This window comes from Leptopilina heterotoma, unplaced genomic scaffold (genome assembly GCF_015476425.1).
Source record: "Leptopilina heterotoma isolate Lh14 unplaced genomic scaffold, ASM1547642v1 Lhet_263, whole genome shotgun sequence".
NCBI lineage: Eukaryota > Metazoa > Arthropoda > Insecta > Hymenoptera > Figitidae > Leptopilina > Leptopilina heterotoma.
Window position 1 is genome coordinate 19,816 of NW_025110973.1, and position 243,793 is coordinate 263,608.

General features: G+C 24.9%; 28 protein-coding genes across 37 annotated transcripts in view; 16 read left to right on the plus strand and 12 right to left on the minus strand.

Annotated features, from left to right (window-relative positions):
- Positions 1-5,844, plus strand: part of LOC122503498 — a 12,369-nt gene extending 6,525 nt beyond the window's left edge. The window contains exons 2-4 of the mRNA XM_043614065.1: positions 1-129; positions 4,931-5,160; positions 5,502-5,844. The exon at positions 1-129 is cut by the window's left edge and continues 132 nt beyond it. Coding sequence (XP_043470000.1) covers positions 1-129; positions 4,931-5,160; positions 5,502-5,837 — 695 coding nt within the window. The 3' untranslated portion in view covers positions 5,838-5,844. The remainder of the gene's footprint in view (positions 130-4,930; positions 5,161-5,501) is intronic.
- Positions 5,845-9,421: 3,577 nt separating this feature from the next.
- LOC122503505 (myb-like protein F) lies at positions 9,422-11,502 on the plus strand. The gene is made up of 2 exons (XM_043614073.1): positions 9,422-10,394; positions 11,332-11,502. Exon 1 carries the CDS (start codon positions 9,489-9,491, stop codon positions 10,209-10,211), a length of 723 nt encoding a protein of 240 aa, XP_043470008.1. The 5' UTR covers positions 9,422-9,488; the 3' UTR covers positions 10,212-10,394; positions 11,332-11,502.
- Positions 11,503-11,849: 347 nt separating this feature from the next.
- LOC122503523 (heparan-alpha-glucosaminide N-acetyltransferase-like) lies at positions 11,850-17,460 on the minus strand. Its single transcript, XM_043614095.1, has 11 exons — positions 17,120-17,460; positions 16,084-16,217; positions 15,842-15,957; positions 13,805-13,970; positions 13,506-13,710; positions 13,257-13,418; positions 13,067-13,188; positions 12,812-12,981; positions 12,574-12,748; positions 12,383-12,495; positions 11,850-12,213 (listed from the first exon to the last, which is right to left on the minus strand). The coding sequence occupies exons 1-11, from the start codon at positions 17,228-17,230 to the stop codon at positions 12,032-12,034; spliced, it is 1,656 nt and encodes a 551-aa protein (XP_043470030.1). The 5' UTR covers positions 17,231-17,460; the 3' UTR covers positions 11,850-12,031.
- Positions 17,461-18,252: 792 nt separating this feature from the next.
- Positions 18,253-21,568, plus strand: LOC122503525 (apyrase-like). Its single transcript, XM_043614097.1, has 11 exons — positions 18,253-18,507; positions 18,897-19,125; positions 19,190-19,306; positions 19,377-19,457; positions 19,576-19,777; positions 19,909-20,014; positions 20,096-20,190; positions 20,283-20,443; positions 20,636-20,821; positions 20,965-21,101; positions 21,184-21,568. Exons 1-11 carry the CDS (start codon positions 18,362-18,364, stop codon positions 21,425-21,427), a joined length of 1,704 nt encoding a protein of 567 aa, XP_043470032.1. The 5' UTR covers positions 18,253-18,361; the 3' UTR covers positions 21,428-21,568.
- Positions 21,569-22,384: 816 nt separating this feature from the next.
- Positions 22,385-32,333, plus strand: LOC122503497. Its single transcript, XM_043614064.1, has 17 exons — positions 22,385-22,465; positions 22,569-22,749; positions 22,864-23,032; positions 23,294-23,429; positions 23,573-23,677; positions 23,773-24,068; positions 26,603-27,075; positions 27,159-27,521; positions 27,644-27,768; positions 27,879-28,129; positions 28,203-28,364; positions 29,857-29,945; positions 30,573-30,727; positions 30,863-30,951; positions 31,017-31,149; positions 31,379-31,642; positions 32,164-32,333. Exons 2-17 carry the CDS (start codon positions 22,704-22,706, stop codon positions 32,308-32,310), a joined length of 3,003 nt encoding a protein of 1,000 aa, XP_043469999.1. The 5' UTR covers positions 22,385-22,465; positions 22,569-22,703; the 3' UTR covers positions 32,311-32,333.
- LOC122503526 (venom carboxylesterase-6-like) lies at positions 24,401-28,771 on the plus strand. Of its 2 annotated transcripts, XM_043614098.1 has the most exons (7): positions 24,401-24,474; positions 24,573-24,768; positions 26,603-27,075; positions 27,159-27,521; positions 27,602-27,768; positions 27,879-28,129; positions 28,203-28,771. In XM_043614098.1, the coding sequence occupies exons 2-7, from the start codon at positions 24,587-24,589 to the stop codon at positions 28,375-28,377; spliced, it is 1,611 nt and encodes a 536-aa protein (XP_043470033.1). In that variant the 5' UTR covers positions 24,401-24,474; positions 24,573-24,586; the 3' UTR covers positions 28,378-28,771. The 2 variants fall into 2 exon arrangements, with proteins under 2 accessions (XP_043470033.1, XP_043470034.1); XM_043614099.1 differs by having other exon boundaries at positions 24,429-24,768; positions 27,879-28,082; positions 28,203-28,358.
- Positions 32,334-42,590: 10,257 nt separating the features above from the next.
- Positions 42,591-67,188, minus strand: LOC122503524 (breast carcinoma-amplified sequence 3 homolog). The gene is made up of 10 exons (XM_043614096.1): positions 66,810-67,188; positions 64,611-64,761; positions 63,958-64,529; positions 63,413-63,887; positions 59,023-59,363; positions 58,727-58,938; positions 54,775-55,060; positions 51,951-52,090; positions 51,341-51,490; positions 42,591-45,427 (listed from the first exon to the last, which is right to left on the minus strand). Exons 2-10 carry the CDS (start codon positions 64,731-64,733, stop codon positions 43,188-43,190), a joined length of 4,539 nt encoding a protein of 1,512 aa, XP_043470031.1. The 5' UTR covers positions 64,734-64,761; positions 66,810-67,188; the 3' UTR covers positions 42,591-43,187.
- A 2,083-nt stretch (positions 67,189-69,271) lies between these two features.
- Positions 69,272-74,456, minus strand: LOC122503503 (myotubularin-related protein 8). The gene is made up of 9 exons (XM_043614071.1): positions 74,182-74,456; positions 72,374-72,487; positions 72,069-72,231; positions 71,800-71,948; positions 71,602-71,727; positions 71,182-71,316; positions 70,965-71,097; positions 69,690-70,696; positions 69,272-69,569 (listed from the first exon to the last, which is right to left on the minus strand). Exons 1-9 carry the CDS (start codon positions 74,215-74,217, stop codon positions 69,423-69,425), a joined length of 2,010 nt encoding a protein of 669 aa, XP_043470006.1. The 5' UTR covers positions 74,218-74,456; the 3' UTR covers positions 69,272-69,422.
- A 208-nt stretch (positions 74,457-74,664) lies between these two features.
- LOC122503504 (CCR4-NOT transcription complex subunit 7) lies at positions 74,665-84,581 on the plus strand. The gene is made up of 7 exons (XM_043614072.1): positions 74,665-74,854; positions 75,311-75,408; positions 77,718-77,891; positions 80,014-80,173; positions 80,383-80,659; positions 83,606-83,746; positions 84,046-84,581. Exons 2-7 carry the CDS (start codon positions 75,393-75,395, stop codon positions 84,172-84,174), a joined length of 897 nt encoding a protein of 298 aa, XP_043470007.1. The 5' UTR covers positions 74,665-74,854; positions 75,311-75,392; the 3' UTR covers positions 84,175-84,581.
- A 10,793-nt stretch (positions 84,582-95,374) lies between these two features.
- Positions 95,375-107,458, plus strand: LOC122503479 (protein mesh). 2 transcript variants are annotated; one of them, XM_043614041.1, is made up of 17 exons: positions 95,376-95,652; positions 96,254-96,500; positions 98,141-98,382; positions 98,504-98,691; positions 98,778-99,093; positions 99,162-99,330; positions 99,404-99,661; positions 99,748-99,941; positions 100,055-100,200; positions 100,273-100,554; positions 100,682-101,151; positions 101,310-101,584; positions 101,752-102,026; positions 102,176-102,327; positions 102,431-102,613; positions 104,758-104,908; positions 107,080-107,458. In XM_043614041.1, exons 1-17 carry the CDS (start codon positions 95,485-95,487, stop codon positions 107,168-107,170), a joined length of 3,807 nt encoding a protein of 1,268 aa, XP_043469976.1. In that variant the 5' UTR covers positions 95,376-95,484; the 3' UTR covers positions 107,171-107,458. The 2 variants fall into 2 exon arrangements, with proteins under 2 accessions (XP_043469975.1, XP_043469976.1); XM_043614040.1 differs by lacking the exons at positions 104,758-104,908; positions 107,080-107,458 and adding an exon at positions 103,928-104,632 and having other exon boundaries at positions 95,375-95,652.
- A 289-nt stretch (positions 107,459-107,747) lies between these two features.
- LOC122503481 (beta-1,4-glucuronyltransferase 1-like) lies at positions 107,748-111,018 on the plus strand. Its single transcript, XM_043614045.1, has 4 exons — positions 107,748-108,213; positions 108,441-109,408; positions 109,503-109,683; positions 110,408-111,018. Exons 1-4 carry the CDS (start codon positions 108,205-108,207, stop codon positions 110,612-110,614), a joined length of 1,365 nt encoding a protein of 454 aa, XP_043469980.1. The 5' UTR covers positions 107,748-108,204; the 3' UTR covers positions 110,615-111,018.
- Positions 111,019-111,156: 138 nt separating this feature from the next.
- Positions 111,157-112,894, minus strand: LOC122503483 (trypsin 5G1-like). Its single transcript, XM_043614048.1, has 7 exons — positions 112,794-112,894; positions 112,463-112,551; positions 112,230-112,339; positions 111,977-112,115; positions 111,752-111,865; positions 111,403-111,586; positions 111,157-111,295 (listed from the first exon to the last, which is right to left on the minus strand). Exons 1-7 carry the CDS (start codon positions 112,843-112,845, stop codon positions 111,192-111,194), a joined length of 792 nt encoding a protein of 263 aa, XP_043469983.1. The 5' UTR covers positions 112,846-112,894; the 3' UTR covers positions 111,157-111,191.
- Positions 112,895-112,906: 12 nt separating this feature from the next.
- On the plus strand, positions 112,907-117,048 carry LOC122503480 (iduronate 2-sulfatase). 2 transcript variants are annotated; one of them, XM_043614042.1, is made up of 10 exons: positions 112,907-114,105; positions 114,259-114,436; positions 114,561-114,688; positions 114,938-115,109; positions 115,200-115,349; positions 115,496-115,633; positions 115,702-115,866; positions 116,013-116,200; positions 116,314-116,500; positions 116,620-117,048. In XM_043614042.1, the coding sequence occupies exons 1-10, from the start codon at positions 113,920-113,922 to the stop codon at positions 116,760-116,762; spliced, it is 1,635 nt and encodes a 544-aa protein (XP_043469977.1). In that variant the 5' UTR covers positions 112,907-113,919; the 3' UTR covers positions 116,763-117,048. The 2 variants fall into 2 exon arrangements, with proteins under 2 accessions (XP_043469977.1, XP_043469979.1); XM_043614044.1 differs by having other exon boundaries at positions 115,714-115,866.
- LOC122503482 lies at positions 116,843-127,445 on the minus strand. Of its 2 annotated transcripts, XM_043614046.1 has the most exons (12): positions 127,313-127,331; positions 123,219-123,299; positions 122,060-122,226; positions 118,783-118,815; positions 118,666-118,692; positions 118,554-118,583; positions 118,420-118,475; positions 117,978-118,188; positions 117,723-117,836; positions 117,495-117,541; positions 117,221-117,407; positions 116,843-117,092 (listed from the first exon to the last, which is right to left on the minus strand). In XM_043614046.1, the coding sequence occupies exons 3-12, from the start codon at positions 122,163-122,165 to the stop codon at positions 116,995-116,997; spliced, it is 909 nt and encodes a 302-aa protein (XP_043469981.1). In that variant the 5' UTR covers positions 122,166-122,226; positions 123,219-123,299; positions 127,313-127,331; the 3' UTR covers positions 116,843-116,994. The 2 variants fall into 2 exon arrangements, with proteins under 2 accessions (XP_043469981.1, XP_043469982.1); XM_043614047.1 differs by lacking the exon at positions 123,219-123,299 and having other exon boundaries at positions 127,313-127,445.
- A 930-nt stretch (positions 127,446-128,375) lies between these two features.
- Positions 128,376-130,006, minus strand: LOC122503510. The gene is made up of 6 exons (XM_043614080.1): positions 130,001-130,006; positions 129,818-129,935; positions 129,282-129,543; positions 128,975-129,070; positions 128,668-128,758; positions 128,376-128,516 (listed from the first exon to the last, which is right to left on the minus strand). Exons 2-6 carry the CDS (start codon positions 129,912-129,914, stop codon positions 128,376-128,378), a joined length of 687 nt encoding a protein of 228 aa, XP_043470015.1. The 5' UTR covers positions 129,915-129,935; positions 130,001-130,006.
- Positions 130,007-131,381: 1,375 nt separating this feature from the next.
- LOC122503463 (odorant receptor 13a-like) lies at positions 131,382-144,832 on the minus strand. 3 transcript variants are annotated; one of them, XM_043614021.1, is made up of 10 exons: positions 144,510-144,832; positions 143,650-143,772; positions 133,980-134,097; positions 133,608-133,872; positions 133,232-133,351; positions 133,052-133,142; positions 132,827-132,963; positions 132,609-132,741; positions 131,659-131,750; positions 131,382-131,586 (listed from the first exon to the last, which is right to left on the minus strand). In XM_043614021.1, the coding sequence occupies exons 2-9, from the start codon at positions 143,725-143,727 to the stop codon at positions 131,700-131,702; spliced, it is 993 nt and encodes a 330-aa protein (XP_043469956.1). In that variant the 5' UTR covers positions 143,728-143,772; positions 144,510-144,832; the 3' UTR covers positions 131,382-131,586; positions 131,659-131,699. The 3 variants fall into 3 exon arrangements, with proteins under 3 accessions (XP_043469956.1, XP_043469955.1, XP_043469957.1); XM_043614020.1 differs by lacking the exon at positions 144,510-144,832 and adding an exon at positions 144,092-144,271; XM_043614022.1 differs by lacking the exon at positions 144,510-144,832 and having other exon boundaries at positions 133,984-134,097; positions 143,650-143,694.
- Positions 144,833-152,437: 7,605 nt separating this feature from the next.
- Positions 152,438-157,044, minus strand: LOC122503465 (odorant receptor 13a-like). Its single transcript, XM_043614023.1, has 7 exons — positions 156,631-157,044; positions 154,322-154,586; positions 153,945-154,064; positions 153,766-153,856; positions 153,541-153,677; positions 153,134-153,266; positions 152,438-153,080 (listed from the first exon to the last, which is right to left on the minus strand). Exons 1-7 carry the CDS (start codon positions 156,725-156,727, stop codon positions 153,030-153,032), a joined length of 894 nt encoding a protein of 297 aa, XP_043469958.1. The 5' UTR covers positions 156,728-157,044; the 3' UTR covers positions 152,438-153,029.
- Positions 157,045-158,582: 1,538 nt separating this feature from the next.
- LOC122503466 (iron-sulfur cluster assembly enzyme ISCU, mitochondrial) lies at positions 158,583-161,164 on the minus strand. The gene is made up of 4 exons (XM_043614024.1): positions 160,924-161,164; positions 159,275-159,499; positions 159,119-159,197; positions 158,583-158,865 (listed from the first exon to the last, which is right to left on the minus strand). Exons 1-4 carry the CDS (start codon positions 161,011-161,013, stop codon positions 158,777-158,779), a joined length of 483 nt encoding a protein of 160 aa, XP_043469959.1. The 5' UTR covers positions 161,014-161,164; the 3' UTR covers positions 158,583-158,776.
- A 167-nt stretch (positions 161,165-161,331) lies between these two features.
- LOC122503462 (mediator of RNA polymerase II transcription subunit 15) lies at positions 161,332-170,704 on the plus strand. The gene is made up of 12 exons (XM_043614019.1): positions 161,332-161,547; positions 162,010-162,129; positions 162,217-162,304; positions 162,677-162,728; positions 162,877-163,068; positions 166,131-166,402; positions 168,613-168,786; positions 168,864-168,982; positions 169,079-169,158; positions 169,280-169,438; positions 169,607-169,895; positions 170,008-170,704. Exons 2-12 carry the CDS (start codon positions 162,068-162,070, stop codon positions 170,438-170,440), a joined length of 1,920 nt encoding a protein of 639 aa, XP_043469954.1. The 5' UTR covers positions 161,332-161,547; positions 162,010-162,067; the 3' UTR covers positions 170,441-170,704.
- A 5,564-nt stretch (positions 170,705-176,268) lies between these two features.
- LOC122503470 (venom acid phosphatase Acph-1-like) lies at positions 176,269-181,057 on the plus strand. Its single transcript, XM_043614032.1, has 6 exons — positions 176,269-176,498; positions 176,642-176,746; positions 179,660-179,904; positions 180,019-180,305; positions 180,479-180,681; positions 180,800-181,057. Exons 1-6 carry the CDS (start codon positions 176,403-176,405, stop codon positions 180,932-180,934), a joined length of 1,071 nt encoding a protein of 356 aa, XP_043469967.1. The 5' UTR covers positions 176,269-176,402; the 3' UTR covers positions 180,935-181,057.
- A 128-nt stretch (positions 181,058-181,185) lies between these two features.
- On the plus strand, positions 181,186-185,104 carry LOC122503471 (venom acid phosphatase Acph-1-like). Its single transcript, XM_043614033.1, has 6 exons — positions 181,186-182,068; positions 182,215-182,319; positions 183,620-183,861; positions 183,960-184,246; positions 184,417-184,619; positions 184,749-185,104. Exons 1-6 carry the CDS (start codon positions 181,988-181,990, stop codon positions 184,881-184,883), a joined length of 1,053 nt encoding a protein of 350 aa, XP_043469968.1. The 5' UTR covers positions 181,186-181,987; the 3' UTR covers positions 184,884-185,104.
- Positions 185,105-185,193: 89 nt separating this feature from the next.
- Positions 185,194-187,122, minus strand: LOC122503467. 2 transcript variants are annotated; one of them, XM_043614025.1, is made up of 2 exons: positions 186,971-187,122; positions 185,194-186,905 (listed from the first exon to the last, which is right to left on the minus strand). In XM_043614025.1, the coding sequence occupies exon 2, from the start codon at positions 186,830-186,832 to the stop codon at positions 185,339-185,341; it is 1,494 nt and encodes a 497-aa protein (XP_043469960.1). In that variant the 5' UTR covers positions 186,833-186,905; positions 186,971-187,122; the 3' UTR covers positions 185,194-185,338. The 2 variants fall into 2 exon arrangements, with proteins under 2 accessions (XP_043469960.1, XP_043469962.1); XM_043614027.1 differs by having other exon boundaries at positions 185,194-186,917; positions 186,971-187,095.
- Positions 187,123-187,278: 156 nt separating this feature from the next.
- On the plus strand, positions 187,279-205,299 carry LOC122503469 (venom acid phosphatase Acph-1-like). Of its 3 annotated transcripts, none has more exons than XM_043614031.1 (8): positions 187,279-187,414; positions 199,795-199,853; positions 200,296-200,490; positions 200,772-200,870; positions 201,021-201,289; positions 204,235-204,512; positions 204,630-204,835; positions 205,077-205,299. In XM_043614031.1, exons 3-8 carry the CDS (start codon positions 200,392-200,394, stop codon positions 205,209-205,211), a joined length of 1,086 nt encoding a protein of 361 aa, XP_043469966.1. In that variant the 5' UTR covers positions 187,279-187,414; positions 199,795-199,853; positions 200,296-200,391; the 3' UTR covers positions 205,212-205,299. The 3 variants fall into 3 exon arrangements, with proteins under 3 accessions (XP_043469966.1, XP_043469964.1, XP_043469965.1); XM_043614029.1 differs by lacking the exon at positions 187,279-187,414 and adding an exon at positions 197,679-197,775; XM_043614030.1 differs by lacking the exon at positions 187,279-187,414 and adding an exon at positions 197,810-197,950.
- LOC122503468 (venom acid phosphatase Acph-1-like) lies at positions 192,112-198,345 on the minus strand. Its single transcript, XM_043614028.1, has 6 exons — positions 197,973-198,345; positions 197,454-197,552; positions 197,111-197,379; positions 192,649-192,932; positions 192,375-192,583; positions 192,112-192,308 (listed from the first exon to the last, which is right to left on the minus strand). The coding sequence occupies exons 1-6, from the start codon at positions 198,078-198,080 to the stop codon at positions 192,171-192,173; spliced, it is 1,107 nt and encodes a 368-aa protein (XP_043469963.1). The 5' UTR covers positions 198,081-198,345; the 3' UTR covers positions 192,112-192,170.
- A 4,268-nt stretch (positions 205,300-209,567) lies between the features above and the next one.
- Positions 209,568-214,900, plus strand: LOC122503500 (venom acid phosphatase Acph-1-like). Its single transcript, XM_043614068.1, has 6 exons — positions 209,568-209,972; positions 210,084-210,182; positions 210,291-210,559; positions 210,677-210,960; positions 213,643-213,851; positions 213,959-214,900. The coding sequence occupies exons 1-6, from the start codon at positions 209,892-209,894 to the stop codon at positions 214,094-214,096; spliced, it is 1,080 nt and encodes a 359-aa protein (XP_043470003.1). The 5' UTR covers positions 209,568-209,891; the 3' UTR covers positions 214,097-214,900.
- A 355-nt stretch (positions 214,901-215,255) lies between these two features.
- Positions 215,256-220,790, plus strand: LOC122503499 (venom acid phosphatase Acph-1-like). Its single transcript, XM_043614066.1, has 6 exons — positions 215,256-215,575; positions 215,691-215,789; positions 219,651-219,922; positions 219,999-220,282; positions 220,352-220,560; positions 220,627-220,790. Exons 1-6 carry the CDS (start codon positions 215,471-215,473, stop codon positions 220,762-220,764), a joined length of 1,107 nt encoding a protein of 368 aa, XP_043470001.1. The 5' UTR covers positions 215,256-215,470; the 3' UTR covers positions 220,765-220,790.
- A 632-nt stretch (positions 220,791-221,422) lies between these two features.
- On the minus strand, positions 221,423-227,813 carry LOC122503501 (transmembrane 7 superfamily member 3-like). Its single transcript, XM_043614069.1, has 8 exons — positions 227,535-227,813; positions 225,925-226,266; positions 223,404-223,666; positions 223,081-223,252; positions 222,615-222,782; positions 222,306-222,455; positions 221,965-222,225; positions 221,423-221,840 (listed from the first exon to the last, which is right to left on the minus strand). Exons 1-8 carry the CDS (start codon positions 227,638-227,640, stop codon positions 221,626-221,628), a joined length of 1,677 nt encoding a protein of 558 aa, XP_043470004.1. The 5' UTR covers positions 227,641-227,813; the 3' UTR covers positions 221,423-221,625.
- A 1,086-nt stretch (positions 227,814-228,899) lies between these two features.
- Positions 228,900-232,187, plus strand: LOC122503502 (splicing factor YJU2). The gene is made up of 2 exons (XM_043614070.1): positions 228,900-229,374; positions 231,175-232,187. The coding sequence occupies exons 1-2, from the start codon at positions 229,351-229,353 to the stop codon at positions 232,072-232,074; spliced, it is 924 nt and encodes a 307-aa protein (XP_043470005.1). The 5' UTR covers positions 228,900-229,350; the 3' UTR covers positions 232,075-232,187.
- The last annotated feature ends 11,606 nt before the right edge of the window (positions 232,188-243,793 follow it).

Consider the following 243,793-nt stretch of genomic DNA (forward strand, 5'->3'; position numbering starts at 1 on the left):
GCAATGAATTCTTTAAATTCACACCGTTCTCAAATCCTCCAGGATACTTTTACGATGGCAGCAATATTTTTGTTGACATTAAGCAGAGCGATGAGAAAAGAGTTACAATTGTCAATAAAAATCGCCGAGGTAATATTCATACTTATTTTTTTAACTTTGTTTTTTCACAATTATTATATTATTTTAACTCATAAATAATATAAAATTCTTTTCAGGAATTCAATTATTTTTGAAAATTTTAATAAAATTCTTTGCATAGCTATTCAATTATTATTTTCATAAATAATAAAATTCATCGCAGAATTTCAATTATTTTTAATACAATTTTACAGGAATCGCTTGAGAATTGTAATTATTCTTTAAAAATTTATATTTCAATTCCTCGAAAAAATCAATTATTTCAAAAAAATGTTTTTTTAAAACTCTTCGGAAAGAATTCAATTATTAAAGATAAAAATAACAAAATTATTTCCGAAAATTCAATTATTTCGAGAAATTTTAATAAAATTCTTTGCAAAATTCAATTATTTTCATAAATAACAATATTCATCCCACAAGAATTTAATTATTTTTAAAAGTAATAAATTTCTTCTTGGAAGTTCAATTATTTAAAAAAATTCTATAATATAATCGTTCGCAAGAATTCAATTATTTTCATGAATAATAAAATGCTTTTTAGGAATTCAATTATTTTCATGAATACCCGTGTGGAAAATGAAAATTGGTCCTAGCCAGGTCCTACCTATTTTGCCCTGTTAATAGCTTGGTCCTAGGTTGGCAGTGTAGGTTGGACCAACAATGGCTGGTGATGCGATTCTAGCCTGGTCCTAACTTGGGAGCCTAGTTAGGACCAGTTTATGGGTCCATTTTAGGACCTAGAAAGGACCATCTCAGACAGTATTTTCTATTTCATTATAATTTTAATTAGTTAATAATATTTGTTAAAGAAATAACCTAAATTATTAATAATAAGTATTAGTTTTAATTAATTATTATTTTTTTCAATGAAATGATGACCAAAAGCGAATTCATAAATAATGTTAGTATATGTAGAGATTAATATATATTCCTCTAATATATACATTAAAAATTATAAAAAAATTAGAAATTTGTTAATTAAATTATTTTACAGTATATATAATCATTAAATTGCATACTTATACGAATACAATGCAGAAAAATCGGAATAAACGCAAACCTAAGAAGTAAATAAAATCTAACGCACGCGGGAATCGAACCTACGACCTACGGACTACGAGACTAACGCCCTAACCACTATGCTAATGAAACTAGTTGAGATCAAAATTTTTATTGTCAGTGACTTGTGGACTTGCTTTTGATGATTCAATATAGTAGTTATTGACACTAATACACGATAATAAATAAAAAAAATAGTTTAACAACAACAATAATAATAAAATAATATCCAAATATAAAAATTCAAAAATTAATATTTTTATATTATATCAAGAAAAAAAATATCTATACATTTTCGTTAAAAACAGGTTTTTCATTGTTCTCAATCATTTTTAACATTAATTTCTTGGTCAAAAAAAAATATTCGTCTTTTGGACTTGGAAATTTTTCCTAATCAATTAAGCGGGTGATCCACTTTTTAAAAAAATGTCAAAAAAATTTATGTTAAAAACACGTTTTTCATTATTCTAAATTATTTTAAGCATTAATTTTTTGTTGCAAAAAAATTTTTAGACTTGGACTTAGAAATTTTTGCTAATGAAACTAGGAAGCCCAGGTAGGTCCTGGGTTGGACCTGGGTGGGTCAGCCCACATTCAAATTGCAATATCTCTTAGTGTTTAGCACCAACTTAAACGAAACTTAAAATCAGCGAACGAAATTAGAAATATATTTTACTAATGATAATTATATTGCAGTCTGTATCTGTTTAAATAAATAAATAAATTTTGCTGTTTTATTAACTTTTGTAACAAATTACTTAAAAATTTGCAGTTTTTTATCTAACTTCGCGATTATTACACTTGAGTAATGAAATATGAAGATAGTTTATAATTTTAACAATTCAGCATTTGTTTAAACAAAAAATTGTTGTTATTTATTAATTCCTAAGACAATAAAGCGTCTAGACACTTATAGTCTTTTAAAATTTTGCAATTAACTAATCTGAGTATTTATTTATTGCAAAATTAGAAAAAACTGCTAGTTTCTAGGTTGATTGTGTAAAAAGTTAGTAAATAACAATTATTTGTTTAAACAATTGCTGAATTAATAAATTAATAAATTAACTTTATTTTATAGTATTTGTATAATTTTCTGATTTATGTCAATCAATAAATTGTTTAAACAAATATGATTATCAATTAATTTTATAAATATTAATTGAGAATATTTATGAATTTTTACATGTTTTTCATGTATCAATTTTGACACTTTATTTTCCTAAAAATTTTTCTAAGTCATAACTGGATCTCCTAGTTAGTACCAAGTTAGGACCAGCCTAGGATATATAAAAAGGGGTTGCCAAGTTAGGTCCAAGCTAGGGCCAATAATCATTTTAGGCATAGCATGGTGATTTCTACACGGGTAATAAAATGCTTTTTAGGAATTCAATTATTTTCATGAATAATAAAATGCTTTTTAGGAATTCAATTATTTTAAAAAAATGCAATAAAATTCCACATATAGACATTTAATTCTTCTCAAAAAATTTAATAGAATTCTTTATAAAATTTAATTATTTTTTAAAACTTTTCGTAATTCAATTATTTTCAATATCTATACTATTTTCATAAAATTTCCAAACAGAATTCAATTATTTTCATAAATAATAAAATTCTCTTCAGTAATTCAATTATTTATGAAAATTTTAATAAAATTCTTTGCAATTATTCAATTATTTTCATAAATAATAAAATTCATCGCAGGATTTCAATTGCTTTCAATACAATTTTTACATCAATTTTGATCAAAAAAATGTAATTGTTCTTAAAAATTTAATTTCAATTCCTCGGAAAAATCAATTATTTAAAAAAATTTTTTTTTAATTCTTTGGAAGAATTTAATTATTTAAAAAAATATAAGAATTTTTCAAAGAAATTCAATTATTTTCAAATATTTTAATAAAATTGTTATAGAAAAAAATCAATTATTTCAAATACCATTTTAATTAAATTTTTTTGAAATAATTGAATTTTTTTTTAGATTTTAATAAAATTCTTCCTGAGAATTCAATTATTTACATAAATAATTCTTCGAAAAGAAGTCAATTATGACGATAAATAACAAAATTATTCCGCGAAAATTCAATTATTTTGAGGCAAAAATTCTTTGCAAAATTCAATTATTTTCATAAATAATAAAATTCATCGCAGGATTTCAATTATTTTTAATACTATTTTACATCAATTTTGTTTAAAAATTGTAATTATTCTTGAAAAATTAATTTCAATTCCTCGAAAAAATCAATTATTTAAAATTTTTTTTCTTTTTGCTTTCGATGAAATTCAATTATTTACAAAAAATATTATAATTTTTCAAAGAAATTCAATTATTTACAAAAATATTAGAATTTTTCAAAAAAATTCAATTCTTCTCAAAAATTTGAATAGGTTTCTTTGTAAAACTTAATTATTTTTAAAAACTTTTCGTAATTCAATGATTTTTAATATCTACTATTTTCATAAAATTTCCAAACAGAATTCAATTATATTTATGAAAATTTTAATAAAATTAAAATTTAAAAATATATTTTAATTAAAATAAAATTATTTTCAATATAATTTTACATCAATTTTGCTCAAAAAATGTAATTATTCTTAAAAATTTAATTTCAATTCCTCAAAAAAATCAATTATTTAAAAAAAAATTTTTTTTTTATTCTTTGAAAGAATTCAATTATTTACAAAAAATATAAGAATTTTTCAAGGAAATTCAATTATTTTCAAATATTTTAATAAAATTGTTGGAAAAAAATTAAATTATTTTAAATACCATTTTAATTAAATTTTTTTGGAATAATTCAATTATTTTTTTTAGATTTTAATAAAATTCTTCTTGAGAATTCAATTATTTACAAAAATATTAGAATTTTGCAAAGAAATTCAATTATTTTCAAATATTTTAATAAAATTGTTCGAAAGAAATCAATTTATTATTTCTACAAAAATATTATAATTTTTCAAAGAAATTCAATTATTTTCAAATATTTTAATAAAATTGTTCGAAAGAAATCAATTGTTTTAATTAAATTTTATTGAAATAAATTAAAATATTCTTTTAGATTTTAATTAAAATTCTTCCCAAGATTTCAATTATTTAGGTACATAAATAATTCTTTGAAAAAATTCAATTATATTGTTAAATAGCAAAATTATTCACAAAAATTCAAATCGAAAAATTTCAATTATTTTTATTATAATTTTACAGGAATTGCTCAAAAAATCTAATTATTCTTAAAAATGTAATTTCAATTTCTCGAAAGAAATGAATTATTTAAAATTTTTTTTATAAAATTGTTCGCAAGAATTAAATTATTTTTCTAAATATTGAAATACTTTTATGAATAATAAAATTTGTAGCAGATATTCAATTTATTATCAGGATAAGAAAGAAGTAATTATATTTTTGATGAAAATTAGGAAAATAAAAAATATGGAATGTAAATTTTGTCTTTTTTTTTGTGTCTGAAACGAGTTTTTTTGGTCGTGAAGTTTAATTTTTCTTAAACATAATTTAGTAATTACAAATAAATCATTTAATCTTGAAATATCCGTTACAACCACAGAATTAATATGAGAAAATTTAATTATTTTTTCAATTTATTCAAATTCAAAATAATTTAATTCTAATAATAAGGATCATGAAAAATTAAAAAAAAATGTTTTGTAGCACATCTAGGGTATGGTTTAAGGCCTTTAAATTTTTAAATATCATGTGAGTTAATATTTTTTTTAGGTGGAACAAATTTAGCGGGAACTTATGCTTGCGAAGTATCAACAGAAGCTCCACTATTTTTGACAACTTATGTTGAGGCAAATATGAGTGTTGCTGTACCACCTAAAAGCGCACCTGTTGTCGATGGCCTAAGACCTTACTATGAAGTAGGCGACATTATGAGAGCAGAATGCACTTCCGCTCCCAGTCATCCACCGGCAGTTCTGACCTTTCTTCTCAACGAAAAAGAAGTAACAATTAACTTTTAATTCAAATAAGAAGGTTCTTTTTTGCAAAAACTGTTATTGAAACAAACCATACTTACATTTTAATTACATTTAATTTTATTGTACTTATACAGTAAGGATTAAAACATACAGTTAGGATTTAAAAAAAATCTCTACTTTTAAATTTGCTTTAAATTCTTTTAATGTTTTCAAAAAAAAAATATTGTATTTTATTTATTTACTTAAGTAAATAAAATAATATTTATTATTTTGAAAATATTTAATTATTTTGAAAATATTTTTTTTTATCATAATTATTGGAATATGAATTTTTTTAAAAATAAGTTTTAATTCTTTTTTTCTAGGTGAGCCAAAGTTCAACGGAATATACTCAAAATGATGTTCATGTGGTTGGCAATTACGCAACAACAACTCATCAAGAATTTTCATTGCTCTTGGAACAAGAACATTTTCAAAATGGTCGTTTGACAGTAACTTGTGAGGCTTCTTTTGTAGAAATGCCACTGCTAAAAACTTTGAGAACTAAAAAAATAGTGACATTAATATCTAATAATAAAAATAACGCTCAAGCGAATGTACTTTTTGATACTGTTAAGTCGACTGCATCATCGATGCATTACAATATGTATGTGGTCTCTTTTTTAATATTTTTGATAAATAAAATTTTCGAAGTTATTTAAAACTAAATAATATTTTTATTGTAATTTGCTTTTACTTTCCCCCAAAAAAAAAAAAATTTTCTTATACTTTTAACTCATATAAAAATAAAAGGAAACAAATTTTTCATGTTCTATTCATCACAAGCAAAGAGTCTAGTAAAGTATGGGCAAAGAATAAAATCTTTTCAGAATTTTTGTACTTTCCTATTATATTTTCATAGTGCGGTCAGATTAGTTTTTTTGATTAAAGTTTTTTTTGGTTAAGTTTAAAAAACGAGTAAAGTACTTTTGAAGAGCTCAAAAATAATGAAGCAATTGCCTTAAAATAATAAAAAAATGTAGAATTTTAAGAATGTTTGATATTTTGAGCTAGTGGTAAAAGTAGTTTTTATGACCAATTGACCAAAGGGTGAAGTTTAAAAAACGAGTACAGTATTTTTGAAAGGCCCAAAAATATTCAAAAAAAAAAAAAAAAAAAAAATGTTGAATTTTAAGAATTTTTGATTTTTCTTTTTAGTGGTCAAAGTAGTTTTTCGACCAAAGGGTAAAGTTTAAAAAACGATTAAAGTATTTTTGATGAGCCTTAAAATAGTAAATCAATTTGCCTTAAAATAAAATTAAAATTTAAAATTTTTTTTTATTTGAACCAAAAAATTTTAAGAATTTACGATTTTTGGTGCGAGTGGTCAAAGTAGTTTTTTTCACTAAAGGGTCAAGTTTAAAAACTGGATAAAGTATTTTTGAGGAGCCCAAAAATATTCAAGCAATTTGCCTTCAAATAAAAGAAAAATTTAGAATTTTAAGAATTTTTTTATATTTAGTGGTCAAAGTAGTTTTTTTGACCAAAGGGTCAAGTTTAAAAACTGGGTAAATTATTTTTGAGGAGCCCAAAAATATTCAAGCAATTTGCCTTAAAATAAAAAAAAAAATGTTCGCAGTATTAAGAATTTTCGATTTTTGGTTTTAGTGGTCACAGTAGTTTTTTGACCAAAGGTTGAAGTTGAAAGAATGAGTAAAGTATTTTTGAAGAGCCCAAAAATATTCAAGCAATTTTCCTTATTTATAATAAAATCAAAATGTTGAATTTTAATAATTTTCGATTTTTGTTTTTTGTGGTCAAAGTAGTTTTTTTTACCAAAGGGTGAAGTTTAAAAAACAAGTAAACTATTTTTAAAGAGCCTAAAAATATTCAAGCAAATTGCCTTAAAGTTAAAATAAATAAAATATGTTCAATATTAAGAATTTTCGATTTTTGTTTTTTGTGGTCAAAGTAGTTTTTTTGACCAAAGGGTGAAGTAAAAAAACAAGTAAAGTATTATTGAAGAGCGCAAAAATATTAAATCAATTTGCCTTAAAATAAAAGAAAAATATTGAATTTTAAGAATTTTCGATTTTTGTTTTTTGTGGTCAAAGTAGTTTCTTTGATTAAAGGGTGAAGTTTAAAAAACAAGTAAAGTATTATTGAAGAGCGCAAAAATATTAAATCAATTTGCCTTAAAATAAAAGAAAATATTGAATTTTAAGAATTTTCGATTTTTGTTTTTTGTGGTCAAAGTAGTTTTTTTGACCAAAGGGTGAAGTAAAAAAACAAGTAAAGTATTATTGAAGAGCGCAATAATATTAAATCAATTTGCCTTAAAATAAAAGAATAATATTGAATTTTAAGAATTTTCGATTTTTATTTTTTGTGGTCAAAGTAGTTTTTTGACCAAAGGGTGAAGTTTAAAAAACAAGTAATGTATTTTTGAAGAGCCCAAAAATATTGAAGCCATTTTCCTTAAAATAAAATAAAAATATTGAATTTTAAGAATTTTCGATTTTTGTTTTTTGTGGTCAAAGTAGTTTTTTTGACCAAAGGGTGAAGTTTTAAGAACGAGTAAAGTATTTTTGAAGAGCGCAAAAATATTAAATCAATTTGCCTTAAAATAAAAGAAAAATATTGAATTTTAAGAATTTTCGATTTTTGTTTTTTGTGGTCAAAGTAGTTTTTTTGACCAAAGGGTGAAGTAAAAAAACAAGTAAAGTATTATTGAAGAGCGCAAAAATATTTAATCAATTTGCCTTAAAGTTAAAATAAATAAAATATGTTCAATATTAAGAATTTTCGATTTTTGTTTTTTGTGGTCAAAGTAGTTTCTTTGATTAAAGGGTGAAGTTTAAAAAACAAGTAAAGTATTATTGAAGAGCGCAAAAATATTAAATCAATTTGCCTTAAAATAAAAGAAAATATTGAATTTTAAGAATTTTCGATTTTTGTTTTTTGTGGTCAAAGTAGTTTTTTTGACCAAAGGGTGAAGTAGAAAAACAAGTAAAGTATTATTGAAGAGCGCAAAAATATTAAATCAATTTGCCTGAAAGTTAAAATAAATAAAATATGTTCAATATTAAGAATTTTCGATTTTTGTTTTTTGTGGTCAAAGTAGTTTTTTTGACCAAAGAGTGAAGTTTAAAAAACAAGTAAAGTATTATTGAAGAGCGCAAAAATATTAAATCAATTTGCCTTAAAATAAAAGAAAAATATTGAATTTTAAGAATTTTCGATTTTTGTGGTCAAAGTAGTTTTTTTGACCAAAGGGTGAAGTTTAAAAAACAAGTAATGTATTTTTGAAGAGCCCAAAAATATTGAAGCAATTTTTTTTCAAAAGTTCTTAAATTCGCTTAAACCTTATGTTAATCGTGGGTTATTTCTGGGCCATTTTTTCTCTCCGCCATTTTGAATTTTGAAAATCTGACTTTATATTTGTAATTAGCTTGAAAACCCCCAAACAATAAGTTTTAAGAGAATTAATTCAATTTTTAAAAAAAATATCCGGCATTTTGGATTTTTAGAATCTGATTTTCAAATTTGTAATCAATGGCCCCAAAAGCTCCTAAATAACAAGTTTCAAGCAAATTTGTGAAATTTTTTAAAATTAAATTTGTCTTCTTTTATAAATATTATATACCTATCGTTGATAATAATTATAATCGTACTATATAATTTTAGAATATTTTTACCTGTTATTAAGGTTGAAATTATTTTTTTACAATTTTCGTCCATAAAGAATAAAATAAAGAAAAATAATAATAGATTTAACAAAAATATACAAATTTCGATATATAAACGACCTTCATGGTCGAATAAACACTACATAGACAGATGATAATTATAACTATTACGATAAGAATAACTTTTTTTACCTCTCCAACAAGCCGTAAAAATTTCTATCAATAAAAAAAGGGAAAGTAAAAGAGTTCACACAAATTTTTATATTCTTCTCGAATATCATATCTGTAAATAATGAAAATATTTTCCTAGAACTAAAAAATAAATGTTATCCTTTATTTTTTCCTGTTATCATTCCAAAAGAAGATAGAATCGTATTTTTTTTCTTTTTTTTTTTTGCTAAAAATTGAAATTGACAATTACACAATTTTCAGGAATAGAAAAAAGTGACATTAAAAGATTTTAAGCAGGTTAAGGAGAAACTGTCGCGCAACAATCTGTGAGCAAATCAAGGTGATAGGTCGACTTCTTCATTAAATATTTTATTTCCCTTTATTCAACTTTTCATATAAATATAATTAGATTTGGAATTAAATTTGTCACACCAATTTCAGTAGTGAACACGATTACATCAATATAGTCTTTCTAAATCTTTCTTTCTAAATCGTTAATTTTCTGAAATCAAAATGAATTTAATTTTCAATATTGGATTATTGTGTACTTTACAATTAGTGAAGTCATATGGGATTTTGAATTATTTCGATGATTCAAAATTTGCAGCAACTGAACGTAAATGGGAGAAGGGCGACGGTGGTGAACGTGATTCTAATTATAATTCCGAAAATGGAGGAAAAGTGAATAATGGTTATGAAATTATTCATCACTATGATAGAGGTGATAAGGGAAATAATGAGAATAGTCAACATAATGAGAATTACAATAATGAAAATAATGCTCAAGCAAAATATCATCATGATGATGGTTATTATGTTGTGCATCATAAGGGTGAAGAGGGTGAGAAGGGTAGTAATTTTCATGAGGAGGGTAATTATGAGAAAGGACACAGTATAAAGGGTCATCATGTCGTTCATAAATTGGATGAATATAAAAAGCAAACGGATTTCTATGATGAGAATTACGATCATGGTCATCAAGAGGATGATGAGGTTGATTATAACGAGAAGCAACATGATAATGGAAGTCATTATGCGAATCATCATCTTGATGAAGAATATCAGGAACAACATAATAAAAATAAGGGTGATTTTGAAAATGGACAACATTATCGTGAGCATAAGGGACATGAGGATGTAGCTGGTCATGATGCTTATGATCAAAATCAAAAATTATATAATCAGAAGAATGGTGATAAAGTCGTTAAAAAATGGTACTTTGAAATAGTACACTAGTTTTATGTTTATAGAATTATATCCTAGGGGGTCTATACAGTCATCATTTTCAAAAAATTTATATTTTTTTTCAAATTTCTATGATTTTTACAACTTAACAACGTCTCAGAAACAACAACGACTTGCAACAACAATTTTCATTATGAAGGACTTATATTATGGCTCTGGAATCCAAAATTCTGAGTAAGTTTAAAAATTTTTTAAAAAGCTTTTCTCTTTTGGTGAAAAACGATTACAAATTCACTATAATTAACTATTTTATGAATCATTTATTTTTGTATTTAAGTATAATTGAATTTTCGTCGTTAAATTCTGATATAAGAATTTATTTAAAAAAGAATTTTAGTCAACACTTTTGAAAATAATTAGAAGTGCGTTAAAAAGTAGGATTTTTTATTGAAATAATTAGAAATAATTAAATTTCAAAAAGCTTTTAATTGTATAAAAAATTAATTATTTGTCAGCTTCTTTAAAAATTAAAAGTTTTGAATAAATATATTATTCGAAAATTCTAAAAAAAATAATTGAATTTTGAAAGACTTGCAGTTCAAATTTTCATAAAAAATTTTTCCATTGGTTTATATACATTGAAATTATTTTGAAATTTTAAGCAAATAGAGAACAATAAGTATTTAAATATTTATTTTACAAAAATGATTGAAATTTAAAAGATTTAATATTTGGAAATTCTGAAAAAATTAAATTTTTGAAAAATAGTAGGTAATTGAAATTTTTTGAAGATATTTTTTAAATTCACAAAAATAATTTTAAAAAATCGAAACAATTGGAAATTTTGTAAAATTTTATATTTTAAAGAATTTTATATTTTCATCTTTAAAAATTATCTATAAATATAATATTGTATTATTTTGAAAATATACATTATTTTATGAATTTACAAAAATTATTCTATTTAAATAATTCAATTCTCGAATGAATTATTTATGAATTCTGATATAGGAATTGATTTAAAACAAATTCAGTTAAATTTTTAGAAAATAATTGAATATTTATTATAAAGCAAAAGATAAAAATATTTAGATTTTTATTTTAAAAAATTATGAATTACATTATTTTTTTGAAAAGAATTCTTAAAGTTTGGAATAATTTTTTATTTCAGATGATCCTGCATCTCGTTTATAATCATGTTCACATCGTTCACGCACTATTAAACGTTCTCATATGGCCTCAAGGAATAAATGTTTACAACATAAAGACACAATTTTTTTTATAAAAAAAAATCACGTTAAGAACAACTGAAATAATATAAAAGTGACTTTGACTGATTTTATAGTCGTTGTATTTATTTTATTTTTTTTAAAGAAATTTAAAAAAAATTTGCCCTCATGACTGTATGTACCCCTTTAATTTGTATATTTTATCAATTATAATAAAATGTTTAAGAAAATATATTTTTTATTTAAATCATTATTATTTTTGTCTTTTCCTTTTTCTCAATATTCTATATACAAAACATACTTTAAAAATTTTTATATAAAAGGCCAAAGGTGCCATTGTGAATCGTCACGTCATCTGTCGGAATTGTTTCCGAACCGTGATCGAGAATTAGTAGGATAAGTCAGAGAAGCCATAGTTGCCATAGAAAACAGTGAAGAAAGAGAAAAAAAAGAGAACTGATGCATCTAGTTTTATTTATTTAAAAGAATGGTTGGTACATGTAAAACTATTTATATTAATGATATTTTTCCTATATTTATTTCCAAGTATGAAGAATAGACAAATGACACAATTACGCGTGTGTTCAGAAATCTTATTTTGTTTCAAACATCACTTTTATAATCGCAGATTAATATCGTGTTTTATAAGGTTATAAATATTTTTCGTTTGTGTAGCACATATGCAATGACAATCCACAAACACACGCACCATAATGTTTCGGCTAATAGCAATTCATGTGTTTTCATCTTTCCAATTTTCCAATGGAATGGGAAAATTTGATAACAAACCATATGTCCGATGTACATGACTAGAGCGTTCATGCCTAGATATAATAGAATAGTTTAATTTCAAATTGAATTATAAATGTTAGGTTAGGTTGTTAGGTTAGATTGTTCTTCTCTTCTTCTTCTTCTTCAAGGTTATAGATTGTTACTTTGTTAGGTTAGGTTGTTAGGTTAACTATAATAAATGTTAGGTTACTATATACATACCAGGAATGCGGAAGGGTCCTCCTTTCCAAATTTTAACAACGTCGACCAGAAGATAGCATATGCAGAGTAAAAATAGTGAGAAGGACGTCGTGACAAATACGAAAGAAAGTGACCTGGTAGAAAATAAAATACTTGAGGGTATAAAAATACTTAAAAGGCATGTCTTGATTTTTAAGACCTAAACACCTTACCACAAACTTTTATTTATTGGAATGATATTCTGCGAATGGAGAATGTATCCCAGGACACTAAGAAATAATGCCCATGTAATCCATCTTGGGATTCTTTGCTTCCAATCGTGGTAATAAAGTATAGTCGATCCGGATTGAATTCCTAGGAATACTTGAAAGATAGATGTCAGGCAACCTATAAAACAGAAATTATAATTATATTATATATAATTTTTAAAAAAAATCTGCAAATTCTTACCTAGTGTCCCTTCAGGATCAAAAGCCTCGGATCCGTATACAGAACGTATCGCTGGCCATTGGAAAATATGATTCACGCCCAGTAGTATTCTGTCAATATATCCCGCTGAACCACCAGTGCAATTCATGTACTTACCATCAGCATGCCGTCCACCAGGACCTAAATAACCCCTAAAAGTTAGTTTAGGACATTTTAGACATTCCTTTCATTAAAGACAATAAATCACTATTTCCCCTTACATACTAAAATACATACCTGGGACATTCGGGAATATCAAGTCTAAAAGTAATCAAGCAGTGAAGAACTACAATACCCAGGACAATAATCCATTGCAGCCATAATGATACAATATCAGCAAAGTTTTTAAAAATAATCCTCTGCAATAATTAGTATTTTGTAAAGTAAGAGCAAATATATGCTACAAGGAAACAAGTATCACACAAACCTCATCCTTTGTTCTTGAAGATAGAAGGGCGTATAAGCAACCGCTAACTAAATAGGCAACGCCGAATCTTTGGAGTACTCCAAAAATTCTAATGTCTTCTAGTTGTGATCCAGTGACAAGAGTATTTAAAGATATTCCAATCAGGAACAACCAGATGCTACGCTACAAAAAGGGTATTTTAAATTTAAAATTATTTTGAATTAAATTAAAGTGTAATTTAAATTTTTCCCAACAGAATTTATAGATTACCTTTACGATCGATAGACAAATTGTGAATCTCGAGACATTGCGAGAAAGTTGAGAGAATAGAGAGAGAGGTATACAGACACCCATAATCCAGAGGAAGCAGGGAAATACAAGATCGCCTATTCGTAGACCATTCCATGTTGCATGTTCCAAAAGAGGATAACCCGCAGCTCCATTGTTTACAAATATCATAAAAAGTATGCTGATCCTAAAGAAAATTAACGGCTCCAAAATGTTACAATTCGATCCTTAATTTTATTTATCGAAACTCAAATAGTATAAAACATTTCAACATTACTCACCCTCTAACTGTATCAATAGCTCTAACACGGCTTTTTCTTTTCACTTTTTCTTGTGTATTTGCTGCCTCCGACTTATGAATGAATCTTAGCAAAGTTTTTATTAAGTAGTTCAGTATCGATAAACCGAAAAGAAGGCTTATAACAATTCCAATTGCTATAGCAAGTGCTGGAGAATAAATTTTATTTTTCGTCAAATTTCATATAAAACTAAGAAAAAAAAAAAAAAAAAAAAAAAAGAGAAAAAACAAGATCCTTAGCACATTTTCTGCTTACCTGTTTTTGAAGTAGTCACTGATTGTAAATCTGAATTCAAATTTAAAAAATACAAAACTATTTCCGAAATTAAAATTTGGTTGAATCAGAAAGATCAGTATTGTGAAAATCTACAATTCTATTAAGAGGTAAAGCCACTCTAAAATTTTGGAAAATTCTATTTTTTGTCTTACAGGGTACATTAGGGTCTTAGAAATGATGTCCAATTGGTTTTATAGAAGTGAAAAAGAATTTCAAATAGCCTTTCCACTGCTGTTACATACAGAGGAGAGGGTCTGTGAGGTTCCTTAGATGTCAATGATTTAATTGACATCATTTCTATTTCATTAAAAAGAAATTCCTTTTCTATTTCTACAGGGACCGATACTGAAACGAAACTAAATAGAAAATTACTTTCGTTTTAGTTCTTGAATAATCCAAAAATAAAAGTATTTGAAACTATTTAGTTTCGTGTCGGCTCGAAACTAAATTAACGTCTATAATATTAGTTTATTGTCAATTTGAAACTAAATTAAATGATTGAATTAAAATTCGTGTCGACTCGAAACAAAAGATTGAAAAACATAATTATTTATAGTGTCAATCACAAAAAAATATTACTTGACTTACGTAACTCGAGCAACTTACGTAATTAGAGTAAATTTCGTATGTAGAGTAACTTACGTAAGTTACGTAAAGAGAGTAAATAACGTAACTTAAGTAACTTACGTAAAAAATAGAACTTACGTAAGTTGCGTAACTAGAATATCTTACGTAATGAAAGTAAATTACATATCTAGAGTAAATTACGTAACTCACCGAACTTACGTACGTTACGTAAACACAGTAAATAACGTCACTAAAGCTAGAATGTCTGACGTAATCAATGGATCTTACATAACTAGAGGAAGTTACCAAAACAAATCGAATTTACGTAACTTGAGTAACTTACGCAACTAATCGAACTTACGTAAGTTACCTAACTAATCGAAGTTGCGTAAGTAATCATCGAATTCACGTAAGTTACGTAACTAATCGAAGTTACATAAGTAATCGTCGACTTTAAGTAAATTACGTAACTAATCGACCTTAAGTGAGTTATGTAATTAATAGAACTTACGTAAGTTACGTAACTAGAAAAATTAATGTTAGTCAATCTAGTTTCGTAACTTACGTAAGTTTCATGAATTACGTAAGTTTGGTTAATTCTATAAGTTACTCTGCTTTTGTAACATACGTAAGTTCCATTAATTACGTAAACATAGTAAATAACGTAACTTACGTAAGTTCTATTTTTTAAGTAATTTACTTCAGTTACGTTATTTACTATGTTTACGTAACATACGTAAGTTCTATTATTACGTAAGTTACTCTAGTTACGTAATTTACTCTTATTACGTAACTTACATTAATTACTTAAGTTGCTCGAATTGCGTAAGTGAAGTTAAACAATTTTTCTGTGTTTGACACTAAATAATTGTTTTTCAATCTCAATTGTTAATTTAGTTTCGTGTCTACACAGAAAATAAACCAAACCAAACTTTCGAGACAGTCCCTGTTTTTCCATATTCCCACAATAAATTCTTAAAAAATGAATCTACTTTTCAACCTCTAGAGTGGTTTTACCCCTTTAAGATTCTTCCGCCATATTGGATCCGCCATTTTGAATTTTATAAATTTGGCTATACATTTGCCATCAGTGACCGCACAAAAACCGACTAATGTGTTTATAATACTATCCGCTGATTGTTATATATGTTTAAATTTAATTTGCCTCATACTCACATATATATGGATTTATGGGGTCTTTTATGGATTGAAAAACACAATTCGTGTCATTAATTATTAAATCATAATGTCCAAATTGCCCCACATTGGGTTCAAATTTACATAACAGATCTCTGAAAAAATATCGGTTAATATTTTTGAAATTTGAACTGCATAATACAAATGAAAGGCGTCGGTAATAATTGTTGACCACCTGAATTTTAATTCGAAATATTCTTTTGAGAAAAAAAGTCTCGCACCTTGAAATTGCTGCTGATTCAAACTCCTCAGATCCATTATTTTTTAAAATTCTCCATTTATAGCGTTCAGCTGTATTTATTTTAATGCTAGAGTTCGAATTCGCTGAAATTCTTTTCAAACGTGTATATGGACACTGAAATAAAACACAAAAATTAATTACAATAAAAAGTCCTTAAATATTCCAAGTGTTTTTAAAAACGCTGATATAACGAATTTAATATCGGGTTTTGAAAATTCAAAATGGCGGATCCAATATGGAGGACGAATTTTTTGAAAATTCGTAGGATTTACATAAAACTTGTTACTCGAAGGTTTTTTGGATCGCTGATTTCAAGTTTATATTTGTTTTTCAAAATTCAAAATGGCAGAAGAATTTTTAAAAGTTTATCGGATTGGCTAGAAATTCATAACTCGGAGGTTTTTGGGGTCGCAGATTACGAATCTAATTATGTTATTTTTTTTAAAAATTCAATATGGTGTATATTCATTATGGCTGATTAATTTTAAAAAATTATGTCAATATTGCCATTGGCAATTAAACCATTCTAATAACACATGTAATGTGGTTAGAAAAACTCAACTTAAAAAATTTATCTTAAATAAATTTTTTAAAATATTTTTTTCTAAAATACTTTTTCATTATTAAAATATTTTCCATGACATCTGCATTGATAAACATAAAACATTCGTAAACAAAACTGTCAATTGAATATTAGAAAGGTAGCATCACAAATAATGAGATCCATTATATAATGTATATTTTTAAATAGAAACACCGAATTGAATTTATACACTACTGTAATTTATTTTTCATTTATATTAATTAATAATTAATAATTAATAATTAATAATTAATAATTAATAATTAATTTTATATTTTCTTTCCTCCGTCGCAAAGTTATAGTTAAAATTAGAATGTAATAGGAAAAATTTACTCTTACAATATAGTTAAAATAAGTAATTTTAAATTAATTTTCGTATAAAGATATAAATAGAGTAAAATATGTTTATTATATAAATTTTTTAAATTCTTACCTCATTGCAATCGTATGATAAGGAATATAGCCATGTGTCAAATTTTAATAAACTTTTTAATGTTATACAAGCTTGATCAAAAAATAATTCAGTATTATCACAAGAATCCATCCTTATTCATTTACAATCAAATACGTACTTTATATGAAATACTTTTTCTTTGACACACTTGTCTCTCGCTATAACCTACTCAGTAGCGGGGGACCGGTTTTATAAATTTCCAATCGCCATAATTTTCACCAATTTATTGAGTGAACGCGTCAAAAGATTGTTAATTAATTGAAATGACAATTATAAATGTAGATGGTTTGTTTTATTAACACTTTTCTATTTCTATATTTGCATTCACATTTTTTGCAAAACATATGATATTTAATTTTACAAACTAATCTTTTATGGATAAAAAAAATGTCATTCTGAGGGTTATACATTTTTTTCAGTAGAAATTTTGTTATATTTTTTCAAATTTAGTTCAATTTTTAGTATTTGTCTTAAAAATTATCTCAACTAGGTATTTTTGTAGCTTTTTTTTCATACAAAAATAATTTTAAAATCTTAAATCTATAACTATTTGGGGTTTTTGCAATAATTTGAAAATAATTATAAATCTAAAATCAATTTTTACAAATTTAAAATGGCTGCTCCAATATGGCGTATAAATTTCTTATTTTTTTTAAAACTAATCGTTCCGAAAATTGTTTTTAAATCAATAAAATAAATAGGTAGGCGGTATCGTTATCTAAAAGTTAAAATTACATATTAATTTAAAATACTGACAAAAATATACAAATTTTTTAATGTGAATAAAATACTAAAAAAAAATACAAATTCGATTAAAAATACGCTTAAATGCTAGTACAAACGCACTAACAATAAACATATCACTTTGATAATCGAAGTATGTGAAATCAATTTTCCTAAGGTCTTTTATTTGATAATTTTTATTGTTCCCTATAAAAAAAATAAATAAAAACACTTTATCAAACAACGGTTTGAGAAAAAAAATAAATTACCCAACACTCACTAATACTTATTTTGAATCTAGAATTTATATCTATCTGACCTTATTTTAATTGTTTGAAAAAAGATTGCAGGAAAATGATAATAAGTGATTTTTTAATAATTGAGATATATCAATTGTTTATCTAAATAGTCACTGATAGAGGGTTAGCTTCAAATGGAACGCTTTTGCAGGTGTTGTTTTCCTTATTGTCAGTTATAGAAAATAGATATTTAAAAAATATGTTCAGTTCAAAATTATTATTATTTAAATTATCATTAGTGTTTTCAGTGTTTCAATTAGCAACAAGTTTTTCAATTGGTGGATCTTTAAGAAATTCGAATTTATTTGAACTTTCTGTAATACATTTCAATGATTTTCATGCCAGGTATTTATGAAATTTACTTTTTTGTTCCCCCAGGAATTATATTATAGTTTTTTGTCCTAGGCGATTTTTTTTCATGATTAAAGAATGTCGACAACAAACATTGATTTTTTATTAAATTAACTGAAATAAACACAAAACCTTTCAATTTTTTTTAAGAGCCCTGTAATAGTCTTTTTCACCAGCCAAATGACACAATTTCAGCAATATTTCGTTTGAAGATAAATTTGAACTTTTACACTGGGGCGTGAAAATATTAGACTGTCGCGTAGAGAACCACTTGTTAAAGATGAAAATTTTAGACTGACTTGTACTAAGTCATGCATTTTCGAAAATCCATTATTATTTGTTACAATTTGTTATTACATAATTACTAATTTTTTTTGAGTAAGGTTTCTTCAAACTGGACCCGCGTCCGATATCTGTAATGAAGAAATGCACGAGAGTACATGTATCGGAGGAGTTGCACGAGTCTACACGGCAAGTAAAAAGCTGCTAAATGAGAGACCAAATGGAATATTTTTAAACGCCGGTGACATGTATCAGGGTACCATTTGGTATAATCTCTTCAAATGGAACGTCACAGTTGAATTCATGAATATGCTTCCTCACGATGCTATGGTAACTAATTAATTATACTAACTATTAACATATTATAAATTTCCCAAAAAAAAATTATTTTCAGACAATTGGAAATCATGATTTTGATAACGGAATAGCTGGACTTGTGCCATTCCTAAAACATATAAACTCCCCTGTAGTGGTGGCGAATTTAGATATAACTGAGGAACCAACATTAAAAGTATGAACTGTCTAATGTCGTCTAATTTCCAAGAAAATTAATCTGTAGAATACTAATTCTTTTGTTCTAGGGTCTTTTTACCAATAGTACTATAATAGAAAAAAGTGGAAGAAAAATTGGAGTGATAGGTGCTCTACTATCAACTAGCTATGTTAGTAAAATATTTGATATAGTTCGAAATCTCTTATGCACTCTAGATCTAGTTAGGACCTAGTAATCTAATTCTATTAATCTAATTTTCTTACCAATATAATTTTGCAAATTCCAAGATGATTAGTAGGACAGAAAATGTAATATTTATCGATGAAGTGCTAGCAATAAATGCGGAGGCTAAAAATCTAAAAGCAAAAGGAGTAGAAATTATAATTGTTCTCAGCCATTGTGGTTTGGATATTGATCGAATAATTGCTGCCAATTGCTCTGATATTGATATTATTGTTGGAGGACATTCTCATACATTTTTATATACTGGTGAGTTAATGTTATATTAATTAATAAACTTTGACCAAATAACTTTAGGAAGAATTTACATGATCATCGTATTAACGAAACAGGAATTTAACAGAACCAAAGTAATTTCTTAATGTTTGGAAATCTTCTAGGTCCTGAACCTTATCTCGATATTCCAGAAGATGAATATCCAGTTCATGTGAAGCAAGAAGAAAGTGGGAGATCAGTATTAATCGTTCAAGCTTCAGCTTTTACAAGGTTGGATTGTGATATAATATTTCTAATTTCTACAATCTTTTCCAGAAGATACTCGAAATATATTTTTTGTTTCTTCCCTAGGTATATAGGTAACCTGACAGTGTGGTTTGACTCACGTGATGAGGTTGTAAATTGGGAAGGGAATCCAATTCTCTTAGATCATTCTATTCCCGAGGGTAATATTAAAATTGGATTTCTATTTGTTTGAAAAGAGTATTATATTCTTTTCTTTTTTTATTATTTAATTTTTGTTACCTGTATCATATAGATCCAGAAGTACTAAAAGCTTTAAAACCCTGGAAGAAGTTAGCGGATATCAAAGGAAAGCAAATTGTGGGTTCGACAAAGGTTTATTTGGATGGAAAGTATGTATGCCGTAGAGGAGAGTGCAATATGGGTAATTTGATTACTGACTCCATGGTAGATTACGTAAGTCCAACATTCAAGTATCATATCATAAATTACTATTTAGCTTTAATTGTAACAACCACTGTTTCTCCATTTTATCGGGAACTAGTCTTCTTGCATTCCGAACGTAGTCTATCTCGCATAAGGAATTGAGCTAATAGTTAATTTTCCCCGACGTCCCACCTCACAATATGAAGATATTTATGTTTTTAGAATATCGGAAAAGATGACAATAAATATTTCTGGACTCGTGCAGCAATTGGTGTAATTAACGTCGGAGGTATTCGAAGTAGTATCAGCAATGATCCCGAAACAATTAGATTTGAAGATATTGTTGGAGTTCAACCATTCGAAAATACGCTGGACACAGCCGAATTTTTAGGAAGAAGTATCCTGAAGGTTAAAAATCTAGTAAAGAATTTACAAGCTAGATAGCGTAGATACAAAAAATTGTGATACTTGTTTATTGAACTAAAATTATTGTATCTACATGTCTTGAATCTTCTAGAATTTTGAATTCTAGTAAAAAAAATGTATTTTAGTTTTTAGAAAAAGCCGTCCTTGCAAGTCGTTCTAAAAATGAATTTGTAGGCAAATTATTTTATCAGTGGTCTGGAATTCAAGTCACCTATAATTTATCAAGTGTACCATACCATAGAGTTGTAGACGTAAAAGTAAGGTAATGTGTAATTTTCTAAACTGCGGTTAATTTATAAAAGTAAAGTTCCTGACCCTGTATTGTATATATATTTCTGATATAGATGTCAAGCCTGCAAAATTCCAATCTACGAAAAACTGAATCTTGACAAATGGTATAGACTTACGACTTTAAATTTTTTACTCGATGAAAGTAAGTACGCACCACCGTATTTAAACGGATATCGGAATCGCATCAGAGGACCTCAATTTATTGACGTCTTGGCAGATTTTATTAGAAAGAAGAGTCCTATAACCTACGGGACTGAAGGAAGAATAACACTACTTGGAACTTGGAATGGAAAGTAAGATAAGATTAACGATCAAAGTAGAAAAAATGTATATAAATGTATTGTATTATAAACTTCAATTACTGATTAGAATTTAAACTGTATAAAGTCTTTGAAAAGGTCAAATAAAATATACCTAGAAATTATAGTGCCTATAAAATTGTGTCCATTTATTTAAATGTTCAGACAATTATATTCCGAATCATCCATTACAATGTCAGTGCCCTTCTTCGTGTCAGTCCAGCAATCGCCATCAAGTTAACTAGTTGTGTGCTGTCATCAAGTTTCTTCTTCGACTCCAGTCCAGAAAATCTCTTCAAGTACCAAGTGCCTTCTTCGAGTCTCGTCCTGGTAAAATTCATTCAAGGAGATGATACTGCGAGGCTTTCTATTTTTCTAAGGACTGCATTAACTTGACATCAACGTCAAATCAATAATTCGGTGTTTTATCTAATTTACATCGACATCTGGACTCCAGACCTTTCACTTAGGCTAATCCGAAAATAATTTGAGGAAAATCTACTGCATTCTCTGTTTTCGCTAGACAACGTCATTTCTTCGACCTCACACTGAAGGAGGTATTGCTTGTTGGGTCTAAGACTCTAAGAAGAATTTTAAATGATAAAATTTTAAAACAAGTTAATCCCCAGAGGTTTTTTAATACTTTTTATTTGAAAATTTCTATAAACAAAAATGACTTAACAATAAATGATGATGAGAATAATTAAATATATCGATACCGCATGTTCATTGTTTACCTTATTCGAAATCAATTTAGTTTACGATTGATTGCAAACAAGGAAACTAAGAAAGATTATTATTGTAATATGATTTCTATCTAGAGATTATTTAACAAAATCAATCACATTATCTCTTTTTTTTAAAAAGATAAGAAGAAATATAAGATAATGTAAAGATTATATTGAGAGCATTAAATCGATATAATGGCACGCGTAGATGAAGATTTTGCAAAAAAAAATAAAAAAAATTGTACCATTTTGATTGTAACAAAACTACATTCATTGAATGACGTCTTTTTGTCCATTTGATCTTCAATGTAATAAATATTGTCCATAACTATAGAAAGTATTTCTCGAGTAATAACTTTTTAAAATTTATTTTATAAAATACAAGTCTAATTAGTTTTCGTATCTTCACAGAGCAGATCAAACATTGTAATTAGCTCATTAGTAGAATTTCTCTATTCGATCAATCATTGATATAGAAGATAAGTATTTTTCTATTTAAATTATATAAATTCAAACGAAAATTGTACGCATTTAACAGTAATTAAAATGTTGTTGCAGATTATTATTACTCTTCTAGTTATTGAATCATACGGTAAAAGATTGATTTCAATTTTGCTTACAATTTAAATTTAAAAAAAATGTCAAATGTTTTTCAAAGAGGGTAAATTTTATTCTTAATGTACACTATATAATTATTTTATTTCAGGAAATGCGTATAGGATTCAACCGTTGTTTCCCGATCATCGAATTGTAGGTGGGCAAAGGGTTGATATTCACTCACATCCTCATCAATTGTCTTTGCAAACATTACGTCACATCTGCGGTGCTTCTATTATAAGTGAAAATTGGGCCATAACGGCAGGACATTGTGTTGGGTATGATTTGTTTACTTAAATAAATAACTAAGAGGCAGATGGACAGTTTTATAGTTTATATTGCCACGAAATCTAAAATTTTTAATTGTTAGAAATATTCTCGAACATTTAGATGCATCCCTAGTGGGTAAAACATTATTCGCGTCCGAGGAACGTTCCTAAAACTTTTCATGTTCAAAACTGAGAATAAATATATTTACCTTTTAAAATCTTTTATCAAATAAGGTCTGATTTGATTAAATTTATTAATTTTGTTTACAGCGGCAGTCCACTTCTCTATAAATTACGAGCTGGTAATAGTAACAATCGCAATGGAATTATTTACAACGTGTCAAACATCATTCGACATCCACTTTTCAATAGATTTCAAATTGATTACGACGTTGCTGTTATAGAGGTAAACATTTTTACAAATTAATCTTAAAATTTAAAGCAAAGCTTTAAAACCTCATTTTAAATCATTCTAGTTATTGACTAGAATTAGACAATTAATTTCTACTCTAAAAAATAATAATACCACCCTAACGACAAATTCTTCAGCTTGCAGGAAACTTTGAATTTGGCCCCACCGTGCAACCTATCAAACTAGCAGACAAACAACTTTTATCTGGACAAATTGTAAACATAACCGGTTGGGGAAATACCGTAAGTACCTTCCCATTTTAGCCAAAAATACTTTAGTCAAAATAAATACAAAACTATAGTCAATATAATAAACCTTATGTTTGCTTCTACTTCAGGAAATTGGACCTAACGACGGATATCTTCGCCAAGTTTCAGTGCCAATAGTAGAACACAAATTATGCGAAAAAGCATATAAAGATATTAATCCAATAACACCAAGAATGATTTGTGCTGGTTTATTAGCAGAGGGAGGAAAAGATTCATGTCAGGGTGATTCTGGTGGTCCACTTACAGCTGACGGATCTCTTTATGGACTCGTATCGTGGGGTCTAGGTTGTGCCCAACCACGATTTCCAGGTGTCTATACAAATGTTGCTGAACTACGTTCTTGGATTAAGAATATTACTGGAATTTAAGTACTCAAATGAATTTATTTTATAATAAAAAAAGAAATAAATATGTACAGACAAAGGGTTATTTATTGTATCCTATTTATAATGTGCGTCGTAAAAAAGTAATTATCAAACACTGGGGATTTACTTTTTATTAGGAAAATATTTACATTAGAAAAATAAAATTTTCCTTAATAGATTAAGTGGTGACTATAGGAAAAACATTGTTATCGATATAACTAAATGATTTTAATTATAGTTGACTATAGCTTTTCCTTTATCTACACATTAAAAAAAATATTTATATTATTTGTTGTTAATGAGGTAAAAAAAGAAATAAATACGAGGAGCTAATTGTTTTAACAGCTTTGTTTTCAACCATACAGGTGTTGAGTCAGAAAAAAGAAACTTGATAATATTTAAAAAGTAAGTAAAGGAATACGTCCTTTCTCTTTTAGTAAAGAGACGTGTACATATTGAATTAAATATTAATTAATATCATAATTTGTTTAAAAATACACTAGGAAAACAAATCGTTATGAAAAAACTTACAATGATTCCGGTTGTTATTTCAATGTTCATTTTCGTGTTAAATGCAGAATCTATAATAGAAATTTCTCAAGGGAAATTGGTAGGTACTACCATGTTATCTAGAAATGGAAGGATATTTTCAGCTTATCTTGGACTACCGTATGCGCAAACTCCAGTGGGAAATTTAAGGTAATTTTTCTTTAAGTCTAAACTTTTTGGCCATTCTTTTAGTACAATATACAATATTCTAATTTAGATATTGTAATTTTAATTCAAACTTTGCATTTCTGGTATATCGAATGATTACTTTGTTCACGATGATTTTACGACACAACACGGGACGCATGATTATTCCCCAAATGTCATTTTTCCGAAATGTCATTTTACCGAACTGCACTTTTGCGAATAGTCATTTTTGCGAAATCCATTTTTGCGAAAAACCATTTTTACGAATGGTAATTTTTGCGAAAAGTCATTTTTACGAATTTTCATTTTTGCGAATTGTCATTTTTGCGAATCGAAATTTTTACGAATTGTCCTTTTTGCGAATCGACATTTTTACGAATCGCCATTTTTACGAATCGTTATTTTTACGAATTGTCACTTTTGCGAATCGACATTTTTACGAATTGTCATTTTTGCGAAAAGTCATTTTTACGAATTGTCATTTTTGCGAATCGAAATTTTTACGAATTGTCTTTTTTGCGAATCGACATTTTTACGAATTGTCACTTTTGCGAATCGTTATTTTTACGAATTGTCACTTTTGCGAATCGACATTTTTACGAATTGTCATTTTTGCGAAAAGTCATTTTTACGAATTGTCGTTTTTGCGAAAAGCTATTTTTGCGAATTGTCAGTTTTGCGAATTGTCACTTTTGCGAATCGCCATTTTTATGAATTGTCACTTTTCCGAAAAGTCATTTTTGCGAATTGTCATTTTTGCGAAATAAATACAATAGTAAACTTGTAGGTATATATAGATTTACATTGTATTTTTCGCAAAAAATGACAATTCGCAAAAATGACTTTTCGGAAAAGTGACAATTCGTAAAAATGGCGATTCGCAAAAGTGACAATTCGCATAAATGACATTTCTCAAAAATTAAATTTCGCAAAAATGACAATTCGCAAAAACGACAATTCGTAAAAATTACTTTTTCGCAAAAATGGCTATTCGCAAAAATGACATTTCGTAAAAATGTCGATTCGCAAAAGTGACAATTCGTAAAAATGGCGATTCGTAAAAATGTCGAGTCGCAAAAGTGATAATTCGCAAAAATGACAATTCGCAAAAATGAAAATTCGTAAAAATGACTTTTCGCAAAAATGACATTTCACAAAAATGTCTTTGCATAAAAATGACAATTCGCAAAAATGACAAATCGTAAAAATGTCGATTCGCAAAAATGACTTTTCGGAAAATTGACAATTCGTAAAAATGTCCATTCGCAAAAATGAAAATTCGTAAAAATGACTTTTCGCAAAAATGACTATTCGTAAAAGTGCAGTTCGGTAAAATGACATTTCGGAAAAATGACATTTGGGGAATAATCATGCGTCCCACACAACACAGTAATAAATAGCTTGAAATTCAATTATTAAACAATTATTGCACATTGGTTCGTTCTGCAGCATGATCAGAGGTCCAACGTATATGCCAGATGATTGTCTCCGAATGACAATTGTGATGCTAATCTCTTACCAAGTAATATCAATTGTTAAACATTTTCGGTTGGCTGATAATTAAGTACCATTAATTAAATAAATTTTCGATTTACATATTGTGAATTACTATTACCCAAGACTTGTGACCTGCAGAGTTAGAAAGAATTAGAAAATTCCTCCCCTACATCAAGGGACCACTTGAAGTTTCAAAAAGTCTCCTTTTCAAAATCAGGAGATGAGTCGTGATAAGAAGTGTTTCATATTTTTAAAATACTATTTTCAATAGAATACTTGTATATATACTCTAACAATAATCACAAAGTTAAAAAAAATAATAAGCTTTTAATTCTTTCAGATTCAAAAGACCTTTACCAGCTGCTAACTGGCAAGGTGTTAAAAAAGCAACAACCCATCAAAACTTCTGTCCTCAGCTATTCCTAAATATAATCATAGGCAGTGAAGACTGTTTATATTTAAACGTTTATAGTCCATTGAGAACAAAAAATAATACACTACTACCAGTGATGGTTTGGATTCACGGTGGAGGTTTTTTTAGCGGAACTGGAAGCCTATTTGGTGCAAATAACTTCTTGGACAAGGACATAATTTTAGTAACATTCAATTATAGATTAGGAATTTTGGGTTTTTTTACGACAGGCGATTTGTCAGCACCAGGTAACTTTGGTCTAAAAGATCAAGTTCTAGCATTAAAATGGGTTAAAAGGAACATCAAAGCTTTCGGTGGAGATCCAAATAGAGTAACAATATTTGGAGAAAGTGCAGGTGGCGCAAGTGTCAGTCTTCATGCTCTCTCAGAAGCAAGCAATGGTAATTCTCACAAAATTATTTCTTTCTATCTATTTCGTGTCAACACTCAAATTAACATTTCCATGGATTTTATTTATCTTCAGGACTTTTCCAACAATACATTATTCAAAGTGGCAGCTCTCTAAGTCCTTGGTGCCTTCAAAGTAGTAGTAAATTTAGAGAACCTGTTATGAAAATTGCAAAAATGGTCCAATGTTCTTTCAATAATTCAAAAACATTCGTTAATTGCTTAAGAAGTAAAAGTGTGGAAACTTTATTACATACAAATGGGGCATTTGATTCAAAACTAGATTTTCATCCTGTAAAATGGTTACCAGTCGAAGAGCCTAAAAATAAAGACGCCTTTTTAATAGATTCTCCAAAAAACTTAATAGCTAACAATAAAATGAAAGATCTTCCATTCATTAGTGGTATAGTTGCTGATGAAGGATTATTATTTACTGATGGTAAAAATTAAATTACTCTTGTTTATTATTTTCCAATAGTGAAAGTATTTAATAACAAGGGTCAAAATTGAAATTTTCAGCTTCATATAAAGATGAGAATGTATATAATTTTGTTAAAGCAGACATAAGGAATATTCTCTCATACACTGCTGATCATTTTCTCGATTTAAAAAACACCAATAAATTCGTGGACGATGTGAAGAAATTTTATTTTAATAATTCTTTTACAATACCAGAAAAGTCAGAGGTATTTTAAATTAAACAGATACATTATCAGATTTATAACAGATACATACATCAAATACATTTAAATCCTTTATATTATTTTTAACTCAACTTTTCTAAAAATTCTTCTAGTTTCTAAAAAGTCTCACCGACACTTTTAGTGACGCTGCATTTCTATATCCAGAATTAAGATTGGTGCAAAAAACAACACCCAGAATGCGAAATTCTAATTATTTGTATTCCTTTGGTTTAGCAAATTCTTCACCAAATACTGGAGTTGGTCATGGTGGAGAATTACCATTTTTATTTCCATTATTAGTCAATGTTAATTTAAATGTAAGTCAAATTTTGGTGGATTTGTGGACTTCATTTGCTATTAATGGGTAAAATTTAATTTCATATTTTTAATAATTTTCAATAATTCATATATTTAATAATTATTGGGGAAAATTTTAGAAAGCCAACATCTTCTAAGTTAACTCCACCTGATCTGTGGAAACCATATGACGTACAGAAGAATACTCATCTTCAAATTGGAAATATTGATAACAACACAGATCCGAAAATTACACTTTCGAATTCATTCTATACAAAGAGGATGAATTTCTGGAAAACTATGTATCCTATTTGATATTTTTATTCTTTCTAAATAAGATAAGAATTTATTTATTTAATTGAATCTCCACAGACATTTAGGTAATAAATAATAGTTTCAAAAAAAAATTTCATTAATTTCTGTCGTCAAATCGCAATTTACCTTCTTTACTGTTTTGATTTCTCGTTTGAAGTAAGATTTCCTAAGAAGAATACGAAACTGATTCTAGATTTTAAAAATACAAAATGGCGGATCCAATATGGCGGACTTTTATTCAAAAAGGGTACCTAAGTGCTCTGTACATTTGTCTACTTGAATTACCTGAATGTTTACCAAAAAGTGAACCATTTAAGAAAATACATTGTTTATTACACGTCATATTTTTGGAGATAATCCCTTAACCCCTTGGCTGTCAACGAGATTTCCACTGTTTGGGCCAAAAGTGTGTTGAAAAAATTGTTAATTGATTTTTATGAAACTTGGTACCTTAAGGTTTCTGGGGTCGCTGATTACGAATCTGAGATCAGTTTTTCGAAATTCAAAATGGCGGATCCAAGATGGCGGAAAATTCTTTTAAATTCATCGAATTTGCTTGAAACTGGTTACTCGGGGGTTTTAAGGGTCGCTGATTACAAATTTAACATTAGTTTTCCAAAATTCAAAATGGCGGACGACAAAATAAAAAATTAATTATAATGGCTTGAAACTGAATACTCGGGGGTTTTTAGGGTCGCTGATTACAAATCTGACATTAGTTTTTCAAAATTCAAAATGGCGGATCCAATATGTCGGAAATTTTTTTTAATTGGTCAAATTCGATTGAAAATGGTTACTTGGGGTTTTCAGGATCGCTAATACCGAATCTGATATTAGTTTTCCAAAATTCAAAATGGCGGACAAGGAAATAAAAAATTGATCAGATTGACTTGAAACTGAATACTTGGGGATTTTCAGGGTCGCTGATTACGAATCTGAAATTAGTTTTTCAAAAAATTTTTTTTTGTTTCAAAAAATCTAAACTTGAAGTCAGCCTCCGTGAATTAGAATAATTGGAGAACCGTGACACCTTTTAAGCTGTGAATGACCGGCACAGTTCTCACTTAAACGGATGTTACTTTAATAAACTGGGTGATATACGACGATTTCAGTACTATAGTCTAGAGCCTACGAATTTTATCGAATTTTAATTTTCTTGGTGAAAACATCAAAAATAAAAAAAAGGTAAAAATTCAAAAAATCAGGGATCTCTCAATTTGTTAACTTTTCGTAAGAGAAAAATATAAAGAATTAAAATTCTAAAATCGGCCCCGAGGGATTCATGGCTTTATGGCAGAAATTAACATCCAGACTTTCACATTACTTGGACAAGAGTGTTGAAACAATTATTTATTCGCAGCTTAGCAATTCATCTCCTGTTTAACGATCGGAAGTTATGGAATTTTATGATAAGCAATAAAAAGAGCTCTGTAAAACTAAATATTTTATAGAGGGCAACCTTTATTTATGAATCGACAGTTGTTCAGACAATTTCGTTATGTACTTTCATTCTCTTTTAACAATAGTTCTACTAAAATGCACTTTTGCACAAAGTCCCTTATTTTTTGGTTAGTATTTTTTTTAAAATGAAAAATAATTAAATAAACTATAGTTTATAAAAGTTTTTAGTTTTTCCAAATAATAATTTTTCATAAACCTGTCTGTATATAAAACAATAAAATTGTTCGTAGAATAAGAAAACATGTCATACTATCATCTACTGTGTTTAAAAATAATTTAATAGTGAACAGTGTTAATAATTAAATAGTGGGTTCTCGATTTTTTTCGAAATTGTGTTTATTTTAATTTTTCGACATAAAAAAAGTAATCTTAAATATTTTTCGTCTAAAGGGGGATTCTACTTTTAAAGGCCCAAAAAAAGCGGTATTTTAATAATTGTCTTGAGAAGGAAAAAAATAACTAATTCGGATGAGTCCTCGCATGAAACGAGTAAATATTGTATAAATATTGAGTGTGTTGAAAACAAATTAGTGAGTGTAAGTTTTAATATTTTAATTAATTTAAATTTGGAACCATAATTTATTGTTCAGAACGATGCCTCAAGGTTCGTTTTCAATGTCGCAATATTCGCCAAAAAAAGTAAAGTAGCATCCCCCAGTTAAGAAATATCTGTAAATTCTTAAAATAATAACGTTAGTAAGAAAATTAATATTTCTGATTATTTCAATAAATAGGCGACGAAGATTTTTTTCTAAATGATGATGATGATGATGTTATTTTAAGTGACGATAGTAGAACAGAGGGTGATGAATATGATTACACGAGGGCAGTGGATGATGATAGAATTGTTGGAGGTCACATTACGTTCATACAAGAGCATCCACATCAAGTAAATTTTTCAATTTCTAATTTTTTAAACATTTACCTTTAACCTTTTTTCATAAAAAAAACTAACATACTTACTAACATACTTCCCCCTTCTGTTAAGGGTTTTTTTGATCTTCGAAAAACAAATATTTTTCAGGTATCTCTGAGATATAAAGGACGACATATATGTGGAGGATCAATAATTAGTGAAGAATGGATAGTAACCGCAGCCCACTGTGTCTCAAGGTATATTACTAAATTATTAAATTAAATACTGAAAAAAATAAAATTGAACTAATTTTTCATTCTAGAGCTTTTGCGGCGGACGTTTCGGTGAAAGTTGGCTCCTCAACAATAAAAGGAATAGGTGATGTCGTACAAGTTAGTGAAATAATTGTTCACGAAAATTATGGGTCAAGTGATTATGATGTTGCTGTAATGAAGGTATGAAAAAATTGCACACTATTACAAAATATAGAAAAAATGTTCATTATTGCTTGAATCGATAAAAATAATTAAAGTTCCTGTTTCGTTGGAATGTTTTCCTTTAAATTTCCTTTCTCATGGAATGTAGACAAAATAATTACGACATATCTGATATACCTTCGAAATCTTAACTTTATAATTTTATCTTATTGTGGTATTTTAATAGTTTTTAAATTTCCGATTTCAGTTGGAAGAACCGCTGCATTTTAGAGAAGGAGTTGGATCTATTGCGTTACCATCGAATTCAGAGAATTATTACAGTGGTACCAAGGCCACGGTTACTGGTTGGGGTACCCTAAGTAGTTCGGGATCCTTAAGTAATCATTTAAGAGAAGTTGTCGTACCTTTAGTGCCGAGTTCAAAATGCGCTCAACTTTACGGTAGAGAAACAATTACACGTCGAATGATATGCGCTGGTTATATTTCCAGTGGGGGGAAAGATGCTTGTCAGGTAATTTCCTCATTTATTTATTTATTTAATTCAAAGCACGTCATATTAAATCGTTCCATTTGGAACAAAATCATTTCTTTGAGTGTACAACAAATGTTATAATTAAATTGAAATTAGTGCATGTGGCTTTTCTTTTTAATTAATTGAATTTGGGAACTATGGTTTATTGTTCAGAACGATGCCGCAAGGTTCGTTTTCCATGTCGCAATATTCGCAATTAAAAATAATCGTATTCAGAGACCCTATCGAAGTAAAAATTTCTAACATATTGGGTGCCCTATGGTGAATATTAAAAATTCAAGGACAAATTCGCACTTATCGATCCTGAAAGTCCCCGAGTGACAAACTTCAACTAAACCCCATGAATGTTAAAAAAAAATGACCGCCATATTGGATCCACCATTTTGAATTCTAAAAAAACGCCACTATAAAATGTAACTGCTTTTAGAAAATTTTAAAGATTATTACAATTTTTTTTATTTAATACAATAAACGGATGATAAAAAAAAATTCACTTACAGGGTGACAGCGGAGGTCCATTGGTACAAGATGAAAAACTTATCGGAATTGTCTCATGGGGTTATGGTTGTGCGAGGCCAAAGTATCCTGGAGTTTACACACGTGTCACTGCCGTTAGATCGTGGATCAGTGATAAGACTGATCTATAATGTTTTTTCTGTTAATTCCTAATAATGTTAACCAAAAAAAAAAAAAAGTTTCAAAAATAAAAAAATACTTTTTGAACAATTTAAAGTTACCTGCTTTTTTGTTCCAATTTTTTTTTCGTCAAAGCCAAAAACGTTAGGGGATGAAAAAAAGCAGAAAACAATTTTTCTCTTTGTTATATTTTCCTAAAGAAATTACATTACAAAATATCTTCATATATTTTTAAAGTTCACAAAAATCACAATTGTAGTTAAGTTTGTCGATCACAACAAATTTTCTTTTTCTAATTACACTGGGATAAATTTTTTAACGTTGATTTTTTGTTTATCCGCACCAATAAGGACGAATTAGAAATTTTATTTTTTTTTTATTACTTAAAAATATTTTTCCAAGAAGAGTCAAATTTATGAAAAAAAAAAATAATTGTCTAAACATTTATTTTGCATACGACAATTTAAAAACAAACATTTACTTACACTGCATGTTTAAAGTAAAAAGTACAAAAATTATCTTCCCAAAAAAACACAACATCAAGTTTTGTAAAAGAATTTTTTAAATTGTTGTACGCCAATAAATGTACTTCAGGAAATATAAATTGACAAATTGAATAAGTAGTGATAATATTGCAAAAAAAAATTCTATTAAGAAGTGTCCACTTTCCAAAACCAGATTTACTTTGAAGAGGTATTTAAAAGTAATCTATTTGAAAATAATTTACGAATGAATAATTAGAATAAGTAATTAAGTAATCAATATATAATTTTTAAATCGACTAATATCAACATAATCGAGAATGGCCACCATAATATAATATTCACTTTCAGAATTATCTGAAGATGAATTTTACAATATTTTTATTAAAAATTTTGTTGTCAATATAATTAAAAGTATATTTGTAGTAACATTTTTTTTTTCAAATATAATTAAAATATATCATTTTAAATGAAATTATAAATAAAAAATAACAAATATGAATGTTTAACAGTATTTTCGATTAAAAAATAAATTATAACACTTTAACGCTGTTCGATTACTGTTTTTTGTGACAGTTTTATATACCATGGCATGTAATCCATAATTATTAAAAGTATTTTTAGTCTCCAAGGTTTCACACACATCTCAATAATTAAATCTAATTATATTATAGATTGTATTGAACCTAAAGATGTTTTTACCTGTCCTACATATCTAATTTGATTGAGTTTAAAAAACTACATTTTATTTTTTCCTCTTTGTCTATATTTTTAAAAAAGAAGTAGAAAAAAATATTTTTCAACATGGAATGCATTTATGCCTTTAAGATATATATAATATACATATATAAATACGATTGTAATATATTTTGTTATATGTTTCAACACATTTTACGATATTCTTATTATCGTATATTAATTAAAACAAAAAAAAAAGTCGTTAATGTTATAAAAAAAAAAAATTAAATTAAATAATTGAGGAGGAAATAAATGCAGAATTTCAAAAGCAAGATATAAACATTGGGAAATATTAAATTAAAATTTAAAAAAAAATGTTTAGAAGACAAAAACTTTTTAGATAGTGTCGCTAAGGATCATCATCGTCGGATGTCATCGTCATCATCAGAAAAAGCATTTAACAATAATGAAATAATTTTTTTTGTTAAAACGAACCAAAATATGAAACATGTCATCCGAAGTGTAAAGTAATTGAAAGAATTGAGTTTTTTTCAAATTGATCCACTACTGTCGCCGGGAAAAACCATCATGTTTTCAGCGCCATAAGATGGAGTTGGTGAACTTCTTGCATCAAGGGAGGCTCTACTTGCTGAACTGAAACTGCTTGAGCTCAGGTCCTCAAAACTAGCGACAGATTGATTTGCACCTGGAAATATTAATTATTCGTGAAGAAATTAATACTTTTTTGATATTTATTTAAAAAAAAAAAAAAAAAAAAAAAAAAAAATTTTAATTAAATTAAATTTTTAAAACTATTTAATCTTTAAAATAAAGTTCGAGTGGTAGTAAAAAAAGTAGTTATCGAAAATTTAAAATTGACAAAAAAAACTCGTTTTAAAAACTTCAAAAAAATCTATTCTATATTTTATTTTTCTGACTTTTTCCTAATTTCCATCAAAAATATTTACTTCTCTCTTATCCTACTGCTAACAAAATTAAATTCCCACAACGAATTTTATTAATCATGAAAGAATTTAAAAATATATTTATAAAAATAATTTAATTCTTGCGTAGAATTTTATTAAAAAAAAAAATTTTTTAATAATTGATTTCTTTCGACTAATTTTATGGAAATTCTAGTTTAAATAATTGAACTCAACGAAAATTTTTATTAATTCATGAAAATAATTTAATTCTTCGAAAGATTTTTAGCAAAACTTTTTTAAATATTTTAATTCTGGTTGAAAATTTTATGAAATTAGTAGATATTGAAAATCATTGAATTGCGAAAAGCTTTTAAAAATAATAAAATTTGACAAAGATTTCTATTAAAATTTTAGAGAAAAATTGAATGTCTATGTGGCATTTTATTAAATTTTTATTTGAAAATAATTGAATTCCAAAAAAGCATTTTATTATTTATGAAAATAATTGAATTCTCACGAACGATTTTATTAGAATATTTTAAAATAATTGAATTTCAAAAAAGAAATTTATTACTTTTAAAAATAATTGAATTCTTGTGATGAATATTGTTATTTATGAAAATAATTAAATTTTATAAAGAATTGTATTGAAATTCCTTAAAATAATTGAATTTTTGAGAATAATTTTGTTACTTATCTCTTTAATAATTATTGAATTATTTAAAAAAAAAATTTCATTAAAATTGTATTTAAAATAATTAATTTCTTTCCATCAATTTTATTAAAACATTTGAAAATAATTGAATTTATGTAAAAAAATTTCTAAATATTTTTGTAAATATAATTGAATTCTTCGCCAGAGAATTTTAAAAAAATATTTTTTTAAATAATTGATTTTTTCGAGAAACTAAAATAAATTTGTTTTTAATAATTACATGTTTTGAGCAATTCCTGAAAAATATGTATTAAAAATAATTGAAATTCTGCGATGAATTTTATTATTTTTGAGAATTGAAAATAATTGAATAGTTGCAAATAATTTTATTAAAATTTTCAAAAATAATTGAATTCATGAGAAGAATTTTATTATTTATGAAAATAATTGAATTATTGCGACCGATTTTATTAGAATTTTTTTAAATAATTGAAAAATTTATCTTAAATAATTGAATTCTTGTGGAAAATTTTTTTTTTGGTGAAAATAATTGAATTTTTTGATTAAAAATGCTTTTCTAAATTAATTGAATACCTGTTGAAATTTTATTATTTATGAAAATAATTGAATTTAGGATGAATTTTATCAATTTTTTTTTTTAAATAATTAAATTATTTTGCGAAATTTTATGAAAATAATTGATGTTAAAAATAATTGAATCCTCTTATAACCCAGCGGTTAAGAAAGTGAATATTATTTACCTAGGGCACTAAAGTGTACTTTATCGACTACTCGCAGGTCAATAAAGTACCCATTATTACCCTAGGGTAATAAAGTGCCCTTTATTGACCTTTCGTAGGTCAACATTTATTTTATCAATTATTAAAGAATTTGTAAAAATGACGAAATTGATGTAAGAGGATAAATGAAGAATGAACCTGAAGAAGAAGGAAAATTTCAGTCTACTAAAAAATATCATCAACATCATGAAACAAATACAAAAAATTAGTTTTTAAAATTTTTATTTCTTTCATATAACTTTTTTTCAAACCTTTTTTTTAAACTTGTGTTCATTTTTTTGTTTTCTCTTCTGAAAATTAATATTGTAATTGAATCAATAAAACATTTTGGAAATACATATTATTTTTGTTTTGTACAATTTTTTTCTTGCCAACACTGTGCATAATATACGATAAGTTTTTTTGTTTTACTCTTAATTCTATAATCTACCAATCATTCCACGTAGTAGATTCTAAAAAATAAAACTAAAAGAGCAATAATTCGCATAAATTTTTTTCTAGATAATTTTTCATATTTTTTAGTTATATATTCAAATATAGACTTGTGCTTAAAGTTTGCAGAAATTACATTTAAATTGTTGAATTAGCTAAAAATATGAGAGCTGAATTCTTTATCATTAGTACAAATCCAATATAGTAGATATCAGCTCTAGACGTTGAATTTCAGTCTTTTTTTTTTTTTTTTTTTTTTTTTTTTTTTTGAATTTCAATTAAACTGAAACTTGAGATCCGTAATTTTGACCAGAATTCAATTTATTAAATGGTAAAGTGCCTTGAGGGCAATAATCGTCTCGATACGATTTATAATTTTTTTCCACACACGTTAATAATAATCTTTAGTTTGCAATTTTACTCAAAATTATTGCAAATACAGAAATTAATATAAAAATTAATTTAACAAATTCAATGATTAAATTAATTAATTTACACGCATTTAAATATTAGATAATGAATATTTTCTCGAAAACAGAAATATAAAAATAGAAGCATTAAACATTTCAACTTGAAATCTTATTTTACGTCTTGATTTAAGAAACAAGAAATTAATCATATTGCATACACCACATTTGATTTAAGCTGCTCTTCAAATTAACTATTTTTTCCATTTATGTCATTTTTTTTATAATTTGCAAATTTCAATGAATTTTTTTTTTTTTTTTTTTTTTTTTTTTTTTTTTATTGTTAGTATTGCAAAACAAATTTCTAATTAACAAAAACGAACTGCAATTTCCGTTCGTTATTTTACGTTAAACATTCATTCAGCACAAAATCTCAATACAATTTAAATGGACCTTCATTGTAAGTAATAATTAAGATTTTTAATAAATAAAAATCGTCGACATTTTTTTTTAAATACTGATCTTACAGTTGCAACAAAAATTTTTTTCTTTTTGAAACTTAATCTTTTAAAAATATTTACCCAGAAGAAAGTTGAAAAAAATTCTTTCTAGAAATTTAAAAACAGCAAAGAAATTTTTTTTTTCCTTCTAACATAATTTTGAAAAATATTTTTTAAATTTACGACAAAATTATTAGCACAAAAAATTTTTTTTATTCATTACAAAGAGAATGTTTAATTATAATTTTTTCTTCACTATTATTGCAAATAAAAAATTTATTTTTAAAAGAAGATTTTCAAAAAAAATATCTTAATCTCCTTGCATTGAATTGATATACTTTGATAACAATTTTTTAACTATTTGAATCATAGTCAAAATTCATTTTTTTAGGCTTAAGGCTTCAATAATATTGATTTCATTCACACACATTCTTTTTCTTACGCTACAATTTTTTTTTTATTTTTATTTATACATGTACGAATTACGAAACACTTAATAGGGCTTAAAAATTATAGTTTTTTTTTTTAATTTCATTTTCATTCCTAATACATTATATATATTTTTTTTATGAACACTTCTTTTTTTTAAACATTCAGAAATATATGAAGATTAAATTTTTGAATTTTTTCCTACAATAGATATAATTTTTAATGGGAGATAAATTCTCATACTATGCTGGGTGATTTTAAGGATTAATTCATATTACAATAACTATTATTATTATTAATATTATAATTATTATTATTATTATTTCTATAATTAATATTATTATTTTAATTATTATTAATATTATAATTTTTATAATTTTTTTTTTATTATTAGTACATTAATGTGAGTATTTTAAAATTATATTTTTCGTACGAGCTTTAAAACAAGCTTATCTGCGTCAGTTATTTCATTTTTAGCGAGACATTTTTTTTTCTATAAACTAAAAAAATAAATTACCTAGTCTCCGATAAAATGAAAAAAAAAGTTTTTAATTTTTCAAAATTTATCCTCTTGGTAAATTAAATTTTTTTTTAAATTTACTCTAAATAATTAAATTATAAAATATTTTCAAGTTTTTTCAAAAATTTATTTTTAAATTAAAAATATACAATGAACTGATATTAAAAAAAAACGAGGGAATTAAAAATATCGAAAATTTTGAGATAATTTTTCGAAAATATGTACAAAAATAATGCCAATTTGTCAGCACAAAATTGCAATTTGATTTAATTATTTACATTTTATATATGTAATTTCTCAAAATTTCCCAAATCTTTTTCCAAAATTTAATAAATATTATACAATAAAATTTTTTTAAATTTCTAATTTTTTATTTCCAAATATTTTTCAACTTTTTGATCAAATTTTTTCAAATTCTAAATTTAGAAAAAATTATTTGCTTCTAAACGGCATTTTATAATTTCTACAATAAAATTAAAAACATTTTTTTATATTGAATAATTTTTTTTCTTATATAATAAAAATAATTTTTACTTTTCGAAAAAAAATATCGGCGACTATGCAATTTTATTAGGAAAAGAACCCAAAGTGACGGGATGAAAAAACGACATTTGTGACATTTTTTTTTTTTCATAGAAACTCAAAAAGATAAAATAATTTTTAAAATTACAATAAAATTGAGAGCAAAGTTTTCTACATAAATCTAAATAATAATTTTCATTTAACTGAAATTAAAAAAAATTTTTTGAAAAAAGTGTACCTACATTTTTTAAAAATTTTAATTATTTAGTTTAAAATTTTTTTTCGAATTAAATTTCAGTTAAACATGCGATAAAAATAATGAAAAAAATAAAAGGAACTTAAAATTTAATTTAAGTGACTAATTATTTTTTTTCCATTGTAAACGAATAGAAGAAAAATGAAAAAATGTTAAAAATAACATAGATAATTTATGCATTTTGTGGCGCTATGTTCGGTAAAATTTATTTGAATAAATAAAAAATTCTATATGAGAAAAAAAACTATAAAGATAATGAAATTTCACTAAACTTACATATAGATTTTTTTTTATTATCGTAAAAGCTATTATATGAGGATAAAAATATTAAATATTTAAATAAATATACACGAGACAATTTACTACTTAAAATATAGAGAGAAGACAGAAAATAAACTACATAGATTATATTTAAATTTACTTTAAATTTTTTCAATTTTTAAAAAGTTTTCGAAAATTTTTTTTTTCTTTTTTTTTGCAAATGTTTGCAGAAAATAGAAATATTGTTGGAAAAATTTAAAACTTATAAAAAATCATCATTGATACTTTTACTTTAATTGAAGCAAAAAAAAATTTTTTAATGTCAACTTGTTCCTGAAATAATAATCCAAATGTAAAAATTTCCCATTTTTGTAATTTTAGAAAAAACAAAAAAAAAATTAAAATTATTTATATTTAGAGAAAAATTATTTTTTTAAAATCTATTTTAAAATTAAAAAATGAATAATGCAAAAAAAATTAGAAAAAACTGATTGAATTATAAATTTTAATTTAAACTCTCAAATAACTGTCGATTTTTTTTTATTGAAATTTAATATTTATGAAAATGAATTTTTTTCGAAATTAAAATAAATGAGAATAAATTTAAAATACTTCCAACCTTTATAAAATAAAAAAAAACATTTTGCAAAAAAGAAAAAATTATAGAAATTTTTTTTCCATTTACTATGAAATTGAATAGAATTTCGTTAATAAAATTCTATTCACATCAAAAATTTAATAATCTAAACATTCTAAAGAAACATTTTAAAAATTTTTTTTTAAATTTTTCTTTATATACTTGAATTTTAAAATTAAATTCATACTTTGAATCTTCATTTAAATATAATAAGAAAAAGCTAACAAAACAATGTTTCTTAACTTTTAGAAATAAATAAAAATTCAACTAGAGCAAAAAAAAAAAAAAATATTGTTAAAATTAAAAAAATATACAATTTTCAGTTTAACTAACTTTTAAAATAATTAATAATTTACCAGCTACATAAATTAACTAGCCTCTATTTAAAACTGTCACGTTTCTATAAAAAAAAAATTCCCGTACACTAAATGAAATTCGGAAATATTTTTTTCACTCATTTTCTAAATAATTAAAAATTACATTTTTGTTTATTTTTTTTTTTCAAATGGAAAAATATTTTACTAGAAACCAAATTATAGAAAATAATGCATTAAACACCACATCTTTTAGACACGTATACATTTTAATTATTGTTAGTAAAGAATTTGTCTTGTTTTTTGTTATATAGTTTGTGATATGTTAAAAACATTTTTATGTGCAAGAAACAAAAAAACTCATTCACACATAGTGAGAAAAAATATAAATAAAGAAAAAAAATAGTATTATTAAAACTAAAAAATTCCACGTGGGATCTTGAATTATTTTTAAAAAAAAATTATATTCAGTAAGAAATTTGCAACTGATTTGAAATTTATTATTTAATAAAAATTATCCAAAAATTGACTGAAAAAAACAATAACAAGACGTTGGTGTTTATAGGATTTTTTTTCGCAACGCAAAAAACACTGGAGAAAATATATAACTTTTACAGAACAATAATAATTAGTTGCAAAATAATGAAAATTATTTTGAAATAATTTTGAATTTTATGAATTAAAGACTAACGAAAAATTATAATTGTTATTAAAATAAATTTTTTTAAACTAATTTTTTTATTAGTTTCTATTTAAAATTATGAACACAATGTTTTAAGGAGGTTTATAATTTAAACATAATAATAATAATAATAATAATAATAATAATAAAAATAATAATAATAAAAATAATTATTATTACAATAATAAAAAAAAATAGTTACAATAATAAAATAGTAATAATAACTATAATTATAATTATCAGTTAGTTAATAAATAACAATTAAAAAGTAATAAATTATTAAAAAAAAATAATTCAAAGAATAAAATTATAAATCTAAAAATCGTAGAAATAAATAAAATATATTTTAAAACAAAGATTAATATAATCATTAAAAATAACGAAATTTTTTTTAAAAGTAAATTTCGTTCAGAAAAAAAATTAAATGTTAATTATAAATATAAATAATAAATTATTGCAGTGTTGTCATTTTATGAAAAAAATATTATTGTATTTCATACTTTTTTCGTGCTGTAATATTATTATAAATCAAATTTCAAAAAATTTCACTTTCATTATGCATCATTATTGTATATAAAATAAACAAAAAGAAAGAAAAAGAAACTAAATATAATTTTATTCAACTATAAATAATTTTCTAAATTTCCTAAATTTTTTTATTTAATTTTACATTTTTCAAAATTTTTTTTTTTTTGCTTCACTCTTTTTCATTATATTGAGAAATTTATTAAAATTAATTATTTCTTGTAAATTTAAAAATAAAGGAAATTTATATTCATTTTTTTTATTATTTATTTCATTTATAAATAAAAATTTTATTTTTTAGAAATTTAACTTAAATTTATAAATTTTCATCCGCCATTTTGAATTCTTAAATCCTCCATGTAAAAAATATTTTTCTGTCAAATTCATTTCTTCAAGTTCAAAAGAAAAATAAAAATTAAAAAAAAAATTCAAGTTAATAATGTAATTTTTATAAAAAAAACAATTTATTAAAAAATAAAAATTTTTTGAGAATTAAGTTGCGATTGGTGGTAATTTCCAATAAATTGATTGATAAAACCATAAAATTATTCCTATTAGAGATATTAAAAAAAAATATTTAAGGTTATGTCAAGTTGTAAGTAAATTTTTCTCTCCTATATATAAAAAAATTCGACACACTACGACTTTGACATAACCTAAAAAAAAAAAAATTACTAAATCTGATTCGAATTTTTTTCATTCATTTTTTTCGTTTATAGTTTTTTTTCTGCGTGATTGAAAAGTATATTCAATTTTCTCCAGTGTAGAAGCAGTGCTCAGTATTATTTTTACGTATTTTTTTTTTACAAATACAGAGACAAACACATAAAAATATGATTCTTAAAGTCTAACCACCACTGTAGAATTTTCAATGTAACCATTTTTTTTCCATTGGAAATAATTTTTCGGATTTTTACCAATCGTCGAAGATTAAAAATCTAATGATTTTTAATCTTCGGCGATTGGTAAAAATTCGAAAAATTATTTTCAATTAATATTTTTAATAAATAATTAATTATTATTGACGTTATCGACTTTCTATTTTAAGGTTATGTTTGAATTTTTCAAAATTGATTCGACTTTTGAAAATATGGCTCGCGCAACGAAGAAAGGGATCTAAAAATCAAAATTTTATAGGTTATGTTTGTTGACTTTCGATTTTGTATTCTTTCTTTGATTTTGTAAAATAATAAATTTTATTGAATATTTTTATACGTAAAAAAGAATTAAACAATTAGGTTATGTTTGTCAACTTTTTATCTTAGATTCTTTTTTTGATTTTGTAAAATAATAAATTTTACAGAATACTTTATATGTTTAAAATTTAAATATATTGGATTAAATGAAAAAATTTGTTTTTCTTAATAATTGCAGGAAAGGAGAGAAAATTTTTCTCAATATTCTACAGTGGCGTTAGATTTAGATTTTTACATATTTGCGTTTCGAAGGTCGCGTTCTGTTGAGCAGTGAGTGCAACAAGGATAGAAGTACTCGTCTATTCTCTCTCTCACTGTTCAACGCATGCGCAAAGGTCACCATTCAAACGCAAACATGTGAACAGAGCCTTAAATTCCTGGAAACAAAGTATGAGTTAGAAAAGGATAGTCAAGAAGGAGATAAGCCGTCCTTGTTTAACACACACTTTCGATCTGTAAAAATCAATAGCGTTAAACTTACGAAGAGCAAAAATTTACTAAAAGGGAAGGTAACCTTTTTTCTTTCTCGTTCTAATTTCTATAAATTTTTTTTTCTCTCTAAAAACCTCTTTTTTTTTTCTTTTTTTACTAGTCGACCCCTGCCAATTGCATTAAAATTATATATAAGGCAAGGCTCGCTCTTCGGACGTCCACACAACTTTCTACTCATCTACGTCTTTTTTTCTTCGATCTACCAAACTTCTTTGTTACTGTCGCCACTTCTGGATCTGTTCCACCTCCACCACCTCGATTTGCCATTTCTTTAACAGCAATATCCTCCTCAGTGTCCATTGGTATAACATTTGCATTTGGATCATCCGATGAACTTGAATTCTCCTTTAAATTCTCCGGCTCTGAATCACTTCTTTTCTCTGGATCCGAATCATTTCTTTTCTCAGGCTCCATAATATCATTCTTCTCTTTTATTAATTTCTCCTCAAATTCAATATCATTACTTTTTTCCATTTGACAATTAATTTTTTTCTCTATCACAGCTTTCATATCACCATTACTACGATCGATTGTACTTGATTTTTCTAAATTATCATCATTTTCTAAATTAATATTCTCCTTTTCTAATAATTTAATTTCTTGTGTTTCTAATTTTATATCTTTCTCTAATACATCATCTTCTAGTTTATTATTTTTAAGTGTTGTTATTTCCTTGAGGGTTTGACAAACTTCGTGTTTTGGTGAGTTGGAGACATTTTCGGTTAGTTGAAATTCTTCTTTTCGATTCTTTTTATCGTCAAGATCATCATCATCAGGTTTTGTCTGTTGAATTTCTCTTTCTTCGGATTTATTTTTCTTGAGGACTAAACTCCATGGATCTGGAGATGAAGTACCCTCTTTTTGTTTTGACGAATTCCAGGGAATTTGGGACTTTTGCAATTTTGTATCATCGGAATTTTTCTTACCCCTTTTCTTCTTCTTCGTACCACCTTCTAGTATTTTACATTCGGGAATAAATGGTTCTTTCATTTCGGCTTTATGCATTGCGTCAATGTCTATTATTTCAACTTCCGATTGACGCTTTGCTGACGATGATTTTTTTATGATGATTTTCTTCTCATCATCAATTTTTACCTCTGGCTTTTTATCGTGTATTTTCTTTTTTATCTCCTCTTTCTCTGAATCGATATCGATTATTTCGATTGCCTTCTTTATTTTCTTGTCTTCTATTATTGTTTCGGTGATTTTCGCTTGGTCCTGTTCTGATGTGGCAGTAGTTTGTGTTTCGATAATTACGATGTCTTTTGTCTTTAGTGACTGAAGGGAAGAATCGTTGGGTAGTGCGTCTAATTCAGAATGGAGAACATGCTCCAAATCATCGTCTGATGATAAAATGTTCTTTAGTAATTTCTCCTCGTCGGGAATTTCGGTTTTTTCCTTCACAACATCGAATTGATGATTTTCTTCCAATGGTTGTATTTCTTCGGCCTTTTGTGCTTCTTCTAATTCTGTAGAATGTATATGCTCGAGATCATCGTCGGAAATTGTACTCTTACTCGATTTACGCAAAACTGGGATGTTCTTTTCCAAGTTCTCTAGATCATCGTCCGATTGTTGTGAGGCCATTTCAACCATATGGTATTCCATGGACGCTAAATCATCCGCAGTATCAATTGTTGGTTTAGAATCAACTTTTTCAATTTCAATCGGTTCGAAATCCTCTTTTCTTCTCTTTGTCTCCTCTTCTAGTTTCAATTTATTTTGAGTTAGATCCTCAACGACGATACTGTCCTCACTCTCCTTGAGAAGATACTTGGGTTCACGAAGTTCTAAATTCTTTTCACTAATTTTCACCTTGTTCGTTAATTTGTTCTTTTGCGCCTTTCTGCGAGCGGATTTATTTTCCATCAGTACAACACTGTCGTCATCATAATTGACGACATATTTTGCTTTAGCAAATTTTCTCTCTTGATCGTCGCACTTTGATTTCCAGGCATTATCTCTTGCTTGAGTCATTGGACTATCGGGAATTTCACCTTGTTGAGCACATAAACTTAAACTCGTTGGAACATCGCGAAAAGAATCTTCGCGCTCGAATATTGAACTTTTGCCAAGTTCAGCAACTTCGGCGCAAAGTGTTTTCTTTTCTTTGACCTCCTTTATATTTTCATCAGGCACACTATCGATAATTGGTTCGTTCGCTGTTCTCATTTCGGCGCATATCTCCGTATGACTGCGAAGTATTTGACCCTCGGAGACGAAGTCCGTTAAGGAAGTTGGACCTTCCTCAGCGCAAACACTTCTTGGTGGTTCGGGCGTTGTTTCTTCATTGAGATCACAATCCTGGCTAAAACTAATGTCCTCTTCGTCGGCCGAAACTGTTATCACGGTGCCCAACGGGTTGACAACTTTAGCTACCGGCTGTCCCACCCTTTCAATAACCAATCGCCTCCCTAAACAGAAAAAGCCGTTGGCAGGTATCAATATTTAGCTTCGTATTTAGCTTCTTCTTTTAAGGGTTTTTCTCTAAGTTTCTAATTTTTAATTTTAAGCAACAATGGCACACAGTGGAAACAGTTTTTTTATTCATTTTAATTACTTTAATTCACTTATTCATTTTTTAATTTCAAGTTAGTGAAAATAGAAATAACTTGCAAGCTGATTCACAAAACAATTCTCCTAAATCTTCATACAAACTTTTATTGAAACGAGTGGAGCAAAAAGTGGTAATTTGGAAATTGATTGTCGTCCCGAAATCAACTGGATTTCTTCAGCAATTGCTGACTGAAGACGCTAATAGGTAGAGGACTTTCTCTCAGATTTTATGAAAACAAGAATTATTACAACGAACTACAACGAACTACAACGAACATAATCAAAACGGACCCGCATTATTAAAAGAATCCCAATATTTTCTCAGATCATCTCAAATCGTTATAATAAGTTCCTCTACCTTGGTCACTTCCTGCCTCAAAATATTTGCCACAATTATTCTACCAATTCTCGTAGTTAAAAAAAAATAAACAAAACATCTAAATTCCGTGAATCATCTTGCCGGTAATATTCTCTTTAATCTATCATTTAATTACCTTTAGACTTGTCAAAAAAAAAATTAATTTTCGAGTAAAAAAAATTTCCCCACTCCTGTGCCATATTAACCCCTTAACTGCAGCGATGACGAAGATTTGACGACCAAAATCTTCGTCATCTGCACTTAAGGGGTTAAGTTATAAAAAAATGAATATTATGAACTTAGAAATATGAAATGAGAAACAAACAAATAAATAATTTTGTAAAATATATAAAAAGTAATTCGAAAAAATTAAAATGAAGAAGATGAACGGACAAGAATGAAAAACGACGAGAACTTTAATAATATTAATTTCAATCATCACAGTTAATTATAAATTATATTGTTTGCAATACACCTTCGTTGGATTATATATAGTCAACAGTATTGTTTTTTTAAAATAAATTTTAAAAAATAACCAAAAACTATACAAAACCTTATGGTCACTTTACTAAAGTTACCTCGAATTAAAAGAAACTATTTTTTTTGGCTGTATTCCTCAATATGAATAAAGTAATTGAAATTGTATCTACTTGAAGTGGACATAGAAGATATAACCTAAAAACAGGTGCGAAAAAGTTTTTGGAAAACATAAAGCGCATGCGTGGAGAATAAGTGCTGTCATTGGCTGTTTTCGACACTCAGAGTTAACATTGGTTAGATCTAACAGAATGTTTATTAATGATTGGACCTTCGTTAACATAAGGGTTAACCTTGAGTGAGTGCAGAAAACAACCGTTATCGGACAGTAAAGAAAGAAAAATAGGGAAAATATAAAGTGACCATAAAATATTGCAAGAAATATTGAAAGATGTTTTTTTTTAATTGTTAATTAACAAAATTTTTTTTTTTTTGCATTGAATGTCAAATTCGTAAATCATTAAAAATGTTTTTTAATGTTAGCCATCATTACTCTTAAGGTTCTGTATTATTGATAACATGTATTGCTGAATTTTAAAAAAAAAATTTGTATTGCCAAAAAATAAATAATAAAAAAAGGTCAATTTTTTCGCTCTAAACAATTAAGCATATCTCAGTGAAATTTTATTTTAGATAATCGGAATAAAAGCTTCTTAATTCCTTGTATTTTCCTGCAACTTTTTTGAAAAGAAAATCATTAATCTAGTTCAAAGGGAATTAGAAATAACTGTTTTTTTCATTACAATCCAGACAATTTGTTTATTAACATTTAAAAAATTTTTTTTGTATAGATTTGAAGATTTCAAATTTCAGGAAGTCTACTATTTTCGTTCTACAAAATTCCCGGCTTTTTGACTAATTTTTCCCGATTTTTTTCTTATCAAATTTAAAATTTCTTTGATTTCGAAGTTCGAACATAAATAAATAATATACAAATGGCTTCCAAAATTTCTATTAGAGATTTTATGAATAATTAAATTCTTTTGACGAATTTCTTTAAATTTTTTGAAAATAATGTTCTTTTATATAATTTCAATTAAAAAATTTGACAAATTGTTGAATTAAAAAAAAAGAATTTTTTCAATTTTTTAAAATATTTTTGTCTGCTCATTATTATAATTGAAAATTTGATTAATTCAATTTTATTAAAATATTTTGATATACTAATTGAATTTCTGCAAAGAATTTTACTATTCATAAAAGTAACTGAATCCTTCCAAAAAATGTTATTATTTATAAAAATAATTAAATGTTTTCGTAATTTTATTAAAATTTTCGAAAATAATTCAATTGTTGAGAACAATTAAAATAATATTTATAAAGATAATTGAAATTTTGATGCGAATTTTGGAAAAATTGTGAATATAATTGAATTTCTGCGAAAAATTTTATTATTTTTGAAAATAATTGAATTGTTTTTTAGAATTTTATGGAAATTTATGAAAATAATTAAATTCTTGTAAAGAATTTTTTAAAAAAATGATATTTAACCAAATTTAGTAAAGAAAAAATTTTTTTACATTTTCTAGAAATAATTAAATTCTTTCGACGATTTTTAATAAAGTTTTTAAGAATAATTACATTTTTCGAGGAATTCGATTAAAATTGTATTAAAAATAATTGAAATTCTACAATGAGTTTTATTATTTATGAAAATAATTGAATAGATATGAGAAGAAATTTTTAAAAATAAAATTATAATTACGATGACTAACTTCCCTTAATTATTTTCAAAAAATTTAAATAAAATTCTTTAAAAGAAGTTAACTATTTTTAATAGAATTTAAAGAAATTTCTATTATTTCAAAAATTTTCAATTATTTGTTTATAAAAATTCAATTATCATGAAACAATAGAATTGAAAAATTTCAAAAATCTTATTTTTCAGAATTTTCAAAAAAAAACTTTGCAAAAATTCAATTTTATTGAAAAATTTTAAGTGTGTATTTTTTTTTAAATTGACCTATAAAAATGAATATAAAATTCAATTATTTATCAATTATTCAATTAAAATACTTTAAAAATTCGATTTATTAAAAAGTTTTTAATGAACTTCTTTAACAAATTTAATTATTTTCAGTTGATAATGGAATGTAAGAAATTTCAATTATCTGAAAAATTTTCAATTATTTGTTTATAAAAATTCAATTATCTTGAAACAATAGAATTGAAAAATTTTAAAAATCTTATTTTTCGGAATTTTCAAAAAAAAAAAACTTTGCGAAAATTCAATTTTATTAAAAAATTATAATTGTGTATCTTTTTTTTAAATTAACTAATAAAAATTAATATAAAATTCAATTATTTATCAATTATTTAATTAAAATACTTTAAAAATTCGATTTGTTAAAAAGTTTTTAATAAAATTCTTTAAAGAAAGTTAATTATTTTTAAAAGAATGTAAAGAAATTTCAATTATTTCAAAAATTTTCAATTATTTCTTTATAAAAATTCAATTATCTTGAAACAATAGAATTGAAAAATTTCAATTATTCAATTGAAATACTTTAAAAATTCGATTTGTTAAAAAGTTTTTAATGAAATTCTTTAACAAATTTAATTATTTTCATTTGATAATAGAATGTAAAGAAATTTCAATTATTTGTTTATAAAAATTCAATTATCTTGAAACAGTAGAATTGAAAAATTTCAAAAACCTATTTTTTCAGAATTTTCAAGAAAAACTTTGGGAAAATTCAATTTTATTAAAAAGTTACAATTGTATTTGTTTTTTTTTAAATTACCTAACTAATAAAAATTAATATAAAATTCAATTATTTATCAATTATTCAATTAAAATACGTTTGAAAAATTCGATTTTTTAAAAAGTATTCAATGAAATTCTTTAACAAAATTTAATTATTTTATTTATTTTCAGTTTGAATTTCACAAAATTTCTATTAATTCGATAATTTTTTAAAAAATTTATTTACTAACTACATTTGAATCAGTGACTGATTTTTTACTATCAAATTAATTATTTTTAACTAATTCAACTTTAGAGAACAGTATAAATATCTATAAAAAATTGAGATAAAATAAAAATCGTAAAATGTATCCATTGATTATTAATTATTAAAAGAAGAAGTGAAAGTTAAAGTAAGAATAAGGAATTTAAAGGAATATAAGATTTTAAGGCACATGACGATATTTGCGAATAGTCCAAAAATGGATGTTAGAGAGTCTGGGGTTTTGTAAAAGTAATATTGTCCGGGGTTACTCAACTCTTCCCAACTAATTAATAATAATTTTTTTTTTTTTTTTTTATTAAAATAATAAAAAAAAATTAAGATGAATTTTTGAAAAATCGTCATTTCTATTGAAAGGCACACCATGAATTAAAAAAAAAATGATTTTCGTTGTTGTTTTTTGTTGTTTCTCCTGAATGTATCACTAATAAGCTAGAGAAAAAATGATTATAATTTTATCTTATGAAACTTGTTTTAATAAATGGAAAAAATGTGTTTTTGCATACACACACATACTTTTTGGCACGGTTCAGTTATCCGGGTGGGGGGTTGGAAAAAAAGAAGAAATAATTAGAATGAAAGACAAGTTATTATTATTATTATTATTTTTTTTTCAAAAGAGAGTAAATTCTATAAATTATGTCTTTCTTGATTGAACGGAAAGAATAATATATACAATGTACATCGTTTTCAAGATCAAAAATAAGGAGGGTTGTGATACCTGCCTCTGGCCAATTCTGTATTCATATCACGCAAACTTATAACGCTATTCATCCGTCACCACGTGCATGAAAATAGTGTCAAATGTGCTTGCAAATTTCAATTGCAATATACAAATGAATGCGCACATAATTTATCAAGCACACTCTATTTATATTCGCTTCTTTTTTTTCTCTCTTTTGGAGACTAGGAACTAAAAATTTTGTATAAAAGTAAAAAAAATTTCTTCTAATAAAATCAATGTTTGATTTTTTTTTTTTAAATTTACATGTGAAAAATGAATGCGTGAAGCATTCAGAAAAAATCATAATTTATAAAATTAGAAATACTCGAGGAAAAAAATAGAGTTAGTTTGCTGTTGGCAAAAATAAAATCACACTTAAACAAAACTGGTCATAATCAGATTATTTTCAAGTGCATGCATTGATAGAAAAAGACATCGAAAATATTATTCTTTTATTTCATCATTTTCACTCTATTTTTTAAAAAAACAAATGAATTCTGTTATTTAAAGAAACAATACTTTTTTTGAAGGCCTTTTTTTTCAAATACTTTCAAAATCTATAGACAAACAATTCTTAACCTTTAAGAGGGCCGGGGTGGCCACTATAGTGCCCAGCATTTATTTTAACGAATCTTTTTATCGAATTGACTTCTTATTTATAAATTTTTTTTACTAAAAAAACTATTAAAAATTATGCAAATTTACCGACCCTCTAAATGTTAAATTTATGTTAAAAATAAAAATTTAAAGTTAAAAAAATGATATCTTATTATTACACAATGGAGCATACAAAGGAATTTAACACATACAGAAGCATTTTTTTCTGGCATGAATTCAAAATATAGAGACTCATATTCTTTATGTTGTGTAACTATAAATTACTAATATGTATTCATTCTAAATTCTTGCCTTGTTAAAAAAAATTATGTTAATTTTAAAACTTAAATTTCTATCAATTGTAATTAATTATAATTTTATTATGTAAAAATGTGCTAAAAATTTTTTTTGATTATTAAAAAATAGAACTCTAGGTATTAGTTGAAGAATACTGAGATATAAAATAATAAGCCTTCTGTATTTAAAAGTATTTACTTAGAAATTAAAATCAAAATGAAATAGAGTTTTTAGAGTACTGTTCGAGAGTAATTTTTTGTAAATAGGATAAAAATTTGATTTTTCTTACCCGGTCCTCGATGTGGAGCTGCCGATGTTTCCAACATTGCTTCAGCGAGATCCTCTCGAAGTTGATTTTCACCACTGACAATTCCAATGTTTTCATTTTCCAATGAATCTCCATAGGCTTCCATAAATCTCGGGGACTGCTCGTAACTACCTTCATTGCGTAACAATTACAATTAATTAATTATTTAGAAATTTAATTACTTAAGAATTTAATTACTTAAGAAATTAATTAATTAAGACTTTAATTACTTAAGAAATTAATTAATTAAGAATTTAATTACTTAAGAAATTAATTACTTAAGAAATTAATTAATTAAGAAATTAATTAATTAAGAATTTAATTACTTAAGAAATTAATTACTTAAGACTTTAATTACTTAAGTAATTAATTAATTAAGAATTTAATTACTCAAGAAGTTAATTACTTAAGCCTTTAATCTTTAAGAAATTAATTAATTAAGAATTTAATTACTTAAGAAATTAATTAATTACTTCCAAATAGAAAGTAGGATTACTTCTTAATTTTTGCATTTTCAAGGACTAGAAATATTCTTTATAAAAGACAGAAATTAAATTAAATTTTTTTTTATTAATTACTAATTGTGACTTACTTCCGGATCCATCGATGACAACAGGCATCAAAGGCCTACTGGCTGCGTGAGGCATATTAACAGGATTCGACCTCGCTGGACGAGATCCACTCGATACAGAGATTTCTACCGTCTCAGCTTCAACTAAATTAACGGCAACCCTAAACAAAGAAAAAAAAAGAAACACGAAATTGTAACATTTTAATTAGGAATTTTTAACATTTTTTTCAAATTCTCTTTAAAAATGTAAATTATTTTTATAAATAATAAAATTCTTCTGCAAAATTCAATTACTTTTAAACATTTTTGAAAAAATCTGATAAGAATTTTAATTCTCTTCATAAATAATAAAATTCATTCTAGAAATTAAATTATTTTCAAAAGTAATAAAATTCTTCGAAAAAATTCAATTATTTTCAAAAATTGTCTTAAATTTCTCATCAAAATTTCAATTTACTATTAAATTTTTTTTTAAAAATCTGTTCATAATTTCAATTATCTTTGTAAATAATAAAATTCTTCTTTAAAATTCAAGTATTTGCAAAAAATTTCATAAAATTCTTATCAAAATTTCAATTATCTTTATAAATCATAAAATTCATCCTGGAAATTAATTTATTTTCAAAAGTTCTAATAAAATTCTCAGCAAAATTCAATTATCTTCAAAAACAAGAAAATTCTTCGCAGAAATTCAATTATTTTCAAAAATTTTTTTTAAAATTCTCCTCAAAATTTCAATTATCTTTATAAATATCAATATTCTTCTGAAAAATTCAATTTAGTTTTAAATTTTTTTTTAAATCTGTTCATAATTTCAATTATTTGCAAAAAATTTTATAAAATTCTTGTAAAAATTTCAATTATCTTTTTAAATAATAAAATTACTTCTCTGAAATTCAATTATTTTCAAAAGATCTGATAAAATTCTCTGCAAAATTCAATTATCCTCAAAAATAAGAAAATTCTTCGCAGAAATTCAATTATTTTCAAAAATTTTCATAAAATTCTTGTCAAAATTTCAATTATCTTTATAAATAATAAAATTCATTTCAATTATTTTAAAAAGTTCTGATAAAATTCTCTGAAAAATTCAATTATCTTCAAAAGTAAGAAAATTCTTCGCATAAATTCAATTATTTTCAAAAAAATTTTTTTAAATTCTCCTCAAAATTTCAATTATCTTTATAAATATCAATATTCTTCTGAAAAATTCAATTATCTTCAAAAATAAGAAAATTCTTCGCAGAAGTTCAATTACTTTCAAAAAAATTTTTTTAAATTCTCCTCAAAATTTCAATTATCTTTATAAATAATAAAATTCTTCTCCGAAATTCAATTATTTTCAAAAGTAATAAAATTTTTTGCAGAAATTCAATTATATTCAAAAATTTTTTTCAATTTCTCGTCAAAATTTTATAAATAATAAAATTCATCATGGAAATTAATTTATTTTCAAAAGTTCTAATGAAACTCTCTGCAAAATTCAATTATCTTCAAAAATAAAAAAATTCTTCGCACAAATTCAATTATTTTCAAAAATTTTTTTTAAATTCTCGTATAAATTTCAATTGTCTTTATAAATATCAATATTCTTCTGGAAAATTCAATTTACTTTCAAAAAAGTTTTTAAAGAAACTTCAAAATTTTAATTATATTTATAAATAATAAAATTCTTCTCTGAAATTCAATTATTTGCAAAAAATTTTAATAAAATTGTACGCAAGCATTTAATTATTTTCATAAATAATGAAAATTTCACAGGAATTTAATTACTTACTAATTTTTCATAAATTTCTTCTCAATAATTCAATTATTTTCATAAAAAATAATTAAAAAATATTTTTTTTTTATAAAGTCTTATAATATAAAATAATCATTTTATCACTCGGTTATCTTTAATTATTATAAAATATGAAGACATCGATTGCTCCGAGTCGAAGACTCGGAGTAATTGATGTCTTCATGTTTTATAACAATTTTTTATAAGTTGTTTAATTTCAGAAATGTTTGAATTTGCATGTTTTAAAAATCTTAATTCCTATGGAAAAATAATTATAATTAAATATTTATTTAAAATAGAAGTTTAATTCGTACCAGAAATTTAATTAAAATAATATTCAAAATATTTAAATATAGAGTTTTATCCAAATTTTTGAAAATAATTCAATTTTTTCAAGAAGCGTGAAATTAGTGTTTTTTTATTTTAATTTTTTGTTTTATAGTTCGAATTGTTATGTCAAAAGTTTGAAAGTTAATTTGTAAATAATAAAATAAGTGAAGTGAGAAAATTTAACCCAAATTTCAAAAACTCAATAAAAAGGTACAGTTGCAATTATTAAAAATAATTATTTACTCTACTGAGTTATTTATTTTTGTATTTAAATAATTGAATTTTCGTAGTTGAATTCTGATAAGAATAATTGATCTTAAAAAGAATTTTAGTTAAAACTTTAGAAAATAATTAGAAATCTTAAAAATTGGATTCTTTAGAAATAATTAAATGTCAAAAAGTCTTTAAATTGAAATTTTTGAAATTCTAATTCAATTGCTGTAAAAGTATAATAAAAATAATATAAAAAATTATTAATTTGTTAGCTTCCTTGAAAATTGAAAGTTCTGAATAATATTATTCAAAAATTCTAAGAAAAAAATTGAATTTTGAAAGATTTGCACTTTAAATTTTCATAAAAAATTTTTCAAACGGTTTTGCATTGAAAGTATTTTGATATTTTAAGCAAATAAAGAACAATAAGTCTGAATTTAAATATTTATTTTAAATAAATAATTTAATTTCATTTAAAAGCCTCGCTCTTACTCGGAACGTAAAAAAAAGTGATAAACATACCCACTGGGTGCGTTGTAGGTTTTAAAAACAAATTGTGGCCCCATCCAAAGTCTTCTGTGGGGTCCAGCGTGTGTTACAATTTCGACCTGGCTAAGCCATCGATCCTCATCCGATTCAAGATGCTGTAGATTTTTCGGTAATATAGAAACTCCTAAAAGTGGACTAGAGGGAAGCAAAGGGGGGACAATCTCCAACGAACCCGGAGAACGCAATAAAGGCCATTGACCTTTTGCTTCCACTTCTAATTCAATGGAAGTATCATCACATACTTTTTCCTTTGGTACACCTGTAATGATAGTTGCAAAGAAATTCATTCAATTTGCCTTTATATTTCAATTTTATAATTTATATTTAAGGCAGCGCTCGAACCAGTAAAAATATTTGAAAATACAGACTTTACGGACGAATTTAACTAAAATTCTTCTTTAAATCAATTTTTATTATAGAAAATAATATCTACTAGAATTCAATTATTTAAATACAAAAATAAACAAATTTATTGAATAATAATTGAATGTTTCTTAAAATTCATTTCCAATAAAGAATTTTATCAACAAAATTTTTAAATAATTAAATTCTTTCGACGAATTTCTATGAAATTTTAAAGAATAATTACATTTTTCAAGAAAAAAATATTTAAAAAAAATTATTTTTATTAACCCCTTAACTGTTTGAGGAAAATACAACATGATTGTCCCAAACTGCCCAGCGGAATCTGATACTTTTTCAAATAGTATAATATATTTAAATTATAATTAATTATTCAATTATTTTCTAAAATATCATTAATGACCCTTATAATTTCTTATAATATTGATATAAAGAAAAATGTCTATCAATTTATATACAAATTATATTTATTTTAGTGATAGTGAACACGACCCACGGGTGGGTCGGAAACAGTTATGGCCATACTTTTTCACGACCCACCCGTGGGTCGGAAACAGGCAACGGGTTAAAAATAAAAAAAAAATGTTAAATATTTAAAAATTAAAAATATTTGAAATTCTACTATGATAATAATTGAATTCCTAAATGAAATTTTATTATTTATGAAAATAATTGAATATTTTCGTAGAATTGTAACAAACAATTTTTTCAATAATTAAATATTTCCATAAATTTTACGAAAATAATAAATATGTGACGCTCCACGAGAAAAGGGTCCTTATTTACTCTTGTCATAAGGTCCCTTTTCTCGTGGAGCGTCACATATATTGAAAATTATTAAAGTGCAAAAAACTTTAGGAAAATAATTGAAATTTTCCAAAGAAGAATTTTATTTTAATTTTTGAAAATAAATGAATTTAAAACAAACAATTTTACTATTTGTAAAGATAATTAAATTCTTGAATTCGTTAAAATTTTTAAAAAATAATTGAATTTTCTAAAAGAATTTTATTAATTTTCAAAAGAATTGAATTCTTACGAAGAATTTTGATATTTATCAAAATAATTGAATTTTGATATTTATCAAAATAATTGAATTTTGAAAAAGAATTTGTAACAAAATTAAATTTTTTTTGTGTTTTTAACTAAAATTCTTCTATATATATAAATGCATTATTTTTAATAATTTTTTTAAAAATTCTGAAATTCATTTTTAAATCAATTTTTATTAAGAAATTTTACGAGAATTCAATTATTTGAATACGAAAAAAAACAATTTATTGAATAATTGCATGTTTCTTCAAATTGAATTCTAAAAAAGAATTTTATTAATAAATTTTTAAATAATTTAATTTTGTTACGAATTTTAATAAATTTCAATTCGATTCAAATTGTGTTAAAAATTATTAACACAATAATAATTTTATATATTATTTTAATATTTTATTATATTTATGAAAATAATTGAATTGCTAAGAAGAATTTTATTATTTACGAAAATAATTGAATCTCTGTAAAAATTTTATTATTTTTGAAAATAATTGAAATTTTCCCAAGAATTTTATTAAAATTTTTGAAAATAATTGAATTTTGGAAAATAATTTTTATTATTTTTATAAAGATAATTGAAATTTATACGAGAATTTTTAAAAATTTTAATCATAATTGATTTCCTTAGAAAAATTGTATTATTTAGGAAAATAATTGAATCCCTGTAAAAATTTTATTATTTATGAAAATAATTGAATTGTTGCGAAGAAATTTGTAAAAAAAACTTGTAAATAAATTGAATTCCTGTGAAATTTGTATTATTTTATGAAAATAATTAAAGGTTTGCTTAGAATTTTATTAAAATTTTGTTAAAATAATTGAATTCTTTTGGAAAATTTTATTAAAATCGTAGATATTAAAAATCATTGAAAAGAGGAAAATCTTTGAAAATAATTGAAATTTTTCCAAAAATTTTGAAAATAATTGAATTTCTGCATTTATTTGTAATTTCTCTAAAATTCTCCAAAATTATTTTCATTATTATGATTATTCATTTTTAGAATTTTCAACTAAAATTCTTCTTTATGTCAATTTTTTAAAAATAATTTTCGAAAAAGTTTTTTGAGAATTTTCAAGTCCATTTGTTTACAATATTCAATTTTACGAAATTTCGATTATTCTGACATTCTTCAATGAAATATATATTAGAAAGTAAAAACTTCAAATAATTAAAAAAACTTCCATTAAACTTTTTAAGAAAAATTAATTCTACAGAATTCTTAAATAAAAATATGAAAAGTTCTAATTTTCAAAGATTTTAATTTGAAATTAATTTTTAAATCAATATTAATTATTAAAAAATTCTACGAGAATTCAATTATTTAGCTACAAAAATAAATATTTTATTAAAAAATTTAATGTTTTTTAAAATTGAATTTTCATATAGAATTTTATCAACAAATTTTTAAATACATAATTGAATTCTTTCGACGAATTTTAATAAAATTTTTAAGAATAATTTCATTTTTCGAGGATGAAAATTGTATTAAAAATTATTGATAATCATTTGTAATTGCTTCAAAATTCAATTTGTTTTAGTTGTTTCAACTAAAATTCTTCTATAAATTAATTATTCTTAATAATCAATTAAATATATCATAAAAAATTTAACTAATTTCAGAAGAATTTTAATTCAAAATTTTTTTTTAAATCTAAGTTGGAAATTCTGAAAAAATTTCGGTTTTTGAAAAATAGTTATTAAAATTTTCTAAAGATATATATTCTTGAATTCCGGAAAGTAGTTTTTAAAAAATTGAAACAACGAAATTTTGTAAAATTTTATAAAAATAAATTTTATATTTTAAAGAATTTTATTTTTTCATCTTTAAAAGTTATCTGTAATAAATATAATTATATTTTTGAAAATACATTATTTTACGAAATAACAAAAATTTTCATAGAAATTAATTTTAAAAAATTCCAGTTTAAATTTTAGAAAATAATTGAATATTTAAAGCGTTATAACATGAATTTTAAGAATTAATTAAATTTTAAAGTATTTTTGCATTCAATTCTTTGAAAATTTAAGAGAAACAAAAGTATAAAAATATTTTTAAAATTATTAATTACATTATTTTTCTTGAGAAATTCTTAAAGTTTTGAATATAATTTTATTCAAAAGTTCTAAGAAAAAAAAATAATAATTGAATTTTGGAAGAATTACATTTGCAATTTTTAGAAATAATTAAATTTCACAAGGTTTTTTCATTGGAATTATTTGAAATTTTAATTACTGTATGGCAAAATAAATAATAAATAATTATTTTAAATTTTTACAAAAAAGTATTGAAGTTTAGAATAATTTAATTTAGAAATTCCGAAAATATATTAAAGAATTTAACTAATTTCGGAAGAATTTTAGTTTTTTCTTTAAATCTGAATTTTTTAATATTTTGAATTAAATTTATTTAAAATTGAAATGTGCCAAAATTTCCAATCAAAATTCCCTGACTTTTCCAGGTTTTTTTCAAGGTTTATAAAATTCTGTGGATTTTGCAAGTTTATATTTTACCTGCAGCTGCCTTAGGTTCGAGGTCATATTGAATCATATTTCCATGGCAAGCCATTATAAACAGTGAATCGACAGCCTTTTTCGTAACTTTATTTGATGAATCCCGTTGTGCGTAAATCCAAGCACGAGGTGGTGCAAAGCAGGCGCAAATTTTTAATGGTAGTGTCACACTTTCATCTGAATGAATTCTTTGTTTTGGCTGCGGTCTTCCGCTATAAAATGGGAAATAATAGTTTTACTCAACATCTTACTGTAATAATTATTATTTCATTTTTATTTTCAATTAATCCACTTACCTTGGTTGCGATTGGCTATTGACGTGATTTAGTGTCGACGGTTGTCGAATTTGTGCCAATGGATGTAAAATTGTTGGATGTGGATAAGGTGGTAGACGGGGATTTGTGTAAGGATATACGGAAAGAGGCAATTCGGCGAATGAGACTGGAGAATGGGATCTAGTGCTGTCGTCAGTTAGACCGGCACTACGATGGAATCTCGATAGTCTATTAACCACGTGGGGTGTTGAGTGAGTTCGAACTCCGACAGGACCGCCATAGGGCGCCACGGGAAAAACGTGTGTTGTGCCACGAACTGTTGAAATTGCCGCCCAACGGGTATCACTCGAAAATGTCATATCCTAAAAAAATTATCGCACTTGATTATTTACAGGGTTGCCACAAAAAATTTAACTTTTTTTCCCCCTGATTTTTAGATAAAATTTTTTCCTTTTTTCCCCTGACCCTATAAAGAATATTCTGATTCACTCCAAAAATTATTAGATACTCAAAAAAAAAATGTTCTATTACGTTTATTTAGGAACTTTTTTAATTGGAAAATTATTCGAAAGCATTAATAACTTCATGTTTAAATAAATACAATTTACAAATTATTATTTTACCATTGGTATTAAGATGTTCAAAAAAAATTTTTAATTCAAACCTTTTCAAATTGAACAACTCATATATTATTCGACTCGGAATGATCCATTTCATTATGTTTTATAATAATTTTTGGAAAAAATTCTTTAGAAATTTTAAAAAAATTTAAAAATTAAAATAAAATTTTCTGTTTACAATTCAATTTTATGCAAAATTTTGATCATTTGAAAATTCTTCAGTTAAATTCAATTAAACTTTCACAAAAAAGAAATTAATTCTACAGGATTGTTAGTTAAAAGTAAGAAAAATTCAAATCTTCAAAGATTTGGATTTGAAACCTTTTCAAAATTTAATTATTTTCAAAAATAATAAAAAATTTACAAAAGTTCAATTATTTAAAAAACAATTTTTTATTTTATTAAAAAAAACAATTTTTTAAGAATATTGTTATTAAATTGTTCTCGGGAATTTAATTATTTTCGAAAAAAATGCAACTTTTCGCAGAAATTCAATTATTTTCAAAAATTCTAATAAAATTCTATACAACAATTGAATTATTTTCAATAAAATCTAAACTAAATTGATGGAAAAAAAGTTAGAAAAATTCAATTTTTCAAATACATAATAAAATTCTTCGCTGAATTTAATTAGAAATATTAAAAAAATTTTGAATTAAAATTCTTCTGAAATTAGTTAAATTTTTTATTATATTTTATTTTATTTATTTTATTATATCTTTGAAAAATAGAACTTTTCATACTTTTAATTAAGAATTCTGTAAAATTAATTTTTCTCAAAAAGTTTAATGGAATTTTTTTTAATTATTTAAAGTTTTTACTTTCTAATATATATTTAATTAAAAAAATGTCAGAATAATCGAAATTTCGTAAAATTGAATATTGTAAACAAATGGTGTTGAAAATTCTCAAAGAGCTTTTTCGAAAATTATTTTTAAAAAATTTACTTAAAGAAGAATTTTTAGTTGAAAATTCTAGAAATGAATATCATAATGATGAAAATAAGTTTGGAGAATTTTAGAGAAATTACAAATAAATGCAGAAATTAAATTATTTTCAAAAATTTTTTTTTAAATTCTCGTATAAATTTAAATTGTCTTATTAGAAATACTAAAAATTATTTTCCAAAATTCAATTATTTTCCAAAATTTAATAAAATTCTTGGCAAAATTTCAATTATTTAAAAAAAATTTCCTCTTTTCAATGATTTTCAATATCTTCTATTTTATTAAAAATTTTCCAAAAGAATTCAATTATTTAAACAAAAATTTAATAAAAATTTCACAAGAATTCAATTACTTACCATTTTTTTAATAAATTTCTTCGCAAAAATTCAATTATTTTCATAAATAATTAAATTTTTACAGAGATTCAATTATTTTCGTAAATAATAAAATTCTTCTTAGCAATTCAATTATTTTCACAAAAATAATAAAGCTCATTGTTGAATTTCAATTTTTTTTAACACAATTTGAATCGGATTTAAATTTATTAAAATTCGTCAAAAGAATTAAATTATTTAAAACTTTATTAATAAAATTCTTTATGAGAATTCAATTTTAAGAAACTTGCAATTATTCAATACATTGTTTTTTTTGTATTCAAATAATTGAATTCTCGTAAAATTTCTTAATAAAAATTGATTTAAAAATGAATTACAGAACTTTTTCAAAAATTATTATAAAAATTTCTTTGAGAATTTTCAAATCCATCTGTTCACAATTCACTTTTACAAAATTACAATTATTCGGAAATTCTTCAATTAAATATATTTTAGAAAATAAAAACTTCAAATAATTTTAAAAAAAAATTCAATTAAACTTTTTCAAAAGAAAAAATTAATTCTACAGGATTGTTAGGTAAAAGTAAGAAAAATTCATATTTTCAAAGATTTTGATTTGAAACCTTTTCAAAATTCAATTTTCAAAAATAATAAAATTTTTACAGAAGTTCCAATTATTTAAAAAACAATTTTTATTTAATTTAAAAAAAAATTTAAAAGAGTATTGTTATTAAATTGTTCTCGGGAATTTCATTATTTTTGAAAATTTAAATGGAACTCTTCGCAGAAATTCAATTATTTTCAAAAATTTTTTAAAAATTCTTCAACAGAATTGAATTATTTTCAATAAAATTTAAACTAAATTCGTAAAAAAAATTTTCAAAAATTCAATTATTCAAATACATAATAAAATTCAACGCTGGAATTAAATTATTTTCATAAATTTTATTAAAATTCTTCAAAAAAATTCAATTTTAATAATTTACTTCACAATTAAATTTTACAAGAATTTATAAATTTTTAGAAATAAAAAAATTAAATTTCAAAAGATTTTTAAATTGTTAATATTTGAAAATTTTTATTGTTGTAAAGCTGTAACAATATTCAATTTTTTCTTTAACAAAAAATTATTAATTATTTTTTTTCTTAAAAAAATGATTAATTATAGTTGTAATTTTTAGAAATTGATCAATTTCAAAAAGATTTTACACAGTAATTATTTAAAATATTGTAATTGTAACTCTTGTGGAAAAATAAATAAGTATTTAAATATTTATTTAACAAAAATGATTTAATTTGGAAATTATTATGAAAAAAATTCATCTTTTATCAAATTTTAATTAAAATGTTTCAAAGATACTTGAATTCCCGTAAATTAAAAAAAATTTTTGAAAATAATTTACTGTTTCTGCAAAGAATTTTATTAAAATTTCTAAAAATAATTGAATTTCTGTAAATAATTCTGTTGTTTATCAAGATAATAATTGAATTCTTTTGCAGAATTTACTTAAAATTTTTTGAAAACAATTGATTTTCAGAGACGAATTAAAATTTATTTATGAAAATTATTTGAATTATTGCAACGAATTTTATTATTTTATTGAATAATTGAATGTTCCTTAAAATTCAATTCTTTCATCAAGTTTTAATAAAAATTTTTTATAATTGCATTTTACGAGGAATTTATTTAAAATTATATTAAAAATATATTTGAAATTCTGCGCTGAAAATAATTCAATTCGTAAATAAAATTTTATTATTTATGAAAATAATTGAAAATTTTCGTAGAATTGTAACAAACAATTTTTTCAATAATTAAATATTTTCATAAATTTTATGAAAATAATAAATATTGAAAATTATTCAAGTGCAAAAAACTTTAGGAAAATAATAAAATTTTGCAAAGAAGAATTTTATTTCAATTTTTTTAAACTAATTGAATTTTTGGCAAACAATTATGCTATTGGTAAAGATAATTGAATTCTTTACGAGATATTCGTTAAAATTTTTAGAAATAATTCAATTTTTTCAAAAAATTTTATTATTTTTGAAAAGAATTGAATTCTTGTGATGAATATTGTTATTTATGAAAATAATTAAATTTTGCAAAGAATTTTATGAAAAGTTTTTAAAATAATTGAATTTCTGTGAAGAATTTTGATATTTCAGATAATTGTGTTAAAACTTTCGAAATAATTAATTAATATTAAAAAATTCATTCAATTGTTGGAAATAGAAATTTTTTTTAAAAGTTCTTTTGTATTAGATTTCGTAGTAGTTTTATTGTTTATGAGGCAAACAAAAAAGACACTAGAAATTCAGAATTTTCTCTTTAAATTCTAAAAATTTAATTATTTCCAGTACTTTTAACAAAAATCGTTGATTTTTCCCTGAATTCCCTGACCTGTGGCTTCCCTGTTAATTACACTAAAGCGTCAGTCGAGAACAGAGCTGTTCTCCATTGACGCTCTAGCGTACAATCATTAAAATTGTGTAAAACTATAATTACTTGAACTTTTGCCGTCGTATCGCCCCGATGCAGTACGTATAAATGATGAACAGCGGCGAGTGAAGGACCACCTGGATGGGGTTGTATCCTGAAAATATGAAAATCATGTCCTCGTTTGTCGGCCGTCATTAAGAGTGATCCAGTCAGATCGAATGTCATCGCGACGATTGCATCATTATGTGCGGTGAAGTGAGCAACAACCGTTTCTATTGATTTGTCTAAATCCTTCTCTTCCTTCGCCGCTTGAAGATCGAGTATTGTTACAACGCCCGGTTGTGTGATGTCAGTACCCGTATTGTTCACCACCATTGGCGACACTGAGTTTCCTGTTAAACTCGACGCAACTGTCTCTCCCAAACCTCGTAATCCTTTTCCCAAAGATTTTGCAGCATAGAGAACAGCCGCTGTGTAACTTTGTACACCTTCACCCTCACTACCTCCACTACTTCTTCTAGCTAATATTAATTTCTTTTCACTGCAATGATAAAGTCAATTAGACTTCAATTCTAAAAGAGAAAAACTGAAATAGAATTGTATAATTATACCTGTAGGCCAGCCATCTTGTACCTAGCGAAACCGGATTAGGATTAGGGCCAGGACTGGGATAACAAGTTGTAACAGTGAAGACGTCTTCAAGTGTTCGAGCATCGAAGACGGCGATCTTCTCAACGAAAGTGACGACCACTGATCTCTTGTTAGCAAGTATGTCACAGACTGGATTCTTGAACTTTATACTCTTGACCTGCTCGCCAGTCTTCATGGAAATGAAACTGACATTGCAGAATTGTGGTCCAGGACCAGCCGAGTCACAAATTGCGACCAATGGTCGTTTCGTTTTGAAGGGATCGTTCCGTTCATCATCGACTTTTGGATTCGATAGAACTCTTAAAGTACGAACGACACCCTGACGCCATGATAAAATTTCAGACGCTTCTCCAGAGGCCGACACCAACCAAACCTGCACACCGGTCGTGTAACCCAAAACTAACAATAAAGGCGGAGTATTTGATCCCTCAATATAGTCAGAATAAAATGAAGGATCATTTATATCAGCATATTCGAATCTCGCCCATGTTATGGACTCTTTGTTGTCCGAATTCGGCACTCCGGTGTAGGCCTAACAAAGAAAGGTGTAAAATAATATATGTACATTGAAAAATAACGTTCGGAAATAAAAATCTGGACTAATTTTACTCACTTGGGGAACAATGTCATTAATAATCCCAGCCACACTGTCTATGATGGTACGATCGCTGATTGGCTGGGGCGTAATCACCAGGGCTCCTTTGTGTCCCCCCCTTCTTGGTGAATCCGCCGACATTTTCCCTTTCTATACAAATTTCTACTTTCTGCAATAAAAAAAAAACGCTTTAAACTAATTGCACTTACGAATAATGATTTTTATAACTAATTTTATGGTTCTCTCTTTTCCGTATTTCCTGCATCCTTTCTATCCCCTCATCTAATTCATTAATCTCTTTATCCCTCTCATCACTCTCAACACTGGACTAACCACCCTTTATTTAAAATTTTGCCAAAAATTCTTAACCCTTTACAAACGCGTGCATAACTCAACGGTACGGGTCGACCATTTATAGGTTATGTTTGCAACAATTAGAGCGAAAGTAAATAAACAAAGAGGTATTTTTCGATCAAAAGAAATCTATCACAAACATAACCTACAATCTTTCAACGTTTTCTTCAGAGCAAGTCACATATAATATAAGTAGCATTTCCTTTCATCCTCTTCCATTTTCAGTATTTACATTCTCTCATTCCTTCACCCATTCTAAATCTTCATATCATCTCTTCTTTTGTTTCAATATTATGTCATCACAAACATAACCTACAATCTTTCACCGTTTTCTTCAGAGCAAGTCACATATAATATAAGTAGCATTTCCTTTCATCCTCTTCCATTTTCAGTATTTACATTCTCTCATTCCTTCACCCATTCTAAATCTTCATATCATTTCTTCTTTTGTTTCAATATTATGTTAATATTTTATAATTATTATAGTTTATTTTCTTGTTTGTATTGCACATTAATGATCCTTGTGATTGAGGGCTAAGACTTAAATAATATTACACATATTTCTCGAACTCTTTCATTAACAATTTCATTCCACTTTCATCTTCAGCCATCAACACGACTTTATCCGTATATGCTAATATTCAAGGTTTACAAAAATTCAAGGTTCATAAAAATCGATTGATTCTATCACGAGATATGAATTTTTTAATTAAGCGTTGTAAAAAAATTTAATTTGTTTATAACTCAGAGAAATTTTAATTATTCCAAAAATCCTTTGAACTGTTTAATAAACTCATAATGAAGTTTGCATTTTACGTGTTTTCAATAGAATACAGTAAATTTGAAATTTTCCTGTTGCACTTCAGAAATTTTGACTCATTAACTGGTTCACGACCATTCCATTAAATCCATTTACTAATTAAAATAAATTAAGTAAATATAATTAAATAATATAAATATGAAATAATTTAGTAAAGTAAATAAAATAATAAGTACTAATAATAACAATTGTAATAAAAATTTAAAAAAAATTATTACACTGCAAAATTGTAATGTTGTTCGTATATAAAATAAAATGTAAATAGAAATAAAATTACTAAAATAATTTATCATAATTTTTTGAAAATAATTTTTCCTAATATTTATTAAAATATAAAGAGTATAATTTTCATTTAAAATTTAGAGAAAAGATAATAATGTAATAATTTTAAAAACCTAAAATTATCTTTTAATGTACAGTTATTTTTATAAACAAAATATTTCAGCTCGATTTAAAATTACACACAATTACTAAAAAAAAAACTACATATATACATAAATGTCTACTTATGAAATGTCCTTTGTTTACAAAACACAATATAATCTACTTCAATAAATGTCAATTTAAAGAAAAAAATGTTTGCAATTAATTTTCAATTTTTATTCTCGTCAGAAAAAATTACGCATATAACAAATCGATTAAATGATACAAAACACAAAACTGTTAATTAGTGTCGCAACCTTTTCATATGATTAAAATACTCTAGATATAAGAAATAAATATCTATACTTCATTTTGTTTCGTATATCACAATAAAAAAAAAATTCATCACATTCATTTGTTTTCAATTGTCAACAAAAATTGTAAAAATAAAATGAAACAAAAAACAATTACCTATATAGAAAATAAAGAAAAGTATTTAATTGTTGCATAAAAAAGCGTAGGCGATACGGAGGCAAAAAATAGAACCTTCCGAGTAACAAAGAAAACATGAAAGTTGTTTCTTTAGAAAGAAAAAAAAAGAAAACAAGTTGTTTCCTTTCAAATATCAAATCATATATACATAGAGATATAATTGAAATAAATAAAAAAATTCTACTTACTTTAAGGAAAAATCGAGGTTTCATGATGCGAGACACATCAGGACAAACAAAGAGCGTTTACTGCGTCATTTTGTTAGACACTTGAAGCAAACTGATCACTGACAGTGCTGACAGTTAAGCGCACAGCCAAACAACAAATGATGTCATACACACACGAAACGTCAATCGTGCCCTTGCGCATAACAATTTTCCCCAAAATGTATATTATCAAATGTGAATTTATTTAATTAAAATAGAATAAGGATATTGGATATTTTAATATTTGTCATAAAAGTAATAAACTATGACGTGATGTCATATTTTAATAATTTATATTAATTATCTGGAGGGTAAAAAAAAATTTCTTTTTTTCTTAGAAAAAGAAACGAAAACAATGATCAGCTGATTTTAAAGTAACCAATGTTCTTTGTGCGCTCTAGCAACTGACAGACATACCTATACCAAATTTGGACGCGTCCATTCCAGTGTACTTTGCATTTGATTGGCTGTCTTGTAAAAATAATAGTGTATCAGAGATGGGAATGTGTGACAATCAACTAAGTGACAAGTGGATTATGGAGCATTCACACCTTTGGTAAAAATTGTCCAGAACGGAAAATCCACATTGGAGTAAGAGAGATAGATGTACAGTCTGTCTCTCTTACTCCAATATAGATTTTTCATTTTGGACAATTTTTACCGAAGGTAAACAAACAAAAAAATGGTGACAAATAAAAAGAGATTAATTAATGGCTGTTGGGTTGAATCCACAATTGTAATTAACGTTAACGATCTTAATTACTTTTCTCAACTGTTCAATGTGGGCATTCAAAATTTGGACAAAAAATGGCAAAACCATTCTTGTCTTTCTCTCTCAGAGGCATAAGTTTGTCTTACTCTACATTTTCTGTTTTTTGGAAAAAGTAAGAAAATGTAGAGTGAGACAAACTTATGCCTCTGTCATAGAAGAGAGAAAGACAAGCATGGTTTTTTCGAATAAATTCGTGTGAACGTACCCTAATGACCATGAATCCTCATTATTTTAAATCCATTGACCTAGAGAACCTAGATTCTAGTACCTAGAATTTTATTTTCAACCAAAATTATTATATGCAAAAAATTCACTTTTTGAACGATTTTAAAAATTTTTTTAAATTAAAATTCGTCTATTTCTTTGTTTTTTTTCAACAAAAAATTTCAAAATCTTGAATTTCTTACTAAATTTGTAAATTTTTGACATTTTCGAATTAAATTATTTTTGCAAAATATTAGTTTTTTTAACGATTTTGAAAATTTTTAAAAATTTAAAAAACGATTTTTTTAAATATTTTTTTTACTAAAAATTTTAAATTTTGAATTTCGATTAAGTTTGTCAAATTTCAACAGTTTCTAGAAATAAATTATATGCGAAAAATTAGTATTTGAAATATTTAAAAAAATTTTCAAAATTTAAAAATCCTGAAATATTCGTCAATTTTTTCGAATTTTTTTGGTCGAAATTTTTTTTGTAAATTTTGTTCACATTTTCAAACATAATTATTTGCAAAAAATCAGTTTTTGAACGATTTTGAAAATTTTTCAAAAATTAAAATCGTCGACTTTTCCTTTTTTTTTAAAAGAAAATTTCAAAATCAATCAACAGTCGACTAAATTCATGAATTTTTTTTTATTTTCTAACTAAAATTATACTAAAAAACCAGTTTTTTAAAACGATTTTGAAAATTTTGAAAAATTTCAAAATCGTCGATCTATTTGTTTTTTTTTTCTTTTGAAAATTTAAAAATCTTGAATTTCGATTAAATTCCTCAATTTTCAATATTTTACAAATAAATTATATATGCAAAAAATTAGTATTTGAACAATTTAAAGAATTTTTTAAATTTAAAAATCGTTGATTTTTTCTACGGAAAAATGCAAAATCTTGAATTTCGGCTAAATTCATGAAATTTTTTCATTTTCCAACTAAATTATAACGCAAAAATTCAGTTTTTGAAAATTTTTCCAATTTTAAAAATCGTTGTTTTTCTATAAAAAATTTCAAAATTGTGAAATTCGTCGATTTTTTCGAATTTTTTTTTGCATAAAATTTTCCAAATCTTCAATTTCGACTAATTTTGTAATTTTTTTTATTTTACATTTAAATAATACGCAAAAAATCAGTTAAAATTTTTTAAAATTTAAAAATCGTCGTTTTTTTCTAAAAAAAAATTTTTTTTAATCGTAAAATTCGTCGATTTACTAAATTCGTAATTTTTTTTTCATTTTGAAACAAAATTGAATGATTTTTAAAATTTTTCTCTATAGGAAATTTGTTGATTTATTTTACAGAAAATTTTCTAAATCTTAAATTTTCAACTAAATTTGTCATTTTTCTTCATTTTCCAACAAAATTATATGTAAAAAAAAATCAGTTTTTGAACGATTTTGAAAATTTAAAAATCTGTGCTATGTGGGATGTGATTTATAAATATACTTTTCACTTATACAAATCACAATAAATATATTTCTCATATATACAAACGAGTATGTAACATCTATTATACAATTAGTGTAGAAATTGTCGATACGACAAAGCGTTTAAGTTTAAAAAATATTTACAAATAATTATAAATATGAAATAAAAAAAAAATAAATTCAAGATCTAATAGGAGTTGAAACAGTTGATTTTCTAGAGCATCCTTTACATGTTGGTACTGGACGTTGTGATTCATGACCTGCTAGTACTTTTTCATCTCCCATACATTTTATGCAGAAAATATTTCCGCAAGAAAAACAGTGATACTAAAAACAAAGAAATTATTATTTTCAATGAATGAAAAAATAGTTTTTTCTTTGATTAAATTTTAGTAATTAACATTTAATTTAATTAAAATTTTAGTAATTTTTAACATTTGAAATTACCTTTATATTAAAGACGTCGAAACTAGCCGCACAGATGCATTCATTAATATTCCGTGAAAATTTCCAATCCAATGCGACAGCTTTCATTTCTTTTTCAAGTTGATTTGCCTTTAATGTGTCAAGTAATTTATCATCATCTTCCTCTAAATTATCAATAATTTTCTCAGAGAAATATTCTGTTAAATTTTTATCAAGTTTAAAATTTTCATCCTTCATTGGAACATTATTGATTGTAAATAATTTCCCCAATGAATTCATTCGTCTAATAAGTAGTTTAACGTGATCTTCAATTGAATTTTTATTATCGTGAATAGTGTGTAAATGATCTTGAAATGTTTCACGTGGATGAACACCATTTTCAAAACGACAATAAAAACCACGCCACAATGTTATTGATTGTGGTGAAAGTTTCGGTTGAAGAACGGCATTCATTTCTTTTTCCGTTACATTTCGTCGATAAAATGGATTTATGTATTCGTTTAAATGTTTCGAAACATAGCCCGAGAAGGAGTAGGTTTTTTCGGTGATTTTAAATTTTTGACGTTCCTTTTCACAATTACCAATGAATGTACCATATTGACAACTGTGAACATGATCGTGGAGAGTTAAAAGAAATGTTTCGTTAAATTGAAATGCGTATGGATATTGTTGAAGTAATTGATAAGTGGAATCGATGAATTGTGTGAAAATTGGAGCCAATTCTTTGCTGTCGCTTACAATATGACCGCAACGATCGTTGAATTTGTGGCCAAATGAGAGCCAATCTTTTTCAATTAAAATTTGAAAGCCTTGAATACTTCGGTAAAATGGATCGAGAAGTAAAGCGGCTAGGGAACAAACTTGAGCGGTACGATCCCATCCATCGCTGCAATGTACGACAACGCTTATTCCGTTAGACACAACTTGTGCAATGAACCACGAAGTCTCCAAAATTGATTTTATATGCTTTAACCATCCACTGCTTTCCAGGCCCGTTAAAAACGATCCCATTGACGTGCTTTTTTGTACTGGAATAATGGAAATATTAAAAAAAAAATTGTAATTAAAACAAACCATTTTTTTAAAAAAATAAATCATAATTTTAGGCCTCGGATCGACTTTAAGGTGCAAAAAAAGTCGATTTAAAATAGAGAAAAAGTCGAAAAAGTCGTTTATTTAATTCAGTGTCGTCACAAAAATTTTAAGAAATAAATTTTAATTTCAATTATTTTCGAAATAAAATAAAAATTCAAAACATTTTTAAGAAATATTTAAGAAATACAAAAATATACTTACAATCAATTAATTTACTAAGACTCGCCCTCATGACATGAATATTTTCTATTCCAAAGAATTTAAATTTAATATTATCGTAGAAATTTTCGTTTTCATAACCTTTACCAGCAGCTCTATTGGCCATTGCATTTATCTAAAAAGTAAAAATGTTAATTCTTTTCGTAAAGAGAGAGAAAAAATTTTCTTTAATTATATTTTTCCTATTGTATTTTCTTACCCTTGGTCGAGTATCCACAACATAAATGTACTTTGCATTTGTGTTTGTACAAAGAATATTGTACAACATTTGTTCGTCCTCTGGACAACGAGCATTAAAACCAGAAAGCGGTTGACTACAACGACAAATCGCTGCCTGCAATAGAAAAAACTCAATAAGTACCCCACAGATCATAAAAAATAATTCTCAAAATAAATTATTTTTAAACAAAACTTAGAATTTTTCCCAAACTCTAAAAATATTTTACTTTACTCTAAAAATAATTGAAACTCCAAAATATGTTTATAATACATTTTTTTTATCTTCAACTGTAAAATCATATAGATTTTTTGAAATAAATATTTAATTATCCATTATTTTTCCATAGGTATTAAGATTTAAAAAAAAATCAAATTTCGAATCGAATTTTTCTTAACAAACCTTATTTTTATGCAGATAGGTTAACACTGGTAATCTGCCTTTACTTCTAAATTTTGCGCTGCCAACCAAAACGCTTGTTGTACACGTGGTTGGTACAAATAAACAGCGCGGATAAGTTTCACACAACTACAATGTAGAAAAATGGTTAATAATTTTAAAAAATTAGAAAAAGGTTAAAATTATAATAATGTTAAATACCTCGTAATTTGTGTTTAAGTATGAAATACTCCATTCATCATTTGGAGCGCCTTGACGTTGAAATTCTCTTTGTATATTAAAGAGATTCCAGCCCAAGTGTTGAGGCCATGATTCTTTATAGTGGAAACAGTAAAGATCCTCCATTCTCGCTGAAAATAAAAATAAAAGTAAAATATAAACGTCTTTCGAATAAAAATTTTAATTTAAATATATTTATTTATTTATTGAAGTAGTAAAATATAAAAATAAATTCAAAATTTTTTAAATACCTGGTGAGGAGAGTTTAAGTAAAGTGAGGTAGACTTCATGACAATCTCGTTCTTTGGCAATGATAAAAGTAACGACAAAAAAATTCTTGAACTTAATTAGAAGTGGTGAACCAGTCGTAGATAATGGCAATTTTTCAACACTTGCAATATGAGTGTTTAAAACCTATTACAAAATTTTTTTTTTATTAATTAGAACTAGATAAAAGGAATTGGCGATGCTTTTTATAATAAATTTTAAAATACGTTTTCGACAATTGTCTCCTTGAAAAAATTAAAATTTTAAAATTATAAAAATTTTAACTTACCCAAATTTGTTTTTTTCCATTTGAATCGACAAATATAATATGTGTTACAGTAATGTATAAAGTTCCAATTGAATGATTATTACTATATTTATCGAGCATTCGAACATTTTCCACCTGGAAATTATTTTTAAAATATTATTTTTATTCTTTTTTTTTATAAAAATAACATTTTTCGAAAGAAATCTTTTTATAATGGAACTTTTAAAGAACAGGTATAACTTTCAAAGAACAGGATTTTTATTTATTTTACTTTAGAAAAGTGAATAAAAAACTATTTGTTTTAACCTGTATGGAATTTTTTCCCTAAAGATATTTACAATTTTCTAAAAAAATGTTTTATAAATATATTAATTTTGAAAATTTTTGTATAAAAATGATACAAATTATTATTTTTTATTTTCAAAGAAGAATAAAATTTTGTTAAAAAATTGTGATTAGAAATAGAAATTTTTTCTTTTTCAAAAAGAAAGTTATAATTTTGTGAACAGAATTGTGATTGAGAAAAAGAAATATTTAGAAAATTTTAAGTAAATCAAGTTTATTTCTTTTATTATAATATTGAATACATTTTAAAATTAATAACAAATAAATAAGTTACAAACTAATAAAAGTGATTTCTAGCAAAGAATTTTATTCAATTTTTGTTTAAATAATTGAATTCCCATAAAAAAATTTATTATTATTTGTGAAAATAATTGAATTCTCAAGAAGAATTGTATTTAAAATAATTGAATTGTATAGGGAAATTTTATTAAAATTGCAAGTCTATTAATTAAATCTTGTAAAGAATATTGTCAAACTTTTTAAATAACAGAATTTTCAAAAGAATTTGATTTAAATTTTTCGAAATAATTGAATTTTTTAAAACTATTTTTCCATTCTCTGAATATATTTATATTCTTAGGAGAAATTTCATTAAAAAATTAAAAATTATTGAATTGGTGCGGAGAAATATATATAAAAAATTGGTATGTATTTGAATTCCTGTGAAATTTTTATTAAAATTTTGTTTAAATAATAGAATTATTTTGTAAAATTTTATTAACACTCTTATAAAACATGAAAAAATTCTCTGCCTTTCAAAATTGATTCTCCGCAGCAATAATTGTTATTTAATTTCAAAATATTGTTTTTATAAATTATTCTTAAATTGTGATTGTTGATTAAACGGATTTGAGCAAATACACTTTTCAGTATTATTATTATTATTAATATTCTTATAAAACATGAAACAATTCTCTCCCTTTCAAAATTGATTCTCCGCAGAAATAATTGTTATTTAATTTCAAAATATTGTTTTTATAAATTATTCTTAAATTGTAATTGTTAATTAAACGGATCTGAGCAAATTTATTATTCAGTGTTATTATTACTATTAACATTATTTTAAAACATGCAACAATTCTCTCCCTTTCAAAATTGATTCTCCGCAGCAATAATTGTTATTTTATTTCAAAATATTGTTTTTATAAATTATTCTTAAATTGTGATTGTTGATTAAACGGATTTGAGCAAATTTATTATTCAGTATTATTATTACTATTAAAAATAATAATGTTTTTCTAAGTTTCATTCTCTACGAAAATTAAGGTATAAAAAATAAAAGAATAAATAAAATATATTCAAAATGATATTTATTTTGTTCAAAAATTATTTTTTATTTATTTGATAGGAAAAATTTTTTGCTAGCAATCGTTTATTGAAATTAGATAAGAAACAACTAATTATTAAAATTTTCACATTTGAAAAAAAAATTATAATTCTTTTAAAAGTGTTTTAAACATTGATTAAACATTTCTGATACACACCATGGAACGTGTTATTGACTCTATAGAATTATTCATGATTTTTTAAAGTATATTATCACTTGTGACACAATCAAAACATCTGTTTAGTTTTTTTTTTGTTAATTAAATTTTACTTGTTTTTAATAATTGATTTTTGACATCTATATGTCTATATTTATTCACTTGACAACTTGATTCACTACATTCACTAATCACTACTTTAGAGATACCAGATACGCAGAGATATACTTTGCTTCTTTGCAATTAAATTTTTGTGATATTGAGGTTATAGACATACAGACAGGGTTGAGTAGGGAATTCTTTAAAAAAAACCTACTGTTGATGACGAAAAAAATTGACACGTGGTGACTAAAGGTGAATTCACAAGAAAGTGACGCGTAATTTAAAAATTACTAGAATTTCTAGTGGTCCCTAGTGGAATGTAACCATAAAGTAGACGCACATATTTTTTACATTACAAAACTCGAATTTATTTATTACTAATTCAACCCTGGTTCTTGCTTATCTTTCTGTGTCTTTCTGTCACAACAAAATATCCTGTCACTAAAGAGAAATAGAGAATATTGGCAAATTTCAGACTCTACGCACAGTTAATGAACATATAAAAACTAACCTCTTCTTTCAATTTTTTGAACGCAAAAATTGTAAAATACTAAAAATTTTTAAGTGCTTAGTAAGTATAATTTTTAAGTTAAAAAAACAACATTATCTTTAAAAATTACCACATCCAAGCCATTCATTTTATTTAACAAATCTAATTTCGAAAAAAAACCTTTCTTTGAAAATTAAAAAATACATTTCAAAAATTACGATTACGACCCAATATTTATTTCTTTCTTTTTCTTGTTTATTTTCAATAAAAGAAAATACACATCCTTTCCTTTTGAAGGTAAAAAAAAAATTTTCCCAACGAATTTTATATCATTCGACAATAATTTTACACAAGGTATTTTTGTTTTTGTGTTTATCATGAACGGTTACCATTTGTCTTAGTTTACAAAGATACAAACACAAAAATGATACTAGATTCTAAAGAGAAATGTACTTAAAAATGAAATATCTAATGGATTTTTTCATTTACAATTAATTTATTGTTTGTTTGAAAATAAATTGAAAAAATTTCTTCCAGTGATGTGAAAAAAATTACATGCATCGCAGACAAAATATTGGACAGTCTTTTTTTTTGTGAAAAGGTTCATATAATTTCACAAATGCCTTCAGCAACAGGTAAGAGATAATTTATTTTTTATAATATAATAAACAATGTCCAAATTATTTTTTCCAATCAGTACAGAAATTTATAATTTTAAATTAATTAGAATTTTATGTAATAATGTTAGTAAAATTTACCATATAAAGAAAAACAATGTGAAACTCAAAATATGAAAAAATCTACTATTAGATATTAATAATTATAATTACTAATAATGAATTACTTATTTATAAAAATAACACTTAATAATTAAAAATATTTTATTGGTACTTAATCAATTGTTAATAATAATAATAATAATAATAATTTTAATAATTTTAATAATTTTTTTTAATAATAATTATTATTTTCATCATTTCTATTCAATTATTATTTTCTAGAATTTTTAACAAAAATCCTTCTTTAAATAAATTATTTTTAATAATTTTTTGTAAAAGTTCTTTAAGAATTTTGCAAATCCATTTATTTACAATTCAATTTTATGAAATTTCAATTATTCGATAATAATTCTTCAATTAAATATATATTAGAGAATAAAAAACTTTAAATAATTGAAAAAAATCAATTAAACTTTTTCTAAAAAATTAATTCTACAGAATTGTTAGTTAAAAGTGGGAGAAATTCAAATATTCCTAAATTTTAATTTGTAAACTTTTCAAAATTCAATTATTTCTAAATTTATTCAGATTGTAATGCTTTTAATTTTCAATTATCGAAAATTTTAAATAAAATTTATTTTGAAATCAATTTTTATTATAAACTTCTTATAGTGATTTCAATTATTTAAATAGAAAAATAATTTATTGAATAATTGAATGTTTCTTAAAATTCACATCTAATAAACAATTTTATCAACATATTTTTAAATAATTGAATTTTTTTTAACGAATTTTAATCCAAATTTTTAAGAATTATAATTGAATCCGTAAAAAAATTTAAAGTTTATGAAAATAATTCAATTATTTTAGAGAAATTCAATTAAAATTGCAATATAAATAATTGAATTCCTGTGAAAAATTTAATATTTATGAAAATAATTCAATTATTTTCGAAAAATTCAACTAAAATTGAATTTAAAAACAATTGAATCCATGTAAAAAATTTGATTATTTATAAAAATAATAGAATTATTGCGAAGAAATTTATAAAAAAAAAAATTGTAAATATCTAAATTCCTCTGAAATTTCTATTATTTATGAGAATAATTAAATGTTTGCGTAGACATTTTATTAAAATTTTTTGTAATTGAATTTTTTTAAAAAAAACTTTATTAAAATAGTAAATATTAAAAATCATTGAATTGAGAAAAATTTTATGAAAAGAATTGAAATTTTGTCAAGAATTTTATTGTTTTTAAAGATAATAGAAATTTTTACGAGAATTTTTAAAAAAATTTTTAAACATAATTGAAGTTCTGTAAAAAAATTTTATTACTATTGAAAATAATTGAATTTTTTCAATCATTTGTAACTTCTCCAAAAATTCAATTTTTATTAGTATTTTTAACTAAAATTCTTTTATAAATCCATTATTTTGAATAATTAATTATATATTATATTAAAAAATTTAACTAATTTCAAAAGAATTTGAATTATTAAAATTTTTTAAAAATCTAAGTTCTTTAAAATTTCTAATGAAAATTCATTCAAAATTCGAAATTTTATAAAACTTCAAATAAACCTCTATTTAAACAAAATTTCAGGCTCGGTGATAAAAGATATTTAAAATACATTTTGAGAAACAAGAGATTTGAAGAGTAGCTTTTTTTGATAGAAGAAATAATCTAAAAGAAAATCAAGTAAAATAATATGTTAATTCGCGCACTGATGTTCTTGAAAAATGTGCAGTCGTTCGCGATTGAAGAAAAAATGTGCAATTTTCGAAAATGCACGAAGAAATCAGACCAATTGGAGGGTGCAATTTTATCAACGTTTACTTGGCATTCAACGAAATTTAAACGTTTATTCTCAATATCGAAGTAAATTATTTTCACTTGAGAGGGCAAACTTTAAAAAAATAAAAAAAAAACCTAAAAAAGCATGGCCGGCTTTATATTTTGATAGATTTTAAAAACCCAATGGCACCTAAGGAAACTTAGGGGAACATCTTTAGTTTATATTTTTATTGATTTTTTTGAAAGTTAATTTAAATTTTCGCCAAAATATTAAAATATTAAATCATTTTTTTTGTTACAATTTTAAAAATAAATTTGTTTCCTTCGGGGGAATGGAATTTTTAGAGCTGGCCTTGCGATTAAAAGAAAAATTAAAAATAGAAATTTTTTTTAACAGAAGACCATTTTTTTCAATTCTTTTTTTTCTAGGCGGAGGTCAGCAAAAGGGTGGGCCTAATATGCCCAACAATGAGGAATGTGGAATACGAGATGTATGGGGACACAATCTTGAAGAAGAATTTCGGGCGATACGTCAAGTAGTACAACAATATCAATATATAGCAATGGACACAGAATTTCCAGGAGTTGTTGCAAGACCAATTGGTAAATAATAGAATAATTTCAATAGAAAAATTTTATTTCTTTTTTATTTGCAATTGAATATATTGAAATGATATTTCTATAGTCAAAATTAAAATTACATGATAATTAATAAAAATTTTATATAAATGAAATAAAATAATAAATAAATATTATTTAAGATAAAATAAAATATTATAAATATAAAAATGATTCAAATGAAAATAAATATTAGAGTAAAATTTGTACAATGAAAAATATAATTTCAATGAAATTAAAAGTATAAGAAATTCAAAATAAGGTCAACTGAGTACAAATGTTAGGGTAAACAGAAAAACACATGGAAAACGTAATTTTTTATATTTGTAAGTAGAGATTTAACAGTCTGTCCCCTATTTCCCTAAAAGACCCCTTTTTTAAATTTTGGCCCCTAAACGTACCCTATTTTGAAAATTTCCCCTATTTTTTTTCGTCGCAGGAAATCAATTATTTTCAATAATTTCTAAATAATTTTTGGAAAAGAATTCAATTATCTTGATAACCAACAAAATTCTCCTTATAAAATCAATTATTTTAAGGATTTTTAATGAAATTCTTTTCTAAAATTCAATTATTTTGATAAATATGTATCAATATTCATCACATGAATTCAATTATTGTCAAAAATTTTAATTAAATTCTTGGCAAAATTTCAATATTTAAACAAAATTTAATAAAATATTTTGCACGAATTCAATTTTTTTTATAAATTTTAATGAATATCTCGTCAAAAATTCAATTATTTTTATAAACAGCAAAATTTTTCGTTTAAAAATTTAATTATTTTCAAAAATTTAAATAAAATTCTTTGCAAAATTTCAATTATTTTCAAAAGTTTTCCGCAATTCAATGTTTTTTTTAAATATTTACTATTTTCATAAAATTTATCAACAAATTTAATTATAGAAAAAACTTGTTGATACAATTCTACGAAAAGATTCAATTATTTTCATAAATAATAAAATTTCATTTACAAATTCAATTATTTTCATCGCAGAATTTCAAGTATTATTAATACAATTTTAAATAAATTCAATTAGCTTGATAAACAACAAAATCGCATAAATTTTTCCCATAAAATTAATTATTCTAAGGAATTTTTTAATAAAATTCTTTTCCAAAATTCAATTATTTTTGATAAATATATCTAAATTCATCACAAGAATTCAATTATTTTTAAAAAATTTAATAAAATTCTTCAAAAAGTTTTCAATTGTTTTCAAAAATTGTTATAAAATTCTTTAGTATAATAAATTTAATACTAATAAAAATAATTGATTTCTCGTAGAATTAAATTATTATTTTTCGTACATTTTAACTAAAAATTCTGTAGAATTGACTTTTTTGAAAAAGTTTAATTGATAATAATAATTGATGTTATTGATTTAAAGTAGAATTTTAGTTAAAAATTCTAGAAAATTTTTATTGAATTGAAATGATAAAAATAATTTTAAAGAAATTACAGTAAAAATATTCTTGTAATAATAAAATAATGATTTTGTCAGTCGGTCAACTTTATGTTTTATAATAATATTCTTATGAGTTGTTCAATTTAAAAAGGTTTGAATTTGAATCTTTTGAAGAATTTTAATTCCAATGAAAAATAATGATTAAATATTTATTTGAAATAAAGTTATTGATGTTTTCGAATAATTTTAATTTTGAAGAAATTAGTAAATAAATTTAATAGAATATTTTTTTTTGAGTATATCTAATAATTTTGAGAGTGAATCAGAATATTCTTTAGGGTTAGAGAAAAAGTCAAAGTTGTGTTTGGAAATCAGGGAAAAATAAAGTTAAATTTTTGGTGTCAACCCTGTAGAAATAAATTATATTTTTATCTTTATTTAACCAATTTTTATTGTCCTCTAAAAGTTCCCTATTTTTTAATTTTCAGTCTCCTATTTTCCCTAAAATACTTTTTAGAGGCACTGTGAAGCTTGCTTTAAGAGCTAACGAAAAAAATCAAAATAATATTATTATTATTATTATTATTATTATTATTATTATTATTATTATTATTATTATTAAAAAATAATAATGGTAGTGAATATAATTCGTAATCCTATTTTTGGAGAAATTTTAAAGTAAATTTTTAATATTTCAGGTGAATTTAGGACGAGTGCAGACTATCAATATCAACTTTTACGTTGCAATGTTGATTTACTGAGGATTATACAACTTGGTCTCACATTTTTAGATGAGACAGGTAATACACCAGGTGGTAGTTACACAACGTGGCAATTCAATTTCAAATTTAATCTTCAGTAAGTTTTCTTAATATTCTGTTTTAACCAATTTACAAATTTTTCTCCGCCATATTGGATCCGCCATTTTGAATTTTTTAAATCTGGCCACAGATTCAAGTGGTCGGAATATAAAGGCCCTTTTATTATTTTATTTTTGCGCTGTAATTAATTTATTTTTTCGGTATTTTTTTTTTTTTGGAAAATGATGGTTAATTTATTATTTTTAGAGAGGACATGTATGCACAAGACAGTATAGATATGTTGCAAAATAGTGGTATACAATTTAAAAAACATGAAGAAGAGGGAATCGATCCATTAGATTTTGCCGAACTCTTAATGACATCGGGTATTGTACTAATGGATGACATTAAGTGGCTATCGTTTCATTCTGGCTACGATTTTGGATATCTTTTAAAACTTCTCACCGATCAAAATCTACCACAAGAAGAAAGTGAATTCTTCGATTTACTTAGGATATATTTCCCAACGATTTACGATGTTAAAGTAAGAGGAAAATGATTTCTTTTTTCTATAACTTTCATCTCTTTTTTTTTCTTGAAATAAAATTCAAAGTATTTTAATTTTATCAAAAAAAAATTTATGATTATTTATTTTATTTTTAAATTTATTCTATCAAAGTGATTTTTGTTTTGTTTTATTAAATTGAAATTTTTAATAATCTAAATTTTTTAATTGTAATTTTGTTTATTTTAATTCTTTAAAATTAATTTTTGCATTTAAATTCTTTAGTTTAAATTTTTGCATTCAAATTCTTTAGTTTAAATTTTTGCATTCAAATTCATCAGTTTAAATTTTTGCATTTAAATTCTTTAGTTTAAATTTTTTAATTTTAACTTTCTATTTATTTAACTTAAAATTTTTATAAATACAATTTTTTATTATTTAAAATTTTATTTCATTTTTGTTAAGACCGATTTTTAATATTATTTATCGAATTTGAAAATAAATGTATTAAAAATCTTGAATTCCTAAGAAGAATATTGTCAAAAAATTTTTAATTTTAAAATATGTAATTGAATTAGAAGAAGTTTACCAAAATGTTTAAAAAAAATAAATATATTGAATTCATTCGAGAAATTTTATTAAAATTTTATTAAAAATAATTGAATTCTTGCGAAAAATTTCATTGCTCATGAAAATAATTGAATTATTTTAAAGAATTTCTTTCAAATTTTAAAATTATCGTGTTTGTTAATAATTGTAAAGAAACATTCGATTATTGACTTTTATTAAAATTTTTAGAAAATAATTAAATTATTTTCAGAATTTTACAATTTTAACTGAAAAATTTAAAAATAATTGAATTTTACGAAGAATTACTTTCTAACTTTTCAAAATAATCGTGTTTGTTATTTATTGTTGTACCTACTTAAAAATTGAATTATTGAATTTTCTCAAAATTTTTTTGAAAATAATTGAATTCTTCACAAAATTTTATTACAATTTTTTTTTAAATAATTGAATTCTTTCAAGAAATTAAATAAAAATTATACTAAAAAATTGAATTTCTTTAAAGAATTTGGTTATTTATGAAAATAATTGAATTCTTATGAAATATTTTGTAAAAACTTTTGAAAATAATTGAATTATTTAAAAAAAAATTTATTATACAATTTTTTTGATAACTCAAATTAAATCGTTTCGAGAAATTTTATAAAAATTATATTGAAAATATTTGAATTCTTACGAAAAATGTTATTACTTAAATAATTGAATTTTTTTGAAGAATTTCTTAAAAGTTTTTAAAATTATCGTATTTATTCGATTATTGAATTTTATTAAAATTTTAAGGAAATATTTAAATTTTTTCAGAATTTTATAATTTTAATTGAAAAATTTGAAATTAATTGAATTTTACGAAGAATTTCTTTCTCATTTTTACAAAAAAAAAATTAAAATTATAAAATTTTTAGAAAATGATTGAATTTCACGAAGAATTTCTTTCTAATTCTTTTTAAATAAATTAAAATTATAAAATTTCGAGAAAATAATTAAATAATTTTCAGAATTTTATAATTTGAATTGAAAAATTTAAAAATAATTGAATTTTACGAAGAATTTCTTTCTAATTTTACTAAAAAAAATTAAAATTATAAAATTTTTAGAAAATAATTCAATAATTTTCAGAATTTTATAATTTTAATTGAAAAATTTGAAAATAATTGAATTTTACAAAGAATTTCTTTCTAAATTTTACTAAAAAAAATTAAAAATGTAAAATTTTTAGAAAGTAATTGAATTATTTTCAGAATGTTAGAATTTTAATTGAAAAATTTGAAAATAATTGAATTTTACGAAGAATTTCTTTCTAACTTTTTAAAATAATCGTGTTTGTTATTAATTTTTGCAATTAAAAATTGTATTATTGAATTTTTAAAAAAATGTTGTAATTAAATAATTGAATTCTTCTCAAAATGTTATTACAATTTTTTTTAATAATTGAATTCTTTTAAGAAATTAAATTGTACTAAAAAATTGAATGTCTCCAAAGAATTTGATTATTTATGAAAATAATTGAATTGTTTTGAAGAATTTCTTTCAAGTTTAAAAAATTATCGTGTTTGTAATTAAACATTCGATTATTGAATTTTATTGAAATTTCGAGAAAATAATTAAATTATTTTCAGAGTTTTACAATTTATTTTAATTAAAAAATTTGAAAATAATTGAATTTTACAAAGAATTTGTTTTTAACTTTTTAAAATAATCGTGTCTTTTTATTAATTTTTTGTAATTAAATAATTGAATTCTTCCCAAAATGTTATTACAGTTCTTTTATTTTTTTAGAAAATAATTGAATTCTTTAAAGAAATTGAATAAAAATTATACTAATAAATTTGAATGTCTCCAAAGAATTTGATTATTTTTAAAAATAATTGAATTCTTTTGAAACATTTTGTCAAAACTTTTCAAAATAATCTAATTATTTAGAAAAAAATGTTATTACAATTTTTTGATAATTTAAAAATTCGTTTCGAGAAATTTTATAAAAATTGTATTGAAAATAATTGTAATTCCTACGAAGAATTTTATTGTTTATGGAAATAATTGAATTTTGGCGAAGAATTTTATTAAAATTATTGAAAATAATAAACAATAATAATCAATAATGTACTTAATTGAAGTATAATTGTTAACGATTACAATTTTTTCGATTAATTGAGTATTTACTTTTATAATTACAGTTTTTTAATTAATTATTATTAATTATTTTATAATTAATTATAAATTAATTATAATTATAATTAGTTATAAAATAATTAATTATAAAATAATTAATTATTTATTTTCTTTTTTTTTTGTTCTTTTTTTCACATATTATTTTCTTTTATTATTAAAACATTTTTTAATTAATTAATTACTGTAGGTTTTTGTTTATTAAGCATTAGTTTTATAATAATTGTTTTAAACCAATTTTCTTTTTTGCAGTACCTCATGAAGTCTTGTAAAAATTTGAAAGGTGGTCTACAGGAAGTGGCGGAGCAGTTGGAACTTCAAAGAGTTGGTCCACAGCATCAAGCAGGTTCCGATTCTTTATTGACGGGCATGGTGTTTTTTAAGATGCGCGAGGTACGTATTTTTATTATTATCATAATTCGTATTTTTATCATTATTTTACATTTTTATATTATGTTTATTATTTTTTTTTCATTCGAAACTAAAATTTTATATTATTTTATATAAAAAAATTATATATAATTTAAAGTTTTTCTTCTTTTCCTTTTTGAGGAAAAATTTTAGTTGAACCTATGAAAAAAGTGAACAAAAAGAAGGGGGGGGGGGGGGGGGGGGCGAGGAAAATATGCAAATAATCTAAAAATTTTTAAATTAAAAAATTTTGTTTTAAATTTTAATTTTTTAAATTTCAGATGTTCTTTGAGGACAACATTGACGATGCAAAATACTGCGGTCACTTGTACGGATTGGGGACGTCGTTTGTCGTTAATGGTTCCGGCGGCTATCTCGAGAGTAACGGGGAAAATACATCGTCCTCGTAATTATTCAGGAGTAAATACTTCAACTCCAAATCATACACGCGACACAGTACTAGCGAATCAATCACAAAAGAAAAATAAAAAAACAACATGTGTGTTCGTTCCGTTTTAATTCTGAATTTTCGGAATAATTTTCAGTGAACGGAAGCGAACAACGAATAATTTCTTTTCTTTTCTTTTTTTGTTCATCTTTTCTTTTTTTTTTGTAAAAGAAAAAAAAACATATATATATATATTTTAATTCGCGCATCATACAATGATTTTTGTGTTTTATGCGTACCAATTGACAAGAGTTTATACAAGTACGCATGTCAAATGTGAAAGAAGAGAGATACAGAGACATTAAAAATGAAAATTGTAGAATACATGTAATCTTGTAATAAATTGTGACAATATAAGTATTCAAGTTATAAAGTGAATAATTTTTTTTTCCTTTTTTTTCAATACTATGTATTTAGACTGATTTTCTACAATTTTACATGCGACAATGTACATTTGTACAAAATTTTAACTCTCTGGGTGAAAAAAAAAATAAGTTAAAAGGACAATTCTGGAATTTTCCGTTTTATTTCTGAAAAAATGGTTTAAATAAATCCTGAAGTACATATTTTCGAAACATAATTAAAAATAAAATAATTAAAAATGGTGCAATTGAAAAAATATTTAAACTAAATATTTCTATTAAGTAGAAATATTTTTCCGAAGCAAAATAATTATTTCGTAAAATAATTAAAAAACAAAACATTTGTTTCGTAAAAAAATTAAAAAAAACGATGTAATAGAGAAATATTTGAACTAAATATTATTTATATTTAGTAGGAATATTTTTTCAATAAATTAATTAATTTCTATACTTTACGAAAGAAAATAATTGTTTCGTTAAAATAATAAAAAACAAAACAATTGTTTCGTAAAATAATTAAAAACAAAACATTTTTTTTTGTAGGTAAAATAATTAAAAACGACGTAATTGAAAAAATATTTTAACTAAATATTTCATATATATATATATATATATATATAAAATTATATTTCAAAACATTTTTCATGAAAATTCAATTTATTAAAAAAAATTTTTCATAAAATTATAAAATTATAAAATAAAAATTTTAAGCAAGAATTCAATTATTTTCATAAATAATAAAACTCAACGAAGAATTTCAATTATTTTTAATACTATTTTAAATTAATTAATCAAAAAATTTTCAATTATTTTCACAAATAAAGTTTTCCACAAGAATTTTCAATTATTTAAAATAAAATTTTTATAAATATTTATTATATTTAGAAAAAAAATTAATTATTTAAAACAATGTTTATAAAATTCTTATGAAGAATTCAATTATTTTCAAAAATAACAAAATTCTTCACAGTAATTCAATTCTTTTTAAACATTTTAATAAAATTTTTCGCAATAATTCAAAAATAATAAAATTCTTTTCATAAATTCAGTTACTTTGGAAAATTTTAATAAAATTCTTTTGCAACTATTCAAATATTTTCATAAATAATAAAATTCATCGCATGATTTTAATTATTTTCAATACAATTTTGCAGGAATTGCTCGAAAAATGTAATTATTTTGAAAAATTTTATTTTTATTGATCGAAACATTCAATTATTTAAAAAAAATGTTTTTTTTTTCAATTCTTCAAAAGAATTCAATTATTTACAAAAATATAAGCATTTCTCACAAGAATTCAATTATTTTAAAATATTTTAATAAAATTATTTAAAAGAAATCAATTATTTTAAATACAAATTTTAATTAAATTCAGGGTTCCTACGGAATCTGGAAATCATGGAAATGGTATGGAATTTTTAAATGGCTTCTGGAAATCAGGGAAATCATAGAAAAGAACTGAAATTCCAAGAGCACAAAAAAATGAAGCTAAATCGCATTGAAGAGAGAAAAAAATTTTGAATTTTAAGAAATTCGGATTTTTGGATTTTTGATAATTTTCGATAATTTTCGATTTTTTACCAAAGAGTCGAGACTATTTAATAAGTAAAGCATTTTCCAAGAGCACAGAAATAATGAAGCTAAATCGCATAGAAGAGAGAAAAAAATTTTGAATTTTAAGAAATTCGGATTTTTGGATTTTTGATAATTTTCAAAAATTTTAGATTTTTTACCAAAGAGTCGAGACTATTTAATAAGTAAAGCATTTTCCAAGAGCACAGAAATAATGAAGCTAAATCGCATTGAAGAGAGAAAAAAATTTTGAATTTTAAGAAATTCGGATTTTTGGATTTTTGATAATTTTCGATAATTTTCGATTTTTTACCAAAGAGTCGAGACTATTTAATAAGTAAAGCATTTTCCAAGAGCACAGAAATAATGAAGCTAAATCGCATAGAAGAGAGAAAAAAATTTTGAATTTTAAGAAATTCGGATTTTTGGATTTTTGATAATTTTCAAAAATTTTAGATTTTTTACCAAAGAGTCGAGACTATTTAATAAGTAAAGCATTGTCCAAGAGTACAAAAATAATGAAGCTAAATAGCATAGAAGAGAAGGAAAAATTTTGAATTTTAATAAATTCGGATTTTTGATAATTTTCGGTAATTTTAGATTTTTTATCAAAGAGTCTAGACTATTTAATAAATGAAGTATTTTTTTAGAGCACAAAAAGAATAAAGCTAAATCGCATAGAAGAGAGTAAAAAATGTTGAATTTTAAGAAATTCGGATTTTTGGATTATTGATAATTTTCGATAATTTTCGATTTTTTGGCAAAGAGTCCAGACTATTTAATAAGTCAAGCATTTTCCAAGAGCACAAAAATAATGAAGCTAAATCGCATAGAAGAGAGGGAAAAATTTTGAATTTTAAGAAATTCGGATTTTTGATAATTTTCGGTAATTTTAGATTTTTTACTAAAGTGTCGAGACTATTTAATAAGTAAAGCATTTTCCAAGAGCACAAAAAAAATGAAGCTGAATCGCATAGAAGAGAGGGAAAAATGTTGAATTTTAAGAAATTCGGATTTTTGGATTTTTGATAATTTTTGATAATTTTCGATTTTATAGCAAAGAGTCCAGACTATTTAATAAGTAAAGCATTTTCCAAAAGCACAAAAATAATAAAGCTAAATCGCAAAAAAAAAGAGGAAAAAATGTTAAATTTTAAGAAATTCGGATTTTTGGATTTTTGATAATTTATGATAATTTTCGATTTTATAGCAAAGAGTCCAGACTATTTAATAAGTGAAGTATTTTTTAAAAGCACAAAAATAATAAAGCTAAATCGCAAAAAAGAGAGGAAAAAATGTTGAATTTTAAGAAATTCGGATTTTTGGATTTTTGATAATTTTCGATAATTTTCGATTTTTTGGCAAAGAGTCCAGACTATTTAATAAGTTAAGCATTTTCCAAGAGCACAAAAATAATGAAGCTAAATCGCATAGAAGAGAGGGAAAAATGTTGAATTTTAAGAAATTCGGATTTTTGGATTTTTGATAATTTTCGATAATTTTCGATTTTTTGGCAAAGAGTCCAGACTATTTAATAAGTCAAGCATTTTCCAAGAGCACAAAAATAATGAAGCTAAATCGCATAGAAGAGAGGGAAAAATTTTGAATTTTAAGAAATTCGGATTTTTGATAATTTTCGATAATTTTTGATTTTTTGGCAAAGAGTCCAGACTATTTAATAAGTCAAGCATTTTCCAAGAGCACAAAAATAATGAAGCTAAATCGCATAGAAGAGAGGGAAAAATTTTGAATTTTAAGAAATTCGGATTTTTGGATTTTTGATAATTTTCGATAATTTTTGATTTTTTGGCAAAGAGTCCAGACTATTTAATGAGTGAAGTATTTTTCAAGAGCACAAAAATAATGAAGCTAAATCGCATAGAAGAGAGGGAAAAATTTTGAATTTTAAGAAATTCGGATTTTTGGATTTTTGATAATTTTCAAAAATTTTAGATTTTTTACTAAAGATTGGAGACTATTTAATAAGTGAAGTATTTTCCAAGAGCACAAAAATAATGAAGCTGAATCGCATAGAAGAGAGGGTAAAATGTTGAATTTTAAGAAATTCGGATTTTTGGATTTTTGATAATTTTCGGTAATTTTAGATTTTTTACTAAAGTTTCGAGACTATTTAATAAGTAAAGCATTTTTCAAGAGCACAAAAATAATGAAGCTAAAACGCATAGAAGAGAGGGAAAAATGTTGAATTTTAAGAAATTCGGATTTTTGGATTTTTGATAATTTTCAAAAATTTTAGATTTTTTACTAAAGATTGGAGACTATTTAATAAGTGAAGTATTTTCCAAGAGCACAAAAATAATAAAGCTTAATAGCAAAAAAGAAAGGAAAAAATGTTGAATTTTAAGAAATTCGGATTTTTGATAATTTTCGATAATTTTCGATTTTTTGGCAAAGAGTCCAGACTATTTAATAAGTAAAGCATTTTCCAAGAGCACAAAAATAATGAAGCTAAATCGCATAGAAGAGAGGGAAAAATGTTGAATTTTAAGAAATTCGGATTTTTGGATTTTTGATAAGTTTCGATAATTTTCGATTTTTTACTAAAGAGTAGAGACTATTTAATAAGTGAAGCATTTTCCAAAAGCACAAAAATAATGAAGCTAAATAGCAAAAAAGAGAGGAAAAAATGTTGAATTTTAAGAAATTCGGAATTTTGATTTTTGATAATTTTCGATAATTTTTGATTTTTTGGCAAAGAGTCCAGACTATTTAATAAGTGAAGTATTTTTCAAGAGCACAAAAATAATGAAGCTAAATCGCATAGAAGAGAGGGAAAAATTTTGAATTTTAAGAAATTCGGATTTTTGGATTTTTGATAATTTTCGATAATTTTTGATTTTTTGGCAAAGAGTCCAGACTATTTAATGAGTGAAGTATTTTTCAAGAGCACAAAAATAATGAAGCTAAATCGCATAGAAGAGAGGGAAAAATTTTGAATTTTAAGAAATTCGGATTTTTGGATTTTTGATAATTTTCGATAATTTTAGATTTTTTACTAAAGAGTCGAGACTATTTAATAAGTGAAGCATTTTCCAAAAGCACAAAAATAATGAAGCTAAATAGCAAAAAAGAGAGGGAAAAATGTTGAATTTTAAGAAATTCGGATTTTTGGATTTTTGATAATTTTCGATAATTTTAGATTTTTTACTAAAGAGTCGAGACTATTTAATAAGTGAAGCATTTTCCAAAAGCACAAAAATAATGAAGCTAAATAGCAAAAAAGAGAGGGAAAAATGTTGAATTTTAAGAAATTCGGGTTTTTGGATTTTTGATAATTTTCAAAAATTTTAGATTTTTTACTAAAGATTGGAGACTATTTAATAAGTGAAGTATTTTCCAAGAGCACAAAAATAATAAAGCTTAATAGCAAAAAAGAAAGGAAAAAATGTTGAATTTTAAGAAATTCGGATTTTTGATAATTTTCGATAATTTTCGATTTTTTGGCAAAGAGTCCAGACTATTTAATAAGTAAAGCATTTTCCAAGAGCACAAAAATAATGAAGCTAAATCGCATAGAAGAGAGGGAAAAATGTTGAATTTTAAGAAATTCGGATTTTTGGATTTTTGATAATTTTCGATAATTTTCGATTTTTTACTAAAGAGTAGAGACTATTTAATAAGTGAAGCATTTTCCAAAAGCACAAAAATAATGAAGCTAAATAGCAAAAAAGAGAGGAAAAAATGTTGAATTTTAAGAAATTCGGATTTTTGATTTTTGATAATTTTCGATAATTTTTGATTTTTTGGCAAAGAGTCCAGACTATTTAATAAGTGAAGTATTTTTCAAGAGCACAAAAATAATGAAGCTAAATCGCATAGAAGAGAGGGAAAAATTTTTAATTTTAAGAAATTCAGATTTTTGGATTTTTGATAATTTTCGATAATTTTTGATTTTTTGGCAAAGAGTCCAGACTATTTAATGAGTGAAGTATTTTTCAAGAGCACAAAAATAATGAAGCTAAATCGCATAGAAGAGAGGGAAAAATTTTGAATTTTAAGAAATTCGGATTTTTGGATTTTTGATAATTTTCGATAATTTTTGATTTTTTTGCAAAGAGTCCAGACTATTTAATAAGTCAAGCATTTTCCAAAAGCACAAAAATAATGAAGCTAAATCGCATAGAAGAGAGGGAAAAATGTTGAATTTTAAGAAATTCGGATTTTTGGATTTTTGATAATTTTCGGTAATTTTAGATTTTTTATCAAAGAGTCTAGACTATTTAATAAGTGAAGTATTTTTCAAGAGCACAAAAATAATAAAGCTAAATCGCAAAAAAGGGAGGAAAAAATATTGAATTTTAAGAAATTCGGATTTTTGGATTTTTGATAATTTTCGATAATTTTCGATTTTTTGGCAAAGAGTCCAGACTATTTAATAAGTGAAGTATTTTTCAAGAGCACAAAAATAATGAAGCTAAATCGCATAGAAGAGAGGGAAAAATTTTGAATTTTAAGAAATTCGGATTTTTGGATTTTTGATAATTTTCGATAATTTTTGATTTTTTGGCAAAGAGTCCAGACTATTTAATGAGTGAAGCATTTTCCAAGAGCACAAAAATAATGAAGCTAAATCGCATAGAAGAGAGGGAAAAATGTTGAATTTTAAGAAATTCGGATTTTTGGATTTTTGATAATTTTCGGTAATTTTAGATTTTTTACTAAAGTTTCGAGACTATTTAATAAGTAAAGCATTTTTCAAGAGCACAAAAATAATGAAGCTAAAACGCATAGAAGAGAGGGAAAAATGTTGAATTTTAAGAAATTCGGATTTTTGGATTTTTGATAATTTTCAAAAATTTTAGATTTTTTACTAAAGAGTCGAGACTATTTAATAAGTGAAGCATTATCCAAAAGCACAAAAATAATGAAGCTGAATCGCATAGAAGAGAGGGAAAAATGTTGAATTTTAAGAAATTCGGATTTTTGGATTTTTGATAATTTTCGATAATTTTCGATTTTTTGGCAAAGAGTCCAGACTATTTAATAAGTGAAGTATTTTTCAAGAGCACAAAAATAATGAAGCTAAATCGCATAGAAGAGAGGGAAAAATTTTGAATTTTAAGAAATTCGGATTTTTGGATTTTTGATAATTTTCGATAATTTTTGATTTTTTTGCAAAGAGTCCAGACTATTTAATAAGTCAAGCATTTTCCAAAAGCACAAAAATAATGAAGCTAAATCGCATAGAAGAGAGGGAAAAATGTTGAATTTTAAGAAATTCGGATTTTTGGATTTTTGATAATTTTCGGTAATTTTAGATTTTTTATCAAAGAGTCTAGACTATTTAATAAGTGAAGTATTTTTCAAGAGCACAAAAATAATAAAGCTAAATCGCAAAAAAGGGAGGAAAAAATATTGAATTTTGAGAAATTCAGATTTTTGGATTTTTGATAATTTTGGATAATTTTCGATTTTTTGGCAAAGAGTCCAGACTATTTAATAAGTCAAGCATTTTCCAAGAGCACAAAAATAATGAAGCTAAATCGCATAGAAGAGAGGGAAAAATTTTGAATTTTAAGAAATTCGGATTTTTGATAATTTTCGATAATTTTTGATTTTTTGGCAAAGAGTCCAGACTATTTAATAAGTCAAGCATTTTCCAAGAGCACAAAAACAATGAAGCTAAATCGCATAAAAGAGAGGGAAAAATTTTGAATTTTAAGAAATTCGGATTTTTGGATTTTTGATAATTTTCGATAATTTTTGATTTTTTTGCAAAGAGTCCAGACTATTTAATAAGTCAAGCATTTTCCAAGAGCACAAAAATAATGAAGCTAAATCGCATAGAAGAGAGGGAAAAATGTTGAATTTTAAGAAATTCGGATTTTTGGATTTTTGATAATTTTCAAAAATTTTAGATTTTTTACTAAAGATTGGAGACTATTTAATAAGTGAAGTATTTTCCAAGAGCACAAAAATAATGAAGCTGAATCGCATAGAAGAGAGGGAAAAATGTTGAATTTTAAGAAATTCGGATTTTTGGATTTTTGATAATTTTCGGTAATTTTAGATTTTTTACTAAAGTTTCGAGACTATTTAATAAGTAAAGCATTTTTCAAGAGCACAAAAATAATGAAGCTAAAACGCATAGAAGAGAGGGAAAAATGTTGAATTTTAAGAAATTCGGATTTTTGGATTTTTGATAATTTTCAAAATTTTTAGATTTTTTACTAAAGATTGGAGACTATTCAATAAGTAAAGCATTTTTCAAGAGCACAAAAATAATAAAGCTGAATCGCATAGAAGAGAGGGAAAAATGTTGAATTTTAAGAAATTCGGATTTTTGGATTTTTGATAATTTTCGGTAATTTTAGATTTTTTATCAAAGCGTCTAGACTATTTAATAAGTGAAGTATTTTTCAAGAGCACAAAAATAATAAAGCTAAATCGCAAAAAAGGGAGGAAAAAATATTGAATTTTAAGAAATTCGGATTTTTGGATTTTTGATAATTTTCGATAATTTTCGATTTTTTACTAAAGAGTAGAGACTATTTAATAAGTGAAGCATTTTCCAAAAGCACAAAAATAATGAAGCTAAATAGCAAAAAAGAGAGGAAAAAATGTTGAATTTTAAGAAATTCGGATTTTTGGATTTTTGATAATTTTCGATAATTTTTGATTTTTTTGCAAAGAGTCCAGACTATTTAATAAGTCAAGCATTTTCCAAGAGCACAAAAATAATGAAGCTAAATCGCATAAAAGAGAGGGAAAAATGTTGAATTTTAAGAAATTCGGATTTTTAGATTTTTGATAATTTTCAAAAATTTTAGATTTTTTACTAAAGATTGGAGACTATTTAATAAGTGAAGTATTTTCCAAGAGCACAAAAATAATGAAGCTGAATCGCATAGAAGAGAGGGAAAAATGTTGAATTTTAAGAAATTCGGATTTTTGGATTTTTGATAATTTTCGGTAATTTTAGATTTTTTATCAAAGAGTCTAGACTATTTAATAAGTGAAGTATTTTTTTAGAGCACAAAAATAATGAAGCTAAATCGCATAGAAGAGAGGGAAAAATGTTGAATTTTAAGAAATTCGGATTTTTGGATTTTTGATAATTTTCAAAAATTTTAGATTTTTTACTAAAGATTGGAGACTATTTAATAAGTGAAGTATTTTCCAAGAGCACAAAAATAATAAAGCTTAATAGCAAAAAAGAAAGGAAAAAATGTTGAATTTTAAGAAATTCGGATTTTTGATAATTTTCGATAATTTTCGATTTTTTGGCAAAGAGTCCAGACTATTTAATAAGTAAAGCATTTTCCAAGAGCACAAAAATAATGAAGCTAAAACGCATAGAAGAGAGGGAAAAATGTTGAATTTTAAGAAATTCGGATTTTTGGATTTTTGATAATTTTCGATAATTTTCGATTTTTTACTAAAGAGTAGAGACTATTTAATAAGTGAAGCATTTTCCAAAAGCACAAAAATAATGAAGCTAAATAGCAAAAAAGAGAGGAAAAAATGTTGAATTTTAAGAAATTCGGATTTTTGATTTTTGATAATTTTCGATAATTTTTGATTTTTTGGCAAAGAGTCCAGACTATTTAATAAGTGAAGTATTTTTCAAGAGCACAAAAATAATGAAGCTAAATTGCATAGAAGAGGGGGAAAAATTTTGAATTTTAAGAAATTCGGATTTTTGGATTTTTGATAATTTTGGATAATTTTTGATTTTTTGGCAAAGAGTCCAGACTATTTAATAAGTGAAGTATTTTTCAAGAGTACAAAAATAATAAAGCTAAATCGCAAAAAAGGGAGGAAAAAATATTGAATTTTAAGAAATTCGGATTTTTGGATTTTTGGATTTTTGATAATTTTCGATAATTTTCGATTTTTTGGCAAAGAGTCCAGACTATTTAATAAGTCAAGCATTTTCCAAGAGCACAAAAATAATGAAGCTAAATCGCATAGAAGAGAGGGAAAAATGTTGAATTTTAAGAAATTCGGATTTTTGGATTTTTGATAATTTTCGATAATTTTAGATTTTTTACTAAAGAGTATAAACTATTAAATAGGTTTAAAGTGTTTTTAGAGAGCCTAAATTTAGTGAAATTAGATTTAAAATTCCAATGGAATTTCGTAAAAATTTGACCTGGAAATCATTGAATAGTTATGGAATTTTAAATTAGGATTTCTGTAGGAATCCTGTAATTTTATTTGAAATAATTCAATTATTACGAAGAATATTCAGCCAAAAATTCTAACATCAATTTAATTTTTTTTAGATTTTAATTATTTAGAAAAATATTAGAATTTCTCACAGGGATTCAATTATTTTTAAATATTTTAATAAAATTTAATCATTTTTAATATTTATTATTTTCATAAAATTTTTAAACAGAATTTAATTATTTAAATTAGAATTTGCATAAAAATAAGTCGAGAAAAATCAATTATTTAAAATTTTTTTTTAAAATTCTTCGCAAGAATTAAACTGTTTTTATAAATATTTAAATTTTTTCATGAATAATAAAATTCGTTGCAGGAATTTAATTTATTAGTAGGATAAGAAAGAAGTAATTATATTTTTGATGAAAATTAGAAAAAAGTCAGGAAAATAAAAATACTAAGAATTAATGGAATTTTTGTCATTTTTGTGAAGTGACTATAAGACGCTTTTTTTAGTCATCAAATTTAATTTTTCGATAGCTACTTTTTTTTTGAAAAATTTTGAAAGATTTTGAAAGATTTTTGCTACATTTTTTAAAATTAATTATCGAGTGCAAAGTCTGATTTAGTAGAAATATTTTTTCTAACATTCAAATAAACTGTTTTTCTACAATTTTAATTTCCATAGAAGAAAAAAAAAGAGACAAAATTTTATTAAGCCTTTTTCTCATAAAAATTTCTTTTATCCTCATTGCATTCTATCTTATCTGTATATTCAACTAATTGTTGAATTATTCATTAAAATTATTTTTAATTACGAAAATATTTATCCAAATCGTCATCAACTCAAAAAAAAAGAATTTTGCATTTTTTTCTTTTTTTAAAATTTAAAATAAAAAAAATAAAAAATTACGTAATTTTTTTTCTTCTTTTGTTAATACGTCGCCCTTGTGATGAAAACTAGGTATAAAAAAAAAGGGTCTTCGTAATATGCTGTATATATCCATGTACCTGTTTGGAGTTTATATGATAAAGATAAGCACCTTATCTATTTGGGGAGTCGATGATATCAGCTACAGTTATCATTCTCTATTGCCAGAAATCTCATTTCAGTTTCTCTCTAGAAATCATAAAAGATAGTGTTATTTTATATTTAAAAAAAAAATAATTAATAAACATTTTTTTTTTTATTCTCACTCACAAAAATGAGAATTCGACAATTACAAAAGTTTCATGGGGCGAAAATTATTTTTACATTTGTTCTTTTAGTGTTTAATATTCTTCAAGTTTCGGGACATAGTGATGCATTTGAAGAACATTTTCATCTTACACCTGAAAATCAAGAACCATTTAGTGTAAAAAATGTTGAAGAGGTATGTCGGTTAAAAATAAATAAACTTTTTTTTATAATTTTTTTTTTTTAATTAAAAAAAGTTAGTCTTTCCATTTAATACACTGGCTAAAATAAAAAATTGTTAATATTAAAATTAATAAAATGAAAAAGTTTTGAAATTATAATTTTTAAAATGAATTTAAAATTATTAGTTTACAATGTTGTTAAAATTAAAAAATTTTTTAATTTAAATTATGTTAAAATTTATTTATTTATAAAAAACAAGGGCTAAAATAAAAAATTGTTAATTTTAAAATTATTAAAATTAAAAATTTTTGAAATTAAAAATGTTTGAAATCGAAATTTTAAAGTAAAGTGAATAGTATTTGATTTTAAATTACATAATTAAATAATTTTTAAATTAAAATCCTTATATAATTAAATCATTTTTAAATTAAAGTCCTTATAATTAAATAATTTTTAAATTAAATCCTCTAAAATAATGTTTTGACTGCAAAATTATGTTATTTTGAAAAAGATTTAAAAATAACTTTACTTTTTTTTTTTTTTTTTTTTTTTTTTTTTTTTTTTTTTTTTTTAAATTGTTAAAACGCATTATTTTTGCACCTGCTTTTTCTCAGGTATCTAAAGCCGAAACAAATAATGAATCAGTGCCATTGGAATTGTATGATTTAACAAAAGATGATGATAATAATGATGAAGATACTGTTTTAAAAAAAGAAACTGTTTTGGATAATACACCTTTGGAATCATTAGATAATTTAAATGAATCAAATACAAAATCCAATAGTTTAAATGAAGAAAGTCCATTTCCGGAGATTTCCGAACGTATGAATGGTGAAACGAAAGGAAAATACGTGAGATACGGTAAGCGATTATCTTCATTGACATTTTTTTTTTATCTTGGGTGTGACAATTCTTTAACAATACTGACATCATTATGTACCTACAAAACTATATTTTATTTGTAAAAAAAAACCATAATTAAATTATGGAAACTAAAAATTATATTTATATTTAAAATAACTTTAATATTTGTTTTTTTAATTAAAAAATTCTAAAATTTTCTTAACAAATTTAACTTGAAGTTGAATTTATTTATTATTTAAATTTATTTATAATTAATTAATTTATTAAATAATGAAGATCTTAAATTTTTTTTGGGCATAATGAACATTTATTTATTACTATTTATTGTTATTTATTTATTAATATTTATTTATTTTTATTTATTTATTTTTATTTATTTATTATTATTTATTTATAGTTATTTATTTCTATTTATTTATTATTATTTATTTATAGTTATTTATTTTTATTTATTTATTATTATTTATTTATAGTTATTTATTTATATTTATTTATTATTATTTATTTATAGTTATTTATTTTTATTTATTTATTATTATTTATTTATCACCATTCATTTATTTGTAAAGAAATAAATTTATGTTGCGAATAATATTTTTTTGTTAGTTAAAAAATAAACTAAGAACGTTCTTTTTTTTTAATAAATATATTTATAATCATTGGGTGAACTAAAAATTTTCACTTTTAATTTCTTTATCATTTTGAAAAATGTTGTTTTAATTTAATTTATGATGAAAAAAATCGATTTTTTCGTGTTAAATGTGAATTCATTATCTACTTTTATCATTTTCTCTTTTTCATAATATGAGTCGTATAGGTGAATCATTCTTTTAAAGTAAACTTTCTGTAACTCCAATGAAATGAATCATTTTTCTATTAAAACTGACAGAAATTGATTTTAATAGAAATATATATAAAAATTTAAGTCAATGCGTCACAAAAAGTAACTTTACTTTTATTTATACTTCTTATTTCTTAACTTTAGTTACAATTACTAAAAACATTTGAAATATAATCTTATTTTCTGCCCTCGAGAAATGGTGTCGAAATTTTTTTTGGGAAAAATAATTACAGGTATCTTTTACCGACAATTACCGACATTTGTTGTAAACATTCCAAAAATTTATCTTAAACTTTTACTATCACAGGGAGACGAATACAAAGACTATGGGGCCGTACATAAATTACGTAAGACATTTTTTTTTTTGAAAATTTGACCCCTCCCCCCCCCTTCCACCATAGTAAGATATATACATACATTAGCGCCATTTTTTCTATTATTCGTAAAATATAGCAGACACCCCCCCTCCCCCCTAAATGTCTTACGTAATTTATGGACTCTCTATTGGAAAAGAACCTTTACAGGAATCTTTAACCTACAATTACCGACATTCTTGGAAACATTTGAAAATCTCTCTTAACTTTCTATCCCAGAGAGACGGATACGAAAATTTTTATAGTGATTTTCAGGAAAGAACCTTTACAGGAATCTTCTACCATTAATTACCGACATTTGTTACGAGAATTCAAAAATCGATTCTAACTTTATATTCTATAGAGACGGGGAGACGAAAACATTGATGTAAAACCATTACAGGAATCTTTTATCGACATTTACCGACTTTTTTTATTTTCAGACTCAGATTCTCAAGATGCCGACAGATATTCACCAGACAATGATATAGGTCCTGCCTTCTACGAATTAACTGAACAAAGATTACGTCATATCCGTTCGAAATTCATGTATTGGTACTTTGACAAGGGAGGCGATAATGATAGAGGAGACTATCAAACAGACATTCACAATTCAATGCCACAAATTCACAAAAACTTTAATTTTCAACTTCCCTTTTTTGGTTTTCGTCTCAATTATACAAGGGTGAGATATAAAAGTATAATTTACCAGATGAAAAATTCCGCTGTACCATAATTTCTATAATAACTTTTCGAACAAGAGAAATTGATATTTTATTAACAGAATGCTTTTTCTGTGTACACAGATATCAATGCATGGTTATCTTGAATTCAGTGATCCTCCGGAGCATTACACCTATCCCTTGGTATTTCCAAATAAAGATTGGCCGAAAAAGAATGATCCAAGTTTTATTGGAATATTTTTTAGTAAATGCCGAATTGGTAAATTAAGACCAACTGATATCGATCAGCGTAAATCTGGTGTTTATTTCCGGTTAGTTGAAAGTTTATTATTATAACAATTACAGACAGCATATATGCCAGTATTTTTAAATTATATTCTGTATTTTTAAATTAAAGAATGGAGAGAGATCTACAATCAAGAAAAGATCAATTCGGAAGGGAAATGTACGAACGAGTTAAATGGGACATTAGAGAAGGTGTTGTGGGTGCGGAGACTTTTGATCCAAAGCACTCTGTTATAATTACATGGAAAAATATGTCATTCGCTGGTGGAATTGATAATTCCCTCTATCGAACAAATACATTTCAAATGATTTTAGCAACCGATGAAGTATTCACTTATGCTATTTTTAATTATTTGGAAATCAAGTGGTCAAGTCATACGGAAGCGGGTGGTGATACAACGAACGGAGAAGGAGGAGTGCCTGCATTTGTGAGAAAATTTAAATTTTCAGTATACAATTATTAATTTCATAATAAAATTTTTTATTATTCTTACAGATTGGTTTTAACGCTGGAAATGGTACACAAAGTTATGAATATAAACCATACTCGCAAGCATCGACATTGCGGGACTTGATTGGTAGAGGTTGGGCTAATGGATTTCCAGGAAGGCACATTTTTAGAATTGATGAAAAAATTATGCTTGGCACTTGTAATAAGGATATTGGTGAGTTATTAGCATTTTTGGAAAAGTATCAGTTAGTAGAATTGAAAATTTTATGTTAAAATTATGTTTTCAGCTGGAGCTAATTTACCCCTTGTCTTTGCACCGGAAAGTGGAAATATGCTGGGTGGAACTGTTATTAACATAACTGGTCCTTGCTTTGAAATGGATGATAAAGTTAGATGTCGTTTCGATACAGAAGTTGTCTCCGGCACCGTTATTGATAGAAATCGAGCCATCTGTGTTCAACCGTTTGTTAAAGCTCAGGGTTATATTCGATTTGCGATCTCCATTGGTAGTGGGAAGTATGACTGGAAAGGACAGTACTTTGTTGGTAAGTCTAAGATCTAAAGGTGCCTTTAGGTTGAGACGGCATTCTTTGGACGAATACATTTGTGAATTTTGTTCCTATTTTTATAGAAACTCCCGCAACTGCTGCGGAAAAGATATTTTTCTCCACCAACGCAGTTCATGAGCGTGATCCAATGGAAATTAAAATTACCTGGAGTGCACAGAATTTGACAACAAATCTCGATGCTCGTGTACAAATTTCCCTTTGGGGTTATCGGGAGACGACCATTAGTCCCGAATTAGAGTACATTGACATCATACAGGTATTCTTAATTTCGATAAAATAATGGAATTTTAATCCTATATCGTAAAATGGGAAAGTTTTTGATACGACAGATTTAATATGCTGATGACTGAATTTGAAAATTATTTTCAGGACATGGCAGCAAACAGCGGGACTTATACAATAATTCCCTCGAATTACCGCAGACGAAATAATTATCTACAACAGGACATGTACTTTGGATTTCTTCAAATAAACCTAACGGATCCTAGAGAACACTTTGGAATAGCAATTACTCCGTAAGTTGAAATTCTCCGCCTTCCCGATTGACAATTATTACACTTTATTCTTTTCAACAAAACAAATTTCAGTGTCTTATGGAGCAAACCAATTCCACTAGGATGGTACTTTAGTCCCCAGTATGCAAGCACCTATGGAAACAAATGGCCCCAAAAACTCTGTGACAAATGGATAATGCACGATCGTTATTTAAAAAATTTTGCCGCTGAAATATCCCTCTGTCCCTGTACTTTGGAACACGCTCTCTATGACAAAGGGCGCTTCATCCCCGACTTTGACTGCGATAAAGATTCAAATCCCGATTGCTTCTATAATAGAGGAGCGATACATTGTGTGAAAACCGGAATTCCTAAGTATAAAATCAAACTGAATAGCAGATGTATTTAATTTATTCAAGATTAGAATTAGATTTTAAATTAGATTTTCAATTAGATTTTTAGATTATTAGATTATTAGATTATTAGAATAATTGTTTTCTAGTGTTGACGGTTCTGAGCAACAATGCTGTTATGATAAAGCCGGTTTCTTGATGCTATCCTACGATCAACAGTGGGGATCAAAACCACACAGATCTCATAATTTGGGTTATTTGCCATGGAATGAGGCCAATAAGGTTCCGACTCTTAGCAATTGGTTCCATGATATGATGCCAATGTATCATTGTTGTCTTTGGCAAGAGGAGCAAGCTGTGGGTTGTGAGACACTTCGTTTTGAAAGGAGGCCATCGCAAGATTGTGTTGCATATCAAGCGCCAGCAGTTGCTGCAGTTTTTGGCGATCCACACATTACGACATTCGATGGATTAGAATATACTTTCAATGGAAAAGGTGAATTTGTTTTGGTCCGTGTGAATCATCAGAAGGATAAATTAGACATACAGGGACGTTTTGAACAATTGCCGATTAATTTCTACGGGGAGGTGAGAGCAACACAATTAACTTCTATTGTGGGTGAGTAATACTCCTAAATATTATCATTAATAGTATCCTAAATATTCTCCTAATATCTTCGCTCTTCAAATCACTATTTTAGTGGATCGAAGAGCAAAAATATTGGAAACGTCTACTTATCCTAGTGCCAGTGTGTTACAACTTGATTTCGTTTTTAGCAAGGGGAAATAATTCCTATCCGGTCGAAGTTCGCTTAAGACCAAAACACGCCCAGTGGAGATATCGTTTAGACGTTATAGCTAATGGACGACGCGTGTACTTCGATCGACCTTCTCTTAAATTTCAGCATTTTCAAGGAGTGCTTGTTTACACTCCCACTTATAATCTAAATCAAAGTGAAGTTATCATTATGTTTGACACTGGAGCCGGAGTGGAGGTGATTGAGAACGAAGGTTTCATGAGCGCGAGAGTTTATCTACCCTGGACCTACATGGTAACGTTATTTCAAATATTTATTCCTAACATCAAAAGTCTCTGCACCAAGACAAAATAAATAAATACGAAATCCTATTTTTTCTATCTGATACTTTCCTAAAATGTATGTAAATGTACTTCCCTCTATGTAAAGCTAAATATCAACAAAATTCTTCTTTTTAATAGAATAAAACCAGAGGATTGATGGGCAACTGGAGTTACGATATAAGTGACGATTTGAAAAATCCCGATGGCAGTATGGCGGAGATTGGTAATTTGAATAATTTCGAGAATGTACATAATAACTTTGCGATAAATTGGTTACTTGAAGACGCGGTAGATCCATTGAAGGGTGCCGCTCTCTTTAATCGTGAGTTTGGTAAAACTTCAAGTCATTACGCAAATCGAACATTTAAACCCGAATGGAAACGAAATCCAGAAGACTTTCTAAATTCAACAAGGTAATTTTTCAAGAACTGAATAACTAGGTTCTATTTCTTATCAGGTATTGTTTGCTTTTAATTAGAATTCTTTTTTAATTAGAATTAAGTGAAAAGGAATTAGAATTAAATTTCATAATAAACGATTTTAAATTACATTAAAAATTCAGGATCGATGATATTGATGATGCAAAACGGCTTTGTGGGGATAATTATCAATGTAAATACGACTATGCCATGAGCTTGAACAGAGATCTTGCCGATTTTACCAAAAACTATTATAATAGTTGGAAGAACATCAGGGACACAAATTCGAAACGAGGTAAGTGTTGATAAATATCAAACTAATTGTGGATTCACGTGTTTATTCATCCTATGCGGGGAGGGAGTTCCCAGCACGTGAAACCATTACATTTTATTTTTAGTTACTACTTGTGGGATTTTGGAAACACCACGATTTGGACGAAAGAGTAATTTCTTCTTTGTTCCTGGAACGAGAGTCACATTTGAATGTAATCAGGATTTCATTTTAATTGGAGATCAACGGCGGACGTGTTTACCGGAGGGAAAATGGGACATCTCCGAATATGGATATACAGAATGTCTACGTAAGTATTTTTTTTTAAATTTCCCTTTATTCTCAGAAACTTATCTGCAAAATCCGATCTTTGGAACTTAAATAGCTTATCATGACCATTATTCGAAACTGAACACTTTTATGATCCCGAGGAGTCTTAGTTACTATATTTCCAAATTGAATTCAAATTCGTTTTGCCGTTGAAACATCAAGTCTCAGATTTCTTTGTAACTTGGTTCATTTCGTTAATTGTTATGAATATCAATTTTTTAATAATTTAAAAATAATTTATTGAATATCTTCGAAGGTACCTAAGAAGATAAGATGCAAAATACTGATTAACTCTCATTAACTTTTCCTATCAATTTTTGCCCACCAGTTCTTTTATTTTTTACATATAGATGATTCCATAAATTTAAATATTTATGCGATTCATTTGTTTCATTTAAAAATTCTATATAATTTGTCCCTACATATAGGGACTGGAGTTTAAATTCTAGATAAAAATCTCCAATATGTTTTAGAATTTAAATTGAATTTTAGTTTTACATTTTTACCATCAGTAAAAAATACTGAAGCATTAGAAAAATTTGAGTAGAGAGGAAACATATCAATTATTAAGCGAGACTTACAAAAAGTTTTTTTATTGTTAAATGCAATGTCGAAATAATTCGGGTAGACGACCGGAAATTCGGAAATACTTTTCCCCAACATGGTACTCTGCAATTAATTAATTACCGAAGAAGATGATTGGCTAAGAGAAACTTACCAGTAAATCCAAACTTTGATAAAATTAAAATTTGCCATGAGAAAAATCGAAGAAGAGCACCTCGAGACACATCAGAAGGCGAAGTGAGGGAAAAGAGTGGACGTGAGAAATATAAAGCTTCGCGGCACTTCGCGGCGAGAGCGAGTGGTGGGGGAGAGAGGGCTGCGCGGACAGTGTGCGCTGTCGTCATTCTCTCTCTGCCTTCCAGCTGAACATGACTGAGGACGCATTCAACTCGCTGGATCAATAAGAAATATTTGTCTACTGCTCATAGTTAAACTATCATTAAATTTTAATTATTCTTTCATTAATATGTTTGAAACTTGATGTTTTAATTGCATATAAGAGACTAGTCAACAAATATAATTGTTCTTGATCAAATACGTTCAGAATTCCATCTTAATTCTCTTCACAAGAGAATGAATTAAAATTTTACAATTTATAAACATTCCCTTAACTTTCATCTTAATATTTATACTTTTAAATACAAATATTGCAAAGAATTAAAATTTACTACTACAGTAACGACGTAATATAAAAACTTAAAAAAACATTTTTTACGTCCACGATATTCAGGTCAAATCGAGTATTCACAGCGTACTGCATGGACGACAATTGGCATCTTGTGTGCAATAATAATTCCTGTAATTGCATGCGCAGCGGCAATATTCGTTTGTGTAAGAAGAAATCAACAACAAGGGAGTTCAACAAAATCATGGCATTTCTCTGATCGTGGATCTGTTAATAATGATCCATTCACAATACGACAGACGACACCATTAAAATCATCGTATGAGAGAACACTATCGCCAACAAGTGATTCAAGTTCAAATATAAGTGGCACTGCAAGAAAACGACGTACCTACGATGGAGTTTATTATACACATGAGCCACTTCCAAATAGGCCCGATATTAATTTCGAAGAAAAGGAATGGGACCTCAAAGATCCTAAATCTACAAGTGAATCTGATTCTACTTTTGAGTCAATAAAAAAACCTGAAAGTCCTAGTAAAGAAAGTGATGTTTAGTTATATTATAGGCACATGTTCATATAATTGTTTGCTGAATACATTTTTATATCTAATTATATCTAGAATTTAAGTATTAATAAGTATACAAATAATCGCATAGACTTGATATGTTTCCTCTCTGCTCATGTATGTTCCTTTTCCTTAAAATGAAATTTTAATCATGCAGGACGTTAGCTTTAAATATATTGTTACAAAAGATTTTTTTTTTTAAGAAAGTTTAAAAATTTGTATAAAAAGTAAAATAAAATATTTTTTTACATTGTAAGGGATAAATAAATCTAGTCATTTCTAAGTAACAACGAAACTACTATGAAGTTTTGTTTTAAAGTTTTTGGAGTGTAAAATAATTCAAATGGTTTGAATTTAATTAAACAGGTCAACAGGAATATAGTTCGAGGCAAGCGGGTTTAACTTTTGGTATTATTTGTGCATGCTTGATACCAATACTACTACTTGTGGTGTGTATAGCATTTCGTGTCTTCAAATCTCGTAGAGAAGAGCGCGAAGAAGAGGCGAAACAGTCTAGGTAAGGATAAATTTTTTTCAAAATTATTTATTTATTATTTAAATAAAATTATACACGAAAGAATTTAATTATTTTTAAAAATTTCCATAAAATTGAATTTCAACAAAAATTAAAAATTCTCTAAAAATAATTCAATTATATTCTCAAAATATTTTTAAAAAAAAATTCTATATAAAAATTAAATTACCTTCAATGCAATTTTTAAATATATTCGTGAAAAAAATTGAATGAATTCAATTATTTTGAATATACTTAATTTTAATAAAATTCTTTAAAGAAATTCTTTTTCGAAACAACTTGAATTTCTCGAAAAAATTTCATTATTTTCAAATATGTATTTCTATAAAATTCTTCATAACAATTTAATTATTTCTTAAAATTTTAATAAATTCTTCTCGAAACATTTCCATTATTTTTATAAATAGTAAAATTCTTCGCAATAATTCAATTATTTTTATAAATAAAAGTAAAATCCTTTGTAGGAATTCAATTATTTCAAAAAAATTTTTAATAGATTTCCTCGAAAGAATGAAAATTTTCAAATATATTTTAACATATATAAAATTTATTTATTTTCTAAAATTTTAATAAATTCTTGGAAAACAATTCAGTTATTTTTTTATAGTAAAATTCTTCGCGCAAGAATTCAATTATTTTCAAATACTCAAAACTCACAATTTTAATAAAATTCTTTTTCATAAAATTCAATTGCTTTCAAAATTTTCAATTTAAAATTATTAAAGAAACTCCATTAGTTAAAAAAAAATTCAAAGAAATTCTTCAAAAGAATTTAATTAGGATTTTTAAATTAATAAAATTCTTTGCGAGAATTCAGTTATTTTTCTAAATAATAAAATTCTTTGAAGGAATTCTATTATTATCAATTTTTTTGATAAAATTCTTTTTTTTTTTCTTTATTTCTTTATTGCAACAATTCGATGATTTTTAATACATTAATTTTAAAATTGAAATTATTTGAAAAGAAAAATTAGAAAAAAGTTAAGAAATAAAAAGCAAACAACAACAAACTGCGAACAATTTACCGGTACATGTACTTTATTATTATTAATAATTAATTAAATGTTATAATTATTTTTATTTTACAATTAATTCAAAATTTTAATGACAAATAGAAATTATCAGAATTTTTTTCACTTCTTTTCATTAAAAGACTAAAATTTTGTTTTGTCAAATTGAAATTATGCAGTTTTTTGTTCTTTACTTTTAATTACTTTTTTTTTTTTACTACTTTTCTTTCTATAATAGAAAATTGATTTATTTTGCATTGTTTTTTTTATGAATCACAATTTTTATAACAAAATTATTATTTTCTTTTATGGAAAAAGAAAAAAAATATTTGCACAATTTCTATTTTCAATCTTATTTTTGGAACAGGATTTTTCACAGGAATTAATACATTCAAGAATTTTAAATTCAAAACTTTTTTTAAATTAAACAATAATTTATAAAAGTATTTGTTTATTAAAATTATTTTCATCATTTCAATTCAATTATTATTTTCTAGAGTTTTAAATTATTTTTTATGAAAATAATAAATGAATTCCTTAAAAAAGAATTTATTATTTATGAAAATAATTGAATTCCTGTGAAATTTTTATTGTTTATGAAAATAATTAAATGTTTGCATACAATTATTTATTAAAACTTTTTTTAAATAATTGAATTTTTTTTGGGAAATTTTATTAAAATAGTAAATATTGAAAATCAATTGAAAATTAGAAAAATGCATTTTATTTTTGAAAATAATTGAAATTAGCGACAAGAATTTTTTTGGCATTTATTAAAATGTTATTTGTTTCTTTTTTTTTGAGGGGGGGGTTAAGGAGATTAACACATTATACACACTTTCACTGAATTTAAATTTACTAAATTTGTCAAACATTAATTTTAAATAAATTTTTAACATTAATTTTAAAAGTTACACAAAATATTGATATTGTTATATTACAAGAATTATTCCAATTCCAATTCATATTTCAATTAAGAATATGTTTCTACTCTTATATTAATATATTCATTTTTATATTCTAAAAATAAAAGAAACTTTTCTTTGAAATAATAGAAAAATTTTATTGTCGTTTCATGCGGATCACAAATTTGCTTAAAAATCAAATAAAAATTATATTGAATATAATATTTTTTATTTACAGAAATCGACATCCAGAATTGAGAAGTATGAAGAAATTTGACGAAGATGAAGGATCTCCTACCTCAGGGGGTAAAGACACAGAAATTAATTAATATTTTTGTCTAGGGAGAAGAATTATTATTAAATTTCACATATAGTTAGTTTGTAATTAGAAATTAAGTAGTTCCATATATATACTAAACAGTAATTAGAATAATCTAATTAATTAGACTAATTTAAGGCGCAATTCGATAATAAGTGTTTCTGTACAAATTTATTGCATTTAAAATTTTAAAATAAGACGTCCGACAAAAATTTTGTAGTAGAAATAATTTTTCAACTATATAGTCTTTACTAGCTAGCGTTTAATTAAATAAATTGTCAACGACTATTTCATTCTTCATCGTGATCATTTTCACTATCATAAAGGAATATTTCTTCATTACAATACCTTATTTATGTAAAAATTGGTAAGATTTGTTTATACTATTTTATAAAATATATTTTAATTGTTTAATTTAAAACTCGGATTTCAAAAATATTTTTGCCTTCCAATTCTAATGCACATTGAAATCTTTAATTATTTAAAATTTAAATTCATTATTTATAAATTCTACTATTTTTACTATTATTAATTAATTAATAATTACCATCTAATTTATATATAATTATGAAAAAAAATTAATAATTAATTCTGAACTATTTTGAAAAAGTACTTTTATATGATAATGTGTCCTAATTATGCTGCTAAAATTTAAATCATCATTTTTTTAAAAATTGTAATGTATTCAGAAGTTAAAAAAAACAGAGAAAAAAAACTTTCGAATCGAAATTTGTTCTGAAGAAGAAGCAACGTTTGCCCATGCTCCATGGCAAAATCGATCCAAGTCATCTGCGCCACGATACGGCGCTATGTGGAATTCGACTCTTATACTTGATATACACAAAGGACGTAATCAAAACAATTGTTGATATACGCTATGCACTTCAAGAAGAAATAAATCTTTTTCTCAATTTTCATGGAAGTGAACATAAAATATTTATGAGAATCTTCAACAAATTTCTTTAAATGAATAGTGAAAATATAGAAATCAGAAATATTAATTTTCTGGTGAAAGAGGATTTTTGAAACTGAGATCGCACTTCAATGTTTCAGGTTAGAGAAAATTTGTATAATTTAATCTAATTTTTGAAAAATGAAGAGTTCTTATTAATTTTCGCATATTATTGCATAATATTATTTAAACAATTTAATTATTAACAATATAATTCAAAACAATTGGATAAAAAGAACATTCGAAGGCTGATTTTTGTAATAAAGGTTCCGGATGTTAAGAATAGGCACATAATACCATTTAAAATCAATTTTTATTTCTGTTTCAGTTCGGATGTCGACCATGGAATTTGAGCTTTATCTGCGTAATAGTGCTTGTCCTATCGAACATATTGTTGACTTTTTTATTACTACAATCAGAGAACTGCATTCCTTCCAATATTGCCAAAGAAATGAATACAAATACAATTACAGAATGGAATCTACGATCATGGCCAAAAGATGACATACCTGAGAAGCTCTGCCCACAACACGAGGAACCACCCAAAGTAGATGATATTTTAAAATTAAATATCCAACTCGGTAGATGGGATTCACGTCGTCTTTATAAAACATTCGATTCAATATTAGTGGGTGATAAATTTGTCGATTTATCAAAAGCATCAAAAGTTTGTCTTGCCACGCAAACATCATTAGAAAAATTATATTCATTAGTTCAAGTTGTACACCATTGGTCAGGACCAATATCAGTCTCACTATTTGTCGCTGGCGATGAAGAATTTCAAGTACTACAGAAATTTTTAATTTACCTCAATCATTGTTATGAGCCAATTAAAAATCAAGTTACATTTTCATTGGCAATGCCAAAATCAAAATTACTTGTCAAGCAGCCAAAGTCATTTCAAATTCCAGAAAATAGCGATTGTTCAAAACCAGAGGCAACATTAAATTTTCTATTAAGTGAAATATCTGAGGAGCAATCTAATTGGCGGATACGTAATGTATATCCACAAAATCATATGAGGAATTTGGCGAGAAAAAATTGTCAATCTGATTATGTATTCTTGACTGATATTGATATTGTACCTAGTTATAATATGGCAAATGTTTTAGAAGAATTTCTATTAAACACTAATTGTGAAAAATGTGCATATGTGATACCAACTTATGAATTAGATGTCAGAGTTAGATTTCCACAAAATAAATCGGAGTTGATTCGTCTTGCTAAAAAAGGTCTCGCTAGACCATTTCATCAAAAAGTTTTCATTCACAATCAATTTGCCACGAACTTTACAAGGTTTGGAAATTTTTGAAAATTTTTTTAATACTTTTGTGTAGTAGATATTTTTGAACGAAGAATAATATTTAATGGTGTGGGTTTTTTTTATTAGGTGGGCAATGGATGTCACTTCAGGTCATCCAAATTATGAGAAATTTAAAAATGGCAAAATTTACATAAGCCATGATGTTACGAATTTTGAATTTCTCTATGAACCATTTTATGTTGCGAAAGATGTTGCACCGCCTCATGATGAGAGATTTATGGGTTATGGATACACTAGAAACACACAGGTAATTATCTAATTCATATAATTTATTCGCAAACTCTACATCAATTAGAACTTATTATCAACGCCCACTTAATTTTGAAAATTAAATATTTTTTAAAAAAAAGTTTTTAAACTAAGTGGGTGCTAGTTTTAGTTTCATCCTACAGATATTGAAATTGGGACAAGAATTTTTTTGGCATTTACTAAAATGTTTTTTGTTTTTGTGGGGGGTTAAGGAGATTAACACATTATACACACTTTCACTGAATTTAAATTTACTAAATCTGTTAAAAGAGTTATTAACTCTTTCAACTAGTAGATGCTAGTTTTAGCGTCATCCTACAGATATTGAAATTAGGACAAGAATTTTTTTTGAATTTATATTAAAATTCGTTTTTGTTTTTGTGGGGGGTTAAGGAGATTAACACATTATACACACTTTCACTGAATTTAAATTTACTAAATCTGTCAAAAGAGTTATTAACTCTTTCAACTAGTAGATGCTAGTTTTAGCGTCATCCTACAGATATTGAAATTAGGACAAGAATTTTTTTTGAATTTATTAAAATTCGTTTTTGTTTTTGTGAGGGGTTAAGGAGATTAACACATTATACACACTTTCACTGAATTTAAATTTACTAAATTTGTCAAAAGAGTTATTAACTCTTTTAACTAGTAGATGCTAGTTTTAGCGTCATCCTACAGATATGAACCTAATTCTAAAATTTATTCCATTATCCATCCAGGTATATGAAATGTATGTATCCGGTTATAAATTTAAAGTATTATCGCCAATATTCACAATTCATTGGGGATTACAAACACGAAAAAGTAGGCCTAGTTGGCGAGAGAGACAAAACAGTGCAAACAGAAAACAATTTGAAGTATTTAAAAAGGAGATATTAGCAAAATATATACAGGAGTCTTTAAAAACTGTCAAGGGATCGCATTGATACTTTGCGATAAAAACTACAAGAATTATTCTCTATTGAGTACTTTATAGATCAATAGTGATATAAATATGTGCAATGTGAAAATAAAATTGTGTAAGACAATATTTAATAGAAATTGAATTATTAAAAATTTCATATTTATAATAAATGTAAAGAATCATTTTAATATTTTACAAAGAAACAGAAGTTGATGTACTTTATAAATTGAAGAGGAATATTTTTTACTGTGTCAAATATTACAGTTGTAAATTACTCTTTTTGTATATTATAAACTTTAGTTGTTCTTTTAAATGTGATGTTAATATTAATAAAAAGAGAATTACTGTTCCAGTAAAAAAGGGATGTGAGTTAATTTTTTTAGATCTTCTTACCTCAATTGCAATTTACGAAAAAACTACTGAACATTTATAAAAAGTGCAAAGGACTTTTCGTCCGAGAATCCAGGTAATAATTTCTTTCTCCCTTCATCGCATGGAAGACTATAGATAAAAGTATGAAACTCAAAACGTTGCTTTGGAGATTGATAATAACTTTGAGGTGAGTTTTTGTGTCTGTAAAGTATTTATTAAAATATCTGCTAAACAATTCCTGTAATATTTTTAATCCAAGTGGTATAAGATGACACGTTTGTGTACGCAGTAGGATATTGATAACCACAAGAATAACTCCACGAGGCAAGCCCTGAAAAAGTTAATAGACTATTTTATCAAATCGGTAATTTAAAGAACTGTCTGCTCTTATGACAGACAATAATTTTCTAATAATTTTATTTAAATTATTTCCCTTACCAAAAAGAATATTATTCCGCGTAGCTGGAGAGCCAGTATCCCCAACACAAGGACCATGACCATTTTTGAAAATACAAAACGTTTCCTTTGAAATAGAACCACTTCCATAAATATATTCACAAACTGTTCTACTGATTTTCGTAACTTTCGTCTCACGAAGCGAATCTGATATTAGATGAACTTGCTGAAAGTACATAAGACAATCATAAACCCTTCATAATTATTTAGGGGAAAACTAAAAATTACAAATTGTGTACCCTCAATGAAATTAGAAGACTATTTTGTATTTTAGGCATTAAAATATTTCTGATCTAAAAATTTACGAGATGGGATACAATTTTTGACTTACATCAAATTTACCCCAACCGGCAATTTTAAGTAAAGTATTGTCATCAATAACTGCACTATCAGTAGGCAATGCAATTGGCTTTATTCCATCGTTGAAAGTAACACTCTCAGATAACTGAAATTAAAAATTGATTTCTTATTATACAACTCAATATCAATAATAGCCGAAAAATCACTTAATTATGATTATATAAATTAAATCATTGATTAAAAATTGTAATCTTACTTTGATCAGAGCTATATCAAAGCCTTGCTGTGCATCAATGAATTTCGGATGGATTATTATTTCTGACGGTTTATAAACTACTCCATCTTGATAATATTTTGCTGATCCAGCTCTAATATGAAAATTTTCAGTATTTCTTCTGCAAAACATATAATTGTCATTGAAAAATTTATTTCTACAATTAATATTGTAGAAATAAATTTTTCTTTAGTGGTACAGTTTATACAAAATATTAAAAAATTTTAAAAATTACGCTTTCATGCATTGAGCAGATGTGACAATCCATTGTCGATGAATAATATTGCCACAGCAAAAGTGCATCACAGAATGATTGAAGAATGTCCCATTGTATTGTAGTGATACCTTCAGACAAGAAATAAATTTTTATAGAAATACAATTTTAAAATAGAGTAGGAGGTATGGTACCTAAAAAATTTTATAATGCATAATTAGATCTGAACAGGTTATCTGAATATAAAAACTTACCAAAAATGGAAATTTTTCAATTGTTGTCAATTCACCATTAATTATTTTAGAGCTTCGATTTAAAGTTGTTTTGAGAGAAGATGATTTATCTGAATAAATAAATTTAACTTTATTAAAAAAATATAAGAGGACAAGAAATTCGAAAATAACTATAAACATAAAATTTCAATTATTAGGATGTTTTGAAAAGGCAAATTATTTTATATTAAAGAGGGTCAAAATTAAATTTAAAAATAATTTTTCTAATACAAAAGTAGAAAATAATAAGAAATTTGATATTTAATTTGAAAATATTGAATTGACAAATGATAAAATTTCCAGTATAACGCACACGATGTCACCAATAAAAATCCACAGAGAAACAAGAAAATTATTTTAAACATTTTTGCAAAACACTATCTAAAGTCAAGGTGTCTTTTAATCATCTTTTTATAAACGGCACGCTTGCATTATATCTTGATATTGCTTAATTACCGGATATTTCCGTTTCTTATCGGAAGAATGAAAGATAAGGTTTCCACTAATTTTTTTGACCTCTTGTTTTCTCTATTCTAATTAAAATTTCAATGATGGGGTTGAGAAAGAATAATATGCAAACATGCAAGTCAAAAAATATTTATTATCATTTTTTTTAAATTGAAATCCATTCCTGAAATTATTGGTAACAAATATTGCGTTTATGACTTAAGAGAAACTTACGAAGAGTTTTAAATAGATATAATTTCCACAAACATTTTGATAAAAAGTCGAAGAAAAATTGTGAAATTTTATGATTGTTTTAACAAAAAAAGTTTTTTAATCCAGAGCAAATAGGTGTATAATACTAAGAATTTTTTATTTGAAAATTTGCGTATATGGGATTCTATGGAAAAATATGAATTTTCCGAAAGGAATTTAGTAGAGGATATTCTGATTGTATGATTGGAAATTTAACAATGATTGTTATGCGTAAAGATATGAAGTTAATTTCACTAAATCATTTTAACAAAGTTTCTTTATAATTTTAGTTATACGAATAATTACGTTTATGAAATAAAAAATATTTATTGTTCGATTTTTTCAAAATCCTAAGTGGATGTTACACCTTAATTTTTAATTAATTAATTTAACAGTTGTTACTGTTATGATCAAGAAGTAGTTATGTGTCAAATAGTATGGTTTGGAACGTTTGGAACAAGAATATAAAAGTAAATAATGTAAAGAGATAATAAAGTATCATCATAAGCGTCCTTGTGGTCATTTAACAAACTAGAATAATTGGTACAAGTATAGTGGCTAAACATGAAAATATACATTGTATACATTGCGGACGTTAACGAAATAAATACAGAATTCTTATTCACTACATTTATTTTAACTCTTTTGTGTACTGTATTTTTGACAAAATATTTTTAATTCTTCTGAATGTAGTACAGTGTTTGACTTTTGGGTAGATTGAAAGTAAAGGGTACAAAATTATGTTGTTACAATTATTTAGTGTACTTTTACTAATATCGACAACTATTGGACGACCAAACTTTTTGTTTATAATTGTTGACGATTTGAGACCAGCATTAGGATGCTATGGAGATAAAAATGCCTACACGCCAAATATTGACTCTTTAGCAGAGAAGAGTACAGTATTTACTCATGCCTTCGCACAGGTGAAAGATTGATGACAATTTATATTAATATGAGAAAACTTTTTAATAATCTCTTACCTCAATATAATTAAATTTCGTAACGATGATGACCGCGGAATTAGATGATAATTTTTTTTTTAGAATATTTTATAATTAGTGGAATTTTTATTGCAGCAATCTCTTTGTGCTCCAAGTCGTAATTCGATGTTAACCAGCAGGCGACCGGACACACTTCGTCTTTACGATTTTTATAGCTATTGGCGTAAAGACGTTGGAAATTTTACAACATTACCTCAACATTTGAAAAATAATGGCTACACTACTATGTCAATTGGAAAAGTATTTCATCCAGGTAGGATTCTTGATAATTTCAATTTTAAACGGAGTTCGGCCGTAACAATATGCATTTTCCTGGAAGTGTTGTTACAATTTATTAATTACAAAGTATTTAATAAGTGCATTAAATTTGATTTCAGGAATAAGTTCAAATGGCTCGGACGATAGTCCTTTTTCATGGACTGAGAAACCATTTCATCCTTTTACAGATAGATATAAAGACGCCCCGGTTTGCCAAAATAGTAAAAATAAATCTGCAAGAAATCTTGTAAGAATTTTAATTAAGAGAGCCAATGTCCTAACAGCAACGGATTTTCTGGGTTATCCTACGGACAAACGGATCATATCTGGAAATTAGAATATCGAATGTCCTAAAGTAATTCATAGACAAAATCGTCTTTGGATCAACCTACTTATGCTTTAATTTCCCGATATCATTAGAACGTCCGTAGGGATTGCATTTTATAAAAAAATATTATTGGAAATTTTTGTATTGATGAAAAAATTACCATTTTAGGTATGTCCGGTTCAGCTGTCTATGATTCCAAATAATACACTTCCTGATATGGAAACATTAAATGCAGCCTCTTCTTTCTTGCAATTGCATTCCCAGAAAATAAATCCCTTCTTTTTAGCTGTTGGATTTCAAAAACCACATATACCTCTAAAGTATCCTGAGGAGTTTTTGAGTAATTAACATTTATTACAATTTTATTTGTTAGTTACAACATGTTACTATTATTATATTAAAATCTTATCTGTTAATCTTCTGATTGTAGTATATCATCCACTGGATAAATTTTCGATTCCTGATAATTACCAGTGGTCAATAAATGTCAGTTCTGTTGCCTATAATCCTTGGACCGATCTTCGAATTCGAGAAGATGTGAATGCCTTGAATTTGAAATTTCCATGGCAAAAAATTCCATGTATTTCTCTCATCACTATGTATAACAATCTTATAATTACTATATTCTTTACCTGCTGTAAAGAAAGCACTTGCAATTATTTCATAATTACCTGTTATTACATCTCTAAATTCTACTTCAAATATAATTTATTATTAACATTACAGTTAACTTTGCAATCGATATAATACAGTCATATTACGCTGCCGTCACCTACATAGATCACCAAATTGGAAAACTTCTGGACGAATTAAGAAAATATAATTTAGAAGAAAATACTGTCATAATTCTTACTTCAGATCATGGTAATATAAAAAAATTTAATTACAAATGATTTAAAAATGTTATTTCTATAAAGAAAATATTATTTTAGAATATATTCCAGGTTGGTCATTAGGTGAACATTCAGAGTGGGCAAAGTATAGTAACTTTGAAGTGGCTCTTAAAGTTCCTTTATTAATCTCAATTCCCACTTTGTCAAACATTAAAGATTGTGGAGTAGATTTCAAGAAAATTAATGAATCTGAAGGAAAAATAGGTACGAAGATGTTTATTAAACAAAAATTCTTTTCCCTTCAACGGTTAATTATAATTATTTTATTAAATTGTGTAATATAGTTTTGATAAATTAACAATATAAATTAAAATAATTGAACCATAAAAATTTTGATCAATACATTTTAGAATCAGTGAGAAAAAAAAATTGCAATCAGATAAACGAATTAGTGGAATTAGTAGATATATTTCCAACAATTGCGGAGTTAGCCAACACTCCCATTAAAACATGCATTGATTCTGATGACGAAGAGTCAAATCTTTGCACTGAAGGTTATTCCATGTTACCACTCATCGAAGCATCAAAAACTTGTGAGGTACCTTCTTTAAAGTTTATTGAATCAACAAATAATTTTTTCATTTCATAATATTTTTTTGTTCTTCTATTTCTTTGTTTTAATTTCTTTATAGAAATTTATTCCATTTACAGAAGTTGAATTGGAAGAAAGCGGTTTTTAGCCAGTATCCAAGGCCAGGTTTAGAACCGAGTTTCAAACCAAATAGTGATAAGCCAAGATTGAAGGAAATTAATATTATGGGCTACACCGTGAGAACAAAACGTTTCCGATATACAGCATGGATTTCTTTCTCATCTAATAATTTTAAACCCATTTGGAGTAATTAATTTTAATTTAATACCATTTATTTATAAATTTTGGGCATTTAATTATTTTGAACAAGACGCGTACTGTGTAAGCTTAGTTTGTATTTTAATTTTTAAACTTTATTATTTCAGAAAAAATTGTTGCCGAAGAATTATATGATCATACAACTGATCCTAAAGAGACTGTAAATCAAGTTAAATTTTCAAAATTTCATAAAATTAAGAAAAAACTTAAAAAAATATTACTTGCTGGTTGGAGACAAGCATTGCCTTAGTGTATAAAAGAATAAAATTTTGAAAAGAGAATTATCACATTTTAGATCAGTTAACAGTCAAGAAAATTATAGACAGAAAATTGAGGTTCATAAAATAAGATTTATTACCATCATTTATACATTGCAGTTCTTAAGGACAATATCATTTTAAGATTAACAATAAAATTTAACAATTATTTTTAAGATAAGAGAAAAAGAACATTTTCTGTTCCTGAAGAAATTGTTGTTTGCCTTATTCATTCTTCGTTCGATATTTATTTAATATATCTTTTACCATGTCTACGTATTCGAAATACTTTTTCTTAGATCTCGCATGTTCATCAGTAAAATCTAAAAAATACATTATAAGATACTAGCAACAATTGGCGCGCTTCATTTGCATTTTGTAATGACAATTTTTTAAAAAAATTTTATTTTATCGTTTTGAAGAATTAAATTTTTGCTTCTCAAAAACTCACCAATCATGGTAATCATGGTGTTTCTAGGTATCGTTTCAAATGGATGAGGTTCTTCTTTTATCGACAGTTTCCATAAATTATCTTCACCAAAAATGTGAATCAGTAACTGTTCCAAAATTATGCGTGGATTTCCATAAGAATTTTGAACAATACCATCAACAGCATTGGGATCAATCAAAACTTCTTTCTAAGGCATTAATTCAAATTATAAAATAAAATCACCGCTTGAATTCATAAATAGTTATATGTGATAAATCAAAAGTGAAATAATTACTTTTGAGGAAGTTTTCAATGAACTTTTCGTAATTGGCAGAGGATCAGCTAAAAAAATTAAAAGATGAGAACTATTTCATTAAGCAGCTAAAAAAATTTAAGATTACTTTTATGTTGAAAATGGTTTTACTTATTTTTATTTTTTCCTGCAAAAGATACTTTCAGTAGAAAACGAAAACTCGAAAAATTTTAATTTAAACATTAAGGTAAAATGTATTATATATGTTACCCTGAAGCTGTCGGCGGCACTCTTCTTCCTCCTGATAACATTCTAGAACTCTGTTTATCGAGGCTTCGAATTCAGTTAGAGTACGTTTCCTTCTCGCATATTTATTACAAAATTCTAAAAAATGAATTTTTAGATATATATTTAAAATTTCTCAATTATATAAGTATTCCATTTACATTTTTTGATAACTATTTCCGAAATTTTATTCACAGTTTTTAATAATTATAAATTTATTATTGCGGCTTTAAGACTTACCTGCCATAGTAGAAATGATATCTATAGGTATTTTTTCAAAAGGAGGCAGTTTTCTTACTGTTGTTAGTTTTAGTAATTTCTCCTCACCAAAAATATACTCAAGTAATTTGTATATAACATAGAAAACTTCTCCCTCCTTATTAATATAATACATAATATGTCTGTAGAAGTTTGGATACAACCAAAGTCCCGAATCTGGCATTAATTCAACCTACAAAATATAGAAACAACTAAAAATTATATATACATCATTTTATACACCATATTATTATTACGGAAAAAAATTTGTCAACAAAATTTTTTATTTTCCAAAATTGTTATATTGAACAAAATTTTTTTATTTCTGTAGAATTTAAAAAAAAAGCATTAAAGTGATATTTTGAAAAATACTTTTTTAAATTATTAAAAACTAATTATTATAATGAAAAAATTAAACGATTACTTTAGGTGAATCTATATGTTTCGATGTACTTTCCAGAACATCTGGTAGAGGAGTAGCTAAAAACAATTTTTTAAATTTAGATAAACAATAAGTATACGTTTTTGATGAGTACGATTCAAATATGAGATTAATACCTTTAATAACATTAAGTTCACCGCTGTTAACTAATAAAATTATTAAGTAGATTATTAATTCCTGATATTTTAATTTTAATTTATACTTGAGAGAAAATTTTTTACAACATACTTTTTTGAAGAAAATTATTTAAAATCGCTGTAATAAAAAAAAAGAAATATGAATTGAAGAACAGAATAAATAATTTTATTAGTAATACAACTGAATTGAATGAATATATAACCGCACCAAGATCTGAAGCAGAAGACGATGTTCCTCCGACTACGAAATAAATTTTTTTAAAATTGTATTATTGTATTTTAATTTTATAATATTAATTGTATGTATTATTCTAGTTATTATTAATAAAAAAAAAAATGTTTGTATCATACTTAGTGTATTGAAATTAATTAATTTTCCTGCAATAAAAGTACAAAAAGAATTTAAAAATAAATGTAGTTGTTGCTTAGAAGTGGACGGTTCATCTCTGATATCTAAGTACCATTTGTAAATTAAATTATATGTTGTACTTCAATTATTAAATATAACTAGCCACAAATCGCGCGCTAAAGCGCGCGGCTAACTTCTTACTACCTTTTTTTAAATAAAATTAGCAATTTTAAAAATAATAAAATTTGAAAATTTTCTAATTTAAATTCTTTGTTGAAAATACTAAAAAAATTCAATTTTGTAGAATTTAAAAATAATTGCAAAAATTCTTTAAAAAAAAAATAAAATTCTTCTTATTAAATTCAACTATGTTCAAATCTTGAAAAAAAATTCTCGTAAAAATCCCAATTATCTTTATAAATAACAAAATTCTTCTCCAAAGTATTCAATTATTTTCAGAAATTTTTCTAATTTTAATGATTTTCAATATCTACGATTTTAATAAAATATTTCCCAAAACGAATTCAATTATTTAAAAAAAATTTTAATTTGAAATTTTAGAAAATGACAATTTTGAATGAATTAATTAAAAAATAAAAATTTCAGAGGAATTCTATTATTTACAAATTTTTTTATAAATTTCTTCGCAATAATTCAATTATTTTCATGAAGAATAACATTTTTTTAACCAGGAATTCAATTATTTTCATAAATAATAAAAATCATTCCAGAATTTCAATTATTTTTTCTACAATTCTAATCAAATTCCTTGAAAAATGTAATTATTCTTAAAAATTTGATTAAAATTAATTTTCAAAGATTTTAATGAAATAATTTTTAACAATTCAATTTTTTTCAAAATAATTTTAATTAAATTCTTCGTAGAATTAAATTAATTTCAATAATATCAAAATTCAATTATTTTTAATATCTACTATTTCAATAAAAATTCACAAAAGAATTCAAATTATTTAAAAAGAAATATATTATTAAAATTCATCGCAAGAATTAAAGTATTTTTCATAAATAATAAAATTCTTCACAGGTATTCAATTATTTTCAATACAATTATTAAAAAATTCGATTGTATTCAATAAATTAAAGAAATTTTTCAAAAAAATTCAATTATTTTCCAAAATTTTTTAATAAAATTCAAGAATTAAATGCTTAATTTCAATTATTAAGAAAGAGGATTATTATAAAAACTTGAAAGAAATTATTCATATAGAATTCAATTACTTTGAAAACTTGTAATTAAAATTATTAAAGAAAGTCCATTATTTTAAAGAAACTCAGAGAAATTCTTCAAAAGAATTTAATTAAGATTATGTAAAATTTTAATAAAATTCTTCCTAAATTCAATTATTTTCATAAACAATAAAATTCTTCGAAGAAATTCAATTAGTATCAAATTTTTTGATAAAATTCTTTGCAAGAATTCAATCATTTGCAAATGTTTTATAAATTTTTTCGCAATAATTCAATTATTTCACAAAAAAATTAATAAAAGTTCTTAATAAGAATTCAATTATTTTTGAAAATTTAAATAAAATTCGTTGCAAAAATTCAATTATTTTAGAAAAGTTTGATAAAATTCTCGGCAAAATTATTTTAAAAAAGTTTGAAAAAATTCTCGGCAAAATTATTTTAAAAAATTTTGAAAAAATTCTCGGCAAAAATTTCAATTATTTTCAAAAATTTTCCTCAATTCAATGATTTTTATAATATCTACTAAAATTTTTCCAAAGAATTCAATTATAAAAAATTTTATTGAAATTCTGCGCAAACATTTCATTAAAATAATTCATAAAATAATTAAAATTTCACAAGGAATTCAATTATTTTCATAAATAATAAAATTTTTTAAGGAATTCAATTATTATTTTCATAAAAAATAAATTTAAAATTCTAGAAAATAATAATTTAATTAAAATGATGAAAATTTGATGAAGTTACAGTAACAATATTCTTATAATGTAAAATAATGATTTTTTCTCTCGGTCATCTTTAATTTATTAGAAAACATGAAGAAATAATTTCAATTTGACAAAACATAATATAACATAATATTTAACAAAATTTTAGTCTTTTAATGAAACGAAGTAAAAAAAAATTCTGATGATTTCTATTTTCTATCTAAAGTTAACAAAAAAACAAAAGTATAAACAAAAGACAACTTCAGAGTGTGAGGGACAGAAAAAGTGAATGAAAGAATGAAAGAACATTCAAATTAATATAGTTAATACTAAATTATTATTATTATTATTATTATTATTATTATTATTATATTTACTTTATAAAATATTTAAATATACTATTTTAGTTATTATTAACAAATAGAATTTTTGTAACATCCCTGGTAAAAATTTCGGACTAATTCCGGATTAAATACAGACAGATTAGTACGGATTAGTCCAAAAATTGTACGAAAAAGGTCCGAAAATGATCCGCATTAGTCTGATATCAATCCGAACAAAAACCTGAATTCAAAAACACTCCGGAGTAATCCTGAATGTCTACGAATTCAGTCCGTTATTAATCCGTAACAATCCAAATTTATGACCGTTGAAGAATTCTTCTAAAATAAGTACGGAATTATCCGATATCAATATGTAAAGAATACGGAATCAGTCCGCAACAATCCGAGTTTAATCTAGTTAAAAAAACTTAATCCGCAAAATGTCCGGAGCAATCCGAACTCTGTAAGCAAGAAATCCGGTATTAGTCCGCAACAATTTGAAATTAAGTGTGGCAAAATCCTATTCCGAAACAAGTACGAAACAATCCGAAATATGTATGCTAAGAATCCGGTATGATAGACGGCCATCCGAATCATATTATATCCCTGATAAAAATTTCGGACTAATCCGGATTAAATCCGGGTAATTGTATATTTAATATGTAATATAATAGTTATGTAGTATAATGTATACCATAGTATATAATAACTGAGATAATTTCCTCTAAATCCGACAAGGGTTCTGGTGGCATGTGGCCTAACTAAAAATCACGTTAGTAAGATAAGAGGATGGAGATATGATTTTTTCACCAGAACCCTTACTGGATCTAGGCAAATTATCTTATAATAATAATATAACATCAGTATTAATCGGTTTTAAATTTAGTTCACACGTACCTGATTCATTATCATCGCCTGAATCCATAGAGATTGCATTTTTAATGGATACTGACAGAATGTAGAAAATCGTGAAATAAATGCACAGTGATTTGCAATTTGTCATTTTGTTAATAAATAATTTTATTAACGTTAACAAGAAATTGAAGGAGAATAGACGTGGTATCCTTAAACATTTTTTAAATTACGATTACTTAGAAGACTTACGTTGTAGTGATATAATAAGTGCAGAACAGTTACTGAACGCTATTATTTCAGAAAAAATTATTATTAATAATTTTATATAAAAATCAGGGACCGATGCTGAATGACCGATGATAGAATCGGAATTAAAAATTAGACTATATAATAACCTACTACAAGTAGTAGATATACATATTATAGAGAATCCTATATCAACAGATTCCTGCACCGACATTTTACCAACACTTTTTAGTCCAGACTCAAACCTATCTTATAACTTCCGAAACTAATATTTAATTATTGGACATTTGTCAATTGGAAAATTTAACAAATTTATTTTGGGCTATTTTGCCATGTTTATTAATTAAAGAACACCCTTCAACAATTTTTGAACCCATTTAGGTATTTCTGATTACGATTTTGTAATTCTGAAACATTATTTTCTAATTTCCGAAATCAATACTCTTAATATAAGCCTTACGTGCTTCCCCTACTAAAAAGGAACGACTGTAAATAAGCGCGTAAATATGACTGTGAATACGACCCTAAATACGAGCAATTGTTGAAAATCTTTTCCGCCATTTGGGATTTTTAAAAACTGACATTCAATTCGTAATTAGCGACTCCAAAAATCATCATGTAGCAATTTTGAAGCAATTTTAATGCACGGAAGGAATAATTAATTTATTAATTTAAAATCGAATTTTTTTAAATTAACAAAATTATGAGTTTTTTTTTAAAAAGAAAAAAAAAATTCTGCAAAATTTCAATTCCTAATGACAATTTTTTAATAAAGATCGATTATTTTTTTAAAGAAGGAAGTAGTTTTGTATTCATTTTTATTTCTCAATTTCAAATATTTTTCTAAAAGTGAAAAAAAAAATTTACATAATTTCTATTTTTTAATTAGGATTTTTCTCAAAATTTTTTATTTTTATAATCGTGCGATTTATTATAGTAAATCAGTTTTTCTTACCCAAAACTGATGTGAAGTTTTTGATACACTTATGGATAATAATGAAAAAAATATTTCTTTACCGCTTTATTTATAATTGAACTGAAAAATATCGCGTTACGTAAAAAGTTAATAAAAAATAGACATAAAGCTAAAAAAAAATGGCAAAATAATAGCAAAATTTTGAAAATTTTGTTTTCAAGCACGCTTTTTTTAAATACATATTCGTGAGTATCAAATGTTTATCTCATTTAAAAAAAAAATTTAAATAAAAAATACATATAAGAAAAGAAATGTAAAATACACGTGTAAGAATATAAAATAAACCTATACTGCTGATAAAAGTTTCGCAAAAATTTTTCTTATAATAAAATATTTTTTTAGTTTCTTTAACTATAAATTTAACAAATTTATTTTGGGCTATTTTGCCATGTTTATTAATTAAAGAACACCCTTCAAACATTTTCTGAACCCATTTAGGTATTTCTGATTACGATTTTGTAATTCTGAAACATTATTTTCTAATTTCCGAAATCAATATTCTTAATATAAGCCTTACGTGCTTCCCCTACTGAAAAGGAACGACTGTAAATAAGCGCGTAAATATGACTGTGAATACGACCCTAAATACGAGCCTCAGTAGGGTGGTGTAATTGAAACAGTAAATACAGCCGTATTTATGCCCGTATTTAGGGTCGTTTTTACGGTCGTAAATAAATACTAATTTTTTCCATATACATTAAATATAATATTTCTCTAAAATAATAATTTTTTTCGGATAAGTATTAAAAAGTAATTTATTCTTAAATAATTTGAAATTTTAAAGCGTTCAAATAAAAGAAAGGCAAAAAAACAATTTAAGGATATATATGTTAGGAATGAGGATAATATTATTTAACAGTAGTTGAAGATGATGTTTTATTACTATTATAATTATAATAATTGTTATTTAACATATAAAAAATATAACACAAACAAATATAATATATAGGTATATCACCTTATTTTACTCACAGCCACAAAAATACATATAATACAATTTTTGTAAAAAAATGAGAATTTTTACAAGTTTACATTTATTTTCACAATTTTCATAATATACTAGATAAGATTTTGACAGGTTAATAGCTGTCAAAAAATTTATAATTTACAAAAAAACTGAAACGAAGTTAAAAAACAAATTTGTTTAACCGACGCGACGCGAATCACAACACCGCAAATAAACACTGTTGTCAAGAAGGTTAGGTATACAGAGATGGGAAGTTACGTGTTACTTGAAATATTAATAATAATTAATAAATATAATAGCAAACAAAAATTAACCAATTTTTTTGTTTTTAAAAAGTGTTTAAGCTTGTTAAATACATCTAAGTAATTGATAAATATATTATGAATATATTTATTATTAATATTTCAAGTAACACGTAACTTCCCATCTCTGTATACCTAACCTTCTTGACTAACAGTGTTTACTTGCGTGTGATTCGCGTCGCGTCGGTTGATCAAATTTGTTTTTCAACTTCGTTTCTTAACAAAAACTTCGATTGTTTCGTAAATCATAAATTTTTTGACAGCTATTAACCTGTCAAAATCTAGTATATTGTGAAAATAAATGTAAACTTGTAAAAATTCTTATTTTCTTTACAAAAATTGTATTATATGTATTTTTGTGGCTGTGAGTAAAATAAGGTGATATACCTATATATTATATTTGTTTGTGTTATATTTTTTATATGTTAAATAACAATTATTATAATTATAATAGTAATAAAACATCATCTTCTACTACTGTTAAATAATATTATCCTCATTCCTAACATATATCCTTAAATTGTTTTTTTGCATTTCTTTTATTTGAACGCTTTAAAATTTCAAATTATTATTTAAGAATAAATTACATTTTAATACTTATCTGAAAAAATATATTATTTTAGAGAAATATTATATTAAATGTATATGGAAAAAAATAGTATTTATATACGACCGTAAAAACGACCCTAAATACGGGCATAAATACGGCTGTATTTACTGTTTCAATTACACCACCCTACTAATATTTATGCCCGTATTTAGGGTCGTATTCACAGTCATATTTACGGTCGTTTCTTTTCAGTAGGAATCCGGGTAATCCAGAGATTGGATTTTGTTGAAAATTTGTACTCGGGTGTTTTTGGGATCGCTGAGTACGAATTTAAAATGTCGGACAAGATTCTCATAAATTGCTTCTAAATTATTACTCGGCGCTTATTGGGGTTTCTGATTATAAATCTGATGTCAGATTGAAAAAAATCGTTGATTACGAATTTGATGTCAGATTTTTGAAATTTATAAAATTCAAAATGTCGAATCCAATATAGCGGTCGTTTTTTTAACTGGCAAAGATTAGTTCATATAATGTGACACGGACAGTTAAAAGGGACCTACGGTCCAAAAAAATCGATTTTCATTTTTTTATTGATTCTTATAGTAAATAGGCCGCTCTTTCCAACGCATTAAACCGCAGCTTTCTAGCTGCATTAGTTTTTTCACAATTTCACTTCAAAGTTAGGTACTTTGACAAAAATAAATACAACAAAATCAAATTTGACAAACTTTTCTGAAATTAATCAAATTCGCTTGAAACTCGTTACTCGGAGGTTTTCGGGGTCGCTGATTATGAATCCGTTGTTAGTTTTTGAAAATTCAAAATGGCGGATCCAATATGGCGGATGACTTTTTTAAAAAATGATCGGATTCGCTTGAAAATCGTTACTCGGGGGTTTTTGTGGTCGCTGATTACGAATATGATATTAGTTTTTAAAAATCTAAAATAGCGGATCTAATATGGCTGATGACTTTTTTAAAAATTGATCGGATTCGTTTGAAATTCGTTACTCGGGGGTTTATAGTAGTTTATGAACGGCCCCTTACATATGCCCCAGAAACCCATCAGTTTCCTAATCATCGACCCCAAAATACCCCTAAAGTATAAATTAATATGTGAATCCAAACATTTTTTTAAACTACGTCCACTATATATGTATTGAATCCGACATTTTGAATTTCGGAAAACGAACATCGGATTATTAATCAGTAACCTCGTTTTCGGTGTCAACGAAATTTTTTAGTTTTACACGAATTCGAACAAATTTTAAATTTTCTCCTCCATATTAGAACCGACATTTTGAATTTTGAAAAACGAACATCGGATTTATAATCAGCGACCCTAAAAACCCCCGAGTAACGACTTTCAAGCGAATCCGATCAATTTTTAAAAAAGTCATCCGCCATATTGGCTCCGCCATTTTGAATTTTTAAAAACTAACATCGGATTCGTAATCAGCGACTCCAATAACCCCCGAGTAACGAGTTTCAATTTATTAAAACGTTCACAAGTATCAAAATCAATTTGCTAAACTTCAAAGTCGTTTTTCTCGAAATCTTTTTTTCGGATCGTAGGTCCCTTTTATAACTGCGTCCGTGTCACATAATATTAAATCCGCTATTTTTAATTTTTAAAAACAGACATAAAAATTCGTAATCAGCGACATATAAAATCCCGCCGAATAGGAATTCATTAGTAAATTTAAGCAATTGTTGAAAATCTTTTCCGCCATTTTGGATTTTTAAAAACTGACATTGAATTCGTAATTAGCGACTCCAAAAATCATCGTGTAGCAATTTTGAAGCAAATTCATGCAATTTTTAAAAATCTCGTCCGTCATATTGAATCTGCCATTTTAAATTTCCAAATACTAACAACGGATTCGTATTATAATCAGCGAGCCCGAAAACCTTCACGTAACAATTTTGAAGTAATTTTAATGCACGGAAGGGATAATTAATTTATTAATTTAAAATCAAATTTTTTTTAATTTTTACAAAATTATGAGTTTTTTTTAAAAGAAAAAAAAAATTCTGCAAAATTTCAATTCCTAATGACAATTTTTTAATAAAGATCGATTTTTTTTTTAAAGAAGGAAGTAGTTTTGTATTCATTTTTATTTCTCAATTTCAAATATTTTTCTAAAAGTGAAAAAAAATTTACATAATTTCTATTTTTTAATTAGGATTTTTCTCAAAATTTTTTATTTTTATAATCGTGCGATTTATTATAGTAAATCAGTTTTTCTTACCCAAAACTGATGTGAAGTTTTTGATACACGTGGATAATAATGAAAAAAATATTTCTTTACCGCTTTATTTATAACTGAACTGAAAAATATCGCGTTACGTAAAAAGTTAATAAAAAATAAACATAAAGCTAAAAAAAATGGCAAAATAATAGCAAAATTTTTAAAATTTTGTTTTCAAGCACGCTTTTTTTAAATACATATTCGTGAGTATCAAATGTTTATCTCATTTAAAAAAAATTTTTAATAAAAAATACATACAGAAAAGAAAAATACGCGTAAGAATATAAAATAAACCTATACTGCTGATAAAAGTTTCGCAAAAATTTTTCTTATAATAAAATATTTTTTTAGTTTCTTTAACTATAAATCAATAATTTCACATTGAATTAAAAAAAATTTATATCGATCCAATTATTCGATTAATTTTTAATTTTTGCGTCCGCCATGTTGAATACGAAATTTTTAATGTTTCAAATTCAAAATGGCGGATCGAATATGGAGGACGAAAAATAAAAAATTAATATAATTAACTTAAATCAAAAATTAATATTTTTCAAGAAACTTTTATTGTTATCTAAAACTTTTTTTAATGAGATTTTTAAATATTTTAAATTAAATTCAATTAATTTAATATACATTATACAATAGATTTTGTGCAAAAACTATTCAACAAGTACTTTTGTTTCGTTCCCTTTCAATAGTATAGGATTAAAATTGTTGTCAGCTATGTATTTAAAAATGTTGTAATAATGTAAAGACATGTTCAAAATCTGTAAAAAAAAAAAATTAATATATCATTGATAAAAGTAATAAACGATAAATTTAATTAAAAAATATTTTATTATTTCTTTATTTTCACTAACCGTGGGAAAGTTTGATATTGTAAATGTAAATAGTTTAGCTCCTGTAAATTTATAAATCTTCGTACTTCTAATCATTATTATTAATAATATTTTCTGATTATCATTTGAGAGTTCATACCAATATCCATTGTAGCTAAAAATTTTAATTAAAATAAAATAAATAAAAAATCGAATTTTTATAAAAATATACTATAGTTAATTTACATGTTTCTAAATAGTTGAAAACTATGGTCTGTTAAACGTTGACAGGAGTAATTTATACAGAAAACGTGAAATAGATGACCAAATATCAATCTCAAGTGTACGTTTTCAATTTTTAGTTGCTCCAAATGCGTCATTAACTATAATAAAAATAATTATTTTATAATTAAAATTTTAATAACTTTTGCTGAAATCAGTAAAAAGTAAAATAAAACATTTAGAAATAAAAGAAGAATTTTTCCGGATTTTTCTTCATTTTACATAAAATAGTTATGCAGGATTTTTTTTTACCTGAACTCCAAAAGTAATAATTAAAATTATAGTACACCATACGACAATGAAATATAAAGTTGAAAAACATTTGCTGATACGGGTTACAAATCTAAAGTTTATAAATAATATTTAAATATTTAAAGAAATCTAGAAATTTTTTTAAATGTCAAATAAAAATTCTAGTTAAATAATTTTGAAATAAACAAAATTTAAAAATTATTTTTAAATAATAATTAAATAATTTTTAAAAAAGCAGTATTTTTAACATTAAATATGAAGGCGAGAAATAATTTTTTTAAAAATAAATTTAAAATTGTATACCTACGATAAAAGTGAGTCATGCACTTCAGCGCAAAATTTAATCTCTCGCATTTTATTTCGTTCATTGCAGTTTTTTATGCCGATATTTTTCAATTTATAACTGAAAATATATTCTGGATTGTTACATATTCTGTTTTTGTTATTATTTTGTAATTTACTATATTAGTTTTTAAATTTTTTTTTTATTTATATTTATACTTTGCGAACATACCAAAAGGGTTGAATTTAATAATTTTTTCTGTTATTTTATATCCAAACGAAACTATATACTTGATATAATTTTTTTTTGTAGAATTCTTAATTTTTCTTACCCTAATGTTGCAAATACACCACATGCATGATAGAGAAAAGCCAAAAATATTGCATCTGTACTAAAAATAATTGTAATCATTACTGTATTAGTATGACAAGTATGTAGTGTGATCCAAAAGTAATGGTCGTCTTGATTTACAAAATATTCTACCACTGGGTTGAATTTTCTTGAACGAGACTGATTTAATGGCATTATGATATCCATAATTAATGGACATAGTGGTTCTAAAAGAAATTCAAACCAACATGTGCAAATAACAACTGCAAGAAATAAAATTGTGTTCCAAAAATATGTTCCAAATAAAATTCTTTTTATTATTATATCATTTATAATAATTTGTTGGTCGTCGATTGTTTATGTTTATAAATATTTTTAAATTACTGAAAAACCCATTACAAAATAATGTAATGACGCAAAAAAAAAAATTCTGATCGTGGGATACGAATATGTTTACCATAATTTTGAATTATTTTGTTTTTGATAAAATTCCAAGTGTGACGAAGATGGAAATAATTATATCATTAAATGTCTTACCCAAAAATGTGATGATGAACTTTCTACCTTGAAGATCGTGTTCATGAAGAATTTTAAATTCCCTTTCGGATTTCCAAATAAACCAATTTTTCTTCATTTTCACTAAAAGCTCCTCTATCTATAATATAGTAAAAAAATGTGTGTGTTTATGCCAATAAAAAAATTTTGTAAAGCACTACTTACATTCTCCTTACTGCTACAAGCTATTAAGTAGTTTACACTCATGAGGCTCACTAAATAGGTTGGAAAGAACTGAATTAGTTTTTCCATTTCATCCCAGTATTTTACTATAGCTATTGTCTAATAAGAATTTAAAAAAAATTAAAACTTACATCAATGTAGTCGAATAGCAATCTTGTGCATTGCATTAATATTAGTAAATTTTAACCTAAAATAATTTACCTAGATCTGTCAATGTACCTAGTGGCATGTGGATTAACTATACAAAAAAGTTAGAAAGAAAAGAACAAAGATCTAGGTAGATTATCTTAATTTTAACCCTAGATTATAATTTTATGCAAATATAGTAAACAAATAACAACATAATCGGTCATAATCGGTAATAACAATGTCTGCGCAAACAGTTGGTAGCATATTGTTTATCAATATTTTTAAGAGCCAGTCTGGTATGTACCAACATTTGTAAACAAAGATTTAACATCCAAATTGATTAAGAACATGGTCAAAAAATACGCAACTATATTTTTAAAAAAATATATTCTTAAATTAATATTAAGAAAAAATACCTGTGCCACAAGAAAGCTTAGAATACTAAACCAATGAAAAACGGTAATAGTTCGTTGCATGAATTTATTTTGATGTGGACAACATCCAATCAAACACAGTAGATATTCATTTATTCTATAGAAAGTTTTATAATAATCGATATCAATTTTAGAACTCATCGCCGTGAGAAACTTAAGTTTCCCTTACTTCATTGAAATAACTATCTTATTTTCTTAACAAAAATCTTACTATAAATTGAACTGAATTTGTGGTTTATAAATTTTGATTAAGAAATTACTGTTCTGAATTAAACTTTAGAAAATGTAAATGGTATATATGAAAGTAAATGATTTGAAACTTTCTTTCTATAAAGTTTTATAGGTTTTAATAAAGTTTACGGAATAAATTATATATTCCAAGAAATCTAGAAATTGACTTTAAATTCACCATATTATAGTTTTTTTGCGACATAAGTTTTTCCAATCATAATAATCTTCTATAAATTATTTTCTTTCCGAGAATTTTTTCTTAATTAAACGTTGAGATCGTTCTTGCCAGTATATCAGTAAATGAGATTATTTTCATAGAAAATAATATTAAAATGTGAGTTTGAAAAAATAAAATTCAAAAATTTAATCTTTTATTTCATGCGTCTTGAAAAGAATACTACATTTCGAATAAATTTTTTACTTTCAAATCTACTGGTCATTGAATAATTGAATTTTTTAAAGTATAGAGATAATTTAAGAGAGAAAATTTTTATCAGACCATGATAATTTTTAAATTAAACATATTTATATTTCAGAGCAACTTTAAAAATTTATTAACAATCATGGAATAAGAAGACTTAAGAGTTTACAATTTCTGATAGAAGGATCATTATATAAGTGTTTAATATTACAGTTTTTGTAAAATACATTATGAATACAATTTATTTGTCTAATTACGAAATAATAATTCTAATATAAAATTTAAAAATAATAATACAAAATCAAATAGTGTGATGTGTAAGAAACTGTTTCTCTTGCTCCAAAAATTTTTATCTGTGATTAAAATAAGTTATTAATTTTTAAAGATTGTATAATTTTACGTGTATCTGGTATAGTCGTACTTACCACATCTTAGTTGTATTTTAATATAGATTATAATTAAGATTTTATCTCATCGATGAAAGCATTGTGAAATAAGACATTGACGCGCGAATCATCTGTAAAAGTAAAATTATTTCTCTCTTCAATCCCAGAATGTAAAAAATTTTGTTAAAAAGTTTGAAAATATATTTTAAATTTACCACGAACTAAAAATATTTGATAGAAATGACACGACCACGCACGACTTTTCAAAATTCCGTTAAACCGAAAGGACAGCATTTAAATACTGAGATTTAGTTTTTAAAATATATATTCACTTACTTCAACTCAATAAATTGGAAACAAGAACTAAATACAAACAATGTGTATGACGTCGTTGAAATGTTCTGTAATATTTTGTGTGGTGCTTATGACAAATTTTTTTCTTTGGATCCTATCTATAAATCCACATTCTCCTTTGTAGTTTACACTTAAACTTAAATGCTAACTTATCCCCACCCTATTATGTTAATATTAACAGGAAAAATTAACGTCTACCTAATTTTATGAATCTTGGTAGCAAATCAGGTAATTGATCTGTTAAAAGTATTATTTAAATATGTATTTTGCTAATTTTTATTGTTTAATAAATTGTAGTTGCTGAAGGGGGCAGCCGATCTGTCGAAACCGTAAAAAAACATCTTTTGTTTCTATTATTTCCAATTTAACTCGGAATAATAGTAAATCAAAAAGTTTTATTTACAAATGCTTCTAATCCTGTAGGTTTTCAATGGATTTTCATAGTATGCGTATTTTTTCGAAAGATAAAATTTTATCTAATTTAAAAAGTATCCCAAACTTCATGACAAAATTTTATATATAATGTCTCAAATAAAATAAAAAATTAAAAAAAAAATTTCTTTTTTAAATTAAAAAAATAAAAAAAAAACATCATTATTTATATAAAATGAAAAATAAAACTTAAATTAACTTACCACAGAAAAGCTTTCTATTTCAATAGAATAAATTTGAAGAGCGGTAATTTTGTACGTGTATTTTGTTTTCGTCAATATTTGAAGTATCATTTTTCTTGATTTTATTGGAAGTTCATACCATCGACAGAAATATCTTCAAAATGATAAATAGTTGATAAATAGTTTTTAGTTATTCATCTGGTCTTTTTTGAGTTTATTTTATTAATTTATTTACTTACACATTTTTAAAAAGTAAACTAATTTTATCCGTTAGTCGTTGCGATGATAAACTAACATAAAATAAACTAAACGAATGAGCAACAACAAATAGTACAAATCTGACAGCCTCGTGTGGTTTATCTAAGTTCATTATAACCTGTAAAGAATTCATATTACATTGTCAATTCATTATCATATTTGGATTAATTTCCATCATTGATAGAGTATTGAAAAAACATCTTTACCAGTATTCCAATAAGACTTATGATGACAACAGTGATTAGTATTTGGATTAAAAAGGAAATTGCAAACAGAGATTCAATTACAGAGAGGAATCTGGTATAAAAAATGAAAAGAATTAATAAAATTTGAAAACTAGGTTACAATCTCGAAATCTTTAAAGTAGAATAACCCTGCGCACTTACTCTAAACCAGTGCAGTGTCTTTGCACACATGTTGAAATTTCTTGATGTACTATATCATATTCTTTTTCAATACTATGCTTTTCTTTAGGTATTTTCTTGTCTAAATTCTCTAGTTTCTGACTACAGAAAAATAAAATTATTAATATTCACAAACATGTACAGACAATTGCATATAAACTGTTTATCTACTAAGGTTATAAAAATTAGTACACAGAACCTAATAGGGAAGACAATATATAATAAATAATCTGAAAGACAGAACCTAACAGAAAGTTATAGGTAACAGTTTTAGTAAATGAAATATAGATTGTAATTTAATTTTTTAGCTAAACCTTTCGAGCAAAAATACAGTAAAGATGTTTATGAAAAAATTTACCCCAAGGCAGCAAAATAACCACAAGCATGTTGAGTAAATAAAAAGAATAATACATCAAAATTAAATCCAGAAGAAATTTTCACATATGCGGTTATGTATATGTGAAGTTGTATAATATAAAAGTAATCTTCATTATTATCAAATCCATAATCAAGTTCATAAATAAAAACTCTTTCACGAGTTTCATTAAGAGGGTGTATTTGGTCAAGTAAGCATGGTACTAGTGGCATAAATACATACAAGCACGTGGTAAAAAATACGTAACCTGCAAATTTAATACATTGATAATTCAAAGAATCACTTAATATAATAGTTAATTAAATAAATAATAGATTAAAAAATAAGTTTGATTAATACACACATTGTACATACCTACATAAATTTTGGTACATTCTCTTCCTCGTTGGCAGTATTTAAGAAATTCGTTAAATTCGTTTTCAGTTGACAATAAGTCAGAATGACTTTTCATATTCATTAGTATACTTTTTATCTATATTTGAATGATATATTATATTTATTTCTACAGGGGGTCGATTCTGTAACTTTTTCACTTCCCACCATCCATACTTTTACTTCCCACCTTCCACTTTTCACTCTCACGTCCCACTTTCCACTCTCACTTCCCACTCCTACCTCCCCCTATGCACTCTCTCTTCCCACTTTCCACTCTCACTTTCGACCTTCAACTTTCTATTTCTAATTTCCAAGTGCAAAAAAATGGCTTTCGTCGATTTAAAATAGAAAAAAAGTCGAAAAAGTCGTTTATATAATTCAGTGTCGTCACAAAAATTTTATTTTTTATTCTTCTGATCTTTCACTGATTTCTAAATTTAATTATTTAAAACTTGAATAATTTCGTCAAATAAATATTTAAATACTTCTTGTTTGTTTTTATACGGGAATAAAATTAAAAAAATTTCTATTTAAAACCTTCTGAAATTTAATAACTTCTAAAAATTACAACTTTAATTCCCTTAAAAATTCAATTATTTTCTACAATTTTTAATCAAACTTCTTCTCGAAATCAATTATTTTTAATAATTTTCCGAAAATTCTTAGAAAATTCAATTATTTAAATACAACTTAGAATGTTTTTAGGGCCTTAATTTTTGTCATATAAATCTGTTTATATTGTGACCTTAAGGCCACAATATATAAACAGATTTATTATTTAAATACAAAAATTCAGTTCTTTATAATGATTCTAACTGTCCATGTTTTTTGAGTTATTAATTAATTTTCAAAAAATTGTAATAAAGAAATTTTTAAAATTAATTTTTCAAAAATATTTTTAAAATAATTTATGAAAGATAATAGTTTTTCAGTTATATATAGAATTGAAAAATTTCCAAACAATTGAAATTTGATAAATTCTATTAAAAAACTAACTGAATTTTTAAAGAATTTTAATTATTAATTTTATTAATATAAACGCAATTTCTCCAAAATTTTAATAAATCTAAAAAAAGTCATATGTTGTTAAAATGTTAAATTGTAAAAAATTGTAATGTTATTATTTTTTGTATGTATTTGAATTTTTGGAAATTTGTACTTGAAAATATTGAAAATAATTGAATTTTAAAAAAACATTAGAATGCAAAAATTCTAAGAATTATTTTTTTCAAAAATATTTTAATATAATTTTTTTGTAGGTAATTTTCATATTAATTACCATTTTTAAATTTACACTTGAAAATTTTTTATTAAAATTTTTGAGAAATCAATTATTTTCAAAATTTACAATTAAAATTCTTTGAAAGTTTATTTTCAAAAATTTTTATCAAAACTGTAATGTATTAAAATTATGAATAATAATTTAATTAATTAACAATAAAATTAAAGGTAAAATATTACACAAGAAAACTTGTAACCTTTAAAGTTTGGTAGTGGATCCCCTCCTTCCTACTTATTGTTCAAGTAGTGAGGTGGGATTACTCTCCTTTACTTTTGCAATAGTGGATTTTGGATTTTTAAAAGTTGTAGGTACAAAAAAAAACAGAAGTTACACTTACACAACATTTTTTTTACTTGAGAAATTTTGCTTTGATGCAATTTATATGAATGAAAATTATATTGTGACTATTAATACATTTTAAACTTTTTTCAGACAAATGAAATATATTAAAAAAAACATATGCTTAGAGAAAGTGTGGGTAGTAGCTAAAGCAGTTCGCTAACGTCGGACTGTAGGGGACCAGTAATTACACTTGTATCGACAAGTGTGATTTCTTTAATAAATCGCGCCCCTCCCCCGAATAACCTTGCCGAAAGTGTGTAGCCACTTGGGCAAGTGAGGGGTTTAAAATTCCAAAAAAATGTAATCGCGCAAAATAACAATTTAAAAAAAAATTTCCTTATTCGGTTAAATAAATCAATTTATTAAAAAATATACTACACAGCTTTATATGTTTTAAATGAAAAGAAATCGAAAATTAAGGGTCTAATAAAAAGAAAATGGCGATTAAATTTTATAACAAGAAAATTACTATTTCAACATAAGCAATATAAACTAAAGACGAAAAACTAATGCAACAGAATTAATAAAAGGAACAGAAATCGGAGGAGCAAGACTAGGTTTGGAGCTGAAAGGAAATAAAAAAGTGACTAAGAACATCAATGAAGATAAAATAAAAGAATACTAGATAAATATCGTTAGAAATTAATAATTAATGAAAAATTGATACAAAATTATTTTGATTTATATTTATGGGTCATGAAAAATATGTAATATAAATAAAATATAGAGAGACAGTGTATAAGATTCGATGGGTATACGAACTTGGTTACGCGACACTGTGTCAGATTACACCTCAGGTGACTAGGTCAGTAGGAAGTAAACATCGAAAGAAATGCTTGTGTAGACAAAAAAAACTCATTTACTTTTATATAAATTAAATAAATATATAATTTTTTAAAGTTATTTTTTTCTCAATAAAATTCATACCTGACAAATGAGAAAAATATTTAAACGAAATTAATAACCAAAAAATATACAAAATTAGTAATTTCAAATCAATGCAAAAGTTGAATTAAAATTTGTAAAACTTAGGAATTTCATTAAAGATTTTAAATCACAAAAAATGTTCTATATTGCGAAAAGTTAAAATAAGTCATTTTTTATTCATTGTTTATGTTCGAATTATGTATTGAAGCAAAATGTCCACATTGTATGAGGAACTGTTACTAGGAGGCCACATAGAAAGATGGAAGTCGATGGGATTTGATGTTGAAATAAAGGATTATCAACACGTTAACAGGACTCGAGAATATGGGAACCAACAACAAGAATGGAACCGACGACAGAGACAACAATATAGAAAAAAATAGAGACTACAATAAATTTAAAAATCAAAATAGGGACAAGAGTTTCAGAGAAAATGGACAGAAAAGGAACATAGATTCGCATGATTATGGAAGAGCAAATTGTTATAACTATGATCACAATTTTGACGAGTATAATGTCGATTACAGAAATTCACAACACAGATTTGGTAATGAGAAACATGTAAACAGATTTCGAAACGGCTACAGAAGATACAACAACATACAGGATGGTTACAGAAGAGAGCAACATAGAGAAAATAGATATATTGATTACGAAGAATCTTATATGATTGGTGAGGATCGATCTTTTAATAATGATTGTTGCGACATAAATTATTTAAAAGAAAACAGACCAAAATTTAATAAAGCATATGATATTATGATTTTATAATACCACAAATTCGTTTCAAGGATTCGACCACAAACCAAACTCTTTTAGAGGACGAAAAACAACTAAAATATGGTGTTTCATCTTTCGCCAATTATCCACAGCTCGCAACAGAAAAAGAAGAATCAAGCAACAAGAAAGCTATTCAAAATGAAGAAAAGTCTCTAGAGGAAGAACAAACATCAGTGTATATGAATCCTATTATAGATACTTTGGACAACGAAGAAAATATCAGCCTCAATGAAGAATTTTCAAATAAGAAAATGGTGGACTCAACTAGAAGATTCGATTTGTCATTAGCGAAAAATCAAACTCATGTTTGTGACAGCAAGGTGTTCGAAGGAGAGAAAGAGAATAAAAAGAAATCTTTACAAAAGAAAAATTCGGAAAGAAGCAACAATAAAAGCGAATCAGAAGAAATGAGTGAATTGAAGAATTATAGTTGTCATGATGACGAAATTTCACAGCAAGAAAATAATATTTCAAAATCTGAAATTAGTCAAGAACTAAACGAGACAAAACCGGATCAAGAAAGAAGTGGAAGAACAATTGAAGAAGAAGAACGTCAAAAACATTTTTGCCATAAAATTTTACTCAAAACGAATAAGAAAGAGAAAAATAAGAAATAAAACAAATATACATAACTTAAAAATAAAAGCAGACACTATAAACACAGAAATAAAGAAGAAGGTCATGTTATTAAACACCACAACTCAGCAAAAATTGTCTACTACGAAAATTCTGCCAACCACACGGTAGTTTAAGCATGAAACATATTTAACAATTTTCTTGGGTAAAATCTTAAACTTACTTATTCCTTACAAACCTCATACACTAATTGTAATATAAATATATAAATTAATTGGGTTTGACATTTATTTTTTTATTGTATTTTATTTTATTATATATACTATTTTATTCTCGCGTAGAGCAAAAAAAAAGTTAAAATATTTTTAACAGTAAAAATAAAATGTTAAATAAAGACAAACAACTCTATTAAAATAATTTCGCTTACTAATTTAGTAAAAAAAATAAGTTATTCATAATACAGTTAATGAAAATACAAAAACTAACACAAAAAACATAAACCTAGGAAATGCTTTTAATATAAATAATTAACTTAAACTAATGGAATACGCTATAATAATAATTTAAAATTATCATCATGAAAAAAACCATTAAAATATCAAACTAAAAAAAAAATTTATTAAACAAATTTCAAAAATGAAATCTTGTATGTTCTAACATTTTTATTTTTTTATAATACTAGAATTGTGTATAATTTTATTATTATATTAACCAAATTAACTACATTTAAAAACAAAAAGTATTTCATTAATAACAATATTATGAAATTAAGAATATTATTCGTTGAAATACTTAAAAATTACGTTTCATTGATGCTCTTGTCAAATTATATTGAATTTCAGATTAAAATACGCTTTAAATACTTCTAGAATCTGCGTCTTTTTTTTTTTTATAACTCCTTAAAAAGATATGACGCACTAAATAATATTAAAGGGAATGCTTTAAAGTTCGAGCATTTATGAAACCGTTGTAACACCACTAACACAAATATAAATTAACAATCTTAACACTATTAAATTAGAAACATTAATATGAAAATACTCTTGAAAGATAAAATCAAAATGAACTATTGATCTTAGAAAACGTAAATCTAATTTTACGGTTTTTTGATTAAAAAAAAACTATAAAAAAACGTAAATCAATTCAAACGAAATATAAAGGCAAATTCCAAAAAATTTTGAACATTGATTTCTAACTGAAAATACAGTTAACTTTTTTTTAAAAAAACAGCATTCTTGTAAGAGAAAATCTAGAAAGAAACGTCATGCTTTACATTTTCTCTGCCTAAAAAAAAAATAGAACTTAAAAAAAGACTTATACTCATATTAAAAAAAAGATACTTTATTCAATTCACACTATTTCTAAAATAAACTTACAAAGAAATTTTTAAAGAATGAAAATTTTTAATACAAAACACTACATTTAATTGCTCAAAATAAAATTAAAAAAAGGAAAAAAATATAAGAAACAATTTGAAAAATTTTTATTCTTAAAACTATTTGACCAGATTTTTTTAATAATGAAATAAAAAGAATCAAAATCTTACATTTTTTTCTATAAAAAATCTAATAAAGAAACAGTGTTATATTATAATATTTAAACATTCTTTCTTTAAATTTTTTACGTCTTTTAAACGAACTATAAAAATTTCACAAAGTCTGTTTGCATTTGTCAACTTTTTCTAATTAATGACTAAAACTATTTATCTTGATGATAAAAATTTTGTAGTTCAGAAAACAATTTTGTAAAATCAAAATCTATTCTCGCTACTATAAATTATAATAATTTAACGATACAAATGTAAAAAAAAATACTTTATTATTATTCAAAAAATTAATTTAAACAGAAGTTTTCAGGGAAAATATGAAAATTCATAATATTCTAATCAATGAAAGTATTTTTTTTACGAAAACGAAGTTTTTATCTTTTTATGATGTAATAAAAATATCCTGCAACCTATGTAAAACTATTTTATAAAAGCATTATAAAAAAAAACTAAAATTGAAATGATAAAAATAAATTCGTTATCATCGTTTAAAAAAAAAAATTTATGATTATAAATCTCTTCCAAAAATAATTTGTTATGAATTCAAATTTCTATACTATAGAATTATGTATTTTCGTATTATTTAAAGTAAAAAAATATTTTATGTATTCTTCGTTTGAAATTAATATCAAAATTAAAAAAAAAATTGTATACTAAAAAAATATATAATATAGACTTCATGATTTATAAAATACATTAGAAAGGATAAATTAAAATTTTTAAACTATAAACTTTGTCACTCCATTTAAAAAAAAACAATATAAAAGAAAATTCAGAAAAATGACATATCTTAACGGAAACGAATATCTAGGTTGGTAAAAATGCAATTAAAATGTAAAAAGTTAAAATTCTTTTTTTTTTTTTAATGATTTATTTAAAAGATACGTTTAATTAAAAAATAAAGCATTTTTTTTACCACACTAGACCATAAAATACTTAAAAATTCGTTTTATTAAATGCAAAAACTATATGCCAACCAACGAAAATATTAAAAACATAATTTTTATATTAACAATAAAATAAATCGTACTCAATACAAACTTAATATGTAAATCTACAAAAAACTAGTTTTTTGCTTCTAATGTAAACTAAACTTGAAACTATACTATAACTCAAGACATTAAATTACCCCTATTGATATAAATCTTTAAAACGCGAAAAGATATTACAAAAATTGTAAAGAAAAGAAAAGAACAAAAGCATTTAGAAATGGCTGCCAAGGGACGTCAGCCTAATTAGAATGGGGGCATGACAACAGAATTGTCGTCACATTTTTTTTTCTTCTCTTTTCGAAAATAAAGCAAAGAATTTTCTTTAATTGTAACAATCACACGCAATACAATTTATGTAGTCATCGTTACGTTAATATTACCTACATAAATATCTTTACGAACGGTTGAACAAAAACATTTTAGCTAAAAAACACTTCAAACAACGACTTAGACATACTTTATGTAAAATCCTTTTTTTAAAGGAATCCTTTTTTTTTAAATGAAAATGTATTTAATTTTGTTAGCTTACTTTCCATAGAAGTTTAACTTAACTTTTCTCCAAGATGAACTTTTATAAAAAAAACAAGGACACGATTTTTGTAAAACTCGAAAGAGTAATATCTATTCTATAAATTTCAAAAGAGGATCTTCGATATTGCTTTCCCGCAGCTGACAAGGGACGTCAGCCTATTAAAAGGGGGGCATTTGTGACGAACCGACTTCGTCACAATTTATCCCTTCGTGATAACAAAATATAAATATAATGTTTATAAGAAAATATTAACACAAATACAAATATCCATGTTAAACACAATAACGAAACATACTTAGTTCATCTTTTCGTTATAATCTCGTTTAAAAAGAGTTTAAATATTAATAAAATATAATATCTCTCAATTATTGCAGTAGTTAATTATATTTCACATTTTTATAAATTTACATTGAAAAAGATTAAGAATTTAACTTTAATTAAAAGAATGAGGCTTCAGATACCAATGTATTGTGAAACTTAAGGAGTGGTGTTTCTAGGTTAATGAACCATGATCACACCACTGCCTAAAACTGCAAGTTTGCAGAAAAGCGCCTGGCAACGAGCAGGTGCAATAAACTAAAGTATGATTTCAACACTGTAATGTCGATTAATAAAATCGATTGACACAAGGAAATCTGGGCATTTGCCCGTGTGTCTCGGCGTGACCAAGACGGAGAGTTAGGGCTATTTATTGTACGAAGCCCTTGTTTGTTTAATTAAATTGAAGGTCTGAATAATATACCACAAGATAAAGATGAAGTAATAAAATAAGTGAATAAATAAATGGTTATAAAATAAAGTGACAAAAGTATGAAATGAAAAGTGAAATATTAATTAAAGTGCAAGCGCGTTAAAAAAACAAAGGATATTAACTAAAAGAAATAAAACTAAAGGAAAATATATAAATATATATGACAAAGGTGAGCTGAGTTGTTTTACACACTAAAACACAATATATGCACATAAACACATTACGCATCAGAAAATAGATATTATGTAGAATCACATACTTAAAAGAAGATAAAGATTGTAATCTTTAAGATAAAGTAAATAAGGGAAATTTAGATAATTGTATTAGTGTTTAGAAGTTATAATATATTCTCATTATTTTGTAAATTTGTTTAACTTTATTAGCATCTACATAACAATTCCAAAACCCTAAAATCCACTATTTCCAAACAGTAGAGATTCTCACCTCACTATACTTGAACAATAAGTAGGAAGGAGGGGATCCACTACCAAACTTTAAAGGTTACAAGTTTTCTTGTGTAATATTTTACCTTTAATTTTATTGTTAATTAATTAAATTATTATTCATAATTTTAATACATTACAAAAACACTTTTAAAAAAATCAATTATTTTAAATTAAATTTTACAAAATTTGAATTATTGAAATTTTTTTTTTATTGTAAATTTTGAAAATTTATTTAGTATATTTTATTTATAAAAATAGTTGAATTGTTTCGAAGAAATTATTAAAATTTTAGGAAATAATTCAATTTTATAGAAATATTTGAAAATATATATTTGAATTCTTCCGAGAAATTCAATTAAAGATATTTTGAAAATATAATTGAATTCCTGCAAAGAATTTTACTAATTTATAAAAATAATTGAATTGTTTCGAAGGATTCATTAAGATTTTAGAAAATAATTGAATTTATTTGAAATAATATTAATAAAATTTTTTTTTTTTAAATTAAATTCTTCCGAGGAATTCAATTTCAATTATTTTCAAAATTTGCAATTAAAATTCTTCAAAAGTTGATTTTCAAAAATTTTTATCAAACACTTTGAAAAAATCAATTATTTTTAATTAAATTTTGACAATATTTCCAATATTTATTGACACTCTTTTCAATTGTAAATTTCGAAAATTTAATTCGAGAAATTATTAAAAAACATTTTTGGAAGATTTGTCTATATAGTAGTTATTTTTCACACTGTATATAAAAATCGAAATAAATTTCATTTTATACTAAAAATTATTTCTATATTTGGAAAAAAAAGTCGAAAAAGTCGTAATTTTTGAAAATCAGTCGAAAGAAGTCGCATTTCTTGAAAATATGTAGTCGAAAATGTTATAATATCCGAGACCTGAATTTCCCACTTCCTACCTTCCACTCCCACTTCCAATTCTCACTTTCCACTCTTAATGGTAGGAAAGTGGAAGGTGAGAGTGGAAAGTGGAAGGTGGGAAGTGAGAGTGGAAAGTGGAAGGTAGAAAGTGAGAGTGGAAGGTAGGTTAGTGAGAGTGGATGGTGGGAAGTGGAAAAGTTACAGAATCGACCCCCCTAGTAGTGTATAATAATAAATAATTACTATATCATTAACTGTCCGAAGATGTTCTTAACTTGTAGCACTCTCAACTATTATTAACAGTAATCAAAGATGAAAGAGTTTCTATTTGAGTATGACTAACAGAATTACGGACTAACATATCGAGTTTTAATTAATTTTTCGACTTTCATCAAGCGCGACTCTTCGATCTATTCATTGCACCTTACCCATGCTTCCAACTGCTTTGATAATTTCAACAGTGAAAGTCTTCTTGTTCGAACCTCCTCCGATTTTGATGAGACACCTGTTTTTGCAGTGTGTGTCTCAGTTTTACACTAATTTTTTATTTTTACACTCTATTATTGATCATAATATTATATTTGTGATTACCTTCTCAGCATTGAGAAAACATGTCATAAATTTCGTTCCATATACGAGAGTAGTCAAGAGAGGTAATGTGCGTACCATAATTTTATCTACTCCCTCATCCCAGAGCTTGATGTAACAATTTAACTATAAACGAAATTCTTATTATTTAATATTTTACTAGGATATTAACCCCATAAGGACCCATTTCAAGATTAACTGAGGCGCAGGTTTTGTTTTGACCTCATGACTGTATATGACCCCTTTAAAGAGACTAGAGAGGCCTTTATAATTAGGACAAATTTTTCCAAAGTTATGATCACTAAAATGATTTAAATCTTACTTTGAGATTAAATTAAATGTTTTGCGGACACTTGGGCGTTATTTTTGGAATAAGAAGAATTATAGTTAATAAATATTTTATTTTATTAATAAAACATTGACTTCTGTTAATAATTATATATACCTGAGGAATAAGGAGACTGACATAAGCACAAACGATAAAAGTTGCTAAAACATATTTTAACCATAATGGTTGAAATGGCCAAACTCCTGATAATTTTAATATACTTTTAGAAATTGTATAATACTTTTGTTCAAAAAATTCCATTTTTAATTTCAAAAAATTTGGTTTACAAATCTTCAGTTAGCATTTAAAGAAAGAATATATCAATCTGCGTTAGAATTTAAAAACTTTCTTTATATAATTATCTTACTGACTATATAATAAAAGAGGGTCAAAATCACATTTATTCTAAAGTCATGAGCTTTGAAACATTCATTCCATTCTGGCAAATAAAGAAGAACTAACTTAAAAATATGTCACCTGCATCTGAATAAAATAAGTGTTTTTATAAAAATTTAATGAATTGTTTCGAACTTACGTTACTGAGTTAAAAATGTTTTATATGCAGGCACATCGAATTTAATGACAATTTTATAACATTTTCCTAAGTGAATGGTAATGAATAATTCTTTTCTTTGAGTTCAAACGATTCACCTCAAGCACATGAGGGTTAATGTGTTTATTTGGTACACTGTAAAAAATTTGGGGATTTTTCCCTGAGGTTCCTTGTGGAATATTCCACAAATTCACGGGGAAAAGTATTTCCACTACGATTTTGGGGAATTTTCCACAAATTAGTGAAATTTTGTACAAACTTGGGGAAAAGTGATAAAATATTAGGGAATTTTCTACAAAGCGAAGGGGAAAAAATTTTTCACTACAATTTTGTGCAATTTTCCACATAATAGTGAAAATTTCAACAATATTATAGGGAAATTTGTATATAATTTTAGGGAATTTTCCACATATTAGTAAGAAAATGTCATTTTATGAAAGCTTTGTGGAATTTTCCCAAATTTAATGAAAATTTCCACAAAGTTGAAAAACTTTTTAAAATTTTATAAAATGGGTTAATTTTTACTAAATTGCATGTACAAAATTATTAACATTTTTACAAAATGTATGATTTAGGGGCTAAAAAATTAATATTTATATTACAGTGAAATGCTTTTTTATAATACTTCATTAAATTAATGTTTTAAACAAATGAGCTTTGTCTAATTTATAATTTAAATAACAATTTTTACTAGAAAAAGCATTTAAAAGAAATGAAATTAATTAAACTTTTACAATTATTATAATTTTAATAATTTAATAATTATATAATAAAAAATACTTTCACTATGAACTACATAAATTTTTTGTTCTACTTATAGTAAAAATTTTATCTTAAAAATACAATTAATACTTTAGTAAAAAATTTTTTAATAAAACATGTTTAACAAACAATTATAAACTATTTTTCACTTATAAAAAGTATTGCTATAAATAGTTAGGTTTATTAAAAGATATATACTATGAGGGGCCTTAAATTTTTTTTGCTCTTAGTCAAAAGTATAAAATGTTTTGAAGCATTTTCTCATTTTGAAAGATTTGGCACATCTGGTTTGTCTTTGGATGACCAACAATACCTAAGGGTTTCTCGTTGCAAGGGGACGTATTTTATGAGTTTCTCGCAGGACCCGTTTTTTTCTTATAAATTTATTTAGCTAGAATGTTTGAGAAATTCTCAAGAAGTCTTCTTCGAAAAGTCTTTCAAGATGATTTTACATGTTAGTTGCTTTTCAGCCTTCGTAAAAGTAAAACCTTGAGTGAAAAAAATATTCAAAGTTATTAAATATATAGTGATGGTTATATTATGTATAATAGTGAAGTGGACAATTCGACAATATTTAATAATATTCTAGAACGATATTTAAGGATTATTTAAAAATTATTAAAAAGGTAAATAATTTTTAAAGATATATTATAATTATATTGTAAGTGTAACATATTGTATTGTAAAGTTTTTTAAAACTATTTTTGGTTTTATCAAAAAATTTAGTTAGTTATTCATATTTTGCCATATAATGTTAATTTAACAATTGACTTATAGAATTCAATTAATTTTTAATATTTTAGTTAGATAACGTAGTTTAGGTATTTTTTATATTTTAATCAAAATAAAAATTTTTTAATTTATTTTAAAAATATATAAATAAAAATATGAAATATAATATTGAATTAGAAAAGTCATAACCTCATTACTACTATATATTCATAGTTTTTGGTAAATATATTATTGTTCAATTTAATTTTTATGTATTTTTATGTCAATTGTAAAAGGTAAATAATAATTTATTTTTACAGTATGTTGTTGGACAATCAACCCCCTAAAGGCAATATAAACGGAGAACTTTCGTATTACATAAAGACTATTTGCGATCCGAAAGCAAAAAATTAATTATTAATGTTGTAAAGTTCAGATGTAGTACTTTTAATTGAAGTACTTATCGTTCACTGACAGTACCTAATATAATAAACAGTATTTAAAATATTTGTTTAAGATTTATTCAACCTTACAAACCAATCTTCCCAAATATGAAAGGATAAAATTTACTGAAAAATTCTGTACTATTTTACAGTAAAAATATCCCAACGTTCGAAGAGAAAAATTCCATAATAAGTAATTTAAAAGAGAAATTTTCTAAGAATTTACAAGAAAAATTTTCCAAGGTTGCAAAGGGAAGATTCCCCAAGATTTCAAAGGGAACAGTTCCCAAGGATGCAAAGGGAAAATTCCACAAGATTTTAAAGGGAAATTTCCTCGAGTTTCTTGGGGAAAATTCCCCAAGATTTCAAAGGGAAAATTCCTAACGTTTTTTGGGGAAAATTCCCCAAGATTATAAAGGGAAAATTCCCCAAGGTTTTAAAGGGAAAATTCCACAAGGTTTTAAAGGGAAAATTCCTCTAGTTTTCTTGGGAAAAATTCCCCAAGTTTTCTTGGTGGAAATTTACCTTTTTTGGTTAAAATTGCGTCACCAAGATTTTGGGGAATTTTCCCCAAAAATTTTTTACAGTGTAGGAAAATACAACTTATACATATTTTGTTTACAAAAATTAGTTTACCGTAACTTACGAGGTAACTTATATATATAATATCTAAATAACAACGAAATGAAATTGCGCACTTACGATTATACTTTTTTTTCTACATTAATCAAACAACTATATTAAATTATTCATTTTACTGCTCTTATTTTTTTATTCATCTCCTTGTTGCTTAATACGATAATCTGACAAACGCTGAAATATTTATTTCTATAAATATTATCCTAAATGTTAAGGTAATGTATTTGTGCTTATGGTTCTTTTTAAAGTTAAATTCTTTCACTCACTTTTTAAAAATAGAGTTTTATTAGGAACATTTAATTATTTAAATTTATTAATAAAAGAATTATTTTTAATTATTTTACTTTTTATTTATTGCTTGATTCAATTATTTGAAAAAAAAATTTAATAAAATTGTATATGCAAACATTTAATTATTTTTATAAATAATAAAAATTTCACAGGAATTCAATTATTTTCATAAAAAAATAATTTCAAATTCTAGAAAATAATATAATTGAATTAAAATGATGAAAATAATTTTTGATAAAGTTACAGTAACTTTCTTTTTCTAAAACAAAACAATAATTTTGTTAAAAAAAATTGTGATTCATAAACAAAAATAATGCAAAATAAATAAATTTTCTATTTCTTAATCACAGTTGTTTATAACAATTTTCTAATTTTCTTTAGAAGTAAAGAACAAAAATAATTTCAATTTGACAAAACATAATATTTAACAAAATTTCAGTCTTTTAATGAAAAAATAGTGAAAAAAATTTCTGATGATTTCTACTTGTCATTACAATTTTGAATTAATTATAAAAGAAAAATAATTAACTATAATAATCGTCTTATTCTTTCTTTCATTCTGTCCACACCTGAAGTTAGTCATGATTATTCTTTTGTTTTTTATACGTTTTGATATGAAAATAGAAATAAAATATAAAATCATCACGATTTTTTAACAAAATTTATGCTTTTGTTTTTTATATGTCTTGGCAGATAATATTACATTTCTTTATTTTTTTATTATATCATTAAATAATTAATATTATTTTTATTTATCAAATAATTCAAAAATATTTTTATTAATCTAAAAAAATTATTAATGTTATAATATTATTCATTATTTCCTTTGTTTCTAAAAAATTAGCATTTTGTAACAAACATTTTATAGATAATTAAAAAATGTAAATCTTGCAAAATATTTTCTTTTTTTTTAATATGAAAAACTTAATTACTTGACAAAATTTTGACTTCTTCCCTGACCCTAAAGAATATTCTGATTCACTCTAAAGATGATTAGATACTCCAAAAAAAAATGTTCCATTACATTTATTTACGAATTTCTTTAATTCTAAAATTATTTGAAAACATCAGTAACTTCTCTTCTAAATAAATTTTAATTTATTATTATTTTCCCACATAAATATTATTTTTAATAATTTTTGAAAAAAGTTCTATGGAGAATTTTAAAATCCATTTGTTTACAAATCAATTTTACGAAATTTAAATTATTCAGAAATTCTTCAATTAAATTCTTCAATAAAAAATAAAAACTTCAAATAATTTCAGAAAAAAATTCAATTAAACTTTTTTAAAATAATTAATTCTACAGAATTGTTAGTTATAAGAATGAAAAATACAAAATTTTTAAAGAATTTGATTTGAAACCATTTTAAAATTTAATTATTTCTTAAAATTTATGCTATAATGCTTTTAATATTTAATTATTATGTAAAACTTTAACTGAAATTAATTTTTAAATAGATTTTTATTAGATAATTCAATAATTTAAATGCAAAAATAAATAATTTATTGAATAATTAAAATTTCTTAAAATTGAAGTCTCATAAAGAATTGTATCAAAATATTTTTAAATTCATTTTTTGAAGGCATTGTGACATGTAATGTAAAAATTAAATTATTGTTATATATGTTCTAAGTGAAATAGTATCGTTTCGCCTATAAACAAATCACGATTTGGTAATCCATTTCCAATTACATAAATTACAGATATATTCGTATTCATAAGTTCTGCAAGAGTTGAAATTTCGGGAGTTGATTTTAAGCTGACGTCCAAAATGACGGAGTAAAAATAACTTGTATAGACAATGCATGTAATTAACAGTGAGCCGAAAATTGTTCTTTCTGTTAAAGTAAGTGGTTCCTCGGATGTTCCCATTCCGATTACAATCTGAAAGATGCTTAACGTTTGCCAAGCTCTCTTCTTGAATTTTAATAAAAATACTGCGAGTCGCATTACGCTAATCATACAAATCGTTGCTAGGATCATATGCCAAAATTGTTCTGAAACTTCAATGCCTTCGTTACATTTTAATCCTTTTGGAATAACAACATTTATTCTAACAATATTAAGAACTACGATTTGCTGACGAAAATAATTAAGATCATTCGATTGAAATAGGTCTACCAAATTTAACGACAAATCCGATAAGCTTAAAATATTTTTAAGTAATATATCTTTTTTTTTATCATTGTCTGCTTTAAAATATGTCTTGCTTGCAATATCTATAAATTGTGTCACATTTGATTTAAAATTCATTTTCTTTTCAAGAATGTCTAGTAATTTTATTGAACTCCTGTATTCATCTATAGATGAATCATTAACAGATTTACAGTCTACTTCTAATCTATATCCATGGAGATTCTGCAATTTATTTGGAAACCATTCACTTTTTGCTGACAGCAATTCGTGGGAATAATTTTGATAAAAAGGATTTAGATGACTCAGAAATGGTGACATTAAGGAACTTGATTTTATTATTTTATGCGGTTGTTCATTACTGTATGTCAGTAAGGTAAAGTCTAAATACTTTAATCTCCAGGCAGTAGATAAAATTCTTTCAATAATCGTATAATTTGAGGATGCGGAATTTAGAATTAATATTTTATGTTGAATTTCCCGTCGATAATAAAGTCCATTAAGTTGATAAATATCCGTAAAAAAAAGAAAATCAAAGTCCAGTTTTGACATTTCGTAAACAAACAGTGAAGGACCAGCGTTTTTGTAAAGATTCTTTGGCATCTCTAACCTTGGATCTGTGAGTAAAATTGTTTCCAAATCATTATAACTAAAGATTACAGATGGAAAGTGCGAATTGACACTCGTTATGGTTGATTGTAGTATTGGGTCCGTAATATTTTGCACATCGTCAACAATGAATATAACTTGATGTATTTTTGATTCTTCTTTTAAATGCTTCAGCAGTCCATCGATGTAACCATTTGTTGGTGAGGTATCTTGAATTCCTCTTAGAAAAATAAACGTAACCAAATATATGTTAATGACTTTCATCCTTAACAACCGATTTCTTCAAATGATAGAAATAGACTGCAATGAATTTGATGTCGTAACAAGAAATTCTAATTGAATCTTTTGTGTAATAAGAATGTAAGAAAAAAAGACTTTTGAAATACATTGTTACTAGTATAAATTAATTAAATTGAATGAGATCGGAATTATTTAATTCTGATTCTTTTCTACATAATAACTGTCTTATTGTATATAATAACAAAATAATAAAATATTACAATAAATAGGAAATTACTATCGATTTCTATTGTATTCGTATAATAAATATAGCGGTAACCCTCTTTTGTATTTTAGATATGTTGACAGGACAATTTTCGGATTCAATAGTTGAAAAGGTAAAATCGGGGTGGCACTCACACTACAGAAAACGATTTCCAGGAGGACCTGGAAAGAGTTTCAAACATGCCAAAAGGATGGAATTTAATAATTTCTTCTGTCATTTTATATCCAAACGAAAATGCTTGATAATTATTTTCTAGCAGTCTTAAAATTTTTGTTACCCTAATGTTGCAAATACACCACATGCATGATAGAGAAAAGCCAAAAATACTGCATCTGTACTAACAATAATTGTAATTATTACTGTATTAGTATGACAAGTATGTAGTGTGATACAAAAGTAATTATCGTTTTGATTTACAAAATATTCTACCACTGAGTTGAATTTTCTTGAACGAGACTGATTTAACGGCATTATGATATCCATAATTAATGGACATAGTGGTTCTAAAAGAAATTCAAACCAACATGTACAAATAACAACTGCAAGAAACATACAAAATTTTTATAAATATTATATACATGTTTACTATATAATTTTTAATTATTTTGTTTGAGATAAAATTCCGAGGGTGGCGAAGATCGAAATAATTATTATTATATAAGTCTTACTCAAAAATAAAATGATGAACATTCTTCCTTTAACTTCGTGTTCAAGAAGAATTTTTAATTCTCTTTCGGATTTCCAAATAAACCAATCTTTTTTCATTTTAACTAAAAGCTCCTCTATCTATAATATTAAAAAAAATGTGTATATGCCGATAAAAAATTTCATAAACAATTATTATACATAGTGACATACATTATTATTGCAAAAATTGATAAATGACTCTTGATTGTATATATATATATATATATATATATATATATATATATATATATATGTGCAAAAAATACACAACTATAATATAAAAAATATGTATACTTTAAATTAATTTGAATAAAAATACCTGTGCCACAAGAAAACTTAGTATACTAAACCAATGAAAAACGGTAATAATTCGTTGCATGAATTTATTTTGATGTGGACAACATTCAATCAAACACAGTAGATATTCATTTATTCTATAGAAAGTTTTATAATAATCGATATCAATTTTAGAACTCATTGCCGCTAGGAACTCAACTTCTCGTTTCTGTTTCCTTTTCTTCATTGAAGTAACTGTTTTGTTATTTCTTTTTTCAAAAAATCTTGATATGAATTGAAGTGAAATTGTAGTTTATTAATTTCTATCAAGAAATTACTGTTCTGAAATAAAGTTTAAAGAGAATGTTAATGGTATATATGAAAGTAAATGATTTGAAACTTTCTTTCTATAAAGTTTTATAGGTTTTAATAAAGTATACGGAATAAATTATATACTCTAGAAATTGATTTTAAATTTACCATATTATGGTTTTTTGTGACATAAGTTTTTCCAATCAAGATAAACTACCTGTAAATTATTTTCTTTTAGGAAATGTTTATGTTATATAAACGTTGAAATCGATTTTGCGACTATGTCAATAAATAAGATTATTTTCATAGGAAATATAATAAAAATATAAGTTGAATATAAAATTAACAAATTAAATCTTCTATTTTCAGTTTTGATATTAATATATCAATTTATCAACTTTTGGAATTAATTATTTTATTTTACACTCAAATCTACTTGTCGTTGAATATTTGAATTTTTTTAAAGTAGAAATAATTTAAAAACAAAATTTTTAATCAGATCATGATATTTTTTAAATTAAACATATTTATATTTCAGAGCAACATTAAAAATATTTGGACGCAATCATGGATTTAGAAGACAGAAGAGTTTACAATTTCTGATAGTATACGCCAATCAATAATTAGCATATCAACTTCTCTAGTTTAAATAAAGTACTAACTTTTATAAATATGTATTTTTTTTTATTTCAATAAAAATTAAAATATTACTTAACAAAATTCAATTTATAACACTGTATAAATTGTCGGAATTACAGTTATTATAACAATTATTATTTTATACAAGTGTTTAATTACAGTTTTTGTAAAATACATTGCATACAATTTATAACCGAGTTAATTATATGTCTAATTGCAAAATAATAATTCTAATGTAAAATTTAAAAATAAATTACTTGTAAAAAAAATTTTATAATCTAGTACATAATTCAGAAAAATGTCCTGAAAGATTTTATACAAAATCAAATAATTTGATGTGTAAGAAACTGCTTTCCTTACTTCAAAAACATTTATCTGTGATTAATTAAATAAGTTATTAATTTTTAAAGATTGTATTACATTACATATATCTAGTACAGTCGCACTTACCACATCTTAGTTGTATTCTAATATAGATTTTAATTAAGATTTCATCTCATCGATGAAAGCATTGTAAAGTAAGACATTGACGCGCGAATCATCTGTAAAAGTAAAATTATTTCTCTCTCTGGAAAATAAAACTAAATTAACTTACCACTGAAAAGCTTTCTATTTCAATAGGATAAACTTGAAGAGCGGTAATTTTGTAGGTGTAATTAGTTTTCGTTAATATTTGAAGTATCATTTTTCTTGATTTTATTGGAAGTTCATACCATCGACAGAAATATCTTCAAAATAATAAATAGTTGATAAATAGTTTTTAGTTATTCATCCCGTGTAGAAATTTCGCTGGGGCCCTGATCAGGGCCGGATAGGGCCGACCTATTAGGGAATGAAACGCCGCGCCCGATGTGGCCCTGATCAGGAAATCCACATTTTCTTGTCGCCCCGATCTGGCCCTGATCGGGCGCGGCGTTTCATTCCTTACTATGGCCCTAGTAGGGCAATTTCTACACGGGATCTGGCCTTTTTTGAGTTTATTTTATTAATTTATTTACTTACACATTTTTAAAAAGTAAACTAATTTTATCCGTTAGTCGTTGCGATGATAAACTAACATAAAATAAACTGAACGAATGAGCCATAACAAATAGTACAAATCTGACAGCCTCGTGTGGTTTATCTAAGTTCATTATAACCTGTAAAGAATTCATATTACATTGTCAATTCATTATCATATTTGGATTAATTTCCATCATTGATAGAGTATTGACAAAACATCTTTACCAGTATTCCAATAAGACTTATGATGATAACAGTGATTAGTATTTGAATTAAAAAGGAAATTGCAAACAGAGATTCAATTACACAGAGGAATCTGATATAAAAAATGAAAAGAATTAATAAAATTTGAAAACTAGTTGCAATCTCGATATCTTTAAAGTAGAATAACCCTGCGCACTTACTCTAAACCACTGCAGTGTCTTTGCACACATATTGAGATTTCTTGATCAACTATATCATATTCTTTTTCAATACTATGCTTTTCTTTAGGTATTTTCTTGTCTAAATTCTCTAGTTTCTGACTACAGAAAAATAAAATTATTAATATTCAAAAACATGTACAGACAATTGCATATATAAACTGTTTATCTGCTAAGGTTATAAAAATTAGTACACAGAACCTAATAGGGAAGACAATATATAATAAATAATCCAAAAGACAGAACCTAACAGAAAGTTAGGTGACAAGTTTTAACAAATTAAATATAGATTGTAATTTAATTTTTTAGCTAAACCTTTCGAGCAAAAATACAGTAAAGATGTTTATGAAAAAATTTACCCCAAGGCAGCAAAATAACCACAAGCATGTTGAGTAAATAGTAAAAATGATACATCAAAATTAAATCCAGAAGAAATTTTCACATATGCGGTTATGTATATGTGAAGTTGTATAATATAAAAGTAATCCTCATTGTTATCAAATCCATAATCAAGTTCATAAATAAAAACTCTTTCACGAGTTTCATTAAGGGGCTGTATTAGGTCAAGTAAGCATGGTACTAGTGGCATAAATACATAGAAGCATGTAGTAAAAAGTACGTAACCTGCAAATTTAATACGTTGATAATCCAAAGGACCCCTTAATAATATTTAATAAAATAAATAATAAATTAACATGGTTGCCACAAAATGATAAATATAAAATTTCAGACTTTTTCCAGGATTTTCCAGGTCAATACTTATGCAATTCCAGTCAAAAATTAAAAAAATTTCTGGCCCAATAACACATCTTCAGATCTAAAAAATTTTCCTAAACTTCCAATTACCAAAAACTTAAAATAAGAATTACAAAAGAAAAATTTTTCTTCCTTAGATATCAGCAGAAAATGAAAAATTATTTTTTGGAGGCGCATGATTATTCCCCAAATGTCATTTTACCGAACTGTCATTTTAACGAATTGCATTTATTCGAATTGTTATTTTAACGAAATGTCACTTTTGCGAAAAGTCATTTTTGCGAATTGTCATTTATGCGAACTGCCACTTTTTCGAATTGTCATTTTTACAAAATGTCACTTTTGTGAATTGATATTTTTACGAATTGTCATTAATGCGAACTGTCATTTTTTCAAATGGACATTTTTACGAAATGTCACTGTTGCGAATTTTCGCAAAAATGACAATTCGCAACCGTGACTTTTTGTAAAAATGACAATTCGAAAAAATGACTTTTCGCAAGTGACAATTCGTAAAAATTGCAATTCGCAAAAATGACATTTCGTAAAAATGCCAATTCGAAAAAATGACATTTCGGAACAATATAACTATTCGTAAAAATGACAATTCGTAAAAATGCTATTTCGCAAAAATGACTTTTCTCAAAAGTGACAATTCGTAAAAATAGCGTTTCGCAAAAGTGTCATTTCGTTAAAATAACAGTTCGGATAAATGTAATTCGGTAAAATGGCAGTTCGGTCAAATGACATTTGCGGGGAATAATCATGCGCCTCTTGTTGCTAGAAAAATTCCAATTAATACAGTACCGGCCAAAATTGTCAGTCTACCCATTTTTGAAGGAATAAAAAAAAATTTTTAACATAAAATTTATAAAAACTCAAATTTTTTTTTGGTTATATTTTGAAAGACGATAAAATTTTGCAAAGAATAAGACCTCACAGAAGTCGTTTGGACAAAATTTGTAGAAGATATTCTTAAAAATCGTCATTTTCAATGTTTTACGAAAATTCAAATAACTTCTAAAATAATGAACGCTTTTTAATAATCTTAGGCTTATTTTAAAGGTCATTTGCTACACTATAAGAATTACTTATAGGCATTAACCTGTAATTTTTTTTTTTGAATAAGCATGACGTCAAAATTGGACAAAAAAATTGGAAAAATTTGAAATAAATTTTTTGTACTAAAAACTATTCTAGAACATATATAAAACATAATAGGGTGTAGATTTTTCAAGAAAATTTAATAAAAAAATATGTTTGAACTTCAAAAATTATTTTTCTTTTAATAATATTCTTTCCAATTTTTTGAATTTTTTTGACCAACTTTGACGTCATGCTTATTCCAAGTAAAAAATTACAGGTTAATGACTATAAGTAATTCTTATTCTGTAGAAAATGACCTTTAAAATAAGCCTAAGATTATTAAAAAGCGTTCATTATTTTAGAAGTTATTCAAATTTTTGTAAAACATTGAAAATGACGATTTTTAAGAATATCTTCTACAAATGTTGGCCAAATGACTTCTGTAAGGTCTTATTCTTTTCAAAATTTTATCTTTCTTTCAAAATATAAACCAAAAAAAAATTTAGTTTTCATGAATTTTATGTTAAAAATTTTTTTTCATTCCTTTAAAAATGGGTGGAGTGACAATTTCGGACGGTACTGTATCTGGGTTATCAAAATTAATCTAATTCACAATTCATAAAAAGTAACCACAGCCGATAATCAGCAGAAGATTAAAAATTATTTTTTGAGCGAACTTTATGTTTTATTTGTTAACAGTTGTTAATAAAATAATTATTTACTGTTCCTAAACTATTTCCAGGTTTTCCAGGATTTCCAGACCTTCCAGACTATGTGGCAACCATGATTAAAAAGTATGTTTGATTAATACACACATTGTACATACCTACATAAATTTTGGTACATTCTCTTCCTCGTTCGCAATATTTAAGGAATTCATTAAATTCGTTTTCAGTTGACAATAAGTCAGAATGACTTTTCATATTTATTAATATACTTTTTATCTATATTTAAATTATGTATTATATTTATTTTCACAGTAATGCATAAGAGAGAATGCTAAATATTTGCTTTCAAAATTTTAACAGAAAATCACATGTATGTACTACATTATTAACTGTTCGAAAATGTTCTTAACTTGTAGCACCCTCAACTGTTATTAAACAGTTTTATTATACATAAAATAATAAACAAATTTACAAGAACTGAATTTTTAAGTTGATGCGATCAACGAATTTCCAATGAAACAGGTCTTCTCAAGATTCCCAAATGGTTTTAGACTTTTCTCCCAAATTATTCACGAAAATAAAAAAAATATAATTAATGAGAACTTTCCTCTAATGATCTTACAAAAAGAATGAATGAAATGGCGTTGTTTGTTTATCACCTAGGAAATTCATTGCCAACGTCATAAAAAGAAAGTCACGTTACTAAACTAGATTCATGCGCTATACGATTTTTGATTGGTTATATGTAAGTTAATCCGGAAATTTTCTAGTTCCTCTATTATTATCAACATTGTCATCGTGATTACCTTTTCAGAACTGAGAAAACATGTCATAAATTTTATTGCAAATACGATAGTAGTCAAGAGAGGTAATGTGCGTATCATAATTTTATCTGCACCATCGTCCCAGAGCTTGATGTAGCAATTTAACTATAAATGAAATTCTTATTATTTTTTTATTGACATATAACCCCGTAAGGCCCAAATAACCCTTGTGCCCCTTGTGCCATGTGTCATCATATGTGGGGGATTTCACGTGAAGTGATCCAGGCCTCATGCGTTTACACATCATAGTTTGCTGACTTTATAGTTCACTTAGAAAAAAAGATGTGAATTTCACAAAATATGTTTTGGAAAGGTTTTTTCGTGTACTTTTCAATGAGATGTTAGTTTAAAAAAAAATTTTTTTTGACCTTGGAAATTAAAAATTAAAATTAATTTTCATTTTTTTGTAAAATCGGTATCTAAAAAAATTTCTTTTTACTTAGCAAGAAAGCTGAGCTTTTTTCCAATCCAAAACATTTCTACCCAAAGTGGGACATGAATTATTAATAAATAAAAAAATAACATTTACTTTATCGCGGTAAAACAATGAGATTCTTTATCTAGGTATCTGAATTCACACATTTTCCACTTCCGACTAGAAACTCTGACGGACGGCATAATTGCATCCAAAAATTTGGATATCCCTAGGAACTAGGGTATTAACTAGGGTTATTGGGTTAAGAGGAAATATAGTAATTAAATATTTGATTTGATCAATAAAACATTGACTTCTGTTATAAAATATATATATACCTGTGGAATAAGCAGACTAACATAAACACAAGCAATAAAAATTGCTAAAACATATTTTAACCATAATGGTTGAAATGGCCAAACTCCTGTTAATTTTAAGACATTTTTAAAAATTGTATAATACTTTTGTTCAAAAAATTCCATTTAAAAAAAATTTTTTTGTTTACAAATCTTAAGTTACTTTGCTAACATTAAATGAAGAAATATATATAAATCTGCCTGAGAAATTTAAAAACATTCTTTATATAATTATCTTACTGACTACATAATAAAGGAGGTCAAATCACATACATTCTATAAAGTCTCGTGAGCTTTGAAACATTCATTTCATTCGTCAAATAAAGAAGAATTAACTTAAAACCATTTCATCTGTATCTGAATAAAATAAGTGTTTTTATAAAAATTTAATGACTTCACGATTATTGTTTCGAACTTACGTTACTGAGTTAAAAATGTTTTATATGCAGGCACATCGAAATTAATGATGATTTTATAAAATTTTCCTAAGTAAATGGTAATGAAAAATACTTTTCTTTGAGTTCAAACGATTCACCTCAAGCAAATGAGGGTTAATGTGTTTATTTTGGTAGTAAAATATAACTTTTACATATTTTATTTACAAGAATTTAGTTTACTGTAACTTATATAATATCTAAATAACAACGAAATTGAATTTCGAATTTACCATTATACTTTGTTTTTATACATTAATCGAACAACTATTTTATTAATTACTGCTCTTAGTTTTCTCTCCATCTCCTTGTTGCTTAATACGATAATCTGACAAAGCTGCTTTAATCGCATCCTCTGCAAGCACTGAAAAATATTTATTTTCATTAATATTATATATTCTAAATATCAAGGTAATGTATTTATATTTATAATATTTTTATTATTTTATATTTTATTTATTAATTTTTTTATTATTTATTTATTTATATTTTATTTTACTTTTTATTTATTTAATTTTAATAATTTATTTATTATTTTTTCAAAAATCGAAGTTCTTTAAAATTTCTAATGAAATTAATTCAAAATTGAAATTTTATAAATGATAATGGCGACTTACTCGAACAGTGCAGCTTGACTGGTGGTAGACATAATTCTTTTGCAATGTCAGTATTTTTCAATTCCAAGGCTTCGTCAACCTGGTAAGAAATTTAATTTATATTACAATTATATATATAAGATCGTTAGACTGTTTATAATAATATTAAAATCTTACCGTTTTCCCTTTAACCCATTCGGTTGCAAGAGAACTTGAAGCAATTGCTGAACCACAACCAAATGTTTTAAATTTTGCATTAATAATTTTGCCCCCCTCATCAACTTCAATTTGTAATTTCATGACATCACCGCAGGCAGGAGCGCCCACTAATCCGGTTCCAACACGTTTATTATTCTTATCCAACGAACCAACATTTCTCGGATTTTCATAGTGATCCAAAACCTAAAAATTTTTTAAAAGATTTCAAGTAGTTTAAATTTAAATAATATTAAATATTTTAAATCAACATTGTTGGAAGACATAAAATTATATAAATAAAATGATGTTTTAGTCTGGTATTTTAAACAAAAATAATTAAAAGAAGAGTTTTTATCATAAAATAAAGTTAATCTTTAAATAGTAAAATAAAGGTATTAATTACGTGGAAAAATTGTTTTTCGGGTGTCTACTATTTTTGATCAACAAAATTCCCGGCTTTGTCCTAATTTTTCCCGGCTTTTTTTTCTCATCTTTAAATTTATTTGATTTCGAACGTAAATAAATCTACAAATAGCTTCCAAAATTTTTATTAGAGTTTTTATGAATAATTAAATTCTTTTAACGAGTTTCTTTAAATTTTTTGAAAATAAGTTTTTTTAAAAATAATTTTAATTAACAATTTGGAATATAATTGAATTAAACAAAAATTTTTTTCAATTTTTTAAAATCATTGAAATTAAAAAAAATTTTCAAATAATTGATGTTAGGACAAGAATTTTTTTTTGACATTTACGAAAATAATTGAACTTTAGAGAAGAATTTTGTTATTTATAAAGATAATTGAAATTTTTTTTTCAAATTTTGTACATTGAATTTTATTTTTTTTTAAATAATTGAATTTCTGCAATTATTTGTAATTTCTCCAAAATTGAATTTTTTTTTAATGTTTTCAAATGTTTTTAACAAAAATTTAAATTAGAAAATTTTTTAAAATTCTATTATTTTTAAAATTGCTAATTATTTTGTTTAAAAAAAGGTAGTTAAGAAGTTAGCCGCGCGAATTGTTGCTATTAGTTTATTCTAAAAAGTATTTTTGATATTTTCTTCTATCTAAATCTTCGTAGATAATTCTTAATCTTTCTTCATTAGTTTCTTTTTCTAAAAATTCTGTTAATTGCTCATTTGCCATCTGTGGAATAATTTTTATTTTCTTCTTGTTTCTTCATTCGTAAGACAAGAAAATTTATTAAATATATAAGTCTAGTTGCTTTTCTCAATTAAATACATTCAAATACATTTTATAGGTTATGTATCACTATATCGATGAGTAAACACATATCTTACCTTGCGCAGACGTCTTAACTAAATCTATAATGCACTATTGCACAAATTCAAGAAAGTTTGCGATCATTAAATGTAATATTGCATTCGACAAAAATCGATTTTCACAATATTACGAAATATATAAACTATATTTTATTAATAAAAAAAAAGAATAGAATTTCTACGCAATAAACTTTTTTCTTCGAAATAATAAAATATAACTAAAAAATGTTGTGTTCAATAAAAAATATATTATCTTTATATTTTACAGAAAATTATAAGAGTAAATTTAAAAGAAAATTATAGAAATAAAGGTTGATGAAGGTTAAATATAAACAATTTACGTTTGGATGATATGAAGCACGAGAGCCAGCACTGTAGATGATGTTTGCTGTTTCGGATAATTTGGAGGGCAAACTTCTCCAAAGTGCCATTTTCTTTAAATTATTAATAAAACTGTCAAATTACTTTTAGTAGATTTTGAGAAAAAACGACTGAATAAACCACGTGACAAAAGCAACTTCGCACACTGAGAATATAAACACAAAACAATTTCCTTACATCATTGTAAGCAATGCAGGGTCAAGTAAAAAAACAGGTTCAATCACTTCAACGACAGCGAAAGAACCCCTGTTGTTTCCAAATGTGACACTGTTTCATAACACTAGTGACTGCCACGAGGTGGCGCAAAAAAGCTTACGTAGAAAACACAGTGCTCTATCTTATTATTATTATTGTATCCAAGTTTTTAATTAAAATAAATATATGTATATTTATATTAACAAGTAGTTAAAAAGTTGTCTCTAAGATTAAAACGATTAAAACTTAAATTTCACACTAATAAATTTATTTATTACTATTCTATTCTTTATATAGAAATTTAATTAAAAATTATAATTTCCAGTATACGTCAATTTTTGTTTACATCGTTTACATATTGTCAAAATATCTTGTTTATCAACAAATAAGTGAGTATTTAAAAAAATTATAATATAATGCTTTTAGCTATAAAAAAAATTATTTTTTAGAAAATATTCTCTAAACATATAAATATTAAAATTAAATATTCTCTCGCATAACCTGCAAAAATGATCTTAAATATTTTAAGCCTTTATTGACAGGACATTTAATTTTTTTTTGGAGCAGGATTTTAAAGTTCATTTTTTTTAAATGATTATACGAAAATGTATCTTTAAATTATATTTTTCGTAGTGGAATACTATATTATATTATTATAAATTATCTTTGTGAAAATATTAAGTATTCTCTAGCAATATTTACTCTAAAATTAAAACTTAAAAATAAGTTCGGAAATAAAAAATTTAAGTTTAAAATTTTCTAAAGTTTCCAAACTTCTCTAATGAACTACAGTTTACATATATAATATTGTGAATTAATAATTTTTCAATCAATTTTTTTTTTATTTTCAGAATTCTGAAAAATTTTGTAATTTTTGTAAAAAAAATTTTTTGAGAATAGAAATTAATCATGGCATCGGACGATACATCTTGGCGTACTACTAATTTCCGACAAGGAATGGCTTCAAGAATGTAAGATTTTCTCTGTGTTATTTTCTTTAAAAATAATCTTTACTTTTTAAATAAATTTAAATATAATGATTTTTTCTTTGTTTACAGAGAGGAAGCCATTCAAAAATCAGGAATGCCTACAGCGAAAAATAGCAGCGATATGGAAAATCATGTTTTTCTAAAAGCCAAAAACAAAGTTAGTGTTTAGTTATTTTTTTTGACAATAATTTGGTAAAAAAAAACATAAAATCTATTTTAGTTGAAAAATATAAAATGAAAATTGAGAATTAAAAATTTGTGAATAATTATTATATTATTTACTAGCCGAAAATAAATAGTAAATTTTGTCCTTTATTCTATTTTCAGTATTAATAATGGTAATAATTTTTGTAATTATTATTAATAATTTTATACACTATTATTACAAATTCTGTTATTAACCAGACATTAAAAGTAGTAATTATAATTATAATAAAAGTTAAATTGAATTAATACTATAATAACTGAAATTATTTAAAATAAATGCTGCTATTATTAAAAATACTAAAAATTATTTTCTTTTTTGCAGGAAGAATATTTGAGCTTTATAGCTAGATTGATACTTCACGTGAGAGAAATGAGTAATTATTATTTTAATTTTTATTAATATTTATATTATTGTTATTATTATATTAATATTACATTCAGAATAAAATTTTTACATCTTATATCTCGTTTAGAATGAAGTAAATTTTTCTGAAAAGTGAATTAAATAAAAAAATGTTTCAGATTCAAAGAAGCAAGGTGGAGGAATGGCACCTGGTGGAAATGGTCCAAATCAAGGGATGTCTGATCCAATTGGCGCACTACAAACACTTGCTAGACAAGGCACTGGTAATAATCAAATGATGGGAATTCCAAATGCTGGCGCAAATCCACAAGGAATGGTTCCACAACCAAATACAAATGCAGCAACGAATCGTAAGTTTTCTATTTCTATATATTAAAAATTAAATTCTTAATAATAAATAATACAAATTACAACCACTGAAAACTACTATTTTCGTTTTTTTAGAATTTACACTACTTTAAATTCGCTAATACTAGAAATCAAAAATTATAATCAAATTCTTTAAAACGATTCAATTATTTTCAATATTTACTATTTTCATAAAATTTCGCAAAAGAATTCAATTATTTTTCTTAAAAAATTGATCAAAATTCATCCAAAATTCAATTATTTTTATAAATAATAAAAATTTCTACAGGAATTCAAATAATTTAGAATAGCATTTTCGAAAAAATAAATTATTTAACAAAATTTTTCTACAATTCTTCACAATAAATTCAATTAATTTCACTAATAATAATATTTTTCATGAAAATTCAATTTTTAAAAAAGTTTTTTTTGATAAAATTCTAAGCAAGAATTCATATATTTTCATAAATAATAAAACTCATCGAAGAATTTCAATTATTTTTAATACTATATTTTAAATTAATTAATCGAAAAATTCAATTATCTTCATAAATAAATTTTCCCACAAAAATTCAATTATTTAAAATAAAATTTTCATAATAATATTTATTATATTTCGAAAAAATTAATTATTTAAAACAATGTTTACAAAATTCTTATGAAAAATTCAAATTCTTTTTAAATATTTTTAAAAAAATTTTTCGCAATAATTCAATTATTTTCATAAATAATAAAATTCTTCTCAAGAATTCAATTATTTTTAAAAATTTAATTAAAATTCTTTGCAACTATTTAAAATTATTTTCATAAATAAGAAAATTCATCGCAGGATTTCAATTATTTTTAATGCAATTTTACAAGAATTTTGCTCAAAAAATCTTAAAAATTTAATTTCAGTTTCTCGAAAAAAACAATTATTTGCCAAAAAAATATTTTTTTTTAATTCTTTGGAAGAATTCAATTATTAAAGATAAATAACAAAATTATTCCCGAAAATTCAATTATTTTGAGACATTTTAATTAAATTCTTTGCAAAATTCAATTATTTTCATAAATAATAAAATAATTTTTCTCAGAAAATCAACTATTTTTTAAAATTTTAATAAAATTCTTTGCATCTATTTATGTAATTATTTTCATAAATAAGAAAATTCATCGCTGGATTTCAATTATTTTTCATACAATTTCACAGAAATTGCTCCAAAAATGTAATTATTCTTAAAAATTTTATTACAATTTGTCAAAAGAATTAAATTATTTAAAAAAATATTTCTTTTTAAATTCTTTGTAAAAATTCAATTATTTACAAAAATATAACAATTTTTCAGATAAATTCAATTATTTTCAAATATTTTAATAAAATTATTCGAAACAAATTAATTATTTAAAATTTTTTTGAAATAATTTAATTATTTTTTTAGATTTTAATAAAATTTTTCCCAAGAATTCAATTATTTACATAAATAATTCTTCGAAAATTCAATTATTTTGAGACGTTTTAATAAAATTATTATTCCCAAAAATACAATTATTTTCAGGCATTTTAATAAAAATTTTCAAAATTCAATTATTGTCATAAATAACAATATTCATCACAAGAATTCAATTATTTTTAAAAGTAATAAATTTTTTCTTGGAAATTCAATTATTTAACAAAATTCTAATAAAATCTTTGGCAAGAATTCAATTATTTTCATAAATATAGTAAAATGCTTTTTAGAAATTTAATTATTTTGAAAAAAATTTAATAAAATACCACACAGACAATCAATTATTGTCAAAAATTTTAATAGAATTCTTGGTAAATTTTAATTATTTTTAAAAACTTTTCGCAATTCAATGATTTTCAATATCTAGTATTTTCATAAAATTTCCAAACAGAATTCAATTATTTAAAATTTTTTTTGTAAAAATCTTCGTAAGTATTCAATTCTTTTCATGAATAATAAAAATTTCTCAGGAATTGAATTATTTAGATTAGAATTTGCTAAAAAATTATTCGAAAGAAATGAATTATTTAAAATTTTTTATAAAATTCTTCGCAAGAAGAATTTTAATTTTAATTTATTTAAATATATAAATTAACTAATATTTTATTTAGACTTACCATATTACGCATCCAGCAAGCATAGTTTTAATAATTTTTTTAATAAATAATTGTTAAATAAGTAAGTGATTGATTATTCATTTATTTTGTTGTAAAAGGTCATTTTTTTAAAAAAATAAATCTTAATATGTGTACTTTCAATACACGAAAACAAAAAAAAATATCGATTTTTTTCTTTTCGGGTATGAAAAGTACACATATGAGCCTCCGGAAAGTATAACAACACATAAAATTCTGACGCCCAATGAATTAGCATGGCGGTCAGAATTTTATGTGTGGCTATACTTTCCGGAGGCTTATATTAAGCTTTATTTTAAAGCAAAAAAAAAATGTCCTTTTTCAATAAAAAGTTAAAAATATTTTTAATTTTGAATTTAAAAAAGAATGTTTTGCACTATTCGAAAGAGGAGGAGAAAACCTTTCTCAATTTGAAAACTTTCGATTTTTAAGTTGGGACACTAGAGTAATTTTGCCCCATACACAGTTTTATAGAAATATAACTATTCTTTATGAAAGAAAGTATTAGAGATAAGCATTATCTCCAATCAGGCACACTATATTTTTGCTGTCATCTGCATATAGAAAGACAAAGAAATACCTGACTCGAGGAATTAAAATTTTTCTTTAATAAATTTTTTTAGTAGTGATAAAAAAGTTATTTTTACGCCAACATAAAAAGAAACTATTCCAAGGAAGCAGTAAAAAAAATTTTTATGTCAAAATCGATGAATTTTAACTTTGAAAATCGTCCACTTTTCACAAAGTGATAATTCTAAAAATATTTTCTGTAATAAGTTTACGAAAGAGGAATTTAAAAAAAAAATTTTTTTTCAATTTTATAATGTCAGTCAGTTTGGTCAAATAAACATTTGGGGAATATTTATTAAATATTTCTTGCTATTAAAGTTGATTTACAATATTTTTGAATTGGATGAATACTTAATGAACTGTTTTTAGTTCTTCAGAGTTTAAATCAAAGACCTGGACAAGGTGTTAACATGCCCGGTATGCAGAATAAAATGCCTGGAATGGGTATAATGCCCGGTCAAGCAACGGGAGCCGTTGGTCACATTGGTCAAATGCAGGGAATGCAGAATAGTTCAATTCTAACGCAAATTAATCAAATTGGCCAAGGGAATATACCACAGCAAATGGTGCAAATTGGCCCCGGACAAATGGGACAAATGGGCACTCAAATGGGTGGTGGACAACCTCAACAAAGTATTCAGGTGCATTGAAAATTTTCTCTAATATCTCGTCAAGAATTCAATTATCATTACAAATAGCAAAATTTTTCGTTAAAAATTCAATTATTTTCAAAAATTTAAATAAAATTCTTTGCAACATTTCAATTATTTTTAAAAGTTTTTCGCAATTCAATGTTTTTTAAATATTTACTATTTTCATAAAATTGATCAACTGATTTAATTATAGAAAAAACTTTTTGATACAATTCTACGTGAATATTCAATTATTTTCATAAATAATAAAATTTCATTTACGAGTTCAATATTTTCAGAATCGCAGAATTTCAAATATTTTTAATACAATTTTAAATAAATTCCTTGAAAAATGCAATTATTATTAAAAATTTTATTAAAACTTGAGGAAAGATTTCAATTTTTAAGAAACATTCAATTATTCAATAAAACAATAAAATTCGTTGCAATAATTCAAATATTTTCACAAATAACATTTAATTCGTCGCAGAAAATTAATTATTTTCAAAAATTTTTAAGTAATTTTGCAAAAGAATTCAATTAGCTTGATAAACAACAAAATCGCATAAATTCTTCCCATAAAATTAATTATTCTAAGGAATCTTAATAAAATTCTCTTCCAAAATCACAAGAATTCAATTCTTTTGAAAAGTAATAAAATACTTTGCACGAAATTAAATTTGTTTCAAAATTTTTTTAAAATTCTTGTCAAGAATTAAATTATCTATAAATAGATAGGGAAATTCTTTTTAAGAATTAAATTATTGTCAAAATTTTTTTAAAAATTCCTCTCAAGAAGTCAATTATTTTCAAAAATTTTAATAAACTTCTTCTCATGAATTTGTTTTCAAAAATTATTATTTAAATTCTTCTCAAAAATTTAATTATTTTTAAAAAATTTAATAAAATTCTTCAAAAAGTTTTGAATTATTTTCAAAAATTGTTATAAAATTCTTTAATATAATAAATTTCATTAAAATTTTAATTAAATTCCTTAAAAGAAATTAAATATTTTCAAAAGTTCAATACAATTCTTCGTAAAAATTAATATTTTAAGAAACATTCAATATTATTTATTTTTGTATTTAAATAATTGACTTTTCGTAGAATTAAATTATTATTTTTCGTACTTTTAACTAACAATTCTGTAGAATTAATTTTTTTTTTGATAAAGTTCAATTAAATAATAATTAATGTTATTGATTTAATGTAGAATTTTAGTTAAAAATTCTAGAAAATTTTAATTGGATTGAAATGATACAAATAATTTTGAAGAAATTATTTAATAAATTATAATTTATTAAATAAATAAATTAATTAATTAATTTAATAAATTCATTATTAAAATTTTTGGGAAATCATAGTCCTGCTTAGGGGTCATACACAAACTACGTAAGGCTTTAAGGGGGGAGGGAGGGTCAAGTTAAATCTTACGAACAGCAGAAAAAATGGCGCTAATGTATAGAAAATGTCTTACGATGGGGGGAGGGGGGGTCAAAATTTCTGAAAATATGCCTTACGTAGTTTGTGTACGTCCCCTTATAATTAAAATTCTTTAAAAATTTTGATCATTTCAATTTGTATTTTTTAAAAATTCAATTAGTTTAAAAAGATTTTACCAAATTTTAATTGTTTTTCAATTTTTTAATATTAAAAAACTATTGCCTTTAAAAATTATTTTAAAATATTAAAAAAAAATTAATTGTAAAGAATTTCTTTATAATTTTTTAAAAATATTATAACTTAATAACTTAAGAAAAAATTATGGAGAGTTAAAATTTATTATAAAAAAATTGAGTTTTTGTATTTAAATAATTGAATTCTAGAAGAAATTTAAAAAAATTATTTAAATTAATTGATTCGGAGATGAAGTTTAGTTGAAAATTGTAGATAATAATTGAATTCAGGAAGGATTATAATTGTAGTTTTGAGAAATTATTAAAATTCATAAATTTTACTCATTTTCCGTTGTTCGTTGTTTTCCGTTGTTCCGTATTAACATTTTTACTCATTTTACTTATTTTCTAAATATTTTTCTATAAAAAGAATTTTGTCAACTGTCAAGGAAAGTAATTTTAATGTCAGTAAAATTTGTCTTTGAAATTGATAGACTAAAACTTGTGATCACCCTGTTCAAGTAATTTTAATTCAAGTTTAAAATACTTCTTTGGAAGTGAAAAATTAAGTATTTAAAATTCTGTTCCTATTTTTTCGAATAGAGTCAAATTTCGAATCAAGTTCCCGGACAAATGGGAGGAACAATGGGCGGTGGATTGCAGAGTGGGATACAAAATAATTTACAAACTGGCATGCAGCAGCAGATGAATCAAATGGGCTCGGGACAAATCGGCGCTAATCAGTTGCAACAGCAAATGCATAGTGTTCAGAGAAAGGTGACGATTGGAGAAATATTTTGCTTGTGTTTTATTAATTTTTTTAAGTGAATGTTTTTTTTTGCAATTTATTTTAGCCACCCGAAATGATGAATGTTGGATTCCCCGGACCACGCAATGTGACGCCCAATCAATTCTTAAATCAAAGTCCTTCACCATCAGCGCCAAGTCCAGGAGGTTTGGGCGCTCCACAGAGGTAAATTTGTCTTTTCTCGTAAATCTTTTTTGTCAAATCTTTGTACATTGAATTATGAGTCAGTCGATGAATGTAATGAAAATTAATCTTTTTTAGTAATCAAATGGTCCCTTCGCCTGCTTTGGCTCCGTCTCCAATGTCTCAACCGTCTGTTCTTTCGGGACAACGATCTGTTGGTAAATTAAAACGTTCAAAATATTATTTTCTTGCAAAACAATTGCTTTATAGTCAAATTTGAAAAATAAATTCGAAATATTTTTGTAGAATTTAATTCTTTATTTTCTATTTATTTGAAAGGCATGGCGCCATCTCCGAGTAGTTCTTTGAATACTCCAGCTGGTATGGGAACGGCACCGAGTCCAATGGAGGATCACGTTTATAAAGAAACACTTCGCCGATTAACCAAGTACATTGAACCATTGAGGAAAATGGTTGCGAGATCAAATGGCGAAGGGAGTAAGAATTCGTCTATAGTTTCTTTATAGTTTCTCTTTTTTTTTCTTTTTTTTCTTTTAGTTTTCTTTTTTTAATTTCTTTCTTTTCTTTTTATACTTTTATTTCTTTTTCTTTTTATACTTTTTACGCAAAATGTTATCCAAAGTTTATAAACACATTTAATTTTAGACGCCGATAAGACATCAAAAATGAAAAAACTTCTTGAAATTCTATCCAATCCCTCGAAAAGAATGCCGGTGGAGACATTACAAAAATGTGAAATTGCACTGGAGAAAATGGATTTTTCAAAAAGAGGTGATGGCAGCGTTGGACCTGCACTCGCAACACTGAAGGAAAATCATTTCTTCAGTCCACTCTTAGAAGCAGTTAGTTCACATTTACAAAGTCCCGTTGCCAATCACACACTACAGAGAACATTCGGACCCTGTATCGAAGCTTTCTTTGGTCCTGAAATTAAGTAAGCAAAATTTTTATTATTTTCTTCAAAACCCTAATTTTATTCTTCAATTTAAAAAAAAATTTGTTATTTAAAAAAATATGTTATATATTTGTCTGTTTTTTTAATGCAGAAATTTACCACCGCCTTTAAAGAGGCAAAAAGTTGAGGAATCAACAAGTGAAATTCCTGACATTCTACAGGGAGAAATAGCGAGACTTGATCAGAGATTTAAAGTTAGTTTAGATCCTGCACAACAGAATGGATCGTTGTGTATTCAATTGATATGCTGGTTGGACGATCGTCATCTTCCTTGTGTGCCTCCAGTTTCAGTGACAGTTCCCGCTGATTATCCATTGACACCACCGCGTTGTGTTATGGCACCGCATGAATATACAACGGCATTTCTCAGTGGCGTGAAAGATGCACTGACTGCACGAATTTCAAAATTACCGAAACAATTTTCTGTTTCTCAATTATTAGACACTTGGGAGATGAGTGTACGTCAGGCGAGTGCTCCATCTTCTAAAACGCCAACTTCCACTGGTATTTTAATGGGAACATAATGAAATTCAATATTCAACTATTTATTGCCTTGACAAATTTTTTTTAGCATCAATTCATTAAATTGTATTTTTGTGTCATCAAGCGAAAATTTTTACTTGTTTAAAAAAGTAAATTGTGTACAATTCAAATTTTGGGGATTACTTTTCTTCTTTTGTTGAAATCAGTTTTTGATATATAAATTCAAACTTTAGTTCAAAATTGGTGTAAAATTAGTTTGTATTAAATGAATTTTTTTATTAATAAATATCTGGAATTAAGGCCGAGATGATGCATTCTAGTAGGTCCCAAGAGCACTCATTCATTTTGTGTATGTTTGCAACACGAGAATACAAAACTAATGATCATTATGTTAAAGCCTGACGACTTTACAGATCTCTTAGAACTGAACGTCTGTGACACTAAAGAAGAAAAATGTATGCTTTGTAAATGCAATGAATGTCCTGGATTCAATGAAGTAAATAATATTGTTATAAGAAATATAGACGAAGATGGAACTTTAAAATGTAAACAATGGGTAAATATTGTTCGAGCAAATTTAGTTACAATCGTTCAATCTCGAGAGGAATATTTAGAGTCATTCATACAACAGTTAAATTCATTGAAAGAACATCATTACGTGTCTACGAATCAAGCGAAATTCCTTGAACAGTTTAAAAGAAAATCTTCCCGAAAAATAAATTATTGCATAATTAGATTTTGCACAAAATTATTCGTTTATTGTCCAAGACGAAATTCAGTCACATCATTGGGTTAACGACCAAGCAACATTACATTCTTTTGTCATTTACTATCGTAATGAAAATAAACAAATAGAATCAAAAAGTTTTTGCAATCTAAATGGTCATAAAATGAACAACTTGTTTAAATATTTTGTAATGTCAATGTAACCTCTCTTTATGTACTCTCAATTCAAGTGGAGGTTACCTTAATGGTGAAAAATGCATGAAGTTGAAAAAAAATTTTTTCATATAAGGAAATATTTTTAGAATTGCTGTTTTTTACATTCTCATCACATGAGAAGGTATTAGTTTTGGTCGAATTTTGACTTTTGCTAATTTTATGAAATCTTTACGTTTTGAGGTGCCCTGAGTCCGAAAAACATGGTCCGGCGAGTGCGTCTGTCTGTGTGTCTGTCTGTCTGTCTGTCTGTCTGTCTGTCCGCTGTCTGTCTGTCCGTCTGTAGACGGTAATATGTTGTTCCCACGATAACTTTTGAAAAACTTATCGGATCGTTTTTAAATTCAACACACTTAAACTTGGTGTAAAAATGAAGGCTAAGTTCGTTAACCAGACATTTTCGTTAAAAACTACAAAAAATACGGTAGTTTCAAAATTTTAAAAAATCAATTTTTTCAAATTTCAGAATTTTTAACTTTATTTTATTTTAGATTAGAAAAATACAAACAACTTTTCTCTATAACATTTTTTCATAAAAACTCAATTTTCGAAGTTATAGTCTCTTAAATGGTCAAAAAAACTTAAAAAATCCTAAAATAACACTAAAAATCGAATTTTTTTAAAGGAATAAAAATCAGTCAATTGATTTTGACATATTCTCACCCTAAAATACTTGAAAAACATACTTGAACACAAAAAACTCGTAATTTCTAGAAAAATCACTCTCTATATATATTTTTTGTGCACTTTTTTGATAAAAAATCAATATTCCGACTTCATTATCTCCGACGTTCTTGCATATGCGATTTTGCTACCAGAGACTTTTTTTCTCGGCTTTGCATCAGCTACAACTTTGCTGTTGACAACTTTTTGCCCAACGCAAAACTTTTCGAGTTATTTTTTAAAAACTGTCAAAAAACTAAATTTTTTACATTCTCATCACATGAGAAGGTATTAGTTTTGGTCGAATTTTGACTTTTGCTAATTTTATGAAATCTTTACGTTTTGAGGTGCCCTGAGTCCGAAAAACATGGTCCGGCGAGTGCGTCTGTCTGTCTGCTGTCTGTCTGTCCGTCTGTAGACGGTAATATGTTGTTCCCACGATAACTTTTGAAAAACTTATCGGATCGTTTTTAAATTCAACACACTTAAACTTGGTGTAAAAATGAAGGCTAAGTTCGTTAACCAGACATTTTCGTTAAAAACTACAAAAAATACGGTAGTTTCAAAATTTTAAAAAATCAATTTTTTCAAATTTCAGAATTTTTAACTTTATTTTATTTTAGATTAGAAAAATACAAACAACTTTTCTCTATAACATTTTTTCATAAAAACTCAATTTTCGAAGTTATAGTCTCTTAAATGGTCAAAAAAACTTAAAAAATCCTAAAATAACACTAAAAATCGAATTTTTTTAAAGGAATAAAAATCAGTCAATTGATTTTGACATATTCTCACCCTAAAATACTTGAAAAACATACTTGAACACAAAAAACTCGTAATTTCTAGAAAAATCACTCTCTATATATATTTTTTGTGCACTTTTTTGATAAAAAATCAATATTCCGACTTCATTATCTCCGACGTTCTTGCATATGCGATTTTGCTACCAGAGACTTTTTTTCTCGGCTTTGCATCAGCTACAACTTTGCTGTTGACAACTTTTTGCCCAACGCAAAACTGTTCGAGTTATTTTTTAAAAACTGTCAAAAAACTAAATTTTTTACATTCTCATCACATGAGAAGGTATTAGTTTTGGTCGAATTTTGACTTTTGCTAATTTTATGAAATCTTTACGTTTTGAGGTGCCCTGAGTCCGAAAAACATGGTCCGGCGAGTGCGTCTGTCTGTCTGTCCGCTGTCTGTCTGTCCGTCTGTAGACGGTAATATGTTGTTCCCACGATAACTTTTGAAAAACTTATCGGATCGTTTTTAAATTTAACACACTTAAACTTGGTGTAAAAATGAAGGCTAAGTTCGTTAACCAGACATTTTCGTTAAAAACTACAAAAAATACGGTAGTTTCAAAATTTTAAAAAATCAATTTTTTCAAATTTCAGAATTTTTAACTTTATTTTATTTTAGATTAGAAAAATACAAACAACTTTTCTCTATAACATTTTTTCATAAAAACTTTTTTTTTTTTTTTTTTTTTAAGTTTTTGGGCCCGTCTAGCTTTACTGTGTTAAAAAAATTTCATTGATTTTCTAATTTCTTAAAACTTTTATAAAAATCTGTAGTTTACAATAGAAAAAAAGAACAGTTTTAACTGTTTTTTTTTAAATTGTCCGACATATTGGATCCGCCATTTTGAATTTCGAAAATCTAATATCAAACTTGTAATCAGCTACCCTGAAAACTCCCAAATAACGATTTTGAATCAAATCCACTTGACTAAATACATTTTTGTTTGTCTTTTATACATAATGCAAATAAGAAAACATTTAAATCATTCGATTGGGTTCTGCTTATCCGTGTATAAAAACATCTTTGACGTGCGTGGCGAAGAATAATTATGTATAATTTTGGTTTTACTTCGAATTGTGCAATAAAATTTTAGGAGAGTATATTCTTGACACTATAAGAAATCCGAAAATAAAAAAATCGATTTTTTTGACATTTTGAACTGGAATGTCCCCTTAATTAAAATAATTTTTGCAATTTTTTAAACCCCATTATATTTTTTAAAATTTTTAGGCAAAATTTAAAACTTATATAGATGTCATCCCTCAAGTTTCAACTTTAATTTAAGACATCATAAATGTCAGAGCATGGTTTTGGATAAATGCGTTGAAATAGTTAATTTTGTACGGTTTTTGACTGAAAATGATGAGGCTGAAGTCCGCAACGTTTAAAAAAACGAAAAATTAAAAAAATAAAAACTTTTCAACGCAAAAACGTTTTAATTGATAAAAAAATCAGGGTGGCGAGCGACCTGGAAAACCGGGAATAGACAGGGAATTTGAAAAATCTAGAGAAGTCAGGGAAAAGCTGTAGGAAGTGTAAATATTCTTAGTTATACAATTAAAAATGTCAATAAAGTCCAATGCACAATAGGACACAAATATATCTGCTTAAAAAGTGTTAATTTTAAACTTTATTTCATACGAAAATAATAATTGCTTTTATGACTAATGGATATGTATGGGGCATTCTCCGTGAAATTTTCACTCAAAATTTTTTTACATTCTCATCACATGAGAAGGTATTAGTTTTGGTCGAAAATTGACTTTCGCTAATTTCATGAAATCTCGACGTTTTGGGGTCCCCTGAACCCAAAAAACATGGTCCGGCGATGGTGTCTGTCTGTTCGTCTGTCTGTCCGTCTGTAGACGGTAATATGTTGTTCCCACGATAACTCTTGAAAAACTTATCCGATCGTTTTTAAATTTAACACACTTAAAGTTGGTGCAAAAATGAAGGCTAAGTTCGTTAACCAGACATTTTCGTCAGAAACAATTTTTTTTTTTTAAGTTTTTGGGTCAGTCAGCTTAGGGAGCGTTCACAAATGATGTTACGTTTTTGGGGGCATGGGGGTCTTTACTATATACTCTACTGTATTTTTGCATGTGAAATTGCATGAAATTGCGTGACAGGGAAGGAGGGGTCTAAAATCCCGAAAAATTGCGTGACTTCATTTGTGAACGCTCCCTTAACTGTGTTTAAAAATTTGTTATTAATTTTGTGAAATGTTATAACTTTTATAAAAATCCGTTGTTATCAACAACTTGATAATAATAGTTTAAAAATATTTTAGCTGCTTCTGCAAATCATGTTTCTGCTAAGAGAGTTAGTATAATTAAAAATAACTTCACAATTTTAATCATCGAGACCAAAAATTAGAGTTGTGCAAAAAGCTTGAAGCTCGAAGCTTGATCGAGAATTTCATTTTTTGAGCCGAGCCGGGCCTAATCAGTTCGAGCTGAGCCGAGCTGTGTAAAAAGCTCGAATAGTTTCGAGTACTTGAATTCACTCTAGTGCTCAAATTTAATCAAGTCCTCGAATTTACATGAGTACTCGAATTGTTCGAGTACTTGAAGTCCCTCAAGTACTCAAAAATGTCGAGTACTTGATACATCGAGCCGGCTTGGCTCGGCTCGAGAAAATTTCGGCTTGGCTCGGATCGACATTTCGAGCTTTTTGCACATCTCTACCAAAAATATACATTTTAATCCACTTAATCTCGCAATCATCAGCAAAGAAGAACATGTGATGAGAATGTAATCCTTAAAGTCGTAGTAACTTTAAGAAAAAAATGTTTTATTAAACATATAACAGGAAATAATAACAAGAACACAAATAATGCACAACAGTTGCAGACCATCGCGAGCGAAGCGAGCCATTTGCGCGCGAAGCGCGCAACATCACACGGAGCGCGAAGCGCGACGATCAATATTCGCGCGCCCCGAGGCGCGCTGAAGCTTGCGAGCGAAGCGAGCCTCCGCGCGAAGCGCGGATGAGAATGTGTCCGCGCTTGCGCGGACAGATTTTTTATTTTAATAGTACGTAAATATATAAACTTTTTAGATATTTATATTTATAAAACAATTAAAAATGGTTGTTGTAGCTTAACCCCGTGTAGAAATTTAACCTTGGCCCAAATCGGGGCCAGATTTTTTGATCATTGTGTAGGCGATATCATGGCAATTTCTACACGGGACTAAATACGGCGCCGTACGTTTATTTTTGTTTTAATAACCTGGAGTTCATTATTATCTAGAAAATTAATTGCCCTTAAATAATCTTTGGTATACCTACAGGCAGTAAATATAGGATCGAATTAAAAATTTTTTTTGAGAATTAAAATATATTTATAGAAATTAGTATTTACAGTTCTCTAGATTTTTCCATGCTTGATTAAACATTTTTCCAACTCACCTACATCGTAAAAATATTTAATGTCACCTGCACGATGTTATGTATATAAATAGCTTGATTTTAAGTTAAAAGATGAACAGTTACGAATTTTTAAACTTGCTGTTTTATAAAAAAATACTGAAAGTTTTAAATTGAAAAAAACTATAAGTACCTATCTTAAATTGATTATCAAAATTTGAATTCAAGATGAATCGAGGTATTGTCGATGTGTTTTTGTTAATGTCCAATTTTCTGATTATTGGCATAATGTCTGATGCATTGAAACCTGTAATGGTTAGCGTTGTAAGTATGAAGAAATTATTATATAATTAAGTATTTGAAAATATTTATATACAACACTAAAAATATTATTTCAAAATATTTATAATAAAAAAATATTTTTAATATAAACATAAAATGTTTACTATAGTACTTGAAAAAATTAGGTTTTTAGACATGGTCATCGAACACCTGATTTGAAAGCAGTTTATCCGAATGATCCCCATAAGAATAATACTTATCAACCGATAGGTTACGGAAATTTGACTCCGGTAAGTTTATTTGTTAATAATTTATTGAAATAAAAAAATGCATTTTTTAAATTCTGCGGAAAATAATATTATTCTTACGCAGACAAGAAAAAGTTTGCCAAACAGCGATATCCATAAAATTTAGAAAAAACCGTGTGGAAAAAGCCCCCATGAACATGAGGGCCCCCGGCGGGGGCCGACGAGGGCTGATCCATGAGGGCCACGCCGAGGGCCCGCATGGATCGCCCACATAATTGACTAGCAAAAATTTCTAAGTCCTAACAAAAATTATTTTTTTGCATAACAAAAATTAATGATTATAATGATTTTAAACAATGAAAAACACCTTTCTTGTTATGGTATATTAGTGACAACAATGTTTTATTGAATCATCAAAAGCAAGTCAGCAAGTCACCTACAATAAAGCAATAATTTTTAAGTAGGTCCCTTAGCACAGTGGTGAAGCGTTTGTCTGGTAGTCCATAGGTCGTGGGTTCTATACCCGCGTGCTTCAGATTTTTTTTTTGGTCACGATTTAATTAAAAAAAGTAAAAATCGTTAAGTAACAATGTTATTTATTAATAATTGAACTTGTTTATTATTAATAAATAATGAATTTATTAACTTAATTTTGAAAAATAAAGGTGAGGGTAAGTCGAGGGCAAACGCGAGGGCGCCCGCGTGGATCGCCCTTGCGGGCGCCCTCATCGATCGGCATGTCATGAGGGGCCTCGCCTGGATCACCCACGTGGGCCCCTCATGGATGTGGACGATCCATGCGGGCCCCCGGCGTGGGTCAACACCACTTTTCCACACAGGAATATTTAAAAATTTTCATTTTTTCTAAATTTGTTTGATATACTTTATTTTCAGAAAATAAAAAAATAAATATTTTCTTTCGTAAAATATCTAAAACGATAAGAAGAAGAACGAGTTTCATATATAAAAAAAATTGTTTTATCGCAAAATGTAGTTAAACTTTAATATTTTTCAATATTAGATTAGAGATTTGTAAATTCTAATATTTTGAAAAATAATTTATTTTATGTGAAGATACAAATAAAAAACTTTATTTTTTTCAAAATATTTATATATAATTTTAAGAACACACGTGCGTATAAAAAAATGTATTTAAATTTCTATTTTATTATGAAAAATTAAATTATTCTGTCGAAACTACAATATTTTAAGGAGGAATGGTATAGAAAATCAAAACATTCTGAATCTTTTGATATTTTGGGAAATGATTTGCTTTTATATAATAAAATTACCCACCAAATTTCAGAATTTTTCACTAAATAGTTTACAAGTTAAAAATTATTTAATTTAAATTAAATAATTTTAATTAACATTAATTAATTAACATTAATTAATTTAACATTAATTAACATTTTAACATTTTAACATTGTTAATTAACATTACCTACCATGTGGAAGGGTTTCCGGAAATTTTCCGGAAATTGATTTTCTTTTACGGAAATCATTTATTTTTTTATTTATTTGAACATAAACGGGTTTCAAATAAACCCTTTCGTACAAAAGTACTTAACTGTATTCATACAGCAAAAAGGAAAAAAGAACCTTAATAAGTATATTAAGGTAAGTTATAAAAACGCTAGGCTAGACCATAGTATTAATAATAATGGTACAACAATTGTCGCACTCAACTGAATCGCTTACTAACTCATCTAGACATGTTCAGGAAACTTTCCGAAAATTGATTTTTTTTACGGAAATCATCCGGAAATCATCTACCATTACCATTATAATACTATGGTCTAGCCTAGCGTTTTTATAACTTACCTTAATATACTTATTAAGGTTCTTTTTTCCTTTTTCTGTATGAATACAGTTAAGTACTTTTGTACGAAAGGGTTTATTTGAAACCCGTTTATGTTCAAATAAATATGATTTCCGTAAAAGAAAATCAATTTCCGGAAAGTTTCCGGATGATTTCCGTAAAAAAAATATATTTCCGGAAGATTTCCGTACAAAAAAAATAAATTTCCAGAAAGTTTCCGCAAGATTTCCGTACAACAAAAATAAATTTCCGGAAAGGTACCAAAAATGACAAATTTTCATTATTTTTGACCACACAAATGCAAATCATAAGAATCCACGACACTTGACACTGTTACAAACGACAAAAAAACAAACTACTTGCATTGCGAGGTTGTCAAGATTAAACGCTCATTACAAATTATTGTTATTTGACAATGTTTATAATCAATAACATTAATATTACAGCATAATAAGACACATATATACGTAATAATAGCATTTTTTCAAAGTTTGCAATGGAATACTCGATAAATCCGAAAATAATTTTTAGAGAATTTCAGTAACTTTTATTTTCTTAGGTTTTAAATTCGTACAGACAGTAACGAAAAAAAAACTGCTATATGTAGCTTGAATAAAAAAAATTACAAATTCCCCTAAATGTCACAAACTTTTGGCTCGATTATGTATACCACTTCTCCTTAAGGGGATGTCAAAGTCGTTTGAATTTTTGCATTGAGCTTCAATGGGAAAATCGCATCGACTTTGACGGAAGACAAAAAATTTCGATAATGTAATTTATTTATTTATAAAATCTGTTTCCGCAGTCTCTAGTGGACCATATATGGGTATAACTAAAATTTGATACAATATTATTAACATAATTAGAAAATAACTAACGATAATTAAAGTATACAAAATTTATATGCGCAACGGATTTTACAAAAATAAATGGAAGCTCAAACTATAAAGAATTGATGTAAGAATTTGTTCGGGGATGAGTTAACCTGATATAAGTTGAGAGAATTAATGCAATTAGACAAAATTTGTACTTAGGCTACGATTTTCGCGTCTGTGGTTGCAACCCGGTTTTTAATAACACATCATCCGTAATGTCTATCGGATGTAACAGTTACATTATAATTAATTTTGCAGCAAGGTAAAGATGCAGCTTTGAAACGAGGTCAAATGCTTCGTCGTAATTATACTGACCTCTTAAGTGCAACATACAATCCATCTGATTTTGTTGCTCGAAGTACAAATAAACCTAGGACAAATATGACATTGGAGTATGTTATTGCTGGAATGTATTCACTTAGTTCAGTTGAACAATTTCCTATCAAAAATGATATACATCCCAGTGACAACTTATACTCTGCTTATTTCTTCAAATGCGAAAAGTAAGAAATTTCCTTCAATTTATCTTATTATTATAATTTACTATACAGTATGAATAAATGAAAAACGAATAATGAACCGCACAATTTATGATCATGATATAAAATTATTTTTAGGTTTAAAAATGCTTATGCCAGTGTATTACAATCAAACGAAATAAGACAACAAGTACTTCAATTTCAAGATTTACTTAAAAATGTTTCTGAATGTGCAGGAAAAGATGTTTCTACTAATTTATTTTACCTTTATGAGCTGTATGCCCACTTACAGGCACAGATTGCATTAGGTTTGAAGATACCAGAATGTTTTAAAGATACATTTCCAAATGGTGGCATGAAAGACGCTTCATTCCTAACATTAAAATCTTTGAGTTTTACTTCAGTTCTATCAAAATTCAATGGGGGTAAGAGATATTTTAAGTTTCCTATGAAAATTCTTTTCCATTTATTTCTACTTTCTTTTACTAACGACTAATAATTTTGACAATTATTTTAAATACCCCCCTAGGTAGTTTGGTATGATTACAAATCATACTATTAGACTAAAGCAAATAATGGGATGAAATTTTTATTTTAGGACAATTTTTAAGAAACATTACACAGAGTATGATGGATTTTGTAGAAGGCAAAGGAAGAGAGAAGATGTACTTGTACAGTGGTCATGATATTAACGTTGCTGGTTTTTTTCATTCTCTTAAAATAAAATTGACTAAACTGCCCTATTTTTGCGCTGCTGTTGTGGTTGAATTACATCTTCAGAACAGAGAATATTTCGTAAGGGTAAGAAAATTTTGTTCTTAATAAATAAATTAAATTTACTAATAGACGTAAAATCAACTTTTTAGTTTTTGAAACAACAAAACATTTTAAAAAAATTAAAAAATATTCTTTCTTATAGATTTTATATTACCCTGATGATTCAACAAACTTTGAGATACTTAAACTGGAGAACTGCAACGAATTGTGTTTATTACATGAGTTCATTAATTTAACTAAAGATGCGGTTCCATCTGACGAAGACTTAATATGCTAAAAAATAATTATTTTGCAATCTTTAAAATTGTTGAAAATATTTTAATATATTGACTTTGCAATGTAATAATAATTGGAATAATTATTTTATATAATATGTAAAGAAAATAAAAGAAAGGATTGTACTGCAAGGATCTGAATTTTTAATACCAAAGAATTTGCTCGCCGGTCAGGTCAGGATATATTATTTATTTAATTAATTTAATTAATTAGCGGTGTGAAGCGTCTACTAACCGAATAATTCAGTAGAAAAGAAAGAGTCTAACCAAAGACGAAAGTGATTTTCAGTGGGTTGACCGAAACAGATAAACATATACCACATAATCTTAGATTGATATCCAGAGGTATCAGATCAACCAGATTTATCATTTCCTACACTATAAAAAAAAATTAACAATTTTCTGAATTGTGATAAAAAAATGTATCGATACAAGAATGAAATTCGAGAGAAATAAATTGGCATTAAGTGATAGAAAATTATTTATAAATATAATTTAGTTGCGAATTGCGAAAGAATTTAATTTGAATTGCAAAAATAACGTCAGTGTATCATCGTATTTTTAACAGTCTTATTGTGTGTTTGTGTTACAAGTACTTAATTCTAATCAAGATAATTTTATTTGTTTAGAATAAAGTTATCCTTAGAAACAAATATAATGCAAAATATAATCATATAATGAACATTGTCGACATAGCAAGGTTAAGAGAAAGTTTTCAACTCCTAAAGAACATGTCAAGTTTATATTCAGTGGCAAGCCTGTCTTCAGTAATATGCTTCTAAAATTGTTAACACCATAGAAACCACGAAGATATGTTTCTTATTTACAATTCTCTATTTTATTTAACGTTTAGATAAATATTTTTTTCAGTCATATACCTTAAAAAAATATTTAATCACAATATTGCACGACTTACGTTATCAGAATATTTTTAGTTATACTGTGAAAAAATTATATTCTAACCTGAAGTTATAAGTTTTTAAATTTAGTCTTTCATAATAACGCTGAAGATATCAAAAATTTTTAAAAATTTGTTTTCAAAATTTGAATTTAAAATGAATATATTTTTATTAATATGTAGCTTTCTGATTATTGGTATAAATTCCGATACATTGAAACCCGTAATGGTTAGCGTTGTAAGTAAAAAAAAAATTATTAAATAATTAAATAAGTTTTTAAAAATATTTCCATAACACTCAAAATGTGGTTTGATAATAATATTTATAATAAGCAAATTCACTCTGAAAATAATTTATATTTATTTATTGTTGATGCAAATTAGGTTTTTAGACATGGACATCGAACACCTGATGTGAGAGCAGTTTATCCGAATGATCCTCATAAAAATAATACTTATCAACCGATAGGTTATGGAAATTTGACTCCGGTGAGTTTATTGTTAATAATTTATTCAAATAAAAAAATGCTTCTTTTAAATTTTGGAAAAAATTACTATAAAGCAATGTCGATAATATTTTATTTTATAAAATTTCTAAATCGATAAGACCACAGGTTTCTTATATTCAACACAATTGTCATGAAACAGAATTAACATTTAACACAATTGTCATGACACATGACTGACATTTAACATAATTATCATGCAACAGAATTGGCATTTTTAACGTAATTTTCATGCAACAAAATTGACATTTAACGTAATTGTATTGCAATCAAATTTGACATTTAAGATAATTGACTTGCAACAGACATTTAACATAATTTCATTCCAGATAATTGACATTTAACGTAATTGTCTTGTAACAAGATTGACATTTAACACAATTGTCGTGACACATGATTGACATTTAACCTAATTTGAATGCAACAGAAAATTGACATTTAACATAATTTCATTCCAGATAATTGACATTTAACGTAATTGTCTTGCAACAAAATTGACTTTTAAGATAATTGACTTTCAACAGAATTGACGTTCAACATAATTGTCATGCCACATAATTGACATTTAACACAATTGTCATGCAACAGAACTGACATTTAACATAATTGTAGTTCAATATAATTGACAGTTAACATAATTGTCAATTCAAAAATCCGCGCTAATATAATTAGGTATGTTAAATGTTAATTCTGTTGCAGGACAATTATCCCAGTAAGAAGAGGTTGATTAAATCGATTAAAATGCATACAAATATTTCTAAATTTTGAATCATTTTAATGCCAAACTTATGTCATTTTGAAGTTCCATGTTTTAATTCCTTTATAAAAGATAATACTGCACACATTTATATTCTATTTAATTCGGTATGCATTTTACTTCTTATTGGGTAATTAGAATTGAAAACAATTTTATTCTGTTTAATACCATGAAATTTGTAATCATTAGAATTCCATTTATGACTTAAATATTGCTGACACTTTAATTCTTTTTAATGAAAAGGTAATAAAATGCATTAAAATGACTGCATATATGGTTAAAATTCACTATGCTTTTAATGGCAAACCAATGTCATTTTTGAAATTTTGTGTAAACAATTTAATCTGTTTTAATCTTCTTACCGGGATGTTAAATATTTTTCTGTTAAATGACTTTTAGTCGTGCACAAGGACCGTAATAAACTGTTAGATCTGGGGATAAAATGTCTAAATTGAATCATAATTCTACCACATCATATCCATAATGTCTAATGGATGAAATAGTTATAATATAATTAATTTTGCAGCAAGGTAAAGATGCAGCTTTGAAACGAGGTCAAATGCTTCGTCGTAATTATACTGACCTCTTAAGTGCAACATACAATCCGTCTGATTTTGTTGCTCGAAGTACAAATAAAACTAGGACAAATTTAACATTGGAATATGTCATTGCCGGAATGTATTCACTTAGTTCAGTTGAACAATTTCCTATCAAAAATGATATACATCCCAGTGACTACTTATATACGGATTACTTTAAATGCGAAAAGTAAGAAATTTCTGTCCATTATCTTAATTTATTTATGTCGCAGTGATCTTCCATTAATAATTTAATTTACCTTATCATCTTATGGTAATAAATTTTAGGTATAAAAATACTTATGCCAGTGTACTGCAATCAAACGAATTAAAACAACAAGTACTTCAATTTCAAGAATTATTTAAAAATGTTTCTAAATGTGCAGGCAGAGATGTTTCTACTAATTTATTTCACATTTATTCTCTGTACGGACATTTACAAGCGCAGGCAGCATTAGGATTGGATATACCAAAATGTTTTAAAGATACATTTCCAAATGGTGGCATGAAAGATGCTTCATTCCTAACATTAAAATCTTTAAGTTTTACTCCAGTTCTATCAAAATTAAATGGGGGTGAGAGATATTTTAAGTTTCTATAACAATTCTTTTCCATTTATTTCTACTTATTTCTTTTACTAACGACTGATAATCTTGCCAATTATTTTAAATATGGTAGTTTGGCAAGATTACAAATCATATACTATTAGACTAAAACAAATAATGGGTTGAAATTTTTATTTTAGGACAATTTTTAAGAAACATTACACAGAGTATGATGGATTTTGTAGAAGGCAAAGGAAAAGAGAAGATGTACTTGTACAGTGGTCATGATATTAACGTTGCTGGTTTTCTTCATTCTCTCAAAATAAAATTAACTAAACTGCCTTATTTTTGCGCTACTGTTGTAGTTGAATTATATCTTCAGAACAGAGAATACTTCGTAAGGGTAAGAAAATTTTCTTCTTAATAAATATAGTAATAGTACATTGAATTTACTAATAGATGTAAAATCAAATTTTTACTTTTCGGAACAACGACATATTTTAAATTAATTAAAAAATATTCTTTCCTGTAGATTTTATATTACCCTGATGATTCAACAAACTTTGAGATACTTAAACTGGATAACTGCGACGAATTGTGTCCATTACATGAGTTCATTAATTTAACTAAGGATGCTGTTCCAACTGACGAAGACTTAATATGCTAAAAAATAATTATTTTGCAGCTTTCAAATTGTAAAAAAGTATTTTAATATATTAATTTTATTCTGAAATTAAGATTAATGTACTTAGCGCCTGTTTTAAAATTCTAACATCATAAATTTTTTTGAAGCTCAAGACTTGTTTGAAGCTAAAAACTCGCATCTAAGACTTAAGACTGAATCCCCAAGTGTAATGAAAGGCTTTGAAAATTAATTTTTAAATGAAAGAATACTGCAAAAAATTTAAGTTTAATTAATAAAATTGAAAAATTTTTATAGAATTTTTTTATAAATTTGAAAAATCAAAAAGGGTTTTTTAAATTATGTGATGGATATTTTATTGAAATGATTGTTTGTTTGTTTAAATGCTTGTTTATTTAAATGCTTTTTAGATACAGTAAACGACACCACCTCTTTTAGTTTACAATTATTTCGTTTATCTCATAATTACACAAGTTAGGTTATTGAAGAAACGCAGCATCTGTAAAAGCCCATACGACTTTTAGCCAAAAGCTTTCTTCATGTTTAGGAATTTTTTCCCTTTCTATTTTTTTACTCAATTTGTCAATTGTTTCTTTTTGCGATGTTTTCATTTCCATCATTATATTGTGAAATTGATTTGTATCAATTTTGTTTAGCTTAAGTTGACATAATGAAATTAATATTGATGTTCTGTCATGTAGTAATTGAAGAATAGTCTCCAATAAAATATTTATTCTTACTATTTTTTTTGTCTTAATGATACTATCAATAAATTCAGTTAGGCTGATTCTATTCACGAAATTTATCTCCTTAATTATGTTTTTAAAAGTATTATGACTGTTTTCCAGAATTTCAATTTTCGACATTGCATTAGAATTAACAAATGAAGAAATATTAAGATGATTGTAGATTTCTTGAAAATTGGTTTCATTTTGCAATAATACTCCTCTGTCTAACGTGTTATTCAAATAATTGTAGTTTTTAATGTACCTTTCATTGACTACTGAAGTTAAAGCTGTAAAATCATTCATGTTCAGTAAATTATCATTAGTGACTTGCAGGCAAAGTTCTAATCTTTTTGAAATTGGAAAACTTATATTTTGGTGAGATTCCTTGCTTATGCTCTTGCAGTTATTAATAGCTGGAATAATATTATCATCGATATAAGATGTAAGTCTCCCTAATGTTTTCGCTTTCCTGAAAAAGGCTACACGTTGATTATTATTTATTACATGATGTATAAAGTCAATTAAAACTTCGGGTATATCCAATTCTGAACTTGATAATAAATTTGTACTTAATTTATAATTGAGAAATTCATCATCGATTGGAAAAGCATTTATAATTTCTTTAGGTGCTTTTGAGATAATTACTGATATACTTGGAAAAATATGTTTAAACATGCCATTAAAATATTTTTCTAATATGCTTAAAAGTGTTAAAATCTGTTGATTATTGTCACCCCTGATGTCATTAAAGTCGATGACTAAAATAAATTTTAGAGATTCGACTTTTTTTGTCAAATGATAAAGATGAAAGGCTTTATTTAAATCTTGCATTTCATCTCGACTGTTCTCAAATCCAGCGGTATCCCAAATGTCAAAATTCTGTAATTCTGTTTTTCTTGAGTTCCATTTGCTGGGAATTGTAGTCACCAACAATGATCCAGCACCAATTTCTGGTCCTGTGACATTCTCGTTAGATTTTTTTATTTTTATTTCAGGAAACCTACCAGACTCTCGATAAGCTTGCAATTCATTTCCCATTAAGTAATTAATTAGGGTACTTTTTCCGCTTCTTACATTGCCCAGGACAATTACCGCATTTTCACTTTGACCTCGAGTTGCGTCTTCCATAAGACGTTCCGAATCATCGAAAAGATGTTTTAATTGATTTACGTCATCAATATTTAAGTTACATTCGTTGCTTCTGATCGTCGAAATTAGGAAGCAGATTATTGCTAATCTTATCATGATTGCTAAAGAATAGATCGTAACTTTTCCCAATTGATATTTAAATATAATCGACCGCAAATACTAATACAATCTGTAAATATTACTAATATAATTTATAAAATAACATTAATTTGATCGTTAAAATGATATATCTACCGCCTTATGGTGCGTCAAACTTATTCGTATTACAACACAGGAATAATCCCTCGAACTGCACTATTTCTTTTTTGTTTCAAACTTAATGCTTTCTACGTAATAGAAGACTAAAATAACTTTTAAAAATCCAACTTATATACCATTCATGTTGAATATTATTTAAAATATCTTAAAATGTTATGTACTGTTATCCAATAGAAAATGTACAGATGTGCAACGGGTTTAGATTGAAAAAAAAATATTATTTCTATTTTCTATTCCATCAGTGAATAGATGTACTGTTTACGAATAGAAAACCAACAGATGTAACAAGTTGAGATTAGAAACAGAAAAATATTTTTTATTATACGATGTTTAACCAATAGAAAAACTACAGGTGCAAAGAGGAGAAACATATGATTTATCAGCGAATAAATGTATTGTCAACCAATGGAGAAACTACAGGTGTGTAACGCGAGCATACACGTAGATTAAAAAAGAAAATTATTATTTAATACGCAAATAGATAGAAAGAACACAAATAAAGTATTTTTTTTCAAAAAAAATTTTGATTTATTCTAAAAGAATTCAATTATTTAAAAAAAAAAATTTGAATAAAATTCTTCCCAAAATTATAATTACTTTCATAAATAAATAATAAAATTTGAAATATAATTACAATTAACATTAACTTAATATTTTTCAAAAAAATTTATTTATTTAGAAATTTTTTTTATAAATTCGTTGCAAGAATTTAATTTATAAATATTTATAATTAAATTTCTTTCAAAAGAATTAAATTATTTTCAAAAATTTTAATGAAATTCTTTTTAACAATTCTATTTTTTTCAAAATTTTTAATAAAATTCTTGGCAAAATTTCAATTATTTTAAAAAACTTTTCTCAATTTAATCAAATTTTTTACAGAGATTTAATTATTTTTAATACAATTTTAATCTAATTTCTTGAAAAATGAAATTATATTCTTAAAAATTTTATTGAAATTCGTCAAAAGAATTTTAATCACCAATTTAAAAATTTGTTGATAAAATTCTTTAAATGAGAATTCATTTTTAAAAAACATTCAATAAATTATTTCTTTTTGTATTTAAATAATTGGATTCTCGTAGAATTTTCTAATAAAAATTGATGAAATTTTAATTTTATCAAAAGTTACAGTGTTATTAATTATATTCATGTTATATAGTTGAGAATTCAGGTGCGGGTTCCGTTCATAATGAATTTCTCGAAGAATGCAATTATTATTAAAAATTTTATTACAATTCTTCGAAAAAATTTAATTAATGAAAAAAATTTTTCTATAATTCTTTATAAGAAAGCAATTTTAAGAAATAATTTGGTAAAAAATTTCTTTGCAGTTCCTTGGTTTTAAATTTGCAAATAATATACGAATAATAATGCAATATTATATTATAAAATTCATGAAATGAAATTTTTACAAAGAAGCAAAGTTTTCATAAATTGAATACAAAAATTAGAGTTTTTTTTTTAACTTTGCGCAGTGGTTTTTACATTGATATTTAAATAAATGAATTCTTATAGAACTTTCTAGAAAGAATTGATTATAAAATTAATTAAAATAAAATTTTAAATAATAATTTATGGTTAGGCCTGAAATAGTAAATAATATAAGAAAAAATAAAATTTTTTATATTTTGAAAAAAAGAAAGTTTCATTTTTACTAACTATAAGAAGCAATTTGGTTGAGCCAACTGAATATTTTTGTTGTACTATAATAAATAACATTTAAACAAATAATTCTGTTTTCTCAACTAAATAATTTGGTTTTTTAAAAATTTTGCCATTTTTAAATTTTTACAAAAACTTTTTATAATTTTAAATGCTAAAATGTAGAAATTATTTTTTAAATTCTTAAATAAAAAAATGGGGAAAAATCATAAATATTAAAGAATGTTCGATTTTTTTTCTGGCCTAATGGCTTCAATATGTTTATTTTATTCTTATTGTATGGATTATATTTTCTAAACTAATATGTTTATTTAAAAAGTTTTTCTTTAAAGTTTAACAAAATAATTATAGGTTGGAAAATAAAGATTAGACTTCACCTTTAAACACCTGAATGTTATTCAGTCTTAAAAAATTTATAGTCAAATAGATAAAATAAAATTGTTGCAGCTTTTATGATTATTTATATTTTTGCAAAAAGAAAATTTGATATAATAATATTTGTATTATCACATTAAGTATTAAAATACTTTGCGATAGTTTCAGAGAATAAAAGGCGTGAATCGAGAAATTTTAATATAATTTCAAATTTTAATTAAAGTTTAATTAATAACTAGCATTAGATACGCGCGCTTAAAGCGCGCGTGCACATTCTATTTTCATTATTAAAGGAATACAATTGGTCACGAATTAAAATTACAATTTATATTTTCATTCTTTTTCATCATTAAATTAAAAAAAAATAGTTAATTGTATCAAAACAATTATTATCGTAGTATTTCTAATCTTTACAAATAAAATCAGACTTATTTTAGTACGCACACTGTAAAAAAATAAACTAAAAATTCATACTAAAATTTACAATTATCTCTTATTAATACTATAACAAAAATCAACTTTGATTTTTTCATTTTACAAACTTTAATAAAAAGTAGGAGACTGTTTCTATTTACCCCTAAATTTTTGCAAAGTTGAAAAATTTAGAGGTAAATAGAAACAGTTGATTATTGCGATGATACCCATATTTTTTTCTTCGCCATAAAATTGTTCCACGGAAGTGAAATAATAACTCAATACACAAGAAAACCGAAAGTATTCCAATTTAAAAGAAAAAACTTATGTTATTGGTGAAACTTAACAAATCTGTTTCTATATTTACCCCAACTGACCATATTCAAGTTTGTTTACCTTTTTCTGAATAATATTTAACATTCCGTTAAATATTTTTTGAAATTCTTTCAGAAATAAATGAAAAAAATTTATAATTTTGATTAATTGTTATAAACAAAATTTGGTTAAAAGCTTTAATTTTTTTGTATTAAAATTGGAAAAAAGTTGCGTGATCTTGATTTGTCAATTATTATTATTACAAGATTATATTATTATATATTATTTTTTTTAAAAGAAAAGAAAATTGTTTAATTTCTCTTTCTCAATAACAATTTTTTGAAAATATTCAAATTTTTCTTTAAAAATAGAGAAAAAAAAAAGTTTGCTGATTTTCTATTTTATTTTATTTTCTATTTTTAAATGTAATAAACATTTTTTAGAATGATTAGAAAATAAAAATTAATATAATACAATGGGAGATATGCATTAAATTTAAAAAAGAAATTACAGAAAAAATTAGTTAATTGTGACAAAACATTTATACTTTTATACTTTTTATACATTTTTTATAATAACAAATTTATGCATCATTTAAGAAAAAATTATTAACTCAAAACAGGTTTGCTAAAAATTAATGGGGATGTTTTTAGTAGTCAGGGAACCTAAATTATAAAGAATTTAATTATATGCTTTTTGTTTAAAAAATAACTTTTTTGAATTTTTGTCAAATATATTAAAAAATTTCACAGCCTATTTAAGGAAAGTAATTATATTTTTTATATTCTTATATTCTTTGAATGAACATAAATTTAAAAGTAAACATAAAAAAAATTTTTGTGAAGAGGATGCAAAATTCACTATTTGATATTAATTAATATTGTTTATAACAATTTAAATAAAATATTTTTTAAACAAAAAGGACAAATATAATCTTCAAATAAATTTAAATTAAAAAAAATGTGAAAAAAATTCTTTAGTGGAGAGGAATCAAAGCTAACTATTTGTTAATTAATATTGTTTATAACAATTAAAAGTGTAGTTTTTGTTAGGGGCGTTGTAAAAAATTCTTGGTCATTTTATAGAAATTATGATAATTTTTTTCATCTATTTCTAAAAAAATCAAAATTTTATTAAAAATTATGTTTAAAAAATTAAGAAATTACTCAAATTTAAAAATTTTTTTTTAATAACCTTTAAAATTTTGTTAAATTATTTTCGACTTTTTTTAGAAATAAATAAAAGAAAATATAAAAATTCGTTTTGTCAGACAGAATTTTTTAACAACACTTATTTTTTAAAATAGAAAAGAATGAAAAAATTTGCTTTGTTAAAAAAATAATATTTTGATTTTGTTAAAAAAATTGTGATAAATACATAGAAATTATGCAAAAAAAATACTATACAAATATTGTTAAAACAATATGATTGGCAAAATTAATTACAAAATAGAAGTTTTTAAAAAAAAGTTGATGATGATAAATATAAATAGTCCAAATTTAATTATTTTTTTCTTCGATTTTAAATAAAGAGAAAGAAATTATTCAAGTTTTTCCATTAATTTCTGAAAGAAACTGAAATTAATTCATTTTTAGAAGTTTCAAAAATTAAATCTTATTAAAGAAATTCTTCAAATGAAATTAAATTTTGCTTTTTTTTACTAAAAAATGTGAATTGTTAATAGCCATGATTGTTAAATATTTATTAACATTAGAAAGAGAAACTACACGCGCGCTTTTTAGCTATGTAAAATATAAAATAATCTTTATACACATAGAAAAATAAAAATTGTAATTATGAAATTCACAAATTCTACCTACAAATTTTTTTCATTAATTTAAAAAAGAATAAAAATTGTGATTAAAGAACATAAATTACACAAATTTTTTTCCAAAAGAAACTAAAAATTTTAAAAAATAAACAAAAATATTATTGATAAATCAACATTACGAAAATTTCTTACCTTAAAAAAATAACTATCTTTTAACCTTTTTTCTTCGTAAACAATAAAAATTGAGATTGACAAATCGAAAAACTGTATAATTTCGATCTTTCAGGCAAAGTGTTTTTAAAAAGAAAAAACAAAAGCATACACAAAAACTAACTTCAAACTGCGGACAGAATGAATGAATGAATGAATGAAAATACGAAGATTATTATATGTAATTTGTGTGGTAGTCAATTTTAATGGGACATGGATTTTTTTAGGACAACTTGATTTTTTTCCACTCAAAGATTATTAGTATATTAGAATATTGTTATACACTATTACAGTGAACCAGCAAATTAGTAATTAGCAGTTTCAAAATATTTATAATCATGTAATATTTAGAATAAAGAAAATTATATTACAAAATGACAATTGTTATTTTTATTTATACATACAATTAATATCTAATTAATAAATCTACATGCAATTAATTTCCTCGTCAGATGGAATAATATTTTTCGTCAACTCTAAAAATTTTTCAAACAAACAAGGTGATGTACAGTTTGGAATAGTCAATTCTTGTACTTCAGATGGTTCTCCCAAATAGTGTAAAATCTGTTAAGAAAAAGTAAATTTTTAATCTTCTGCACTTTGGTTATAAAACAAAACTGGAATACTTACTTTGACAAAGTATTTCTTATCCATATGAAGAAGTTCTATAATTACAGCACTAGTGAATTCTGGTACATGCGGTACCACAACATTAAGTGCAGCTAACAAAGAGTATACATTTATATCGTGACTGCTGTATAAAAATATTTTTTGTCTCTTTTCCATTGTACCACTGATTGTAACTTTCATGTCTTCTATAATTTTTCGAACTAAGGGTCCTGTGATGATAAAGTTTTATAGAATTAATTTCAATTAGTTTAATTGCGAATTAGTTAAAATTTACCTGAATTTAACCGTTGTATAATTTTATTGTAGTTGACAAATTCTAATCTTTTTAGTCCTGCTTCTAAAAATTGTTTGTTTTGTAAATATTTATCTATCCATGAGGGTAAATCATGTTCCAGGTGTTTTAAAGATAAAAGATCGCAGTAAAGTGTGAAAATATCTCTAGGTGTTGTTATGTTTATTCCAGACAAGGACGTCAATTCTTTGGTTAAATTCTTGTAGCTTTTTATTCTTTTTATCACATTGGGATGATTTAGTATTCTATTATGCTCCTCTTCAACCCTTGATATGAAAATAAGTAGTAAATCAGTTTTAATGTTTGAATTAAAGATAATCGACTGAATGAATCACACTTTCACTTTCCACTACTCACTCTCACTTTCACTTCCTTCTCCCACTTTTCATTCTCATTTCCCACATTCACTTCCCACCTTCAACTTTACATTCTCACTTTCCACTGCCCACATTCACTTTCCACTTCCCACATTCACATCCCACCTTCAAATTTCCACTCCCACATTACACTGTCACTTACCCCTTCCACTTTTCATTCCCACATTCCAATTACCAATCGCACTTCCCACTGCCACACATTCAAATCTCAATTTACAATATCACTTCCCTCCTTACACTTCCCATTTCCACATTCACATCCCACCTTTCAATTTCCACTCCCACTTTACACTGTAACTTCCCTCTTTCCTCTTCCATTCACACTCTTACTTCCCACCTTCAACTTTACATTCTCACTTTCCACTGCCCACATTCACTTCCCACCTTCCAATTTCCACTTCCACTTTACACTATCACTTCCCCCCTTCCACTTCCCATTCCCACATTCCAATTACCACTCTCACTTCCCACACATTTACATCTCACTTTACAATATCACTTCCCTCCTTCCACTTTCATTCCCACTCTTACTTCCTACCTTGCCAATTCCCACTATCACTTCCCACCTTCCCATTCCCACATTCCAATTACCAATCTCACCACTGTCACACATTTACATCTCACTTTACAATATCAATTCCCTCCTTACTCTTCCCATTTCCACATTCACATCCCACCTTTCACTCTTACTTCCCACTGCCTACTTTCACATCCCACCTTCCAATTTCCACTTCCACTTTATACTGTAACTTCCCTCCTTTCACTTCCATTCCCACTCTTACTTCCTACCTTACCAATTCCCACTCTCACTTCCCACCTTCCAATTTCCACTCCCACTTTACACTATCACTTTCCTCCTTCCACTTCCCATTCCCACATTCCAATTACCAATCTCCCTTCCCACTGCCACACATTCACATCTCAGTTTACTTCCAACTTTCCACTCTCACTTTCCATTCTCATTTCCCACATTCACTTCCCTCTTTAACTCTTACTTTCGTCTGCCCACATTCACCTTCAACTTTCCACCTACCACTCTCACTTCCCACTTTAATTTCACACCTTCCACTCTCACTTTCCATTTGCACTTCTTACACTCACTTTCAATTCCTACTTTCCACTCTCACTTCCCACTCACACATTCCATTATAATTTCCTACATTCACTTCCCACTTTCTACTTCAAACTCTCACTTTCCATTCTCCTTTACCACCTTCTACTTTACACTGCCTACATTCACTTTCTACTTCCCACATTCACATCCCACCTTCCACTCTTGCTTCCTACCTTCCAATTTCTACTCCCACTTTACACTATCACTTCCCTCCTTCTACTTCCCATTTCTACTCTTCACATTTCTACTATTTGGAGGGGAAAGTGATAAGTGTAAGGGGGACGCATGATTATTCCCCAAATGTCATTTTACCGAACTGCACTTTTGCGAATAGTCATTTTTGCGAAAAGCCAATTTTGCGAAATGTCACTTTTACGAATTGTTATTTTTGCGAAAAGCTATTTTTGCGAATTGTCATTTTTGCGAATCGATATTTTTACGAATTGTCAATTTTCCGAAAAGTCATTTTTGCGAATCGCCATTTTTACAAATTATCAATTTTCCGAAAAGTCATTTTTGCGAATTGTCATTTTTGCGAAAAATACAATAGTGAATTTATAGATACCTACAAGTTTCTATTGTATTTTTCGCAAAAATGACAATTCGCAAAATTAACTTCGCGGAAATTTGACAAATCGTAAAAATGGCTATTCGCAAAAATGACTTTTCGGAAAATTGACAATTCGCAAAAATGGCAATTCGTAAAAATGACTATTCGCAAAAATGACTTTTCGGAAAATTGACAATTCGTAAAAATGGCAATTCGTAAAAATGACTATTCGTAAAAATAGCTTTTCGCAAAAATGACATTTCACAAAAATGTCTTTTCGTAAAAATGACAATTCGCAAAAATGAGTTTTCGAAAAATTGACAAATCGCAAAAGTAATAATTCGCAAAAATGACATTTCTCAAAAATGTCAATTCGCAAAAATGACTTTTCGAAAAATTGACTAATCGTAAAAATGACATTTCAGAAAAATCTCTTTTCGCAAAAATGACATTTGACAAAAATGTCTTTTCGTAAAAATGACAATTCGCAAAAATGACTTTTCGGAAAATTGACAATTCGTAAAAATGGCGATTCGCAAAAATAACTTTTCGAAAAAATTGACAATTCGTAAAAATTGCGATTCGCAAAAATGACAATTCGCAAAAATAGCTTTTCGAAAAAATAACAATTCGCAAAAGTGACATTTCGCAAAATTGACTATTCGCAAAAGTGCAGTTCGGTAAAATGACATTTCGGAAAAATGACATTTGGGGAATAATCATGCGCCCCAGTGTAAGGTGGGAAGTGAGAGAGGAAGTTGAAGATGGTAGTTGACAGTGAAGGGTGGGATGTGGAAAGTGGAAAGTGGAAAGTAAAAGTGAAAAGTGAGAGTGGAAAGTGGGAGTAGAAAGTGAAAGGCTGGAAGTGAATGTGGAAAATGGGATGTTAATGCGGGGAAAGTGGGAAGTGCGAGTGAAAAGTGATAAGTGTAAGGTAGGAAGTGAGAGAGGAAGTTGATGATGGTAGTAGACAGTGAAGGGTGGGATGTGAATATGGAAAGTAAAAGTGAAAAGTGGGAGTAGAAAGTGAAAGGTAGGAAGTAAATGTGGAAAGTGAGAGTGGAAAGTGGGATGTTAATGCGGGAAGTAAGAGTGGAAAGTTGCAATAGAAAAAGGAAGGCGGGATGTAAATGTGGGAAGTGAGAGTGGGAAGTAAATGTGGGAAGTGAGCGTGAAAAGTGAGAGTGGGATGTGAAAAGCGGAAGGTAGGATGTGAATGTGGAAAGTGGAATGTGAGAGTGTTAAGTGGAAGGTGGGAAGTTTAAAGTGGTAATGGAAGGTAATATGTTAATGTGGAAAGTAAAAGTGGGAAGTGGTAATGGTAAGTGGAAGGTGAGAGGTAAATGTGGAAAGTGTGAGTGGAAAGTGGGATGTGAATGTGGAAAGTGGGAAATGAGAGTGTACTGTGGGAGTGGAAGGTGGGAAGTTCAAAGTGTTAGTGGATTGTGGGATGTGAATGTGGACAATGGAAAGTGAAAGTGGGTATGGTAAGTGGAAAGTGACAGAAGGGAAGTGGAAAGTGAAACTGGGAAGTAAGGGTGGGAAGAGTGAATTGTAAGTGGATAGGGAAAATGGAAGGTGGGAAGTTGAAAGTGGTAATTAGAAAGTTGAAGGTGGGATGTGAATGTAAAAAGTGAGAGTGTTAAGTGGAAGGTAAGAAGTTGAAAGTGATAGTGGAAGGTGGTGGTATGTTATTGTGGGAAGTGAGAGTGGGAATGGTAAGTGGAAGGTGAGAAGTAAATGTGGAAAGTGTGAGTGAAAAGTGGGAAGTTGAAAGTGGTAGTAAAAGTGGAAGGAGGGATGTGAATGTGGGAAGTGGAAAGTTCCGAACTGAGAGTGTAAAGTGGGAGTGGAAGGTGGGAAGTTGAAAGTGGTAGTTAAAAGTGGAAGGTGGGATGTGAATGTGGGAAATGGAAAGTGGGATATGAGAGTGTAAAGTGGGAGTGGAAGATGGGAAGTTGAAAGTGGTAGTGGAAGGTGGGATGTTAATGTGGGAAGTAAGGAGTGGGAAGGTAGAAAATAAATGTGGAAAGTGAGAGTGGGGAGTGGAAGGTGGGTTTGTGAGTGGATAGGGAAAATGGAATGTGGGAAGTTTAAAGTGGTAATTAGAAAGTGGAAGGTGGGAAGTGAATGTGGGAAGTGAGAGTGTTAAGTGGAAGGTGGGAAGTTGAAAGTGGTAGTGGAAGGTGGGATGTTAATGTGGGAAGTAAGGAGTGGGAAGGTAGAAAATAAATGTGGAAAGTGAGAGTGGGGAGTGGAAGGTGGGTTTGTGAGTGGAATGTGGAAAGTCAGAGTGGGAAGTTGAAAGTGCTAGTGGATTGTGGGATGTGAATGTGGAAAGTGAAAGTGGAAGGTGGAATGTGGAAAAGTGTCAGAATCGACCCCCTTGAGAAGGTAACTTACGATTTGCAGATATATACACGATTAAGAAGAATGTCTTGTTCTTGTGGAACGTAGTCCGTAACAATTGGTTGCCAATTCAAATGACTATTCCATTTTTGTAGTGAATTTGGAGGATATAATCCAGCTAGAACAAGTTGGAGAGTCATTCTTGTCCTGAGGAAATCAGTGCTTCGTGTATAAATTTCTTCTGGAATATAAGTGGTTCCCAGAAAGTCGTTATACATTAACCGAAGTAACTCTCCAAACTGGTGTGCTCGTAATTTGCCTTTCTGAAAAAATTGTTTGTAATTAGATGTTGGAAAAAAAAATGCTGATAAAGAATCAAAACTATCTCTATACTTACATTAGTCAAACCTGCCAAACCCTCAGGATAATAATTTTGATCGACATCAATAAAATTTGGGTATATAAATTCCGGTGTTCGATCTCCATGCCTGAATACCTATTTTATTTTGAAAAATAAAAAAAAACATTATTAGGTTTATAATCACCTTGGCATGAATTTACAAAAATACATGCTAAAAGTTTTTCTCTGTCACGTTTTAACAATAAATTGAATAATTTATCCTGCAATTTTCTTTAACGCAAACAGTAGTTATGCGATAAATTTTTAAAAATATTTTAAAAGTTCCTAACGTCGTGTGTTTTTTGTTTGTCAACTATAGGTAATATATTCTCTTCTATCTTTACATTAAGAACAAATAATTTTTCATTATTTTCTTTTCTATAACAGTCATCGGCATCAATAAATTCTAATTTATAACATTTTCATTAATTAAAAAAAATAGAAAATTTTACATGACATTTCTAATGTTTGGAAAATATTCTATACATACCAAGGTAATAATGTAAAAATACTTACCACATTAACTAATTTAATTTCATAGGAAAAATTCTCTTTGAAACACAATGAACATGTAATGAAAACAATTATTAAAAACTTTGTAACAAAATTTCTAAATGTCATCATGATTTTAATAGTAATTGGCAAAAAAATTGGGAACTTTATTAAAATCTTTTAATATGTATGTTCAGTAACAACACTGATTTTTAGTTAATTAGTTACTTTTAGTTAATATAATTAATACATTTAATTAATTTAACATATACAATTAAAAATAACTATTTTCCATAATTAATTGTTTGGTAAATTTTTCTATAAGCAAATAAAAAAAGTGTTAAAATTTCTTTCATAAAAATCACATTATATTTTCCTTATTCAACAAACATTAATGGAAAACTGATTATTTTAGAAATAATAGCAATTTATTGTATCAATTATTTCCCAATAGAATTTCCTAATATAAATCTAATCTCTAATTTACTCATATTGGACAAAGTTCACGATAAACTAAAATATCTATGAGTCTAGAAAATAATGCTGTAAAAATTGTGCATTCACTACAATTGTTTTGAACAAAATTTATATATATATATATATATATATATATATATATATATATATATATATATATATATATATATATATATATATATATATATATATATATATATATATATATATAAATTTTGTTCAAAACAATTGACGTGGAAAAATTAACTAATTAGTAAATATATTTTTATTCATTGTCCGAATGTTTTCGTATTATTTGCCTTATTTTATAAAACATCTCAGACGTTAAAGATTATTTAAATAATAATTTCATCATTTATAAGGTTTTTGGGGTCGCTGAATTCGAATTTGAGGTCAGTTTTTTAAAATTCAAAATGGCCGATTCAATATGGTGGATATTTTTAAAATTGATGCATTTCGATCGAAATTAATTTTTTTGAGGTTTTCGGGGTCGCTGATTACGAATCTGATGTCAGATTTTCTAAATTCAAAATGGCGGATCCAATATGTCGGTCGAGAAAATTAAAAATCCATCGGATTAGCTAAAAAGGCTAAAAACTTATTAATCGGGATGTTTTCGGGGTCGCTGATTACGAATCTGATGTCAGTTTTTTAAAATTCACATATATCGAATCCAAATTCTTTTGTACTCGCTACTAATCATGAATATAAAGTCAGATTTCAGAAATTCGAAATTTTTTTTTAATATTATAATTATTTACTGAACCGGAAAAAAAAGTTATTTGTTTATAAAATATAATTATTCATATATAATATAAATATTCTTAGATTCATAAAAAAAATTTTCCACTTATTAAAAACTACACATGGAATTATTAACCCTATAATTTTTAATATAAGCTGTCAATTATATTTCGCAAACATAAACTAAAATCAAACAAATAAAGTAAATAATTCAATTATTTTTATCAAATTAATTCTCGTGATTATACAATGAAATGTTTGTCATTTATTGTAACAATAAATTTATTGCACAATTGTAAAATATACTTTATTGATATTGTAAACAAAAAAATAGTGTGTTAACAGTTTGATAAAGTTTACATATACATTTTTTTCATGAATTTTAATATAAATATTAAATTTACATAAATAAGACACGCGCAATTTATTTTAATAAACGGGGCAATACGATATTATTTGATGATGAATAATAATTTATTTTAATTCACTTAAAAAAATTATTAATAAAACATTTTAAAATAAGTAAATAAAGAAATTATTTGTTTTTTAATAAATTTTCTTTACGACAAACTGCTTATTTAAGGGACATCGGAATCTTTTTTTACGCACTTTATATTTTTTCCAGTATACCTACCTTATTCTTTCAAATATATTAATATATTTGTGACTACAATAATATTGTAGGTAAGACATTTTTTTTATATTAATTAAAATTAAATATTTTACAATTCATTAATTATGAATTATTATTTTTAACAAAAAAAAAGTTGATTGTAAAAAAAATTCCATTCGAGTTATTTTTTTTTCTATTAAGACAGAAATAAAAAAAAAATTCTATATCTCACCTGATATACAACCCGTATATTTTTTCGCATATAAGATCATTTCTGAAATTAATAGTATCATCTCTTTCGACACAGCAAGTTTATTGCTATAAATCAATTTAAATATTTTAAAAATTATTTTGTATTATTTTGAATTATTTTATTTTGTAAATTCTAATTTTTTTTTATTTTTAATTATCTTTAGTTTATAAATTTTATTTATAAAATTGAAAAATATTTTTAAAAATATTTCCCTGAATGTTCATTTTTTAAAATTAAAATTACTTTTGGAACTATTTCAGGTGGAGTAGAATTATTGTAAATCTAAAAAACAGGATAGTATTTTATAGAAAATATATTTTACAGTAAGAGTAGAAAATTTTCATATACATTTTGAAATGTCTGTTAATACTCTAACTACTTTTGTAATTATAGCAGTATTAAATATATTAACAATTGCCAGTGAACCAAAAAGACACGTTAAATTAGTCAGTGTGGTAAGATTATGAATTTAATTATTATATTTTCATAAATTGTTTCGTTGCTAATATATAGTTTTTTTTTTATTAAATATTTCATTAAAAAATCAATATTGAAGATTATTATTATTTAAAAGCAACCTGATAAATTATTAAATCGTTTGAAAAACTAAATAAGGTCAAATTAGCTTTGATCTTGGCACAGTTTGAGTTTTTTTCCAGATAAACCTCATTCTTAAATTGATATATGTGATAATTTTTCTTTACTATCTACTCATAATTAATTTCCATGCCCACAGGTTTTTAGACATGGAGATCGTACTCCAGATATTGTATACCCTAAGATGCCTTACACGAATGATAATTATTTTCCCAATGGTGTTGGAGGATTGACGAATGTATGATTCGAAATTTTTTCAAAATTTATTTATTTTATTCTAAATAGTAAATTTTAATTTTAATTTTAATTTTTTTTTTTTTTTTTTTTTTTTTTTTTTTTTTTTTTTTACTTTTTAAAGCTGAAGTCGAATATTAATTTTCTATTTTAGAATGGTAAAAAAAGGGCTTATCAACTTGGAGAAGTATTGAGGGAAAAGTACAATCAATTTCTGGGTCCAATTTACTATCCAGATAATGTTTATGCTCAGAGTACGGATTATGTAAGAACAAAAATGACATTACAACTTGTTTTAGCAGCAATGTATCCCCCATCGGAATTGCAAAGATGGAACTCTCATTTAGATTGGCAACCAATACCAACAGTTTATGTTCCTGAGCAGAATGATAAATTACTTTTGAGAACATACTATTGTAATTCGTAAGTATTTCTAATTATGACCATAAAAATGCACGCATTAGAGCTTTAATTTTTAAAATAATTTTATAAAAATATCCCCCATTTGGGATATGGGAAAAAAGGAAAACCATATTGAAAACAATGATAAAAATACTGAAATCTTTTTAAATATCATCCCTATGTTCTTCGTTTTAAAATTATGTTACAGAATTAAACCTAATGTTGGATTTTATATATAAACAGACTTTGCACTTAATAATTAATTTTAAAAATTTAGCAAAAAGTAGCTTTTTCAAACTAAAAAAAAAAAAAAGAATAAAAAAGTAGCTATCGAAAAATTAAACTTTACGACCAAAAAAACTCGTTTTAGACACTTCAGAAAACTGAGAAAAATTTCATTCTATACTTTCATGACTTTTCTCCAATTTTTTTTTTTTTTTTTTTTCCAATTTTCATCAAAACCATTTACTTCTTTCTTATTCTACGCTAATAAATTAAATTTCTGCAACGAATTTTATTATTTATAAAAGAATTTAAATATTTATCAAAAAAATTTAATTCTTGCGAAGAATTATATAAAAATTTTTAAAATAATTGATTTCTTTAGACTAATTTAATGCAAATTTTAATTTAAATAATTGAATTTCCAAGATGTTTATTATTCATAAAAAGAATTGAATTCTGTTTGGAAACTTTCTGAAAATAGAAGATATTGAAAATCATTGAATTGTGAAAAGCATTTTATTATTTATGAAAATAATTGAATTCTTGGCGAACGATTTTATTAGAATATTTTAAAATAATTGAATTTCCAAAAAGAAATTTATTACTTTTTAAAAATAATTGAATTCTTGTTATGAATATTATTATTTATTAAAATAATTGAATTTTGAAAAAAATTTTATTAAAATGTCTGAAAATAATTGAATTTTTTGGAATAATTTTGTTATTATCGACATAATTGAATTCTTCCGAAGAATTATTTATATGTAAATAATTTAATTCTTGGGAAGAATTTTATTAAAATCTAAAAGAATAATTGAATTATATTTCAAAAAAAAAAATTTAATTAAAATTGTATTTAAAATAATTAATTTTTTTCGATCAATTTTATTAAAATAATTGAATATAATTGAATTCCGGTAAAAAATTCTAACATTTTTGTAAATAATTGAATTCTTCTGAGGAATTTTGAAAAAAACATTTTTTTTTGAATAATTGATTTTTTCGAGAAACTGAAATTAAATTTTTCATAATAATTACATTTTTAGAGCAATTCCTAAAAAATTGTATTAAAAATAATTGAAATTCTGCGATGAATTTTTTTATTTATAAAAATAATTGAATAGTTGCTAAAAATTTTATTAAAAATTTTCAAAAATAATTGAATTCCAGAGAAGAATTTTATTATTTATAAAAATAATTGAATTATTGCCAAAAAATTCTATTAAAATGTTTAAAAAGAATTGAATTTCTATTGAAACCATTTATTATTTATGAAAATAATTAAATTCTTGCAAACGATTTTATTAGATTTTTTCAAAATTCTTAAATTTCCAAGTAAAAAATTTATAAATTTTAAAAATAATTGAATTCCTGTGATAAATATTATTATTTATGTAAATAATTGAATTTTACACAGAATTTTATTAAAATACCGTAAAATAATTGAATTTTCATGAATAATTTTATTATTTATCGACATAATTGAATTCTATCGAAAAATTACATATTTATGTAAATAATTGATTTCTTCCAAAAGAAATTTTAAAAAAACATTTTTTTAAATAATTGATTTTTTCGAGAAATTAAAATTAAATTTTTTAAAATAATTCCATTATTTTTGAGCAATTCCTGAAAAATTGTATTAAAAATAATTGAAATCCTGTGAGATGAATTTTATGAAAATAATGAAATTATTGCGAAGAAATTTATAAAGAATTTGTAAATAATTGAACTCATTGTGAAATTTCTATTATTTTTTATGAATATAATTAAATTGAAAAGATTTCATGAATTTAGTCGAAAATTGTAGAAAAAAAAAAGAAAAAATCGACCAATTTTTATTTTTCAGAAATTTTTAAAATTGTTCAAAAACTTATTTTTTGAGTATAATTTTGTTTGAAAATCCAAACAAATATCGAATTCAGTCGAAATTTACGATTGCAAAAATTTTCTGAAACAAAAAATTTGAAGAAATTGACGAAAATCACAATTTTTAAATTTCCTATCAAAAAAAAAAACGAGAAAAACGACGATTTTTAAATTTTGAAAAAATTTTAATTTCTTTTAAAAACTTGTTTTTCGAGTATAATTTAGATGGAAAATGAAAGAATTTCATGAATTTAGTCGAAAATCAAGATTTTTAAATTTTCTGTAGAAAAAAAAACAAAATTATCGACCAATTTTTATTTTTCAGAAATTTTTAAAATCGTTCAAAAACTTTTTTTTTTATTTTATTATTATATTTAATTGCATTAAATATTTTTTTAAATAATTGAATTCATTTGGAGAATTTTTGAAAATAATTGAAATTTTTGCCGAGAATTGTATTAAAATTTTTTTTAAATAATTTGAATTCTTGCAACGAATTTTATTAAAGTTCTCAAAAATAATTGAATATTCTTACGAAGAACTTTATTAATTTTTTTTTAAATAATTGAATTCTAGCGAAGAATTTTATAAAAATCATTTTTATCAATCATTTTATTTAAAATCATTTTTTTTTTAAATTATTTTTTTAAATCATTTTTTTTTTAATTCAAATGATTTAATTAATCATTTAATGATTAATTGATTTTTTTTCGAAAAATTATATGAAAATTGTGTTTGAAAATAATTAAATTCCTGTAAAAATTTTATTATTTATGAAAATGAGAAAATAAGATGATTTTCACATTCGTCGAATTGACATATAAAAAAATTAAATGATTAAAAAATAAGTAACAGTTTTCATTAATTACCAGATTTTTGGAGAATTACGAGAACTTAAAAAAGGAGGCCTATATCTCCGAGAAACTGGAGAGGTTCGAAAATGCAAAAGAGGAATTGACAAACATAACAGGATGGAAGATGAATGACATCTACGATCTCTACACTCTACATTGTAACCTCGTGTGTTTAAATTACATGGACAAACATTTACCAAATTGGGTCAGTACATTATCATCCATTCTCAATGATTCAACTGTGACAACATTCAATTTAATGAATTACAACAATCTTCTAAAAAAACTGAATGGAGGTAGGAATTATTTACAATTGTAAATAATTTTTTTTATTAATACAAAAAGTCATCAAAAGCATAATACTATAATTATTTAGGATACTTGCTCTAATAAAAAAAAAAATTACTTTACAGGAGCCCTTTTACGAAAAGTTGCCGAGGACATGAAATTAGTTGCAGATGGCGATCGGCATAAACATAAAGTATTTCTATACAGTAGCCATGATCTCAATGTATACGCAATGCTAGCATCTCTAAATGTTGTTCAGCCACATCTACCAGAATTCACCAGCGCTGTTATTATAGAATTGTACACAATTAACGAAGTCTATTACGTTGAGGTAAATTTAAATTTTAAACACTCGTATCTATAAGAATCTGTATTCTGTATTTCTGCTACTGTCCAAAGTAAAAACCTAGTAACCAAATTTTTTAAGGTCGAAGTTTATACTTATATAATGTCGATCTTATAAGAAAAATGCGGTTAAATATAGGTTTTTACTTTAGACACTAGCAGATTTCTATAATAATTTTTGAGGAATTAAATTAATTATAAACCGATTATTTCAATAATTATTTCAGGTTCTACACTATTTGGGTATTCCATCAGTAATTAAGACACTAGAAATACCGAATTGTGGATCTCCGTGTCCATTGTCGACATTCTTTCATATTATAAAAGACGTCATTCCCTCTGATGAAGAATTGAAGTGCTAGCGAATTTTACCAACCTGTGAAATTATTATGCTTTACTACAAACTTATTGTAATTTACAATATGATAAATAAATTATGTATTTCTCTTACACTTTTTTATCTTTTAAAATTAAAAAAAATTTTTTTTTTAATTTTTTTTTTTTTTTTTAAATCCTATTTAAATCCTATTCTATAAATATCTTAGAATGAAATTCACTTTCGCAGACTTCACACTCGATAATTAATTTTTAAAAAGTAGCAAAAAGTATAGTTTTCAAACTTAGCTTTAAAAAAATTAAATTTAACGACCAAAAAAAAAATCATTTTAGACACCTTCACAAAACTGACAAAAATTTAGTTCCATATTTTTTATTTTCCTGACTTTTTCCTAATGTTCATCAAAAATATTTAACTTCTTTCTTATCCTATACGCTAATAAATTGAATTCCTGCAACGTATTTCATATTATTCATGAAAGAATTTAAATATTTTATTAAAACAATAACAATTAATTCTTGAGAAAGAATAATTTATAAAATTTTTTAAAAAATTCTATTCTTTTGACTAATTTTATGCAAATTCTAATATTTAAATAATTGAATTCCAGAGAAATTTTCATTATTCTTGAAAAGAATTGAATTCTTACTAAGATTTTTACAAAAAAATTTTTTTAAATAATTGAATTATGTTTGGAAATTTTCTGAAAATAGTAGATATTGAAATAATCATTGAATTACGAAAATTTTTTAAAAATAATTAATTTTATAACAAATTCTATTAAAATTTTTCAGAATAATTGAATTTCTGTGTGGCATTTTATTACATTTTTTTTTGAAAATAATTGAATTTCTAAAAAGAATTTTTTTATTTATGGAAATAATTGAATTCTTGCAAACGATTTTATTAGATTTTTCCAAAATTCTTGAATTTCCAAGTAAAAAATTTATAAATTTAAAAAATAATTGAATTCTTGTGATGAATATTATTATTTATGAAAATAATTGAATTTTACAAAGAATTTTATTAAAATACCGTTAAATAATTGAATTTTCATGAATAATTTTATTATTTATCGACATAATTGAATTCTATCGAAAAATTACATATTTATGTAAATAATTGATTTCTTCCAAAAGAAATTTTAAAAAAACATTTTTTTAAATAATTGAATTCATTTGGAAAATTTTTGAAAATAATTGAATTTCTAAAAAGAATTTTTTTATTTATGGAAATAATTGAATTCTTGCAAACGATTTTATTAGAATATTTTAAAATAATTGAATTTCCGAAAAGAAATTTATTACTTTTAAAAATAATTAAATTCTTGTGATGAATATTGTTATTTATGAAAATAATTGAATTTTGAAAAGAATTTTATCAAAATGCCTCAAAATAATTTAATTTTCAGAAATAATTTTGTTTCTTTATCGACATAATTGAATTCTTTCGAAGAATTATTTGTAATATGTAAATAAAAATGTAAATGTAATGTAAATTGAATTATTTCAACAAAAAAAAATTTTAGTTAAAATTGTATTTATAAAAATTAATTTCTTTCGATCAATTTTAAAGAAAAAGTTAAGAAACAATTTAAATTGTTTGGATAAGAAGAAACTGACAAATTTTTATTCTTAAAAAAATTTAAAACACTAATTCTAGTCCTATTATTAGAATAAATATAGAAATTGTCCATTTACCAAATAAATATTACAATATAGTAACGGATATATTTAGACAAAAATAAATTAAACCGGATCTTTCATTTTCATTCACAAAGACAAAGAGGAAAAAGTCTAAATTCTATGCATCATTCATAAGTGTATTCATATTTATTAATCCTCTTCTTTTCATATGAATACAAATCTTATCTGATGTTGACGCGTGGCTCTTTTTAATAAATTCATTGAGATTAGAAGGCAAAGTCTTTTATAAATTTAGACAATAGTTTCTATTTTTGTTGTAAATAAAAGTTACCGTTTACTTTAAAAAAAAAACAATTGTCATTGTGTATAAAGCAGTAGAAAGAAAATTTTTAAAAATATCCCACGTCGAAAAATTCCATGGAAATACCCCCTGGAAATTCCATGGAATTTCCATGAAGATTCCCAAGCATTCAATTATTTTTTACAAGTAATAAAATTTTTCACTTGAATTCAATTACTTTTTCATAAATAATAAAATTTTTATAAAAAAAAAAAAAAAAAAAAATTTCCATAAATAATATTTTTTAATTATTTTCATAAATAATAAAATTCTTCACAAGACTTCAATTACTTAAAACACATGTAATAAAAAATCCTTACAAGAATTCAATTATTTTCCTAAATAATAAAACTCTTCGCAGGATTTCAAGTATAATTAAAAAAAATAAATAAATAATTAAAAAAATAAAATTAAAATAATTAAAAATAATTTCTTTTATTAGAATTTTAAGTAAATTCTTCAAAGAATGTAATTATTTTCAAAAATATTCAAAAATTAATTATTTTTTTAAAATTCATGCTATAATGCTTTTAATATTCAATTATTATGTAAAATTTTAACTGAAATTCATTTTTAAATCAATTATTTTATTAGAAAATTCTACTAGAATTCAATTATTTAAATACAAATAAAATGAAAAGTAAATAATTTATTGAATAAATGAATGTTTTTCAAAATTGAATCCTCATAAAGAATTCTACTAGAATTCAATTATTTAAATACAAATAAAATGAAAAATAAATAATTTATTGAATAAATGAATGTTTTTCAAAATTAAATCCTCATAAAGAACTTTATCAAAAAATTTTTAAATAAATGAATTTTTTTTTTTTTGACGAATTTTAATAAAATTTTCAAGAATAATTACATTTTTCGAAAAAAAATAGATGATAATAATTTTATTCCTAGAGAAAGAATTTTATTATTTCTGAAAATAATTGAATATTTGTGAAAAAAAATTTATTATTTAGGTATGAAAATAATGAAATTATTGCAAAGAAATTTATAAAAATTTTATAAAAATAATTGAACTCCTTGTGAAATTTTTATTATTTTATATGAATATAATTAAATGTTTGCGCAGAATTTCATAAAAATTTTTGAAAATAATTGAAATTTTTACCGAGAAATTTATCAAAAATTTTTTTAAATAATTGAATTGATTCGAAGAATTTTATAAAATTTTTTTTAAAATAATTAGATTCTTGAAACGAATTTTTATTAAAATTTTCAAAAATAATTGAATTTTTACGAAGAACTTTTTTATTTATTTTTTTTTTTAAATAATTGAATTCTTGAAACGAATTTTTATTAAAATTTTCAAAAATAATTGAATTCTCACGAAGAACTTTATTAAAATTTTTTTTTAATAATTGAATTCTTGAAACGAATTTTTATTAAAATTTTCAAAAATAATTGAATTCTTACGAAGAACTTTATTAAAATTTTTTTAAATAATTGAATTCTAGCGAAGAATTTTATAAAAAGCATTTCAAATAATGGATGTTTTTCAAAAAATTTTATAAAAAATTGTGTATGAAAATAATTAAATTCCGGTAAAAATTAAATTATTTGTGAAAATAATTGATATTCTCGGTAAAAAATTTGATTATTTTTAAAGACAATTGAATAATTTTGACGTGGCATTTTTAAAAATTTTTGAATATAATTGAATATCTGCGAAGAATTTTATTACATTTTGAATATAAATTGAATTTCTGCAATTATTTGTAACTTTTTCTAAATTCAATTTTTTCCATTAGTATACTTTAATAAAAATCCCTGACTTTTCCCTAATCTATGACAACCCTGGAAATATTAAAATATTTTTTTTAAAATAAAAAACTTACAAAATTTCCATGGAAACTCCGCACGGGAATTCCATGGAATTTTCAGGGGGTACTTCCATTGAATTTTTCGACGTGGGTAGAAACTTAATTTTTAAATTTTTCTTTTAAACATATTGTTCAATGGAAATTTTTTAAAATTGTAAAAAAGAGCAAATTGATATTAATTTATATAATTATTATTTTGTTTATTTCATTATATCAGGTAGAATATATATTATTTATATATTCTTTATATATTTTTTAAATAAAAAAATCAAGAAAATCTATGTATGATAGAAATTATGATTTCGGGTCATTGAGATAAATTTTTATAAATTCATAAAAAAAAAAGTCCACCGTATTTTAGAGAATTCTCTCTCTTTGTCTATTTATAAAATATTAATCACAAGCAACATATAGAGGTAGAAAAAGATTTATATTTGGAAATAAGGTAAATGGTAGCAGAGACCTGACAATAAGATAACAATGAAGAATTATTTTCTTTGAACGACTATCTACACATGTTTCTGAACACGTGTCAACTTATTTATTTTCCACTCGATATAGGTGGGGGTGTGTTATTATAAACAGGCAGAAATAAAAGTTTAGTAGAAAAGTGTGCACTTTATTTATTCATAATTTTATCACTCGTGTTCTGCGCATTACCATTTTTGTATATATATACTATTAAAAATTAGAGTTAATAAAATTTTTGAAGAATATATTTATGAGAAAAAATTTCTAATCAGAAGAGATAAAATTGAAATATTTGAAATTCATATATACGTTGATAAAAATTATTTAAAGTGATTATTGTTACTTAATACAATTGTCCGATAAAATTGTCATCAATGTTCAAATGATCTGTATATTAAGATTGATAAGTAATTATGGAATTGCTTCTTATTTTTATATTAAGTGCTGTGGCAGTCGATGTCAATTGTAAATATGAAATTAAACAAATAAATGTGGCAAGTATTATAATTATTAATTATTAATTATTAAATAATTATTGTGTAAAATTAAAAATTAACTGATAAGTAAAGTGCATCTTTAATTCTTTTTTTTTTGAACGTCAACAGATATTTCGACATGGAGATCGGACTCCAGATATTTTGTATCCTCAACTACCCTATGGAGCTAAAGATTTCTATCCATTTGGCGTAGGAGGATTAACGAACGTAAGTTTATTATCTTCTATTTTTGTAAATTTATAGAAATAAATTTTTTAAATATTTAATAGTTATTAATAGTTATTTTATTATTACCTAACGAAAAATATTTCTAAGGATGGCAAAGCTAGAGCATTCCAATTTGGTGAATTCCTTCGTAAAAAATATGATTCCTTCTTGGGAACAACATACGTCTCTGATGATGTGCAAAGTATCAGTTCAAACTTTGAACGTACGAAAATGACATTACAACTTGTCTTAGCAGGTTTATATCCACCGAATACAAATCAAAAGTGGAAGAAAGATTTAAATTGGCAACCAATTCCAACAAATTACAATGATAGATCAAAGGACAATATGTTTCAACGAAGACACATTTGTTCCAAGTTAGTTATCTGTAAAACCATTTTTTTGATTCTTTAGGTGTTTTGTACTTCAATGACCTGATAGTAATTAGTAACTGACAGTATAGTCCTGATAGTAAAAAGAATTGTCATCACCAGGTACCTTGAGGAAAGAAGGAAAGTATTACAATCACCAAAATTAGCTCCAATAGTGTCATCTTATCAAAATTTCATGAACAACCTGACAATGTTAACTGGAAGAAATATGACTGATTTAGAAGATTTGTATTCCTTATACGCGAACTTTGTTGCCCTAGAGAAAATGGGCTTTACTCTACCAAATTGGACAGAGAATATTTATCCCAAAGGGAAACTGTACGATGCGATGATTTTAAATCTAAAGCTTCAGAATTATAACAATCTGATCAAAAGATTACATGGAGGTAACATTTTTAAATACAAATACATAATTATGCAAATATACCCCAAGTAAAAAAGTCAAACAGAGTGACGGCTCTGTACGGCTCGAACTAGGTCCGTAAATCCCGTAAAAGTCCGTAAATTTTTTTAAAGTCCGTAAAAGTCAGTTGTTTTTTTAAAAAAAAGGTCCATAATAACTCCGTAATTTAACTAAAAAAACAAGCAAAGTTCGTAAAAACGATGATATAATTTGGAGAATTTTTTAGAAGCTACAAATAATTGCAAACATTCAATTATTTTCAAAAATTGTAATAAAATTCTTGAAAAAATTCAATAAGAAAATTTTTAAAAGGCATCCAATTACTTTTATAATTATATGTAGTAAAATTCTTTGCAAAAATTCAAATATTTTTGAATACAATTTTAATAACATTTTTCGAAAGAATACAATTATTTTCTAAAGTTTTAATAAATTTTTCGAAACAATTCAATTATTTTTGTAATTATAGTAAAATTAATCGAAAAATTAAATTATTTTTCATTTAATAAAATTCTTTTCTGGAATTCAATTATTTTCAATACAATTATTTAACAATATTGTTATATTGTTATTCAATAAATTAAAGAAATTTTTCGAAAGAATTCAATTATTTTCTAAAAATTTTCATAAAATTCAAGAATTAAATGTTTAATTTCAATTATTATATTTAAGAAACACGATTATTGTACAGACTTAAAAGAAATTGTTCATATAAGATTCAATTACTTTGAAAACTTTCAATTTATATTATTAAAGAAACTGCATTATTTTAAAGAAACTCAAAGAAATTCTTTAAAAAAATAATGATTATCAAATTTTTTGCTAAAATTCTTTGCCCAAATTCAATGATTTGCTAATTTTTTTAATAAATTTTTTCGCAATAATTGAATTATTTTCATAAATAATATAAAGTTTTTACAGAGATTCAATTATTTTCGTAAATAATAAAATTCTTTTTATGAATTCAATTATTTTCATAAATAATAAAATTTTTAGAGGAATTTAATTATTTTCAAATACAATTTTCAAACACAATTTTTCGAAAAAAATCAATTATTTAAAATGATTTTTATAAAATTCTTCGCTGGAATGAATTATTTAAAAAAAAAATTAATAAAGTTCTTTGTAAGAATTCAATTATTTTTGAAAATTTTAATAAAAATTCGTTGCGAGAATTCAATTATTAAACAATTTTTTTTTTATAAAATTCTTCGAATCAATTCAATTATTTAAAAAAAATTTTGAAAAAATTCTCGGCAAAAATTTCAATTATTTTTAAAAATTTTCCAAATGAATTCAATTATTTAAAAAAATATTTAATGCAATTCTGCGCAAACATTTAATTATATTCATATATAAAATAATAAAAATTTCACAAGGAGATCAATCATTTACAAATTTTTTATAAATTTTTTCACAATAATTTTATTGTTTTCATAAATAATAAAATTTTTCACAAAGATTCAATTATTTTCATAAATAATAAAATTTTTAGAAGAGTCAAATTATTTCCATAAATAATAAAACTCATTGCAGAATTTCAATTATTTTAATAATACAATTTAATTATTCTTAAAAATTTTATTACAATTTATTTATTACAATTTTCAAAAATTTTAATAAAATTCAATTATTTTTTGAAAATTTTAATAAAATTCATGGCAAAATTTAAATTATTTTAAAAAATTTTTCTTAATTCAATAATTTGTATATTTTTAATTTAATAAAATTTCTGAAAAAAATTTAATTATTTAAAAACAATTTTTGACAAAATTCGACATGAATATTCAATTATTTTCTAAAAATATTGAAAATTTCACAGGAATTCAAATATTAATAATAATAATAGAATTTGCATAAATTTTTTTTAAAAAGAAATCAATTGTTTGAAACTTTTTTTTATAAAATTCTTCGCAATAATTTAATTATTTTAATAAATAATAAAACTCAAATTGCAGAATTTCAATTATTTTTAAATCAATTTTAAACGTATTCCTTCGAAAAATGTAATTATTCTTAAAATTGTTATTAAAATTCGTCGAAAAAATTCAATTAAAAAAAAAAATTAGAAAAAAGTAAAAAAAATTAAAAAAAAAAATAAATTTTTAAAAAATTAAAAAAAAATTATGTATAAGAATTCAATTGTAAGAAACATTTACATAATTATTCAATAAATTGTCTATGTTTATATTTAAATAATGTAATTCTCGTAGAATTTTTTTTAATAAAAATTGATTTAAAAATTAATTTCATTTAAAGTTTTTGATAATAATTGAATTTTGGAGAAGTTTTATTAATAATTGCAATCCGTAAAGCAGGGCCGGATTTACTTGACAGGGAGCCCTAGGCAATCCTGGTGGGGGCCCCATGTAAGGAAAGGGTTTTTCAAAAATTTACCAAGATTAAAATTTTAAGTAATATTTTATATATATGAATTAAGCGCTTAAATTTCTAAACACTTAAAATTATTTTGTAAAATACTTTTAAAAAAAAAATTTTTTTACACTTTTTGTAAAAAATATTTTAGATGATGGGGGCCTATAGGCAGTTGCCTAGTTTGCCTCTTTATAAATCCGTCCCTGCCGTAAATTTCATATTTTTAAATACTTTCACTGGTTCATACTTATGTATGTACATAATTTGTAAAATATAATTTTAATTCTAGGTGGATTTGTGCGAACAGTAATAGAGAACATGAAATCGGTAAAAATTCAATCAGACACTGTTTATCCAAAAATAAATCTATACAGTGGACATGATATAAATATTTTAGCATTTTTGTCCTCACTCAATTTAGTAGAACCACATCTACCAGAATTTACAAGTGCAGTCATTGTTGAATTATTGTCCTTAGAAAGCAAGTACTATGTTAAGGTATAATATGAATTCAAATCTATTGGATACCTAATTAGCGCAAAATTTATCGTTTCTTCAAAAATTTTGTAATATTAATTATTGTATTGCTAATTCTCTCTTTTTAGATATGGTATTATAAAGGCACTCCATCTAACTTGACTGAATTAAATATATCTAATTGTGCATCGCCCTGTTCACTGAACTTTTTCATCAGTGCTGCAAAAATCGTCACCCCAACAGAAGAGGAATTTAAGTGTATCTAATTGTCAAACTTTTAAAAAATATTCATTTTTTCAGAGAATTCGTCATCTATATAGAATAATTGGTATTTCTGGCTTTTTGGACAATAAAATTTTTGCATCTCCCATCCTTTATTTCACAAAATGTTTGTATTTATAACTATACGAATGTAATACACTTAACTAAAATGAAATTTTTGATATTTTCTAATATTGTTCAAATGTGAAAAAAGCGAAAAATACTTACGGGTAGCATTAATAGGAGTATGTTTATAAATTATATGTTCATTAGCATTTATAAAACCATTTTCTGCCTTTTCAAATGATGGATGAGTATATTTTTTTAACTCACGACGTTTCCGTAGGTGAGTTGACATTGGACTTATTACCATGTTTCCATATTAATAATTCCATTCTTTAAAATGTAAAAAAGTTTATTTTTTAAAATATTGAATTGGCGAGAATGAGAAACAAATGAAATATACATACAAATTCGGATTGTCCATTTTCATTAATACTGTGTGTAATAGATGATGATGTCTCTTGATTTTGATAGAAGTTTAAAAAGAGGTTCTTCGTAATCTGAAAATCATTAAATAATCAGTTTAATCCTAATTTTTGAATATATTTTTTAAAATAAATAGACCTATAAGCAAATATTTTTCTGAAATAGCTAGAATAACACGCACGTGTAGTTTCATTAAAACTATTCCAATATTTTTCAAATAAAATACATATTAATTGAATGTAGGTATAATTTAACCTTTTCTGTAGAAAGTTAAAAAAAATAGTACATTTTTCAAATTTAATTAAATATTTTCAAAAATATTATGAAATTTTCAAAATCGACTTCACTTTATTATTTCTTACCCTTATAGCTACAAGAAAAAAAAATTCAAGAAAATTGCTGAAAAGATAGAAAAATCATCGATCAGTTTCACATGAAACAATATATTTAAAAATACTTTTTATTATACATAATATTGAAAACAATAATATGTTGCTTTCTAATTAATTAAAATTAAAAATTTCATATAGATGAATGTTACTGGACATACATATCGTTGTAAATACTATAATCAGTCTTGTTATTTTATTATCATCAAAGCTTCTTAATCAAATATGAACACATGTTTTTATTTTTCCAATCAGTAATAAGATCTGACAGTGATCCACTAAATCTTTTACAGAACAGTACCTGAATTATTATTCAGCAATAAAAATTAATAGTCCTGTTTTATGTAATCGTATTCCATTCAAATTTTAAATAATTCAAATAACGTTTATTAAATTTATTATTAAATTAAATTAAATTAATATTTTAATTAAATGCGCCACATCATAAAATTAAAAAGTCTCTATAATTACATTTTATATTGTATAGACTAATTTGCAAAAATGATTGTGTTTTGGAAATTTTCTACTAGTTTTACCATTATAATTATTTCTTATAATCTCATGTTGTGTGCGCAAAGTAATTTACAGCTGAAACAAGTGAATGTGGTAAGCTTTTTGAAAAATTACATACTCAAAAATTGATTTTGCTAAACTATTTCTATTGTTTTATCTTTATTGTGATACTTTGGAAATTATTTATGGAAAAATTATTTATATTTAGTTATTTAGACATGGTGATCGTACACCAGATACTTTATATCCAGGAATTCCGTATACAAATGAAGATTATTTTCCTGCCGGCATTGGAGGACTAACAAATGTAAAGCATTGAATTAATTAAAAAAAATAATGAATAAAATATAAATTAATAAATACAAGGCTCGAACCAGTGGAAATATTTAAAAATACGAACATTATGGGGCACCCATCAGGATTGCCTAGGGCCCCCTGATAAGTAAATCCGGCCCTGCTTTACGGACCAAAAATTAAAAATTACTGACAAAAATATTAGTCCGAATCAAATAAGAGAATATTTTACTTAAAACTATAAATTAAATTTTTCATAACTATAAAACATGAATAGATATCGATAACTCCGAGTCTTCGACATAGACTAATCGCTTTCTTTATGTTTTATAATAATTATAAAGATGACCGAGTGATAAAATCATTAATTTATATTATAATGAATATTTTCTTACTGTAACTATTTAAAAATTATTTCCATCATTTAAATTCAAATTATTATTTTCTAGAATTTTAAACTAAAATTCTTCTCTAAATCAAATATTTTTAATAATTTTCGAAAAATTTCTTTGACAATTTTCAAATTCATTTGTTTACAATATTTAATTTTACAAAATTTCAATTATTCGTAAATTATTCAATATATATTAGAAAATAACAACTTTCAAAAAAATTCCAAAAAAAAAAAATTCAATTAAACCTTTTGAAAAAAATTAATTTCACAGAATTGTTAGAATTTTAATTTTTAAAGATTTTAATTTTCTAAGATTTTATAATTTAAAACCTTTTCAGAATTCAATTATTTCTGAAAAATTGCAATTATTAATATGTAATTTCTCCAAAATTTAATTATTATCTAAAACTTTAAATGAAATTAATTTTTAAATCAATTTTTATTCGAAAATTCCACGAGAATTAAAATATTTGAATATAAACATAGACAATTTATTGAATAATTAAATGTTTCTTAAAATTGAATTCTTATACATATATAATTTTATCAATTTAAATAATTGAATTTTTTTCGACGAATTTTAATAAAATTTTTAAGAATAATTACATTTTTCGAGGAATACGATTAAAATTTTGAATTAAAAATAATTGAAATTTTGCAATTTGAGTTTTATTATTTATGAAAATAATTGAATTATTGCGAAGAATTTTATAAAAAAAAAGTTTCAAACAATTGATTTCTTTTTAAAAAAATTTATGCAAATTCAATATTATTAATAATTGAATTCCTGTGAAATTTTCATTATTTTAGAAAATAATTGAATATTCATGTCGAATTTTGTCAAAATTGTTTTTAAATAATTGACTTCCTTTCGGAAATTTTATTAAAATAAAAATATAGGTACAAATTATTGAATTAAGAAAACTTTTTGAAAATAATTGAAATTATGCCATGAATTTTATTAAAATTTTTGAAAAATAATTGAATTTTATTACTTTTAAAAATAATTGAATTCTTGTTATGAATACTACCCACATAGCACCATAGTATGAGGTAAGGTTATGTTGAGTACTAATCGTAAGGCACATAAGGTTACACAATATTGCTGCGGTAGACCTAAGGTGAACTAAAAACTTCCGCCATGGAGGTAAGGTTACATGTTAGGGTGTGGTGAGTATATATGATAAGGCCATGGTAACCTTACACGTTAAGGTTAAGGTAACCTTACACGTTAAGGTTGATGTAACCTTACACGTTAAGGTTGAGGTAACGTTACATGTTAAGGTTGAGGTAAGGTTACATGTCAAGGTTGAGGTAAGGTAATTATTAAGTTGTAAGGTTGAGGTAAGGTTAAGGTAAGGTTGTGATAAATTTACCAGTTATGGAAAATATTAAAAAAATAATTAATAAATAAATATTCAATTAAAAAGTTAGTTTGTTGCTCTTCTCTATTTTGGAAACCTGACATGAAGCAGAAAATTTTGAAAACAAATTTGGGGGGACTGGGATTCGAACCCGGGATCGACGCGCATAAACCTATCATTCTAACTAACTGAGCTAAGTAGAGAACTGGCAGAAGGAAAATTAATGTTGCCTTTAAGGTGAACCAAGAAGATGATTAACTCCTTAAAGGCAATATTAATTTTCCTTCTACCAGTTCTCTACTTAGCTCAGTTAGTTAGAATGATAGGTTTATGCGCGTCGATCCCGGGTTCAAATCCCAGTCCCCCCAAATTTGTTTTCAAAATTTTCTGCTTCATATCAGGTTTCCAAAATAGAGAGGAGCAACAAACTAACTTTTTAATTGAATATTTATTTATTAATTATTTTTTCAATATTTTCCATAACTGGTAAATTTATCACAACCTTACCTTAACCTTACCTCAACCTTACAACTTAATAATTACCTTACCTCAACCTTGACATGTAACCTTACCTCAACCTTAACATGTAACGTTACCTCAACCTTAACGTGTAAGGTTACATCAACCTTAACGTGTAAGGTTACCTTAACCTTAACGTGTAAGGTTACCATGGCCTTATCATATATACTCACCACACCCTAACATGTAACCTTACCTCCATGGCGGAAGTTTTTAGTTCACCTCAGGTCTACCGCAGCAATATTGTGTAACCTTATGTGCCTTACGATTAGTACTCAACATAACCTTACCTCATACTATTGTGCTATGTGGGTATTTTCTTTAAATAATTGAATTTTGCAAAGAATTGTACTAAAATTTTTGTAAATAATTGAATTTTATTAAAATTTTTGAAATTAATTGAATTTTATTTAAATTTTGGAAAATAATATTGAATTTTATAAAAATTTTTGAAAATAATTAAATTTTATTAAAATTTTTGAAAATTGTAATAAAATTTTTAAGAATAATTACATTTTTCGAGGAATTCGATTAAAATTGTATTAAAAATAATTGAAATTCTTTTGGAAAATTATTGAAAATAATTGAAATTTTTGCCGAGAATTTTATCAAAAATTTTTTTTATATAATTGAATTGATTCGAAGAATTTTATAAAAAAATTTTTAAATAATTGAATTCTTGCAACGAATTTTTATTAAAATTTTCAAAAATAATTGAATTCTTACGAAGAACTTTATTAATTTTTTTTTAAAATAATTTAATTCCAGCGAAGAATTTTATAAAAATCATTTTAAATAATTGATTTTTTTCGAAAAATTGTGTTTGAAAATTGTATTTGAAAATAATTAAATTCCTCTAAAAATTTTATTATTTATGAAAATAATTGAATTCATAAAAAGAATTTTATTATTTACGAAAATAATTGAATCTCTGTAAAAATTTTATATTATTTATGAAAATAATTGAATTATTGGTAAAAAATTTATAAAAAAAATTTACAAATCATATTGAATTCTGGCAAAGAATTTTAATCAAAAAATTTGATAATCATTATTCTTTTGAAGAATTTCTTTGAGTTTCTTTAAAATAATGCAGTTTCTTTAATTATTTAAAATGAAAGTTTTCAAAGTAATTGAATCTTATATATGAACAATTTCTTTTAAGTCTGTACAATAATCGTGTTTCTTAAATATAATAATTGAAATTAAACATTTAATTCTTGAATTTTATGAAAATTTTTAGAAAATAATTGAATTCTTTCGAAAAATTTCTTTAATTTATTGAATAACAATATAACAATACTGTTAAATAATTGTATTGAAAATAATTGAATTCCAGAGAAGAATTTTATTAATTTATGAAAAATAATTTAATTTTTACGATGAATTTTACTATATCTACAAAAATAATTGAATTGTTTCGAAGGATTTTTTAAAATTTTAGAAAGTAATTGAATTCTTTCGAAAAATGTTATTAAAACAAATTTACGGACTTTTATGGGATTTACGGATCTAATTCGAGCCCTGTAAATATAATATTAATATTATATTAATGATAACTACTTTTTTCTTAATAAAACTTATTAATTATTTTTAGCACGGTAAATTAAGAGCATTTAAATTTGGCGAAACACTTAGGCAAAGATATAATGATTTTCTTGGAAGTACTTACATAACAAGAGATGTAGTAGCACAAAGCTCTGATTTTGAACGTACAAAAATGACTCTACAACTTGTTTTGGCTGGTCTATATCCTCCTGATGGATTACAAACATGGAAAAATGATCTTAATTGGCAACCGATTCCATTTAGAAGTATTTATCCAATCACAAAAGATTACATATTCCGTCGATTTGATGTCTGTCAAAGGTAAGAAATTAAAAATTTAATTTTAAAAATCCTATGCTGCAGAAATTTTATTTATTCGATACTTTCATTTTCGCAGATATCTTGAGGAGGAGAAGAGAATACTTAATTTGTCAGAAGTGACAAAAAGATTGTCGAGATTTAATTACTTGATAAAAAATATGACGAATGAAACAAAGAAAAATTTAACAGATGTTGCACATTTACGAATTTTTTATTGCAATTTAGTGTGTTTGAAAGCAATGGGATTTAAATTACCACAGTGGGCAAAGAATAATCATCTTCAAAATGATCTTCTTAGTGCTGCAATTGCCAGCTTTGATCTAATGAGTTACAATAATGAATTAAAAAAAATTAACGGAGGTAAAGTGTGTGGGCAATAATTTAAAAATTTTAGATTAGATATTAAAACATAAAAATTTTATTTTTCAGGAGGATTTGTAAAGATTTTTACTGAGAATATGTTGGCTGTAAAGAATCAAACATCGAAAGCTACTTCTAAAATTAATTTATACAGCGGTCATGATATGAATATTTTAGCATTGTATTCAGCATTAAATTTAGGTAAATCGCACATATCGGAATTCTCAAGTGCAATAATTGTTGAATTACATCAGCAGGAGACAAACTACTATGTTAAAGTAAGTAACAAATTTTATGATTTTAATTTCAATAACAGAATTTTGAATAATATTAATTCTCAACAGATTTGGTATTTTTTGGGAGTTCCATCAGAAATGAAACAAATGCAAATTCCAAATTGTCCGATATTGTGTCCATTAGAGTGTTTTCTCCATCAAACAAAAAGTGTTTTACCTACGGATGAGGAATTTAAATGTGTTTAATATTTAATAAATTAAATTAACAAGATAGAAAATTGACTTTTCATTTCTGAAATCTTTGATTTGTACATAAGCGTTTGCAAAGGATTTAGAGTTTTTGGCAGAAGTTTAAGTAAATAATGAAGAGGACGCAAGTATAATTATCAATAGTTTAGAATTTTGTTAATGAATGTACATTGAAAAAAATTAAGTTTTCCAATACCTAAAAGTTTAAAAGTTCTAGAGATATGCCCATATATTTTTTTGTTTTGTCACTTTTCACTTTTTATCATCCCATATATTAAGAATATTATTAAGAATGATGAAGAATATTTAAGAAAAAACACGTGTTCTTCTCTTTGTAATCTGTGATATTCTGTAATATTCATCATGTATCGTCATCATCGTATTTTCAACCACTCGCGACCGTCATGTCATTTTCACAACCAATCACGACCGTAACTCTCAAACTCCAGCCAAAAAAAATAGCTGTTTTTCTATTAAGGATTAGGGATTTCTTCTAGAAGTAAAAATTTTATTAGTAATTTGAAATTTAAACGATTTAATTGGGAACTTATTTTTAAGGAGTGGTCTTTTTTACAATTATATCATATATGGATTGTAATTTGATCCAAGAGCCCTCTTTTGACCAAAGAAGAGTAAATAAAGTATAACCCCACTATTCCGTCTTATAAAAATATTTATTTATAATTCTAGTAGTTAACAAATATGTTTTCAGCCTGTTTTCAGCCTTACCGTTCAAAGATTCTTTCTTTCGAATTGTTTTTCAAGACAAAATTTGTAAGTAATAATAATCATATGTTTTAAAAACTAATTAAACATAAATGAATAATGCAAGTAATAAATTTTAAATTCTGAACCGATTTAACTGTACATTTTTCGAAGACTTCGATGAGCTCGAAAATTGTCACGCCATGGCAGAAACTCAACATTTCCATCACTACTTCTATGAGCAACAGGTATGGTTATTTCATCATATCCACTATTTGGTCGACAACAGCAAAGTCGACAACAAACTTGTACTTGTATTAAAAACGATGCCACAGCAAATATAACCCAAAATACAGTTAATGAAGTTTCTAGAAAAAAGAAATTGTTGAATGCAAATTTCGATCACATGACTTTAAAAAAATGTTTGTCAAATTAAATATTAAAGTTCCTCTAAATACATCATATTTGTATATAGACTGAAGGATGACTAACCTTGGGAGCCAAATGGTGGATTTATAATAGCAACATCAAAGCCGGAAATAGTAACTCGTCGTATAAAGTTTATAATAATGTACTTGAAACTCGATCCAATGTAAAAGTCAATAGCGACGATAAAAAGGTACGAACCAATAATTGAACAACAAAATACACTCGACAGACAAGCTGTTATTGATATCATAATAAATAGCAACAATGTAAATGCGGCGAAGAATGCCCAAAAGTAGTAGTCGTTTTCAAATGGCAATGCTTTATCTAAAATTTAAAAGAATTTTTGTTAAATATATTAATTTGTATAAAATATCCGTACGAGGATATTAAAATTTTATCCCCACCTGGTAATTTATAGTAGATCAGGCAGGAGAAGAAGAATGCTAAAAAGACGCTGGAAAAAATTCTCGATGCTCTTCCGCAAAGGCAGCAGGAAAGTACGTTCCAAATAATTGCAAATAAAAGCCCACTGCCAATCGCAATCCACATTGTGTCTTAAGGGAATAAAAAATATTGAAAACTTTGAAAAAAGTTTTGTAAAAAATAAAAAAAAATGGTAAGGTTTTAGTTTACAAAAATAGTTATTTTATTTGGATAGTATACCCAGATAGCAAAATGCATGGCTTATACTTGATTCACGACTTCTTTCTTACTTGATTCACTTTGTGTTCCTGCATTTATGGCAATTGTGTAGCCAATTAAACCGCCTTGCAAAGAAGCAAAAATGAAAAGTGCACCTGTTGGTGTTTTGTGACCAAAAATCATTAGATATACACCAAGAAAGATCATCGCTACACATAGTGTCTTTGAAACACCATTAGCTGAAAACATAAAAATAAATAAATAATTATCACAATTTGAATATATTTTCCCCACGTGGAGAAATTAGTAACTATTCACAGCGCATGCGCCCCCCACTCCACCCCATTCTTCGTGTATAAAAGCTGAGCGCATAGGCGAAAGAGCCACAATCATGACAGTTGTCTTACCGAGCGGAACTTTTTCAATTTTGACCCCCATGATGAAATTTCATAATATTATCATTATATATATTAACGTTATCAATACTTATTCACATTTATTAAATAATATAAAATTTTCAAAAAAAATCAATCTTACTCAACATGAATCCACAATCGTCAAACGAAACATCATCGCAAGCGTATGTAAAGGATGGAACATATGCTGAAGACTGATTTTTGTATGTTGCTATCATCGCATAAACTGATCCAACTCCTGGATACGCATTATAAACTCTTCTCATTGAAGATCCAATCAATGATTTTGGAATCTAAACATAATTAAGTATTTCTTACGAAGTAAAAAAACAGTAAAATAAAAAAAAAGTAATAGCAAATTGCGCTGTAAGGTTGCCGCAATAAGCATTGCTGCTAAAAATAACAAAAACAAAAAATAAACACTTCTAAAATTTCTAAACTCACTTTTACACCGTTTCGCAGAATATTTTCGGGTGTTAAAAATTTCTTGATAAAGGTGAAATATGTTTCATTTGTAAAATCTTGACCAGGCAGGTACAATTGATAAGCGTCATGTTGAACTAAATTCTTGTCGCAAGCCACTTTTTGTTTGCCAGGCTTAGACGAAGGTTGTGCATCAACAAAAATCATTGAATTTGAAACAAACACTTTTTGAAATGGTGAAATTTCGATATTGAATTCCATGTTACATCCTCCGGGAATTGGAGCTGTTGTATAGTGTATTTAATTATTGTGTTTTATGATTATTATTTTTATTATTATTACTATTGTTATATGGGGCCGTTAAAAAAATACGTAACGCTATTTTTCGGAAATTTGGACCCCCCCTCCCCCCATGTAACGCAATGTTGTATACATTAACGCCATTTTTTCCGCTGACAGCTGACCGTAACAAACAGCTTGACCCCCCCTCCCCCCTAAAGCGTTACGTATTTTTTGAACGGCCCCTATTCTAATATTATTACTCTTATTTTTATTACTTAATAATTAGCAATTTATGTGACGCTTTCCGGTGTATAGGGGAACCCTAATGCGATCGAGAAATTATTTATTTGATTTATTTATAGAATGATAGGTTATGTTAACGAAATTTTTTGATGGATTTATTAACATTAATTTTTAATTATTTCAAGTCAAAAACAATTTTTTTAACTAATTTTTTATACTAAATAATTAATAGAAATTGTTTTTTTACTTGAGAAAATTAAAAATAAATTTTCATAAACGTTGACAAACATAACCTATATTTTTTGTTTTTTTTAACCCTTTCACCGGAAAACGACTATAATATTATTATTTATTACTATTATTATTAATTATGGATAAATAAACGTATATAAATATCAGGGCTCGAACTAATGCCATAAATTCAATTAAATTCAAAAGTAATAAAATTTTTCGCACAAATTCAATTATATGTTCAAAAATTTTTTTAAATTCTTGTCAAAATTTCAATTATCTTTATAAATAATAAAATTCTTCTATGAAATTCAATTATTTTCAAAAATTTTAATACAATTCTTGGGAAAATCGATTTTCAATATCTAGGTACTGTTTTAAAAAAAAATTTCCAAAAGAATTCAATTATTTAAAAAAATTTTAATAAAATTCTACGCAAACATTTAATCGCATTTTTAGAAAATAATAAAAACTTCACAGGAATTCAATTATTTACAAATTTCTTAGAATTTTATTCGCAATAATTCAATTATTTTCATAAATAATAAAATTTTTTACAAGGTCCAAAGAATTCAATGATTTAAAAATTTATTGATAAAATTCTTTATAAGAATGAAATTGATTTCAAGAAACACTCAATTATTCAATAAATTATTTAATTTTGTATTTAACTAATTGAATTTTCGTAGAATTTTCTATATTAAAAATAGATTTAAAAATGAATTTCTCAGTTAAAATCTTACGAAATTTTAATTTTTAAAAGGTTTCAAATTAAAATCTTTGGAAATTTTAATTTTTCATACTTTTAACTATATGTATAACAATTCCGTGGAAATTTTTTTTTGAGAAAATTTAATTGCATTATTTTTTAAATTATTTCGAGTTTTTATTTTCTCATATAATATTTAATATTGAAGAATTTCTGATTAATTAAAATTTTCTAAAATTGAATTATAAATAAATGAATTTGAAAATTCTCAAAGAACTTTTTCGAAAATTCTTAAAAGTTATGGATTTATAGAAGAATTTTAGTTAAAAAAAACTAAAAAAAAAATTGAATTTTAGAGAAGTTACGAATTAATTGCAAAAATTCAATTATTTTCAAAATTAATAAAATTCTTCGTAAAAATTCAATTATGTTCAAAAATTTTTAAATTCTTCTTAGGGATTCAAACAATTATTTTCAATAGAATCTCAATAAAATGCAATAATCAAATTTTAAATTATAATTATTGATAGACACGATTATTTTAAAAAGTTGAAGTACATTGTTAGTTTAATTTAATTATTTTCAAAGTTTTCAATTAAAATTTAAAAAAAAACTACATTATTTCCAAAAAACTTGAAGAAATTCTTCATTAAAGAATTTATTTATTTAGAAAAACTCGAATAAAATTGTTTAAAAGAATTTAAGTATCTATTCTACAAAAGAATTCCATTATTTTCAATATTTTATTAGTAAAATTCTTTGAATCAATTAAAATATTTAAAAAAATTGTAATAAAATTAATTAACTAATTAATTTTAATTAAATTATTAATTAATATCATTTTAATTCAATATTTTAGTAAAATTCTTTGAATCAATTAAATTATTTTTAAAAATTGTAACAAAAATTCTTAGAGAAATTTAATTATTAGAAAAATACGATTATTTTAAAAACTTGAAAGAAATTCTTTATAAAATTTAAGTATATTTTGAAAATTTCCAATTTTCGTATTTTTAAATACTTTCACATGGTTCGAGCCCTAAAAATATAATTAAGAAAATAATCAACAGAAATTACCGTCACTTGTGTAAGACAAAACAACAAAAAGTGCATCAACACTATCGTTATTTCCATTCATCACGTACGTATTAATCGAAGAATTTCCATTTGTATCGTAAAATAAGCCAATATTTGAACCAGTTACACTATCCTTTGTATGTAATACAAATTTTTCACTATAAGAAATAGTGACATTACGCTGAAATGCGTGAATTTGAAAAATAATAAAGGAGACATTATTAGGAATGTCCGTAATTGCAAATGTAATATTGCTCATTCCAGGAATGAAACCCTGATGGCTGAATTCCTGAGGATTCCTGTCTTCATTGTCATAATTCTTCAAAGAAATTCTATAGTCATCTACAAAAAAAAATTACCAAAAAATAGTATTCCATGCTGTCTAAATGAATTTTTTTAAAAAAATATTTTAAAAAGACGAAAACAATTTTATAATTTATATAAATTTAATTTATGAATATATATATATATATATATATATATATATATTCAATTATAATCAATCAATTATAATTGATTATAAAATATATGTATAATACTTATAAACAATATATATATAAATAATAATCATTAATGTAAATTATCAAATCAAATTTTTGCAATTTTATCTCTTACTGGTTTTATTTTAATTCAAAATGGCGGATTTAATATGGCGGACGCATTTTTAAGAATTGAACCAATTCGTTTAAAAATTAGTTATACTGGCAGATTTTTGGGGTCAATGATTATGAATACGATGTCAGTATTTAACAATTCAAAATGGCGGACAAATTTTTAAAAATTTAACACATTTATATGAAAATTGTTACTCAGGGATTTTTGGAGTCAGTGATAACAAATCTGATGTCAGTTTTCAAAAGGACATAAATCATTTTAAATATTAAAAATACAATTAAATTAGAAAATTTTAATTTAAAAAATTATATAGAGATAATCTCTAGTAAGGAGATTTATAATTTTATTAACATAAAAAAATAATGACATTATAATTTTTAATTATTTTGGTTAGAGAAAAAGAAACAAACTTTCAATTAAATTACATTCATAATTAAAATTTTTAAAATATATAAAAAAAATTTTAATTCAAAATAAGAAAAATTTTTAATTTTTAGAAAATAAAAATAATTTTTTTGAAAAAATCAGAACATAAATAATATCAGTCACTTTTATTAAATTTTAATAATACAAAATAAGCATTCGATATATTTTATTTTTATTTACATTTCAAGGAAATTTTAAGATATAAATTGTAATGGAGAGTTCTTTTGTTATGTATACGAGATAGAAAACAAAATACAGACATATATTCTTATCGGGAGAGAAAAATATATGCGGTACGAAATCATGCACGAGTAGTAACTGTGATAAAAGTTGATAAAAATATTAGTAAATTAAATATTTTTTTATAAATTAAATTAATTAAAAAAATGTTTAATTGAATTCATTTTTAAAAATTTTTAAATTTTTTTAATAAAATATAAAAATTTATTTAAAAATTAATTAATTTTACAAATAACGAGATAATGACAGTACAGTAATGAATATTAAATATTGGAATTCATTTTTTATGAGAAAAAATAAAATGCAGTATATTTATTTATTTAACTTACCGAAATTCGGCGCCTTTTCTTTTGAAATAGTTTCCGTACACGTGCTTCGATATGTAGAGGAAATGAGAAATAGAAGAAAAGAAATATAGAATTTATTTTCCATCATTATTCCTTTTAGATTCTTCTTAGAAATTCTAAATTTTAGAACGAAACCAGATAAAGTTGCGAGAATCGCAAAATTTTTCTCTTTTATGCGACTTTTATCAAAGTTGCCTGTCTCAGTATTATTATAACCACATTTATAATCTTTGTATACATAAACAGGTGAAAAACAAAACTAAAATATGGGAATAAATCAGGGTTGAGAATGAAATTTGCGTTTAATGAAAGTAGTAGTTTTTTATGTTAAAAGTATGCAAATATACGTATATGTTTCTAAAAAAAAATCAACCGAATGAACGCTGCTTAAAAAAAATAATAACCTCATAAACTTCAGTATATTAGATTCGCCATTTTGAATTTTTAAAAACTGAAATTGGATTCATAATCAGCGACCCCAAAAATCCCCCGAGTATCAGTTTTGAAACGAATCGAAGTAATTTAAAAAAAAACGACCGCCATATTAGATTCGACATTTTGAATTTTATAAATTTTTGAAAATCTGACATCAAATTTGTAATCAGCGACCCTGAAAACTGCAAATAGCAATTTCAAAGTAAATTAAAGCAATTTTTTAAAAATCGAGTCCGCCATTTTGAATTTTGAAAATCTGACATCGGATTCGTAATCAGCGACACCAAAAGCCCCTGAGTACCAATTTTGAAGCAAATCGAAGCAATTTTTGAAAATCTTGTCCGCCATATTGGATCCGCCATTTCGAATTTTAAAAATTTCAACAATCTGACAAACTGATTCGTGATCATTGACTCCAAAAGTCAAACAAATTTTCAACAAAATCCAACAGCTGGATTCTCCGGTGGCACGAAAGGGTTAAATAAAATAGGTCCATATTATTAACAATTTAAGCAAATTGTTGAAAATAAAAATAGTATTGTTTAAAAATATAATATTGCATTAAAAAAATATATAATTTTACAAAGTTAATTATAAAACTTGTTGATTTATTTATTTTTTTATTTAGAATGCGTATACATTTTAAATTAATTTTTATAGTTAATATGGAATTTTATTTTCAGTAAATAAATGAATTTTTAAAATATTTTTCCCATATGGGAAAGAAAAGAAGAGAAATATCTTTTAGCCTTATTTAGAAAAAGGTAAACGATATCTTCTCTCCTTTTCTTTCTCATGTAAATATAACGATCATAGCGCTCTCTTGACACGGACAATTCAAGAAACATACGTTACAATGTGTGGACGACTCTCCAAATACTGCAGTTTCAGAATATAGTTGACATGAAGGCGCTCTCTCACCTCTACTGCCTGCCTGCCTGCACAGGCAGGCGCAATGAGAGTAAGGGAGAAAAAACATTTAATTTGAATTTTCTGACTCTCTTACTCTTATGTGTTACCATGACGACCTGCAGGCAGGCAGGCAGGCAGTAGAGCTGTGCGAGCGCCTTGAGTTGACATCGTTGACATCTGGTTTGCAACCCTGTTGTTTACTATATCTTGCTCCAAACGTGCAACATATTATTTTTGATTTATATTTACATTTCTGTCATAAAAAGAGATTAATAATAATTTACAATGTTAACATAAATAATTACTGTACTTATTGGAAATGTGGATAGTTTAGTGTATTTCCCAAGTGATCAACGTTCTTCTGAATAATTCAATACTCTTTGCAGCTAACCTCAAATTTCGTTTATATTTAACTTTTTATTTATTGTTAAATTGTTAAAACACCAACAAAATGTCTGAACGAAAAGTTTTAAACGTAAGTATAATTTTTTATTTTAAATAACGATAGTCTTAGAAAAATTGTAAATATTATTTTAATTCCAAACTTTCTTGTCATATACAAAACGTAAATAATTTCCAAACTTTTTGAAAAAATTATTTTAATAATTTTCAAACCTCCGATAATTATGATTTTTTAAAAATGTTTTTCGACTATTAAAAAAACGTCTTTTTTCGACTTATTTTCAAAAATTGTAACTTTTTAACTTTTCATCCAAATATAAACAAAATACCATATTTTTTTGTTAATTTTTCAAATTTTTTAAACGCTGTTTTTTAAAATAATCTTTCTAATTAAATTTTCGAAATATCAAATTAAAAAGATTTTGAATAATTTGAAATTTTTTTAATTAACAATAATTGACTTTTTTCAAATAATAATATTTCATTTAATATACTTTTTGAAGAAGTTTAATTGCAAATTTTTGAAAATAATAAAATTGAATTCTTAAGAATTTTAAAGAAAAATCTTTCAGAAGTAAAAAATAAAGTAAAAAATAACTTTCGAAAATTATATTAAAATATTTAAAAAAAATATCATTCTTAGCATTTTTTTTATTCTAATTTTTTAAAATTCAATTATTTTCAATATTTTCTTATTACATATTTCCGAAAATTTAATTATTTACAAAGAAAAAAAAATAATAACATTAAACTTTTTCACAATTATTTTTAACATTTTGGAAAAATTAATCATGTTTAAAATTTTTAATTAAAAATCTTCAAAAAAATGTTTAATTTCTTTTTAAATAATTTAAAAAAACTTATAAATTTTCTTAAAGGAATTTTTGTATAATTATTATACAAAAATCCCTTTAATTTCAATTATTTTCCAAAAATTGCATTACAATATTTTCAAAAAACTAATTCTTAGATTTGTTTTATCATAAATTTTTAAGCTTCAATTATCTTCGAACAATGTAAATTAAAATTTTTAAAAATTTACTATTCGGTATAGATTTTATTAAAATTTTAATGAAATCATTGTGTTCATATTTATAATTAAATTTTTTTTAAATTTGATTATTTTTTTCATATTTTTCAAAAATTCAGTTATTTCTAAATACTTTATCAAATTTAAGTTTTTTTTTTAAAGATTTTACCACATTTCAATTGTTTGGAAATTTTTCAATTGCATAATAATTAAAAAACTATTTTAAAACATTTTTATAGTTTGATTTTGAAGAATTTTTTTATTATTTTTTGAAAGTATTAATTCCTTAATAACTTTAAAAAAAAACCTGGACAGTTAGAATTATTATAAAAATTGAATTTTTCAGTTTTAATTATATTGTTTGGAAATTTTTCATTTTTATATAAATTAGATAAATTTTATCTTTCGAAAATTATTTAAAAATATTTTTATAAATTACTGTTGAAGAATTTTTTTATTATAATTTTTTGAAAATATTATTCATTAATAACTTTTAAACAAAACGTGAACAGTTATAATTATTATAAAAAATTGAATTTTTGTATTTAAATAATTAAATTCTCGAAGAACATTCGGAAAATTATTAAAATTAATCAATTTAGAGGTGAAGTTGAAGTTAAAAATTTTAGAAAATGATTAATAATAATTTTTCTTTATTTTTATGCAAAAAATCGTTTATTTTCTAAAATATATTAATTCCAATTTTTGTCTTTTTATTAATAATTATTAATTAATAAAATTCGAAATAAACAAATAAGACAAGTCCATAAAGTTTGGATGAATTTAAAAATTTTAATTATTTAGTTATTTTAATGATTTTTAAAATAATTTTCTTTTTTATAGAAATATTATCCACCGGACTTTGATCCATCAAAGATCCCTCGCATGAAATTGGCTCGCAATCGACAATATACAGTTCGATTAATGGCGCCATTCAATATGCGATGCAAAACATGCGGTGAATATATATACAAGGGTAAAAAATTTAATGCACGAAAAGAAGATGTCGAGGGCGAGGATTATTTGGGAATAAGAATTTATCGTTTCTACATAAAATGTACACGTTGCCTGCAGGAGATTTCCTTTAAAACAGATCCAAGAAATACGGATTATGAAATAGAGGCGGGAGCGTCGAGAAATTTTATGGCATTAAAATTGGCCGAGGAACAGGCGCAAAGAGAAGAGGACGAGGAACGTGAAGAGGAGGCGACAAATCCAATGAAACTACTCGAGAAACGAACACAACAATCAAAACACGAATTAGAAGTTCTCGAATCATTGGAGGAACTCAAGGATTTAAATCGTCGACAGCAGACAATTGATTATGAGCAAATGCTGGGACAATATGATACAAAAGCAGATAATTTGAAGACAGAGAAAGAACAGGAGGAACTCGACGAGGAATATGTGCAATCTGTTTTTAAGAAGAAGCAAAATGTCACTGTTGTCGAGGAGGAAATTGTCGATTTAGAGGAGAATTACGAACCGCCGGGGAAATTATTTAAAAACGACAGTGATGCGTCCACGTCGAATGTTGGGAGGAATTTAGAAAAAAAGGGATCTTTAAGTAAAGTGAATTTATCAACGCTCGTGAAGAGAAAAGTTGATCTCGTGAAGGTCACAAATATAACGAAAAATGATGATAACAAAGAAGAGAGGAAATCAGTTGTTGAAGATGCACCAAAACCAAGCGGACTTTCATTATTAGGTGCCTATTCGGGTAGTGAAGATGATAGCAATTGATTTTATTAAACATCTCTGCAATCTGTTGAAAAACTGTACATAAACATGTATTATACGTTTTTATTTATCGAAAACGTACCTGAAATATTTGTAAATACAAAATTGAATTTGAATTTTTTTACTTTTACGTATTAAAACAAAAACATTCGAACAATGATTGTTTACTTCAACGTTTCGAAATCTAAATAATTTTCTCTTCAGAAAGTCCAACAAAAGAATAATAATAAAAAATTATATTTACACACTTCAATACTTATTCTGGTATTCCAGTTTTGAAGATTACACGGTATTCATGATGAGCGAGCAATGAACTTATGGAGAACCGGCGACGGACGAATCAACGCAACCGCGTTCACAAAAAAAATTCACAGTTAATAAATTATTTGGATCTACCAACTTTTTCAAATATTTAACCCTTGATTGATATAGTTTAAAATTCTGAAAAAAATTTTACGAAAAAGTTCCAGAATACAATTTTAATTATTCATTTTTGTTTATTATTTACAATTTTATTTTTTACAATTAATAATTTTTTTCAACAATGAAATAATTTTTTTTAAAAAGCTCAAATCTTCATTAGTGTGCAAAAAGTTTCACCAAAATCCTGCAATACATTTTTGAGATATAAAAGTTTAAAAAAATGTTACATTAAAATTAAATTGTTTATTACAAAGTCAAAAAAGTCAGGGAAAGAATCAATTTTTTGTCAGTAAAGTCAGGGAATTTCAAAAAATTGAGACTTTTGTCGACTTATTATCAAAAATTGCGACTTTTCTTCCAAACATTGCTACAAATTACAACAATTTTTAGTCAAAGAAAAGTGCAACTTATTTTGATTTTTATAATGCAAAAAAATAACTATAAACAAATCTATCGAGAATTGTTTTTGAATTATTTTTTAACATAATTAAATTTTTCAAATATACTCTATAATAAAAATCTTTTTGAATTTAGCTTTATTATTTTTGTGCTTTTAGAAAATACTTTACTTATTAAATTGTCTCGACTCTTTGGTAAAAAATCTAAAATTATCAAAAATTCGAAAAAATTCAAAAATCCGATTTTCTTAAAATTCAACATTTTTTCCTCTCCTTTATAGGATTTAGCTTCATTATTTTTGTGCTTTTAGAAAATACTTTACATATTTAATAGTCTTGACTCTTTGGTAAAAAATCTAAAATTATCAAAAATTCGAAAAAATTCAAAAATCCGATTTTCTTAAAATTCAACATTTTTTCTTCTCTTTTATGGGATTTAGCTTCATTATTTTTGTGCTTTTGGAAAATACTTTACATATTTAATAGTCTCGACTCTTTGGTAAAAAATCTAAAATTATCAAAAATTCGAAAAAATTCAAAAATCCGATTTTCTTAAAATTCAACATTTTTTCTTCTTTTTTATGGGATTTAGCTTTATTATTTTTGTGCTTTTGGAAAATACTTTACTTATTAAATTGTCTCCACTCTTTGGTAAAAAATCTAAAATTATTAAAAATTCGAAAAATTTCAAAAATCCGTTTTTCTTAAAATTCAAAATTTTTTCTTCTGTTTTATGGGATTTAGCTTAATTATTTTTGTGCTTTTAGAAAATACTTTACTTATTAAATTGTCTCGACTCTTTGGTAAAAAATCTAAAATTATCAAAAATTCGAAAAAATTCAAAAATCCGTTTTTCTTAAAATTCAATTTTTTTTCTTCTCTTTTATGAGATTTAGCTTCATTATTTTTGTGCTTTTGGAAAATACTTTACTTATTAAATTGTCTCGACTCTTTAGTAAAAAATCTAAAATTATCGAAAATTATCAAAAATTGAAAAATCCGATTTTCTTAAAATTCAATATTTTTTCTTCTCTTTTATGGGATTTAGCTTTATTATTTTTGTGCTTTTGGAAAATACTTTACTTATTAAATTGTATCGACTCTTTGGTAAAAAATCTAAAATTATCGAAAATTATCAAAAATTCAAAAATCCGAATTTCTTAAAATTTAACATTCTATCCTCTCTTTTATGGGATTTAGCTTTATTATTTTTGTGCTTTTGGAAAATACTTTACTTATTATATTGTCTCGACTTTTTGGTAAAAAATCTAAAATTATCGAAAATTATCAAAAATTCAAAAATCCGAATTTCTTAAAATTCAACATTTTTTCTTCTCTTTTATGGGATTTAGCTTTATTATTTTTGTGCTTTTGGAAAATACTTTACTTATTAAATTGCCTCGACTCTTTGGTAAAAAATCTAAAATTATCAAAAATGCGAAAAAATTCAAAAATCCGATTTTCTTAAAATTCAACATTTTTTCTTCTTTTTTATGGGATTTAGCTTCATTATTTTTGTGCTTTTGGAAAATACTTTACATATTTATTAGTCTCGACTCTTTAGTAAAAAATTTAAAATTATCAAAAATTCGAAAAAATTCAAAAATCCGATTTTCTTAAAATTCAACATTTTTTCCTCTCTTTTATAGGATTTAGCTTTATTATTTTTGTGCTTTTGAAAAATACTTTACTTATTAAATTGTCTCGACTCTTTAGTCAAAAATCAAAAATTCGAAAAAATTCAAAAATCCGATTTTCTTAAAATTCAACATTTTTTCTTCTCTTTTATAGGATTTAGCTTCATTATTTTTGTGCTTTTGGAAAATACTTTACTTATTTAATACTCTCGACTCTTTGGTAAAAAATCTAAAATTATCGAAAATTATCAAAAATTCAAAAATCCAAATTTCTTAAAATTCAACATTTTTTCTTCTCTTTTATGGGATTTAGCTTTATTATTTTTGTGCTTTTGGAAAATACTTTACTTATTAAATTGCCTCGACTCTTTGGTAAAAAATCTAAAATTATCAAAAATGCGAAAAAATTCAAAAATCCGATTTTCTTAAAATTCAACATTTTTTCTTCTTTTTTATGGGATTTAGCTTCATTATTTTTGTGCTTTTGGAAAATACTTTACATATTTATTAGTCTCGACTCTTTAGTAAAAAATTTAAAATTATCAAAAATTCGAAAAAATTCAAAAATCCGATTTTCTTAAAATTCAACATTTTTTCCTCTCTTTTATAGGATTTAGCTTTATTATTTTTGTGCTTTTGAAAAATACTTTACTTATTAAATTGTCTCGACTCTTTAGTCAAAAATCAAAAATTCGAAAAAATTCAAAAATCCGATTTTCTTAAAATTCAACATTTTTTCTTCTCTTTTATAGGATTTAGCTTCATTATTTTTGTGCTTTTGGAAAATACTTTACTTATTTAATACTCTCGACTCTTTGGTAAAAAATCTAAAATTATCAAAAATTCGAAAAAATTCAAAAATCCGATTTTCTTAAAATTCAACATTTTTTCTTCTCTTTTATGGGATTTAGCTTTATTATTTTTGTGCTTTTGGAAAATACTTTACATATTTAATAGTCTCGACTCTTTGGTAAAAAATCTAAAATTATCAAAAATTCGAAAAAATTCAAAAATCCGATTTTCTGACAATTCAACATTTTTTCTTCTGTTTTATGGGATTTAGCTTTTATATTTTTGTGCTTTTAGAAAATACTTTACTTATTAAATTGTCTCGACTCTTTGGTAAAAAATCTAAAATTATCAAAAATTCGAAAAAATTCAAAAATCCGATTTTCTTATAATTCAACATTTTTTCTACTCTTTTATGGGATTTAGCTTTATTATTTTTGTGCTTTTGGAAAATACTTTACATATTTAATAGTCTCGACTCTTTGGTAAAAAATCTAAAATTATCAAAAATTCAAAAAAATTCAGAAATCCGATTTTCTTAAAATTCAACATTTTTTCTTCTCTTTTATGGGATTTAGCTTTATTATTTTTGTGCTTTTGGAAAATACTTTACATATTTAATAGTCTCGACTCTTTGGTAAAAAATCTAAAATTATCAAAAATTCGAAAAAATTCAAAAATCCGATTTTCTTAAAATTCAACATTTTTTCTTCTCTTTTATGGGATTTAGCTTCATTATTTTTGTGCTTTTGGAAAATACTTTACATATTTAATAGTCTCGACTCTTTGGTAAAAAGTCTAAAATTATCAAAAATTCGAAAAAATTCAAAAATCCGATTTTCTTAAAATTCAACATTTTTTCCTCTCTTTTATAGGATTTAGCTTTATTATTTTTGTGCTTTTGAAAAATACTTTACTTATTAAATTGTCTCGACTCTTTAGTCAAAAATCAAAAATTCGAAAAAATTCAAAAATCCGATTTTCTTAAAATTCAACATTTTTTCTTCTTTTTTATGGGATTTAGCTTTATTATTTTTGTGCTTTTAAAAAATACTTTACTTATTAAATTGTCTCGACTCTTTGGTAAAAAATCTAAAATTATCATAAATTCGAAAAAATTCAAAAATCCGATTTTCTTAAAATTCAACATTTTTTCTTCTCTTTTATGGGATTTAGCTTCATTATTTTTGTGCTTTTGGAAAATACTTTACATATTTAATAGTCTCGACTCTTTGGTAAAAAGTCTAAAATTATCAAAAATTCGAAAAAATTCAAAAATCCGATTTTCTTAAAATTCAACATTTTTTCCTCTCTTTTATAGGATTTAGCTTTATTATTTTTGTGCTTTTGAAAAATACTTTACTTATTAAATTGTCTCGACTCGTTAATAAAAAATCTAAAATTATCAAAATTTCAAAAAAATTCAAAAATTTGATTTTCTTAAAATTCAACATTTTTTCTTCTCTTTTATAGGATTTAGCTTTATTATTTTTGTGCTTTTGGAAAATACTTTACTTATTAAATTGTATCGACTCTTTAGTAAAAAATCTAAAATTATCGAAAATTATCAAAAATTGAAAAATCCGATTTTCTTAAAATTCAATATTTTTTTTTTTCTTTTATGGGATTTAGCTTCATTATTTTTGTGCTTTTGGATAATACATTACTTATTATATTGTCTCGACTCTTTGGTAAAAAATCTAAAATTATCGAAAATTATCAAAAATTCAAAAATCCGAATTTCTTAAAATTTAACATTCTATCCTCTCTTTTATGGGATTTAGCTTTATTATTTTTGTGCTTTTGGAAAATACTTTACTTATTATATTGTCTCGACTCTTTGGTAAAAAATCTAAAATTATCGAAAATTATCAAAAATTGAAAAATCCGATTTTCTTAAAATTCAATATTTTTTTTTTTCTTTTATGGGATTTAGCTTCATTATTTTTGTGCTTTTGGATAATACATTACTTATTATATTGTCTCGACTCTTTGGTAAAAAATCTAAAATTATCGAAAATTATCAAAAATTCAAAAATCCGAATTTCTTAAAATTTAACATTCTATCCTCTCTTTTATGGGATTTAGCTTTATTATTTTTGTGCTTTTGGAAAATACTTTACTTATTATATTGTCTCGACTCTTTGGTAAAAAATCTAAAATTATCGAAAATTATCAAAAATTCAAAAATCCGAATTTCTTAAAATTCAACATTTTTTCTTCTCTTTTATGGGATTTAGCTTTATTATTTTTGTGCTTTTGAAAAATACTTTACTTATTAAATTGTCTCGACTCTTTAGTCAAAAATCAAAAATTCGAAAAAATTCAAAAATCCGATTTTCTTAAAATTCAACATTTTTTCTTCTTTTTTATGGGATTTAGCTTTATTATTTTTGTGCTTTTAAAAAATACTTTACTTATTAAATTGTCTCGACTCTTTGGTAAAAAATCTAAAATTATCATAAATTCGAAAAAATTCAAAAATCCGATTTTCTTAAAATTCAATTTTTTTTCTTCTCTTTTATGGGATTTAGCTTCATTATTTTTGTGGTTTTGGAAAATACTTTACTTATTAAATTGTCTCGACTCGTTAATAAAAAATCTAAAATTATCAAAATTTCAAAAAAATTCAAAAATTTGATTTTCTTAAAATTCAACATTTTTTCTTCTCTTTTATAGGATTTAGCTTTATTATTTTTGTGCTTTTGGAAAATACTTTACTTATTAAATTGTATCGACTCTTTAGTAAAAAATCTAAAATTATCGAAAATTATCAAAAATTGAAAAATCCGATTTTCTTAAAATTCAATATTTTTTTTTTCTTTTATGGGATTTAGCTTCATTATTTTTGTGCTTTTGGATAATACATTACTTATTATATTGTCTCGACTCTTTGGTAAAAAATCTAAAATTATCGAAAATTATCAAAAATTCAAAAATCCGAATTTCTTAAAATTTAACATTCTATCCTCTCTTTTATGGGATTTAGCTTTATTATTTTTGTGCTTTTGGAAAATACTTTACTTATTATATTGTCTCGACTCTTTGGTAAAAAATCTAAAATTATCGAAAATTATCAAAAATTGAAAAATCCGATTTTCTTAAAATTCAATATTTTTTTTTTTCTTTTATGGGATTTAGCTTCATTATTTTTGTGCTTTTGGATAATACATTACTTATTATATTGTCTCGACTCTTTGGTAAAAAATCTAAAATTATCGAAAATTATCAAAAATTCAAAAATCCGAATTTCTTAAAATTTAACATTCTATCCTCTCTTTTATGGGATTTAGCTTTATTATTTTTGTGCTTTTGGAAAATACTTTACTTATTATATTGTCTCGACTCTTTGGTAAAAAATCTAAAATTATCGAAAATTATCAAAAATTGAAAAATCCGATTTTCTTAAAATTCAATATTTTTTTTTTTCTTTTATGGGATTTAGCTTCATTATTTTTGTGCTTTTGGATAATACATTACTTATTATATTGTCTCGACTCTTTGGTAAAAAATCTAAAATTATCGAAAATTATCAAAAATTCAAAAATCCGAATTTCTTAAAATTTAACATTCTATCCTCTCTTTTATGGGATTTAGCTTTATTATTTTTGTGCTTTTGGAAAATACTTTACTTATTATATTGTCTCGACTCTTTGGTAAAAAATCTAAAATTATCGAAAATTATCAAAAATTGAAAAATCCGATTTTCTTAAAATTCAATATTTTTTTTTTTCTTTTATGGGATTTAGCTTCATTATTTTTGTGCTTTTGGATAATACATTACTTATTATATTGTCTCGACTCTTTGGTAAAAAATCTAAAATTATCGAAAATTATCAAAAATTCAAAAATCCAAATTTCTTAAAATTCAACATTTTTTCTTCTCTTTTATGGGATTTAGCTTTATTATTTTTGTGCTTTTGGAAAATACTTTACTTATTAAATTGCCTCGACTCTTTGGTAAAAAATCTAAAATTATCAAAAATGCGAAAAAATTCAAAAATCCGATTTTCTTAAAATTCAACATTTTTTCTTCTTTTTTATGGGATTTAGCTTCATTATTTTTGTGCTTTTGGAAAATACTTTACATATTTATTAGTCTCGACTCTTTAGTAAAAAATTTAAAATTATCAAAAATTCGAAAAAATTCAAAAATCCGATTTTCTTAAAATTCAACATTTTTTCCTCTCTTTTATAGGATTTAGCTTTATTATTTTTGTGCTTTTGAAAAATACTTTACTTATTAAATTGTCTCGACTCTTTAGTCAAAAATCAAAAATTCGAAAAAATTCAAAAATCCGATTTTCTTAAAATTCAACATTTTTTCTTCTCTTTTATAGGATTTAGCTTCATTATTTTTGTGCTTTTGGAAAATACTTTACTTATTTAATACTCTCGACTCTTTGGTAAAAAATCTAAAATTATCAAAAATTCGAAAAAATTCAAAAATCCGATTTTCTTAAAATTCAACATTTTTTCTTCTCTTTTATGGGATTTAGCTTTATTATTTTTGTGCTTTTGGAAAATACTTTACATATTTAATAGTCTCGACTCTTTGGTAAAAAATCTAAAATTATCAAAAATTCGAAAAAATTCAAAAATCCGATTTTCTGACAATTCAACATTTTTTCTTCTGTTTTATGGGATTTAGCTTTTATATTTTTGTGCTTTTAGAAAATACTTTACTTATTAAATTGTCTCGACTCTTTGGTAAAAAATCTAAAATTATCAAAAATTCGAAAAAATTCAAAAATCCGATTTTCTTAAAATTCAACATTTTTTCTACTCTTTTATGGGATTTAGCTTTATTATTTTTGTGCTTTTGGAAAATACTTTACATATTTAATAGTCTCGACTCTTTGGTAAAAAATCTAAAATTATCAAAAATTCAAAAAAATTCAAAAATCCGATTTTCTTAAAATTCAACATTTTTTCCTCTCTTTTATAGGATTTAGCTTTATTATTTTTGTGCTTTTGAAAAATACTTTACTTATTAAATTGTCTCGACTCTTTAGTCAAAAATCAAAAATTCGAAAAAATTCAAAAATCCGATTTTCTTAAAATTCAACATTTTTTCTTCTTTTTTATGGGATTTAGCTTTATTATTTTTGTGCTTTTAAAAAATACTTTACTTATTAAATTGTCTCGACTCTTTGGTAAAAAATCTAAAATTATCATAAATTCGAAAAAATTCAAAAATCCGATTTTCTTAAAATTCAACATTTTTTCTTCTCTTTTATGGGATTTAGCTTCATTATTTTTGTGCTTTTGGAAAATACTTTACATATTTAATAGTCTCGACTCTTTGGTAAAAAGTCTAAAATTATCAAAAATTCGAAAAAATTCAAAAATCCGATTTTCTTAAAATTCAACATTTTTTCCTCTCTTTTATAGGATTTAGCTTTATTATTTTTGTGCTTTTGAAAAATACTTTACTTATTAAATTGTCTCGACTCGTTAATAAAAAATCTAAAATTATCAAAATTTCAAAAAAATTCAAAAATTTGATTTTCTTAAAATTCAACATTTTTTCTTCTCTTTTATAGGATTTAGCTTTATTATTTTTGTGCTTTTGGAAAATACTTTACTTATTAAATTGTATCGACTCTTTAGTAAAAAATCTAAAATTATCGAAAATTATCAAAAATTGAAAAATCCGATTTTCTTAAAATTCAATATTTTTTTTTTTCTTTTATGGGATTTAGCTTCATTATTTTTGTGCTTTTGGATAATACATTACTTATTATATTGTCTCGACTCTTTGGTAAAAAATCTAAAATTATCGAAAATTATCAAAAATTCAAAAATCCGAATTTCTTAAAATTTAACATTCTATCCTCTCTTTTATGGGATTTAGCTTTATTATTTTTGTGCTTTTGGAAAATACTTTACTTATTATATTGTCTCGACTCTTTGGTAAAAAATCTAAAATTATCGAAAATTATCAAAAATTGAAAAATCCGATTTTCTTAAAATTCAATATTTTTTTTTTTCTTTTATGGGATTTAGCTTCATTATTTTTGTGCTTTTGGATAATACATTACTTATTATATTGTCTCGACTCTTTGGTAAAAAATCTAAAATTATCGAAAATTATCAAAAATTCAAAAATCCGAATTTCTTAAAATTTAACATTCTATCCTCTCTTTTATGGGATTTAGCTTTATTATTTTTGTGCTTTTGGAAAATACTTTACTTATTATATTGTCTCGACTCTTTGGTAAAAAATCTAAAATTATCGAAAATTATCAAAAATTGAAAAATCCGATTTTCTTAAAATTCAATATTTTTTTTTTTCTTTTATGGGATTTAGCTTCATTATTTTTGTGCTTTTGGATAATACATTACTTATTATATTGTCTCGACTCTTTGGTAAAAAATCTAAAATTATCGAAAATTATCAAAAATTCAAAAATCCGAATTTCTTAAAATTTAACATTTTTTCTTCTCTTTTATGGGATTTAGCTTTATTATTTTTGTGCTTTTGGAAAATACTTTACTTATTATATTGTCTCGACTCTTTGGTAAAAAATCTAAAATTATCGAAAATTATCAAAAATTCAAAAATCCGAATTTCTTAAAATTCAACATTTTTTTTTCTCTTTTATGGGATTTAGCTTTATTATTTTTGTGCTTTTGGAAAATACTTTACTTATTAAATTGTCTCGACTCTTTGGTAAAAAATCTAAAATTCGAAAAAATTCAAAAATCCGATTTTCTTAAAATTCAACATTTTTTCTTCTCTTTTATGGGATTTAGCTTCATTATTTTTGTGCCTTTGGAAAATTCTTTACTTATTTAATACTCTCGACTCTTTGGTAAAAAATCTAAAATTATCAAAAATTCGAAAAAATTCAAAAATCCGATTTTCTTAAAATTCAACATTTTTTCCTCTCTTTTATAGGATTTAGCTTCATTATTTTTGTGCTTTTGGAAAATACTTTACTTATTAAATTGTCTCGACTCTTTGGTAAAAAATCTAAAATTATCAAAAATTCGAAAAAATTCAAAAATTTGATTTTCTTAAAATTCAACATTTTTTCCTCTCTTTTATGGGATTTAGCTTCATTATTATTTGAATTTTTATTCAAGAGAAAAAATGGAAAACTGAAAAAATTTAGAATTTTTTAAAAATTACAGGCCTTTTCCATGATTTCCCTGATTTCCAGAAGCCTTTTAAAAATTCCATACCATTTCCATGATTTCCATGATTTCCAGATTCTGCAGGAACCCTGCTTTTGTCTGACTTTCTTCTAAATTATCGAATTCAGTGATTTCTGGGGTGAATTTGGTTAAGTTGTAAAATGATTAATTTCTATTTGAATTCGTTTTTTTGAATGTAGAAAATCTGATGTTAATTTAATTCTTTTTTCGTTATGCACGGCAAAAAATATTTAGCTGGATGAACTACAGATTTCACTTTAGTAGCGAAATTATTTAGTGCTTCAATTAATACTTTCGTTATTCTAGAGAAACTTATCGCTATTTCAAGTAAAACTTTTTTCAGTGTGTAATAATTATTATTTCTTTGAAAAGTATTTAATTTAAAATGGCTTTATAAAATAAGCAATGCAAAAGATGACCCTGTGGGGATTGGCCAATAGATCTCGCATCTACGCCAATTTCTCATATAGATCTCTCACAAGTGCAATACGGGCTAGTCTTGTAGCATATATACAAGTTCCGAATTTGCTTCCCCCGTCTAGGGCAGGTCTCCCACTACGTAGCCTTACTGATGAGTCCAAGTAGTGGGGACCGGGACGAAACGATATAAAGTGGTCTTCATACCACTCTATGGATGATATACTTTTAAATCTCCATAACCCAGATACTAATTGTAATTGTTCTAGCCATAGTTTAAGTCTAGTAATGTAAATTCTATTTAAATTGAGACCATTGAGTGAAATTATTTGAATTTTAGTTAGTTAAATCTCTTTGTTAGGTTATAATAATTATTTCTTTAAAATTTTTTAAATTGTTTAAAATAAGCAGCCCCATACAACATTCCCGCGCGCTTGCGCGCGGATAGTTTGGCTAGTAGTTTAATAATTACACATAAATTAATAAACAAAAATGTTGAAAAAATGATATTTTCCACAATTTTTGATTTTTCAAATACCAATAATTTCATAATTTCTGCCCGAATCAGGTTTAAAAATAGGTCAATCGAAGCGTTTTTTAATGCTCTTTAAGTTGGTGATAATTTTTTGAAGTTACTTTTACATAATTTAAAAAATTTTTTATAAAAGTCTTATTTTTCAAAATTTTAGATTTTTAAAAGTTTAATATCTTCGGTTAATATGGACGAAAAATGTTCAATTGGGGCTCAAAAGATGCGTGTGAAAAAACTCTACAAAACTAAAGAAAAAGGTTTATAAGTGTCCTAACATTTTTTTAAGTTATGTCCAAAAAACTTTTTTTTACTAAATGAAAAAAGCAAAAAAAAAATAGTTAAACTTCATGAATCGGGCTGAA

What these genes read in the sequence shown, in the direction of transcription:
- LOC122503505 (XM_043614073.1), top strand. Translation starts at nt 9,489, where the DNA reads ATGAATTTAATTTTCAATATTGGATTATTGTGTACTTTACAATTAGTG.
- LOC122503523 (XM_043614095.1), bottom strand. Translation starts at nt 17,230, where the DNA reads ATGGATTCTTGTGATAATACTGAATTATTTTTTGATCAAGCTTGTATA. An exon ending in GATATTCCCGAATGTCCCAG is followed by an intron (nt 12,982 to 13,066) that starts GTATGTATTTTA and finishes ACTAACTTTTAG; the next exon opens with GGGTTATTTAGGTCCTGGTG. An exon ending in TGATCCTGAAGGGACACTAG is followed by an intron (nt 12,749 to 12,811) that starts GTAAGAATTTGC and finishes TCTGTTTTATAG; the next exon opens with GTTGCCTGACATCTATCTTT.
- LOC122503525 (XM_043614097.1), top strand. Translation starts at nt 18,362, where the DNA reads ATGTTCAGTTCAAAATTATTATTATTTAAATTATCATTAGTGTTTTCA. An exon ending in CAAGCTTCAGCTTTTACAAG is followed by an intron (nt 20,015 to 20,095) that starts GTTGGATTGTGA and finishes TTTCTTCCCTAG; the next exon opens with GTATATAGGTAACCTGACAG. An exon ending in TAGGAAGAAGTATCCTGAAG is followed by an intron (nt 20,822 to 20,964) that starts GTTAAAAATCTA and finishes AATGTATTTTAG; the next exon opens with TTTTTAGAAAAAGCCGTCCT.
- LOC122503497 (XM_043614064.1), top strand. Translation starts at nt 22,704, where the DNA reads ATGTTGTTGCAGATTATTATTACTCTTCTAGTTATTGAATCATACG. An exon ending in TAACCGGTTGGGGAAATACC is followed by an intron (nt 23,678 to 23,772) that starts GTAAGTACCTTC and finishes CTTCTACTTCAG; the next exon opens with GAAATTGGACCTAACGACGG. An exon ending in TACAAGAGCATCCACATCAA is followed by an intron (nt 30,728 to 30,862) that starts GTAAATTTTTCA and finishes AATATTTTTCAG; the next exon opens with GTATCTCTGAGATATAAAGG.
- LOC122503526 (XM_043614098.1), top strand. Translation starts at nt 24,587, where the DNA reads ATGAAAAAACTTACAATGATTCCGGTTGTTATTTCAATGTTCATTTTC. An exon ending in ACTCCAGTGGGAAATTTAAG is followed by an intron (nt 24,769 to 26,602) that starts GTAATTTTTCTT and finishes TAATTCTTTCAG; the next exon opens with ATTCAAAAGACCTTTACCAG. An exon ending in CAATACCAGAAAAGTCAGAG is followed by an intron (nt 27,769 to 27,878) that starts GTATTTTAAATT and finishes AAATTCTTCTAG; the next exon opens with TTTCTAAAAAGTCTCACCGA.
- LOC122503524 (XM_043614096.1), bottom strand. Translation starts at nt 64,733, where the DNA reads ATGTCGGCGGATTCACCAAGAAGGGGGGGACACAAAGGAGCCCTGGTG. An exon ending in ACCTACAACGCACCCAGTGG is followed by an intron (nt 52,091 to 54,774) that starts GTATGTTTATCA and finishes TTCTTTGTTTAG; the next exon opens with GGTTGCCGTTAATTTAGTTG. An exon ending in TGTCATCGATGGATCCGGAA is followed by an intron (nt 51,491 to 51,950) that starts GTAAGTCACAAT and finishes TACGCAATGAAG; the next exon opens with GTAGTTACGAGCAGTCCCCG.
- LOC122503503 (XM_043614071.1), bottom strand. Translation starts at nt 74,217, where the DNA reads ATGAATAATTCTATAGAGTCAATAACACGTTCCATG. An exon ending in CCTATCTGCATAAAAATAAG is followed by an intron (nt 71,317 to 71,601) that starts GTTTGTTAAGAA and finishes TTTCTATTGCAG; the next exon opens with GCAGCGATTTGTCGTTGTAG. An exon ending in TTGTGGATACTCGACCAAGG is followed by an intron (nt 71,098 to 71,181) that starts GTAAGAAAATAC and finishes TTTACTTTTTAG; the next exon opens with ATAAATGCAATGGCCAATAG.
- LOC122503504 (XM_043614072.1), top strand. An exon ending in AATTTCAAATTTAATCTTCA is followed by an intron (nt 80,174 to 80,382) that starts GTAAGTTTTCTT and finishes TATTATTTTTAG; the next exon opens with AGAGGACATGTATGCACAAG. An exon ending in TGTTTTTTAAGATGCGCGAG is followed by an intron (nt 83,747 to 84,045) that starts GTACGTATTTTT and finishes TTTAAATTTCAG; the next exon opens with ATGTTCTTTGAGGACAACAT.
- LOC122503479 (XM_043614040.1), top strand. Translation starts at nt 95,485, where the DNA reads ATGAGAATTCGACAATTACAAAAGTTTCATGGGGCGAAAATTATTTTT. An exon ending in GTGTAAAAAATGTTGAAGAG is followed by an intron (nt 95,653 to 96,253) that starts GTATGTCGGTTA and finishes GCTTTTTCTCAG; the next exon opens with GTATCTAAAGCCGAAACAAA. An exon ending in AGTACATTGACATCATACAG is followed by an intron (nt 99,942 to 100,054) that starts GTATTCTTAATT and finishes AATTATTTTCAG; the next exon opens with GACATGGCAGCAAACAGCGG.
- LOC122503481 (XM_043614045.1), top strand. An exon ending in TTTGCCACGAACTTTACAAG is followed by an intron (nt 109,409 to 109,502) that starts GTTTGGAAATTT and finishes TTTTTTTATTAG; the next exon opens with GTGGGCAATGGATGTCACTT. An exon ending in GATACACTAGAAACACACAG is followed by an intron (nt 109,684 to 110,407) that starts GTAATTATCTAA and finishes TTATCCATCCAG; the next exon opens with GTATATGAAATGTATGTATC.
- LOC122503483 (XM_043614048.1), bottom strand. Translation starts at nt 112,845, where the DNA reads ATGTTTAAAATAATTTTCTTGTTTCTCTGTGGATTTTTATTGGTGACA. An exon ending in ATTTTTATTGGTGACATCGT is followed by an intron (nt 112,552 to 112,793) that starts GTGCGTTATACT and finishes TTATTTATTCAG; the next exon opens with ATAAATCATCTTCTCTCAAA. An exon ending in CCGGTTGGGGTAAATTTGAT is followed by an intron (nt 111,587 to 111,751) that starts GTAAGTCAAAAA and finishes ATGTACTTTCAG; the next exon opens with CAAGTTCATCTAATATCAGA.
- LOC122503480 (XM_043614042.1), top strand. Translation starts at nt 113,920, where the DNA reads ATGTTGTTACAATTATTTAGTGTACTTTTACTAATATCGACAACTATT. An exon ending in TGGAAAAGTATTTCATCCAG is followed by an intron (nt 114,437 to 114,560) that starts GTAGGATTCTTG and finishes ATTTGATTTCAG; the next exon opens with GAATAAGTTCAAATGGCTCG. An exon ending in TAATTTTAAACCCATTTGGA is followed by an intron (nt 116,501 to 116,619) that starts GTAATTAATTTT and finishes TTATTATTTCAG; the next exon opens with AAAAAATTGTTGCCGAAGAA.
- LOC122503482 (XM_043614047.1), bottom strand. Translation starts at nt 122,165, where the DNA reads ATGACAAATTGCAAATCACTGTGCATTTATTTCACGATTTTCTACATT. An exon ending in AAATAATTTTCTTCAAAAAA is followed by an intron (nt 118,584 to 118,665) that starts GTATGTTGTAAA and finishes TAATTTTATTAG; the next exon opens with TTAACAGCGGTGAACTTAAT. An exon ending in TATCATTTCTACTATGGCAG is followed by an intron (nt 117,837 to 117,977) that starts GTAAGTCTTAAA and finishes TTCATTTTTTAG; the next exon opens with AATTTTGTAATAAATATGCG.
- LOC122503510 (XM_043614080.1), bottom strand. Translation starts at nt 129,914, where the DNA reads ATGAAGAAAAATTGGTTTATTTGGAAATCCGAAAGGGAATTTAAAATT. An exon ending in GTTCATCATCACATTTTTGG is followed by an intron (nt 129,544 to 129,817) that starts GTAAGACATTTA and finishes TATTTCTTGCAG; the next exon opens with TTGTTATTTGCACATGTTGG. An exon ending in GGTGTATTTGCAACATTAGG is followed by an intron (nt 129,071 to 129,281) that starts GTAAGAAAAATT and finishes ATATATTTTCAG; the next exon opens with TTATAAATTGAAAAATATCG.
- LOC122503463 (XM_043614020.1), bottom strand. Translation starts at nt 144,235, where the DNA reads ATGGAATTTTTTGAACAAAAGTATTATACAATTTCTAAAAGTATATTA. An exon ending in TCAGTCTCCTTATTCCTCAG is followed by an intron (nt 143,773 to 144,091) that starts GTATATATAATT and finishes TTTCGTTTATAG; the next exon opens with TTAAATTGTTACATCAAGCT. An exon ending in AAATAGAAAGCTTTTCTGTG is followed by an intron (nt 131,751 to 132,608) that starts GTAAGTTAATTT and finishes TTACTTTTACAG; the next exon opens with ATGATTCGCGCGTCAATGTC.
- LOC122503465 (XM_043614023.1), bottom strand. Translation starts at nt 156,727, where the DNA reads ATGAAAAGTCATTCTGACTTATTGTCAACTGAAAACGAATTTAATGAA. An exon ending in GGTTATTTTGCTGCCTTGGG is followed by an intron (nt 154,065 to 154,321) that starts GTAAATTTTTTC and finishes ATTTTTCTGTAG; the next exon opens with TCAGAAACTAGAGAATTTAG. An exon ending in AGTTTACTTTTTAAAAATGT is followed by an intron (nt 153,267 to 153,540) that starts GTAAGTAAATAA and finishes ATTATTTTGAAG; the next exon opens with ATATTTCTGTCGATGGTATG.
- LOC122503466 (XM_043614024.1), bottom strand. Translation starts at nt 161,013, where the DNA reads ATGGCACTTTGGAGAAGTTTGCCCTCCAAATTATCCGAAACAGCAAAC. An exon ending in GTGCTTCATATCATCCAAAC is followed by an intron (nt 159,500 to 160,923) that starts GTAAATTGTTTA and finishes AAAAATTTTTAG; the next exon opens with GTTTTGGATCACTATGAAAA. An exon ending in AGTCAAGCTGCACTGTTCGA is followed by an intron (nt 158,866 to 159,118) that starts GTAAGTCGCCAT and finishes AATATTTTTCAG; the next exon opens with TGCTTGCAGAGGATGCGATT.
- LOC122503462 (XM_043614019.1), top strand. Translation starts at nt 162,068, where the DNA reads ATGGCATCGGACGATACATCTTGGCGTACTACTAATTTCCGACAAGGA. An exon ending in GGTTTGGGCGCTCCACAGAG is followed by an intron (nt 168,983 to 169,078) that starts GTAAATTTGTCT and finishes AATCTTTTTTAG; the next exon opens with TAATCAAATGGTCCCTTCGC. An exon ending in TTCTTTGGTCCTGAAATTAA is followed by an intron (nt 169,896 to 170,007) that starts GTAAGCAAAATT and finishes TTTTTAATGCAG; the next exon opens with AAATTTACCACCGCCTTTAA.
- LOC122503470 (XM_043614032.1), top strand. Translation starts at nt 176,403, where the DNA reads ATGAATCGAGGTATTGTCGATGTGTTTTTGTTAATGTCCAATTTTCTG. An exon ending in TATTTCTTCAAATGCGAAAA is followed by an intron (nt 179,905 to 180,018) that starts GTAAGAAATTTC and finishes AATTATTTTTAG; the next exon opens with GTTTAAAAATGCTTATGCCA. An exon ending in ACAGAGAATATTTCGTAAGG is followed by an intron (nt 180,682 to 180,799) that starts GTAAGAAAATTT and finishes TCTTTCTTATAG; the next exon opens with ATTTTATATTACCCTGATGA.
- LOC122503471 (XM_043614033.1), top strand. Translation starts at nt 181,988, where the DNA reads ATGAATATATTTTTATTAATATGTAGCTTTCTGATTATTGGTATAAAT. An exon ending in AACCCGTAATGGTTAGCGTT is followed by an intron (nt 182,069 to 182,214) that starts GTAAGTAAAAAA and finishes GATGCAAATTAG; the next exon opens with GTTTTTAGACATGGACATCG. An exon ending in ACAGAGAATACTTCGTAAGG is followed by an intron (nt 184,620 to 184,748) that starts GTAAGAAAATTT and finishes TCTTTCCTGTAG; the next exon opens with ATTTTATATTACCCTGATGA.
- LOC122503467 (XM_043614025.1), bottom strand. Translation starts at nt 186,832, where the DNA reads ATGATAAGATTAGCAATAATCTGCTTCCTAATTTCGACGATCAGAAGC.
- LOC122503468 (XM_043614028.1), bottom strand. Translation starts at nt 198,080, where the DNA reads ATGATGACATTTAGAAATTTTGTTACAAAGTTTTTAATAATTGTTTTC. An exon ending in GTTTGGCAGGTTTGACTAAT is followed by an intron (nt 197,380 to 197,453) that starts GTAAGTATAGAG and finishes CAATTTTTTCAG; the next exon opens with AAAGGCAAATTACGAGCACA. An exon ending in TATACAACGGTTAAATTCAG is followed by an intron (nt 192,584 to 192,648) that starts GTAAATTTTAAC and finishes TTATCATCACAG; the next exon opens with GACCCTTAGTTCGAAAAATT.
- LOC122503469 (XM_043614031.1), top strand. Translation starts at nt 200,392, where the DNA reads ATGTCTGTTAATACTCTAACTACTTTTGTAATTATAGCAGTATTAAAT. An exon ending in ACGTTAAATTAGTCAGTGTG is followed by an intron (nt 200,491 to 200,771) that starts GTAAGATTATGA and finishes CCATGCCCACAG; the next exon opens with GTTTTTAGACATGGAGATCG. An exon ending in AGAACATACTATTGTAATTC is followed by an intron (nt 201,290 to 204,234) that starts GTAAGTATTTCT and finishes ATTAATTACCAG; the next exon opens with ATTTTTGGAGAATTACGAGA.
- LOC122503500 (XM_043614068.1), top strand. Translation starts at nt 209,892, where the DNA reads ATGGAATTGCTTCTTATTTTTATATTAAGTGCTGTGGCAGTCGATGTC. An exon ending in AAATTAAACAAATAAATGTG is followed by an intron (nt 209,973 to 210,083) that starts GCAAGTATTATA and finishes GAACGTCAACAG; the next exon opens with ATATTTCGACATGGAGATCG. An exon ending in GCGTAGGAGGATTAACGAAC is followed by an intron (nt 210,183 to 210,290) that starts GTAAGTTTATTA and finishes AATATTTCTAAG; the next exon opens with GATGGCAAAGCTAGAGCATT.
- LOC122503499 (XM_043614066.1), top strand. Translation starts at nt 215,471, where the DNA reads ATGATTGTGTTTTGGAAATTTTCTACTAGTTTTACCATTATAATTATT. An exon ending in AGCTGAAACAAGTGAATGTG is followed by an intron (nt 215,576 to 215,690) that starts GTAAGCTTTTTG and finishes ATTTATATTTAG; the next exon opens with TTATTTAGACATGGTGATCG. An exon ending in CGATTTGATGTCTGTCAAAG is followed by an intron (nt 219,923 to 219,998) that starts GTAAGAAATTAA and finishes TCATTTTCGCAG; the next exon opens with ATATCTTGAGGAGGAGAAGA.
- LOC122503501 (XM_043614069.1), bottom strand. Translation starts at nt 227,640, where the DNA reads ATGATGGAAAATAAATTCTATATTTCTTTTCTTCTATTTCTCATTTCC. An exon ending in TTTGTCTTACACAAGTGACG is followed by an intron (nt 223,667 to 225,924) that starts GTAATTTCTGTT and finishes ACTATACAACAG; the next exon opens with CTCCAATTCCCGGAGGATGT. An exon ending in TCCACCATTTGGCTCCCAAG is followed by an intron (nt 221,841 to 221,964) that starts GTTAGTCATCCT and finishes TCTTTTTTCTAG; the next exon opens with AAACTTCATTAACTGTATTT.
- LOC122503502 (XM_043614070.1), top strand. Translation starts at nt 229,351, where the DNA reads ATGTCTGAACGAAAAGTTTTAAAC. An exon ending in CTGAACGAAAAGTTTTAAAC is followed by an intron (nt 229,375 to 231,174) that starts GTAAGTATAATT and finishes TCTTTTTTATAG; the next exon opens with AAATATTATCCACCGGACTT.